The sequence below is a fragment of the Poecilia reticulata genome, chromosome 9 (genome assembly GCF_904066995.2).
Source record: "Poecilia reticulata chromosome 9, P_reticulata-male-v2, whole genome shotgun sequence".
Lineage (NCBI taxonomy): Eukaryota > Metazoa > Chordata > Actinopteri > Cyprinodontiformes > Poeciliidae > Poecilia > Poecilia reticulata.
In genome coordinates, this window is record NC_088838.1 from 28,631,719 (window position 1) to 28,920,076 (window position 288,358).

At 38.0% G+C, this 288,358-nt stretch overlaps 2 protein-coding genes and 2 long non-coding RNA genes across 7 annotated transcripts; 2 read left to right on the plus strand and 2 right to left on the minus strand.

The window, feature by feature from the left end:
• The first annotated feature begins 42,252 nt into the window (after nt 1–42,252).
• Nucleotides 42,253–44,472, plus strand: LOC145552850 (uncharacterized). Of its 2 annotated transcripts, XR_014088973.1 has the most exons (3): nt 42,253–42,339; nt 43,712–44,026; nt 44,109–44,472. It is a non-coding gene; the product is annotated as an uncharacterized LOC145552850 (long non-coding RNA). The 2 variants fall into 2 exon arrangements; XR_014088972.1 differs by lacking the exon at nt 44,109–44,472 and having other exon boundaries at nt 43,712–44,070.
• A 70,441-nt stretch (nt 44,473–114,913) lies between these two features.
• Nucleotides 114,914–220,029, plus strand: LOC108166588 (uncharacterized). Of its 3 annotated transcripts, none has more exons than XR_014088975.1 (4): nt 114,914–115,223; nt 115,901–115,978; nt 119,740–119,882; nt 169,623–172,346. It is a non-coding gene; the product is annotated as an uncharacterized LOC108166588 (long non-coding RNA). The 3 variants fall into 3 exon arrangements; XR_014088974.1 differs by lacking the exon at nt 169,623–172,346 and adding an exon at nt 219,112–220,029 and having other exon boundaries at nt 114,918–115,223; XR_001776941.2 differs by lacking the exons at nt 119,740–119,882; nt 169,623–172,346 and adding an exon at nt 117,699–117,992 and having other exon boundaries at nt 114,949–115,223.
• On the minus strand, nt 120,122–175,656 carry rtn4r (reticulon 4 receptor). Its single transcript, XM_008417902.3, has 2 exons — nt 174,885–175,656; nt 120,122–122,189 (listed from the first exon to the last, which is right to left on the minus strand). The coding sequence occupies exons 1-2, from the start codon at nt 174,904–174,906 to the stop codon at nt 120,808–120,810; spliced, it is 1,404 nt and encodes a 467-aa protein (XP_008416124.1). The 5' UTR covers nt 174,907–175,656; the 3' UTR covers nt 120,122–120,807.
• A 34,145-nt stretch (nt 220,030–254,174) lies between the features above and the next one.
• Nucleotides 254,175–272,197, minus strand: prodhb (proline dehydrogenase (oxidase) 1b). The gene is made up of 14 exons (XM_008417901.3): nt 271,725–272,197; nt 266,824–267,029; nt 264,670–264,704; nt 264,432–264,581; nt 264,192–264,256; nt 263,976–264,086; nt 262,232–262,305; nt 261,976–262,057; nt 260,998–261,090; nt 259,478–259,624; nt 259,137–259,312; nt 258,452–258,550; nt 258,247–258,335; nt 254,175–256,107 (listed from the first exon to the last, which is right to left on the minus strand). Exons 1-14 carry the CDS (start codon nt 272,079–272,081, stop codon nt 255,917–255,919), a joined length of 1,875 nt encoding a protein of 624 aa, XP_008416123.1. The 5' UTR covers nt 272,082–272,197; the 3' UTR covers nt 254,175–255,916.
• Nucleotides 272,198–288,358: the final 16,161 nt, after the last annotated feature.

Genomic DNA, 288,358 nt, shown 5'->3' on the forward strand with positions numbered 1-288,358 from the left:
AAGACTTACCCTTTTTCAGCTTATGTATGAAGCAGCTCGCCCTCACTTTCCCTCTACTTAGATCATGATCTGATCAGCTGATCAAATCATAACGATACAAATCTTATTTTAAATTGAACAAAGCTTCCAAACATAAAATGTTTGGAAGTGAAACATTTTAAGGGAGGCCCAAACACCAACTCCTTTTTTTGTTGTAGAAAACTGTATTCACAGTTCTTGCTCGATGGTGCTTTTTCTGCTATGTTATTTCATTTCTTGAAAATTTAACAAGCAGACATTTTATCACTCAGATTTGGAAAGAGATCAATCCAATTTATTTAGACACAGTGTAAGTCTCTGTTATTCTACGGAACATATTTCCCTTTGTGTTACTTGTACACTGTTTTAGAGGCCTGACATTCAACACTCATTGATTTCATTTATGTTCTGCACAACACATTATGGATACAGTCTCAAAGGTCTGTGTCGGTAATATCTGTGTCCTCTTTCTACCATCTGCATCTAATTGAACTGTACATCAACTGAGGTACAGCATAGTTCCCACAGTGGGAGTGTTTCTTTGCATGTTTCGTTATTTTAATGATATAAATATGTTAACTACCAAATGGTAAAATCATAAATCACATAATTGAACTCATCAAACATATACAATCAATATACATTAACATATAAATTGTGTTTTATCTCAAATTAGAGGGATAAGTAACTGAGAATACAGACTGATAGAGTGAGATAAATCAAAGTTGCCAACATTACTTTTTAAACACAATACTTTTTTAATATAAAAGCTTAAATGGTATAAAAAAAGAATAATCCAAAGTGATTGGAAACTGCAGTGTTATTGTCTTTTTTGTGGTATTTTTAGTTAAGAATGTCATCTAAGCTCCTATAAAAAACAAGTTGATGTCAATCCAAGGATTTCTGTGCATGTTCAATGTTCAGTTGCATTTTCAAAGCCATTAACTTCTGTAATATAATTCATAAAGCTATGGAGATTAGTTACAGTTTCATAAGATTTCCATCTCCACTTCATGGTGTTAAGCGATTTCAAGTAATTTATCTTTACGACAAAATAAAATTTTAACACTAAACAAATCATAAGGAAATTCCAAAGTAGGGTAACTCTGTTGTGGTTGTCTCATTATAATATCAGATGTCAAATTTAACAAACATTAAAAGTCACCTCTAATGGAATAAAACACAACATAATGTAGCCTACAAACGGTAAGGTTTGAGGATCAAAGCGGGGTCTGTCATGATGGATGATTTTTCAGACTCAAGCAATGGCAACAATTACAGACAACCAAGGTAGAAAGGTAGAGTTTTTATTTTTTTCTCTTCGCAAAAGATTTTCTTTGACAGGATGCGAGAAGAACTGCTAGAGGAAGTCTAATCCGGGACCACACTGAGGAGGAAAATAACAATTACTGATTGTTTGGAGCAGCAGAATGTGTTCTCTCTAAAGATGGACAAAATGTCAACCTTGTCGTCCTGGGGTTGAGATAACAGGGAAGCAGCAGGTACATCCATTGAGTTGAGATTGGCTGGATGGGTAATGGTTTGGCTTGTTTAATCATGGTTAATTTTTCAATTCATACTTTATTTGTATATTTGTGAATTTATTTTTAAAAGACCTAATTTCTTTTCTTTTTTTTTTCTTTTAGTATTTTTCCTTTAGTTTGGTTCTGGCAGGAGTTTTTAAAGGCAGGTTTCCAGAGCGAAATCATGGAGCGAGAAAGAGAATCCAAGGAACCATGGAGGAATCAGTGAGGCATCCAGCTGCGAGGAAGACAGGGAACAAGGTAAGTAACATGAATAAACATAGGAGTCAAAGAAAAGCTAGATCCAGCTACCGCGAGCTGTGCGATAAACGCCTTGCGTCTCAGGGAACCTGCTCCTCTAAATAGTCACAATAGTTTAATCAGGATGTGAAAGGCTTTCTACTTCCAGTTCTGCCACAGTTGGAAGGAGCTGCCGAATTGTTATGACTGGCTCAGTTTCATAACAAAATTGGGAGACCACGGCCATGGTGTTCAAAATAAATATTCATTAAGGATGAAGTGTAAAATCAACAAAAACCACAATGGAATGTCAGTGTTAAAATCAATTGTGTAATGCAAATGCTTGGATGTGTTGTGGATATGTATGAGTGACATGTGTGAGTGTTGTGATGTGAAAATAAAGGGAAACTTATATATATACGCATGGGGAGGAGATGAGGCCCAGCAGCAGAGCAGTGCAGAATGCCACATGCACCATGCATGGCATGGAGGGGCGAGAGAGAGATAGAGAGAGAGAGAGAGAGAGAGAGAGAGAGAGAGAAAGAGAGAGAGAGAGAGAGAGAGAAAGAGAGAGAGAGAGAAAGAGAGAGAGAGAGAGAGAGAGGAGGAAACACACAGCCTGTTATGCTGTGGAGGCTGATCCACAGCACAGTACCCTGCACAAGGAGGAAACAAAAAGGACATGCACACCACAATGTATGTAGCGCAGCCCACAAGGCCTAGAGGCGTAACAAATATGTGCATATGATTGATTGTGTTATGTTTTAATAATGTTAAGCACTTTAAACCACCTTGTTCAGATCAAACAGGTTTCTTAAATATGACGATGGATTAGCTGTACTACAGTGGACCCCTGTGAAAGGTGGAGAACTGGAGATTAATTTGGCAACTACTTGATGCTGTCATCCCAATGTAAGCCAAGATCTGTGTCAGGCTCCTTGTTGAACCCAGGCCATGAAAAATCCAGGCAAATATCAAGCTTGTTCTGCCAAAGTATTTCTAATAAAGTGTCTAGTTATTGTATAAGCAGTAACCCGTGATGAAAAGGGGAAACTTTTAAAACTTTTCATGACTATTTTGCAATAATTCCTCTAGAAGATCAAGATTAGCAAGAAAAGGCCTGGGAGTAAACAAATCAGCGTCACTGGGTTAGTGCTTTAGTCTGTTATGATTAGCTTTCTGTGGGAGCAAGAGGAAATAAAAAAAGTGAAAAAGTCTCCTCTGAGTAATTTAAGGCCTGTGTCCTAGAAGTGTGAGACTGGATATATGATGTCGATTACACAAACTGAGACCCTTTTATGTGACCCTCGTACAGTCGGCGAGACGCCACTTTATCACCACACAGCACACATGAGGCTGTTAGGCACTGCTGAGAAATTTACAGCCAATCCCAGTGAATACCTTGCTATTTCATTAGGTTAATATATTCTACTGGTGTCGTGAGGGAAGATTCAGAGCAGGAGCTAATGCTAATATGCATCCACCACATAGTGCCCTGACCCACATCTCAGCTCCACCTTTGTCTGGTACGATCATTATCTTTTCAGCCATCAACTCACGTCATTGTGTAAAACGGTGATGTTGATGCTGCAATGTACAAAAATATGTGGTTTTGGATTCAGCCAGGATTAACTGTTCATCAGTGTGCATCGGATTGCACTAAGACATTCTATCATGGGAACTCGGCTTATGAAAAAGCAGATTCAAGATCTCCCGGTGTTGTTTTTGTGTCCCCTTTGCCACTATCCCTCTTAATCCTGCTGTGCTCACTTACTAATTATTTATGAATCCCAATTCATAATGCATTACAAGGTGGCAGCATTCAGTTCAGCTCCCACAGTGAGATGAATGCATTGGTGTACTGGACATATTTGTCACAGACATGGAGAGTGGTGGCCTGTTCAACTAAAAAGATGCTAGAGCAAAGCCTGTACCTGAAGAGGGACTGGTGTGAAAAATTACAGGTACATCACAAAAAATGAAAATATAATGAAAACCTTCACACATAGAGTGAAATATGAGTCTTTATTTCCTTTAGTTCCGATGATTTTGAAAAGGCTACTCCTTCACCAGGCTTTATCCAACTATATTCATATAAAGTTAAATTCAAGATAGACATGTGGTAGAAAAATGTGCACCAGCAACAGGGATAAGTGCTTCAGAAGGAGTGAATAGAGGTCAGTACATCATAAACCACCGACAAATCCTACACATACTCTACAACTGTCACATTCCTCATCTCAAGCCATATTGTACTTTCCAGACTATAAATCACGCGTTTTTCATAGTTTGGCTGGTCCTGCGGCATATATTTAGGTGGGACTTCTTCTTTTTCCTCTTCATGACGCATTTCTTGACTGATGCATTAATCGTTAATTCATCCTGACTGACATGAATCAAATAATTACCATCTGCAGTGACTAAAAAAGCTAAACGCAGGCTGAAAGCAGGACATTCAGAGCTGGAGGATCAAGACCTGAGATGGGTGCATAAAGAATGTGTTGCTGGGAGAGGTAACCCTGCCTGTCTTTGAAAACCTAACCCAGACTGCTGGCTCACATCCATAACTCAATCTTGTTGTGTTAATTCCACCCAATATTGGATCCATTCATCTTAGCAAAGAAGCACATATTGGGTTGAATATGACTGATGCCATGAGTCAAGGTAAGATCCATGCTACCATTTTACTCTTGTGAGTCTGTACTAATCATGGTAGTGTAATACAAAATGTCTTGCACAGATAAATAAAGTGGAGACGACTGATTTTCATGTTATTTTTACAATTTTTTAAAATTAGTCCTCTTACAGCATTATCTTGTTGAGTTTCCTTACCATTTGCAATGACATATTGTTTTAAAGACACCACAATTTACCCACAGTGACAAATGAACAAAGCTGCAAGTTCTTCCAAAAGCATTTGGAGAACGATGGCTTAAGTGGCTTGTTTGTATCAGCAGCAGACTTTTCAAAGTATCAGGTAGTGTTTGACACTGCCCATATTAATATTGTATGGCCATTTTCTCCAACAGAGTCGTAACAACTTTTAATTAAAATCTTTAGATAAAATGCAAAAAAAATTTACAAGAAAATGCCTCACTTCCTAAAAAAATCTCTTAACACACAAAGATTTAATATCCTTGATTTAATATTTTACATTTTCTCTACATGCAATTATTTAATGTTCTAAAAGGTTTGGTAAAACTCAAGATACAGAACTTTAACACTCATGTTGTGGTACTTGAAAGAGACCCATTCCATGTCAATCAGTAGGAGTGGAAGATGTTTTGTACCTATTTAATGTTCTGACTTGATACTGATATTGTTTTTCAGTCAGAAATTATAAACTAGTCACTGTTATAACAAAAGCAAATAAAACATACATGAATCACAATGAGTATAATATGTAAACATACACACACAACACAAAAAGTACATTTTTCTACTGGTTACCAATAGCTCTCAGAGTAGAGAGGTGATACAAGTCAAACCAAAGTTTAATATTCACCAAATAAAATGACAAATATAGCTTTATTTTCTCATTGTCATAAGTCAAATTAGACCATTTTGTTTTGGGTCAGTTAGAATCACCAATATTATTTCTTATTTGTTAAATGTCACAATAAAAATAGTAATAATCATTCAGAGATTAATTTATTGTCTTCAAAATTAAAAGTTTACGAGCATTTCCTCAGTATTTGGTAACATTTTCTAAAGTCTTTAGATAGTTTATCTTTCTTATAAATTGACTAAGAATTTCACAGTGGTGCCAAAGACCCCAGGTGACCCCATCCATCTCCTGAGGCACCTGAAACCCCAGTAAAATGGACATTGTGGCACTTGTGTGGGCAGCAAAAGCACTCTTATGTGTTCTGAGAATATATCTGGCAGTGTGATCAAGTTTTAGTTTTAATGGCAAGAGTTTAAAAAAAATGTTGGCGTACTGATGGACACTAGAAAGGCAATTTCCTAGCTTTACAACTTACTGCATTTGCAAGTCAAGCTGACACCTTCAAAGACAGCAAAGAGAAGGTGTTTTTCAGTTTAAGGATACATATTTGATAGGAAACCTTATTTTGTTAGCAGAATGAATTTACTGAATGTTTGTGCCATTTTAAGGTGTGCTGAACCACAGCATTGGTGCCCCGGATGAAAGCTTCTACAACCATTCTTGTGACAAAGCTGTTGTTTGCCATTTTTGTAGGAAAAGACCTTTGTTATTCTGATGTGTTGTAGCCTCAAAAGAACTATAGACCCAGACAAGAGTGTATTTGGAACTCTATACAAAATGTTCTGTGTGCCCTGACATTTGAAGCGAATGGTCCAGTGGCAGTCGTTCTGAATGCCGGAGTATGTCACCAGTCTTACGTCTTATAGATGAATGAACCAACTGAGCAGTGTTTCTCTTTTCATTAACACATTATTGCTTACCTGGTATGAGGGATCTTTCACTGACAAATCAATTGTTTTAACAATTCAACTTGACTTTTAAGAGGCAGCTTTATAGGAAATAATTAGTGTTTGATCTCTAGAAAGCTGTTCAGTCTCCACAAACGACAGGTTGTTCATGTGTACCTCAGCAGTACAGTTTTATACAATTATGAACACTGCAAGTTAGTTGGTTGGTTGGCTTGCCTAGATTGTTTTGGAACTGGTTCCCATTCTCATTCAAGGTGAGAATGGGAACCAGGTTAATTCCTGTAAGCACTTTTTCTCCTCAAGGCGAAGGTTATATTCTTCTCAGAGGAAGTCATCAAGAATGGATGGTTTACCGTAGGCAATAGTGCCAAACCAGATTATGAGTGTCTAACCCATGCTCCCTTATTCGTCCACGGGTGTATTTTCCTGGGTAGCCAATTGATTGATTGATTGATTGATTGATAATCAATCAGTTTATTTGTACTGCACATTCCAGTAACATGGCAGTTCAAAGTGCTCTACATCGTAAAAACATAGAAACCAACATTTAAAACAATACATTTTGGCAAGTGCTGTCATTACGCACCAAATGTTGGTTAGAATTTCATTTATTATGGTTCAAAGTAACTCTAAACAGGTGAGTTTTTAGAACTCTGTATTTTTGATGTACAATTTTCAGGTTGTTCCAGATTTGTGGTGTATAGAAGCTGAATGCTGCTTCTTCGTGTTTGGATCTGGTTCTGGTCTGCTCTGCTTCCAGAAAACTGTAAGACCTGAGTGGTCTGGAAGGCTGACACATCAATCAAGTAAAACGTAACAAAATGTTTCTTTAATCAATACAAATTTGACTAAATCTTAAGAAAATGAACACATATACAACTTTTCAATAAGTTTAGATGATAAGTATATTAAAAGACATGTTTTTCCACATTATGAGTGTTCCACAGATGCTTTCTTAAAAGTTCTCTTCAAAACCATAACTATAACCCAGTGAAAGGCAGGGTGGACAGAGTGCTTACGTTCTCCTTTCCTAACCCTAACGCCAAAACAGTCCTCCTTCTAATGGGGCCTGGGCCCCATAAGGATCCTCACAACATTAGTATTTGTTGAAAAAGTGGCCCTTAAAAGGTGAGAAGGGTAAAACACACATACACATGAGCTCTCTAGTGCTCCCAGTGGAGAGTGGATCACATCTCTAAACTGCATCTGGTTGATGGCTCTGTTACCTGATCATCTTCCAGCACACCACGTTATGTGCATCTTTACCTGAGCTGAGTCTTTGTCTCATCTGAGATAACAAGTCGTATAGTCTTCTGCTCACCATCAAAGATTTATTTTAATGTCCTTTAAAGCACAACAATCTGTGTGCCAAAAGCCAAACATAAGTTCGAAACTGCATTTTATGAAGCTGTGCAACTTGATAATCTTGAAAAAAACAAGAAGAAAAACCCTGAAAGCAGTCTAATCGTGTGACAAATGACTAAAGATTCATCAAATGGGTATCTACGTAAGCAGTAGCCTTTTGGAAAAGCAATAAATCCCTCCAGCGTGGCAAATTCAGCTAAATAGAGAAAGTATTAACTTCAAGCTTGAATGCTGGATTTTAATGATTTTCAGGAACCAAGAATATCTTGCTCAGTCTGATTAGTGAAAGCTGTTGTTTAACTTTGTCAAAGTGAAACTAAAGCTCCATATCGGCATAGCCTTCGTTATTATTTTATGTTCACAAGACAATTCAATCGACTGGATCAATGTAGAAAGCAAAGATCTAGTAGAGCTTTGGTTTCTACAATGTGAAGGACCCATTCAAGCACTGGAAGAAAATGTCACTAATGTAAAGGCCCTCAAAATGCCTAAATATGTGATCTTACCGCCACAAAATATTCCTTAGAAGGTCGAGAGGTTATACGTTTCTGATGTAGTTCCATCTTCTGCAGATGGCTCTGTCCAAAAGCAGTCTTAAAACTTTCCTTTGATTTTCTCTACTGAACACTGTTAACAGAGATTTAGCGCATATGAGTTGGAGAGCATGTCACATCACTGTATCAAGTTGAGAAGTTAATAGTCTGGGAAGTAATTTTAAGACCTCGTCATTCATTTGTCTTGCTGAAATGAGTATAGCTCCAGCCCTTTCCATTTACATGACCTTGCTCGTCCAAGACTTGCCATGTTCAGAGGACTACAGCTCGGACACTGCTGTAAATATCTAAAAAGTCAGTCTTTGTTCCCATTTTTCGTAAACCACTGGGTCCATATTACAAAACCTGGGAAATAGATTTACTCTGAAACTACACTCCCCCAAAAAAAACTACACTTCCAAGCTTTGTTGATGAGTTGTTTGCTAATATTATTTGAATGTTGAACAACTCAAAAGATCAGATTGGATATTACTGTACAGTTTTCTCTGCTAGTTTCTCCTCACATCCTTGCCTTTGTAACACATCAGTATTTTTTGATTAAGGAGCTAACCCTGCGACCCAAAGCAGTACCGCTGAACGAGTGCTGTTAAGGTTAAACTTAAGGAGTTTGTTAAGTGTTTATATTTTAAAACACAAAGTGCATTTGCATCCCACACCGGACTCTGTTTGGACAGTTTCACTTTCCTGTTCTGGGATGCTTCACCATGTTTATCTTTCTTACAACTGGCTCTGCTTAAGGAAGACCAGTGGCACCTACTTCCGGCTACATTACAACATGGACAGACAGAATTAAGTATTAATCAGCAATTAATCGTAAGTTGATTTGATTATTTGTTATCATCCCTGTTTTGAACATCTTCCCTACATTCTTAAATCTCTGACCATCGTTTCATCCTTTGGCCTAGTTTGTAATCTTACCTTGAATCACTCAATTTAATGAAGTAGTTCTTTTGGCCCTTGACTTGATACAACTGCATGAGTCAAACCCCATCAAATATCCTGACATCAGTAGATAACAGAGTTGCTAGTATAATTTGATTTTCACAGTTAAGTTACCTGTTTTTTTTTTTTTTTTTACAAAAATGGCCCAGATCAGAGCAGTAGAGACATTCCAGTAAAAGGTGGAAATAAACTTTTCAGTGTGGATATAACACTTCACTGTACAACCACTGTACAAGTGATCACTGAGAGTGGTACTGTGTGTTTTGAGGGCGGTTTGCTTTGCCAAGCAGTAAATATTATCTTCAGTCCAGAGCAAAAGCATTATAAAACAGTCTTGAGGGAATGTACTCATCATCAACCTTTTCACACTCTTATAAAACATTCATGGCACTGATTGTTTTGTTGTAGCCACACAACAGGAGCCTGAACTGAAGATGAGTTTCCACTGTGAGCCAAACAATAGCCTGAATTACAGAAATACCATGGCTGCTTCATAACAGAGCGGGACTGAACAAGAAGCAAGACACGAGCATATAGTTTTTGCAAAAACTGATAAAATATTAGTCCTGTCATCACACTATACAACACAAGTAAGTACACGTAGCTTTGTAGTTATTTATTTGCCCAAAAATATTCTAAATAAACACCAAAATATAGACCCTCACCATAAACTCAATAAGGAGCCATAGTCAGAAGATCTTTTGAATGAATTTTCTAAATTTCTCATGTTCCTTTTTACGAACTATTTGATAAGGTTTGATCCCAGTTGACCCTACTCCAGTGAAATCTTTATCAGTATATGGTGGATTTCTCCTGGTCTGAATAAATCAATTGTTGCTTTACAAAACCAAAAGAGTGTCCCTAACATCAAAGATTATTTTATGATTTTTAGCGTATTCTTTCAGTTCTAATTCTCAGACAGCAAGTCATACAAATGCTGATTAAACCATCAGCTCTACTGAATTTGGTTTGTCTACATATTTTTTAATTTTTTTTCCTGTAGATATTTGCGTGTTTATAGTATCTATTTAAAACGGTTTCAGTTCAAACCTTTGAAAATACATGCCGTCATGCTGTTTTCTTACTTTTTTCCTCAATTCATGTATCGATATTGTTACAGGTTAGTTTAAAAGAGCTCAAGCAGTAATTTGATGTTTTAAAATGCAGCCTTAGTAGTCTATATTTCTTAATTGTTTAATTAACTTTAAATAATACTCCATAATGAATTTAATGGAACAAGTAAGATTATGTATGAATCAAATAAATAACATTAACATGTATCTATATATATGTAAAATGGATGTTTCGAGTGCGATGTTCGTTTTAACGACGTTAAGTCTTGAAAACCTGCTGAGGAAAAGGGATGTGCTGCTGCTCAATTCAATTTTTGGAAAGAAAACAAACAAGGCAGATGTTTGCTGAAATATATAGTGTCTGATATTATTCCAACAGTCTCTTTTACTGTGTATGAATTATTGATTAGTTAGAGACAAGAACTGAGACAATTGCAGGTCAATATTTAATCAAGGATACAGGCTTTCTATACTGATGAGGGGAAAAATATGTCTCTGTTATTATTTCACTAGAGCCAACCCCTTTCGTTTGGGCTCAATTTTATCACAATTACAGAAAATGCCAGAAAAGGAAAACTTATTGTATTTTATCTCCTTTGAATTATAGATGGGCTTTTGGGTTCCTGGACATGTGCTTCCTGTTTGTCATCTCCCCAAATGTTATGATTTTTTTTGTCATCTTCAGTTTTCTCCTGGGAAGATGGTGTATCACTTACTGCACAAATCTAAAATCTTAGCACAAGATCTTGGTCCCAAAGGATGTGGTTACATTTTTTTTTTATTGTAACCTTTAGATAATCTCATTGTAAAACTTTTAAAACATTATAAGGAATGAAATGTTACAATTCATGATTGATTTTGATTTGATGAAGCTCATAACTTAGACAAGCCATCCAAAAACACAGAGACTTGATTGATTCACGTGCACAATGTTGTTTGTGGTCTTTGTTGAGCAGGACATAATTCAAATTCTTAATATCAAATACAGGAGGGGAAACACAAAGACAGCCAAAAAGAATTAGCTTGGCATGGCAAGATATGCCCGACTGTTTTACTACAGCGATAGAGGAGCGTGCAGGTGACCTTCCCTGATTGGCCTGCAGATGTAATCTTGCCTCAGCAAAGGTTGGACAGGGTCTAAAATGAATTAGCAGTGCACAAGCTGGAAGAAAAATCATTTCACTGCAGTCCATGGTTCATTGAGTAACCTTTACCATCTGTGAAACACACAAGAACAAGATGCGAAGCAAAGTGTGGCATGTTGCTCTGACACCTCTTTCATTGATTTATCGTGTTTCCATTTTGTAAATAACCTCGTCTTCTAATGATATGCAATGTCTCCTGTCATTAACATTATCTAACAGAAATCCGCTCAATGCGTGAGAGTATCTGGATTTAATTTAAAGTACAACCAATGTGGGCTACAGTTGGTTGTTCCTCCAAAGCAGCTTACTGAATGCTTTCACTCAGGTCAACCTTTACTTGAACTTTATTGACATTTAACTTTGAAATAAGCTTAAGATTTGTTCTTTTTGTTCAACTTGATGATTCAGTTTTATATGTGAATCTCTGTAAATCTGGATGTGTGTATTATTGCATGCTCTGCAATTTCTTGCTATATTAAAGCCCTGCATTGTTTTTCAAAGTATTCATATCTCTTGAGCTTTGTCACGTTTTGTCACATCACAATAGCTAAATCATTTCATTGGAACTTCATGTGATAGATACAATTGTACACAAGTATAACTTTGTAGTGTAACAAAAGATACAATAGTTTCTTTCTCTTTTTTTAACTGAAACAAAAATCCTGAAAGGAGCATTCAGCCTCCTTTGTTCTAATACCTTTAGATTGCAGTGTAATGCGCCGTCTTTGGAAACCTAACTAGTTAATATATTTTACCTATGTATAATTGAATTTCAGTATCAAAATAGCTGTTTATGAAGGCGTCAGGTTTAATGGAGATCATTAGTGAACAAACAGAATCATGAAGACCAAGGAACACAGCAGACAGTAGAGCTATAAAATTGTGATTAAATGAGGGTTATATTATGAAATAATGTCTCATGGAGCTCTCTTCAGTCTATCATCCAAAAATGGAAAGAGAACAGGCTGGGCAGACTTGATAGGGAGACGGATGGAGCTTAAATACAGGAACCTGCTGGAGAGTACAAAAAAACATCAGACTGAATCTGAGTTCCAGCTAAAAACAAACCACTGCAGCCCCAGTTACAATGCATTGGCTTTCACATCACAACTATCCCATGCTTTATGTTGGTCTGTCATCTATGATGAAGTAAACTACAATGAAGTCAGCAGTTAAAAATAACAAGATATGAAATGCAAAACACTGTATGTTTTCCTTCACAATTTGAAGCTCATGCGCTCATAAGTTTAAATAGTATAAAAAATAATAACATATAGTGTTCTCACATATTATGCTCTGTTGTAGGAAACTGTATGCACATCAAAGCAAGGATAGGTCTCCCATAAGTGAAAATGAAAAGTATGTGCAAAGGTGGGAAGAATAAAAAAAACAAAAAAAAAACCCGAAAGAAAACACAATAAAGCATTCAAGTGAATTATAATCAACAATGTGCCCAAACTGTTAGTCATTTTCAAACAACACGAGTTTATTGGTTCTCAGAGATCACAATAGATTTCAAAATGGGAACCAGAAGTCCACTTATATACAGATCAAACCCCGCCTTCTTAGTTTAAATCAGCCAATCACCTTTGAGTGGAGGGAAAAGGAAACAACGTTTACTTTTTCATGCTCAATGTAAACTAACAATTATTTATCAATAATAAAAAAGGAAACATGTACAATTTACAAGTACTTTATTATCCAAACTACTTTAAGGTTCAACCAGTCAAACTCCAGCTCTGATCAGCTGCACTTTCTACAAAAGAGCCGGGTTTGAGGCGGGCCTTCTCTTTAGCAGAAACCCAAGATGGCTGCCACAAAAGACACACCCAAAAGGTAACAAACATTTCATCAGGACCAGTGGTGGAGAAAGTACTCAAAAAATGTACTTAAGTAAAAGTACAAATACACAGACAAAAATGTACTCAAGTAAAAGTCAAAGTACCACATTAACATTTTACTTAAGTAAAAGTAAAAAAGTACTGGTTTTAAAAGTAAAAGTACTTGCTAATGCATTGCCTGGTATTAAAAGTAAAAGTACTTGCTAATGCATTGCCTAATCACTAATATCATTAAGTGTACCGACCATATGATCATATGCCACAGATAAAGCATGTTTTTATTGTGTTTATTCTGTAACATAGTTTAGACTTAGATATGTGATTCTAGGCATCATAATTTCAGGGATGGAAACATCTGGTCTCCTGTCCTAACATAACATGAACTTCACTTTTTTTGCCACACATTTATTTTGAAAGAAATCCAACTGGCAGAGGAGGACATGGAACCAAGGAGCCTCATAGCAGAGTTGTAGTGTGGACCACTGAACCCAAGACCAAATCAAAACCAGCACCCCATGCTACATGACAATAACATTAAGTGCACCTATCAAAACTGCTTCTCAAATTGATCTGAAAGATTCACTTTCCCACCTAGATATTAAATACTTAGAGCTGAAATAAATTTAACCAGTGACAATTCAAACTCTTCTTCATTCTGTTTTGCTTTCATCTCTGTGCCACAATCCACAGAGGTCTCCTGCCATCCCAAAAAAAATAACACCCTGTGCGGTTGCCCATATTGCCAATGTCAGAAATAATAATTGTCTGCACCATTAAACATAGCAATTAACAACGCTCAACTATGAACACTGTCCAAGGCCCAATAAGCAAGAAGTAACCAAGCAGGAGGAGCACAGTGACTGTTCTCATCCTCCCTCCTGCTGCAATGTCTGCCACCATGACAGGTGACGAAAATAAAGAGCAATGAGCATGCGCTGCGTTCTTATGTTCTTGTTTTATTTATTCACCAATTAAATATAAAAATATTTTAATGAAATAAAATAGCTACTGTAGTGTACGCAGAGCATTACAAGAACAAAGAACGGCTCTCACTGAGGCTTCAGTACTATAGGACTTAGTCAAGATCCGTCCAGAAGAATCGGATCGTCCATGAATGTCATATTACAATATTGCACTTTGGTCACAGCGTTGTCCCATATCTGCGACATGTCAGTCATTGCAGATGCAACATGTGTCTCAGTCAATACAGCTAGCTTTGCTAGCATCACGTCCACGGAGCTTACCTTTCTTTAAGCTTTCCTTCCAAGTGACGTTAAAAATTGGACAAAGTCCCCACCGTCTGTGAAAGCGAAGCGCTGCTGATTTTACATGTCGCCATATCTTATTATTTATGTAGCGCTTCTGTACTATTATATTACTGACGCTCAGAGGAAACCACTGCACATGTCTTAGAGCTCCGCGTGCGAGTAAAGGGGGAGCCGATGGGTGACAACAGACACGCAAGTCACGTTATTATTGCTCGGATTTTACGGCGCCACCTTAAGTCCCTGAACTTCACATTTTAACGGAAAAAAAACACAATGCGACTTGGATGTAACTAGTAACGCGATAGTTTTGTAGAAATGTAGTGAAGTAGAAAGTACAGATACTTACTGTAAAATGTAGTGGAGTAAAAGTAGAAAGTATCCATTATTAAATCTACTTAAGTAAAGTACAGATACACGAAAATTGTACTTAAGTACAGTAACGACGTACTTGTACTTCGTTACTTCCCACCAGACATAGACACAGAATGTTCATTTACACACTAGAATTTAAAAAAGAAAGGTTACAGAAAATGTTAGTGGTTCTTAACACAACATGTACAGACAGAGAACCCCTTTTTGCTTTTTTTTTAATTCAGTTTGAGTGTTTTGAACTCATATCTGGTATAGGTAGTGTGTGTTTATAACTGTCTGCGCTGTGTGTACTGCTGTTGTCATGTCATGGACTCTCCAGGGTGAAGCTCTGTAGAATTATTTGATGATAAAGAAAAAAAATGTATTTCCTTTGGTGATAGCCAAGCCCATGGCCACACTCTAAAATCAGTCCCTCTTTTATCCACCATTTATTTCTTTCCATACAATTTTTTATTTTTGCTGTTTAGTTTATTGTCAAACTTAGCTGAACTGTTATTTGTTGTTAGTGATTGTATTCTGTGTAGTTACCTATAGTGTCCTAATGGTCTTATCAGCTGTATATATACCCCTCTGTGTCATCTCTTTGTTAGGTCAGTTAGGTTTATTTGTGCAGTCAGTTTTTGCATTTTTGCCTGATTTCAGTTTTGTTTCTTTGATTTCTTTTATGAGCTCAGCCATCCATTTCTTTCTAATACTAATACTTTGGATTTAACAAAAAAATAAATTAAAAAAAATCAATTATCTCCTGTGACTCCTCTTGCTTTCAACTCGGTCCATCACAACTTTGTACGACATTTTAACCAAAATTCAATCAGTAATAATCATTGTTATTGTCCTTTGCAACTACACACTTCCTTGAAAAATAATGGGAGAAAATGTTTCGCAAAATATAAACATATTGCTTGTCCTGTTCTATGAACTTACATTTTGTCTATTTAGATTTTTTGCTGTACGTAGTAAAGAGTTCAACAGAAACCTTCTGTTCTGAAGTGCCTTAAGTAAACCATAATAACGCTTTTGAAACATGAGCCTGTTGAGTTTCATTCCTTTTTATGTTCAACCACTCTGGAAGAAGTAGAACAAAATTCTGTTTACTAAAATACACTAAATTGCGACAACAGAGGAAAGCAGCTGTAATTACCTGCTAGAGAGTGACTTCTGTCTGGGTAGAAAAAAGGAGAATAACTATGTTTTCACAGAGCCTGTAGTTGTATGCAGCTGTTTTGCAGTTCAAAGGTTTCTGTCGTTTGTTTAACCTTTAGCTTTGAGGAGCTTGTATTTCAATGCAATATTGATAAAGACTTCCGACTCTGCATGTTGAGTTTACTTCTGCAAAATCAGCTTGTAGATCATTCCATTTTAAAGTACACACAGCGAGCACAGAGGCAGATGTTGTATATCTATAATAAATGAATTCAGAAAATGTCTCCATCTTTACTGAAAATTGAAAAAAAAAAAAAACTGACTGCATCTGTTAGAATGATCATTTAGAAAATTAGTCAAGAAGCAGAACTATGTAGCAGCACCAGATGTGTTATGACCAGTGGATCGGTCTTTGATTTGTTTGCTCTCAGTTCTTCTCCCTTGTTGACTGATGCCGAACACTTGGACAGGTGGAAATCATGGCGTTATAATTTAGCCCTGCAGGATCCTGTTTATGGCTTGCTGGCAGCCCAGGAACCACATAAGGCTGCTTCATTATGGAAAAAAACATAATCACAATTGCTTTAGTTGTTACTGAGATCAAGATTATGTAATATGATTACTTGTGGAATTTGGAAGCACATTACATTGATTACACTTGAATGGCAACCCGAGAAAGTCCCTCATAAAATCAATTTGGTTTTGTTAGTTTTTTTTATTCTGAGTCCCCTATTGCTAACTTTTTCACCAAAACGTGTCTAGTTGTGCTTTAAAGATTGCTAATTCCAGACATGTGCATAGTTTATGAAAATAACCTCACCATTCCAATTCCACTAATGTATTAAATCCATAGTAGCCTTAATTCAAGTAAACTTCATAATTTGAGAAAAAAAAACGTAATTAGACTTTATCTAAAAATTATTTTGTAATGGTCCTAGCATTTAGAAATTGAGATCATTTTGTTAATTTTGCCTGACATAAGCCAAGAAATGTTTATCATAGAGAAAAAACAAAGTTCTTGAACTTTTCTTATTTTTTATCCAAGTATACACTTTCAGCTTTATGTCTGTCTGTCCATCCCTTATTCAATTCAATTTAGTATTTTTATACCTGCTATTATTGTACCATTACCCAGCCCTACACCATTATAACAATTAAATATCATATAGTTAATAAATAGATTGCTTTAATTGAAAAATGTGTCTCATTTCAGAAACAGGACATTTAAAAATAGTATTTAGTTAAGTTCTTAAAAATTTACCTTCTGCATTTCTTTTTTTTTTTTTTTGTTTAAAATAAGTGAAAATATGTTTTATTACAATACTGTCTTTTGTGTCCTATCGTAACTCACCAGTAATGTTCAGACATTACTCAGATATCAGCTGTTAACTTGGTACAACGTGAGTTTCTGAAAAATGCTTTCAATGCTCCAACTAACTGGGTTAAGAAAAAAGCTGCTATAGCGTTGTTGATTTTAGAAATCTAATAACATTAACAAGTCTAGATGTGACTTGTTAACAGAATTTCAAATATTTTTTCAATGTTAAAGTGCAGACTAAGTTTACAAAAATATTTTTCCTCCGTTTCAAAATTAAGCGTCTTTTCCGAAAGACCAGCCTTTGACCTCTTTGCTGCACTCAAGTTTCTGAAAAGACATTTTTCAGTGTGAGGGAGACCTGAACTGCAGGTCACATAACAGACAAATCAGAAATAGACGGCAAATATTGGAAAGGAAACAAAGTTTGTGTGGGAAAGCTCAGCATTGCTAAATATTATCCCCTTATTAATAAATCCCCAAAAACAGACTATAACAGCGAATTCTTTGTTTGGTGAGAGCGATGTAATGTTGCTAGGAATAATCACTTTTTTATTGTTTCTGTGTGAATTAATTTGTATGTTAATTAATTTCTCACACACACTCATTCATTCACTACTGACTCATCCAGAAATTGTTCATCATGATTTCATTGAAATTAATCTCAACTTCTGTGTGGCCTTGTTGTTAAAACATATTTCTGTGTCAGGTTGTGACAAATAGCACGCCGTTGGATCCGATTGTAGTGTTTAAGAAAAAAACAAAAGAAGAAAAGAACGATCCCTTGTCTAATCAGTAAGTCATTGTAACTTGCTGTAATAAATATGTTATTACTTTTCTATTTTGACATAGCAATTTGACACAAGGGGGTAGAGTTGCTTTGACAATACAAACACAGTTGGGTGTTTTTTCCCTGCAGCAGTTTCTAAGAGTCTGCAGTCTTGGAAGTCATGAAAACAACCTCAGCTACTGGTGTGCTTATACTGTTTTCTGGTCTTGTATTGATCCACTTAAATAATAAAGCTCCCAGTGAGCTGGCTGGGGTTACCTTTCTGGTTGTTAGCAGTAGCTGGCAGAGTGAAAAAGAGGGGTGGATTCACAAGCAATGAATGACAGCAGCATCTTGATCCTAAAAACACAGAAGACGACGCTGAATTTAAGAATAAACCTGAGTCGCTTCATCTATAATTAGTGGCTCTTGCTTATTTTTTTTTTGCAGTTTCCAAACTGTTACTGAGTAGTCACCTGGATTCATTTGGAGATGAATCTAAATCCACACCCAATTTCATATCATCATGCATAAATACCTGATTACACGACATGTAAACATCACATTGGAGCCTCTACAGGGGAGACAGTAAAATGTACAGTAAAAGTAGGTCGTATTGGGGCCTCCAGCACTAACTTGAGTTGAACAAGAAATTCGACCTGCTTTCATTTAACATGCTGTCTTAAAGACGAGAAAGAAAAGAAAAGAAAGAAATAACACTATAAATATTGTAGGACTTGCACTTGTTGAAGTGAGGCACCCATTTTTAACTTTGTATGAAAAAACATCTAAGCTGGTATCAACTGTGTTTTCTCTCAACTTTGTTTCTCCGTAGAAAATCCAATTTGCCTTATGTACGTTTACCCACATCTCCTTTCTGGAAGGAGACGTCTGCAGAACTTTTGCTGCCAGTCACATACATACATACATACATACATACATACATACATCCATCCATCCATCCATCCATCCATCCATCCATCCATCCATCCAGGGTCGGGTAACGGGGGCAGCAGCTCCAGAAGGGAGGCCCAGACTTCCCTCTCTCCAGCCACTTCTTCCAGCTCCTCCGGGGGAATCCCAAAGTGTTCCCAGGCCAGCTGAGAGACATAGTCCCTCCAGCGTGTCCTGGGTCTTCCCCGAGGCCTCCTCCCGGTGGGTCGTGCCCGAAACACCTCACCAGGGAGGCATCCAGGAGGCATCCTGACCAGATGCCCTTGTCACCTCAACTGGCTCCTCTCGACGTGGAGAAGCAGCGGCTCTACTCTGAGTCCCTCCCAGTCACTTCATGTTCTCTATTTCTATAGAACATTTACTTGGCCAGGTGATTCTGTGTTTAATCGTGTCTCCTCCCTGGAAGAAGCCGTCAACTGAACTATTTCTGCCAGTAACTTCATGTTTTCTCTCTCTATGAAGATATTTTTCACAGATTATACTATGTTTACCTTGTTTCTTTCCTCATGAAACCATGTCCTTTATTTCACCACACAGAGCAGTCTTTCTCAATGTTGGGACTCTAGGATGGAGGACATTTTCAAAGAATTTACCCACCTAGTTTTGTGTCTATGTTAAGTGTTTTGGTTGGGGAGAAAAAAATTCACTCTCAAAATTTTACAGAGCAGGTGAAGTAAAACAATAAAAAGAAAAACAGACAATCATGGGAGAAGAGGAAGAAAAAGAAATTGTTTTGAACAAATGGTGCTGACATTCTTTATTTTTTGTTATTTTATTGGGTAAAATATTTAACTAATCTGAATTAAGTTATTGATATTCTTCCAAACAAATCTGATGCCTATCAAGAACATCTTCAGAACTGTAGGATTTCTGATATAATTATTCTAAAGTATGATATGTAGTACACTTTTCATTACAAAAACATGCTGCTTTTAAGCATCATGAAGATGATTACTTAATTTTAGGTGACTTGCAGTCTCATGCAGAACGACATCCTCTGTTTCGTTTTTGGAACTTGAGTTTATAATAAGCACAACTATCACATGCTTGACAGCCCCACTATCAAAAACAGCTGGGAAATTTAGTGCTCAGAGCAAATTTTTGACATTGCTGGATATTAGTGTCTCATTTGTATGCAACCCTAACCCCAACCACTGAATGTGACACCAAAACTAAGGAATTACAGTAGTAAGAAATTCCCTCAGGCTATTCCCTCAGAACAGCTTCCAGGCTGCACCGCTGCTCTGGTGTGTCTCAGTCTTTTGATGCTAATGAGATGGTAATCTGAGTGAGGGTCAGCTGTGCTAAATGCCAATCATAGACATCAATCATATCCCTTGAGCCACTGGCAGGCACAGTGCTGCATTTTCAAAACTATTCATTTCCTAATTGAATTCCTTCAACAGCCTCAGAGTCCATCAAATAACAGTGGAGGTCAGCTTGCGCACAATTTGTAATTCACTTGGGGTTTTTTTTTGCGATCTGAAAGGCACAAGTAATGACTGTGACCAAGAGGAGCTGCTGTTGTGTTACAAATAGGGAAAGTGAGAAGCAGCGTGGCCTGTAGTCATGGCAGAGGCTCTTTATCCACGATGATAAACTCCTGCTGCCACAAAGAACCAGTACCCAAGGATACAAGAGGTGGTATCCAACGCTGGTGTCATCCAGGATTGATCCATTCTCCAACTGGGGCAGGCTCTAGTAATTACACTGGAGAGTGCCAACGCTACATCCATTCCTTGCAAACAACCAAGGACAGTGCAGCTGGCAGTTCAATTAAAGGATCTCTCTCTATTAGCTGTAACTTTAAGCTTTTAATTAACAGTGGCAGAGGAATGCTCCGCTGTAATTTTGTCTTTAAATTAGAAACAGTGAATACTGGAAATGTGCTGTACCCTTAAAAGAACATGTTGGCACAAAGGTAAGAATGATAGACATATGGTATCAGTGTTAGGGTTAGGGTTAATTTGTGATGCATCAAAATCATCCATCATTCCTTTGTTTATACCTGCTTATCTTTGCATAAAAATCTATCTACAGCAAAGTCACTTTTTTGTACTCATGCTAAGATAACATAGCTTTCTAGCCTCCATGTGCCTTTTTATCTCGCAGGACCTAAACTGTAATCCCAGTGTTTTGGCGAACATCTTTTCTGCATTGCCTCCCAAAATACTGTCAGGCTTTTCCCTGGGATTAGAGTTCATTGCACAAGATGTGCCAACTGACAGTGTCCATGGATTTGGCAAGGATTCACATTACATGATGTCCTTTGTCAGAGCTGCATAAACCGAGTCATCATTTGAAACATGTCTGTGGAGAGCAGCTTGTGACAGCTTGATAAATCCTATAAGTATCTGATCACATCTAAAACCCAAGCAATCTATAGCCAGTCCCACAAAGGATCAAAGCAAAAGTACGCAGATGTCGCAGACTCCTATGAAACGGGGTAACTAATAACTGGATAGGATTTTACATGGGGCGAAGAAGTTATATTCAAATGTTTTAGGAACTGGACATCAGAACAGACACTTGAGAGAGAATTTGTGGCAGGCATAAATGTTTCAGTTTTTAGGTGGTGACACAGTTGGATGTTTCTTGCTCCAGTGAATTACAAGACTACAATGTCAGAGTTATTATTCAGTGCTGAAATGTCCCAAAGCAAAGTAGCATCAAGTGACTGCCTCAGTCACAGAACAGAGTTGCAGCAAAGAATGAAACATCAAGGCTTCAGATTCTTCTCCTAGACTTTAAGGGGATTTCAGAGGAAAGAATTGGTTTGTCAAAGTTGAGAGAGAAAGAAAAAGACTCCAAAGAAGTCCACATTAAACTTCCAATGTGTCTCGACTCCAGTGGACACAACAAAAAATTAACAAAAGAATCTCCAAGCAGCAGACCTTATTCTTCAACTTCCACTTTGGACAATGTCAAATTCTTCCAGAGGGAAAAATATATAGGTGAATAGATGTTATAGCTTGATTTTATGACATGTCTAAATCATTTTAATAGCAGTGTCTGCAATTGAAATCTGCTTTTCCTTTTGCACATAATTAGTTAACTAAAATCAGTTTCCCCCAATTTGAGGACTGAAACATTACATAATAATCAACAGCAAACATTAGAAGTCACGTCTGTTAATATTTTTGGCAGAAATTCCTTCTCCACATGGAAAATTAAAAGAAACCAGAGGATCTAGGAGAGTAACAGAAAACCAACAGAACTAGCAGTCATGAGATGCATGCTGCTGATTTGGTGTAAACAAATCACTAATTGATAGAATAATGTTCAAATAGAAGGACTGCAACTGTTTTGAAAATCACATCCAGATCACAGCAAAAAGAAAAATACTTTATTTGTTGATTACTGTAAATAAAGATATGTACTAAAGGGTACAAAGGATAAAACAGCAGCATTCAATATGTGGTAGCATACTGTCGAACATGTTTACTGTTTCAACTGAAAATAGAAATTAGTTTAAGAAAAGCTGCGTTAAAAGGTCATAAAATCAGTTGTGGGACTGAATAATAGTCACAGGTGACTGAATAATATAGCACAATGTAATACAGACCCTATGAAGTTGTCAGAAACAGTAAATATTAGTTAGTTGATTTTAATGAAAGCCAAATATTTAAGCATATTTAGTTTCAACAGTAAATGTTTGAGTTTGTAAAAAAAAAAAATCCTGTTTCTTTTCCAACAGCCTAATATTCCTTTTTTCTGATTTTGTGTAGAGTGATAACTGCTTTAATAAATGATTTAATAAATACAACTTTGGGTCGTATTCACTTTTTCAAACATACTGCTATTATTTTAAACATAACTGTGTGCTCAGTGTCCACTATTCCCATCCAGCTACAGTGAGACGTTAAACATTATGTAACAGCTGCCTTGTCAAACAAGTGAGGCCTATGCAGGGCTGCCGTCCTTCACATTAGCTGTGACTTTGCTCATGATTGATTGCATGTCTTTTTCTTGACAGACTGTATTCTGCAGGACTGCAAGACAGGACTGGTAACCTCCACCACCCACTCAAAACAGTGTGGATGTTTAAAAAACCTGCATGCTCCAACATGAAGCATGCACTTGAGCATGTGTCTGTCGATGGTAGCGGTGGGTATTAACCTTCTCAATGTCAAGCTGCATTATTCTTTAATAGCTCCATGTGGATTAGCACAATAATTCAATTTTTTTTTTAATTTGCAGACATGTACTCAACAGTGACTCTGGAATGTTCTGCATATATTATGTAAAGCACTATGGATAGAACAGGAAAATGTAGGCAGCACAAGAAAATAAGGAGGATAAATAATGATATTCTTAAGGAAAATGTTGGAGCAGCAATTAAGAGACAAAATGGAATTTGATTTTCTGGGGCATGTGGCCCAGGAGATAAAGACAACAGCTGGTGAGAAGCATATGTCAGCAAAGAACATCTTTGAAGGTGTGAGTGAAAATTACATGAATATTAGGCTCTTGGAATTGACTACTCGACTAATCCGCTCATCCGACCTGTTTTGTTAGAACATGTGTACACTTTGTTGTAAAATAACCTCTGCTCCACTGTAGCTTTACTTTCATTTAATTTTATGTCTCCAAAAATTGGAGTCCTAACAAAGATTACAATCACAGATTCAAGAAGAAAAAAATGGGCAGAAAATAAATTCTGCAATGACTGACAACTGATGCATGTTGATAATACGTAGTTAACATAAAAGAGAATAGTTGTATTTCTTATTTTTATGACAATTGTACTTTTTTGCAGCACATCTTTGATCAAGAATTAGAAATGAACTACAATCATACTGTGTGTATTAGAATAGGATGACCCTCATTTGTCAGATTAAAAGCATTTTCCAAAATAACCTTAAAACAGGTACTAGACATACCTTTCATTAAGCTCACTTTTCCATATTAAAAATGTGATATCCTTATTTTAAATTCATTTTATTTAGCAGTAAGTAGAAAGTGATCATGCACAACAGAACAAAGGCCTGAAAACATGTATGCAAATGAACCTTTATAATGTGTTTCAGTTTGCAAATTGAGTTACTGAAGCAAACATAACTTTTTAATTCCCTCAGAATGAGTCTTTGAATTGCAAAAGCAATATATTTTGAAACATAAAATTAAGTAATAGACCCATTATGATATCCAAACTTGTATCTATTTCAAAGTTTCCCTTTTTCTCGTAGGTCTGTAGAGTTTAACATACATTGTATATGACAGTGATGTCAGTCTGGCAAAAGAAGTCAAAGAACCCAATCTATATTGTTTAAGGTTAGTAATTAAAGCCTCAGATTCCAGCTTTCTTACATTTAATATCTGTCTTCATTAGAGGATCATAATATTCTAATATTTAATTTATTTATGTTTAGGCATGTTACCACAAATGAAACATTGAGTCTGAACTGATCCATTGTCATTTGGAGATACTGTACCACAGGCCCTCAGCTATTTTCTTTGTAAGTGCTGTTCTTCAGTTTCATTCTTAGAAATTGATATGCAGATGACATGTAGTGAATATTTTCAGGAACTGAAAGCCTGGCTGCATTTTTCAGCTTCTCTAGATTTTTCTGAAAACATTAGATCAAAGTGATTTTGTTTTTGGAAGCAATGTCACTGGTGCAATTTAGGATTAGGAGTCTTTTCATGTGACCAGGAGTCTTCCAGCACAGAGACCTTTGGTCACCAACCTGGAGTTCATCACGCACAGTCATTTTAAACTTTTAAACTCAACAGTCAAATCAGAGAGTTAATCCGGTTTTCTTAATTTGAGGCAGTTGTCTTTATTACAGCTTCATTGTTCAATCGATGTTCTTAAGTTGCTTTTGAGGGCTTGTTTAAAATGCATTTGTTGTATTTTATTAGTCATACTTTGTCTTGTATTACATTCAGTTTTAAATATTTTATTCAAATTTACTTTGGCTACCTTATGCACCCCTAGGTGCTTGTGTCTGTGTTGTCTCTGTGCTGAAACGGATTGGTGACCTGTCCAGGTTGTTCTCCACCTCTCTCTATTTTGACTGATATTTGCCTTGTTTGTCAATCCAAAATTAAGGACAAAGAGAAAAGACAGAATGCAAATAATGAAAAGTTGCATAGGAGAATAAGCTTTAAGGAACAGCAAAAGTAAATGATGTACAAATATATATAAATAATCAGCAACAAAACAAAAACATGACTTTATATTACTATTTATACAGCAATAATTAGTGCTTAGTCTTACAAAGCCTGTGCCAAAGCTAAAGCCTTAATGCCACTTTTTCAAAAAGATTAAGATTTTCCTCAACTTATTACACCCCAAGTCTACTTTATATATTAGGACTTTTTAACAAATGAATAAATAACAAAAAACTTTTTAAAGGCTTTTTGGTTCAGCTTTGAGGCTAGACGTAAGCTACAAAGCTGACGTTTCTGTATTATTCATAACCCAGTTATAGTCAGTGTTAAGAGAAACAACCTCCTCCTGACTGAATTGCTCCACTTCTCGTCGACGCACCAACTACAACCGTCCCACGCTGCTTTATTTTTGACTCCAGCTTTGATTAAGTGACTGCTGGGTTACAGGAGAATCCCCTGGAGGCCAGTTGAAAACGTAACACATCTTGAGTATTTGAAATACATCACATTCCAATAAAAGTTTTATTTAGTCAAAATGTAATTTAAACTGACATTTATTTATGGATGAGCGTTATTATGAATAAAAACTATTGGAAATTTAAAATGTATTCCTCGTTTGATTATTACTGTAGAGTGAATGCACTTTCATTGATTTGAATGATTAATTTTATGTGAGTCTAAGGCTGTAATTCAGTGATCACTTCTTGTGACTCTTAAAATCAACCCAACAACAAAAGAAGGACACACAAAATGTTGACGCTACCACATAAAGTGACTCTAAATATATATAAATGTACATATACCTGCTTAAAAATCGTAATTTAAATATTTCTGAGAGAGCAGTTCTACTGATTTAGTTACACTGACCAAAAGCAGGACACCTTTTTGAAAATTACCTGCTTTGGTAAAATGTGACACAAGAAAAATGCTTCTCCAGGACACTTTAATGCACTAACATTATTAATACCTCCAGGAAGAAGGGGAAGACATCTGAACCGTCATACCACTCGTTTTACTTTCTCTTTGAAATCTTCTTTCATCAGCACTTCCTCTGCAGTAGGGGGCAGACGAGCTGAAGCTGTCAGCATGCCACATAACACAACAACTCTTTCCCTGATAGCTAGCTCTTTCCCGAGAGATTGCAGAAATGAGCGGTGGGTGGGAAGCTTTGGCACGCTCCATTCCTGCTTTTCCTCTCCTCCACCTCCTCCACTGTGCTTTCTCTTCTTTCTTTCTTATTTCCGTCCCTCCTTCTCTTCCTACATCAACTCCCTAGAGTATCAGCTCTGCGGAGGGGGCAGCCCTGTAAGTTCCTCTTACTCACCCTGCAGCAGTTAATTGCAGTAAGAAGATATACTGTGTGCAGTGACACCAAAGGGACACTGATCACACTAACAAGCAGGGCCGAGTGGTGGAGTTGAGATGGTGGAAACAATAACAGTGGTGGGCATCGTCATGCGACTGCAGAACCCTCTTAACACCTTTGAAATACAAAACATAAAGTTGGATTATTCTGTCTGTGACAAATTCTAAAGTATTTTATTGATGTTACTCTATGACTCACGACACAGAATGAAAATTAGCTGCAAGGCTGTTTTCCCACATCATCTAAAGAAGCTACGATCCTTTGGGAGGTTTTGTATTGCAACTTTTTTTTTTTCTTTCTGTCACTTGCACGCATATATAACTGTTCTTTTTCCCCCCACACCTGTGATGGTGGTAAGGGAAAGCGGTAAGAGGGGGTGGATCAGTTCATGTGTACACTCAGGGTGTTAATGGCTTGTGGGAAGAGCCTGTGGCTGAATGTTTGTCCTGGTTCCTCTGTTCCTGTAGCAGCAGCTCAAACAGGTGGTAGGAGCCTTCAGGTGTTTGCTAATGAATAAATAAGAAATATATATTATCTGTCTCTTACTGATTTTCTTTTAGTCTTGCATCTAAGGCAACAAAAAAATGGTTTCACAATTAGAGAATTAAAGTTCAGCACTTGTTAGGTTTTACAAGGCAGAGATAGGAAAATATTAGATCAGGATGTGACATCTTGACACACATTCTGAAAGAAAGACTGTTATTTTTACCAAAAAAGAAAAAAAATATATTGAAATTATTCTGATCAACTTGTTTGTGTAAGCCACACAGCCTGTCATATTCACATATGTGATCCACTGATAAGAGTGATCTTGAGTTTAATGCATTTCTGCCTCTGTAATGAAAATCCATTTGTTGAGGTAAAGGATTACCATGTGTTTTAACTGAGTAGATCCACTGCTGTGACTAGTGAGGATTCTACTGCAACACAATGAGCCTGTTTTTGTGAATGAGTAAAGTTAAATACAACCTTGATGCTGGTTTTCCCATTCTAAGGCCATAAAGTGTTGTAAAAGATGAAAAGCTTTTATGCTAAAAAGCTACAAAGAACAGCTAGAACATTTCAGTGATTTAAGGTTTTCCTTTTGTGCAAAAACATTCCATGCAGTCATGCATTGCCTGCCAAACTAACATTGCCTTTTTGTTACACAAACTGCTACAGCATATCAGACTATAATCCACTCAGTAAGCAATTCGCTAATAGCTCACTGAACAATTCGCCTTCATTCACTCTGAAAAAGATCTGGGTCTAGTGATAACATTTCACAGTACAGAACATTGTTTAATGGACACCATTGTAACGGGAGAGGATTATCCACAACATTAGTGTGTAAAATCCTTGTCTGATTGAGGCGAACATAGTTGAGAGGAGTTTCAATCAGCATTTAAAGAAGTGCAACTACAGTAAATCTACTGTTTCCATGAGAATTTATTACAAGCTTGGCTGCATTGCAGAGGACATTAGGCACAAAATGGAAATCTTAGCACCACCTGATATATTGTAGAACACATTCTGGATTTAAGAGGTGCAACAGCATGAGATTGAAAATATTACTGATACCCGCCCAAGGTGTCTTGAGGCAAGGCCTGAATAAATCTGGACTGTGTTTGCCTTTTATCAAAGTTGACTTTTTATAAATGCTACAGGGGAGGACGCTACATCAAAATGCCTCTATTCTCAAGGGGGAAAGCTTTCTGAACCTGTCTCACATCTCACCATTGGAAGCTGCGCTGCCCTTTGAAAGAGTAGCATTTATATAGTTTTTTTAAAAACCCAAGGCCAAGAAGATGTAAATAGCTAAGAAGGACATAGCTGCTGTCACGCTGCCCTTGGATGAAGAATATTTGTCTGAGAGACCGCGGCCCGTGGGTGAACTTGGCATTTGATGAAATTTGTTTGGTCTCCGGCCTAATAGTCACTGAAAGCAGTCTATATCTCTGTCAACATTCTATTAGATGATTTGTTTTATTTTATTTACCCAATATTTTGACATTTCTATTTTTGTTAGACCACAAACAACCATAGATATTTGCAATTTAAAACTTTATTCTGCTTGCATATGTGTTACAGTCATTCAATCTGTCTATTTTGTGCCACGGATAGTAACATATTATTTATGCGCAGACATCAGTCTGTCGAACGTACAGTCGTGTGAGCAAACAAATATAAACATATCATATCATAAGGTAATTGCATCCTGATATTCATGAAAATGTTATGCAAACATATGGACATTTTTTATTTATTCTTTCATGCAGAGTCTGTGCCTGAGCATTTAGACTTGAGCTTGCTCATATTATAGAGTGAGTAGAGGCTGGACAGTTTTAGTTTTTATTCTATTCTCGCCAAGAATTATAATTGAGAGAAAATCTCAATATTCTATGATAATTATTTTTTTGTTGTTGCCATCTGTTGATGGAGGAAGCTCTTCTTGTGGGTGAAACTCTTTTGCATTGTGCAGTTCTGAAGTCATGCATTGAGGTATTTAAGATCTGCGTTCCTCTTTCATCATTTGCTTGTTTTTGGTTGGTAATCCAAGAACAATCAAATCTATCAGCTACTAATCTTGATATTTTTTCCTGTGACTTTGTATGTATTGGAACCTGCCTCCATTCACTGTTCGAGTAATGTCTGTGTTCTCCAGTGACTTTATGAAGTTTACTTTTGCAATAATAACACCCTGGAAACTCATCTTCAGGAAAAGTGCTGCTGGTCCAACCACTACTGTCTTTTCACCTGCATTCATCCAATATTTTACTGCTTCAACTGTTCATTAAGACTTTGAAAGAAAGAACAAAAAGATATCTCTGTTCAATGTAGCTCCTGAAAAGATTCAGAATTTGATGAGCAAAATAAAAAATGCAATTAGGCAACAATCCTGTCAGTTAAAGGCAGTCTGAAATGTTTGACACAATTAAGCAGAGACCATGTTTACAGATGAACTACTTTCAAAGATTTCTTATAGAAACAGGAGGATGTGTAGTAGGAGGCTAACAACAAAGAGAATCTTACTGCACTGTAGATCAAACCCACATTTAAACATGGGAGTGGGGATATTCATCTCTTATAAAACTTACAATAAAGCTTGATTTCATAACTAAAGAACAAAGTTACATGTGAGTAGTTATTTCCCAAGTTTGACTTTGATGTGGAAACTCTATAAGGAAAGTCTAGACCTTAATTTACAAAATAAAAAAAAAAATCTTGCTGGTTATGTAAGGGTTTTGCAGTCTGGAGCATGTAAATATATTTGAGGGTCCAAGTCTGTGGAGAAAATTCACACAAGCTTTACATCACTATTCCAGACAGACATTATGAAACAAGCTCATGAGAAAATCATTCTGAGACCCTGATTTATAAATAAACCACTAAGCAATGTTCTATATGCACTATGTCCAATTAATCATGTTTATTGATGAATATGCTCTGGTCGAGTTGTAAGGGAGGATAAAGCAAGAGAAGAGATGACAGATTTGGTTGCATATGTTTAAACATTTTTAATGCTAAAAATAATTCATGAATCAAAAGTAAGCACCCTCTTGAGAATATTTTACTGAGCTTAAAATAAGTCTAAGAATATCTTAGATATGCAAGACATTTACTTAGACATTTGAAAGCTTTCTTTTCAGAAAAACAGGCCCATGTGCAAATGGAACTCCAGGCCATTGTTTGAGTGATCTAATAATATTTTTTTCCCCACACTAACTTTTCAGAACCTCCCTCTGACAGTATTCCCCTGTGATCAAAGGTGCTTTGTCAGCAGTGTAGACAGCTGACACCAGGTCACCATGACTCCTAGTTCGAAGGTAGCAATAATACACTCCCCGTGTCTCTGAAGACATCATTCTTTCAAAGTTGCAGCACACCAATTAGATTAAAGATGTATTTGACAATGGGGGGAGGGGGTTACTGGAAGAAAATCAATATTAAGACTCCAAGCAGGATTCCCAAAAAAACAACTGCTGTCAGCTGGAGACGTAGTATGTTAGAGACCAAGCAAAAGATGCTTTGGTGTCCAAAAACTCTGTTGATGCTTTTTTACGGTTGTACAGAAGCAAAGACTGTAGAGCAGTGGAAAGAAAGAAAGAAAGAAAGAAAGAAAGAAAGAAAGAAAGAAAGAAAGAAAGAAAGAAAGAAAGAAAGAAAGAAAGAAAGAAAGAAAGAAAGAAAGAAAGAGAAAGAAAGAAAGGCAAATCTTCCAGAAGTACTTTCTATAGACAGAAAGCAGAAAAGTGCAGAAAAGTGAGTTGCAGCAACAGATTTTCTCCAAAAGTAAACCAGCTGAAATCAAAAAGGAAAAAAAACCAAACATAAATGGTAGCAAAATGTGTAAGTATTTTAAGTACTTACTATAATTGTAAGACCTTAATTGTACTTACTGCTGCAAGAAATGACAAAATGAGAAAACATGTTTTCTCCATCCTCTAGTGCCATAAACAGTCTTTCAGACTACTGCCAACTCCAATAGTCCTATGTTTAGAAACCCATTTATATTGAATCAAAAGGCATCAATGGTTTTCTAATGTACTGAGCAATATTCAAGTGGACCACTTTGGCATGGGGATCTTGCACCAAGGTGGATCCTGTCCTCTTGGGTGTTCAGTATAAAAACTTACACAGTCAATACCCATGGGATATCTATCAAACTGTTTCAGGTGAGGCACAATGAACCCAGTCAATGTGGAAACAGGGATCCTTCACAAATGCCAGGCTGCTCTTGGGATCATATCATCTCACTACAATTTCGACAGCTTCTTGTTTCTCTTTATGTCTGTCTCATTATAACTGAGAGCAAAACTGATGCAGACGAAAAGTCGTCATTATCCAATCTCACTGGCAGAAGCATTTTTTCCTCTTTTTTTTGGCTTCCTGATTAGAAATAAATAAAGAAGTTCCATCTAGAAAAAAACCAAAAACATGGACTAGATATTTTTAATGTTAGTAATTCTGTGTAGATAAAAAAGATGGCTATAAGATCTAAAGAATGTTACCTGGTAAAAGATTGACATAGGTAAGAAATCGACATGCACCACAGAAATTATTAAACTAGATTATGAGCTTAAAATGCGTCAACAAGGTAATTCACACAGGATGTTGTATGGATACACTGTAAATTATAAAGCATGTGTGATTTGTGAAGATGTAAAGTTACACAACATTAATAAACACAAACACCAAGCAATCACTTATCGCGCCTTAGCAGGTTTGTGGAGCGTGCCATCCTTAATCCTCTAGAAGGTCAATGGAGAGCTCAGTTCAGGATACAGTTCAGGCATAATGGGTCTTTTACACACTGAAATTAATCACAGACAAAGATGTGATGACACTGTTTTATGAGGATGCCTGCCCTCAAGAATCCTCAATGACGTACATCTGTGGGACTTACCAAGGTCAACATTAATTTCAGAAATCCCAAACCCTGCTCATAAATGATCTTAATAAACACAGGTAAGTTTGTGCCAACCTAGAAATTGTGTCCCATCCATTTATGGACAACGAAATGGAGAAAAACAGACACTATCATGTCCAAATACAATTCAGTACAGTGCAACTGGGTGTACAATAAGCAATATGTAAACAACATAGAAAACTGATCATCTACACTATTTTGCTCAGAATTGTGAATGTACTAATAGAAGTCCAATAACACATTATTGGGATTTTGGCTATGAACATTATGTATAAAAAACAAATCCCTGTTAAACCTGGGATGTCAAAGCTTTCTTCGACCTGATGTGAACATACTTGATGTGAACAGTGTTACAGGTCAGAAATGTCTTGGTTTCCCATCCTGTCCAGGATTTTTCTGACGTGTTTTGGTCATTTACATGCTCTCAGAATAATCCACTTATACCTTGAAGAGAAGGTCTCTACTGGAGGGCGAGGTCGGGGTCCTGCAACCCGCACAGCTCACTGCAATGGCCTCCATCAGACTGCTGGGGATTTACGATGCTGTTTGATGACCAGAAATTGCCTGATGATCAGTCAGGGAATTTCTGTTTTTTCCTTGAGCTACTTCCTGATTCGTTTCTTTCCGTTTGTGAAAGTTTAGTATCTGCATGTTTTTTGCTCTTTTGATCTCCACTCATTTCTCTGCACCGTGGTTTCTGATCGAGTCATTACGTCTCTGACTGATCTGTTCTGGAAAACTCACCTTCTCCCTGGTCATCCTCTGAATCTCCCCAGTCCTCACCTGCCTCCCCATTCTCTGATGCCCTATGCAGTTTCATTCTGCCTCTCTTGATTAATTCTGCAGAACATTGGATGTCTAATAACTAAGGCAGACAGTTAGCCTACTAAAGATAGGGGCAGGAAGTGACTGCATAAAAAAATCTGTTAAGAGACAGTGTTGACAAATAGACATTCAGGATTTGCATGGTAGAAACGCATGTAGGAAACTTTCTAGGAATGAGAATCTATACAGAGCTTTTGTGAGATTAGAGGGACACATTTGTTCAACAACAGTTAATGAAGAAATCAAATCAGTTGTCTCTGGTGTTTACTTATGGCGACCTTCCTTAAAGTGAAAAATCTCCACTGAATTAATAGAGAGGTGTCTGAGTCCTCGGCTGGGAGAAATAAATGTTTCATTCATGACTATGTAAACTTTCATTGAAAAGCAGTGAAAAAGAGAGAAGTTTGAAAAGAAAATGTGGCTCTTGTATACAGTCTGTGGCTGCAGATGCTAGACATCAAAGTTATGCACCCAACAGAAGGCAACGCAAAAAAGATTGATGCATTAAAAATGTCTTCTGTTTATTGAAGGTTGCTAGACAATGTATTTTTTTATAAACAAAAAGGCAAAAATAAATCAGCTCAAAAACATTTTACGTAAGTTTAGATTTAAACATCTTGTATCTCGCTCAGTCTATTCCTGATAATTAGGAAGTATAACCTCCCTTAAGTGCATGAATGCATTCTTTATATTCTAGGTTCAGTTTTTTTTCAACTGCATTTTGACCTGTCACAGCTGTCACAGCTGAAAGTTTAACTCTACTTCATACATACATCTATATCTGCAGGAAATCTGTCACATCGCGTTGACTGGCTGCAACCTTCGCTTGAACACAAGTCTTGATGCAGACTCCAGACATACCATTTCTTTCCAGCTCATTTTCTTTTCATGCACTGTTAAATGAGCTACTTTCTATGCAGTGAATCAACACAGCACAAGGACACAAGTCTGGCGGTGAAACAAAAAGCTAGACAGCCATCTCACATAACAATGAGACAGATCAAAGCCACAGAGGAGAGCTGTCCTTATACAAACTGGTAGGGTAGTGAAACTTTAAGGATTAAGTTGATCAACCTGCATAGCCTGATTTTCTTTAGCTTAATACACCTCAGATGTAAATGGGGATATTGGTAAAAAAAAAAAAAAATATATATATATATATATATATATATATATATATATATATATATATATATATATATATATATATATATATATATATATATATATATATGCACATATGTATCAGAATGTCTAAACTGATATACTGTGTTTGCATATAATAATATTTAAGTATTCAACTATCAGTTATCTTTCACCATACGCATGTTTACATACCACACTAGTTTTACCTTCAAATATAGCCAAAACTTACAAGTTTTAATTTTTAAATTTAATATGTAGTTGCTCTTGATCTGAATGTACCAGAACTTTTGCGTAAATATTCTGCTGGTGCAATATAAAGCAATACCTAAGATTACTAGTCAAATATTACTCACTTTAGACATTATTTTCAGAAGGAAGACAATTCTAAGTTATTAAAAATGTTAGCTGGAGATAGGCACCAGCAACCCTCCTGACCCCACTAAGGGACAAGGGTGTAAAGAAAATGGATGGATGGATTCTACAAATGTAGTAACATTTTTTTTTTCTGAAAAACAAAAATGCTGCCAGTGTAACAGTGAATGCACTTCATTTGTTCATGTTTTTGTCTTCCTGGAATTGAGGCAGCGATTTTCTGGGAGAAAGGGTCCTAAAATATCCATGAGATGGATGGACTTGGTCAAAACCTGGCCTTTGAATATCAGACAGGATGGAGCATTAATAATGGATTAACAGCCATCAACATTGCATATTAGATAGGGGAACGGAGACAGGCAACACTACTAAGGTGCGTGCCATCAGTAACCCTCCCCCGCTCCCTTAACTGGACCTTGAATGAAAATATGATTTTTCTCGGCAGGTCACAACATGTGCAGGAAGGTTTGGGGGTTTTAAGAGTCCCCCGTTATCCATCACTAAGCTGAAATCTTTAAAAGGTTTCACTTCAGTGATTTGATTTCCGAGAGCTTGGAAGCAGCCTGGTGTAAGGATTTGTTCGGAATGCCTTTGCGCAGTCAATATGATATGAATCAGGAGTTTGATTCCCGAGTCCTTTGAAAGTTAATCTCAAAGGACCGATAACAGCCTGAATGTTGCTGTACAAAAATCATTACTGATTATTCTGTCAAAGATGTGATCTTTGGCATTGAAGTAAACATGCATTTTAATCTAAGAGTAAAATGGAAACGAAGACTCTTCTTCTCCAAGAGGTTATCATTTATCCACAGGAAGGCTAAAACAAATACCTTCATGAAATATCCATGAGGAAAAAAAAAAACAAAAACAAAAAAAACAGGAGACTGATTCAGGAAAAACTTCTATCTCCTTCAAGCTTCTCTTGGTTTAGGTCATTTTACTCAAACCTTGAAAACTACAGTGATCAAATCCCTATTAAAAAAGCCAAAATAAGTCATTAGAAGCCTATTTCCAACCTTATTAGCAATGATGAGTGAAAATGGAGTTTATCAACAAATTAATGTTATTAAATTAGAAAAAAATCTCTCAAATGCTTTTCAGTCATTTGTTTGCCACACCACAGCAATAAACTTTCATTAAAAGGTTTTGATGACCAACAATCAAATAGAAAAGCATCAAAATCATATGTCTATTTTAAATGTAATATCATTTCTGCATTTAACACAGTTGTTCATAATATCCTGATTGACACACTGGAAAAGTGAGTGTTGTTTCTATGCTTGAATACTTTGTGTCATTTGGCAATCATAAATCTGGGCAAATATGTTACATATCTGTTACCTGCATACCCACGATATTAGTATTTTTGTACATCACTATTTGCATTTACCTAATTAATAATTTAATGTCTTGTCTTTCGTCTTCAGATAAAGAAATCAGCCAAATGTTTCCCTAATTGATGCTTTCATTGCAAAACAGGAGAAACTGTTACTGATCTAAAAACTCAAAGATTGATAGTTACTGCTGAGGAAGTAGAAGGTTAACATCTATTTATGAGGGCAGACAGGGACTTTAAGAATCCGACGTACGTGGGAGTCCTGGCAAAGCTTTGAATTCAGACATAAAAGAGAAAATTTGATGCAAGAAACACCGAGGAAGACGACTGATCTTGAGTTACATTCGCCTTTTAAGTTGAATGGTTGAAGAAAATTAAATTAAATTCAAGGTTTTGTTTTTTATAAAAGTATATGTTCATGTTATGTCTAAGTGGCTCAGTTTACGAAACACAAGTATAGGAGTTATACCCCAAACCTACCCACCGACTATTTCCCAGGTCCAAGATATTAAAATCCTTTTCATGCAGGAAAGACCTATAATCATTAGACTGTAATTTTGAGAAAAAGTGTTTATACAGTTTGTAGGAGCTTCGTGCACAGCTCACCACAGATAAGCTAGCTAAAATGTACTCCCACTGCAAGGAGTTAACTGTCAGGGCTTGTGGCTGCTTTTAACACCTGCTGTTTTATAGTAGCTCAATAAGGTACAGATGACTTCCATCAAAGAGAGCTCCTATAAAATGTGTGCGGAATATGAGGTCTTTGTCATACGGTGCCCTCTTGAATGTCCTTACCTTAAGCCCTTTGGAGCAAATAGTTTAATGGTTGAATGCTTATCAATATTCCACTGAGGTGAGTGATGTGATTTCACTGTTGATTACCTCTGCTGATCAGCGTGATTGCTTTAGTGTTGGATAAATATGGGAAACTGCTGAAGGGAATGATGAATACATTCGGATCCTTGCCTGTCTCAGTGCAAACAATGCGTAGGATTATGACGGTAAGAATCAGGGGATAAGCCTGAAGGCTGATTTCATTAATCCTGATGAACTCCCCAGCAACTTTTGCTGAAATACCATGCAAGGTCATTGTGTGACATTAATTGAATATAATCCAGAGTCAGTTTGGTGTAAAATTTGACCTTAGTGGATGGGTTATTTGGAGCATGCAATTTCGCAGGATTAACATGATACCAATCTCTTGCCTTTAATCTCCCAGTAACTTACACCCAAAATTGATCCATATCCCTAAATGGATTTTTTTATACACATTCGCTATATCAGATGTATTACCTCACTGAACCGCTTCATCAGAAGAATTTAGCGTCAATGAGACATTTGAATTTCCGAGCCTGCTCAGAAAGGCCATTTTTCTCTGCAGTGTTTCTGAGGAACTTGACAGAGTAGCTCCAGCCTGGCAACATTACAGGCTGGCCAGTCTGAGCCATGATGCATAAAGCATCAGATTGCATATGAGCACCAATCCAAACAGCTTGTCATGGAAAGATATTTACTACTCAATTCAAAGATTATTCAAACACAACTACACCCTTGGTGTATAGGGAATTGTCTCGGAGTGAAAGGAGAGCAGTCTTGGACACCTAATCTGTTCAGGATGGAAGAGGATACAGATAAAGGTGGATACAGAAAGATGAGAGGTGAGGATTTACTGTGGAAGCAAAGTGGAAAGTGGAAACATGAGAGGGTGGATTTAGGCGGAAAAAGATTTTACAACTCACTCAACTGACAAAACAGAAACATAGAAGAAAATGGATGTTTCACTGAATTTCATATAGCATATATCAGTTTGTATTAAAAAAATGTGTCCAGACGTACAGACCAATATTACCTGATCAAAATCATATGTATGTGCATTTTGTACATCTGTTTTGTGACCAGATTGGAGGCTGAGCTTCAAAATTATCGAGTGTGAATGAGAGATTGGTCACCTTTAAAAATGTGAGAACGTTCCAGAGAAGACTTTTCTGACATACAGTAGCCTTATCTGAACACAGGAGGAGTTCATTTTAAATGAACCCATATTACAAATCTGTGCACCGATCTGGGGAGAAGGGTCAAAGTGTGGAAATTGTGGAAAGAATTTCTAAAAATCTCTGAATGCTAAATCACTTTATAAAAGTACAGACAGCACATACCGAGTTTTCCATACTAGGCTTTGCTCCCTCTAAACTCACAGACTGTATAAACACAGTCCACTGTGCAGAAGCAGACTTTCCATCTGCACCATCCCTTAACCTGTGACTTCAACCGTCTGTATGCACTGTTGGGCACTCTCCGTGCAAAGCTCGATCTTAGAAATATTGCCCTGGTCTTTCTAAATTTAATGTGCAAACAGACATGCAAAAGCAAACACAAAGAAGCTTCTGTTTCTAATTTATGAATTTTGAAGCTCATCTTAGATTTTACATTCACCAGAACAAAATAGGGATTATTAACTTCATAACTTCCTCTGCAGTCTAAGGATTTAAATAATCTTTTGCTGGTTGAAGTGTAATGAAGTTAATATAAAGACCTGGTAATCTGAATCCTGCATCCATAAAAGAAGTATGGAGACTCAATGTCTGAAAATATAGACATTAATAGGAAAAACACGAAATTATGTCAAAGGACTTTTCAAAGCATGACTTCAAATTGATATTCATGGATTTACAATTAAAACATATATTTATTACTCTTTATTACTATTTTTCTCGAGTGATCAGGTGCATGTAGCTCTGGGGGAGACGTGTGTGACACATCAAAAGTAATTCATTATTTCTGACTTGATGAAAATACAAACACTGAAGAAAAAACCGAGACAGCCTTTCAAAAGTCAGGCATCAAAGGGTTAACCTTGTTTTTTTTTTTGTCAACTTCATCAAAGAGCTCCTTTCAGTTTATTCGTTCTTTGTGAGATGTTTGTGTACAGCGCTGCGTTTCAGTTCAACAAGGCTGGCATGGTGCCCACTTTGTTCATAAATGATGGAATAAGATGTTTACATCCTTATATTGGTTCACCAAGAGTTCATTCTTATTAGCAGAAAAGGAGACTGAACAAAAAAAAAGAGAGCCTGCGATGCTAGGCATGCTTAACAATAACACAATGAATCGTAGAATCGTACAATGTTAGAGTTTGGCAGCATTTTGTGTTATGAGCTTCTTTGTGGCGATAGCGCGCCCTGGGAACATGAGATGGAACATTTTCTCATGTCAAACTGTCCATGTGTGATAATAGGAACAAGATGTAAAAACCATATTTATCATCTTGACCATCTATGAAAGGAGGCTTTGTTATAATTTGTCAGGAATCCTTCAATGATTTGGCTTAGATTCGTCTTAATTTAGTTTAAAATTGGTAAGTTGTAATACAAGCTTGGTTTGAAATAAATTAAATAACTGTTCAACAATAGCAGAGCCTTTTTCCTGGATCATTTTTACATTTGCAGTTTAAACTTCCAACCTTACATCTGTGTGACTCTAAGCATAATAGCAGAAAATGTATTCTATGGCAATATAAGTGACTTTTGAAAAGATATTTCTTGATTGACCTCTGATTGTACTGATAAACAGGACAGTTGGCCCAAACTACAAATACAGAGTAATGTTGCATGAAGCTGGAGTCTTTTAGAGGATGAAAGGTGCTTCACATAATGCGGACCAGGGCGTTCTAATGTCTAAGAGTGGTTTAAGCGCCGCTGCAGAAAAGATCATGGTTGTTACAGTAAAAACCTATTTTAACACTTAACCACTGAACAGTGGTCAGCTTGTTCTCAAGGATTGTGAAGTGTAAAACTATACATGTTTTTTTTTTTTTTTCTATTAACCACCACTGTGTATGTGTATGTTTCCGTGTGCGGATGCTTGGGTCTGCTATGTGTAAATGCTTCCTGTCTGTGTGTCTGTGACAGCAGCTCAATGGTAAGATGAATGTTTCCTCCCAGCTCACTGTCCATCTTACTGGCATAAATCACTGCTGCCATTCAACAGCTATCCTCTATACAGACCCTCATTAGTCTAACCACACAAGAGCTTCCTCTCACATGCAGCCAGACACTGAGCTATCGGTCATACACAGCTTCCAGTTGGTGTTTTCACTACTTCTCCAATACTCCACAAATTCAAAAACTACTATAAGTACACATTTTATCTCACTAAGATGTAGCAAAGTACTCAATGTTACTCTAATCTGGGCCTTGGTTGGAACCATTATTAGAGGCTCTTAGAAGTAAAGTACAGGATGTCCTCAACTAATGTGTATAATGGGGTGCATTAAAGGGGCCATAAACACGGCTGGGTATGTGGAAAAATGGTTTAGTGGTTTAGAAGACGTTACAGCTTGGAGAGCGTAAGAGAATAGGCAAGCATCTATAAGTTGATAGGCAGCCGAGCTTTCAGTATCTCTGTAAAATGTTCATGTACCACCTAGAGCTATTGTAGCTGCAGTTCACTTTAACTCTCACATCGGTTGTGCATAAACAATAATCTTAAGCATGCTAGAAATTTTATTTAGCCTCTTCTGGATTATTGTCATTGACAAATATATTTGCATTAAGTTTAGTTATTGCTCCCCAGTCCGACAGTGCTCTCCAACCAACCCTCTCGCCCCACCTCACCGCCTTACTCCTCCGCCCCTCCGGTGGGATGCTTTCAGCCGTTGACGGGTATGGTTTAATGCTCATATATAAGACTACGTCCACACAGCAGGTCTTGATGCTTAATTCAGAATTTTTGCTGAAATCCAATTTTTTTATGTGGTCCTTCATATTACAGACTTCTGTTTGAAGGATTCATGATACCAAAACAACCCGCATGCAGAGAAGAAGAACATAGCCGTCACACAACACCGCACTGTTTACGAAAGTAATCATGGATTCCATCATCTATGGATCTGTGTTGTTTAGAAATGGGGTAAAGTGTATCTTTATATTTCTGCGTCAAGATAAGTCACACGAGTTTGCGTGTGTATGTGTGTGTTTCTCACCTTGTACATTGTACATGCCACCTTTAGTTAACCATGAAGAATAACAGGAACATTTTGCAGTATCTAAATATGTTGTTTCAGATGCTGAGATACAGTGAGCTCATAACCTGCCACCTTTCTAGAAATTAAAACAGTAAAGGGGTGACATTAGAGGTCAGAGTAACACCTTGGTCAGCAAAAAATTCATCCATCATTCTCCATGGTCATTTGGTGTTGCACTGGTCAGTGTCGTGCAGCCGACCCACTGGCTTCTTAAAAATGTAAACAAAACAGCCTCTTAATTGTAGGTTTACATGCTGTTTTCCTTGTGATAAACTTTTACAAATAATGTAGTTGACCCTTTGTTTAATTGCTATAAATAGGTTACAGTAATGAGTATCAATAAATAAAAACAATATGCCATGCTTTTGTAGGGTTTCTGATACACCTGTTTTTTTCTTTTGTATGAGTCAAAAGGACAAAAGACGGGTCATACCAGTTTGTTTGTGGATACCTGGATGCAAGGGCATAGGAACAAGTTTATCATTGGCGGGGACACATATCAGAAACTTGAAAGATCCATAAATAGCTTGAGCAAAAATGTCAAACAATAGTGTCATAAACGTGTTACTCTAATCTGACCCCTTGTAACGCGTAATTTAACGTGTTACTATTTACAATCCAATAATCAGATTAAAATTATGTATCCAAATTAAGTATTTGTGATTATTTTTAGAAAACACATATTGTTGCTTTCTTCTTTTTCCTTGGGGAGATACGTTTCATATGTAACACCAGCAACACAAACGTAAACGATGGAGGGAAAAGAGATGCACATTTTCTGAATTTTTCATTGTGTGATCAAATTACTCTTTCAAAGTAACTATGTCATCGATGACAATAAACTAACTACACTATAAATCATATGTGTGTAGATCTGTCACAATAACAAATTTTGATTTTTGATCAACAATATTATTGTTGTCTTTAGACCATTTTTAAGTAATAAATGTTAATGGGAAAATTATAATGCAAGAACACAATCTGAAAGATCAGTAAGCTTTAAATTATAATGAACATTTAACACTGCAACTGGAAGGCATTCCAAATGTCCAAAATAAATAAACAAAACGACAAATAAAATGAATTTTGAAGTCTTTGTAAATAAAATTTTCCTTCAAAAAAAGGTTTAGCTGAGACCAAAGCACCAACCTGAAAGCTTTTATCATACAGTTTTTTGTAGAAAGAAAGAGAAATAAAAAGAGAAGTGATAAATCATGCCAATGGAAATTATTGAATTTGTTTTAATTTATCATGAGCACGGAGCTCGGTTCATTGTGCGCGTTGAAGCGGACACGCAGCGGCACGAGCTGACGCCGCCGCATGCGCAGCGTGTCGCAGCGCCTCGTGCATCTCTGGATCTTTGCAACTCGGTGCGGATCACGCGCGCCGCTCTCCCAGGCGGCTCCAATGTAAACCTTAACTATAAACCTTGGGGCTGGTACAGTTTATAATAGGTTAACTCACACATTGTGATTAACAGTAGAGTTGCCAATATGTGACGAGTTGGGAGTAAGAATGTGTTGCAACCGCTGTCAACAAAAAACTCCGCTTCATCTCCAAGACGACGAACAAAATGTGTCCAGTTTTTGGCTTTTCCTTGCTCTCTTTGTTCCATCCTTCTCACTTTGCCGCTCCACTCCAATTCAAAAGAGCAGAACAAATGTTATGTTTTTTGAACAATAACCATTTTTGTTGCTAAGAGAAGAGTATGTTTAACCAAGTTACTAGTAACAAGTGCCACGAAGTGAACTTCAGATTTTTACTTAAGCGTAATTTGCCAACGGTAAATGTCTTGTATCTAATCAGGTAAGCGTTATTTCGAAAGAACTTTTGTTTTATAAACTACTTATTAATTTGGTTTTAAGATATAAGCGGCTTTTTTTCTGGTAACGAACTGCCACGAAGTATAAATCAAGATTTTTACTTTTGTGTTGAATGTGTGTTTAGTATATTTGCCATTAATGACAAAAAAAAAAAAAACTTTCTGCAAAATTCACCAACTGCACAATTCTTGTTAGTGTAAAATAAGTGGTATTTCAAAAGAGCGGGAGAAACATTATATTTTTTTATCAATAAGAATTTTTGTTGCTACGCTTAATGTGTTGCTTAGAGATAATCGCGTTTTCTGGTAACCAAGTTCCATAAAGTTCCATAAATTAAACGTCTGAGAGAGAGCAGAAGAAATCCTATGTTTTTTGAACAATAACAATTTGTGTTGCTAATCTGTTGCTAAGAGATGAGAGTGTTTACTGGTAACTAAGTGCCACAAAGTGAACTTCAGATTTTTACTTTTGCAAAAGTAAAAATCAAAAAGCAGACCACAAACATTTCTAATGTACCTATTGCCCACATTAAAAGTAGTTTTTTTCCTGAAATAAGCTTTTTAGCTCTTTTGTTTATTTATTAACCATGTTTAGCACACGGAATGGAGGAAGTCAATGTAAGACAACATGCTAGTTATAGCCCACATGCTACTGGCTGCATTTAGGCTAATATTACCATTATTCGATATTGATATTGCCTAATGTTTTGTGATGCCAAGTATAGGCTACAGAACAAAGACAGAAATATTTACAGAAAGAGATGTTTAAGCAGAATCATTGCCAAGGCAGAAATGAGAAAAAAAACACCATTTCAGATCTGATATCACTTGCCTTGTTAAATTTCCTGTTCCTAAGTTCTCTGACGAGGCCCAGAAATTTGATAACGAGTCAGATTTCTAAGTTTTAAAATGTTATCAGAAAGGTAGAAAGTTTGCAAATTATTTTCCTTACACTTTACAGTTATGCAGCACTTTGTGTTGATCTGAAGTAATCATCTTTGTTGTAAAATATCTTGGAATTTGTGGCTGCAGCATTAGAAATAGTTATGCCACTAGAAATAGTTATGGGATGTAAGCACTTCTGCACATCATGGTGCTTGTTAGAGAGCCCTAAATATTGTATGTTTATGTTGTTTCCCTCAGTTACTCAACATATACTGTTACAGAAACTCAGTTTCAGTCTTGGGGTCACATTGTATTTGGGAAACATTTGATAGTTGTGCAAATAAGAAAAAAATAATGTAGTTTACTGCTAGGTGAAACGCTAGTTAAAATCAAACCTACTTGGAGATACTCAGACAATGTGCATATATATTTATTCATATTTATATAAATTCCCTTCTCACGCTTCCGCAGGTGGACTCTTTCATCCTCTGAACTTGGGTCCTCTACCAGAGGCCTGGGAGCTTGAGGGTTCTGCGCAGTATCTTGGCTGCCTAGAACCTGATATTTCCGGACTGAGATGTCTGATGCTGTTCCTGGGATCTGTTTTAGCCACTGCGCCAGTTTGAGGGTGACTGCCCCGAGGGCCCCGATGACCACAGGCACTACCACAGGTCCCTGCGCTCCTGTAGACACAGGTTGAATCCTAGCAACCTGCGGCCTCTTTGCCGGGAGCACCGGATGCCACCTGATGGTGTAGACCCGCCGATTTCTGGCAGGATCAGTTTGGTAAATGCCATGTCACTGACAAATAAAACTTTGGTCATTAGGGATTTCTTTTCCTCTTATTGATTGGATGTTTTATTAACAGAATCATGGACAAGTGGTTTGGTGACTCCAGCACTTTTAATGAACTTGTACCGCGGAAGTGCAGCTATTTTAATGCTCCAAGGATGTCAGGGTCCGGTAAAGGTATAGTGACTGTTTTTAAAAGCAGTTTTACTTGTAAACAGTTGCCTCTGGCCTCGTTTAGTAGCTTTGAGATCAGCCTATTTGAACTCGGCAGCTCTCACACTGTGCTGTGTGTGGCGGTCTATCGGCCACCGAAGTACAACAAAAACTTTATAAATGACTTTTCTGATTTCCTGGCTGATATTATGCCAAGGTATGACCGAGTTCTCATTGTTGGTGATTTTAATATTCATGTTTGTCGTCCTACTTCACCTATGCCTCAGTCATTTCTCAATGTTACCGATTCTTTTAATTTTGTGCAGTCTGACTGGTGCTATCCATGAGCATGGTCACAGTCTTGATCTGGTTTTATCTTATGGTCTACCAGTTTGTAATTTAGTGATTGGTGACTCATTATTTTCAGACCATATGCCTGTTTTATTTGAGATAACGCTGTCTTGTGCTAAAGCTAAAGCATGCACTGCAGCTCGGTTCTATTGTGTTCTTAACCCTTCTACTGCTGGTCAGTTTTCTTCTGTTTTTAATCAATTTATTGGTGTATAAAGTGCTTCATAAATAAAGTTGGTATGGGATGGTATGGTACTGTGGTCTTCACCTTCCAGGCCTTTTCCAGTTCCTCTCTGAGGCCCTTGTATTTCTCCAGTTTCTCGTGCTCCTTTTTCCTGATGTTGTAGTCACTTGGTACTGCTACATCCACCACAACGGCTTTCCTCTGTTGTTTATCCACCACCACAATGTCCGGTTGGTTCGTCGTTACCATTTTGTCTGTCTGGATCTGGAAGTCCCACAGGATCTTAGCTCAGTTATTCTCCACCACCTTTGGATGTGTTCCCCACATTGATCTTCCAGTCCATATTCTGCAGATGTTCCTGTACACTATGCCTGCCACTTGGTTATGTCGTTCCATGTATGCTTTCCCTGCTAGCATCTTGCACCCTGCTGTTATGTGCTGGACTGTCTCAGGGGCCTCCTTGCACAACCTACACCTTGGGTCTTGTCTGGTGTGGTAGATCTGAGCCTCTATTGCTCTGGTGTTTAGGGCCTGTTCCTGCGCAGCCAGGATGAGAGCCTCTGTGCTGTCCTTGAGTCCAATTTTTTCCAGCCATTGGTAGTTGCACGTTTAGTGCAAAACTAGCTACATTTACCCCGTTATGTGCGCGAGGTGAAGGAGCGTAAGGCGCGCTGAAGTGTACTGGAAAACATAATCGGTGTGCCGATTCAAAACATCTACAATAATAATAGTAACATTAATAATAAAATAATTGTCAGTGCAAAGTAGCCTACAAATTTTTTGGTGGGGGTCGGTGAGGGACCTGGATAGAGGCTAGGGGGGCGCTGGCCCGAAAAAGGTTGAGAAACACTAACCTAGAGGCAGAATCGTGTATTACAAAAACTGCGCGTGCAGCAGCGTCATTCTGGAAACTTTTGGGTACCCTCTCGTACCTCCAGCGTATAAGGCAAGTCCTGAGAAGCCAGGTTAATGGCAAGAACAAGATCCGTGCGATAAACAGCTACTCACCAGAGTAATCAGAGACCCTGCAGGAATAATCAGCTGGCCAAAGGAGGAGATGAAGACCACCAATGTTAAGACACTCGGAAACTATGGAGGGCTCCACCCCAAATCTAGCATTCTGACTAAACACGAGTCATAGGGAAGGTAAATAAGGCAGGTGATTCCTTGAGTTTTCTAAATTGAGGGAACCAAACCTTTTTGGAATCCTAAAGACCTTAATTGGAAATAACAAACTGTTCCACAAACAGGAGCCATAATACTGGATGGATAATAAATTACTAAAACTATATGATCACGTAAAAGGTTAAAATAAGATTCGTAAATATATATGTATAGAAAACAACAAGGAAAATGACAAAACAAACCCTAACTGATTTCTATTTGCTTTTTCTCTTTCTCTCTGTCTGAGCCTCGCGCGGTGCATCTGACCTCAACTCTTCCCATCTGTCCTCATCAGGCTCTCAAGTAAAAGGCGTGGCAGTTTTAGCTAATGTTGGACCCATGAGCCAATGCTAACATTAGCATATTAGCCTGCAAAGACTTTTATGCGTCATCATTTCAAAGAAAAATTAACCTGTAACCATATATGCGAGTAGTAAAGGCATACATGGTACATTAAATTATACTGAAGACGAATAACTCACCTTTAAAGAAGCTCTGCTTCTTCCAATGGAAGCTTCCCGCACTTTACTGCGCATGCGCAACGCTGAGCTGAAGCATTCACTCCAGTGACAAAAATAGTAAAATCCAGTTTACTCAAAATAATGTAGTCTTGTACTTTTCTCAGGCCAAACATGTACATTGCTCACATTACTTGAGTTGAATAAACAATTTAGTGAGACTTGAGTAAAGCATACAAACCTAATTTAAGTAAGAATAAGTATTGCCTTTTAGAGTGTTCTAGGCAAGGGCGTAGGAACGAGTGTGTCATTGGGGGCGACGCATATCGGAAACCTGACAGATCAGTAAATATTTTGAGCAGAAATGTCAAACAATTTTGCCATCAACACATCAGTAATGCGTTACTCTAATCTGACCCTTGTTTCAGTAACAAGTATTCTAACACGTTACTATTTACAATCCAATAATCAGGATTACAGGATGAACACTCACTTTAGCATTTGCCTCACAACTAGCAAGCTACATACTCTGGTAGCACTGACAGGCTACCGGATTCTGATATATCTTATTGGTCAAAAGACATTTGATTATTGGTCAAAATGCACCGATATAAATTGACTTGCAGTTGAACTGGTTCTACTTATTTCTAAAACCAAAGTAAAAAACAAATAATAAAATAGGACTCGGCAGTTTTAAACTTAATACAGCAGTTTGTCCAACAAAAATAAAATCTAAAAACAAGTTTTGTTCTTCTTGAACAACTCTCTACATCAGTGCAACAGTTTGATCTACAAAATAAATAAAAATGATACTTTTCACATTTAACAGACACCTTAGCTCCTCACTGTTAACTCAGTCTCACTTTCCAGCCCTGCATTCAGTAACTTACCAAACATGAGCCAGAAAAAACACTGAAGCAAAAAGCCTAAATGTTTTTATTCTCCTGTCATTTTTAGCCGCAAACATTTAATTAAAAATATCTACAGATATGTGTTTCTGTCTCTGCCTCCCTCTGACTCTCTGCAAGGAAGCGCTCTGCTAATGCGCTGTTGTGGACCTTCAAAATAAAAGCATGCGAGATTTAAAAATTCTTCACAACTGAGGTGAAATTATTGGGGGAGACGAATGTGACTCTCTTCAATATTGGGGGGGACATGTCCCTCCATGCCCCCCGCTTCCTACGCCTATGCCTGGATGCAGAAAAACATATAAAAAAACAAAAGCTAAACATTGTTGCTGGTTTTGTGGGAATATGTTTTCAGAATAGTTTTATTGTGTGTTTTTATAAGGTTTTCCAAACATGTAATATTAAATATAACTTGTCTTACAGTTAATATACTGACTCACAAATGTTTTTTTTTTTTTTTTTGCCGCTCCAGTTTTGCTGTGAATATGAACTTAGTTCACAGTGTCCTGTCATGGCGTTTAGGTGGTCAGAGGAGGCTTAACCTATTTTTACCAGCCTTTATTCATCCTGTCCTAAAGGGCAAGGACAAATTAGCGTCAACATTTTTCCTTTCCCTTACAAGAAAAGTTAAGGGGAAGAGCCTGTGTGAGGATCCCTGGAGATCTTATCTAGTGCTGTATGGTGTTTGACTCCTCGAAGTGGCACCAAAATGTGTGACAGAAAGGCAACATTGTAAATAAATAATTTGCTTGTTCAAAATCTGTGCAGCCGAGTGGGACACTCAGACATTTTAGGAAACATACGAGGTCAATTGTTGTGCTGCTCTGGTCACATGTGACTGTAAATATATAGGACTGGATAATGACAGATTCATCATGCAGTCCTCTAATAATGATTTATTCAACAGACAGTTTAATTCTAAACCTTAAATGTGGCATTTTTCTGCATTCTTTTCTGCAATTGCCTTTAACAGCAGAGACACTTTAATTTACAACTATAAAGACCTAAAATTAAAAAAGAAATCAGCACATAAGAGAAAATCCACTGTAATTAATTATCTCACTGTCCTTTTAAAGGTTCATCTTATTTTCTGTTGTGGTTTTATTTTCAGTTTTATAATCCCTCCTTTTGTGTTTCACAGAGTTGACCAGCAGCACCTGGTGCTGTTGATGAAGTGTAAAAAGAAGTTTGAAGGCAGATATCAGTATTGTCAGATGCAGATATCAGTATTGTCAGATGAGTAATACATTATGTCATCATTATGGGTCAGGTCAGTGAGGTCAGGACAACTGTTTTCCAATTCAAACCCTCACTTTGGTCCACTTGCAGTTCATACATGTGAACAAGTTCATTTATGACCATTATGTCCCTTTTTTTGGTAAGCCTTTTGATTAATTAAAAAAGATATTCAGTATAATGTTTAAATACAGTCTACAGACAAACTGTACATTATTTACTGAATATTATACAATCTTCTTTTAACTGTGGTTCTGATCCCAGTTTGGACCAGTTTATGCTTTACGAGAGACTAGCAACCCTCATTAAACAAACAGAAAAAAGTCTACTGCTCTTACAAGAACCCTCCCCGGGTTACAAGAGAAACTAAATTTCTCTTGTAACCTGTTAGAGTTTGATAGAAATTACTTGTAACCATAATTTTTTTCTAAGTACATGATAACTGGCCTGTACTTTTATAATGCTTTATCAAGTCCAGAGGACCCAAAGAGCTTCACGCTACATTCAGTCTTTCATCCATTCATGCACACGCTGCCAAGCTATTTGTAGCCTCAGCTGCCCTGGGGCACACTGACCTAACTAAGGCTGTGATGCACTGGCACCAAAGGCCCACTGACCACCACCAAGTGGGTACAAAACATCCACAACGCAGGTGTAAAGTCAAGCATTATCTGTACCAGACTTCAAATGGAGCTTTCCTCCCCATGCTGTGGAAAAATACTTCATTTGGTACCTAAAAATATGTTGACCAGAACAACTAAAGCTGACAAAAATTGAAAGAATGAGATAAATGGTCAGCAACCATTAATACAATAATGCAATGATTCATTAAAAGTTATTTGCTCCTTTGTTTCACTATTTTGTGGATGATTCCTGCTAATTAAGGAATACCAGAAATGTAAGTGAGGCTGGATTATCTAAAAACAGATCACACCTCACACACACATTCACCTCACACACACATTCATTCACGCACCCACGCTGTAGACAGCCGAAGGTCATAGCAGTACAGGTTTATATATCATTATGTAACCTGTCTACTTTTATTCCAAAGGAAACCCTGATTTAACAATGTCAGCCATGCAGCTGGGATACCATCCCCTGACTGCTTTGGCCTTGGTTGCTTCTTTTATTCTTAACAATGAGGTTAATCTTTTACTTACAGTGAAGGCCTCTAAATTTACATATTTTTTGAGCAATTTAAAGATCCCTCTCAATAAAGTTAACTTCAAAATAAATAAAATAAAACATGTTTTCACATTAAAGAAAACATATTTCTGGTCAAATTGCTGATGCGCCTAATTTGTTGCATGGCTGATATTTCCATCTGCCACTGAAGCCCATTGTTCCAGGAATGGGGATATAAGTTTGTTTTAATGAGATAATGTTTTTAAAATAATTTAATAATTAGAGTTGCAAATCATCATCATTCTCATTTATTGCTACAAATTACATTTGATCAAATTGCATAATATTTAATTAAATCAAAATCAAATGAGTGTTTGCTGTTTATACATTTATAATGCACCTTTATTTGCATTTACCAGTTCCATTATAATAGAGGCAATGGCCACAGGGTCATGACTGCTGGCAAGTAAATCATTAGATGCTCTGTCATCTCCCTACGACATTTCTATAGTTCTTGTTCCCTCAAAATATCCCTAAGCAAACTGACAGATCTATTCCTTGCCACAAACTCGATTTGTTAACTTCCACCTTTGAGAAAAAGTTTCACGGTAAAAAAAAAATAAAAAAAAAACATTAGCAGAATGATTTAAGAAAAAATGGTCTAAAATATTTGAAAAATATTTATGTTATCAAAAGGCTTTTTAAGATTTTAAGCATTTCTTAATTTTTTTTCTAGTGCTATTCTCATGGAAGATCCTGCTGATGTTTTCACTGAAGAAATGTACAAAAATTAACATATGAAAGATGCATCAAAAAATCCCCACCACAAGCCTACACAGCATGTCAAGGTGACCAGATCGGGCCTCAGAATGAGCTGATACTGTGTGGCCAAAATCCCAAAATTACGTGTCGCCTATCTGGCCTCTCCAGATATTCCTGTCTCAATTGCCAGTTATTCCTCGTTAGCCTGCCACACTCTCCAGTGACAATCTCTGCTCACCTGAGGTGCCATGCTCCTAACTCAAGCACAATTCATCCTCCAGTCCTTCACAGCATGCCAGCTACTGCCACGGCCTGTCCAAATCTTCGCTCACATTCAGAGACATTGTGAAACTGCTGCCAGGCTCTGTTTTCCTGTTTTCAAACTGTTTCTTTTGCATCCATTGAGAATAGAAAACATTGAACTTTTTTTTAATGTTTTAGTATAAAACAAATTAACAAAAAGTTGTTGTTTTTTTAAGTGGAACATTAAAGAAAGTTAAGAAACTGATTATTGATTGAAAATGGATTAATCACTTGAATGAAATGAATATATTCTGTAAGACCATTTCAAACCTTATCACAATTTCTACGACAACAAGACTGAGCATAGACAAAGAAATTGTCTATGTAGCTTAAAAAGTGACTAATTGAAATCTTTTAGGAACACGATAAGCTGAGGAGGTATCATAGGGCAGCAGGCTAGACACTTAGCAAACCGGCACTATATGAATGTGTTTAAGCACTCTGTGGTGAGCCCTATTTGCTTGTAATTCACCACAATGTTGAATGATGGTTTGTGGTGAAAACATGTCAATACTTTTTAATTCTGATTGCATTCAGATAGATGTTTGTTTTATTTCTACTCTTCCTTTTTGCACTGATGCTAAATGGATTCAGCCACCCCAACTTGCTCCAAGCTAATTCTACAGGTGTTGTGATTAGAAAGAAAGTTAAAAGATGCAGGTTGTCTCTTGCTTTAGGATCCTTTGGCTCTCACACACACACGGCCACACACAGAAGAAAAACAAAACATTATGTCACATGTTAAAAGTTATGCTCATAAAAGCCATGGTATCCTTAGTGTTCTGGTTGTTGGATTCTTGCTCAAGCTACAAGTCAGAGTTGTTTTACTGCTCTTCTTGCTTCAGAAAAGTGTTTTTAAAAGTACTTATCTGCTTCAACACCACTGGAAACGCCAGGTGTGTTTATTTAAGTTTTACTCTTTCAAAATTTTTAGATTTTAAGACCGTAAAACATGATGATGCAGTTTATTAAGTATAAAGTTTAGAAGGTACTTAAAAAAATTCAACTGTGCAGGACTCAGATAAATGAGTCTATTGTAATTTGTTTGGCTATAGTTTCTAGGGATGTACACATATTTATGAGCAGAAAATATCCTCTGCATTGTGCTGTACATCAATACTGTAATGATTTTTATTTTTTTCTGTTTTTGCAATGCTGAACTTTACAAATCCACATGCCAGTTATCTGTGTTCCTTTGGATTAAAAAGATAAAGAAATGAAAACAATGCTTGCTGAATGCCACGCTTACGACAAGTTCTCATTAAGCCACCATATAAAAAAACAAAATAGCATGTTCCTAAAAAATTAAATTTTTTGTTTTAGTTTGTAGGGCTGCGCAGTGGCACAGTTGGTAGAGCTGTTGCCTTGCAGCAAGAAGGTTCTGGGTTTGATTCCCGGCCCCGGTCTTTCTGCATGGAGTTTGCATGTTCTCCCTGTGCATGCGTGGGTTTTCTCCGGGTACTCCGGTTTCCTCCCACAGTCCAAAAACATGACTTTCAGGTTAATTGGTCTCTCTAAATTGCCCCTAGGTGTGAGTGTATGTGTGCATGGTTGTTTGTCCTGTCTGTCTCTGTGTTGCCCTGCGACAGACTGGCGACCTGTCCAGGGTGACCCCGCCTCTCGCCCGGAACGTTAGCTGGAGAGGCACCAGCAACCCTCCCGACCCCACTGAGGGACAAGGGTGTAAAGAAAATGGATGGATGGATGGTTTTGGTTTGTAATATTTCGGGTACAATTGATTGGACTACAACATATTCTGTGAAAGGATTTGTGTAATGGCTGCACCATATTCCACATGGTACAGATGCTTTCATGTCTGTTGAAAGGCTACTTGATTAAAAAGTTTAATTAAAGCAACTTTTGTTTGATTAAGTCATCAACATATCCAGACCATCCTTTGTCTATTTGTACAGCTTTCTCCATGCATTGCTTTTTGTCTAATAGCTTTGTTGCATTTGTGTTCTTCTGCTGCCTGAACAACATTAGGAGTCCCGGGCTGAAGTGCCGATGGACAGCTTGCAATGGTTTCTCTCTGCATGCAGCTTGAATAATTGATGCCTTGATTGCCTGGGTATTCATGGACACAAAAAGGCTTTTCCTATTCGCTGTCTAACACACTGCTTCAATCTTAAATAGCCCTCCCCGGTGGCACAATGCACAGGCAAGCAAGTTATTTGGCTTACATACAGTACAGTACAGCCACTGTGCTGCATCATCTGATTACCACAAGCCACTATTGTTAGCCACAACAATGAGGTTAATTTATTGGGTTCTACTTGTGCAGCTAATAAATTGTAATATATATATATATATATGTAATATATATATATATATATATATATATATATATATATATATATATATATATATATATATATATATATATATATATATATATATATATTTTTTTTTTTTTATGACTTTACCTTTGCTGTATCAAATTTGGCATACTTGTCTTTAATAACAACAGCAATTTCAACAGGTCTATTTGCTATCATGCAAAGGAAATATTTTCTGCTTAACTGCCTCTTCGAAGGAACACTTTGCTCTATTTGAGATGCTCGTCATAAACCCTGCACCTTGTCTGTGGCGACCTTGCAGAATCCCACGCTCCAAGGAAGCATTAACTGGCTGTGTTTTTCTCACCAGCTCTGCACTTATTTATTCATGTTTGCACTATGCTCGCATATAAATCCCATAATTAAAGGAGATTTGTGTACAAAGACCTGCAATGTGCTGCAAGCTCCTAATAGAGGGCATTAGTTGTGGGGAGTACCATGCTGTGTGGGGGTTTTTAGAGCAAGCAACAGACACTGATGCAGAGAAGCTGTCCTATGGCCTTAACGTGATAACATCTCCTCACTTATGTTGTGAATTAACAGACTGAATGCAAACATCCTGGTGGCCTCATTGGTTTGCCATCAAACTATTAACTGTCACTCCTCGGTCCTTAAAGTCCAATTACCTAACCTGGCATTTCATAGTCCATTGAAATGTAATTGCTTGCCTTTCCAGTTTCACCATGGTTAATTAAACAAGGTGTGACAGATGCAGTTATGACACCTTCCAGACTTTTGTGACCTTCTCAATTGAGCTACGGTTGGAATAAAAAGAATGAATCTGCATATTTCATGCATCTTATGGATTTTTGGTGTCAGGTTGGCTGACACTAAATCACAGACCGTTCTCTAAAGTCAGGTTTAGCCAGGGAATTTGATTCCAATCATTTACATAGCCTGGAATACGACATCATGATTTAAGTCAAAATATAATTTCAGCCATAAGAGGTTGAGATTTTATATGAATTAATTTGTAGGTACGCTCAATGGAATGGCACAATAAAACCACTTGAAAACAGTCAGTGTTACAATATTTCATAGGAAATAAAAAGCATAAATAAATCTGCTTGTTTAATTTATTATGGATAAAACCAGTCTAATCAGTGTGCTCTGGTCAAAACTGCTCTATCATTACGAACTTTGAGTCAGCTTCGTATCCAAAACACAGACCGTCTGAAGGCTCATTCAAATGTTGCAACATTTGCTTGGAAGCTTGCTTTGGTTTAAGGTTAGGTCATCCTACTGCCGGTTAGCAACATGAGGCAGTCTGGCCAGGTTTTCAAGAAAAATATATGTGTCTCCTGCCAGGATTTCATTTGAGAAAAAATGTGGAGTTTGAACGCTTAGACGAGTTTGTGTCTAATCGCACAAAATGTGTTTGCAGTCCATCAGACATAAATGCTAATGGTAAACAGCTTTCACTTGTATAGCACTTTTTTCAAGTCTCTGGACTCCAAAGCGTTTTACACTTTGGAGTCACTCATTCACACACACATTCACACTCTGATGGTAGAATGCTGCATTGCATCCACAACTGCCCTGAGGCAGACTGCCAGAAGTGAGGCTGTCGTTCAATTGGTGTCACCAGCCCCTCTGACCACCACCAGATGCTGAAGCAGGTGAAGTGTCTTACCCAAGGACACAACAGTAGAGTGACTAAGATGGAGAGCAGGGGTTTGAACCAGAAACCCACCTGTTGCAGGAAGGACCCCCTCCTCCTAAGCCTCTGCCTCCACCACAAACCACTTCTGTAGCTTTTAGTTGTTTTGTTTGTCTCGTTTGCTGTGGACAAGCTCAAACAAAACAGATGCAAACATCACCTGTTTACATTGCATCTACTTATGTAAATGCAATCAGCGATAACTGATGATCCTCATATTTTAGTAATGTCTTATTTTCCAGAGGAATGCTTCAACCACGATCACATCAACTGGGTTTTAAAGATGACAGACTAGATTAAGCTGAGACATTAATTGTTAGGAAAGCTAAAATGCGTGTCAAAGTTGAAGCTTTTCAAACTTTTCGGGTATTTCCTGAATTTATTTCTGATTTAAATGTCAAGAAATAAAAAGATAAAGACTTCTCACTATACAAGCCTGTGGCAAAGACACTTAAGGATCCTGAAAAAATACAGAATCACAGAGTTTAAATTTCTAGTCTAAGAAAGGTTTAAAATACAACATTTCAACACAAAGAAGTTCTTTATCATACATCTGGGCTGATAATATTGTTAAAAACTGACATTTTTTGAACTAAGGAGAGTGTCTCAGGTTTGTGTTTTGGGCTTTAGATAAAAAATAGAAATAAAAAAGTCTCAAAGGGCACTAAGGGGTGCTTGTTTGATCTACCTATATAAACAAGCAACTTAATCGGGATCCTCAGCAATAGGAAGCCATATATAGACTACATACAGGGAGGTGGTACTCATCTGGGAGGAAAGGAAAGAGATACGTGTGCCTTTTCTCATCAAGCCTTGTTTTGGCCTGGGGGCACTGGTGCCACTGTGGCTCTTAAGTCAGCCCTGAAAAGGCAAAAAATCCAGGCACATAAACAGATGACTGGTGCACACAGAGCGATAGCAATACAGAGAAGGGAAAAGTGGGAGGTGGAACGAGGGAAGAGGCTTCACCCCTGGATGAGTCAGATCTCCCCACACTGCCTGCTGCAAAGCAGAGAGGCTGTGGGGAATATCGAGTTGGATTAGATGTTTCTCCACTGTCGATCCTTGGCTGAAGGCAAATGAAGAAAAGTACACATGGAGAAGTAAGCACATACAGATGACTGTGTACTAATGGTCCCAGTTGTGTGTTCTTGACATAAACACACACGTGTGTGTTTATGAAGTTTTCTAACTTCACAAGTACATTACATTGGCTTCCAATAATTTTTCATTCAAGCCAAACATAAACCCAATTCATGCCTTAGTCCTCAAATTAGCCCCTAGCCCAGCAACAGCACTTCATTCCATGGGGTTCGGGTCCCATAAGGAGAAGTGGGTCCTCACAGTGTTTGCTAGAAAGATGGGCCTGCTTTAACACACCTGATTCAGTTGATTACAGTTCAATAAAAGCCTGTTAATCAGCCATCAACTGGAATCATGTGTGCTGTGGCAGAGAAACTGTTAAACATGCACTGTGCCATGAGGACCAGGGTTGGGAAACACTAGTTCAGCCTACCGTTTTACCATGATGTACTAATGGTAAAACATTGACTATTAAAAATTACAGTGCTCAAAAACATTTAAAAAGTTCTCTATCCCTTTCCTCTTATGTGTAACTTATGCATAAGAGTAAAGCATTGATTTAAGCTCAAAGTCCAAAGAAGACAATGGCCCAGGCATAAAATGAAAGCTAACAGGAAAAATACTGCAAAGAAAAAAGTGTTCCTGTGAGGCAGATGATAGGATGGTTACTACTGCAGTGGAAAGAGTGGAAACACATTTTTCAATGTCGTAGAGGACTGTAGTATTCAGTCTGTTGGAGGACTGATTTAAGACAATATGTGAAGTAAAAGATAAATTCAGAGTGTTCCTTCCAACAGCTTGATGAAGTGTCACTCAAAGACCAATGTCCCAGCGAGGAGAAAAACTAACCTTCAGAGAAGAGGCGGATATTGATTGGAAAGAACTTGCCTTGGAATACAGAGGCTTTCAGAGCTGACAGCTTTGGAGCTACTAATTCATAAACATGAAACCAAGAAGATTGAGTTCCACAGAAACTTCAGCTCCACAGGATCTATCAGCAATAGTGGGGAAGTTTCTTGATGCTTAAGGTCATTAAACCCTAGGCATGAATGTGTGTTCCCCAGGAAAATCTAAGTGGAATTAAAATGAAAGACGTGAATTACCACACAGGCTGTCAGGAAACATCTGATCAGTTGGTCATTGACCTTGAATCATGGAAAATAAAAAGCTCCATAATCTGAGAGTTGATACTGATGTGGAGACACACACTCACAGATATTAAATGTACACATTAAACCTTACATCAATAAATCAAATCTCAAGAGTCCCTGGTCGCCACACTCACTGGACTTTTAGTCATTTATAAATATATACATGTTATAATTATTATGGATGTCACCGATCAGGTTCTTTTCAGGTTCTTTGATTTTGTCGCCAAGACTCCAAAAAACCAGAGAAAGTTGCTAAGTTTGTCATTAATCTCTTTTTAGAAAGAAAAGGTTGCTAGAGGGGCCTGAAAAGTCATGAAATACGCTGATGACGTTGCTACGTTGGCACTCACACTTCAAACTGGTGTCGTGTTCAGCTTCACTTTACAGTCAGATTACATAAATATGCTAGCACAACTGGCAGGTGATTTGTACTGTACACTGACATGATTCAAAGGTATTTTTGTTCAAATACATGGAAATTGCCTCGTCCCAGAAGTGATGAAGAACTGAATAGCTGCAGGTAAGTGCATGGAGAGAGGATGTAACTTTTTTTTTAAATATCTTAAATGATGTTGAAGTTTACTGTTGGGTTTTTGATGGTAAAGTCTGATTATTAAGAAGAAACCATTTTTTTGTCTATTTCTGAAACGATTTTTAAAAAAATTTATTATCTGAAGAAATATGTCTTGCAAAATACTTTTACAATAGATGCTGAATTATTCCAAAGGAGTGAAGCTGCATTTTCTCTAAAGATTGAATACTTTGTTCGGTTCTATGCAACATGCAATACAAATTCTGTACATCAGCATCTGTGGACCGAATGGAAGTAGCTCTCACAGCTTGGCTGCATATCACTTCATATCTCTAATAGAAGACGAATTCGGATGAAGTAATATTAGTTTCATTTCTTTCTAAAATGAGCAAGCTATCTCATTGCGTGAAAAATATCCCAAAGCCAATTAAAATGCACATCTGTTTTATTAAAGGAAATAATATCCATCCATCTTATCTGTCAGCGTTATCCCCCAGGACCATCATGCACATCATCAACCTCAACATGTCTTCATGGATATTTGACTGTGAAAACTAATTGAAGCAATTCTGTTTTATTTCAAAGAGATGCTTCACATGGTGGATGTCTAAGTTAATATTTCAAATTTACATTTTATAAATTATTCAGTAATGTATGGGTACAGCAGAAAGTAAAGTATGACCAAAGAGTACGGAACCAGATAGATAGATAGATAGATAGATAGATAGATAGATAGATAGATAGATAGATAGATAGATAGATAGATAGATAGATAGATAGATAGATAGATAGATAGATAGATAGATAGATAGATAGATAGATAGATAGATAGATAGATAGATAGATAGATAGATAGATAGATAGATAGATAGATAGATAGATAGAAAACTGAATTGAATGAGTAATCCTTGATGCTTTGAAGGCAGATATGATCTGATTCCTGTCAACACTTTTTCACTACAGGTAAGTCAATCATTGCTTTGTTTGAGATTGGAATTTGTCCAGCAGTGACAGCATGGTTTAAAACACCTACTACCACAAGGTTGTTATTTGTTTTTTTAACCTAACTGACAGGTATGTAAGGAAACTGTCATGCTTTGGCTTTGGCAGCTGCCACTCTGTTAATAATGCTTTCTTCTTCCCCCACACAGACCAGTGGCAGGTGTTCATTTGATTGAGCTTTATTTAATACAACAATTAAACAAGGTCTGCAAACAAAAACAGAGTCCGCAGTCAAAGCAGTCCCCTGCAACACTAATTGTTTTGCTACAGAGTAATGAATAATTGTAATAGGCTATTTTAACTGTGGCTGGAAATTTTCATTTTTTGTTGTGCAGGGATATTCACAAAAAATCTGCAACTACTCTAGAGGGTTTTTTTTCTGTCTGTTTTTCTCTTGTTTGTTTTGCTGAGACCTAAATGTTCTACCTGGGTTAACAGAGTAGATATCTGAAATAATCTGCAATAACCAGCATCCATCAGCCAACCTGCCCTGAGCGGCAACAGCTTTAAAACTGATAATGTTGTACAGCTGGGATTTGGAATAAAGTAGCAAAGCTCATTTTTGTTTTTAAATTAAGTAACAATGCAACAACTTCGTTCTTTTTCCCTTTCTTTCTTTCAGACAGTTCTGTATATCATGGGAAATAAAGTCTCTCCCTAATTCTTGTTCTCCTTCCCTCTTCCCTTTACCTATTTATCTATGTCTTTCTCTGGTTTAAAACATGAGGAACAGAGACTGTGATCAGACAAAGGTGTATTCTATATAAAACCTCATCCGAGAACATTTTTTAGTGCTCAAAACTACGAGCTCACTGTGACTGTCAGACATGATGGATAGCTCAAATACCATAGAGAAGGGTATTTGCAGTATGTAGCACATAAACATAGAAAAAAGATCTCAAGCTTTCTATCAATTTTCGTTATGAAAAAAAGAGCCATCTCAGTGGCAAGAGGTGTATATCAGACACATTAAACCGTCAGCTGAATATTGAAGTATTACATGCTCCATTTCTCAGAAGTCTAAATTTGTTTTTAATGGGTCTGCTCTGTTCATTGACCTGAGTTCCAGTTTCTAAGTGTCCAACAGACACTTAGAATCCATGACAGCTGTTTGACTATTATTCACATCAAATCATTACATCAGAGGAAAAAGTCATTTACAGGGCAATCCACTGGTATCTGTTTCTCCACGATGGCACAGTGCTGGTGTCTTTTCTCATATTATCTTTGACATCTTTGAGAGTTGGTAATTTAAGAATGCTAAATTCAAAATATATCCTTCTAGAGTGTCGGTGAAAACTCAGCAGCCTTGAGGCAGATCATCCACAATTCTAAATTGTTTGACAATATACACTTCTGGGTAATATTACTTTATACTTCTGCACTTGAATAGAAATTGAAAAAGCTATCACTTTTTTCTGTATCCAGCCGACAGTTTCTTGATATTTTTAGCATCATCTAGCATTTGTTCTTCAATCCATTGCGATCTTAATGACTGAGATCAAAGGCCCCATCGGTCCAGGAAGGTTCACAGACATTCCACTTTTCCGTGACACTTCCAGCATATTCAAAGGTATCTCAAGGTGCTCCCGGGTTCTCCCCCTAGAGGTAGATACTTGGAAAGGATTTAATGAGATGTATCCAGATGCATCTTGATTACATAGCCGTACCACCAGCAGCTCTACTTAACCCTCCCGCAGACTTAAGATCCTTGTGGCCTCATTTAGACTCCACAAGTTACTTTATCCCGTCCGTGGTCGATCGGGGTTGCACTAACCTGTGTGCACTTTAATAAGTTTTGTGTGTGTGGTTTTGTTAATTGACGGTCTGGCGGGACAACCCTCCCGATTCCTTGCTGTCTGACCAGGATACTTTCAGTGCTCAAAAGAGGTAATCACCACCAAAATACCTTATATAACTTATAATAACTTATTCGTCTGATGCAGAGACTGACCTCTACCCAGAAGGAAGCAATCCAGTAAGAACTATCCTCTTCATGACCTAGCCTCTGAGGCAAATTGACATGGGAGACGGTGCAACTAAGAAAAGTGCAGAATAATATTGACCCCAAGATCAAAGGGGTTCTCAAACCCTTTCTCCATGTTAAGGTGGCAGTCTTTTGGAAGATGATTCCCTTTACAGGCTGTCTAATGTAAAGCCTGTGGATTAACCCCTGACCTTGCTTACTCAGGTTGGCAGATTAGATCAATTTCAGCTCTGTCATTGCATCAGGAGCTGATGTTTCTTTTTGGCTGATAACTGACAGAAAGCTGCATTCAAACTTTGCTGTACATCAATAGTTGATTGCACAGAAATGGAAACAGTAAGTAAAGAAATCAGACACAAATGTGAAAAAGACAAGTAGGATGTCCACGCATGGTGTTTACACTGCAGCGTCAATAAATCAAACTAATGCTGACAAACAGAGGGAACATTTTCCTGCTGGGCCTTAAGCACTTAGCGGACAGTTATAAAGTGGGCAGTGTGTTTTTAATCGCTTCATGGACACAGTCCTCCCTTCGGAGAAGGAGAACAAGCTTGTCGATCTGTTCCAGCAAACATCAGGGGAGAACACCTTGAAGCCTGAAGCTGCTATCTGCCATGGTGCAGTGGTGGTAATGATTAAGTATCAGTCCAGCGCACTCCGCTCATTTTCAAACTATCAGTTTCACCTTCTCTACTACATCACATTTGTGGAGCAGAAGGTAATGATCCACTTGGGTGACTGCCAAGTTATTTTCTTCCCAATGTTCTCTTACTCCCCATTTCCCTTGGTCTCTCTCTGGCTCTCTTTTTGTCTCCTCACAACTTTCTGACTTGTCTTCTGTCATTCATTTTTGATATTCATTTTCAGAAATGCTGGTGGAGATAGAATACCTTTGCATTTTTAGGTGAGAGAGTCATTTCTGTGAACTTTCTTCAACAGGAGGTCAGAGAGAGTGGCAATAATTTTGCAGAGTTCTTTAAAGCTGTTGCAAGCCATCCAAAGGAGGCAATTAGGTGAGAAAGGTTGCACATGCTGTGATTATTGGCTGCATGCTCTTCCCTGCTGATCTACTTTGGTTGTCAATCAATTCCTAGATCGAGGAAATGCTTGGTCACAGACAATTAGCTGCAAAGACAAAATATGTTTACGTTTATTGGAAAACAAATTTAAGGGCGACTCCGCAAAGTATTTTTCAGCCAAGTTAAATATATGGCGTTGATGTAAATTCCACTCAGTTGAAGAATAATTTAAAGCTCTATTCATCGACTTTTAAGTTCAAATGGTTTACATGTTCAAAATTCATGATAAATACTCAAACAATGAAATAAAAGGGTTGTAGCTTCAGCATGTATGCTCCTAGCCTTCACACAAATCATCCTCCATTGCTGTTAGAATAAAAATAAAATGTTCAGAACACAAATTTTATTACCAGCTTTATAAATACTTACACATCAGATTCAGTTACTATGACAGTGCTGCTTTACACTAGTTACTGATTATTCTATGTCGTCTTAGATTCTATGTCTAAGAATCTAAGAAGGATACACAAAAATCAATGCTTTTTAAAAGCAGGTACATTTTTTTACTTACTATGTTTTTTACTGAGTTGATAAAGGTCAAAACTGAAATCAAAGTAATGAGCTTTAGTGTTTTTTCAAGTTGTTTCAATCTTTGGTTGCTGCAAATTGAATGATAATGATGTGTGGTGTTAGAAATATTGATATTGAATATTGAGTATGGAGGGATTTTTACCAATGATAGGTTTATGGATGAATTTGTATCAATTTATTAATCTGTGCGAAGGGAGTGATTACCAGTTATTGATAATAATATGGTATTCATACCGAGGACTTGCTGTAGTTTCACTGTTGTACACAGTTTTGATGAAAAGGGAAACCTCTTCTTTGCAAATGCAAATATATTTCGCATCTGGAATGTGAAATATATTTGTGCATTATCATACCTGAATGATGCACAATTTATTATGTCTGGTATTACAGACAAAGGGCTCAGCTTCACTGTAGATTTGATCCAAGCAACATGATAGAATGCATTGTTGATATTATGTCAGTGTTTTCCTTGTACACTGATCTGCTGTGCTGTACAAATACTGACCTTTTTCAACAAAAGTTCAAGCAATTACTCTCTGGAAATAGAAGAACCTATAGGCTTCAAAGAGGGTCAAAAGAGCTAGCTGATTTCAGTACATCCTCTGTTGTCTTCACAGAAACAGCTCAGAAATTAACATTCTGAGTAAAGCTTCCATGGTATGCAGTATGAATTTAGAGATGATCTGATGATCTGAGATGCTGACAAGGAGGAAATCCGCATCGCTGCAGCAGCTGAGTCTGTACCCAGATTCGAGATGTGACTCAGAATGAAAGATGATGGCATTTTCAACAGCGCTCACTTATAGCAGCTTGTTGAAATTGTAAGGTACTACTCAGCCTAAGAAACATATGTGGTGGGTATTATTATATGGTGGTGCGTTATTAAAGTGCACATCAAAAAAAAAGAACAAGTTCACTCCATAAAATAAAATGACTTGCAGGGATTATATTCTACAGCCAGGAAAACTTTCTTTTCCAGTGTAATTATGGTTTTGGAGCTTTAGCATTGAGTTTCACTTAGGTATAACGAGAACATTTCATTCAAGTTGAAAATGTATTTTCAAAAACAGATGTGAAAGTTCACGATGTGTCCTCTACACATTACAATACTCGCTGTCAATAATGTGTTTGTAACAATGTAGCTGAATTTTGGCCTGCTGAGTTGATTTTATTCAACTATGGATGGTCTGTGTGAGGTCATGCCACAGCATTTCAATTGGATTAAAGTCCAGACTTTGACTAGAAACACTCCAAAATCTTCAATTATGGATTGTTGTATTGCTACAACAGTGTGTTTCAGTTTAACATCACAGACTCATTTTCCTTCAGGATTTTCTACATGTGAACAAAATTCAGGTGACCTATTTGGAGGATTCCTTGATTTCTCCATTTCTGGATAAAAGTTATGTGATTCACTGGAGCCTCAGAGTTTTAATCATTTCCGGTGTAGTAGATGCGAGTGACTTTCAGGGCTCGAGAGAGCGACCAATTTGGTCACAAATGTGAAGTTTGGAAGTCATACAAGTGTACCTATTTATTCCATGAAAACAAAGAGGTCTCCTGTACTGGACGTCTCCCTATGGCTCAGTAACAGACACATTAAATCAGATCGTGGTCTAATTCAATCAAAACTAGTGAATGAGGGTAATCTCCCCTCTGATTGGTTGTGGTCCAGCTGTTCATTAGCATGTCTACATTGTGTACTACAGTCAAGTGGGCTAGTCTAATCGCATAAACAGAGTGCATACAACAGGAATTTTTTGGACCCAAACTGAGACTGGTGTAAATATATATCTATTTGAACAAACAATAATTTGTGGTGTGTGTTTAAATCTCAAAATGCACAGATGGGTCTTATTCTGGCGAGCGCTCCATCCTCACTCTCTTTCTACTCATGCGCACGTCTCCCATTGATTATTTGCAATGTAGCAAAGTATATGCGAATGAACTACTCATAACCTCCTTCCAATCCCACTTCGGATTGAAACAGGAAGCACAAAGCACCTATAAAACACATTACATGCAGCGATAAATGTTCTGCCCAGACGCCGCCCCACTCTGCTGCCTTCCAGCTGCAGGCAGCAGCAGACAGATCATCAGATGAGGCCGAGATGGTCATCTAGCTTAACGTTGCCTGCAGTACCTGCAGAAGAAGAATTTCTCTCCACTAAATTAAAATCCAAAATAATTCTCTGTCAAAAATGGCTTAGATGTAATGAAATGTTTAGTTTGAGATATTTCTGAGCTGCTAAGTAAAGTTAGAACATTTTCATTAATAAATTAGATTTTCTATTTCATCATTTATTATAATTGTGTTCATTTATGTTATCTTGAGATGTTTTAACTTTAAATTTAGTCACATTGAAGCTCTTCAAACAGTAAATTAAGTTATCTGTTTTGTACATTTCTGCTTCAAATCATTTACATTGCTCATATTAAAGAAAATAAACTTGTAAAAATGCAATTTTAAATATGGTGCACTTAACTTTTGTGTTGGTGCATCTAATAAAAACGTTAGTCTGAAGCCCTAACTCTGTTTCTTATCTTTAAATCAGTGTTGTTACGTCAGTACTTCATGCAAATTGTCTTAAATCTACTGTTTTAGTCATTTTAGAGTGATTTGTCACAGCTAATTCATTCAATATATTATAAGGCCAGGTTGGTTTATACTTTTGATACACCTCCCACCCCATTCCCTTTATTCATATGATCAAAATTTAATTGATGATCTGAATCACCTAACTGTTACAAAATGAAAAAAAAAAAGAATAATTATGCAAAGGAGCAAATGCTTTTTCGCAGCCCTGTAGAATATGAAGTGTGGTTTAAAAACGGTTTCAGCAGGCTGACTTGAAACGCCATTTGTTCACTATTGCACCGCAGGTCTCTGTTATTGCAAGAGAGCTCATTGAATATCTGTCTATGTTTCCACGTGCATCATGGCTGCATCCAGAGCTCAAAACACAAAAGCACTGAGGACACTCATAAACAGGTTGGATAATGAGACTGAGATAATTATCTCTGAGATACAGCACAGGATGTAACTGTGTCATGCCCCTCAGTGCATTATTCTGTTTCAGACCCATTAACACCAAAAGTCCCAACATTATCTGGGTAATTGTTAGCTTGGTTACACTCTTTATTAATCATAGTATATCTGTAGCCTCGGCTAATTACTTTTCAGACAAGGTGGGGATTTTATAATGGATAAAAGAGGGGATTTGCAAAAGCTAAATGCTTCTCTTTAGTTTGCGCACTTGTCCTTGATGTTCATCCAGAGTCAGCAATCAGTATTCTTTGTTGGTTTATGATGAAAATGCTAACTGCCCACGCATAATATATTTCCACTTCATATGTGGCAAAGACCACTTGTGGGTGAATCAGTCAGAGAAGTGGTTTATAAACTCAGCAACAAAGCAGTATTGGTGTGTAATTATAAGAGTTCCTTTTTTTGTTCCTTGTGAAAGGCAAAAGTAACAAGGTCAGAGAGAGTTAAGGTCTGTGAGCAGATACGCTGCAGAGCCGTACTGGACTTTAATCTGCTGCATTTACAACGTTTCTGTATTCCTTAGATTCCTTGGACTGGAGCCTCAGGATGGATTTCAATAAGGACTTCTAAACACTTCATGTCATCAGAAAGCTGTTTGTTGGCAATGGCTGAATGAAAGGTAAATCCCTTTTGCCTTGATGAAATCTTGTACAATCTTGCAAAATGAGAATAAATTACAGAACATTATCAGCAAATAAAGGCCTCTGTTTTACAAAAAGTGTAATTGGAAAACAATCATGCTTCACAAACACTTTGAGAGTGAAACGTCCATTATCATGACCAGAAAAACTACCTTGAACTTTTATTAAAACAAAACAAAAAAAAATCCTTTGACAAAATAAAATATTAGATACTCAGAGCACCACACTTTAATTCCTGTTCAACATTTGTTTCTTTGTGTTTTACTCACTAATGTAAATGAAGGCGAAATATGAAAAGCTAAAAAAAAAGTGGGTAATGTGGACTTATTTATCTGCTGTAAATTGTTTTTCCAACACTTAACAATAGTTTGTTACAAAAGAAATAAATAAAGAGAAAAAGAGAGAGCATGCAAGACAGAGAGAGAGGGATCTCTTGTAGATGTGTCACAGCTTTCAAAGCATGTAGATTCCAGGCTTCAGCTCCGGTTTGAAAAATGTCCGAAGACGTTCACACATGTCGCGTGGTGTAGAATTTCTTCTTTTTTTTTTTTTTTACCCTAAATCATTACTTGCTTGAAAAAAAGAAAAAAACTAAACCGAATGTATTCTGCCTGCATCTCAGATTCTCTTTGTTTCAACAGTGAGCAATTCTGCAGTCAGTTACCACAAGTGTCAGAAAACAAGCAGTGTGGATCTGGATCTACACAAGCTTAACAGTTTCATCCACTTCATGCAATATTCATGTTTCTTTGCCAGAGACGCTGTTTTTATCTTAACATTTACTCTGAATGTATACTTTTGTTATCAACTTCCAATAAGTTATAAAAAAATATTCTAAGAGATGTTGTAGACACATAACACATTTACTTTGGTAAAGGCAAGTCCTGGTTCTCGCCACCCTTTATTATTTCAAGGTTCATTGGAAAAAACATCTAAAAAATACCTCTAAAAACCCCTCTCTAGGTTGCAGAGGGAATTACCGCACCTTTGTCACCCTTCATGTTCGACTCCTTTTCTTTGTCTTTATGTGGGCGTGGCTTCGGGTTCCTGGCTGCTTACCTGACACAGCTGTTGCTCATCTCCCGTTCAGTATTTTCTCGGGGCATTGCTCTGCTTTTTGCCAAGTTGCTGTCATTGCCAGCTGGGCAACACAAAGTCCCAGCTGGAGCACATAAAAGACTCTATTAACCCCTTGAGATTTTATGCTCGGACACACCAAGTTCCCCTGTCTGTCTAGTCCAACACTTTTACCTGCCAGACAGTCACCATGTCTTACAGTTTCTCCTTACAGCCAGCACAAAATCAAGACAGCATTTCCGGTTGCTTTTAAAATTACAAGAAATCCCAGTTTCCAACTTCTTACCCATTAAACTGTCTGATCTTGGGTCAAGTCTTTAATATCTGTGTGACACCTTCAAACAAGATAGATCACATTAACTAGTTTTCCTAGTTTGAAGTTCATGTCCTTGCAACCACACAATACCATCACCAGCTAGCTGTGACTCATCAAACATTCATGCTCTATTTCCTGGCCAGAGTCCCTCGGCACTGAAAAAGTCTAGACAAGACACTTCATCTGGTGCTCTGATAGGTAATTGATTAAGATGAAAGGATGCTGTCATTTTCTGTTTTGCAATGTGATTTTACATGTTACAATATATATCATCTTTCATCCAATGCACAATGAAAGAGTGAAACGTCCAGCACTGCATAAAGGAGTAACCAAATCCCTCCGCTCTGGGGGTTTGAGGGTTTTCTATTAATTTGTCATCCAACCCTATATCCAACCCAAAAGCTGCTGTCTCCATTCTGTTTTTGTCATAAGTGCTTTAATAAGTTCTCTGTTATCCTTGAATAATTCATAGATCAGCGTAAAGGAGCTAAAAAAAAGTGGCGAGGTACAAGAACTGGCCGGAAAAAGAAACAAAGTAGTTAAAGTTTCAGATCTACAGGAAGCCTAGAGATTAAACTGGAGGTGACTCAATTCTGGCATCTTTAAAGCATAACTGAGAAATATTTAAGATATACTGAAACTTTTTCTCATAATTGTAAACAGATTATATTTCACCTGCATCCTTGTTTCAAGATCTGCCTTGAATTAATTTAAGGGATTGCTCTACCAATCTGACAAATTTGAAGCAATTTGTGTGGAGAAGAATGTAATTTAGGTCTCCATCATTTATATAAAAATAGATTAAATTTGCTCACTTCCTTTTATTAATGTCATTGAATAAAGTAATTGGACATATAAAATGTCATATTAAGTGTTTTATTTTATTGTTTGTGTTTTAAATGAGACTTTAGGCTCATTTAAAAGTTCCACACGAGTCTAAAATTAATTACGATGGGCCAGCGGAACTGTCAACCCTGCTGCATGGTTTGGTCATTTATTCAGGGACTGGTGGTTTTCTTCTGGCTGCACACAGTACTGGGAAACTGTTTTTCCTTTTACAGATTATCCATGTCCTTTTTTTCACACTTGGCTCTGTGAGAAAAAGTCAAATGCCCTTCTTGTTAAATAAAGAATTAAGTGTGAAATATCACATTTTTGGAAAGCTGAGTTAAGCTTTCTCTGCCACACCCAGGCGTGTTTACTGCCTGATCAATAAAATCAATTAGATTCAGCTCAATTCTGCAACAGAAGAGAATTTTTTTGGTTCTATTAGTCTGTGAAGCATTACAGGGTCGTTTCTAATGCTTTGGGACTCACAGGGAATCCCTCTGAAAGTCAACTCATTTAGATCTAAATCAAAAGTTGAGAATTAGATATCAACGTTAGGATTTTTAACCACTGGCAATAGTTCAGCCATCTTTACGCTCAGTGCAAAACACAAGGGATCCCCTCTTCCGGATGACATGACTCCACTTGTCAATCTGTCCACTGGGTTTGTCAGCAACTGACCGATAAGCAGACTCAATTTGTTTGGAAGTGACACTCCCTTATCTGGAGAAACTGAACTCACTTTATCTTTGACAAAGTTGTTGGAGTTTATCATCAAGAATGTGCAGCGATCATGGAGATTTGGTGAAAAAGCAATCAGAAAAAATGTTTAAACACTGTCAGTGGGGAACATGGATTTATAACATGCTTTACCCTGACAGGAATAGAGTTTATTTAATTTCCCAAACCCAAATGGATCCAGAAAAAATGTAAAAGATGGACAAATTCCTGCAACTGACCTCCTGAACAGCTGAATGCAACACTGATGAACGACATAATTACAATGTCTGTCTGTATGAAGGTAACTGCAGGTAAATGTCTCATTTTGTTGGTCATAATTGCATTGTATGCTTAATGGGTAAGTCAAAGATTAATGCATAAATTGTGGTCCAAAACAATACATATGTGCTGTAGCTATGAATGTGTTTTCATTGGGTACAGATTTTTTTTCTTTTTTTGTTGTTTTTATTTTTTTGTAAAGCAGCAACTTTTCAGGCATGTGATGCAGCTATTCTTGCACAGCCTGATATATGTGATCAAGGTTACAATGTTATGTCTGAGTGCCCTGTGTCTAATGCCCAGAAAATGTGGCGTAGATTAAATTTGTCAGCTGCATGTTCCACAAACTGTGCAGGCAAAAGACAGCGTGGGACAGATTAGTGCAGGTGCACCGCTGACAACATCTATGCAATTAAACCAAAACGAAAAACACCATGATCAAGTGTTAATATTGTGCCATAATAGTCGACAAATAAAAATGAATATTAATAGCCACCAGAGACCAGAAACTCATCACGTAGCCAAACGGATATTGAAGATAAACCAAATGAAAAGATGCCCCTCAAAGTTCCTTTTCTGGCTCATATGAAACATCTATCCTAGTCTAGCCTGTCTTGTTTGCCATAATATCGGCTGATAAGACAAAAATACCTCACCAAATGTCCCAGATAATGTTCTGAGCATCACTACTGTCACCTTTTCTTGTGTGTTTGTTTGTTTGTAGGAGGTTTGTTCAACTTGAGTTATGTGGGTGGAGCAGTATTCCTGTGGAGTACACAGACACACACACACACACACACACACACACACACACACACACACACACACACAAACTGATAAAAGAATGAAGTAACTGTTAAGTCGTGATCATATCCCTCAGTTGTCCAGGACCATTCTGCACTGACCCATCATGACCTAATGCTTTTACTTTTACTATTTATCTAGATCCATTAGTCAGCATTTATACAAGTCTTTATTGATAGCATATGAGAATAGCCTCTAGTCGATTGTGTCTCCTTTCAGTCTGTTTCTCTGTCTACCTCTCTTCAACAACCGCTCTAAGCCAGGGTGCCTTGCATTATTTACATGTTTATGATTAGTTAAGCCCCACATGGAGCCGCCATCTGCTGAAAAGTGGCATAGAATTAGTCTTCCATTATTCTCACTGAAAGAAAGAGGAGAAATTGGGAACAGACCAGTGGACTTACTGTCTATTCATATGAGTACCCTAAAGTCATAAAGTCTGATATTAATGCCTCATTAAGTGCTGTATTGCTTAACATTTGTGTTTAAATGTTAACCTCAAGCTACAAAGAATGTACACATGGTGCCTGGCAACCAAGTGCATTTACAAGACACAATTTATTGGTATTCAGCTCAATAAATTGTAACTATTGGTGACTATATTTGATATTGTGGGAGATTAAATTAGCATACCACTGTTTATGGCAATTCTTTTCTGGTGATTTCAGTTTCAAACAGCAGTAGTTTTGAATTAAGAACAAAAAGGCTAACTTTCATTGTTTGCCTGCATCCACAGTGCCACAAAGGATACCAGCTTTCAATCCATATTATTCCACTGAAAAAATGGCAATTTAAAAACTAATTAAGTGAAAGGATTGCACTTTATTATCAAGTCATTCTTCCTGAGGACAATGGGGAGAGCTGCACCGACGGGCCATTGTTAAGAAAAATGACCGTTTTCAGGGTCAAAACTAACCAAACCTCTTAAGAGCGAAACTTTAGTTTAACATTGTTTGATCTGAACCTGTGCAAACCTTGCTCTATTTCTGTTTGCATGCTTGCCTTTGTTTGCTAGGCAGTGAAGGCAGCCTGTTTGCCCACTGCCACAGAATTTTTATTTCTTTTATATATCTACAAAGCTCACACAAGGGAAATCAACAATAAAACGTTCTCAAATTCATATGAGTCAGTGGCCACAGCCCATGAAGAGAACAACAGTGTTTCAGCCTGGTGCTGAGAATAGTGTTGCCCAGGAAGTGTTTATGTTGCCGTGGTGTAGCAGCACAGTCTGACTTGGCAACAGGCTTCCCTGGCTGCCTGGTGTCCAGCAGCCTGTAGCTGACAGGATCTGCCAGGTGCAGTGAGCGAGTTTTCTTTTTTCCCACTGGTTTCTTACATTCTGGTATCTCGCAAGAAAAGACGGTCTGTTCACCACAAATGTATTACTTGCTCTTGTGTTAGGTCATTTGTAATTGTATTTAGTTATTTCTTCAAGGGTTTCTTACCTGAAGGCTTTTTGTTTTTCAGTTGAAAATAATATTGCATGCCAATGTTTGGCTCGTACATTTTGAAACCTTTGAAATTACCATCAGAAAGCAACTACATGCACATCTATCCAATTTTCTCGCATCGATACACCGACGTTGTAATGTAAATAATGCCATAATCCAGACTTTCTGATTAAAATGACACATTTCAACAAATTGTAATTGCCAGTCACAAATAGGAATAATTAAATGACAAGTCTGTGTTAAGAAGATGGACACCAAGTCAGTTCACATGTTCCATTATTTATAAAGGTCCCTACACATTTGCATGCATATATTTTTTCAAAATGTCATTCTTTTTCTAGATTTGCATTTCTAAATCAGTTGTCAGCATTTATTTAAGCACAAAAGTAAACTGCTTCTGTAGCAGTCTTGTCTGTAGGTTCAATAAGTTACAGCTCAACACAATGCTGAAACTAACTTTGATCTACTGATGGGCAGAATGCTAAGACTAAGCTGTCATGTGGCATACAAACATAAAGAATATCATACCTATGCAGAGCATGTTTAAAGCACCGTATTTATTAAGCATTGATAGATTTTTTCTCTCTCTCTAGAAAATTGAAGACAAGAAAAAAACAATCAAAATGCAATTTTCTTCTCATGCTCTTCTACGCCTGGAATGTGGCGAAACAAAATTCCAGACTTTTCAAAGCTCCATAAGCATAAGGTGGCTGAAGGTAGATAGCACAGCTAACTAACGATGGCACTGTTTTTATTTTAACAACTAAACATGTCAAATGTCAACAGTACAGAACTCTGTAAAAAGCCCCCCAATCTGTCAAAGAGGACCAATTCCTTCTGCAGGTGTTTGGCTGAAACGTAAAAGCGCTTCAACACCTCTTTAGGTGCTCTGGGACCTGTGTACATTGATTAGTAATTGTCCTCCCTACATTCCTGAGAGGCTGTTTGTCCCACTGGGAGGTGGCCGTTACACCACAGCTGACCATGGGAACCATTCAAAGGCAATCAGAGCAAACACACTGCAGATAAGCACTTAGCTGGAAATGGACTGGCTTGGGTTGGGAACAAAGTCTAGTGATGGAGCTCCGTTTGTCGGGTTTATGTGGAAAATGTCACACAGAGCAGTCCAGTTGCTGCACTGAAGGGCTTTCTGAAAAGCTTTTAACAATACCCCTCATGTAAGCAAAACCATAAAACCTTTCTTTTTCAGTGGGCTAAAGTGGATTGCTTGGTTTATAGGTGCTTTAATCATAGTTAAGCTAGAAAAATACCAAAAAAGACAATTAGCACGATGTTTTACAGTGTAATACAGGGGCATTCTGGCTCTATTCTGCACAGGCTAGTAAAGGTATAAGGTAACACTTTATTTGAAGGGGGGTGAATAAGACTGACATGACATTGTCATAAACATGACATAACACCTGTCATGAACATGAATAAACCTTCATGAATATTTATGACTGTTGTCATAAAGCGTCATTCGTAAAATTATGACACTTTTAATACAAAGTTGACATTATTCAAAATGTCTTTGTTATGACAACTTGACATTAACCAAGAAATCATTACTGATATAAATTTGTTATAAAAGTATTACTGATTGCACTTTAAAAATCAGGTAACTTTATGTTATTAAAGGTAAAGTTTAAACAGTAATGATGTCTTGGTTAATGTCAAGTTGTCATAACAAAGACATTTTGAATAATGTCAACTTTGTATTAAAAGTGTCATAATTTACTGAATGACGCTTTATGACAACAGTCATAAATATTCATGAAGGTTTATTCATGTTCAAGACAGGTGTTATGTCATGTTTATGACAGTGTCATGACAGTCTTATTCACCCCCCTTCAAATAAAGTGTTACCAGGTATAAATTAATGGTTCGAAAGGCTTGTGTTACAGTACCACAAATTAGCACACAAATAGCACTACATTGTGTTTACATCTGACTAATTTATAAAGTTTCTGACTTGAATGAATTGCCCCCCCCCCCCCCCGTCACACTTCTTCCTTCTTCAAATCAAACCAAACTGATATCAATCAACTCTGTTACATTTGAGCTGTAACAGCACAAACGTGTGCTATTTAGCAGCAGCATTTTTTTGTTTGTGCAGCTTTGTTTGGAAGACATTTATTAAATATCTCATGAAAGTTTCAATAGGTCATCAGTGGTCAAGCGCTTACAGGAAATCAAAACTAGAAGTTTAGGAGTTTGTTGTTTCCAGTCCAGTGTCCTGTGAAGCACTTTAACCACTCTGATACTAAAGGGAGTGAAACTTATGCGTCAGGTAGGCTGTAGGTGTGCACCTGTTATACCCCGGTAGGCTGACCACTGCATATCCCTTCTCTAATCCATTAACCACTGGAGAGAAGCATCAGCAAGGCTGCGGCACTGCCAAGATTAAAGCAGGTACAGAAAAATGGATGGGCGGACAATAATTTATTAGTATTCAGAGTCAGATGTTGATCCTTTTAGAATGGAGAATAAGAGTCTGACAAAAAAACAGTAATAGTCTTCTCCGGAAAAATTCAAAAAGCAATTCAATTCTTTCTTAAGAACCCTGTGCAGACATCTCCATAACAAGTCAGGGAGAACAATTTTTGAAGAAAATGACAGAGATTTGATATTTGTAAATCCAGACCAAATCAGAGGTGATGAGTTATATGCTCTCTTTTTGCCTTTTTCTTCATGTGAACTGTTGCCTCAATCTAGGATACTACACATACTATCTATTTTGGGATATAAACTTCCATGTGGACAACTCTGTGTTTTTCTTCTTAGAGTGTAAAATGTGGAATTATAAAGATTTGTATTTACTTAGCCATGAGCTGTACAAGATGCAAAAAATTAAGTTTTGCACAATTTGATTTTTGTTACACCTATTTACCACACATATTAGGCTACAATTTTCTCATGTATCTTGCAACATATGTATTTTCAAGTTCACTTTATAAAGAAAAATCTTTATATGTTGTGATCTCAGGGTTTTGGTTTTGATTTTGTCTTTCGATCGTTCCTTCATTCCTCTGTATTTGTTACTGTTAAAAATATGTTCCTCTAGGTTTAACTATTACTTATTTCTGGTGTTTTATTCTCTGTGTATTTTAAGTAAGATCAGTGTTAGTATTCCCTACCGCCCTGATTAGTCATTTCCTCTGTGTCTAGCTTATTCTCTCTGTGTTCAATTTTCATGTTTGCTGCGTCTCTTTGTTTTTCTCTTCTCCACAGCTGTTCCAAATCCCTCTGATCATCTCACTTCAGTCCATAGTCATCATCCATCCTTCCCTCTGCATAAACTCACTAGTTGTTATTGTTTATTGCTGATTTCTTCCTGGTTCATTCCTTGTACGTCCTCAGTTGATTTATATTAAATGCTTTTTACCACTGTCATTTTTATCCGTTTTTGTGAAACATAACTATGTGTTATTGCTCAAATACGATTAGATTCATTTGTGATTTATTTTCAAAGTCAGTTTTCTAGTAGCACAGACTAACTTCTTTTTAAAGAAGAATACATGTGTGAATGTATGAGTGAAAACAAAACATGCTGACAAAGCAATTGGTCAAATTTGGACATTAATTGCGACAAGTTTCTGAAAATCCCCAAACAATTGTGGTCCATAACTCATTCTAAAGCGCTGTGTCTGGGGGAGTGCATGTGAAAAAAAAACTTTTTTTAGACATCTTTATTGGCCTTGTAATGCTTTTGAAAAGCAGTGTTCACATGTGTTTGCAGTTTGGTGTTTATCCATGAGTAAAAGTGAAAATGTTCCTATCCCCCCCAAAAAGATAAAAGTTATAATCCTTAAAACCCAGTATGTGGTGAAATCATCCACCACACTAGATGTTCCAATGAAAAGAAGCATTTTCTAAAACTTCAACTGCTGACATATTTTACCTGACAACATAGTGCAGCTTTCTTGGCCTTGAGAGAAAAAACCTTAACTTCCTAGGCCACAGTTCTCGATTCCACATCAATCTTTAATGACTGAACGAGAGAAATGTTGCCAGATTTTGATCGCTGCCTTACCTCTCTGCCTCCTCACATTTTTGGAAATTATGCTGTATCATCTCTGCTGACTGTAGAAATAATTGAATTGCTGCTGTTAATTTATGTGGACTTGATGAGCTCTCAATTCCAACTATTGGCATCATTACCTGAACATCAAAAGAAGGCTTTTTCTTCACCCTCTTTCTGTGCCTGTTTACATTTTCTCAGAAGAAGCAAACACCAGAGCCTGCCCATATGCTGCTTCAGTTTTAGCCGCCCCGGCCGCCTCCACGATACATAAAATGCCTTTCAGTCCCAAGACTTAGCACTTTTTTTCATTTCTGAACCTATCATTAACAGCACGAGGCTCTCTGTGGTCACAGACTGGCAGAGAGATGGAATCGGCCATAGATGTATGTTATTAAACCCTTTCTTGGATCCTGCACCATTAGACATCAGGGAAAGTGATGAAAATTGTAACAGTGTTGATGGAAGCTTAAAAGAGAAGGTGAAGCTAAATGTGGCTCAAAGTTCAGTAATAGCAGCAATAGCTCAACATCTGAAAGAGAATCAATTTAAAATTGAATAATCCATCAAAATGGAATCACATGTATGAATATGTAGCTACAGATGCCTACTATGATCAAAAGAAAGTAGGGTTTAAAGTTCAGGATATTTTTTTAAATGGACATTTCCTTCCTGATTTCCCTTCCTTTCATGCCTTTATTTAACTTTAAACAACTTTTGGGACTTATTTCCAGTGTGCTCTTCATTAAAACTAATCCATATGGTGTAACGTGACTTTTCTGAAATTAACCAGCAATGGATGAAAAAGAAACACAATGAGATTTTAAAATAGTTATTTTAATTATAGAAATCTCTGGCAACTCTCACTCATATTTCATCATTTTCAATGTGCATTTACAGTTAGTTACCTTTTTAAAGATTTTAGAGAAGCATTTACGATCAAATGAGATCATTCAAATTTAAATGTAATTAGAACGTTTTTAATGTAATTTTCCACCATCAACAAGCAAAGCAGCTGCATAACTGGCCTTTGGTTTCATAAATGTTATTGTAAAATGAATAAGATGATAAAAAGTAACTTATTTGTCCTAACAACATGTTTACTAAAGTGGTTTTCATATGGATTCTGTTACTACGGCTGGAACAGGATGGAATATCAACATGAATCTCACAAATCTGAGGTTGTGGAAAACTGTAAAGATGTTTCAGTGGAGTGGGAGCACAAGTCATTGTTTCAACTGTTATCGACTGCAACAATTCTGCATTGTAATGTTTGATTAGGAACAGCCTGAAATCATGTACAAAGATTACTGTAGTAAAACGCTCTTCCTGGATGATGTTTGACTCCCACTCCACTGCATTTTTTAACAGCTTTTACCATCACAAAGAGTCGGGACAGTCAAAGATTTGCTGTTGTTCATTATTAATTTCTGTCGGAGAAAAATCTGACAAACAGTTAAGAAATGAAAAGCCAACTTTTTTTTTTTTCTTGTTTATGTACGTAATTTAAATTATGTGCAGAGGAATTAGAGTGTAATGACATTTTTATCTGCTTACAGATAAAAACGTGTCCTTTATCAAGCAGCAGGGGTTTGCTGTTAGTTATATTCATAATTGTAGGTCAGGAGATCTGTTGGATTCATATTAATCCATCACAACATCTGTTGCATTTGTAGAGGGGTGAAAAATGAGTTCCTAGAAGAAGACTTTAATAAAAACAATAAGTAAGGAAATAGGCACCCCAACATAATTTTTATTTTTGTATCTTTAATTTCTCATTGTACTAAGTTCTTTAGTGTCATTTTAGTTAGTCCTATGCAATTCCACACACTACCGCTAGGGGCGCTGCCGCGTTGGTGGCATAGAGAAGATTGAGCACACAAGAAGAATAAATCTTCCGGTTGAATGTGAAGGAAGCTCAACGTGTGTGTCTCGTCTTTCGTATACCACAGGTCAGTAAAAATGCGTTTTATGCATATATATTAGTCTCTTGGAAGAGTTGAAAAGGTTCTTGAATCGAATCTCAACTAATGAGTCGCGGAGTTTACTTTGTAATTGTTATTGTGTACAAAAACGGGACTTGTTCATAAAGGCTAATGGGAGCTAATGCTAGCGGGCCTTTACACGTGTGTGAGCTAGCTGAGGAGCTAGCTGAAGGACAGCGGAGATCATTTGAAATTGTATTTTGCACTTTTTGAGAGAGTTCTCACTCAAAGGACATTGTTCTGGTTTCTTTATTTTATAAATGTGATGTTTTTCATGGGTTTGTTGAAAAACCAGATAAACTATAAACTTAGTGTGAAACCGAGGCATAGTATTAAAGGAGCATTACGCCTTTTTTCAGTTTGATATTGAGAGAATAGTTTATGCAAGATGTAAAATATTATTGTTCTACTGAAACAATGGACATCGTTAAAAGCTAAAATGCTTAAATGTTAAAATATATTTTATATATTTTATTTTGATAGTTAAATACAAAAGGTCTCAGAAAAGAGGACACAGTCTTGAATTTAAAGCACTAACTACAAAATTAACATGGTTTAGAGAAGTGAAAGCTATTTGTGAATTAATATTGTATTTTGATAGAATTCATTATGCTAAATAGAGCATGTTAAAAGAATGTTGTTTGGTTTAAAGATTTATTAGTCATTTCTGATGTAATGAAGTTAATGGTTCTCTACCTGAAGTATGTGATACCTGAAGGATACGATACCTGAAGTATGTGATATCTGAAGTGTGTTGTATATGAAGAGTGTTTAAAACACACAAGAAGAATAAATCTTCCGGTTGAATGTGAAGGAAGCTCAATGTGTGTGTCTCGTCTTTCTCATACCACAGCATCATTCACACGTTGAGGGAAGATCATCTTATACATTACCCTCAGCCAGCCAAGGTTGCAGGCTAACACATTTTACAAATGTTTCTTGGCATGCTGGAAGACAAGTCCTGCCAGACCTGACAAATCCCCAAGTGTAGTATTCTCCGAAAAGCAATTGGAGAATACTTTTCGGAAAGTACGTGGAAAAACCTCTTTCCATATATTTGACATTTATCATATTCAGCTGAAACACATCTTATGAGAGAATAAACAATGACAATAAATACATATTTAAATAAATGAAAGCACCATTTGTTACCCACATACCCACATTCACGGTCTTGGTACACTCCTGAAAACTATTTCAGTGAATTTGATTTACCAAAAATAAAGCTAAACTGCCTGGTAAAATCTTTGCTACCTTGCGCTTAAACCGACATTTACAGAGAGGTTAAAAAGCTCCAAAGATAGTTGCAAAGATTTAGCAGTGAGATAAAGGACACATATACTGCATTATATACAATTTGGGGAAAATACAAGACAGCAATATTAGGTTTTTCTGAATGAGGGAAACAATAACAGAAACTGCTTAGCTGGCAGTTTGTAAAAGCTGATTGGTTGTAAAAGCTAGTTTTTGGTTTGAACTTCGTCCTTCTCTCTCTGCTCTTTGATGCCGCTCTACGTCCATGAAGCCTCCGTTTCACCACCTCTGTGATTTGCCACCATTAACGGTGCAGTTCTACAACCGAATTGAGAAACTGTATTCCTGGAATTAACATGAAAAAGAGGGTCATGAACAGGTGAACCTTTTTCATTCACTCAATAATGTTCACTGTTGTGTGCCTCTGCAGTTTAATCATTTTCTGCAGATTGAGGATCACTAAAGTCGGATCGTGACTCAAACAAAAAAAAAAAAATGGTTGAAAATCTGCTTCCCACCACCGGGAGGTGGGAAGCATGAAGCCAGCCCTTCTTGAACAGTTATTGATCATCTTTCTCTCATCTTTCTCTCAAAGTGTTGACACACTGCATAACGCCACAGAACCATCTCACCTGCTATGCACCACATGGAATCATTGGAGACTCTGAATGTTTGCTGGCCCACAGCAACAAAACAATGCAATAAAAAATATACAGCAGTGTTAGAGGGAGGAAGAGGAGTAGGTCTGTGTGTGTGTGTGTGTGGGGAGGGTGGCGGTGAGGGTAGTCACGATTTATTTGAAATAAAGCACAATGATTAAAGTTCCATTTTATGCGGTCCCCGAAAAACTCACATATCGCCCTTTTAGATTTTCTTTTCTGAGCGGTTGGTTAGATGAAAGCAGGGCAGGAATCACGCAGCTTCTACATTCTCACTTGCAAATCCAGGGATGACAGAGTTCCTCCGCTAGCTTCAATTATGAATGACAGTCTTTTATCTGCTGCCTGCTAATTAGGTGAGATGATGCTGTTTGCTCACACCAAGTTCTCTTGCCTTTTTTTTCCGGTTTCTTGGATACCTAAATTCAGCCCTTTTATTAGTGGAGCAGATAAGTGAGAGTGAAAATGGGTCAGAAAGATTTCTCTTGAAGTTCAAAGAGTTAATTTTAATGGACAGTAAGGGAAAGCAGAAAGAGGAAAAATAATAAGCCTAAAGTACGGAAAATAGAATAAAATATGAACTGCATGGCTCCTATGGAAAGAAGCTAACTGTTTCAATGTACAAAGAAAAGTATTTTGATCATGGCATCCCTTACTTTCTCTCCCGTCACAGAGAATGATTCAGAAACGGTATCCGATATCTTAGCAAGTCATGTTTTAAATCATAAAGACCAAGCGTTTAAAAAAAATGTGTCAAAGGGGGCAACTTAGAAAGGTTTGGTCACAGTCGAGATGGAAAAGAATCCGGGGTCAGTCCAACTGGATCCAATTAGCCATCTCTGACAGAAGGCCATGACAAACCAAACTCTGTAGCGACACGTTTTTCCGTTTTTTTTTGTGTTTTTTTAACTGTGGGGTTTTCTCTTCAAGAGGGACACAAAGATAGCAAAGCTGAACAAATGGCAGAACATACAAGTCACGATTCTGGGATAGCACCTTCTATATACTCATTAGGAGAGAATCTTTGCTTTCTTTTTCATCCTCTCGTTTGCCACCCAGCTGCCCACCTCCTCTGGTTCCCCCTCCTCATCTCCCTTGTGTTCACATTGTGGATAAAATGAAAGAAATACACTTTTTTCAGGGTTTCTGGACATGGAACGTTTTTTCTACCACTTAGCAGAATATACAGTGAGCAGTACTGACAGCTCTTTTGATAGCCCTCAATTAAAGGTTTTTTGAAAACTTGTTGAGATGACAGTGAGACTGGTTTCAAAGGAGTGCTATAAGACAGTCATAGGGTTTTGTGCATTCCTTTGAAAGAGTGATCTGTCTCTCTATTTCTCCATCTAGTTATTGTACCACTTTGTTAAAAAATGCATAGTAATGCCACAAAAAAGATGGGCCGAATCTAGAACTTCAATGAACATTTTAGTTTGAATGTTGGAAGTGTGACTGTATGCTTGCCAACCCTGGATTTCATACAGTTTTATTTTATTGGACTCCAGCTTTTGGAGTCTTAATGGGTTTTTCACTATTAGTCTATTTATCTTAGCATATTCCATCCATCCATCCATCATCTTCTGCTCATCCAGGGTTGGGGCAATACTTCCCTCTTCTCAGTCACTTGGTGTATTATTACTGGACCCTTAAAAATTGACAGTTTTAACACCAGAAAGCAGTTTTTGAAACTCCCACAGACTAAACTTTTGATCATTTTAAACACAAGCAGAGGAACAGATATAAAAGTGATACTCATTGCTTTCTGACGCACATCCTCCTTGTTTCTTATTGGTGCAGAGGGTTTTCTCCACTGCTCTGGGGGAAAAAACCTGCAGCTTACACAGAAAGCTCTACAGTCTTAACACCCTATCGCATGGGGTATTGGATGATAGCCTTGATACATGAAGTGCAAGCTGATGGGCTAATAGCATTCAGGCCTCTGAACAAGTGCCTTCTAGGTCCACTCCAGCACAGCTGTGTCTGCCTCTGAACCCCGACCAGCTGGGCTGACCAAGTCTTCCAGCAAAGGTTAAACAAGGGACAGCAGTAAAGACAGGGCTCTAGATTCAAGGAGGGAAAATGATATCTTTCACAAGCTTTATAAATAGCCAAAAGTCAAATAAACAAATAGCTTTCATTGGCTTTATTAGGCATTTGTTTTGTTAATTAATATACTGTATGTGACAAGGTAATGGACAGTGTGTTTAATATCATGTGTGTTAGGATGAGAGCATTCTAACACATTTCAGCACCTCTAAAGAAATTACAAAAAATAGAAATAAGTCCGTTTTATCCAACTGTTGATGTAAAATTTTGATAAAAGATTCAAAATTCTTGGGATAACATTTGTAGTTAAACATTTATGTCTTTAAAACCTGGTTTTACCTACAAAAAGGCATCTGTCTTGGAAGTTAGCTTGTTACACAGAGACATAAGGCTGTTGACAAAAAAGACTTGGAACCTCATGATAGACAAAAAACAGGAAAATTGGCGTGACAACCACGAGGCAACAGATCTGACATTTGACACTAAGGCAAACAAAAGTAGATAAAGCAAAAATTATAACAAAATTACTTGGTAAAGTATTTATCTTATAGTTTTACCAGGATTACCAATACCAGAGGGTACTGAATTTTATGGGCATTCATTTCTTATTTAGACAGCTACTTAAAAATGTATTTCCCACTTTACTTTATGATACTAAATGTAGTTGCCTACATGTTTGGTTAAATGATTTTTCCCAAGTTATGCTCATGTTCATATCACATCCCTGAGGCAGTGCTTGGAAAGAATTAAGCTGGTCAGCGTGGCTTAAAAACGCCACCATATCATGCCAGCATCAGATATTTTTCTATTTGTATTTATTTATTTTTGGCAAAAAGTTCCTTGGAGGATTAATGCAGGGATCTTGCACTGCATGTTTTAGGTTGGTACAAACCATTGATCTTTCTGCTACATTGTAAGATCCATGCATCCCCATTATAACCCTCGTTCTACGCTATCTGATCAAGAGCTCTTTAATTAATTTCAAAGAGAAATTTAAGATATTTCTTTTCTATGCCATGGACCACTTTAACTTACCCGTAAACAAAAGAGGATGTGAATCTCATGAATAATCTTGCTGCTGAAAATAATTCAGATGCCATAATTACACATTTTAATGACACACCTCTGCAGTAACAGACAGAAGCAGGCTTATGCAGAGAAAAAAAAGATGAAGGGAAGAGCGCAGAGAATGTGAAGTGAGTTGTAACCCGCTTAGCTGCCGCTGACAGCAGGGCTTCTCCCCATAACAAGACTGAGGCTTGTTATGCTAATTTCTGAGTGTAAAACCAAAGGGCTGAGTGAAAGCCAAAGCTTGTCTGTGTAAAGTGAATTTAAATTTTCACTGTGCTGTGCTCATTGTCCCTAATATTAAAACCCTGTGTGTGTATGTATATATATATATATAAATATATATATATATATGTTCCCTCTCAGATTAAGATTATTAGTGCATCTTGGCGTTGGACTGTTGCATGGCTTTAGATGTCTGAGAAAAAAAAATCTCAAAATTCATTTGAGATGGAGGGGATAGAGGGAAGAAGTCAAAGAGGATGGACATTTTTTGCATCCAAGCTGAGGATTGCTGTTCGGACCAGGAGGAGATTGAAAGAGTGTCCTCATCAGCCCTGAGTCAAAGGCCATGCTTAAAACACTAATCCCAGAGGATGAACGAGCAGAGACATCCACCAAAGCATGCAGCAAAGATTGGACCCCTTCTGCCTGATCACATAATCACAAAACTGCACTTGTGTAGAAAAAGATCAGCTGCGGTGGAGGTGTACCTCTGAGTATGACCTAATGCTATGTTCAATTAGTTGAACAGTTGCATATTTTTAACAGAATCATAAAATTCTGTTAAAATAATAAGTAGTTAATTTCTTACCAAAGGTAGATGTCTCTCCCAGCATCTTCATTTAGTTGGTATTCACAGTGGTTCATCCTGGAGGCTGAAGCTAACTCCTGACTGAGGCCAAGACAAAAACAGGCTTTCACCGTGTTAAAGTCTCCACAATCTCACAAAGATTGCAGTGGTTAAGATGTCATCGCATTTCAGTGGACAGTTGTGAAACTCATTTTTTGGGGGCATCTCCTTGATGCTCAGGCAGCAATTCTGAGTGCTTCACTGCTGGACAGGATGCATGTAAAAGTCAAATGACATATTTATTCAAATCAAGTCGTGTCCAGACTAACTGAAACAATATTATGTTGCAGAGTAGCTTCTGTCGCATCAAACATAAATCTGGTGTTAGGCGGTCTAAAATTCAGTGCAAAAGTTTTAATTTAAATTGCAACACTATTTTTTTATTATTTTTGTGTAGCTTTTATATAAGTCAGTTACTTTATTTGTAAGCGTTTCATTCTCTACATTTTTCAAACATTAAGACAATTTGACAAATTTCTTCATTTCCATCAGTATATCATTGCATCTGTATTAATAACCAGACAAAGCAAACCTCACAATTGTTTAAAGGTTCATGGAATATTCTTTGCAATAACGTTTTTGGGGTAAGAGTTGTTTTAAAATAGTACAACCGTTACAGGTAGCATAGCCATCTTGGGATACACATTATCTTCTTCCAGCATCAACCCCTTTGGGGTTATTCCTAAATATAAACAGAGTAAAAGCCTTTAGTGCAGATAGGATAACTACTGCAGGTAAGATATTTACTGTGTATGATCTTTGATTAGAACCTTAATTGTAAAATTCTGGAAAAATACCTTGCTGTTGCACACTTGCACCGTATGAAATCAAACAGGTGAGTTTTGTTGAATGGAAATTAAAAAGCATTAGAGCAACAGCTACCATAAGCCTAGCCTGCAGGCATCACTGCTAGATTAATTATTGTTTTCATGTGACAGAGATAATTCATTGGAATGCCTGAGATGCTTTGAAATGATCAGAGACCTGCATGTTTGGCACTGAGTGCAAACAGCTCCAGTACTCCTTTAGTAATAAAAGAAAAAGTGTTGCTTCTTCAACCTTTTTAAGCCACCATTAATGCTGGACTCTGTTGTAATTAATGGCTCAATAATGAAACAAGTGCTGTGTTTAATTGCTGGGGAATCCATTAAGATGTCTCCCACCCACTAAAAATGTGGTCAATCTGGGATTAAGTTACTGGAGTATTGAGCCGACACTCACCATTGAACCCAAAGTCACTGGTGCACCCTCTGAGAAAAAGATATCCAATGGATCTAAAAAGAAAAAAAAAAGAAAAGAGCTAAATAAACTTGACTTTTGCATTCCTGAAAATAATGAATATGAAACTGTGTCTAAAGTTTTGTCCAGATTCCATGGGGATTGGGTCTTAAAGCAAACAGAAACAAACAACTTTTTAAGCATTAATTTGCTTCTAAATTTCAGAACAGAAACATTTTCTTTTCATTTTGTCTGAAAACTGTCTACTTTAGGATCGACTCTTCTTCTTTGTGGACATGTTTGTGTTGCGCCAAGCTTCTAAATGTATACACCAGAGAGAGAGAGAGAAGCCTGGAATTGATCTTTTCACTTCTTACTCTGCTACTGCTTGTACAAAAAGGACTTATATGATGCAGCTGCTAGCATATCTTAGTGGATGCATTGCAGAAGATATTCAAAACCCTGAAGCCTCTTGCACCTGTGACAGTGGCTATTGCCAAATGTGCAGTTGCCTGACTTGAAAACAGGAATCATCCTTTATGTTTGACTCGTCAGTCTACAAATGAAGCAGAAAAATGGGATCTCAAACGAAGCAGAAAATTAGACTTGTAACTGATGGTGGACTGTCCACATGTAGCAGATTCCGTGTGCTATGTGTTAACTTTATCCTAATTTTCTGCCATTTGGGGCAATATGACATTTGAACCATAATAGAAAAGATATGCGTTTTAAAACATGGTGGTATATGCAAAGTTTCAGATTTATTTGCATTATGATGAGTTTTGATGATTTGAAGCAAAAAATGTAGACTTTCTATCTAAACATTTCTTTAAGTTTCGTCAAATCAGAAGCTTTTCTTTGGGTACTCAAAAGTGACTAACATTATACCCAGTCATCTGGCAAGAAACTTTCAATTCAACAAGGGCCTAATATCCTGCCTTTACACTATCATCAAACATCCTCAGAAAACAAAACATTGGATGTTCTTGGTCACCACACACTGAAGCATTTGATGTTAGAATTGTTTGCTTCAAAATAAAGTGATTCAACAGAAGATTTAGATGAGAATATCTTGTTTCAGCAAGACATAAAACCAGAAAATACAGAGCCTCTCAATTCCTTAGGGGAATATTTTAATTATCACAACTCTGTAGTATGAATCTAAGAGAAGCAATGCATTATTTCAGTCTTTGGGCAATTTGAAAGTTTTGATTCATTTGAGTAAATGTGTTGATTTCATAAAAAGTTGGCAAACAAATGGCAACAAATTTAAAAGCAAATGTGCACTGCTTGCCGTAAAATGCCATAGAGATCCTCTAGGGTCGAAACTGTCTGGCCTCTGGCAGTCTCACGGCCTTGAAGGTCAGCTTCTCAAAGGAAACTGATACCCTTGACTGAAGCTCTTTTTGCTCATCATCCACTTTGGCAAATGGCAAGACTGGGCTAATCAATCAAGTGCCGTCAAAAGGCCAAACAGAATCCCTTATCCTCTGTATTGACTGGTTGGATTATAGCGGATCATTCCATAGGCTCTCTACGTGAGTTGGCTATAACTCCAATGCTTCTTTTGTTGATGAGAGCAGTGTTGATTTGCACCTGTCCTCTTTATTGTTCACCAATCTCTGTAATATGTTGCACATATGGTCAACTTCTGACAGGTGAATTTGAAGGTTGTGATGAGGAAAAAAAATTCAGTCACTGTTCACTATTGTAAATGTATTTCTTGACAAAATAAAGATGAAATAGTCAATAAGAAAGATGGAAAATAAACTGTAAAACTTGCTAAATACAACCTGTATAACCTGTTGCACGTAAATGAAAATTGAACAATATTTTTGAGGTATTTTCTTTTATATGAGCAATTTGTCTATTTTTTTTTTTAATAAAACCAAAGTACACATGGGATTTATGATGTCATCTATAGACAGAAAACCTTTGAAGGTTGGGACTTCTCTTTTGAAAATTAAGAAATTTAATGCAATTATTTTAGCTTCCACATTTCTCAGTAAAACTAAGCATAATCACTTCATCAATACCACCACAGGTTTTCATCTGAAGAAAAAACTTGGGGAGCATAGTCTGGTCAGATGAGACCAAATTCAACTCTTTTAATGTCACTGGACAATATGTTTGAAAAACTTGTACAAACAATTAAAAGATGACCTGAGAGTACAATAGTGTGGGGATTATTTCAGCAAACAGTACTGGCACTCTTCCTAAAACTGGAGGAAGGTTGAATGAATGTAGAAATGTACCAAAACATTTCTGATATGAATATATAAAGTTAGGGGATTTTTCAAAAAGATAAAACACCAAAATGTAGCAAACATACAGGCAAGGAAATTCTCAGTTGATGTTAGAGGAAAAAAGTCAAAGCTGCTGGCACCACAATAAAGTCAAAAAGACCTTGTGAAAATGCCGACAGAAGCTGGTAGAAAATGTCAGTACTGCAATGAAAGCAACAAAACTAAATGCATTGTGAGTGAAAAACATAAGCAGCATCTCATGACAGCAGACAAGAAGCTAAAACTTGGATGCAGTGACTTTTAGAGTTAGGCTCGTGGCTTAATGACAACAAACAAACTACTGCAAATGACTTAAAACCAGAGAAGTCGGGTCTAGATTAACCTTAGGAGATGAGAAATGGCTGCGTGTATAAGAGCATGCGGTTTCAACTTTGTGTACCAGAAAACAATTACCCAGGTTGTATGTGGGTCCAGCCAACACCTGGAATAAAACTGATGATGATGATGTTTAGGTTGAGTTTGTCATCAGTGTGAATAGCTACAGGATTTTACCAAGAGGAAAAAAGAGCCCAGTTGGATGAATGATGAAACACATTGTATTTACCTTTATGGTAGCAAGTCATGAAAAAGTATAAAGAATTGCTATTCTGCACAAGAACAAAAAAACAAAGTAGGCTATTTGACATTTGTCAAAATGTACAATTATTTCTGTCAGCAATGACCTGTAATATAATCCTGCTTGATAATTGTTTGGTCCACTATCTATAATCATCGTTTCTGTCACGTAACGGAATTGGCATCAGAATTTACAAAACAGTCCCTTGTCAGCTCTTATGAGCCTCCGGCGACTGATAATCCAAAGCGAGGTCTGTTGAATATCAATATGACACTAGGTATTCTGCAATAGTTACTGCGATTCTCAGACATTTTGCAAATCTTCAAGATCAAACATTGTGCCGCTCCTGTGTCAACCCTGTCAGGATCTTTGAGCCCTGTTGTCTAAGCTCTTTGTGATCAATACAGTCATGAATTCTCCTTGAAACAGAAAACTCTGTTTTAGTAAACAGGAATTTCACAAACTTACATCATAAACTCGTTGTTGCGGGGAGAGAAATGTTTAAACTTTATCCATAAATCATACTGCTCATTTTTATGTATAGATTTTGCAGTACCTAATTAGGCTACATTTCACTGTAAATGCATATTTAACGGTTAACAAAGTTGCTTGGAGGTTTAATGAATTAATAAAAATATGTTGGACCTCATTATTTCTCGGTGAACAGCAATCCCAATGCAAATACAAGACCTGCTGAACTCTAGGGATACAAAACTGTAATTGTTAATGCTCCCATAATGATAAAATATTATAGAGAATCTTAATGTACAACTTTTTATCCATTTCCAAGTAGAGCTGACAATAAAAAAACGTGATGTAGAATGTGTACAAAGTTTGTTTGAGCAACTTAAAGCATGCATGAAATATTAAGGACTCAGACGCGTCAGTACAAAAAAACCAGACTGAATGTCCTCCCATCTGTGCAAGAATGGAAGAGAATGAAATAACATACAATATGCATGATGCCAAAAAGGAAGTTGCAATGCTGTTGCACACTGTGAGCAGGTGCCGGGCTGTCATACACAACTGCATAGGTTATTTGTCTTTTAATGCCAAAGATAAATCATGACAATGGTCTCACGCCTTGTTCCTCCTTATGTTTTTTTTTTGTTTTTCTCTCACAGAAACGGTTAGATGTGAACTCAGTTTGGCCATGATCTGATTAAAATATAACTTGGTATAATTCTTTTGCTTGAATTCAAAGGGAGATACAGCATTTTCTCCAAATTAGGTTGTCAAGCTGTGTCCATTCTGAAAGCTGGTTACCTCAGACAATTTCAGCAATGCGCACCTTCTCTTGCCATTAACTGCAGGGCTACAGTCACAACTCTATTCATCGACATGCCATTTTCCTCAATCAACTGAGCAGCACTCAAATCCACCGATGCACTAACCCCTGTGCAGCTTTGTGGTTTCTTGGCATTTAGGAAGCGTGGCCTCTACCTCATCTCTGTAGATATGCAATCAATTGCAGCTCTTTGTCTTCTCTTCTCTAATACCCAAACTTTGTTCCATGTTCAATACAGTTAAGGTTCAGAGCACTCTGTTCGATGTTTTCGCCCTATCAGGTGCTCTATGGATCGAATGTCAGTAGTGTCAGGCAGCTTGTCTCTGTTTCTGTTGATGAATGCCAGGCGGTTACAGTCTCTTCATCTTGTCTCTTTTTCTGTACCTTGTCTTGCATACAGTGATTGCTGCCTCACCTTCTGTGTCTTGTTCTGAAATGAAAGAAAAATGACAACTATTACATGCAATTCAATTTCCACGGTTAATCATGCATAACGGGTTTTCTAACATAATTTTACAGTCATTGTCAAATGAATACACTGGCATGTTAGAAGCTTTATCCTTTTAAAGATTAATAAAAGGAAGTTAGGGTTCATAGCTCTGTGTGTGATGCCTTTTCAATTTCACACAGTAATTTTAATGTCTGTAAAAAATTCCTTTTCAATTTTCTCTTAAGATTCGGCCACAGAGTCTACACTATGCATTTCCCTCTTTTGACATAAACGTGGAATTAAATAGTTCAGTGTGGAAACAGTTTCTTTTTACCATCTGGTTTATTCAGATGTGTTAAATCGCTCTCACAGCGGGGAGTCTGGATGTGGGAAACCATCCTCTATGGTCTGAACAAACATCACCTTTGTAACCATTACCAAGTAGATACGTTGGAAAATACCTCATTAGTAGCTTAAAAAGTAAAGGGGTGTTGCTGTTTCTCGGGCTTAACTATAAATATACGTGGACATCATTTTTATTGATTTTGTCTGCAAGTGTTGATATACAGTCACTATCTAATTGCAGTGAGTGAGGTTTTTATTGGGTGGTTGTTAGGAAGGACATGTATTGATGTTTGGTCTCACTTACACGCAAGGTTTTTTTCCTTATCGCCATCTTTTGAAAGTAAGTCAGCATATGAAATTTTTTGAATATATCTCAGACGGAGTAAACTACAAGCTCACGTTCTCATTTATGAGTTGACCTTTCACAGGTTTTCTGCAATGTTTTAATGATCAGTACTTTATTCAATAGGAAATATTAGAAAAATTGATGTCATGATTTGTGAAACAGTTGATAGATGGACCAAAACATAAATGCTGAATTTTACAAAATGTACATAATTTTTTTATGCTTAGACCCACATAAGATATGTCTCCAACATGTATAGCAAGCTACAACAAATAGTAAAACAACAGCTTAACACTTTTAAGTTTACACTCGGCAATAAGAATGTCTGTCTGTTTTAATCTTTTAAGTGGCCCTCTTTTAATCAGTCTGCAGATAAATTGCTCCCAAGCAGACATCCTGACCAACTATTCAACTAGTTGTTCTCCAAGTCCTAATTTTGATAAGCAGAATGGCCACGTGTTATAATATTCCAATTCTCTTTCAATTTTAAATTGAAGTAAACAGACTGTGCTATAAATTGTATTTTTTTTGTTTTGTTGTGTTAATGCAGTATTAACATAACCAGAACCCTGATAGATGTACTAACTTAGAACACAACCAATTCATTCAATTCTATTTTTAGACCTACTGGAGTAACATTGCTTATACATTCACAATATTAAACCAGTATAAAATTTTCAGAACCTTAAATCTGTTCTCTTTTGACTCAATAATGTCACACTGATCACACAGCGAACCAACTTAATTTACTTATCTTATTTTACTTCAACAGAGAAGGCACCTTTTCAAATCATTTTGCCTAACGGCTCTTTGAGTAGAGCTATTAGGCACCACCTGCTCACCTCCTTAGTTTGAAATTTCAGACAAAACTTTCAAAAATAAGTCTCAAACGAGTCTGAGCTGAACTAAATAAAACAGAGCACTTTCAGAATACTTTAGTCACATCTCTGGAGTGTTTGGGGAATAATGTGGAACGCCGGGCTGTCACGATTGTCATACTTTACAGAGAAAGCTAGAAAAGTGACAGCATGACTTCATAATCCCTTGCAGCATATTGTAAAGACCCAGATTGTGAAAAGTATTTTTTAACCTTCTGAAGGAATGCCACAAAACAGTGTGTACCACTACACTCGGGAAATATTCAAATAAAAAACATCAAAAGAAAAGAGAGGCGTCACAAGGTTACAGAACATCATTTGCACCATTCATCTTTATTTGAGCTCTCATTAAAGTTGCTTCCAAATTTCCAATGATTAAAGTTTGCAGTGTATACAACAAACATGCAGCAAGCACTGCAAACAACTATTAACAGAGCTTTACCCATACTGTATATGTGTATGAACAAAAAGTAAATATGTATCTCAACACATTGTTTTGCTCTAATCGTCCGTCCGTCCGTCCGTCCGTCCGTCCATCCATCCATCCATCCATCCATCCATCCACCAAAAACAGGTTTATTCATATTTATTTTCATTGCTGTCTAAATCTTCAAGATAGATGTTCTTTAATTATTTCTTCTTGGAAATTCCCTTGCATTACTGCACCTCAAGCATCAATAAGCACATCTTAGCCTAAATGTGATTATATGTCCTTTTCTTCTCTCTGGCACTGCCTAAGGTAGACAAAAGTACACAGAGATTACAGCTGCATTTTTTGTGAGGGCCCCATATGGTTCCATGATCGTTTCAGAGTTCAGCTCAGCACCTGGCTGTTGGCCTTGGTGAACATTAGGCTCATTAAGTACATGAATCTTCTTAGAAAACTGTGGATAATTATCTGTTCTCCATGCTGAGTTCTTGATGTATGAGGAGGTATTAATTAAGGTATTTTTTGCATTTATTAACACCAAAATACAGCTGGTCCATTTCACATGCCTCATTTAAGAGCTAGCAAGACAAAATGGCCTCTGTTAGCCTCTCTCTAAGCTGCGCCCCAAAGAGGGCGTTACCTAGTTTGTCATATCCTGTAATCTTAGCTTTGAGGGCATTTCCTAACATGTCATTTCCTTTAGCTTTAGCTTTGAGACTAGCTAATAGAGATAGAAGGAAAACACAGAATTATTTATTCTCAACAAAACATAGTTTGATAATATTTTCTTCTGCAGTTCCCTCCTGGAATTGTGCAGCCCTCGCTCCACCTCATCCTACATATGAACTGGAATACATTTGAATTTATTGGCATCCACTGGATATTTTCCCACCCAGATCAACCTGCTTACACACTGTCCTTCATCCTTATGGCTCCATTTCTCTGGACCTCCTGGATCTCTGCAGGAACCTCCAGAGACACAGACCAACAAGTCTCCTTTTAGGTTCTCATACGAACTTTTCCTGAAACATTTGCTTCACATGTTATTGATTCTCCTCTCTTCCCCAAAATAACACCAGAGCCCTTGACGTCAAAGTATCTCCCACTTCCTTACTGTAAATGGAATAAAACCTATTAATAATGCTATTCTTGCATCTCCTGCTCAGCTATTTTACATAAATATTTTTGACATATTTTCTTGTTAACAGAGGTCAAAGCTGCAGACAAGTAATATATTTTTTCCTTTTTCAACCATACTTTTACAAATTGAACATAGGACTAGACTTGTTGCATAAAAGCCATAAAAATGTCAATAAAGAGTACCACAGTAATTTTATTTTCTATTGCAGTTGTGAAAAACTGTGGGCTAGCCAACCTTGGAACTCTTCCAAACAGATACAAAAGGTACCCAGACTGTCAGGAAGTTGCATTTCTTTATTTGTTCCATAAAGTCAGAGATTCTGAGATTGCAGATTTAAATTTATGTGAAATATAAATTTATATATAAATAATATAAATATCAAAGCTAATATACGGTTTCTTTTCTTTCCATGTCTGTTGGTTTTTCTAAAAACATGATTTTTGTGACTCTAATCAGAAAGATCATGTGTCTGTAGGGTGGCAGTATTGTTTGTTATATAACCTCATTGAGGAAACAAATTATGTAAATAATTGGTGCAATTTCAGAATACAATATGTCAGGTTTTAACAATGTCCTTTAGAGAATTTATATTTTATTTAGTTGTATTTGGGTCTCCATTACCCATTGCCGTGACAATGGCTACTCTTGCTGGAGTCCACATCATACAAAAACATGAAAACATTAAACATAAATTGCAATTACAGCCTGACTGCAATCCAGACAATCTACTGTTTTACAATGTTTAAGATGTGCATGTGAAATTTGGACAAACTCCAAAAATACATATTGTGGACAAATTAACATTTGCATAGGAATGAACTACAAAACTATCGATATGTTTAAGTGTGAAATTTGGTTTTGGCTTTTGAAACATACATATAGGAAATGCCATGGGATATGAAAGAAAATAAACAACCTTTCCCACACACCTGGATATGAAAAAAAGCATTTTCTTTCTTACATGTTTTTAAAAGACAAACTAGAATTATTGGCTAGCCTCTTGCCCCCTTGGTGTGAGACCTTTTTACTGCAAGTCTCAATGCAATTCCCATCCATGTAACACATTGGATTAAAGGCTACTTTCCGAGTCCTGTGAGTCTTCCTCTAACATAATGTCAAATTGATCTGTCAGCTCTGAGTCTCTGCAAATCTGGGACACTTTAGCCAACCCAAAGGCAGGATTAGCCATTAAGATGCAGTACTACATTTTCCGTTCAACTGGTGGCTGCTTCTGGGTGATCTTGTAAAAAAATAAATATTATAGTTTATAGATCAGTGCACGTCTGTGCTCCCAACACTGCTGCTGCTTTTGTTCTCCAAAACAAAGGCAGCTTCCCACCTCTGAACTCCACATGTCTCAGTATCCAGCTGTGGAAAAGGATATCATTTGCAGAGTAAGTGGTACAGGGGCCATGTACTAAAATGTACTTAATTATTACAACATCAATGAATTGAAATCTTTTTTTTTTTCCCTCTGGCTTTAACTGTGTTTTCTTAATGTCACAAGAGGTGAAGCGTGATTATCATTTTGATGCAGTTTCTAGTCAGAGAACAGTGGGTTCTTTGGTGTATGGCAGGAATGTGATATCCTTCCCCTGAAAGCACCTGATATGCCTGTCAGAGATGGCATAAAATGTTTGTTCTATTGAAAAGGACATGAATGGGCTGTTTTTGAGGGCATCCCATGAGCTTTTGCTTACCACCTGCTTCGTTGTGCATTTACACAGAGAAAGACCAGAGGTGCAAAGAGGTAGTCGTTTGGAAGGGCAAGAGTGATGGATTCAAAGTCATGTCTTGGCAGCGTTGGTGTGCTCTAAAGATGGTCAACTAATGAGCTGTAGCAAAAAGACCATTTCTGCTGTGGTATCTATCATTTCTTAATCAGAACTGAGCCTTTTAAGGGCACTCTTCCGGACATTCTCTGATTGTACAAGCGTAAAAGATCCCTATGGGAAATAAATGTGATTAAATGCGCTACGCTGAGTTAAAACCGGAATTTTTATGGCTGTTTTTATCAAATAATTTTACCACTTGTTAAGATTTACCTTAGATCAATGAGCGTGTCAGTAAATTATGCTTAAATAGCTTCCGAGTCTTCATTAACTGGACATAGACGGTTACTCTTAGTCTGAAGCAGAGATTAGCTTTTCTTGCATGAACATAAGCACACCTTATTGTGGCAAACACTGCTGACATAACATGGGTACATATGATCAATTTAAAGGATACAAAACCATCATTTAGTTCAATTACTGCATATTTGGTCACATTTCCCTCAAGTCAGGACGTGTAATCATCAATCACAGGTAGACAAAGAATTTTATTTTTCCCTGAGGAGACTCATACACTAGAATGGAAAATTGCTTGTAAGTGATTTAAAGAGATGTCTCTAGGGGAGCAAAACACACCTACTGAACATCTCTCCCACACTGAAGAAAAAAGGAAATTGCATAATGTTTATGTAAATATGAATTCATATGAAAAAGAGACATATCATATGGCCTTTGTATCTAAAGTCCCTTTGTCATTAATACAACAAATTGCACAACCTTTTAACTTGTTTGATTACTTTTATTATTTTAAAACTATAAATATACAAATTCTATTTAGCACACAGCATCAATTTTAGTTTGGTTATGTTTGCTGCACTTTTCACACATACATGAGCAAACTACATCAAAACGTTTTGCTCAAGTGCACGAACAAAGGATTTGGTTATTTTTGTAACATCTGTGCAACAGTAGTTATGGTTTTTAACATTAAGAGATGTATATTGTTATTCTCTCCTGTATTACAAAGCTGTGCATTTGCCAATGATTCTGAACTGACTATAACACATAACAGGCAGAACATCTTGACCATGTTTCTATCAAAATTTGTATCCCTCTTTTCCTGCCTAAGCATCTCTGACGGTCTGAAGCACCATCAAACTGTGTCCCTGTAGAGCCCTGCAGGTGTGCTGTGGTGTCTGGCAGTGAGATGTTAGCAGCAGATGAGTGGTGTCCAAAGTCAGTCCTCAAGACCTAGCGCGCCGTGCATATTATCTGAATCAAACGATGCAGGCCTCCGCAGCACTTCTTGGCATCCAGAGGAGGTAGTTGGATTATTTGAATCATCTCTCCTAGAGCAGATTCAAAAACTGACAGGACTCTGGCCCTTGAAGACTGGAGCAAGACACTCATTCTTTGGGTCTAAATATTGTAGTTTGTAGGTGAGGCCTGACTGGGTTCACTGCAAAAACACAAAATCTTAACGAGTAATTTTGGTCTAGTTTCTAGTGCAAATATCTTAGTGCACTTGAAATAGGACAAAGCTAACTTGCAAGTAACTTCCCAGAAAGATATAGGGAAAATGTTTTAAATAAAATTATCTGCCGATGAAACCGATACTTTTCCATCAATATTAAAAAACAAGCTCTTACATTTTGCTGAAAAGTTAACTATGAGTTAGTTTTGTCTTATTTCAAGTGTACTGAGACATCTGAACTAGAAATTAAACCAGAAATACTTGGTAAGAGTCAGTGTTTAGCTAGTGTTTCGCAGCACTGCGAAAACACCGCAGTGTTTTTACAGTGTAGAATCTATTTGTTCAGCACATCCCACAGATGCTTGACTGAACTGAGAGTGGAGATGTTTGCAGGCTGGGTCAACACCTCAAACTTGTTGTGCTACCTAAATCATTCCTGAAGCAATTTTGCTTTTTGTCAGGGCATACTCTTCTGTTGCCATCAGGGAATATATTTCCATTAAAAGGTGTGAATGGTATTTTGTCCTTGATCTGCAACATTAGGTGGGTGGTTCTTGTCAAAGTAATATCCACATCTTTGACAGGACCCATGGTTTCCCTGCAGATCGTCTGCAGTAGTATCACACTGCTTCCTACAGCTTATCTTCCTACCAAACTTTGTAGAGCCACACGTTCCCCAAATAAATGACGCAACAACCACAATGTTCAATTATTTTATTTAATCAAGCCATCATTTGTCATTAGATTTTGGTCTTTTTGAAACCCTCACAAATCCATACTAATTCACAATTTTTCTGCTTCCAACATAACTTTTAGGGTGAAATGTTCAATACATCACCACCAATATTAGCTATAAGACTCAAAGGTCCCACAATGAAAATTGCTTTTTCTCCTATATGTGGAAACATAGAAGTGACAAATTTGTTTCTGGTTTTTAAGAGTTATCCATCATGTCTTATTAGCCAGATTCCAAATTTCGAGGTAGGAAAAGCAACAATATAGCAACATCTGTCCCTGTTGTGATTAAGATGCATTTTTAAATGCTGTTTCACTTGGCTCTGACATGTACATTAAGCACATCAAAAATACAATAAAAGGGGCTCCAAAAGTAGAAAAAAGTTTGTAAATGACTAAGGCATATTTTTATTTATTCTTTTCAAGGCTATAAGATATCTTTCATAGATATGACAGACAACAGAAAGGCGAGGCACTTTGGATGGCATCATTAATGTCAAAATAGACTAAACCAAGAATCAGCCCCTCAAATGTGAGTGGCAATCGGAGTGTAAACATTGCACCTGTCAGCTCATTACTGGGCCCTCAGTGTGGCAGCGGAGCCGTTTGGACGATGGACAGCAGTTGCTTTGCAGGCGGGGTAAATACCTTGCCCTTCTGCTGTATTCCCCGGATTCATTATACTGAAGAGCAGCACAAAGGAGAATCTGTCAGGAGTTAGTGTTCCCATTACCTTCTAAATCCTTTAACAGGAGCCTTAACTTGTTGAATCAGACTCCTATTGATTCAGGGCGAGAGGTGAGTTTTGGGAGCAGAAGATTGGATGATTCAATGCACTAGTAAGAGTAAATCCTTCAATAGGACCCCTGAAAATCCGATCATTCACAGCATATCATAGTTTGTCTGCATCAAGAAAGTTGGATTTTTATTTTGCTTAAAAAAATGTTAGTAATTTGATGACACTGTAAAACGTTGTATCTTAAACGTGTTAAATAATCTAGCAACTAAGAAGGAGCAATGTGTTTAAAAAAACAAGTTGGCTGTTCCTTCCCAGCTGGTTAAAATTACCACTTACCTCCTCCTGGCTGCAAAGATCTGGATTTAGCTCAGTTGCTCAATGCAGCTCTGACTCTCAGTACTCACCTTAGTGCCTGCTGTCCATCAAAAGGTTTGTGTCACCCCATGACTCACAAATCTGACCACGGGATGTATTCTGGATCTATTTAAACAATCTTCCCAGACACACCACCTTCAAGGTCTTGCTTCCCCCAAAAAAACATTAAATCTGTCTCTGGATTTTAAAAAACCTCCTCAGAACATGACAATAATATAGAAATATTTAATAACAATCAAAAGGACAAAGACTACAGGCTCATTTATTTCCATTAACAACAACCAAGAATGTGTTAAATCAGGATAAATTACCCAGTGACTAATGTAATTTGTGATTTACTTTGACATTGGGCCCTAAACAACAATGACCTGACAATGAGTTTTAAACTGGTCATCAGCAACTTCTCTACATTTGACTGTAAGACCTGTTTCTGATTTTATTATTGTGAAGTATTAAGATTTGGGATTAAAAATAGAAATTAGTACTTTGCATTCTGTAATGCTCTTTAATTCATCATTTCTATCCACTCATCTTTGAGCTTGTTTGATCAATTTGATATTTGATATTTATTAATACAATACATGTAAATAAGATCCAAGAAAGACCTACATTGATAAAACAAACCAGAAAGTTCTGACTATACTAATGGAAAACTCAGGGACAGCAAGTCTTGAGGCTGCCTAAGTGAAAGGCATGAGGACAAGTAGGGTGGGAACAATCCAAGGATAGTTTTATAGACAAAAATGTACCCAGTCTGCAAATTGGTAATGATGTCCAACTCACCTGAAAATATAAATCACAGTGGTGAGTGAGATTTACATCCTGTTATGAATCTTAATGCACCATAACAGACAGCATCCCACACATTGTCTATGATTTGACAGAGAAAAAGGAATATACAGGGGATCTGAGAGTTATTGATGCTTTCAAGATGAACATGATCACAGTCAATATTTTTTGTAGCTGTAAACTGAACTGGCAAATTCAAACTCTTGAATGTTTTTTTTTTTCTTTTTTTTGCAAAAGTTTCATTTTGGAATAATCTTTTTTTTTTTGTCAAATTTTCTGATAGACTATGCAAAGACAATAAGCCCTTGTCCTTTTGTCGTGCCTGCTGCCTAACAGAACATGGAGACAACTTTAAAAACCCTTCATTTCTCATTTAGGTTCTTTTTCTGAGGTCAGTTTCGGCTGTGTTTAACCCAGGGAAAGGCATCTCCTCAGAATCTCCTAAATGCTCCCAGGCTGGCAGTCCCCTCTGGCTCGGGTGTCACAAAATGGTTCTTTGTGACCAAAGAGCAGGTTAATGTCCCTCATTAGAGGGGTGACCTTTTCTGGAAACTGCAGTGTTCTCGCCTCACTGTCCTCTGATTATCACAGTTAGTCTGGTTAAGATCATGCTGCACAGTCATTTCCACAAGCCAGGGCAACATGTTTTATCAGTGCTTCTCTTGGCAGACTTGGTGGTAGGAAAGATAAAGGGGAAAGGGCTGACAAAGGTAGGGGTCATGAGGACTATTTTTGAGGTTAAAGAAACTGATTAAAGCTGGACAAATCTGCTCCATCCAAAAGATAACAGAAAAAAAGTCACTTTAATCTAGAAGATTTTAGAAAGTGCTGCATTCATATGTTCTAAAACAAGAGACGAGAGCAGGGAAGAAAGAATCCTTCATGAAGTAATGTCACCCTTTGTCAAAAAAAACAAAACAATTTTTGACCTGTCAAATTTCTGCAATGCATCCTTGTAAATGATTCAACACTTTTGAACAGAGAGAAGACCATAAAGAAACAATTAAAGTGCTTTAACTTATAACATGACTTTTAGAAAGTGATTTCTAAGCCCAAACTTTGCAGACTTTGTCAAAGGAAATTATAGCTTTGCTACTTGCAGCACAGTCACTTCCTGTTCCTTTTCTACCTGGCAAAAAAATAAATCACTGTAACATGTGAGTAAACTGATTAAATTACTGATAATTTAATGCTATTTATTTGCTAATTATATAATGGACTTATTAATTAACTAGTTAAAATTCAACGTTTTGCTTGTTGCCTTGAAGCAACACTGAACCTTTAGGGTGAGCTATTATAATTTTGTTGATATGTGGTTAGATAAATCTTGGTCTTTTGGGTATACCGTACAGAATGATTTTGCTTTACAAAATTTTCTTTTGTTAAATATTCTTTTGCTCGTTTTGTTGTTACCTTCAATATCAGCATCAACCATTTTTATTCTTTTTCAAAATAGATTTAACATCATTCTATTTCAATTTAAAGAAAAAGAGAGACTGAATCAGAGCACTATTTTAGAATAGTGAAAATAAATCAAAAATAAGTAGTAATGGATGTGGCTACAAGAATAGATGCTTGCAGGCCACAAGCACGGGTGCTCCTATGCACAGATGCTCTTATGCACAGGTGCATAAATCCAGGTGAGGATGAGGGCATTGTGCCTGAAGGTTTGGAATAATGTTGATCACCTTTGTTAAGGGCTTTTGTCAAGGGTGGTGTTTGAGCAGGACTAAAGCAGCAACATGATGATGGCAGGATGGTTGGATAAATAATAATACTAATACTACTACTACTGCTACTACTACTACTACTACTACTACTACTAATAATAATAATAATAATAAACTAAAGAAAGGTCCACATTTGTAATTTTTTCACTGTTAGGTTATTAATTTAAACATACCACAGACAATATGTGTAAATGTAGGTATTTTGTATGAAAATTAGTAAAATTGGGAGTATTTGGGGAAAACTCTGACCACTAGAAGGCAGCAAAGACTTTCGAATCCAGTCATTGGTGTTTGTAAAACATGCATCCACAGGCATTAGTAGAATTAATTAAAGGGTTGAATATATATAGTGAAGCTATGTCTACAAACTTTATTACTGTTGAAGGATCCAATATAAATCTGCAGTTGACTGACACTTTGTGAAGTTCACCAACAGCCAACTAATTGTGGGGGAGCTGTGATTGTATTTTTCATAATCTTTCATGTGGTATTGTTTTATGTGCTACCTTTTAAAGCAAGAAGCCAAGGGGTATGTTTCCTTTTCAGCACTATACCAATTATCATGAAAGGCAGTAAAAAAATAACATGAACTTCAAAAACCGGATTTCATGAAAAGAAAAGGTTTTGACGCTAGATTTTGAGAATAATACGGAATGATGAGTATTAAAACATGGAGGTTTCAAGGGGATTTCTTTTGGTAAGTAAATATGGATGACTGACTTTCACCAAATTGTAACAAGGACTCACATCTTCAGCTGCAAGAAATTACATTTTATTTGTCGAAATCACAATATAATCCTTACAATCCAAGCAAACGATTGTAAGAGCATTGATCATCTCAGAAATGAAACTGGTAACAATATATACATTTTTCTCTTGAAAGTGTCTTATTGGATCATTTTCCATGCATGTCCATCAGCCTTGTTCTAAACATTCTCTTGGTCTCTACAACACACCTGTTGTTTTTTTAGGTTTAGGTTGACATGTTTTACTGCTTGGATTTGGGAAAATATGTTTTATGAATATTTACTGGTGTTGACTAGAAAAAGGTGATAGTAGAAACTGCAGGTTAGTCTCTCCTAACTACAATGATGAGGGTTAACTACCATCATTACGCTCTCTGTCTTACCCTAACAGGTTTTTTGCAAGAATGACACACCTACATATTCCTACTCTTCTGTTAAATTTCACTTTTATTTCTATTCTACAAACTACGTACTGTACAGGTTGTAGTACTCTAACCCTTGGTTTCATATTAGTATTCTGAAAAGTATGAATTTGCAAGGAGAAGCTTTATCTGGTGCCACTGGGAAATGATTTAGAGTTTTAAACATGCAGCATCCAAAGCATGGAAAATGATTGTGATAGATTATAAGTCCTGAACTGTTGAAAAACGTTTGAGTCATAACAACCAGCCAGGTAAATAGTAGTATGAACAATGAAACTCACTCTGACTAAATCAATGCATGGTGTGTTCATCCACCTAAAGATAATAGTGCTATTCTAATATTGCAAATCAATTACAGCCGTTGGCAGGGGGACCACAAAGATCCCATTTAAATTCACAGATTTAAATGGGATTCCTCTTGAGCAAATTGCAGCTGATCCATAGAGATTACTTTTTGTCTTTATTACTACTTTTAGCAATAAAGACAAAATCAAAGACTGTCCCAAAGCTTGACTTTGAATTCATTATTATTTTATTTGGGTTCACACATATATTTATGAAAATACACTTTATCATGTGGCTTGCAGCTTATAATGTTGTGATTATACTTCTGAGCTTTAAGATATAAACTAGGCTGCATGCTGTATGAAATAAATATTGCTTGTTTCGGGAGCATTAATCAAATGTTTGCATGAGCTTTTTATTTGGTTCTAAAATATTTATGAAGTGTTGTACACACTGTACCAAAAATCAAATTACAGGGACATTTGTTTTCAGTGTATGCAGATCTTTTGACTTGTGCTGTGTTTATATTCCAGTACTATATGTGCTTAGTATTAAGTATTACATTGTGAAATATCAGTTGCAATGAATGGCAAAAGTTTGCTGGGAGTTCTGCCAGAGAAGAGATGTGAGTTAGAAGTTTGTTGGTAAACTATATTCACATAAATCATGGTAATAACGTATACAATCTTGCTTGATTGGTGAATGATTGGAGGCGCGGAGGAGTATTGCAGAACCCAGAGAGTTGGAAAGTGAGTGAGATGACTAAAGAATGGTTGAGTATGAGGCTGCTGATTGTGGCTGATCGAGGACCTATAGAGAGATGAGGTGGAGGTGGATGGTTGCGTGGCGAGAAATGCAGCAGAGGATTCCTCTAACGAGAGCCGCTTCGGATGAGTACACAGTTGTAGGCAGTAATCTGTGAAGACACACAGGAGATAAAGGTATCTAGTGCACAGAGGAGCACAACATAAGCACTTGAACATAAAGTAAAACTTAAATTTCACCTAACAAAACGTGTATAATTTAGCCACAGGCAAATAAAAAGGAGGCCTATCTCATGATGACCGATGTTCCAGTTGAAAGAGTGTATGAAAGCCGATTTCTGGGGATGATAACTGATCATAAATTGTGCTGCAAGCTTCATATAAATGATACAATATCATATAAAACCAAGAACATTCAAGAGCATAAAAGTCTATACATGCTTTACTGCTCCCTAATGACTCACTATGTGAAAGAAAGGGGTACAGATAAAACCAACACTAAACCAATTTGTGCGCTACAAAAGAAAGCTGTAAGAATTATAACTGTTTCAGATTGGAATGAGCCAACCATGAAAGATTTATTAAACGACAAGGCTTACAATTCTACGACAGCAGAAGATTGAGTATAAATTAAACATATTTTTAGAAAAAAGAAAGGAGAGGACAAATATTTAAAGAAGTGAACACATGTCAGAGGGCAAATATTTGGAGAAACTATAAGTAGGACAGTGTAAATTTTAAAAACTGTACAAAAAAAATCAGTATTAAGCAAATAAACTCTCACACTAAGATTTACTTATTTTTTAAGACATGGTCTTGACATAATTCTGAGCTTTGAAACAGTTTTTTTCTTGTTGTTTTGATTTTGTTCAAAAATAAATCATATATGCCATATGGATATTTAACTGGTGGGTAAAAAAAAAAAAGGAAAAGAAAAACATCCAACAGGGATACAAAACCATTTTTAATTGCTTTTCTTCTACCAGAGACACAAAAATAGCAAATGATACACACAAATAAATGCTCTACCTAAAATGGTTATATTTATCTCTACAGTGAATCTGATCAAATGTGTAAAATTTGGAGTTTAACTGTAATGATATAACCAAACACCATGTTTTGCTCAGCAGAAGTATGCAGGGCCACTGTGCTAATTTGGTGCCTTGATTTTTAGAAGCTGATAGAAAGGATTTAACTCTCCTGGTGCTGCAGAGCATCAGATATTACATGATACTTTTTATACTTGACAGGTTTAGTAAATTCCTCTCATTTTTTTAATCCCACCATTGTTACTTTTACTCACTTTCATCAAACACTAGCAAGAACTAGTATTAAGACAATTTCATTTTCTTTCAAACCATCATTCATTTCTCCTTTATCATTGAGGAAGTCACAGTTGCAACATTTTCAGGAAACTTTGGGATTTCTAAAGTTGTTTTTCAGCTTGTTTTCTGGATTTCTCCAGAGGACTGGATGCTTTAAGTTTATTTTGTTGTGACTTACAAATGCCTTTGCTGTAAGCTCCGAACCTTTAGTAGCATAGTACTAATGTTCTGTTTTTGATTGCATATTTACCTGTTTCACGCAAGTCTGCCTTGCGGGCGAGACCCTTTACGTTTGACATTTCATTTAATGCTCAGATCATCAAGAACATGCAGGGAAGTGTGGGAGGACATGCGAACCAGCATGCTGAAGAAGATAGTGCAATAAATCCAGGTTAGAGATGTTTCCTTATTCAAAGGTTTTGCCCGTTCAGTAAGACAGCAACTTTTAGCCATAATCACACATTCCTCGCTTACATTTCCAGCAACGTGCTGTGCAGTCTTGCAAGACAGCACACAAATGTGTAAAGAAATTAACTTAATTTCCATTTTAAGTTTGCTTTTAAGGACCAATAATCTTCTCATTTTGCAAAGATGTACAATATAAAGAAGCTTTTTCAACTTAATCATCAGCGAGTGTTAGAGGCCAGTGTAAAACATTGAATTAAGTATGAAATGGTCATCATATTGAAGGGGACAATACCAAAGAAATGTTGTCAAATCATTGTTATGAATTAATAACAGTGTCTAGTTATATTTTCTAAACAGTATAAGCTGTTTCCACCTATGATTCTGTTTTAGCAGCTGCTTACTACATCAGTTTTGTTCTTCACCGAGTGTCAGTCTGATGGCACTGCTCTTCTACCTATTGGTTTTCAAACAGAGTCGTCATCTGGCACCACAGTGTAGCCATTAAGAAACAAAAAAATTTAGTTTTTCATTCGTGAAAAAATGATAGGGATAAATAAAATATGCGGAACACCTGCAAAAATGGAAACCATTAACAACTCGCTGGTAAAATGGACAATTTAAAAAACAGTGGAGATGCAGCCGGTGCTGAAAGAAATTTCTCCTGAATAAATCAGCGTATGATGGAACTCAATTGTGACTCTAGAGAAAGTGAAGTCAGTTCATTCTTAGCTGTGCCAACAACAGAAATCGCTGGAGGCACATCAGACAGATCATAGTATCTGTCTGAAGACCCGGATCCAGAGGAATTTAACTGGGGAAGAGAGGAGGACGCTAAGGCTTATTGAGGGAGGGGGCCGCGGACAGTAAATGGGGTTTTTATGCAGTATAAATGCATAAATAATATATGTATTACATTATTATTATGACCTTTTAAATGAAACAAAAAAAAAATTAATAATAATAATAATAATAATAATAATAATAATAATAATAATAATAATAATAATAATAATAATAATAATAATAATAATAATGAGTGACATGTAATGGTGCCTGAGATACCAGAAAATGCTGGGTAATTACAGCATTTTCTGTAGTTAAACTAAGCTTTAGCTCAGTTTATGCTCAGCTAAAGCTAAGCATAAACTTTAGCTCATATGTTGCAGAAACCTTAGCGCTGAAGTCTATGTAAGTGCAAAATCAGACTATGTGTAAAAAAATTAACTTTCTGCAAGGGTATTATAGCAATGTAGCCCATGCTAGCTGTAATACAGACAAACATATTTGGACTGTGAATGAGGGACTCTTCAGATCCACTGTGATACTGACATCACTTCCTGTTCTATGCCATCACAATAGACAATAACTTGTAAAATATGAGTTACATTTAAATTTTCCTTTCAGATTAATAAATAGCATTTGAATTTAACTGAATTTTGAAATGCTCGGTAGGTACATACCACAGTCCGCTGCTCTCAGAGAAAACTTGGCCAGACGAACAGAGCATGTCTGAATGTCTGATGCCAGAGGTGGGCCATACATCCATATGGTTTGTTTTTTATGAGTGCAAGGAGAAGACAGATGGAGCTTGGCATAGAGTGGTGGAACTTTCACTTTAATCCTTATTCCCTTGGCTGAAGTCTTTCTGGTGCTATTAACAGTGGCATTCTGCTCCCAACCCATTAATTAGCAGTGTAACAAAAACTATATGTACTTTGCAGAAAAAGATGAGAGGGAAAAAAATGCTTATGCTGCACAATATACTTACACATTCAGTAGAATACAAGTAGGTTGAACAGTTCAAAAGCGTTATTGTGTGAGGCTCATATTAACACATTGAAACTTTTATGTAAGCCTATACTATAACTATATCTTGGAAAAAATTAACATTTCTCTTCATCAGCTCTGGTCCTTTTTGGCCTTGGTTGACATTTTGTGTTCTTGTGTGAAAGTTAAACATTTGTTAAACTTGAAATTGTATGGCTCCACATGGAAGAAAAAAAATGTATCAAACCCTTTTAAATATGGATCACTATTTTTAAGCTGCTAAATACAGTGATGCCCTTGGTGGTAGCTTCACATATCCCTCTAGTTCTCATAACTAAGTGCTGGATTACACAAAACGGTTGCATAAAATCTTAGAACTTATGCCATCAAAAAATGACAGATCAGTGAAAACTCTTGTCAAAAAAAGTGGAGTGACATTTTCTGTATCAATATACTGATTGACAGGTACATTTTATGGTGACATAAGTCTAGATTAAGTGTCATAACATATACTCCTTTATTAGTAACATAGAAAACACTCATACTGTCTTAAAATGCCTCAGTTTGGACATTTTTATTGATGAAAGCCATGATTGTGATGAAACAGAGAAGTGATAGGACTTGTGAAATGTAAAACAATCATCCAGAGCTGAAATACCAGCTCACAGATCACGGTAATGAGTCATAGGCAGCACTGATATAAAGCAGTTCGTAGCAACTGTGGTTATGAAATCAATTAGTACAGTGATTAAAATAAAGCTAAGTTTTAAGCATTTTTCAGTTTATGCCTTAAATATTTAAGTTTGTAAAAACTCAACTATTATTTTCAGTATTTCTCACTCTCTACAGACTGAGAATAAAATATTGTTATCTTAATGTTTTGATTGGAAGTAAAATGTCGGGAGATTCCCATGGTTTCAGAAGAAGGCAATTGTAAGGATTTTGAGCTGTTCGCTCAGATTGTGATCAGATAACTGACCTACACAAAAGTTCTAAGGCTTATAGAAAATTAGATAAAAACCATTAAGGTAATAAAATTAAGATCGCTGAAAATTCACCCAGGGATTGACTTTGAACTCTTGAAAATTGTTGAGTCACTGGTATTGATCAATCGCTCTTTAATACCACTTTCTTCTTCTGGGTCAGAGCTGGTTTACATTGTTAGGAATTGAGCCCATGATGATTTTCTGGTCAATGTGGTTTTTGTTCTTCATCTTAAATGGAACATTTGGACTCTGACATTTTAAGTTTATTCATTTCCACATTCCCTTTGCTGGTTGTTACGCTGACGATGGAACTAAACATATCTTTGTATTTTGCTCCTGACAAACCTTACAATCCATATTATTTGTGCAGGTTTCAGCACATTCTAAATCAGATGTTTCATGTCTTAAGACTTGAGCACTTTGTCAAAAAAAACTCAGTGTTTTCTTTGCCTTGCATAGAAAACTTATATTGACTGATTTTGCAATGTTTTCCTTCAAAATCTCCTCAATACATCTGGCTTAAAGTCCCATAGCTGTCTGTGCGTAATAGTGCTGGCTCAAGCAGAGGTAATATATGCATGCCTCTGAAACAATCAGTCTTGTTTATTCAGAGCCCTTGAACCTCCAGGATCAGAAAGTTTCAGCAATGAATTCTGATTTGCTAAATCCCAGTCCAATAAATTGCTTCAACTCTCCACAAACATGAAAACAAACTCTTCCTTTTTCTGCCACCAGCTGTTAGTTCTTTGTGTGAATAGCAGAGGAAAAGCAGCTGGATGATAAAGACGTGGAGCATTCACAATTTGTTTAATAGCTCATCTTTGTTCTTTCCCAGTCTCTTACTCCGTCTTATTTATTTCTCTTCTTCTGAAAGATAACGCAACTTTTTCTTATTACTGCCTTCAGTTGAATGGTACTTATTTTTGGTCAAGTCAAACTTCACTCAGGAATTAAACCTCATTTTACTGAATTTCAAATTCTAGAACATGTGTTAAGTAAAGGGAGGAAATACTGTGCAGGGGGCATCACTGCACAATGTGCAACTTATGCTTTTTGAACTACAGTCACTTGGTCGGATCCACAGCTTTGCTGAAAATGCAAAACATCAGTTTATGGTCCAGCTGTCATTTTTCAACTTGAATGAGAGTGAATTGGAAATGTAATTGGAAGAGTCAGATTGTGGATCAATTGCTGAGAAAAACACAGTTGCTGTTTGAACATCTGCTTACTTGTCGTTGTCTCTAATTAAGATGATAGATGATCAGGTATGCAAAACCACTCCTCTTAGATTTGGGGAAGGTTGTGGAAATATTATATGTCTTCTTTTTCTGTTGTCTCATTTTCCAGTTGTTGAATGATCACAATTTCTAGGTGACTCATAATAGTAAGACAAAATATATTAATCTGTCAAATATTCTAAGAAAAATACTTGTGTTTTAACACTAACGTTACTTGCTAACTCTAGTAGCAGATGCCAGGATTCAATCATTTCTTTCCTCCTGCTCCTTTACAAACAGAAAATGGTGCAATTTTACAGTAATTTTGGGGAAATTTCAGTTTATATATGTTGACTTTCTTGCCACATCAATAGTTTTACCTAAAACATATTTCGATGTTCATTAAGCATGAACTGCTCACATGCTTGGAACAAAGATTTTGTTCACTATATAATTTACTCCAACAATCTTCTTGTTCCTACATAGCTGCATTTTTTGAAGCTATACTGAAGCTAATACTTATACATGTTTATACATGAATGTGTTTCTGTTCATCCAACATTTTTTCCTCTCAAAAATCCAGCTCATAAAATTATCTTTTTATCTATCTAAAACAACGTTTTCTTCAAAATCCCTGAATTTTTGAAATGTAATTTTCTTCGTAAAAATTTAAATCAATAGATAACAGTAAATAACAGTGTGACATTGCTTTTTCCAATACACATTCTATTCCTGGAAGTAGCTCTCAGTATTCTGCATAATTATGTCAAATTATGTCAAAGCTTTTATTTCCCCTTTGGTTGTAAGTCTTCTCTTTGTGGAACCCATTGGGATTTTTGCACAAGTTCTGCAAGTGTCCATCTCCAGGTCTTTGATGTTGGAAAAGCTTCATCAAAAAGCTCCATTGCCATCACTCTGGGCTGTACATCCCTTAACAGATTCTTGACAGGATCAAAGTTTGGATTCTAGTTTAGCCACTTCAAAATTTAGGCACTTCTTTCTGAAGCACTTCCCAAAAATATGGAAGATGTATTTTAAGTTGGAAGGCAAATGTCACCTAAAGCAGTTTTCCTCTGCAGTGTGATTGAGAATCTTTCTAAATAATGCTGTTTGTGTTGGGATGGCTGAGGGGGGGAAAGATATACTTGTGTCATTGTTATTCTCCATGTAGGGGATAAAAGCTGCTTAATAATGGAAATACCTTCAACAGATCACCACCAAGCTAAGCCTTAGGATAGTTTCGTTAATGAAACACAGCACCATTACACTTCAGATGAAAACATGGAGAAAAACTGATTAATTCAAAAATAACTCTTTCCTGTTAGCCGTGCCCTCCTCAGATATTTTTCTTTTTCTTTCTCACTTTCATTGTTTTCACTAATACTGTGTTTTACACATTCCTCTGAATTGAATTGAACAAGAGCAAAATAGAGCTAAGAGGAGAAACTTGGGCTGTGAAGTGATATACTGCATATCAGTCTATACAGAGCACTCAGATTACGCTTTTTAATCACATACCCACACCAGCAGGGCATTATGTGGTGGATCACATTGCAGTGACGAAGCATTACATTAGGACTTGAATTGGATGGGATATTCATTCCATCACTAAAATTCCCCATGGCCGTCCAGAAGCCCTCTCTGTTTGCCGGGTTTAACATAACAGCTTGAGACTAGATGACCCGCCAGATGTTTGTAATCTCACACCGAGAAGCTCATGGCTGGGGTCACAATCAGATAAGAACACATAGGCAGGGATTATGAACAGCGAAAGTAAGGAAAAGGCTATATATTCCACTGGAGAGCGGATATATTGCAGAACCCCTCTTTCACTATGATCAGATACCGCTCCCGAAACATTAGCTTTAGCAGAGATACCACCACATATATCTCTGACATCACTGTCAGTACTATATGTATGTATGTATGTAAGAAAATGGGCCAAAATTTTAGTAAGCTATTGTGAGAAGCATGTAGAAGGATACGAAAAACATTTTACCCAGGTCATAAAGGCAATACTTGGCAAAGGCAATACGATCAAATATGGAGAAAATGTGTCCAAACTCCTAACTTTGAAGAAATTAATAATAATGCCAATGAAAGTCTTGCCTACTCACTGTTACATTTTCAGATATTTAGTCTAATTTAGTATCAGACTGTTAACTTCTGGACTGATGGGCGGACGAACAGACAGACATTTATTTTCCACCATCTATACAATGCCCAGTGAACTCAAAAAGAAAGCGCCAGCAAATTTCTTTTGCCTAGTTTGTAAAGCCCCATTGAGAGCGTATGGTTGTGTGGGCAGGTTAATGGCATCATCTTGAGAGTAGTTCTTAATCACAAACAGACTAATGAGATGGGATGAGCTGGAGTTATTCAGCAATAATCAGCAACACTGGTTGCTCCTTCACTGCTTTGTTCCATCTTTTTTCATGTGTTTTCATTTTGTGTCTTGTTTTCTTTACTATCAAACATAATTCAAAAGGTTTGGCCAAACCTGTGGAATAAATGTGAGGATAGACAGAGATGACAAAATTGTACAGCAATAAACTAATTCACTTTGTATTGAGATACAAATGCAGCAAGGCCAAACCAAAGGCCCCTCTTTGTGAAATATTACGAGCGGAGTGAAAGATTTAGTTGTGACCAACTAATGTTGGTTGTAGGCCACTAAAATCAGATTGTACTTACATCACAAAATCAAAGTAGCTCAACAAGGAAATCAATCTAATCACATTTTCTAATGTTTTGTTATTCTCTAGCCTGCAGTGTGGTGCACAAGATACATTTTTTTCAACTCCTCAGTACAGAAGCATGTTTCACTCCATTAGAGAGTGAAAATTGGAGCCATGAAAGTGTAAAGAATTGGACATCAGTCCCCCTAAGCCCCAGAGGTACATCAAGAAATGTTGGTTTGCCCAGCTCTTCCTGTTAAGAGCATGTTCTGACTGTGAAGATGGCTTAGCAGCAGAGTGCATTAATGCAAGATGTAACTCTGTCCTGTCCTGCAGTTCTGTATTTTATTCTGTAATCTATGGGACAGGATGTTGGAATGTTGCAATGAAAAAACTTTTGTGTAATTTTAAGGTTTTCACCTAAAGATAAATGCAATATGATGATGAAGGGTTGCCTGTCCATTGCTTATTTTATGCATGAAGCTATTGCTGAACCGTAAAGCCAATTTAATGACAAACTGCTAGTAGTTGGAGTCGTGTTTATAAGACTGATAATTTTCATAATAAACGAGTGATCCTTTAATGTGTATATTCACATTTTTCAGAGCTGCACAATCTGAATGCAGGTTGTAAAAGGTGGAATTTGGGCCCCACAAAAAATTGTTTTGTAGCTCTGTGGGTTTTTGAAGGGCACAATGTTTAAGAAAATGCATTAAAAATTGCTATAGTCAGCAACAAAAATATTTCCTATTAGTGTGTTAGGAGGTAAATGATAAACTGACCCCCAACCAGGAGGGATCAATCCATTGTTTTCATTATAAGAAAGTTGTTTTCAATTTAGATCCTGAGTCAATTAGTCAGTATGTCACTAATTACATGAAAGTGTACACCAGCACTGATTTAACTCCTCAGCATAATGTTTTCTTTTTGCATGCCAAACACATTTTTTTATATTGCTATAATAAGCTTTGGGGAAACCTTAAAAGGAAACAAAATTGGTAAAGATTCACATAAGCATTTGTGGATTACTTGTTATTTTTAGTTTGGACTCTGTTTTAGTCTGCAGTGGATTAACCACTCAGAATGCTGGTGAGTGTTTTATTTAGTGGCCCTTGTGTGAGTTCTGTTGACAGACGGGGACATTTGGTTTGGAGCAGATTACTGGACAGTATGCTAGACGTCAGATGATAACCCCACATCAGCACAGATCTCCACATGAACTGGCATAAAATGGCTAATGGGAAAAAGAGTGTGTATTTGTGTCTGTGTATGTGAGGGGTGGTGGGGATGTGTATGTGGAGAGCTTTATTCTTTTTAATCATATTAAGTTGGATCATTAGATAGACCCATTTACACAGTGCTTTTCATGAGGTGTGTAGGACCAAATCCTATTGGATATCAGCCTAATCTACTGCAAAAGCTCCACAGTCGGTAGCTGCAGCTTTGTTGGAGACTGCATCTCCCTCCGCTGATGCCGGGATGTGAACATCTAACATTTATTTTTCTGTATTAAAATTAGCGATATTTTGCAATTCTACGACCAAATGGTTACTGAAAAATAATAAGCACACAAATGGTTATTTTCTCAGCGTGAATAATACAGCTAATCTCTTTCTTCATAAAAAGCTCACATGGTTTCAAAATGATCAAACGTGTATTGTTGGAAATTTAGAAAACGTTTCTATCTAGTCCAGTGGTTCTACCATTAAAATTCTCCCCATAATAAAAATGAACATTGTAATACTTAGCTGTTTATTTATTCATTTTTTACCTTTGCAGTACAGGTCCTGTTAGTTTGAAATGAATCTGACCTTTCTCAGAGGATGAATGCCTTACTTTAAGGCCATGTCAGTCTGAAATGCTCAAAGATTATTTCTCAGCTGCATTTTGTCGCGTGAAACGCAGTCCAGCCCTGATAAAAATAGAACCATGATCCCCATCATTTAAAAGAGGATCAGGAAGGAGGTCCTGCTGTTATGACCTATTGAGTGCGCTCTGGGGGTTGACGCCAGTATGGTGACAGTTGTGAAGTTGACTCATGAGACCACTTAAGCAGATCTAGTGTGGTTGAATTACAAGACTCAATTCCCTAATGATGTTTGGCTTTTAACGTGTCACTGTTAAGGCTACATGTCGTGCAAAATAACGCAACATCTTTGTAAAAAGCCATGGTACTTCATAATACTTCATAATGTAAGCACTTATGCTCCATAAAGTAATGCTAAATATACAGCTGTTGGTCAGAATGTATATTTTTGAGTGCAACTAAGATGTGTAAAAACAATATGATACATTCTATAACATTCTGGAGATCAACATTTTGCTTTTGGACATTTAAATAATTTTTTTTTTAATCAGTCTAAACTTTACTAACCAGAGTTCAGTGAGAAAAAAGAGTTCTGTCTTTTTTATGCAGAACATCTGGTTTTAATTTTAAATTAAAAAAAAAAAACAATATGGCAGTACTTTTTCTTTGGGGATATTTTTTTAGCTGCCATGACAATTGTCTTGTGTCTAGTATCACATGTTCTGTGGTTCATAATTGTGAAAATATAGATTATTTTGTGAAGCGTTCAAGTCCTGTTCCAATTATGAAATTTGTGTCTATTTTGGTAAGAGGGGTACAAAAAAACAAAATACTACATCCTGAATGTAACAGCACTCTATTGTTTGTTTTTCTTAAAATAATTTTAATATCAAACATATAAGAACAGTCAGAGCTTCTTCATATTACATTATTACATTAATATACATATTTATATAAGTATATCCGTTTTGGCCTGCCTCATATTTTACCTGAGGCATCTAAATTTGCATAAAGAAGATAATGAGTATTTCTAAAGTCTTATGATCTTTTGCTCATTTTAAAGCTGTGTTAATAAACCCATCTATTTTGAAAAGACCAAACACATCAGTCATTTTCACTTCTAAAACTTTAGATATATATCGGTGATATTACAATCATGAACTCTAACCGGCAAACATTTGATGATAGTGGCAGAAATAGAGTGCAAAATAGCAACAGAGAGAATTATGGAGAGATTTGATTGAAACAAAGACTGATATACTTTAAGAATTTAGTATGCAGATCAGCAAGCTAACTTTTTTAGACCCTGTGTCAAAGTACTCAGCAGTGAGCAGTCTAAACTTTCACTTATAAGCCTTCGCCTCAAGCCATAATATCAAATATTTCAGTCACATTCACTGAAGCTAAAAAAAAAAAAAGTGTCTTATTACTTATGATCAAAGGTTGCTGTTTTCTAGAAGAGACAGTGCGTCTGCCAGAATTTGCATTAGAGTTGAAGGCAGGTCATTTTCAGTGGATAAATAGCCATTGAGAAACAGGCATGATCGTGTTGTTTTTGCTGGATTTAAGATCTTTTACTTTTAAGAAGAGTTTAGTTGGGAAAATGCTGTGGGTGAAAAATCTAAATGTGGGAAATCTTGTTTTACCCAGTTAATGAGGATTGCAAAGTTAAAAGGAAAAAAAACAACCTTTAAGCTCAAGCAATATAAATAGATGTTGTCTTTTTGCTCTTCCCTAAGAGCTTATCTTCACACCCATCCGCTATTTGTCATTCAGGCTCTCCATGAAAATATATGGACCAACAGTTTTATAAGGTACACTGTTTTGCCTTTAGAACTGCTTCAATTCTCAATGGCTCAAAGTTCAAAAGGGCATCATGAACAATACACGGACAGTTTGGTCGATACTGACATAATAGTATCTCACATGCTACATATTAGTTGCTTGTACATTCATGAAACAAATATCCCATTTGGACTGATCCTAAGGGTGCTCTATCGGATTGCAATGTGGTGGCAATGTGGTGACTGTGAAAGTCACTACAATACAGTGAACTCATTGTTTGTTTCAAGGAACCAGTTTGAGATGATTTGAGCTTTGTGACATTGTGGGAGTTGCTACTGTTGTCATAAAGGGATGGAGATGTCACAATGTCACATTGGGTGCTGAAGCACACTCTAAGTCCTTACCAAGAGATTTGCAAGTAATAGGATTAGAGACTTTTTAAAAAAAATGTATAATCTAAAGTAAACTTTTTTGAGCTTTATATCAGGTTATAATGTTATTTATTCATTGAAAACATTGGAGTGTTGCTTTGATCCTTTCATGCACGTTTGAGGAATCCTTGAATCTCCCCTGGCAGCCATTTGCCTCCTGTTTTCACAAAACTCCTCCTTGGAGCTGCAGTCTCCAGCCTGGTGGACTATGCACCTGTTGGGCATATTATACAGACTGCTTCTCAGTCCAATGCTCCTAAGAACAGTTAACAACATAATAAGAAGCATTGTTGTGGTGTGTCAGAAAGAGTAGGAGATTCTTAAAGAGACAGAGGCCCAATTTCAAATTTCTTTTAAGTCACGTATGATATATACAGCATTTTCAAAACTGAAGGTGACATATTGATTGTGCTATAAAATGGCTTTACATACATGGAAAATACATAATACTTACTTTTTAAAAATTTGGAAGTGAAAAAATGTTGCTAGATACTCCAGCATAATTCTGGGGAAGGGAGAAGAGTCGGTATGAGGAAAGATCCCATGAAATTTGCATAAGTTGAATAATACGATTCGATAGTGTGGTGGGGTATTACAAAGGTGCAGTTGAATCAAAGTATGTAATTCAGCTGAATGTAGTGCACCTAAAAATGCCCCCACATTGTTTTAGGAATTTGAAATGTTTTTATATACTATTAATTTTATTTTTCCAAAAATGAACAAATTATATTTTGTTGGAATTTTTTGGAATGTTAATCTACTGTATTTACATTGCTTTACTGGGGTTGAGATGGGGGCAGTAGCGGTGAAGCGGAACCTTTATATAGGGGTCGTTGCTTCCGGGTTGGTTTTGTGACGAACTTCCTGTTTGCCTCAGACACCATGTCAGACACAATCTGGATGCTAATGGCAGCGCTTCCGTCGACTTTGCTGAATCCTGTTTTACTGTTCTTCAGGTCACTACTCTAAAACTGCTTTATAAGATGTTTACCTTTCATTTTATCATTTGATAGCACTTTACGGTTTCTTTGCACCTTATTGTTAATAAGTAAGTTTTTATCAGCCTAGGTTTAGATTGACAGGAGGCCAACCTGCGCTGGGGAACTCTAACGGGGTGAAATGATTGAAATACCACGATATCAAACTAACTCCGGGTTTTAGGAGTTTTATTTTGCTTTTGTTTGAATAATATTCAGTGCATTGTGCTCGGTGTCTTATAAAGTAGCTAAGAACCTGAGAGTAAAGTGACTCTAGTTGAGTTTAAAGGTAGAGAAACTATTCTTTGTTCATGAAGCGTGGGAATTCAGACGTTAAAGTTGGAATAATGTCATGTTAAATTCTGTATAAAATGTTTGTAATTCTGTTTTGATTAGTATTAAGTAAGTTTGATGTTTAGCTTTATAAATAGTTGATTTATCCTGTTTAATACGCGATACTTTGGTTGTCTTTGTCTAAGTGAGGGATGATGATGTGAAAAGGGTAAACGGTAAACGAGGTTTATAAAACAAAGGTAATGTAAAAGATTAATATTGTGTACTGTAAAAGGTTTGTTGGTTAACAAGTAAATGAGTACATCTGGATGCTAAAGGCAACACTTTGGTGATTATTGCTGAATACTGTTACTATTCTTCAGATTGTGTACATCACTGAAGTAGCAGTCCTGACACTTGGGACCTGTAACATGAAGGAACAGCGAGAAGTGGGCAAGCAGGTGAGTCCATGTAGGAGTTTATGCTGGGCAAATGTGGAAGACAGTGGAAGAAGCAATTGGCTTTAGTCAATCCAGTGGAGATTAAAAGAGGAGTGCGAATTGCCACAAATCAGGAGGGATTTGTAGAGGAGAAGTAAGTTCTCAAATCCAGATTCTAACAGTTTCTGAACAAAACATGAATTGAGGCGCCTTTAGCAATTTGGCAGTGAGCTGATGTGTGGAGTGGGCTTTAACAGCAGCAAAAATAAAGTTTTGGAATCACCCAGCCTTAGTCCAGAACTAAAATAAAAAGAAAGTGTGTGGACATCACAATCTGACAGATTTGGAGAAGTTTTCTGAAAAATGTACATCTTCCTACTGAAGAATACTAAATGTTCAACTAATACTTGAAGTGCTTTCAAGTATTAGTTGACATGTTTGGACACATAAAAACTGATTATTTATTCTTCCTTTATGTATTGTTTTTCTATTGAACTGCATATTGAATCTTTTATCATACTTTGGCAGTGGGAAAGGTTCTGAAAGGATTTATCATGGTCTCATTTCTGACTTGACAAAGCAAACACTTTTTAAATTTAACTTTGGTAGTGATACCACCAAAGTGATATAATGCCGAGAGGTTGAGAGAAGGAAATATTCTATCAGGGGAAGAGTTTTTTATAAGGCTATTGATGATAAATCACAATAAGTGATTTTCATCTTGTTTGTTTTTATGTATTTAGCTACCCTCTTTGTAATTTCCCAGAGGTATTGTATAAACAGCCTACTTATTGCGTTTTATTTATAAAGGAAAAGAATAAATGTTAAACATAATTAAAGTCTCTGTTTATGATCTGATAATTTACAAATATGTATTTACTGTAGTTGACGTGGAATTGTCAAACTGATAAATCCTATACAATATAGGTGTACATCTTGCATGTTTACTAATGTTTTTTTCCATGATTATCTACATTATGTTTTAGGAACCAGTCAATGTGGCCAAAGGGTAGTATTATATATGTAGTATATAATACTACATATAAGGTTAAATTGTGGTCTTTTACTCAATTGATGAAAACATTTGATGTTATCAAAAATAAAAGCTTTATAATAATAAGATCCTTAATTAACTCATTTAAATTGTCCTTTGATTCCAGCCCAATTGGATAAGCAAGTGTTGACAAAGGATGGATGATTTTAATTGTCTTTTTAATTTATAACTACGTATATCTTAACTGCTATGCCATGCCTGTATATATCAAACTTTTTAAATCGGATGTCACAAGATAGCTGGCATAGTAACCAGTATAAAAGTCCTTTTCAGGTACAGTCCTGTTTACCTTCTTATGTATTTCTTCAAGTTTTGATTTTTTCACACTCAGGTCTTTCAGATCATTACCCATACCCCATACCAAACAGGGCATTCATATTCTAAAGTAATACCATATAATGTATTAAGGATAAAGTATTTCTTAACTATCCTGGTTCTAAGTGAAAATATGTTAGGATCTTGAGTTGTTTTGTGGTTTATTATTTTGTGTTCCTTAGTCCTTTCTATTAGTTCTGCCTTGTCTCTATTCTTATTAGTGATTCTAGTTGTGTTCTTTTCTTGTCTTGTCATTTTCTTAGTTACACTACATTTTGTTGTTTCGCACGTCTTGTCATTTTGTTAGATTTGTTGTCTAGTCCCCTGTGTACGCTCCCTCGGCCCCTGTGCCACTTTTCCTTTCCTTTTCAGGGTTTCCCCCAGAATAGCCTGGTGGTCGGAGCACCGAGGCGGTCCACCGTCGGTTCACCTCGGTTGACTAGTGGATGAATATTACTTCTGACTGAGAAGATGCAGTGATTTCTTTGGCAGCTCCCTCCACGCCTATTGGTTACTGAAAGATTTCAAATGTTGTTCCCTTCCAAAGTGTCACTTGATTTCCTAGATCTGAAGGAAAATCTACTTTATTGATAAGCTCTCAACAATAGAAACAATATTATTTCATTGTATTTTTTAAATATCTATGAAATAAAAATCTATTACTTATTTAAGTTTGCTTTCAGTTTGTATAAAACGACTACTGCTTAAAACAGCTGGATAGATGAAGTTAAGTCTAGCTGAGCAGCAGGCTGTATTGCTCATGTAGCCATTTTAACATATATTAGCTGCGGGACTTGGCTAAGGATCTCCGCAATCCCCCCTTTTTTTTATGAAACTATGTAGATATACAGAGGATGCTTGAATGAGTCATGTGCAATTACTGGTATCCTTGAAGACTGCAGCTCATACACAGATACAAACCCCAATGAAGCAGTTTTTTCTTTGGGTTGGGACTGTGTTATTATTCCCTGTTGTTTTCTCCCCAAAATCAATTTTTTCAGGTTCTATGACTTTATACCCCTAATTGACAACATCAAAAAAAGCCTGAGGTCTTTGTGAGGACCCAGTCTTCTCATTCAGCGAGATAAACTGAGCATTGTTGACAAGTTCTCAGCATAGATTAAAGCGCATTGTAACACTACATTGTCTCAGCCTGTGGACACCCCATCATGGATGTGTTTCAGGCGACTTGTCCCAGAAGAAATGTTTCATATGAAGCATTATGTTCTAATATTTCATACTGGTTTTTTATGCAATGCCTTGAGGGCCTCTGCTGCTCTGATAGTCAATATTTTGATGCAAGGCATTATTTATAAAATATTTCTATGTGATTTTCATGCACACTTACATAGGATGCACTGCATCAGCATTTGTAATGTATAAACCTCTAATCGTATTCTGAATTTTCTTTCGACTTCCTGGGGCAAATCATTCTTCATCATCACTTCATGTCCAGCACCTATTTAAAACTTGTAACCATAGTGACTGGGTGGTTGCTAACATTGAACTTGAACAGTGATTGTAGTATTTTTTTCTGCAGTTTATAGCAACATCAATATCATGAGAGCAAGAACACAACTAGAGGTGAGAGGGATGAAAGAGGACTGTTATACTAATTCCAACAAGACAGTTTTTTTTTCCATAATACGGTCATTTGGAAAGTTTGACTCCAGAAATCTAAAAACAAAGTTGGAATGTGTTAATCTGCTCCAAAACCTTTTTATTTCAAACAATAAATTATTTTACCCTTTTTCAAAATATATTAATACCTCTACTCACATATAATTTCATGTAATTATTTTTCTGGAAAAAAAACCTTGTCATACACTTTTTTCATTTTGTTCCATTTCTCATTCCTTTTTGCCAGTTGACTTTTGTATAATTTGACAGATTGACTCCTGATCAAACCAAGATCACTTTTAAATGACCTCAAAATGTTCTTACTGTATCAGTGTAATATTGAATATTTCACTAATCCACTGACATCCAAGCAGGTGTTAGTATCGTCAATGATTTGTATATTAGCATTGCAAGTAATGAGCAAGAAAATAAAAAAATCCAAACCTATGTTTGTGTGCACAGCTTGGAAAACTGCAATATATATTTTCCACATTATTTTGTTGCTCTAACAAAGCTGAACTCACCCTTGCCAATGATGGTCTCAGAGAAAGAGCGTATGCATCAGTGATTCCGAGAAATAAATGAATTATCATACTTAATGTAATATTTAATGAATTATCATACTTAATGTAATATTTAATGTAATAAAATGTAATATTTAATGTAATTAAATATTACATTTTTTAAGGTGTTTCTTTTATTCAGGTCTGATTATAGTGCCATTAATTTTCTTTAGACAAAGCTTAAAGAATATTCCTACCCTGCTTCCTAACCATGATGCTCTGTTTCACAGGTCAACGAATGTAGTGACTAGTGTTCCAGCAGCTCTCCCAGGATGGCGGGGATATCGGAACAAAGTTCATGCAGCATGTCACATGTGACAGACTGAGGTAGACTGAAGAAGTCTGTCTTTCACTACCAACATTTTTGCAGAAGGTAAAAATATTGAAATTGTTAGAGAAAAACTCAGATGAGTACGATTAACAAAGTAAAATGCACCTCCACTGATACAGTTTTGCAAGTCATACATATCAAAATGGCTGTAATGACAAAAATTGGCCAAAAGGCCATTGAATGGTTTGCTAGGCCAGTGGCTGAAAAAACCCACAGAAAAGAGAACAACATATATCAAGTGTTTTTGGTATTTCAGAAAAATACCACACAAAATAAACATCTATGAAATAAGAACTTTTATTCATAATATATTCATACTTGTACACAAGTAAAATAAAATGCATATCTATGATTCCATTGCAATCCCCAATGAATAAAAGGACAGCATTCATTTCATAAATGCTCTCCATATTTCCTTTCTGTCATGAAAATATAGAACCAAAATCCAGGGGAGGCAAAACATTTGTTTTTATAAACATAAAAAAAGAACATTACAACAAATGTATGACTTTGAATAAATAATGAGAGGGGATAGTTTTTTTCTTCTTTAAACAGACCAAACATTCTTTGTGTGCATTCTGTCTCTGATTTCCTGTATGAGGCTTTTTTTCCCACCTTTTTATGTCCTTCATTTTGTCTTCCTGTGGTCTGTCTAAGCAGTCAAAGCTTTTAAGGGGGAAAAAGGAGGATTCTCCAAAGTGTATCTTAGACACAGTACAGTTGAGTACATAGAGAACAAACAATTTTGGGCACCAAATCAATATTTACATTAGATCTGTAGTGTTCTGTAAAGGCATCCGTTTCTTTTATTTAACTCTTTTCATTATTGTTTGTCTCCAGCAACGTTGGATCAACATGACTCCTTGCTTCTCAGTCACTGCCTGTTGTAGGTGTCACTGGATCTTCTGTATCATTGTCATTAGCATAAACATTCTTGAGTCCTTTGTGCAGAGTGTTGTCAGGAGTCCTAAGACATGGCTAGAGATATCCAAATCATGGGAATGATGAGAAAGTGCAGCACTTGCAAAGTAGAGCTCTGGCTTTTACTGCAGTGGGAATCCAATTTTGTTTTTCTGGAACACTTCTTTTTCTTTTTGTTTGATGCTGTAGATGATTCTGGATTCTCTATGAACTCAGGGTTTAGGTTTTCCAATGTCTTGTCCAGGTTGTTGGATAAGGTCCCCAGTGGCCCATCATTCTGCTTATTCTGGGTCTCATTTTTTGTTCTTTCTTGCTGCTTGTATTTGGTCTTGGACATGTTCTCCTTTTCCTTAGGGGGGTTATTTGTGATCTGGCGACTCTTTCCAGAAAGGATGGAGGATTTGTCATTATCTCCAAGACAACACTTGGGAATGATGTCACCTAGAGGGCTTTCAGTTGAGGAAAATTTCCCAGACTGTGCTTTGGAGTTAAAGAGAGTTGTCTGGATTTGTGATGTCTCGACACATCCCTCCAATTCTTCACTTTTCAGTTGTTTCAGATCCTTTCCTGCCAGGAACTCTGGGATATAGCACTCCAATTCTGAACTGGAGCCTTTGAAACGTTTGAACCAATCCCACAAGGTCCTCGCACGGCAGTCACAAATCCACTGATTCCCATTTAAGCGCAAATACTGAAGGGAAGCCAGAGGATCCATTGTCTCCCCGGTCAAGACAGTAAGGTTGTTGAAGAACAGGAACAAGGATTTTAGTTTTCCGAGATCACTAAAAGCCCTGGGTTGTACGAAGATTACCTGGTTCTGGTGTAGCAGTAGCCTGTCCAGATTTATTACGCCACGAAACATGTGGTCTGTTACTATCTTGATCTTGTTATTATGCAGATAGAGATAAGTGAGATTGGCAAGGTCCACAAAGGTGTCATCATGCAGAGTGCAAATGTTATTATCCTGCAAGTAAAGATACTGGAGAGAGAACATTCCTCTGAAAACCCCAACAGGGAGCTCTGACAGGCCACACCTGTGAAGGTGGAGGGTGTGTAGCTTGGTTAAACCCCGAAAGGCCGTTGGGTTAATGGTGCGGAGGTTGCTGTTATCTCCAATGTCCAGTTCCTCCAGTTTTTCCAGACCAAAAAAGGCTCCAGCCTCGATGTAGGTTATGTTGTTTGAGTAGAGCCAGAGAACAGTAAGATTGTGGCAAGAACTGAAGCTAGTGGACCTCACCACTGTCAGCTTGTTACTCTGGAGGAATATCCGTTGGCTCCGTACAGGAATCACTGTAGGAATGGAAAACAGTCCTTGTTGTTGGCAAGCCACAGTGGGCTTGGGCTCACTGTAGCACACACACTTGGCAGGGCAGCTGTCAGTTTGAGGCAATAGGTTCAGCCACATCACCAGGAAAAGGAGTCGCCCCCCTGTGGAGACATTAAGAAAAGACACGAGTGGATCAGTAAATATTAAATAAATATAACTTGGAAATCTGTAGAAAAAAGAGAATCTTGGCCAGTGCACACAGAAAATAATTAAACAGGCAACCTTTCAGTATTCCCTAGACAATATGCTATTTGTCTCTTTTGAATAAGTGTCAGCTGAAATGTAATAAAAATCAAACAAAATTCCAAATATTCTTTTGATATGAGCTTGATGTTTAACACGAATAAACAGAACAGTTAATCCAGTTTAAAAATTGATTCACTGGATGTTTTCGCTTTGAAGTTTGGATTGAAAGCAGCAGGAGTCCTCTCAACTGTTGACTCGTTTTGAATTGGGTGGGTGGCTGCTGTATGGAATTAGCTTGATCTAATAAGGCAGACATAACTAATGGTGTTTTAGTGTTCCTGACGTTGACATTGTGCCTGATTGTGGGAGAAAAATCACCATGCCAAGCAGAAAAAAATGAAAATCTGATAGTGCTACCAGGTAGCCAGAGCCAATTAATTGTTTTGTGGGGAGCTAAAATATACCACCATTACCCTTTATTACATAAAGTGTCAGTGTTAGGGTTTATATTCAGGAATTACCATAAATCCTTACCACATAAAGGGAGTATCTTGATTTTTTTAAACAGAATATCAAATAGGTTTTGAAAGGTCATGCTAGAAGTCAATGTAACTTAGTTTATCTTCAGCAGATTATGTGGAAGATGGAAGTAGCGTTGTTGTAAAAAAAACAACAAAAAAGTAAAGATCCACTAAAGTTGCTTAAACGTACGTACACTCTTGATATACAGTGCAGATCACCTCTTCTGGGTGCATATAAAAACATCAATACTGTTTAAACTAATCTGTGACATTAGAAATGTAAAGAGATCATAGATTTTCATTTTCTCACAATCCAGCTGTAGACTGTTTTTGCAATTTATCAAATCCACTGCTCCTTTATACTAAATTGTCCCAACTTTTAACTTAATAAAATTGCAACTCTTATCAGTTTCCCTTTTTGAGCAGTACATGCAACACATCCTGCATGATATTTTCATAAAAAAATGTAAAACAAGGTTTTAGTTACCACATGATATGAATCAAAATCAAATAATTAAAGATCAGTTTCTGTGTTGACTCACTATGTTCTGCCAGAATCAGTTTTAACAACTAAAGAAAAAAATATCCTTTGTCAAATTTCCTTCAATCTTTACAATATAAATGATCAGACTTTGATATTATACGGCATCATTGCTTGATTTAAGCATACAATTCTGCTGTATGCTTAGCATTTAAGAGCAATGTTTATTTTATGCGTTTACCCATGTTTAAAAATAAAACATACGTCACATTTGCTCACATTAATTATTTGCCAATGTTCTCTGCCATGGTTCAGATTAAAAGTATCATAGCTGAAATGGGCTAAGATAGTAACACATAAACGATCCGCTCTGATATTACACTACTGTCCAGCTCAGTAAAAATTTTACATTATCTACAAACACTCACACATCCTTCATGTACAGATGAAGATGTCAACATGTCACAACCTGATAATCATACAACGGGAGATACTCCTCCAATTCTCTGAATCCCGTTCAACTCCGGTCCCTCCTCAAAATTTCCAATCTTCGCTCCAATACACATGTAAAGAATTCGAGGGATGGCAAGCATGACAGGTGGTGAGAGTGGGGAAAAATGCATGAGCCGTACTCATCCCTCCTTACATCCCACTGCTCGCCCCCCTCTCATTCGCCTGCAAAGTGTTGTGGTGCAGCTTATCTCTGGACCTTGTTAAACGGGGCTCTGGTGTGGCCTGACAGCAGCCCTCTGCTGCACTTTCCTTCCAGCCTCCCTGCTCAGCCGTCAGACTGCCACCGGAAAGCTGTCAAGACTTTCCACTCTTTCTGCACCGCAGCACTTTTCCCTCAGCACTGACTAACAATAGCGATATTTTACCTCACAGCACGCTTCGTGTATCTCCTCTGTCGTCTTCATTTTTTTCTCCTCTCTCTCTCCTGCCTGTTCATTAGCAGTTTATTTCACCTGCACCTCATGCCATTGCGTGGATTCCACAGAACGAAGCAAAATATGTCTTGGTTTTGTAAAAACTGTTGAATGAAAGAAATAATCCCTAAATGTCGTCAAACCCCCAATAATTCTCCTGATGAAATTGCGTTATTCTTTGAGCAAAATTCTATAATCCAAACAGTAGCCTTGCTATAACATTAAGATTAGATCCTGTATGGTTCAATCTGTAGCAATGGTTCTCAAACTGTTGCACATGTGGTTTTTGGGCTGTGGTAATCTGAATAAATGTTTGATTCTATGATTTTTTGATGGCAAATATCAACAAAGTGATGAAGTGGTCATAGACACACACACAAAACAACAAAACAAAATATGTTTTAACACAAAGACAGATCATAAACTGTAGTGTGATAAATGTATAGTTCATGTTAATTCTTATACTATTTTGCTGTTACATATTCAGCAAAGGAAGCTTTTTTTTTAGCTCCAATTATAAACAACTTTTTGTCACTTGGCAGCTATATTGGATTCGGTGGAAATGGTTGGTGTGAAACATCCAATTTTCTCACATGAAATTCTGACTTCCAGTGGCATGTAAAACTGGAATTCACTACTGAACCACGTCCTTCCACCAAACATGCAACATACTTGATTTTGTTAAAAAGAAAAATCTGTGGGGGTGCTGTGGTAGTGCAGGGGCAAAGCACAACCCACCAAGGCCCCACGTATTGAGGCATTGGTTACCAAGGTTACCAAGGCCTCAATACGTGACGGCAGGTGGAACGTCGCACCACCTGGCAGGTGGTCGCAGGTTCAATTCCCGGCCTGGTGACATTTGCCGCATGTCTTCCCCCTCTGTCATAACCCTGTTTCCTGTCGAACTACTTTCAAATAAAGGCCACTAGAGCCAACAAAACATAAAAAAATAAAATAAAATCTGAAAGAACTAAATAGGTTGCTGCCATGAAGCTGTTTGAAAATATATATCAATGTGGTGATATTTGGAGACAACTTTTTACTGTGGTGGTACTCCTAAGATGACAGATTTAGGAGTACATAAAGTAGGCATAGCCCAGTTACCAGGATTAAAGTACACCAATGATTTAAAAAGTTTCTAGTTCTAAAACAACTATAATGTTTTGTTTTTTTTATATCATTTACTGAGTCTTCTAATTAAATGCTAGCAAAAGTCTCTGAGTGACCCATGTGTTGTCTGGCTGTATAGAGTTTCTCTGGGCTGACTCTCCCTCACCTTTGTCAGTGCTCTATCTGTTAAACCTAGACATTAATTCTTTGTATTTTGGAAACAGAATAAAATTCTGGAGTTTTAGGAATATGTTTATTTGAAAGAAGCTGACATGTGTACATTAAATTATCTGATTTGTGACTGAGTGTCAACAAACAGAATGGGGTTCCAAGGCTCAGGTCATGTGTCAATGTATCAAAGAAAAACATACTTATTTGTTATACATTATGTTACTATATATGTTTTTTGGCAAGGAATAGTTGAAATTTTCTGCTTAAAATTATGAAAATCTATATCATTTAGATTACAATGGTGAGATTGTGAAACTGCTTTAGCAATATGGCACATTGCTTATTGATTTCATCACTACTATGTTTCCTTGTCTCAACTTACATTATGCAGAAAATAAATATATTTATTTTAACATTAGCAGAATTGATTGCTGCTGACTGCTTTCAAATCTTCTCTTTTGTCAAAGTACAGCTGAAAGTGGATCCTTCCCACTTTCACACTCAACCATCAGCCTCTTTTCTTCAAGACACACAATTGCATTGCAGCAATCTCACTTTGATTAGAAGCAGAAAATTATATATTTTTCCTACTAAGTCACAATTCTAATCTTTTCAGCTTTAAGTAAATCATGTTGCATCTTACAAGGTGTCGTTAATCACTGCTGAAATCACTGTATCCTGTTGCTGGCGGCCTATTGTGCCTCACAGCTTCATTCAGATTAGCCCACCGTAGTGACAGAGAGCAGCATTGCAATTACTTGACGGTTTCCTATTTGCATGAGAATAGGGGAGGACTTCATGTGAAGGACAATACCAACAAGTTTTCAACTTTTTAATACAAGATTGCACATTAAATACAAATTTATACAGACCTGCAACCGACTCAAGCGTTAAGTATTATATGTTTTATTCCTATAAGTATATTAAAACACATTGTATGATGGAAATACTCTTGACAATTTTCTATTGAATGGCAGGGTTTGATCTGGGCTCTTTGCTTTATTTTCCATTTGAGATAGTTTCACTTCAGAGTCGGATAAACTACTTATTACTGCTGCATAGATTCCAGCTTTGGTAACAAATTAATAAAGACAACAAGCAGTTGGGGATTTGAACTACTGACTATGAAAAACTGTGAAATGGCCCTTTTCATTGCCACTAATACCAAGCCAAATGTAGACTTTGGTGTTATTGGCAATTAACTGTAAGCCAGTTGCAGTAGCTTTCACTCTTCTCACAGTTTTCAGTTTTATTCCAATTATTGCAATAACATTTTATTTGTCCCTGATTGACAAATTAAAGGCACATTGAAAAGGCACAAACACTACAACAATTAACATGCACAGAAATACACATCGTGATTTAGTCTCTTACCGTTTGTTTTTCTACTAAGTACCCAAATGGTTTAGAAGTTGGCAGGGGACTTCCTTAATGCTTTTGTGTTGGCAGACAGTCTTTATGTCTTTACCTATATAATATCAAACCCAGTCGCAGCAGTCAGGATCGTAATAAGAGGATTAACTGGTTTTATCAACAAAATCAAGACTACTTCCTGTCAGTAGAATAATATGGGACTCAGAATAACGTGTTAACTTCAAACAAAGATACATTCTGACAGCAACTAGATAGTACTTTCAAAGACTCAATTTAGACAAAAAATACTCTGCAGCTTTAACATATGGTGCTCTAATCGGCAGTCTGTTGATATATTTCAAAGGTGCACCTATTCTTTAAACAATGGAATACAGTGGACCCTTGGTAATTGCAGGGGAGAAGGACACAACCACACTCAACTGGCAGAAATCTACCATACTCGATACCTCCTATTGAAACACGTATAACTGTCTATTTTAATAGTTTAAGCATCAGATATACCTCAGTCTACATTAAGTGGAAACTGTCATGGCTCTAGTTGAGAAGCTAGCATCCATGGCTTTCCTTGTCTCTGCTCATGGATGTACAGTCAATCAGCCACAAGGAAAATGAATGGGGCTCTAATCTGTCACGTAATCTTGCACCACGGTATCTCAGCTTCCCATGCTGCATTTCCTTTCAAATATTTTAGGTATGCTCACAATAACACCTGTGAATAGGCACATTTTCTACGAATGACTTGGAGTTATGCTTCAAAGAAAAATCTGTAAATAGATGAATCCACAGTGATGAATATTCAGGGCTGAACTGTACAATTTTTTGATTGCTGTTCAGTACTGAATGAGTGATGCATATATTTTGTAGCATCACATATTTTAGGCTCATTCAGTAGCAATCATGATGTGAAGCTAAATAATCAAAGTAATTGGATTTTTTAAAAACAATTAAATACTTATTCTCATTCAGCTGCAAAACATCACATTGTTGCCTTTTTCCAATTTATTGCATCATGTTACTTTGAATAAAATTGTAACAAATTAAGAACTAAATCAGACCTAATTGTAATTAAGTGGTGAAATGACTCGTATCAAATCTTTGTTATTGGGTTATTTATCTTTTATGTATCAGCAAAGAAACAAAAACCTAGAGCCCAGATTTACATTTTCTCTTCTCAAAGAATATTGTAAAGCGTTGGTGTTTTTAGGACTTCAAGGCTCATTTAGGAAACCACAGATGATAGTTGTTTTCATCAATCAGTGGCCTGAACCATTTTTAGGTTATTGTTTGTAGTAAAAAATGGTTCTGTATTGTTTGATTAATCATGAGGAATATCCTGGTATCTAAAAGCAAGAACCATAAGAAACAAGAAGAGAGTCGATCTATGTCATGTAGTATAAAGTTTACACAATTTAATTTAGAAGCCACCTGAGTTCTTCAAAGGTCGTCTTCAGTTAGTTAAGCATTAAGTAATCAATGCTGCTATCAACTTTGAATTAGTAAAAAGTCACTACATCTGAGAGCACATTCTCCAGATTTGTTTTATTCTGTTCTCAACTAACAGTAGAGTTGTCAACATTCATCAGAATTCATGATTTCATGTTTTTGGATATAATGGTGAGATAAGACTTAGCTAGCATTAAATATAATGATGAGGAAACTGTTGAGGTGTTTGTTTAAAGGGGGATTAGGCCAAAATCTTAGGCTTATGCTCAAATAGCATTACAAATTAAAGGTTAGTCTTATGTGCAACCAAGGAAAAGCGTATGTTTTACGGGAACTTTTGTGTACTTTGACATGTTTTCCCAGTTTCACAAGTTTGGTTTCAGATGCCAGAAAGCTGAAAGCCAGTGGAGTGGATAAATAAAATCAACAAACCGTGGCTTCAGTTTAAATGTTGTGGTGCCAGTGCCCCAGCAGAAGCCAGAGTACATCACATTCTGTTAGAAAAAACATAAAGATGTCAACATGAGTGGAATGAGTGGGTGCAGACAGCTTTGTTTACTCATCGGGGCATCACATAGCCAGATTCCTCACTCATTTGCATATGTCCCTGGCATGTTTGCAGCTTCACACAAATGCTCACTGCTCCTTTGTCTTACAGTTAAAATGCAACATTCGTTCCGACATTTTTCCATGCACCAAAATGCACAAAGTAGACAGAGGGCATGCTGGGACAGCACATTCAGCCGGCCTCTGATTCATCACGGTAGCTTTACTTTGAAGGGACAGGGAACGAGAAGCGACAGCTAACATGTCTTATCCCTTTGCTTAGAGTGGAAGTGATGTCTCTGTCAGAGATGAATCACATCGTTCTCCAGAGGGACCTCCTGGCCTCTTTCTGAAATTACACATTATTGTGTTGCTGCAAGGCAGACTGTCATTTAATATACTTATAATTTCTTTCAGCTGTGTTATATATCATATGCAAGTCCATTCATATATAATTTTGTTCATATCATGCCCAAATAGGAAAATGCAGATGAAATGATAGCTGTATGAAAACCAGTCAAAGAAAATTGATGCAGATAAGATGACTTGAAGACAAGATTTGAAAGGGTAAAACACTATCACAAACTAAAAGCTATCAAGAATTTCACCAATAAAAAAAGGTAGAATTAAGTAATTGAAGAAGAAAAGGTTAACTTTATAAAAAGATATACTTTGTGTTGATTACAGATTTTAATAGGTTTTTAAAACTTAATTTTACATTTTTTTATGAGTACTAATTTGAAGCACAATGGCTTAATTAATAAAATCTGGTTAAAGGGACTCTCCTGTACTTTATTTACAGTCAAATTTTATGACACTATATAGATAAAAAATTAATCTTTGTATTATTTGACCATGAATTTATTCACTAGAAGGCATTTGGTTGCTTGTGTAAATCCACAATTCAACTTATATCTTACCCAAGTTTCCTGATCCTCTACTGATCCAATCAGTGCTGTCAAACATTTTTTAATGCTGGAATTGATCACCTTCAGTCACTCATAATATCTAACCAGAATTTATTGCCTTTGATAGTTGAAGTTAAAATAACTTTTTAGTCAAGTCACTTCTGTTGTAAAAAATATCAATGTACAAATATTCCTTTGTGGACAAATAAGCAGGTCAGTAAAGCTACTTTAACACTCATGTGTATATGTAAACTTCTCATCATAACTGTATTAGATGAAAATCTGAGAAACCAAGTCTTCTTTAACTGTACCACTGCAGTTGTAAATAATTAAAAATGCATATAGTTATTTTTTCCACTTAAAAGTACAGACACGAGAATAAACTCATGCAAAGTTTTTAAAAGTTGAGAAGTAGTTTTCTTAAAGTAAATCAGTGCTTTTTGTTCTGCTTCAAACTTTTTGAGCACATTCTAATCATGTGCCTCTACTTCTGCCTATGTGGAGTTTCTTGCTTCTTTGGGGAAAAAAGTGAGAATTACAGACTAGCCTACAGTCACACGGTCACAGCAAACCAGGAGAATATTCTATTAAAGTTTGCTTTGAACCTCTTTTCCCTTCATAAGCCTGTGAAAAGTTTTATTATATGGGGAAAATGGTCTTCATTTTCAAGCGGACCACCGAGTAGCAAATGTATTGGTTGGTAGGGCATATTCATATGAAAAAGGCTGAGTTAAAAAAGACTACGCTGACCTTTTTATTGCATCTGTTACTGGAAGTAAAGTTTTCAAATGCCTTACTTTTCCTTCTTCATATTGCTTTTTGTGAAGTAAATGTTATTTCTACAGGTAAAAAAAATCACTGAGTTTAGCACTTTGTAATGTAAAAGTCACCTGAATGCAGGGGAGGGTATAAGTCAGTATTTTGCAAGTCAAAGTGCAAGTCTTGAGTCTTTCCACTGAAGTTATGAGTCAACTTGCAAAATAGACATGCAAATCCCCAATTATGATGATTGTCATTTATTATGATTCAGAATTAATATAAAATATCTCCACCCAAAAAAAATGGGTGTCGGCCTCCATTTTGTAAATATAAGGGATGTCCTGCCATTTTCATGCAGTTAGTCCTGAAACATAAGCATGTGCAGGAAGCTCCAAGACAACGAGAAAACTACAGAAATTGAGGAAAGATATTCTACCAACTCATTTTGGTTTTCAATGAATGCCAGGAAAGACTGGAATTGACATGCACCTATGCGAAAGGTTTGTAAAATGGCGATTAAGCACTTTGGGAACACTGCAAATGTGCATAGTCATGGCACACTGGAGTCAAGATATGCCATACCCTCCCATACAGAGCTCTATGTGATGTGCTTCAGAAGCGTTTTATCAATTGCAGTGTGAAATTTTGCACATTTGTATGATTCTTTCCTAAATTATCAAATTGCTCGCAACGTATGGATGAAAATTGTAATGCCTTCGCTATAAAAATCTAATGGAATTGATTTTCTCTCATATGTTTAGCCCAGACATTTTGTGCACGGATTTTTTTAAATAAATAAATTTATGTAAACATAAAATGATGATAGTATCACTTATTTGGATAGCTTTCAACTTCAAGTCCAAAATAGCTATTTTTGTTATTTACCAAGTGATGTGATTGAACTCTTCATCTCTGCCTTTTTGCACCTGGTAAAACTTACCTAAATGTCAGTTTATTGAAATGATTTTTGTAATTGTTCGTCTAGATTAGCGGTTCTCTACGTGGGCGGTACCGCCCCCAGGGGGCGTTCAGAGGACGGCAGGGGGCGCTGGCGGACATTTTTACAAAAGGGGGGCGCTGGGATGCTTTTGGGGGTGCGTTTGGTCGAAGGTAAACTTTACACCTTAAATGCACAACAATGCCAGTTTAGACTTTGAGCAACTTGCTAAAACTGTATTGTGTAACATTAAATCATGCTTGGCTGCAACTGTATCGATGCCAGCTCTTCTTCTCTTCAGTGTTTGTAGCTTCTTGGTGCAACTCCATTCTCCTGCTAGTAGCTTCACTGCATCAGGTCAGATTACGTTGCTGTGATTCACTTTGTCTGGTATTTTTGTACATATGTTTTGCCAGTTCTGTGATCATGTTAAGCAGCAACTTGTATTAAAAAGTGATTTATTTCTGTTTGAAGGACGCTCGCTTCCATGGAAAGACAACAGAAAATCGCTCTTATAAACATGCAATTACTAAAATCACGATCCCCTCACTTTCTATCCCTCTGAAAAATGAACTCATTTAAATAAAGAAATCCCTCCATGGGTGATACCACAATAGAGAGCCTTCATTTTATAGCGTTAACACCGGTGCTGTAAGTGGTCCGGTATGAAACGGGTGTGATAGAACAACGGTACCTCAGCACAGCAATCAGAATACTGAAATTCTTTCCGTTGTTTCAAAAGGTTTATGTCAGTCCGCCTTTCCCCCATCGATACGCTTCCCGACCGCCCTGCACCTTAGGGGGTATAAAAAAAACAAACAAAAAAATGATGCGCACATTGCGCAAAACTCTAAAATAGGAGAAGTGGGGCATAAAACGGAGCGAAAAACTAGATGTGAATTATGGCATAAAAACAGAGAATCCGACACTGAACAGTAAAAAAATCAACACATGATATGAAACACATGACGATTAGGCGGCGCAGCAGGTGATGAGTGAAGATTACTGATGGTCAATAAACAATAAAATAAATCTAGCAACAGGAAAGAAACTAAAGTGAACATAGCAATAAACCAAGAGAGGATAATACTAATCAAATGAAACTAAATAGAAATGAATGAAGAACAAAATGCAAGAATAAACTAAGAAACTAAAGTAAACACAGAGGAATAAACTGGTATGGCAAGACCTTTCGAGCAATAATTAATACAGAGGACTGTATGGCAAGAATAAACAGACACTATTTCCAGATAAAAGGTAAAATAATATTGTTGAAGTGCCATGGGTTTGTTGAGACCACATCTAGTACTGAGAATAAATATATCTTAAAGAGCATAACAGTAAAGAACTGATCACTTATTTACATTTTTAATTAGATTTTGTATTTATTTCTTCAATATTATTTTTCATGTCAGTGTTAATGTCATGAGGCTGTTGACTCCATGGCACTTTCAATTTGACTCATTAGGATTTGATTAAGAACTAGATTTGTTCTTTGTAATTTCTGTCCAGTAAAATTAATCTATAAATCAATAGACAGGTTCATATAAAGATATAATCCATGTTTCTGTCTCATATTTGTATGGCATTAAAAGGACCTGGAACTTATTTTTCCACTGAAAGCTCTGGTTTGAACAATAAATGCCATGTGGGTGAAGTTTTATGGATGATACTCTGATGTCCCATTCTCCTGAAGGCAGCACAGAGCTGCACCACCAGAAACTGACAAACACTGAAGAGAAGAATAGCTATGATTAATGTAGTTACAGTTCTATCCATGTTTTAATGTTGCAGAGCTCAGTCGTTTTGCAAATAGTTCAAAGTTTAAACTGGCATGTTGTACATCTTTTATCTGGTCATTTTGTGAAATATTTAACAACTAGAAAATGGCAAAGAATAAGAATATTTTTCCACTCTGACTGGCTGTTGTTAGGCCTACAAATTTTAACTTGAATGTTCATTGCATTTTTTGAAGACACCTGTGTAAATAATTTATATTCCCATGGCTTTTTTGTTCTCTGGGAAATTATCTTGATGATAAATACAGAAACAAGCATAAAAATCAAAACATCTACAATAGTGATAGTAATATTAATAATAAAATAATAGTCAGTGCAAAGTAGACTACAAATTCTTTGGTGGGGGGCGGTGAGGGACCTGGATAAAGGCTATGGGGGTGCTGGCCTAAAAAAGGTTGAGAACCACTGGTCTAGATAGTTGGCAATGTTTCTTTGCTTCAGTATTGACTGAAACATTTTAATCTATATCCCTTTTGTCTCTCCAGATGAAAAAAAAAACAGACAATTGTACAATTAAAAGGTTTTTGCTTGTTCTTACAACATTAATGAACCAGATGCTGTGATCTTAAATATAGATGCAGTCATCAGATGAAACAGGTTATTTAGGACATGACAGACCAGAGACTTAGGCAGTAGTCCCTTAGCTAATCAGGGTGTCTTGCAGGGGCATTAGTGTCAGCCTCAGATTGCCCACTAGGACACAATTAGAAGATGAACAGGAGGGACAGATGAGGTCCTGTTTGACACACATCTGACGCAGCCCTTGCCCAAACAGATGGCTCATGAATAACTGAAGGAACCAGAGGTCTGCAGGCAGAAGGAAAGCCCAGCCCAGCAACAGACTCTTATGTTAAAAAACAGTCGGAATAGATGCACATTATGAGCCTCCATATACATGGAATCCTCATTTTCTGAAAGATAAAATCAATACACAGCATTTTTTTCTGGTTCGGCAGAGAGATGGTGATGTCAAACTACGGGGAAGTGACAGCAGCAACAATAGGCAGTTGACTGGCAATGTCCTGACAGTGATAGAATGAGCTTGCAATCAGAGGGGTGTCAGATCGAATCCCTTCTCAACTGGCAAGCAATTGGAAGGGAGAGTGGAGGTGAGGAGTTCTCCCTTTCAACAACAGCCATCAAATTACCATCGACCCTTCAATGATGCACTGACCTCCCAGAAGCTCATCACTACTCAGCGGGGTATCAGTCAGCACTGTGTTGTGCTCAACATTTGCAAACTGCCAACAGTGTATAGTGTGCTGAAAACTAAGCCCATAAATAAATGCAGTCAAGTATTAACTGCACATTTTTAAGGAGCTCTTTGCCATCTCATACATTGGTTCACTTTGATTTGTTATGGATTTTGCATAATTATGTACTCTCCCACTTTAAGGTCAGCTGTTCAAGTGACACATGACGTAATAGCGAATCAGCCACACTGCAGCAACGCAAATCATTTAGGGTTGACAGAATAGGATGATGTGCTAAAGTTCAAAGGGAATCAAGAAGAGGTAAAAAAGAAGGTTTAAGAGATTTTGAATGAGGTATGGGTGTTGTTGCCAGATGGTCTGAGTGTTTCAGAAACTCTTGCACTAGTTTGCAGAAAAAGAGAAAACATTCATTAACATGTCCCGTTGATGCTGAAGAAAAGTCACACTGTAAGACGACATCCATTCCTCAATGACCACAATGCAGTATGTACAGTACTACAAGAACTGTACTATAAATACATCTGTAACCTGTGCTACACAGCGTACCCTTCCATCTGCTGTTTAGCAGACGTACTGATCAAAAAAATAGAATTTTCTTCATAGAAGTGATGGGAGGATTATAGAGCCGTTTCTTATTACTATACCAATGATTAGAGCCCCGCAAAACCCCTGCTCATTCAGTGCTCTGCCTATTTAACCTACTTGGCTGGCTTGTAAACTTTGAAATTTAGGTCTCTAGTTGTAAGAATGCACATCTAATGTAATTGTCACAATGTGTATCAGACCTTGTTTCACTGCTATGAAATGATTAGAAAATATATTATTACAATTTCTTTAACCTAATGACCCCCTACACTGAGTCGGTATTATTAAAAACAGAACACCACCTGAATTAAACAGTGATTGTATAATGATTGAGTATTGTATAAAAGAGCAAAGCAGATCAAATATACTATTCACATCAATAATTATCTGTCTGACACTTTGTGAAATTTTAATCAGCAAAGGTAAAAATATTGTTTTTTTCTTCTCATACGCTAGTCATGGCTTAAATAGAGTCAGGTCTACTTAAATACCATAAAAGTGGATTAATTAATATGAGGTGGCAGAGTTCCTCTGGATTAGGAAGAAAAAATGGTGTTTTACTCACAACTCTATTATAGTGCTGGCAGGAAACCAAAGTGGTTTCCCACGTTTCTGCTACAGCTCACTATGAAATGTTCCATGGAGGGCATCGGGAATCAAGTCTGCCCGAGAGGTTATGCAGAATGGATGAAATCCAGCTTCATGCCCGCCCCCGAGTGTCACAGACATGGGCAATTTTCTCATGTGAAGCCATGTAAAATTCAGAAGATAAGTAATATAAGCAGAAAATAATGCAAGCATCTCCCAAGCATAAGCGTGTGGGGGTGTTGAAATGGTCTCCTCGAGTCAAAGAAGGCCAACGATTCACAATGCCCTATTGTAAATTTTGCGCTGTTCATAGTGCAGCCAAAAGATTTTTGCTTAAAAGAGGGCAAAAGGCGTTGTCTTATCTACACAAGACTAGAAAGAAAATAAATGAAGGTGTCTGCTAAATTACATGTCTTTGCCGTCTTGGTGCTGTCTCTTGGCAGACTACCACTTGTGTTACACATCCTTGTTTTCACTTAAACACAAATTACTTTCTAGGATTTGATCAGAGCTATCCAGGGTATATCCTGCCTCTTGCCCGATAACCGCTGGAGATAGACACCAGCTCCCTTTTGACCCTACATGGAGAAGTGGGTATTGGGTGGATTTAAGCAAAAATCCATATACAAAACAACCAGCAAGAAGGTGGGAAAGAAATTGTCAGTTTAGATTTGAACTTCTACATAGTATTCTAAATATCGTGCTCCAGCAAAACTCTGCCAATAATTTTTCACAACAAAACGTTAAAACTTGCTTTGGCATGAAGTCCTCAGGTTAATCCTCATGAGACTTTTTTAATGCCTAGATTGCTGTGAAATTATTTTATAGTTGGCCAAAAGTTCTGGGAAAATGAGTATGGAATTCCTACATGGTGCTAAAGACATATAGCACTCCCCTAACCCCAGCTGAATTTTTCTGCTCCTGCCCTGCAAAATGCAGATGCATAACTGCACCACCACACTCAAATGCAATTACTGAAACAACTCTCCAGTGTGGTACAAAGTTCAAGTATGAAGAAACAAGGATGCATCTTAAAGACAGTGGCTCTCAAGGAGTGGATCTGGGGACCCAGCTGAAAACTGTGCACTAACACTCCACAAACTTAACTGGCTAATCCATGTGTCACATCCATTAATAGGAAAACATGTACAACAGCATTTGTCAGTTGTAGTCTTAGCTTTTATGCTGCTTACAGTATATACTTCTGAATATATGAGATACAAATTCTACAGTCTAGGACCACGTGTATAAGTAAAGACTGTTAAGAGTACAAGTGTAGTGTTAAGTGGCTTAAAACCAAGATTTAAGTCACCAAGTCTGTTACAGAACTCAAGTTAAAGGCACCAAATTTTTTATTCTGTTTTGGTAACCACAAGAGAAAGTTTCAATAAAAAGTGAGTAATGAATGTAATAGCTTCTTCTTGATTAAGATCTTTTAAGGACTGCAGAATGGATATAGAAAAAGGTTTTCATTCAAGTAACAACATATTTGTATTCACCCCTTTTTTGGGTTCTAACGTGCTCAAAATATCTCAACTAGGCTACTGAATGCAGAATGGACACTTTTTATTTTGAAATAAAAAAATACAATATTTTAGAGTCAAAATGTTATTTTCATCCTTGAATTATGTTTTTGCATGATTACATGTAAAGTTCTCTAAAGAAAATGACTTACTTCTGCAAACAAAATGAGTAACAGTGTTGGGAGAAACTGGGGAGGCTGTGAGGGCCTCGGTTTATTTACTTCACCGAAATGTGAATAAGGCCAAATGAATCATTGGCGTAGTATTTGAAAACGATAATGGCCCTAGTAAATATTGGATGACAGCTTCAGATAATGTTAACACCTCCTCATGTTAAGAGTGAGCTCACAGAGCTAGTGTGGAGTGACGGCACCAGCAGGATGCCCTGCATGTTTGCACATCTGAAGATGAGAAAGCACACAGAAATGCCCTGGCCACAAGGCGTGCGGAAATGACTGAATACACATTTTGATGTCATTTTCAATTCATTTTAATTTGTCTGTACCATTGGCATACTTAAACTCTCTAAGAATAATTCACTTTGTTACACTTGCAGCCCTCGAAGTAGAGTGGGTACAAACGTGCCATTTAAGTTGATATTTATTTTTTTCCTGACAGTTTAATTTGTCCAAAAGTTCTATGTTCGGGAACAATCCTCTTAGAATTTGCACTGTTGCTTGTTGAAGAAACATTGGCTGTAGATGAATTGCTGTTTGTGCAAGAAATAAGTGAAAAGAGATGTATGAAACAAACAGTATATTATATTGAATCTGACTAGTCTAGAGTAAACCAAAGTTTTTTTCCCTGAGGAATTGATTGAGTTGTTTAGTGGAATTGCTCAGTACGAAGAAGTGAAGGTTTTACTACTGTTTCCTGGAAAACTGACTAGGCCTGTGCAAATTTTTAACTGTTATTTATGCACAAAAAGTTTGAAGCAATAGCAAGTGTTAAAGTGTTTTAATGTTTTTGTGTTTTTTTATGAAGCTACAACCTCTGCAAATCAACTGCAAGAGTTGATTTCCACATCAGACTTGATGTCAGTGTTCTGCTTTGGGCCTATTCTAGAGAGATTACCTTTTTTTTTATATATAACCTAAAAAATTCTGGTGAGTTAAAAGTTAACATTTAAATATGCCTTGCACTGCACTCTTTGGCCTCCCTGTAGGTGCATTCTGTTACTTCTGGGTTGGCCCTTTAGAGATTCCCAGATTCTTTATTGGCATGAATTCAACGACTTACCAGAAACACTCCCCAGAGATTTTGCTCCATATGGGTATGAAAGCCTAACAGAGTAGTTGCTGGTTTGTCAGTTACAGCTATAATGTGACTTTCCGGTTGACTGGAGTGGATGACTGTGGTGGTCACTGAAATACAGTGAACTCATATCGTATTAAAGGAAATAGTTCAGGGTCTCACATGGCTCAGTGGTAGAGCAGGCGGTAGATGCTCCAAAATATAGTTGTCCCTGATTCGATTCCCGCCCCCGGGCCATTTACTGCACTTCTTCCCCTTCTTTCTCTGCCATTCATCCTATGCAGCAACTAAAAGTTGAAGTTCCACAGAAGCCTTTATAAGAAATAATTGGAGGTGCTTTGATTTTTGTGACATGGTGCATTATGCTGATAGAATTATCCATCAGAAGATAGCCATCATGGACATGGCAGGCAACGGTATTTTCTCGGTTTGTGTTTAAGGCACTCCACGTCTTTGTGAAGGACTGAACTGCTTGGAATTGCTTTTTTTACATCAAATCCTGTTATTCAGCTGTTCCTAACGCATTGTGGTCATTGCGTAAGAGAGTGGTTCCCAACCCTGGCCTTCAAGGTACACTGTTTTAGGTGTTTTCCTGCATTAACATCAATTAAAGTCAGGTGTGCATGCAGGGGTGTGTGCCTTGAGGAACAGGGTTGGAAAAAATACTGATTTCAGAATTTATCAAATATTTTTTGCAATTTCCTTCTATCCAACTATTTCCTTACTTTTTGAACCTTTTATTTGTCTTTTCCTTATGATGAATACTTGGATTGCCACATAAAACTTTAAATAAGTTGTTGGTTTGATACTTTCTAGATGCCTATCTCAGTTTTTTTTATATCTTTGGTTATTCTTTCAGCCTCCTCACCATCCTCCTCACTATCAATTGTATTAAAATAATACAATTCGAGTTATTTTAAACTTTATTTATAGCTCTGGTTACACAGTAGATATGTGAAAATCTAGGTGGAAAATATTCTTCATAGTGATTTCTTAACAGGTTTCCCATTTCATGTTTCAATGGCTTGTAAATTTGGTCATTTTGTGCCACTCATACATTAATCCGTCAGTAATATGGAAGCAAATCACACAACTTGTTTTACTCAACTGCAGTTTAGTCAATCTCAGATCTGCAGTGGATATACAGTCTAATGTAGGAAAATACCAAGTTTCTCTTTTACTGTTCTTTCTTATTCCACATTCTGAAGATAAGCTTAGAAAATAGGCCTCTGTGTGACATTATCTTTATATCCCAGGTAAATAGGGCTAAGTGCTACTCTATAATTGTTAATTTGAATTTAAAAGTGGCTCTTATCAAAGTAAAAAAGCACAAATAAAACATTTGTTTTCTAGTTTTTTGTGGGTAGCAGGTTAATTCCAATAAAACAACTGGTTCTTGAAAGTTTTCCACAATCTCACCGCTACACTTAGATATGAGGTTAAACATTTCACTGTGACATTGTTACTGCAAGAAAAAAGTAATTTACTTAAGTCTTTTTTTTTTTTTTTTGCTTTACCAGAGGTAATATGGAGAGCATTGTAGGAACTGGAAAAAATTATTACCAAGAATAGAAATAAAATAAAATACTAGCTGTTGATGTGATTTTAAAAATGAGTTTAACGTTTTCTGCCTTCCTCTTGACATAGACACTCAATCTTACCGTTATATGCTCACTCTGGGTATAAAAAAAGTCCCGTTTGTCACTTTAGGGAAATCCAAAGGCGGATGTAATGCATAGCATGGAGAAGCAAACTGAGTTACACTCATGTGAAAATGCAGTAAATGACACATATTGTTCAGTGCCTGAAGGCAAGATGGTAAAAATTAGCCTGAAAATATTCCACATGACAAACCATTATTGAGACACTTTTCATGCAATGATGGGTTTCTCAGCCTTTTTCACTCTACTCCTGTTTTGCAATATTGGAGTCTGTTAAATCGTCCAGGTGACTATGCAGACTGGCTGCAGATGTACCATCTGCAGTCACCTCAACTTGTCTGAGAACTGGCAAAAAAAATAAATAAATAACCAGTTTTTTTAAAAACCCATAAGAAATCTCTGAAAGCAACTTAACATGCCAATGCAAACATTATGCTGCCGAAAAGATTCAAACGCAAACGGCATATTTCATCCCATAACCACAACACTATGCAGACATTTTTTATTCATCACAGTGGAAAACATCACCGCTGTGTTAACATGCTGAAAGTAGAACAGATCGGCTGTCACCACACAACTCAGCCAGCTATTTGAAAGAGCAAAAATCAATATTTCTGAACTTGTGCACATTGTTAAAGTACTATCAGTCAATTCCACAGTTTTTCTTAACACTATAAAGCATTTTACTACATTTTGTTGAGGCTCATATCTCTCATCAGGACGGTTTCCATCCACACCAGGGAACTAGGGTAAAAGACCAGGGCACGGAGCCACAGAAAATGCTTTTTCCCCTCAAATTTTATCAGATTGGGCACTACAGCCAAAATAAGCCTGATATAAAGGAAATCACAGTTACGAGATATTTAGAGATATGGCTTATGATTAGAAACTCCTAAATAATGTAGGATTATTTTATCAATTACATCCAGGGCTGTATGTCAATACGAACATTGACATACAGTACAAACGTCAAGGAAGAAATGACCACGAATTGCCAAATGCATGGGATCGGAACCCCTGGCAAAGTCATACTTATCTTAAACTCCAGTAATATCCTCCGCAGAAAAGCTAAAACAAATTCAAAGGCCCCCACCTCATTACAGCTCATTGAGTCTAAAGGTTGTTATGGAGACTTAGAATAAATCCGCTTCGTTCAACTAAAGTATGACTTTACAAAATGTTGGATTCTGCTGTTGGAATAGAAAATAACTTTATTTTAAGGTTTTTCTGCAAGAAGTACTGTATGTCCCTCCCACTGGTAGATGAAGGAATAAGAAAATTGCTGTTCGCCAATTCACCTGACAGTAGTCACACATGCTAATTAGACTAAAGTTGATGTCATTTAAAATGCTTTATATTTTAATTATGCATGTACAACATGTACAAGACTGCTGTCTTAGATGCCTTAAAAATGATCATGTACGTACTTTATCACATGAAAATATTAGTAAGTATTCAAACCTCATATTCAACCGATTCAAGAATCATATCTCATAAAGCGTATATGTGTTTGACTAAATAATGTGAACAGTAGCTGTCATTATCACATTGAGCAGCTGTTTAAATTTCCTCATGGTGCCAGTGTATGACTCACCGTGACCACATTGGAAGTAATATAAGCACGTATAAGAAAATGCCAGAGGAAGAAAAAGCTTCTGATATGTGCATACAATTAAAGGAATAATAAATAATTTTAGTGGATTATTGCACAAGCGTTCACTAATTCTTCTCAGCTTTCTCGTATATCCATCTATTTCAGATGTTCAGGCAGCCCTAGAGGCATATTGACCTGAAAAAGACAAATCTCCTCCTTCCTTTCATCTTCAGAATCAGTTCCTGCAAACAAATGTGCTGGGGCCAATACCATGAGCCCTATTTATGCCGCTATGCCCTACAATAAGAGCTAAGTTCTCAGCAGTGCTTTGCTTCTATTGCATTAGGTTTTTTTCACTGGTCTTTCCAAAATAGGGTTTGTTGAAGTAATGCACTGGGATTTTGTTGCATGGTGAAACCTATTGAGAATCCAGCAAATATTTGCGAAGGCTGCAATACTCTGAACACGTGTGGGTGGATTTTTGACATTGGTGAGGTATAGGATCTCATATACTTGCCTGCCTCCGCACAAACATCTGATTCATTCTTTATCCCAGACCTTCTACTTAAACCAAAGCTTGTAAAAACTAGAGCGTTCAAAGTGAATTGAATATAGCCTGCTTCTGTTGAGCTGATGTTAGCTGTATACATTAAAGTGAAAGTGAAGAAAAGAGACATTTAATCACACACTTCCTTATGTTCTAAAGTACTCCACATTTGAAGTACAACCAAGACGGTAACTAGTGAAATACTGTTGTGGAAACAGTGAGAACAGTTATGAACAGAGGAGAAAACATTTTAAGGACTGTCGTATGTTTTTGTAAGTATGAGTGTGTGTCAAATAATCTCTCAGGAAGCTTTGAAAAGCTTTTGAGTCCAGCATCAAAAAGGAAAGATCAGGAGGAAAACCAGATGCAAATGTTGGCTCACATCATGTGTTGCAGTGTCCGATAAGAGTTAACAGTCATTTTCTTCTGTTTGTAGCCTCCTGTTATACACATGGCTAGTGCTGACACTAGTTTTAATTCCAACTCACGTCATTTCTCGAGTCGACGCGAAACAGTGAGTTCACATCATGTCCAGGAGCTGTTTGTAAATGTCAGTAAAATCTCAGGCTTTGTTTATCTCGTGCAAATACGTCACATAAAAAGCAGATGTTGGGGAGTAATTTATTTATTACATGGGGTCACCAGATAATCCTTATTCCATGCAAATAGGACTGTAGCCTACCATCTTTCCAGTTTTTTTACGGTTCATGTACAAACTAACCGAAAAATAATTGTGAACTCTTGCAAAGGTGAGATCAGTGACATCTTCCTTTTAGATTCCACTTTTTGTTCTAAAGATGGGCCAGGAGTTATGGCAAACCACTCTAGCACCCAGGAGAGAACCATTTAGGCATGCACTTCCTTCTTTGGAAGAATGAAGAGAAAGACTTGTGAATTATTTACCACCGTCTTGATATGGTCACATCATCTGCAGACAAAGCAACTTGCTGCAGAAAGATGCGTTTGTCTGGTGAGAAACTCAAATATGAAGTGTAGAGACAAGAGAGGATAAAAAACTGATGACAAAAAGCAGCCAAGTGCAAATAAGTAGCATTTTAGGAAATGCAATATTATCAGCTAATATTTCTGTCAATTTGCCCAGATATGGGACTCTTTACTTCCATGACCTGTTTGGATCTGTCACCTTTTCTTTCATTTGAAAGGTCAAATGCTGACACCACGTTCAATTCCCACAGGGAAGTCAGCTTTCCTCTTTATCTCTCAGGTGAGGGATGATCCGAGTCTTAGAGTCATCTCAGTGTGCCCTCTGTATGCCCTATAACCCCTTCAGCATATCTTTCATGGCTGCTTGGGCCCATCCCTGACCGAGGCCAACGCCTTTTGGCAGCATGGACATCAAATCAGAGCTGAGCTAGATATGCTAGTGGAAATGTCACCGTGTCTGAGTGATGGGTTGGTTAGGCCATCTCAAAATACCCCTCTCTTGTGAATAAGTGAGTCAGGGGATGAGTGGAATGTGAGGCGCAGGCCAGCATATGGCAGCCACCTGAGACATTTTTTCTCCCTCAGAGAGAAAAAAAAAAACCCACACAATTTTCACAGAATCTTTCGTTGACTTCTGACTGAGGTGTGGATGTGTGTGTAAAACCGTGTGTGCGTTACTGTTGTCGTCATTCCCAAAATGACTGCAGGACTGTAAATGATGCACTGGCTCAATTTGAGTGCCACTGTACTGTGGGACGACTCAACTGACAAGACTTCCTGCTTTGCTGCCTGGGTAATGAGTCATTCCAGCCCTGGAGAAAAACAATCTGGTATTTTTAAACTGCATCCTTCAGCTGTTCTTTTCTCCCTGGAGCTCCAGCTTGCAAGCTCTTGGTGGCTTGTAATATGAAAGCCATTTCTACACCTAGTGCTAATGTGCTTTATATGTGTGAATAATATAAATGCATTACAGAGCTTTTAATGGTACTCTCTGGCCATCCATGCTTCACTGATTTATACTTAATGCTCTGTACAAGGCAACAAAATATCCTATATAAATTAGCTCAACCAGTAGTCTGCTGCTGTTAGCGTCTTTTCAGGTTATAAAACTGATGTGGTATGAATTGTAAAAAAGAAGAAATTGCTGTTCAGCTTAGTCATTAGAATAAATCCCTGCCACTTCTCTCTAGGAACAACACAAGAGTTTCTATGGGAAGACGTTTGGACCGAAATTGCACAGATACCTGCAGGGAAATATTTTATTTCAATGTAACAACAAAAAGACCAAAAAGCCAAGAAAGTTAGCCACAGCGAAAGCCGTACTAGTACTCTGAGAACATGAAAGGGTAACGTACACAGACGGACCATCAGATCCATGTCAAAAATACACCTTTTATTTACTATGACATAGCAACAAACACTGTCATAGTAACATAATGTTCATAGCACTATGTTACTATACATAGCAACATCTTGTCTGCAGTTGATGCTTCATGGTGTGACACAGATTATTTTAATATCTGTTCTGTAGAACAGAAATGCAAATACTATTTCATTCCAAGCAATATTAATATCAGATATTCATATTGGCCCAAATCACTACACTTTTAATATCTTAAGACATTAGATACTACTTGTTAAATTAAAAAAAAAATGTTGAGTTTAAATGGAAACTGAGAAAACAGGTTATTACCATTATTCTCATATCCTCGCCGATGTAAGCTGACACCTTTAACATACTGCTTGGCATATAAACATACAAAACGTTAAGTCTTTTAACTTAATCCGCTTTTCTAAACAACCTCCCATGAGTCTTTGTTACATATACAGCAGGAGGTGCTCTTGTGTTCTTGTGAAGGATTTGTATTAGCTACTGGCTTTTACACATGCCTCTTCACATTATGCCTAAATGTTTGTGCACTACATAACTCACAGGCCTGATGAAAGACAAAAAAGAGACGGCAGTGGATGAAATCCCTCCTGATCCTTCCTCAAACGAAAACCTTTACAGTCTTCTCTCCATCTGTTCAGATTCTGCTTAGAGAGGCTCTCACTTTCTGCCAGATCACCTTAGCAGCCATCACCTAAGGGCAGGGATTTCAATCATTGTGCTGAGCTCGTATCTCTGTCTCCTGCACCACCTCTCCTCTTTACTCCCAACGCGGCCAACTGCCTCTACTATGCTAATTTACGAGTGCACACCAATGCGAGCACACAAATTTCAGAGCTCTCTGACAGACTCTATTATCAACTGTAAAATAAAGGTTAGCATGATTTGAATCTGCAGCACCAAAGACAATGCGTTTGCTCTATTGTGAGGAAAATCCGCTGAAGAAAAGTTCATAAGAGAACAAGGCGTGTTTGTAAACATGCTTCTGAGCGAGGAAAATAGCTCAGAGTCATAGAAAACAGACAGCAGAGAGAGCTGCTGAAAGTTCACAGGTATGCAAGTGCATTTCTACAGGGCATCAAGAAATAGCAGCTGTGGAAAGACTCCAGTGCTTAACAATAGATTATGTTTGGGTTTCCATTTCTTGCTGTCTGCATCTATGGTAAACCGCCTACGGAAAAGAGGGGTAAACAAGAAAAGTGAAGCTTTGCATCTTCTCTGAGCAACAAATCTTCCTCCCACAGATTATCATTAGCCTCACTAACCACCAATATGAGACAAGAACCTCATGCTGGAACTAATCCAACACATGAAGAAGAATAACAAATCACATCTTGCTTTAATTAGCCTTTCTTTTTTTTTGTAAAATACCTCACAGAATACCTTTGAGAATCCTCACAGTCGCCACACAGCTGTGAATGAACCTTTAAAAACATGACACTCCACACTTGCACAGCTTCCTCATGAGTATGGACCTTCATTTATGATTAATAGCATTATTGCCTGGGCTAAGATAAGAGCTCAATTAGCTGTGTGGGCAAGGACCTTGACTCTATCTCCAATGACTAATCCCATGGCTTTTGCTATGATTATCTTGAGCAAAGTTTTAATCTTGATTTCTGAGTGGCTGACATTGGCCAAAACACAAGCTGGCCATTAGCACTTAAAAAATGCACTCCTGCTGCAGGAGATATGAATCTGCACTGCATAATAGGGGCGATATAAATTGTAGATTACTCGGCAAACAAGTCTGTGGCACTCGTGTGTTTTGGTTATATCAGTGGCAACACTCGTTGGCACTAAATTGCATTAAGTCATCAGAGTAAAATGAATCCATCCACCTTGTGAATATTCTGCCAAGAGGTGTCTCCAGAGAAGGAGCTTTCACAGAAAACCTGCCATCCTGCTGGGCGTGGCTGGGAGTTCGTGTGGGTCCAGGATGCCAACAAATGTAATTTTAATTAAAGCAGGGATGCCCACAGTGAGCTGAAAATGTTAAAAATAAATCACATCTTATAAAATATGAGATGTTCTTAAAGATAGCTCCTGAGGATAGGTCAGTTGTGTTGGAAAAAGTTCAATTTTAATTTGGAATAAAAAATATTATGCAGAGCTAATGTGTAAAAGTAGTGTTCAAGATATATATTTTTCAATATATAAAGAGTTCCACAGTTTGGGAAAGTATATGATTAGAACTAAATATTTCCATTTCAACTCTTTAGATGTTATCCCTATCCATCCATCCTCGCATCCATTCATTCTGTCTTTCTTTCTTTTCTTCTTTTTCACAGGTTTCAGACTAAGGCAGACTAAGACCTTCCATAGATTTACAGTGAATAGTACAGATTGCTTAAAATTTGTTTTAGAAAAATAGCCTTTAGACTAACTGGCACATTTACTAAACGGTATGTGTAGTGTATAAATTAAACCTATATTTACAATCTTTCCTACAGAAATCTCATGTTTAAATGACAGACCTTTTCAGACTTAACTTTCCAGAGTTCTCAATTCTATGCATCTAATCTGAATTTTAAAATGATAAAGTTTGTCATGTCTTAGCAGATATTTCATGCTTTATATATAAACTGCACAGACAGAGAGAATAAAAGCAGGAAGGGTTCTGGGAATAAAATGGAGGATACGAGGATAAAACAAGGAGCCCCAGGAAGGAAAGAAGGACAGGAGCAAAGCTCGGCATTCTCTACACAATATTTTCAGTTGTATTGTTAAAGGCGTGACACAAAATACAAAAGTTAAATCAACACTGAACTTGAGGTTCTCATTCCTCCTGACCATCATGGGGTCAGGAGGAATCTGGGGTCTGTTGCACATTCTGGAAAATACTGAAAACAAACCCGACGCCTCTTAAGACTGTGAATCAGAAATAATTTAGAAACCTGGATGTTTTACTCTGAATTAATTTATTTATTTTTACATTATGTATGTTTAAGAAATCTATAAGTACGTCACCAAAAAATGTCCACAGAGGATTACTCTGTCTGTGGAGCAACATGCAGTCACACTTATATTGGTATATAGTCACATGTAGATGCACTAGCAGAAGCGATTTCTGCAGTACAAAGCCCATCCTGTATGATGCTGCACTTTGAATCACTCACCCTCTGCAGGGGGAAACGCGGCACACCATCTGTTCTTCAATCCCTAACAAACAACGAACACACCGACACAGCAGACACAGAGACCAGCAGACACAGGCGGCCACTATTCCTACACCAGCAAAGAATTGTGGGAAGCAAAGGCGGCTGCTGCATGAAATACGAGTAAGCTAAATATGGGATGAAAGCTCTCATCAACTGCTGGGATTTGATCAGGAGGTCGGGGATGAGACTGCACGGAGATAAATGATGCAAATTGAGTCAGACACTGCAAAGGAGACACCTGCAAGAAGTGGGACTCTATCTAGAGAGGTTGGAAGAGCCGGAACCCATGGGGTGAGGCGGAACACGAGTGGGAAAGAGAAAGTTGAAGGATGTAGACAGCATTTAACAAGGAAACGGCCAAGGGAAGGCTGGTGCATTTAAAGAGATGACCTGCCAAAACACAGACATTGCAGTATCTGCAAGCAGGGGAAAAGATCTGGAGATGAAATTCATTTTTATTCTGAACCACCAGAAATGTAAACAACCCACCAATCAGAACATTAGAAACTCTTAAACACTTTGATCAATTTTTAGGAATAAAACTTATGAAGTCGGCTCATCACATAAAACGTGAGAATTGACGCCCTGCAACAAGCATATAGCCCGGTGATGGGTGCAAACAAAACAAAAAGAAGTGTTAGGAGGTGAGAAGAAGAAAAAGAAAACACGTAAGACACCATGGAACATGTGAGACAGGGTTAAGCTTGCCCCCTAGTGTTCATTCCTTTTTCCTAACAAGACAATACAGTGCATGCCAGTAATTATGAGAAAGTGAGAACAGGTTATGATAGATAGATAGATAGATAGATAGATAGATAGATAGATAGATAGATAGATAGATAGATAGATAGATAGATAGATAGATAGATAGATAGATAGATAGATAGATAGATACTATATGTGAATAAATTTCAAGTCTTACACCGTATGTTTACTTTTATTTCAGGGCTACATTCAGTTCTACAATAGAGATTTATACTTTGAAAGAGATAAAAAAAAAGCAAAACACACAAAGTTTTCACGTTGAACTTGTTTTTTCTAACTTCTTTAACCCAGAAAAGGATTTAGTTTATTAGTAATATTAAAAATTGTAGAGTATGCCCTATTTAGATCAATATTACACAGCCCAGAAATGGAATCAGAATTAGAATAACTATGAACTTAGAATCCAGAAATACTTAATAGGAACAGTCACTGCTTAGTTTATATTACTTTTAACCCAGAAGAGGATTTAGCTCTCTTTCTTCTTTTTGTCTTTCCTTTGGTTTGTTATTTTGTTTGCATTTCCTTTTAATTAATGTAAAGCACTTTGAATTGCCTTGTTGCTGAAAATGTGCTATATAAATAAAATTACCTTACCTTACCTTTTGGACTATGGAAATAATATAAAGTTGTTTAATCACAAAGAAAATGAAAAGATATGGTGCAAAATTAATGTGACTCAACTGCATGAGGGATAAAGTTTAATGGACCAGCAATCTCGTGAAAAAACCCTGAAGTTTAATTGAACAAACACCAGCATTATATGCACGGTATATCATCCTGTCATCATAAACTTTGATCGGCGAGTGCAGAGAAATATCTGCAGTGCTTTTTCCATTTTTGAAACCGTTTGCAGGTGTTTTAAAAGCTCATAGTTCATAACAAGTAATTTCTGTCCTTACACAGGGCGCAATGTCACTTCCATTTAATTGCAAGATATTTTGCAATTAAGCTGAACAGTTTAAAGTAATGATCGCAAATTAAAACTCTTCATTTATTTATAAAGACATATCAATATGTCTATATAAATATCTTAAAAAGCTGACTTTTAGAAACATGAACACAGCTATTAGGGTTAGAGCGTCAAATGTTAACAGGATAAGATAAACAGCCTTGAACATGTGAAGTAACAAAAGTCCATCTCCATTCATCAGTTGTTATTATGTAATGGCTACCATGAAAAAGCCTTTGTAACCCCACCCACCACAGTTTTGTTAATTAATTTTCTTATTTTCAAGGAATCAGAGTTTCAAAGTCTTAAAAATAGCTTTAGTTATTCTTATCCATCCATCCAAGCATCCTTCCTCCTTGCAGGAATGTAGGTCAGCTGATCTTCAGTGGGTATTGGATGGTAAAGAACACCCAGGTCAGGTCAGAGAGCCATGCATGTACAAACTCACAACCAAAAGCAATTTAGAATGCATGTTTTTCAATAGTCCAAGTACCCAGAAAGAACCCATACACCCACTGGGAGAAGAGATTCACACCCAGAACAGGCCAACAGTGACGCAAGCCCGCAAATATTTGGACATAATCAGAAGTCTTTGAGTTTAATAAAATACCCACACCAAATAGGACAATCTTTGAGAATTGTAAATGTTGAATAATACACCAAAAAGCTGAGACAACATCCAACAGATGCACAATTTCTTTTAGCCAAGTTAGCAAGTTGAGTTTTCCTGGTAAAAATTGAGTTTTCCTGGTAAAAACTGTTTGACAACTGCTTTTGTTAGTGAAAAACAGACAATTTGACTCTGCTATTTGCAGTTTTGGTGTTTTGTGCCTGAAGTTTTCCTGGTACAACCCCCCCCCCCCCCCCAAAAAAAAAAAAAAACAACAACTGTCAGACACGGCACATTTCATTCCGGTCATAATGCTCATTTGCATTGGGACATTTTGTGCTAGCTTTGACAGCCAATGATTTTATTTTCAAAAATGTAATTATATTGTTCTGTAAGTAAATAGTTATGTGATGCCAAAACTTAACACCTACCAGCAGGAGGTGGTTCATAAATATTTAGTTTTTATCATAGGTCATAACTTTTCATATCTCTTAAGAGCTAATAAATGTTAAAAGAACAATAATAATTTTTTTTTATGTTTATTAAAATCAAAAGTCTTAAGATATATATGAAAACTAGAAATGAAGAATATGACATGGGGGCTGGAGCTGCACAGTGGCACAGTTGGTAGAGCTGTTGCCTTGCAGCACGAAGGTTCTGGGTTCGATTCCCGGCCCCGGTCTTTCTGCATGGAGTTTGCATGTTGTGCATGCGTGGGTTTTCTCCGGGTACTCCGGTTTCCTCCCACAGTCCAAAAACATGACTTTTAGGTTAATTGGCCTCTCCAAATTGTCCCTAGGTGTGAGTGTGCGTGTGCATGGTTGTTTGTCCTGTGTGTCTCTGTGTTGCCCTGCGACAGACTGGCGACCTGTCCAGGGTGTACCCCCCCTCTCGCCCGGAACGTTAGCTGGAGATGGGCACCAGCAACCCTCCCGACCCCACTGAGGGACAAGGGTGAAAGAAAATGGATGGATGGATGGATGGATGGATGGATGGATGGACATGGGGGCTACAAACTGACAAAGGAGCAAAATGATCTGGAGGTAAGATAACCTGGAGTCAAAAGTAATTTTGCCTGACACAACACAGTTGGGCTGCTGCCTATGTCCAGTGGTCATTGGGCGACAGGTGGGGTACACCCTGGACAGGTCACCAGTTCATTACAGGGCATCACAGAAACACATGCGACAAACAACCATGAGTGCATTGACTCATTTAGAGCTAGAGTGTAATGAAGAGAGCACATAGAGTATCCAAGTGAAACGCTCATATAGGAAGAACATGCAAACCGCAGACAGAAAGAGCCCAAATCAGGATTCAAACTCAGGACCTTCTTGCTGCAAGGTAACAGTACCAACTGTTAAACTATGCAGACTTTAAAAAAATAAGTCTTTAATATAAACAGACACCTGTAGCACTGAAAATTTGACTATTTTGAAGCAAGACATGAAGAACGACTTTATAAGACTAATATATTTTCTGTACCTCACCCCTCTCATGTTTGTCTTTTTTTCTGTTTATTATGATTAACAAGGCATAGACAATCAATATATGCAACTTCATGACGTGTTATTTGATCTGTGTTGCTTCCCTCAACTGGACAAAATGCTCGTCTTAGTCGTGGTACTTTTACACAAACATAAAACATATTTGCTTCAAAGTGAAGCTTTCCATTATGTGGCTTTTTACAATGTTGCCTGCTGTGTTTTACACTAAAGAGCTTGTTCCTTACCAGAGATAGCTGGTTGACACAGAGCAGGACAGGAGCGTCATGACCTACGGTGCAGCATAGTCTCTAGACCACAAGGATATTATATCGGCAAGATAAGCAACTGCCCATTAGATTGGAGAGACCCATTAAGTTGGGTTACACAAATTTCTCTCTACTGACTGCCTTCTGATGCAGGCGTGAATAAAAATGCAAAGCCTTCACCTTATTGGAAAGAAAAACAGGCTCATGGATTACTAGTTTTTCATGTTTTTTTCCCCTTAAACTGAGACACAAAGAAGGGATAAGCGAGCCACAGCAGGAAATCCACTTGAATACTTAAATGTACCATCGGGCCTGTTTGCACTGAAAATACTTCCCTGTTCTATGTGTGTGGTTACACAAGGGACATATTTTTTTGAGAAGCTTTCAAGATTGATGCTCACTACTAGTGGGCCAGTTGAAATGTTGCAAGCAGAATGAACCCAAAAGTGAAAAGAAGATCAAAATATCACTGGATAATTGTCACCTTTACAAATGTCATTTATCCAAAAGGCTTTTCTGTCAATAAGACTCTCTACTTAGAAATGAACAGTTGGTTTCTGGCATATACTCAGGACTAATATCCCAGCGGGAGAACTTATCTGATGGGAGCTTACATTTAAATTGACATTTTAAAGATCAGACTTGGGGTCACCATTTGGAGTCTATTCCCTAAAGAAACGTAGACGTTCTTGGGAACATTGCGACTTGACACGCTCCCCCAAACAAAGTCGATAAAATATCTGCTCATCAGGAGATTCTGTCAGTCAGAGAGACAAGATCACATCAATCATGTGGACTCCAGTTCTGTGACTCAGAAAAAGTACGGATCATGGATGGACTGTGCTTTAAATAGACACCAAATGCGAAGAATACAGACCATTTCTCTTACTTAGGTCAAGTATTCTCAAGTTGCTCATGAGCTTTTGCACTGATGTCAAGAATAAATTCATACCTGACTTGCATGTTAGTGTAAATTGCATTTACAGTTGAATTCTTTACTGACACTCAAAAGAAAAATTATGTGTTTACAGGTACATTTAATTCTGCAGTTGGACCATTTAAGAGGGTTGCATTGCAAGTAATGGAGAAAAAGTGCTTGTGTTTACACCTGACAGATTAAACTTCAAAGAAAAAATCAGATAAGACCTTTTCTTTTGGGCTGTCATTTTTTTCGTTGTTATCCTGCTTTTGGTGACCATGTTGTTTGGGAAAGAAGGGCTGGTAAGAGAGGCTAAACTGGGAAGAACATGCTGAATTGATTCAAAAGTGACCACTTACAGTATATACAGGATTTTGAGTAAGAGAAGTAGACAAGCTCATCGCATAAATTTACATTCACAAGCTAGTGCTTATTACTAAGCTACATTTTATGAGGAAAATTTATATTTAAAGACCTACCTACTTCATTTCAGGCCATGTAAAGTGAGCAAGAAATGACAGGAGATGAATGACCATAATCTAAAGGAATAAAGACATCAGATAATAAAGTTAGTTTTATTCAACCAAGTCACTCTTTATTTTTCCCTTTAGCTTTAACTCTGAGTTTTCATGTTGATTAAAATATGAAATTTAAAAGTAACAGACTAAATACTGATTGCAACATGTGACTGGACATACTTGATAGCTGTTAGCTGATGGCTAATTTTTGAAAATGGAAATTCTGTGATTTATCTTAGAGCAAATAATTATCTTAAATAAAGAACATTTACATCAAGTGCTTTGTAATAGAGAATTTGGTTATGCTCATTTTTAATTGCAGTCTAGATGCAGAGGGGAGAAATCAAAAGCAGCTCGGAGTGAGTGCTGCTAAACAACCGGGCCACCTGTTGTTTTGCACCTGCTGCACATTGAATAAAGTAAAATAACACATTCTTTCACGAGTCTCCAAAAGTCTCTAAAAGCTCCACAAAAAGTCACTAAATTTGCTATTCACTGCGATTTTATAAAAAGAGCCAAGCCATAACTGAGGTCTGAATACTAATTATTGCAACAAAGTCGCTAAGTAACTTTGTTGCAAGGTAACGTTGCTCAGGTAACGTTACCACTTTAAGTCGGTAATGTAGTATCTTCACTCAGTACGACAGCTGAAGACTTAATGAACTCTAGTTGGCTGAGACTGCTCACTAAAGATCCTAACTGTTTGGTGTTCTGGCCTCCAAATATGACTTAGATCTTATGGTTTACTGTATATTTGCGATATATACATATACTAAATGGAATTTTAATAAATTCCTTTTAAATTATTCATTATCATAACTCCAGCATATCCCAGTCACCATGCATGACTTTATTCATCCAGTTGCAACTTTCTGAAGTCATTTACAGTTTGATGCCATCTGTTTGAAATGATCATCTTACTCATCCCAGGAGGTGAGTGGAAGAGTCTTTAACCTAATTCCATGAGAGATCCTTTCCTCAACTACATCTGATGATTACAATTCTCCTGATCAGAAGCTGAAAAGGTTTACTTCTCTGCAGATGTGTATCAGTCTGTAAATTGTTTTCCCCCCACACATTTCCAACATTTTGAATCCAAACACAAGTGGAAATTCTGCACAATTTAAAAAGTTTTCAAAGAGGTAAATATTTCAGAGTCAATTTTACTACAAGCAACACTAGTTCATAACTTTAAGACAGAGATCATATGTGAATATTTTTCATTAAAAAATAAATTTAGTAGCCCATTTTTGCCCATTAAGTGCAGCGAGGACATTCAGCTCCCCAGGCTAACTTATGAATAGGGCAGTCAAAGCAGCAGGTGTTGTGTTATTGCATCCATTTACTATCCTGGAGTTTTTTTGAATCCTTTTTTATTATTTTTTTTGCTTCTGGGGAATTATGGACCTTGTTCAGAAGCATTTTGTTGCTGGTGGGAATGCCGACTTTTTACACATGCCAGCATCTGACATGCTTTCTTTTATGGAGCTGTGTTTTGACATTTTCTGTCCAACCTCCAACCCTGCAGTTCAACACTGCTTTTCTTTTCTTTTCCCCAACGCAAGTCAAGTCAAATCTTTTTCACATTGCACTTATTTTAAAAATACCTCCTGAAGGCTTAGAGGTATACTTTGCAAGTTCAAAAAGCCAATGAATTTTAAAGGGAGCAATTTGTTCACTTCTGGCATATGACAACCCAAAACAAGTGGACCAAAGACAAATAAGCTTTTATGATTATATAGTCTGGTTATCTAAGTTATGCTTAAGACTGCATAATACTTTCAGAAAAGTCTATCCTTTACGTGTTTTATTTCGCCAATTTGCTTGATAAAGCAGAATACCTGATGCAAGGAACGGGAAAATTAGATACTGCTTGTTTTTTTAAGACAATCCTATATCTGATTTAATAAAATTAATATGTTTTTAAGACATAATAAGTAGGCACAACTGCAGAGTATAACAGAATGTATAGCTATCTCCCAGAGTCATTTGTTACAAATGATCTCACCCTCTTTCTAAAAGCTGATAGTCAACATCAGTCACATTCATCTGTTTTTATCAACTAATCTCATATAGATAACCCATCTGAGCAGCTCTTCCAATAGTCACTCCGGTACAATACGCAGCTAATGGCATAAATATAATAAAGGCACCATGTCATTTATCTTCTTAGTACTGTTATTTCTAAGTCAATTAGCCAAATCAATATGCTGGAAAAGTTATTACCCACGTTATATCACAGGAAAGTTAATTCTGTGCAGTTTGGTCGCCTTTATCAGGTTGACACCAAGGTAAAGGCAGCTGGATGAGAAATAAGGATGATCGATTGACACCACTGAAAGGTGACAACCTCAGCTTGAACAAGTGGGAAAATTGAGAAGGAAGTAGAGAAAGTGAAATCTAAACCTTGAGAAAAGATCACTATGCAAAGTAGCAGAAAAAAGACAGACCATAATGCAGAGAGTGGCATTAGTATGCATGCTTTTATTCCCTTTTTTAAACTGCCTTTCTCAGTTTCCTGGGTTCTCCGCTGCTGTCTGATCTTCAGCGCCATCACCAATCCCGCTAGATCATTTTCCAAGGTCTCTTTTCCCCTGTTTTATCTTAAACATGCCATGTCGGTGACAGCAATGTCGTACGGGGAAGAGGCAGCTGAAATGTTTCTTTGAGAAACTTATGAAACTGTGGTGACACTCGATCCTTTCCTGCTGCCTGGCAATACAGGGGATGTATACCTCACCAAGGGTTTGTGCTTGAAAGATAAGATTTGTTTTAAGATACAAACAGGGGCAAAAAGAAAATTTAAAAAAAAAAAAAAAAAAAACTTTCTAAGAAATGACAGGTTTTTGAAATGCATAAACATGCGCTGAGTGGCAGAGAGAAGGAGGATTTTTGTCTTGCAGTCATACTGTATGTTTTGCAGTTTGGTGCAGTTGATCCAGAATAAACTATTTCCTATCCCCTGCAGACTTAAACTAAAAAACGTCTGGAACAAGTATGAAAAAAGTATAGAAAAAGTAAGTGAAGAATTTTAAATTTAACCAGTGGAAAGAAAAAAAAAGTATTTGAAAAGAGTCAAGAAAGTGTAGGTGTTACATCCCCCCGAGCAAAATCTGTTGAAACGATGATTGTCCTTATTGTCTGAACAAGGTGCAGTAGTTGAAAGGTGAACAGCTGCCCACATGATCCATTTAGGCACACAATAATACTATAGCTAAAAATGTTCCAAATTTTCTTTGACTTGTGTTGAATAAAAAAAAAAATATATATAATTATTTTCCTACACACAAATGAAGTGGGTGTTCTGCAGTGGTGGGAGAGACCTTTGCAGATTTCTCAGGCATTCTGAACTTGTCCTTTTGTACTGTATGAAATGTCCTTGCCAGAATGAAAGCCAGTAAGATAGAACCAATTTCTGTGTTCATTCGGACTACATATCGACTTTTAGATGGAAAACATCAAAATACGATTTGTAGTTCTAAACACTTTAAGGAGATTCTTTACTTTATTTTATTTGAGCATACCAGGAAGTTCCTTGAGATAAAATGACCAAAAGGCATACCAATGTGCTTTTTTGTCAATGTGTTATTTATTTTGCTGTAATGTCCATGACGACTACTTCATGTAGGATAGGCGATGAGACTTGTAGTGGCTTTTAATTGCCAAAAGCTTGTTCACTGGAGTTCTTGTGCCACAAATGACGATTCATCTATTACAACCCGATTTTTCTTGTATAAACATAAGAGTTGTTTTGGCTTATTATCATAGAACCCAAGAAATGTCAGAATGGAGCAGTGGAAAATATGACCTGAATTATTTCAGTTTAATTATTTGTGCACACTCCTTTTTTTATTTTAGTTCTTTGTGTTTTGGGTTTATTTTGGTCACATTACATTTTAATTTGGGATGACATCCTTGGAATTAAAGGAAGATAAAAGAAAAACTGGTGCTCTGTTAAAATCTCTTTGAAGAAGGAGTCGATATGCCAGGAGAATGCCTTGGCCTTATTTCCCTTCCCTTTCCTGTCTTCCTGTATGCAGCACAGTAGATGAGAGATAACCGCATACTCAGCTTAACAGCAGCTTACCTAAGGTGGGGGAACTCTTAAAGCAATCTTGTTTCATCTTGCTTCTTGTGGCAGAAACTAGGCTTTGGTTTGTCTTTTTAATCGACATCTGGACAATTAATATTTATTTCTGTGTAATTTCTGCTTATCTGTGCATCCTACCCCGCAGAGAGAAACAGGCTGCACCTGTCTTGATGGATATTCAGAAATATAAATTAACATTACGGATCGTGTGATAAGCATATGTTTACGTAAAGAAGTGCAAACAAAACCCTTTATGCTTTTAGTCTGCAGCCTGTTAATGGCTGCTCCGAAATAACTACTTTTCTACCATAGTAGCTATTATGCAAGTCCTTCATGCATTTAACCTGCATAATCCTCCATTAAAGTGGCAGATTATGATAATGGAGAAAAGTACAAACAACTTGGAACATTGTAGGTCAAAACTGGATAGACAATTTCGTATGTTAATTTTGGTGATGTAACATGTCATTTCTCAACGGTTACATTAGACTGTGGTTCCAAAGCAACTTTCAGCAAAGGCGTTTTTATGTGCAGAGACACGTTCCTTCTAAAAGCAGCAGTAGAAGAACACATTTACTAACGCAGAAATCGCCTTTCATCTTTTATTTAATGAGAGATTTGCTTCTATCCCTACATTAGTTTCTTTTTTTCATATGAATTTAATGCATAGACTCAAACATTTACTCACTAATGAAGCTAAAAGCACATCGACTCATTAAATTCCATTGAAGGCAAAACATCTGAAGTTATTCTGTTTTCATATCGCCATTTAAAAGGTGAATCTCTAGCAACATGTCTGAGCCAAATAGTGGGAAGTCTGGAAGCAATCAGTCACAGTTTCGATGACACCCATATCAGCACTCTATGCCCAGGCCACCATCTTGACGAGTCACGAACAAGTCACACTGCGACTTTAATAAGCAGTTAATTACTCCTGTCTTGACCTGCCGCTAAAATGAGCCAATGTTTCTGTTATCTGTGCAAAACTGCATTAGCGTATGCACCCCTTCTCCCCCTTCCTTCCCTTAATGGCCCTAATTAGTTGTAAAAGGAGCTTATTCTCCATTTAAGTGGATGAGGAGTCGATACTGTAATACGGTCCCAATATGCTCGGCTCCAACTCTATCTCATTGAGAAGGTGGCACACAAGAGGATAGCTCTCACAGCAACAGCGGAGAGCCGATAAACCCACTCTGTGATAAAGAAGGAATTACATACAGGCAGCACTCACTCGCTGCTGATATGAGAAAAAAAAAACCCAAAACATAATTAGTTTGATGATTAACTGACAGAGGGATCATTACAGTAAGGCTGTTTCAGTGGCAGTTGCATAATGTGGAAAAAGTTTCCACTGGAGAAGATGAGGTATCAGCAGGGCCCATTATCAGGAGAGAAAAAAAAAGAGTCATCTTCTAGTCAATAGAAATGAAAACATACTTGAGATTACTGAAAGAGCTGGATGCAACTAAAGTAGAAACGGTTTGTTTTTTGCTGTTGAGTAGAAAAAACAAGAAACATAAAACAAATCGAAATAATTTCTTCTTTGACTTTTGCCAATAAGTAAGGAACTAGAAAAAATACACATACTTTTATAGAGAGCGATATCTATACAGATATAAAAATATAGACATACGACAGATAAGTTCTCTTCTGAAAGAAAAAATCTTTACAGTCTAGGATTTCAACAAAAATGCTGTAAGACATAGGGCATGGTAGTAGGTCCATAAGTATTAATACTTAATACTTTGGAGCCACATTGCAAACTGAAATCAAAATTTCAACTTCAATGCTATATTTTGGTACTATTGACAAAAATACAGAAAATGCAGCTTCCAAAAGAAAGCATAAGTTGGTTATGGCTAGAAATACTCAGAACCAGCTGTAATTCTTGTTTTCTTTCACACTATGTCCTTTTCCTCTGTCCTTAACATCTTCATCTTACTTTTGAAGTTTAAGGAAAGCAGAGTCAAGATAATGTGCTGACACTGTATGATAATAATAATAATACAAAAATAAAAAAAAACATTACCAATGTTGTGGTTTCTAGTCCAGAAAACCTGTGTGGGCATGTGCCAAGTGAGCCTTAATTTCATTGCCTTCAATACCCTCAGGGCAGCCAGTCGACATGTATGAACCAGAAGCAGACATTTTACAAAACACCTTTAAGACAGAAGGTGAAAATGGAGATGTGTTTTGCAAAATTTAAAAACATAAGAGTGATATTGTGGATATGATCAAACAAATCATTGACTTTGATCCCAAAACTCTATTTGCAAGTGAATGTAAGGTGGAAGGAAAGTAGAAAATCTCATAAAATATCCAGATGGGTGTAGAAAGGGCCTAAGTCGTGTCGCTTATTCCCATCTGTAATAAAGTTTCCAGTCTCCTGTCCAACTGAGGGGTTCGGTACCTCAAAAAGGTTAAGAACCACTGATTTAGAACAAACTTAGAATTGTGGAGTCTCACTTTAACCCAGAAAAGGAATTAGATCAGTCACTCTTTAGCTTATTTTATCAGAAACTGTAGAGTACTCATTATTTAGAAATGGAATTAGTTACTTAGCAACCCTGAACAGGAGCACTTAGTTTATATACTTTAGAACAACATTAGATTAGTTTTCTTTCCTCTTTTTTCTTTCCTTTGGTTGTTATTTTGTTTGTATTTCCTTTCAACTCATGTAAAGCACTTTGAATTGCTGAAAATGTGCTATATAAATAAAATTACCTTACCTTACCTTATAGAGAGCACTGATAGACAGTGCTCTCATAACAGAAATACCTAATGGCTGTTTATACTTTCTTATTCATGATGCTAAGGGTTCTGACTCAGCCTGTCTCCATTACAGAATAAAGTATGGATAGAACTGATGGGAATTGAAGTGAAACTCCAAATAAGTCCAAATACTTTCCCACCAAAGTGCTTCCATTAACAGCTCAACCAAGCATGTGATAGACATTTTCAGTTAAGACTAGCTAAAAGTGTTGCCTTTTTATTAATTGTTGCTACAAGATTCACTTTGCTATAGAACTTTTTATTCTTGCATGTCTATTTGTTCCCATATTGACAAGCACTGGTTGTGTGAATGCAATAAATTCAATTCAACTCAATTCAGTGTTATTTATATAGCGCCAATTCACAACAAATATCTTGAGGCATTGTATAAAAAAAATATTTCAATTCAATCATACATACATTCCAATTTATACTAATCAAACTGTATAATAAACTTGAATAATTATTCAAATTAGTCTGAAATGTTTCTATCTCGGGAAACCCAGCAGATTGGGTTTTCCTTAGGTAGACGGAAACCCAAACCTCTTATCAGATTAGATTAATGTCTAATCTGCTAATGGAAATTTAATAATATCTAATAGCAGTGTTCATTTTAATTTGATCAAGAGTCTAAAGGCTCTGTAAGCAATGTGGACATTTTCTTTTCTAAAATTACTGACCAGCAGTAGAGAGCAACTGACTCATTGGGGTTAACAGTAGAAAATGGAGTGAGGTTGAGACAAAAGAGCAACTTGTGGACAAATTGGCAAAGGTGTGGGTTGACCCAGATCCCCTTCTTCTTCACATCTTTCACATCATTACTTTAATGGAACAGAGAGGAATTAGTTCCTCTCATAACCGAGTTATGAAAACGGATGACACGCACATGGCCAACTCAATGCGAGTTGTTTATTGTTAGCAATTTTGTTGTTTGCTGCTGTGACACTAGAATTCCCCATAGTGTAGCTATCTATTTAATAACATTACTGTAAGGAACAAAATAACTCAAATTTACCAATCTTGGTATTAAATTTATAACAGGAAATAATGTTCTATAATTTGGGCCTTTATTCCTTCAGAAGCTTATGCTTATGCTGTAAAAAATTTTACATTTTAACATCCGTGGCATATTTTTCTTTTACTTCTAACAGCTTGTAGCAGATTACATCAAAGGCAAGGACATTACTGAACAATTGAGAAAAAAAAATCTTGACCAATAATAGAACAAAATAACTGGAACCTGGTATGAACTCCTGTTGTGTGATTCAAAATGTTTTTGTAAAGATCGTGTTTTTCAAGCACGCCAGTTCAAGTTATCAAGTGAGCAAAAGTGAAAGGCATATGTATCGAGACGTTGATAGAATGCCAAAGTATAAAAATCTGTTTTTGATGTACAATGTGTGCTTCTCCAATTTGTCCATGGATACTTTTCATCCTGGTAGTGAAATTCAAGGAAGCTTTTGATGGACATTGTTGCTCCATAACATTCAGTTAATGTTTCCCGCCATTACTGAAAGGGTGCCTTACTTATTGGAAGAGGTTTTTATGTGTAAACTAAAACCTGAATGTGTTACATGGCAATTTGTTACTAGGGAGACATGGGCACAACCTTTATTCAGAGACAATACTGATCACACAGATTTCTAAGATAGATTTTCTTCTTACCTGGGCGCCAAAGGATATAGAAGGTGTTTCTGTCGTGCTGTTTCTTTTATTTCAAAGTCTGTTTTGTTGTGATTGTAGCCCCTTCCAAGTGAAATCAGATTGAGGTTTTCCACTCTGATTTGTCATGATTCAGAAACAGTAAATAGGATTCAGGGGGCTTTGCGGAGTCACAAATGTCATTAACCTGGAGGAGAATTCAAAGCAATTTCCGGTTTGTTTCACCAGACTAAATTGTAGGAGAGTAACATGAACCTTTCAACCCTACTAAAAATATAGTTCACCTGCTAAGCCTCGTGTAAGCAAGCAAACAACAGCAGATTTAGGCAGTCACTTTCCTTCTACTTTTATATATATGTACTTGGATGTTAGGTTGGCACTTCTGAAATATGTGTGTGAGTGCAGACAGAACGGGGCTGAAGACTGTCCTGTCTCATATTTCACGGTTTCAATAGACGCTTGTTCTTGTAATGCCTTTTAAATGCCAGGTGGGAAATACTTAACGGTTAGGCACAAACTCAATATGCTAATGCCTTTTAGCATGGCTGCAGAACAGAAGAAAACATAACCTGTCAATTACCCGTATTACAATTGCTAAACCACATGAAATCTCCACGATACAAATGAGCTTAAATGCAAGCTGCGAGTTGTGTTGTTAATTACAAAATAATGTCAGAAAAATTAACCTTTTCTGACTTATTGGGATCGAGTTGAATTGCATTAAGTTTAAAGAGGCATATGCCAGTTGTAACTTCATCAAGTGCTTAATTAAAGTGCCAGGTGGAAATTTCTGGCTTTGATTTTTGCTAACAGAGGAAATGCTGATCTGTCAACACTCATTACCCAAACAAATGGAAGAGGGTGCACTTTAAAAGACAGATGCAAAATGGAAAAACAGCAAAGCAGTGACTAAAAATACCGACTAGATCAAAAAGTATTGATATTACAGCCAATTTCATTCCTTGTTGGCAATTTTTACTTCCACAAGAATCTGCTGGTCGAGGACCTAAGACGGCACAGTGGGACCGAATTGACTTCAGACTACTTTGTTTGTCATACAGATATCATTGAGACCCCCTCAGCATAATTTGTTTACAGCTCAGAAACGGAGAGTTGGCAGAGCTCATTTCTCTCTCTGGGATAATTGCTGTGATGATGGGCTTTGCTGAAAACATGAGCAGGCATGAGAACAAGCATGTGAAATATGCAGGAGTGGGAAAAAAATGTTTACTCCTGCAGACCTCAAGACATGGGGGCGTGAAGACAAAGTCAAACCAATGTACTTCAGTTTGTCATTCTTCTGTGCTTCATCAGATATCACTTCTTGTCATCATTCCACTTACGATTCACTTTAGAACTACTGTTTGTTACGTTTAAGTCATGCAATCAGTTTTTAAACACTATAGCTTATTTTTCCTTAAAGTACACACTATTTTGGTTTTTGACTGTCTCAAACTTTGTAGTCTCTTGTTCTGGTATCTCTGGAAATGTGGAATTAAACCACTTACACACAATAAAATTTCAGGGTATTACAATCTCAAAATGTTATTGGAAATCTGGCTTTCAGGGGAAAAATGCAGCAATCCAGGAAAAACCAACCAGATGACAAATTGTATCAGCATGGAATTGATTTTCAGCAAGGTTCAGAAGAACAGCTGTAATGGAGTTTAAGTGTGTAAGAGCTATGGTTTTTGGCCAACTCAAAAAGCAGTCACGCTTATACAGAAATGTCATCTGCAGAGGGAGATTTGTTGCATGTCACAGAAACAGAGAAATCATTGTGGTTTTATGAGGGTGCAGGTGTAGAAAAAAATAAAAAAGGGGTGAGGGGTAAACGAATAACCAAAAATGAAAACTGAGTGGCATAATCTTTAGCTAGAACTAGCAAAAGTTTCCTCTGATTTTTAAATGGTAGACAGACAAAAATGTGAAAAGTTTGGTTAGGACAAATTGTCAGTTTTAAAAATAAATGACAATCAGTTCTGAAATCTTATGGGTCACATCACTGCTATAAGTGGAACACAATCAAATTTCTACTGTGCAATACTGATGAAATATAGTATTTTACATAACAGCGCTTTAAAGGGGCTGAGTTTTCAAGTTTGTATTGCATACTGAATTCCTCCAATTATGATGCAGAAACATATGAATGAGGAACATGTGTGAAACAGTCCAACTTTTTGACTGTCTCAAACAGTCAAGCACAAAAAGAAAAAGGGGAAAACTAACTCATTATAGACAATTTTCTAATTTCATCTACTGATGATGTAACAATCTTGGACGGAACTCGAGTTCACATAATCCTGAAGCCATGCATAACATATGGTCGATGTGAAACCCATTGTGGGCTAAGTGGCTAAAGTCCATGCTCGCCTCTTTCCTGCCAGCCTCCAGATCCGTAATAAATCCCCTCACATTACCCTCCCTCTATCTTTCCATCCCTCCCCACTGCCTCCCCTGAGCCCAGCAGATTACAGATATCATTATAATGGACGTCCTGGCAGGCTAGTTGTGGTCACATTTAATTTGCCATGGCCTGATATCTACACAAGATAATCAGCATTTACACCTGAGAGTGATGACAGAAACAGCAACAAGGTGTTCTAGGGTGAAACGGTAATAGAATTATAAAAAGAAGATTGATCAACACAGTGTAAGCTGAGCAGGAGAAAGCAACAGTAAGAGAGCAATATACAGAATATGGAAGAATATGCATTTAGCACACAGTCCACAGGGACAGAGGAGAGCAAAGATGAGGCAGGGTTGTCAGATTTGCATTTAAATAAGAATAGCCTACTTTGAGCCCCCAGATGACTGTGAGCAAAACCTGATTCACCTGGACGCAAGACTTACACACCAGCTTAAAAGCAACTCTTTTCCTTTGTGGAAGTTTTGCTTTGTGGGGGCTGGCCTGTCAATTACATGTAGATAAACCTAAGTGTTCTTGCAAAGTGAAGGTTATAGGCTGTTCTTACTATGAGACAAGTGGGATTTCCTCTGATTCCACTGTTATGCTTCCAAGTATGTTTAGAGTGTCTTACTTCCCTCTTGCTGTCGTAGGATTTTGTCTTTCCTGCTTTACAAATCCTTTGCTCCCACCTGCAACTCACCTCATTCATTGGTGTATGAACAAAAGGTATCACCTGATGGAAATTTTCAAATCTAGTATACAGCTGTCAACATTAACCCCTTAATGCATATACTATTATATTACAGAATACAGATGAATTGCGTTTTCTGTTTTGAGCTAACAGCCTCTGTCCCATGAAGTCACAACAGCACATTACACGGTCTTGTACTGTGTTCAACATTGCAGAGTCGCAAACACAAGATGCTCATGGTTCCTTTGCCACATGTCGTTCCCCGATTTTCCCTGCCCCCTTTCTGTCAGATTACACATTATTTTGGCCACTGTGCCAAAAGATTTTAAAAAAGAAAAGAAAAAAACAGCGATGGATATTTGGATCAAACCAAAGTAGTATGTAGCAGACTTATTGCAATGGTGACTTATTCTTCTACAAAAGCACAATCAGTTTATAGTTAACTTTCTAAAATACTTTTGAAACAAAATGACTTCTTTTAAATCTCCCTGAATATGAAAACCTGAAAAAACAAAAAAAGGTGTCTGAGTTTTATGTTTTGTTTTGCAGAATTTATGAAAGTACTTTAAAACCAAAGACACATTTATACACAATCGTTTGAGCACAAGGCTACAAAATGGGTTGTTTACAGGTACAAAGGATGGGCCAAAGTTATGACGCATAGGTATGAAATGAAGCATAAATAAGTAAACAGGCAAACTGAGATGGAGTCATTTATACCTTTGTATTAAGCCACAGACATACATCTTAAAATGCACTTATAATTTTGATGGCTATTAAAAATTTAAACTCACATGTAAAAGGCATTTTTCTTTCCATCTCTTGGTATTTATCCTGGCTTCACTCTGACGCTGCTCACATCCTGGATCAGTGAGCTACTTCATCTGAATGGCAGTGCTGCCCGCATGAGGGAGAGCCAAGACGGGTTGACTTATAAGGCTGACAATGTATCCATTCACACATCTAATTTAAGAGCAGCTTCTGCTCTGCCTAATTAACAATTTACTAGGCCATCAGTCACTTCCCACTGTGGTATAATCAGCATCACTGGTGTTCAAGTAGCTATTTGTACACCTCCATATTTGCAACAAGATTGGAAATGACATTCAACTTTTAAGGATGCACAAATAGAAAAGAGGCCATTGGTTCAAGGATTGTCAGAGAACAACCATGAAAGAACAGACTGAACTGAAAGATGTTCCCTCCGCTACAGAATTAGATGAAGTGCGTTTGACAAATTAACCCTCTCTCTTTGTGCACGTTAGGAGCTCACACCACATAATGTCTTTGCCCTAACAGAATCCTTTGCAGAAGCACATTCACTTTTATCTTTGAATTTGTGGTTTATTTAATTTATGTCTCAGTATTGTCAGGCCATTTTTAATATATTTACTGTTTGGGGTAAAGCCACTAAAGGCTTTGAAGGTTTATGATCCAGGGGATTTTATGAAAATAAAAATACATACCCCCAAGTGAGTCCACTTGCGTCATCCTGAAATTGCATTCATTGCGCTAACTCATCTAGTTGGCCCTATTTAACAGCTAACATTTATTTTCCTTTTTATCATGGTAAGAAACAAGTTGAGAGTGTATCTGTGTGTTTGTGTTCTGGTGGGGATGGGGGTGCAGCATGTTCTCAGTAGGTTGTCTCTCCAAATTTTCTAACAGCACAATAATAACCCACAGAGAGGATTAAGGACTGGCAATCTGGGGGAATAGCATATTCCGTTTCGACTGCTTTACATTTCACCCCTCAGCTTCCTGTGTATAAACAAATGGAATTCCGCTTGTTTATCCACTTAGTTCCTCTGTCTTGCTGATTAGCGGTGTAGGGCTGGAAGAATGGGATAGCCTAGAGTAGTGGGTTCCAAGGATATCTGGGGCCAGCATGCATCTGTGTATCTGTGCGTGTGTGTGTGTGTGTTGCTGAGGATATGCATGTGTATGTGTGATTGTGCGGTATAAGTGCTACTTCAAGGGTGCGGCCAATTAAAGAAGCTCCCAAAGCAGTGTGCTCATCAGGATGCAGTGAACATAGCTGATCCACTCCTGGATAGCTTGCAGCAGTCTGTCACTGGAACTGAGGCTTTAATACCCCCCTAGCTTTGCAGCACATAGGATCGACATCCTTATCCTATAAACGCTGAAAAATCCATAGGGAGATGGACACAATCTGACATAAATGTTTGCAAAAAAGCTTTCTTGCATGGTCTGGTTATGCTATACAACAGCACAGATTTTAGGTAAATTAAAACGTGTTGCTGATCCGGTGTTCTATAAAAAGAGCTTCTATTTTTAAGTAGTGTAAAAATGGGAAAACAACAGAGCGCTTATTTCTGCACCTTCCCAAGTCCATATGCAGGATGAAAGCAAAAGTTGTAAACCCGGGGTTTCCAAAATCGGTCCTCAAGGGCTGGTCTCCAGCATACTGGTTCAATGCACTTGGATAAATGATGACTTGTTGGCAGATCTCTTGTAAACATCTGTATATTGAGGAGTTAGTAACCATCATCAGGGAGAGAATCAAATCATGCAGGATACCGACCCTGACGTGTTATGCCCCTGTTGTAATCGTGTGGCTTATTTTCTTATTAGACATATTAAAACTTAAAATGTCAACACTTCTATGAGGATTACAAAGCAATTACACTTTGGATAGATGTTTGCATGCAAGAAAAGAAGGAGGTAGTGATTTTTTTTTTATGGGGAGCTATAAATACTGCATTACATCATTTTTTAATTATTTGTTTGTACAGTGGATTGTGTTCGTAAATTTCCTGCACATTAAAATTCTATTTCACCTTGGAAACGTTATTTTAATTAAAAACCATGAAAAATTACCCCGTTAACTGTCTTAATTGTATCTCATTGAACAAAGCCACTGAGAAAGATATTGCTGTGACTAACTATACGTACTTTTTATCCATTCTGTTACTCTTTAACTGTCTTTACTTTGTACACAGAGTGATTGATGGAGTTACTGCTGCAATTACTTTTATGAACTCAGACTTTCTGTGTTCCTGGACTAGTGTTTTTTTGTTTGTGTGTGTGTTTGCTTTTTCTCAACAATCACTTTAAGTGTTTGCTTTCAGGACAGAAAGCAAACACATTAAATGATAGTTGGTTAATCCAACAATCCCTGAAATTTCCTCAGTTTTCTTCCTAACGACTGACTTTTCTATAACGACTCACAATCCCAAAGGTCTTTGGGATAGTACTTGAATGTTTACCAATTTCTAGTCAATTTTGCAAGCTTGTTTGTTTAGTACTGAGATTTTAGTTGCTTATAGTTAGTTCCCAGTAATACACACACTGCATGCTGTTTAATACCAGGAAATCACAAACTTAGCTTTGCCATGTTTCAGCCAAAATGATATCAACATCATGTCTAATGTCTGCTTTTAAAGACGCTGGGCGAAAGAGATAATGGCAAATGTAAATAACTATGATTAGCAGATGATCATCAGCTGAGAGGTAACAACCAAAGAAGTTGTAAATACATGCAGAAATCACCTGATGCAGGATATCAAGGATGCTTCCTCTTTTAGTTGATCCATCTAAAATAAGGTATGTGTGCTGGAATGAAGGTGCAAACCCACAGATTTATACCTTTAGTAATGCGCCATCTTCTTGATTATCCATTGACTAAACAAAAGAAATTGGGGAAAAAATATTTGTAGTGGATTCTGCCTGACAAAGTGTCCACAGTTATAATTGTTTTTGCTTCTTTCCAATATTTATGAAAAACTTGAGCTTAGACACCTCTCTTCAGTTGAACTTAAATTGTTTAACAAAAAATAATCCTCTTAAATATGGTCAGGACCAAGGGACGAGCTGAAGATAAATAAGAAAGCAGGAAATGTCCCTAATTTAGGGATATTTTGTAAGTAAACTATATTAGTGAAACTGTTTTTTTTTTTGTTTGTTTGATTTTTTTTTTTTAAGTCAAAATTTGTCATTTTGGGATGAAGATGTAACGAAGTGAGAGTCAGACTTTCTCAGAAATCTAAAATTAATGGAGTAAATGAATCACTGCGTGCTCCTTTAGTTATGATTGTTACATTATATATGTTATGGACTGCTAAGTAAAATTTGATATGTGGAATGGTTGGGGGATTTTAGTTTCAGCAATCTCAGTCCCTTCGTGCAAAAAAAATGAATAAAAATACTGCCATATTTGTAGCTCAATGTGTGCATGTAATAACTAAATCTTCTTATTTGGATTTAACAACTCCCTGCAGATAATTTTATTTCAACCAGCAGTTCATTACATAAACTCAACATTTTAGACATTAACGGGATTAAAACTTTTTACAGACTTCTATATCAGTTGCTGTTTTTAGACGGATTGAATATGCATCTGCCTTAACAACTTAACTGGTTTACCTGCTCACTGATTTGGGAAAACCAAAAAAGAGTAACAATTTCCATTCTTTAACTAAATTAGTTGTGTATTGTAGACATATGTAAATAACCAAGCCTGAATGTGTTTCTGCATTTGTGTGTGTGGATGCTTCTCTGCTGAGAAATGACCATCATTATATTGTGAAACCTAAACATATGAAGATGTTTTGTGATTATTAAATCCAAATAAGCTCAGAAATCAGAGCCTTTCAAAAGTACTCTTGAAGTCTGAAGCCATTAAGTGATCCACTCTGCCATTAACTCTGAGCTTTTTCTTTAACATCGGAAGCCCTCTTGGACTAATGTGTTGGTGTTTCATGTTTGTCTGCTCTGTTCTTCTGCTGAAAGTTTCTTCCCTTTCTTCAAAGGGAGTTGTTCCTTTCCACTACCGCCACATGCCACCTCAGTATGAGGAATCGCAGCAGTCAGTGAGTGAGTACAATCCGCTTGGCCTCCTTAGCTATTACTTGTTTTACTAGATGGCAAAATAATCTGGATTTTTCTGCACCATTTTATAACTATAAGACAGTTATACTATTATAACTAGTTATAATTATGGTTCTATATTATGGATTAAAGGATTCAATTATGAAACTAAAAGCCAAAAACTTTCATCACATCTGGTGTTTCAAGAACTTCATCAAGTTGCCACAGAACTGCTAGTGCACATTACAACAGGCTTAAATTGAAGGTAGTCAGAGTTTTGCTCAGTTTTTCCTGAATATGTTTTGACACCTATCCAGGAGTCTTTGTCAATTCTGTAGGTTCGCAGTTCAGTCCAACTCTCCTGCTCAACTGCACACCTCCAGAATTGAAAACCTGCATAGAAATGTTTTCAGGAAAAAATGAGCAAAAGACTGGTTGTCTTCAGTTTATGTCAGTGGTAGAATACATAAGTCAGAGGACTAAGAATATACACAGGCATACTGGTGCACGTCTAGAAAAAACATGGATGAACACAAAACAACTAACACTTTTAAAGCAACCATAATTTTAACAGTTATTTGGGATTCTTAGTCCTTGATGCTCAGGTGCTGTCCTCAATTGTTACAGGTTTAGTAATGTCTTGTTAAGTTTGCTCTTCTACCTATAAGCATGTAGGTAACTACTTCAACTGTAACTGTGGGGACATCCTGGTATAACATGGCAAATATATTTTTAAATGAAATCAACTATATTTTGTCATGAGTTTAGCCAAATACAGGTGCCAGTATTGCTGCTGTTTCAACAGTTCCCCCCCGTCCCCACTAGAACTTTTTAATCCAACAAAACCAAAAGGGACAATCAGGCTGAAGAGTTGAGAATAAATGCTGGAAATCTTGAGGTTTGAACAATCACTGTGTCTGCAGCATTGATCACTATTCTTCACAAATTCTGGTTTTGTGTGCTGTTGCAACATTACAATTCAATGACCCCTGCAGACTGCTTCTATTGTGCTGAACTATGGTGCACTCATTGGTCATATTGGCTGATTATGGACAATTGTGAAAAATTAATGTAAGCTGCATTCCCAAAGTAGCAGCTAATCTTTCCGGAGTATTGTTGCAGCATCCTGGAGCATCCTGATAATAGACACTTTAGCAGGAAAATATATTTCTGTCTTTATTCCGTTTTACTACCTGCACCTTCTTCAGACCTCCCCATAACTCAAAGAACACTACACACACACACACACACACACACACACACACACACACACACGCACACACACACCTACACACGCACACACACACACACACACACACACACACACACACACACACACAAATGATCCAGGTAGCTCTCATCCTGGGCTTGTGTAAACATCCATACAAGCACTAAGATGGATCAATTTTACATTCCCTTTTAAGAGGCTTGAGATGTCTTGTCTCATTGGGAAGTTATAACTTGGTTTTTGATCTCACCTAATTCCCCTTCAGCAAATCAGTCATTTTTTGGTTTTAGAAATACTCTATCCATTAAAAACTTAATGTTCTCTGCATCCATCTTGTGGCCTGCTTTTAACAAAGCTGAAAGTTTTTGTGGATGGGGAGAAAATGTACTAATTTGACATAAAAAAAACCCTCATTGCGTTGTGGTTGTGGTTTAAGACTCCTGAAGAGAAAGCTTTCAGTTCCACCATAATGGTTTTATCCATTCATTTGCACTTTATTGGCTTTGCTTGGCAGTAGACAGGGAGCAACGGCACCCCCGAGCAACAGCTTTCCCACAGAGGCATTTGATCATATGCTGACTGGGTGAAAAAGAGTGTAAATTAAAGTCCCTCCTCACCCTGACACTTTAAACACGAGACACGACAGGCCATATTTTCTCAGCCAAATCAGGAGCCCAAGAGATGGATACCAATTATAATTGCAGCAGAAAAAAAAAATGAAAAAAATAGAAATCAGACATAGGTGCGTGTCAGTAGCCTGGTGCTAAATCACAACAACAGCAGTTGGATGATGAAAACTTGCCTGGAGGGTTTGAGGAACCCAGAGCCATTCTTTGCACAGTGATGGGATGTGCACTTGAATTTGCATCACTCTGTGACATATCAAAGAGAATACACAAGCAGATGTGCCTCTTTGATTTTCCTAGTTGTGAGATGCAGAGTTATTTTGTGGGTCCACAATAATCTGCGGCTTTCTTACAATAATCCTCCAGTTTTAGCCAAGTAATGAACATCGTGAGGAAGATAAAGTGTGTACAGCATGTTGCATAAGCTCTATATATCTCTGTTTGTGTGTTTATGTGTGTGTTTGGAGAGAGGGAGAGACTGCGTGTTCTTATGACTTTGGGTAGCAAATGGATTATAGCACATGCTAATGTAACAAACTAGATAGTACACACACACACACACACACATAAATACAAAAACACATTATCCTTAACAGGATGTTATATTGAAGACCATTCACTCAATTAGCTCTATCCCTGACCTGGGTCTGAATTCAAACCTCCACGTCTGATCTACAGTCTGAGGTGAATTTCACAATTTGCATCTGCCCACTGGGGTTTGCCGCAACTTTCCATGGACATCTATCTGCAGCCAAGACTTTGTGAGCACTCTGACTGAATGCTAACAGTGACAATATTGGAACCAATTTAAAGGGTTGCCCCAAACAGACAAGTGTTAAAACCACAAGTAGGATCTTCTCAACAGAAGAAGAAACATCACAGGGGACACTTGTGTATAAGAAACACAATCTGAGGATTTTTATTTTCTTTTGTAAATGGAAAAACTTTCATCTTCAGTTTAGATTACTTTCTTCTGCATCTGCTCTGAGTAGCATGTGTGCAAACACACGCCTATCGGACTATATTTAGTAGAAACCTGTTTATCTCTGAGTGGAATGTTGTGATTTAATAGATCCAAAAAATAAGCTTCAGCGCTATCCTGAACCGTAACCATTATCGGTACATACTAAACCCTTTAACGTTGAGCTTAGCCTAAACTTAGATAATATCCTTACTAAAGCCATTAACCACCCAACAATATAGTACACCACATTTAAACTGGGGTTTTGTCCACTACTGGCCTTAACATCATACATTTTTACTAGAAAATGGTCTAAAGAGGAACACAGACAAGAGCAAGCACAAATCTACAAACTCATTTATGTTTAGATTGTTTTTAATATATTGTGTTAACTACTAATTATTTTAATACCTCCAGCTAACACAGCGCTAGCACAAGTCATAACTTTGGTCCCCGAAAGGAAAATATCTAATCAGGCTCTTGGTCAGTTGGTCAGGCTCTTGTATCTTAGTCTATTGTAGAGTATTGCTCTGCCATTTTATACCTTTTGTTCAAATTTGTAAGTATAAATAAACCATTTTGTTCTCATCTTCATACATCATTGCACATGAGGTTATGTTTTTTGTTAAATAATTATTTCTATATGACTTATATACATACACATACTAGAAAAACAGTTCAAAATTCATGTTTTTCTCGTCCATTTCAAACTCGCATACAGACCATTTTGTATCCATTTACTTAATGCATGACATTACTTTGTTGTTGCAGTGGAGTACTTACAAGATTTGTGGAGTTCAAGGAACACAAAAATGCTTGTTAATGTAATTTAAATATATAGTGTCTGTACATTTAGTATTGCATTCTGTTCTCATTTATTTTGGTATTGGTCCTCATTTAGGTCTCCTGGCTTTTATAAAATAATTCTAAATATGATCTGACCAAAGCAACTAAGAGGCCTGTGGTTTGTAGATATTATTTATTGGATTCATTTGGCCACACTGTCTTGGCAGACTGCCCAAATATTATAGAAAATTACTTTTAAAGTGGTGGTTATGCTCTTCGCAGCTTTGCTGAAAAAACATCCTGTAGCCTATCAGACTTTTCCATTTTGTATCTGAAGAAGCCAATACAAAACAACCAACAAACAGAAAGATATGACATGAAGGATGAAGTGGTTTGTATTTCTATCTCTATTGGGACACTATATTGCCTTCCACTCAGTTGAGTAAGTATCTGTGACCATCTCTGACTTGATTTACTGTAGCCCTAACCCTAACCCCCACCTCTACACCACAAACGTATGTTCCAACACATTAGGACTGGGTTTTAATCCCCATTATGACCATCAGTCAAGATAAGGTAGGTGCTTGTCCTTGGAAAGGTCCTAAAGAGGCTACATAGCGCACGGGTACGCACACACACGCAGAGAGAGAAGGAGAGAGACACAGACAGAGAGGGTTATCTCATAGTGCTGCTTGTCAAGCAGCACTCACCATGTCCATATTATTATCTCTGCACTGCATTAAACATAAGCTTTTTGCACACGAAAGTAGGCTCGGGTACATGCAGGTGCAGGAAGACAAGCAGGCCAGGTGCTTCTCCATCCTTCCTCTTCGATTTCTCCTCCCTCTGCGCGCAAACGTGCGCGCTCTCACGCACGCACGCGCGCACACGCACAAAAAAATACCCTTGGCTTGCCGACAACACGCTCCCCCCTTCTCCCCCCCCCCTGCCTCCCCCCTGCCAGGGAATTAAATTCTTAACCATTTCTGGCGGGAATGGGATCGCGTCCGCGCTCTCATTATTGCACCTCCAGACACAGTCCAAAAGCGACGCGGCCCAGTTTCCCCTCACTTTGGCGGCGGCACCCTGCGAGCGGCGATGCCACAAAAACACTAATTATAAGCCAAGAAGCTGGAGAGGGATGTGGTGTTAGTGAGCCGCCAAGCGGACCATCTGCAGCCTCCATAAAAATAAAAAAAAAAACACACAAAAAAAAAAAACAAAGTCAGAGCGGATGCCTCGGTTAAGTTGCGAAATTAGTCACATAGACATCTCATTTATATAGAGAAACAACGGAGAAGGTAATAATTATTCTTAACTATAACTCAGTTAGTCAAGGTCGTTTGCATTACCAACTAATGTTGACCACTGTCCTATAACATAAAAACACATGTTGTCACAATGCAAATTAAAGGTCGTTTTGCCGTATTACCCGTCATGGTTTTTGCATCAGTTTGTCTAAAACACATTAGAGGCTGCGGAGTAAACTCCAATACGAGCAGCTGGTTCTGTCACAACGCACCGATGTGGATTTAACCAGTGTGCACAAACCCATCGAAATCCTCCAATTTAATAATAATAATAAAACTTATTCTCTACTTGCCATCAAAAACGACGGTCCTCATGGTTTAGATGGGGGTGAAATCCTGGTGCGCTATAAATCCAAGTCGAACGACTCCCGGTCGTGCGCAGAGATGGATAAGATATCCGCTATTTAGTTAAATTTCTGGGGTGATTGCAAATCCCAGCAAGTAAAGGTGGGGGGAACGAACAGCTTTGCACCCTTCAAACTTTAGCCGTAGGTCTTCCCAGGTGGGGAGCCACGTCTCCGCTCGTACCCTGGCTCAGTCATGTGGATGAGGATTTCAGGAAAAAGTCAGCAGTAAATATCCAAATTTAGATCAGCAGACTCGACACCTCCCCGAAAAATGTGGGACGAGCAGACGGCTCTGGAATAACAACAGTAAAAGAAAAAGAGCTCAAAGTGTTATTGCAGTTGTTGAGAATTAACAAAAAAAAAAAAAAAAAAAAAAAGAAGAAGAAGCCAGCACCGAGTCCAAACGTTGTAGGCGCAGAACACATCCAGTTCGATCAATAATCAACTGTTCTTTTTTTTTTGTCACAGTATATTTTCCAAGTGCTCAGAGAGGAAAGTGTGCGGCTTGAGCGTGGATGACGGCCGCACTGGTGCGCATCAGTGTGCGTTCACCGGGCGGGGAGGAGATGAGGGCGGGGCGGCGAGGTGCGTCTGGCGGAAAAAAAGAAAGAGACAGAAAGAGAGGGGGAGAGAAAATTCAAAGGATGAATCTTTTATGGCTACGTGTCATGGCACAAAAAAAGATATCACCCCTTTTATTCAAAAAGAAAAGTTAGAATATTTATAATGGCAAAAAAAAAATGTCTCCAGGCTATTTCCTACCAGTGTTTTATGGTACCTACCCGCATTAAAGCTATTAATAGAAAGTGGTGAAATTTCCAGATTTTACAGAGTGACTCGCAGACCTAATGCCATTTCTTGCAGCGCCGTGCCTGCGCTCTGATGAATGTTTTATGCGCAGGGGTTTGGGGCTGGTGGTGTGGCTGTGTAGGACGATGACGTGCGGCGAATCTATTTGTATCGGGCTCAGTAAGGCGCACAACATGCATAGAAAAATAAGCTCTAAAATAGAGGCACTGAGCCAAGCCTAATGCTGGGGACCCGAGTTTTCTCCTGAGAAACTCCTGCTTTTATATCTTTATCAAGTTCAACGGGGGGGATCCATCCTGTCTGGTTAGAATAAACTTTATTTTACGAAAGTATTTGTGTATAACAGGCAACTCAAACAATTCCCTGGTAAGCACGACGTGTTAGATGCACATAACCTTTCATTTCTTTTGCGTGATGACATTTACTGAGTGACCGGATGTTAAATAGTCACTGCTGATGGTACCACAGACTCATTCAGCGGCGCTCATCGGGTCTGCATCTAATGCTGAGCTTTGCTCAGACCCATGAGGATTGGGGGACTCAACACAACAACGTTATCTTTAGGTGTTACACGCCCCCTACCGGCGAACATTGAAAGAACATATTTTAATCTGAGGAACATTGAACCTCTGGGTGATACCCAAGGTATCTAAAAACTGCTCTCGTAGATTAATATTAGACGTCACATTGGTAACGTACTGTGTCTTACTTCATTAAGGATATTACCTCACTGTGTATTACTTCCATCATGATTAACAAATGTAGACCAGCTGCCACTACTGCTGGTAAGTATTTATTCCACTGCAGGAAAACTTTATATGTATTTGAGCTGATGACACCATGCGATGCAAAAGAATCAAACTGATCAGGCGGAATAAGAAGATATGTTATTTTGGTGCTTTTTTTTTTTTTTTTATAGATTTGATAGACCCTTGAGATGAGAGCCAATGGGTCGCAGCTAATTTTTAGGGGTGTCAGGATGAATGTGGTTCAATTAAAATGCATGCCACACTTTTCATATTCCACATTTGATATTTTGGCTTTTTATTTAATAAGCAAAATAGTATTTTGAAAATTTGTGGTGGTCTAGCAGATAAAAATCTCAATTAATACATTGAAATTTGTGGTTGAAATATGGCAAAACGTGGAACAATCAAGGCTTATGAAATGTTTTTAAGGCTCTGTATGCCTGGCACATTATTAACGCCTACAATAATTACAGTACGCTTTGTAGACTGAGACAGATAATAACCGAAAGATTACCACAGTGAGCAGGTGAATGGAAGCCACTGTCAGGTGGACGGTTTAGACAAGTGAAACAGGGATAGGCTAATCCCAGGCTTACAACCACCACCAATGTTGAATCACACCATCAGAATATGTCGACGAGCCGCTCGCCTGGTATTTGCCCTCAGTGGGGATGAGCAGAGCCAGATGGCCTGTAGAGACGTGGGCCAAAGCCGCCGCGGCAACCCGCTGAGAACGAGGTCACCCCACACAAAAGAAGATGGTGTCACCTTTCGTGGTTGTCTTTGTCTCTCCTACTTTATCCAAATGCGTCTGGCTGGGTAAACACATGCATGAGTGTCATCCTGTCACGTTGCTGTATAGCTTTGCTTTTGAAGCAGAGACAGCTTAGTTCAGGTAAAAAGATGGAAATAAAACCATGTGTAAAGAAACAGACATCAAACACCTGTGTTAGTAGTAGCACGTTTTTCATTTTAACACCTTTATCTTGCACAGACCAACAGACAATACAGTACCAGAGTAACCCAGTTCTGGAGGCGTATTAGGTGATAAGCAACTCTTCAAACAGAAACTGCACTCGACAGAATAAGAACAAGCCTTGCATGCAAAAAGGATCCTAATTAAGTCAAAGCAACGTCGTTACTGCTACATTATTACAACACGACGTTCTCAGACAATAATCACTCCTAAATATATATAAGAAGTATAATTATATGCTAAGATACTTCCAAAGGCCAGGAAGTTTATGGGGTGCACCACACCTGATTATTTCATCTGGAACATTAAGTAAGAAGCTTCTCAGTGCTCCTCTCATTTTGCTATTATATATCACAAAGACATGAGGGAGCAAGTGAAAAGGACACAGGTATATTACCAAAGGGAGCTTTGACACTGGAGACCTTCCACAATAAGCAACTATAAATTAACTAACAGCAGATCATTGCCATGTGAAGTTAGAAAATAATAAGATTGAGCATCTTTAATTCATGACAGTAATAAAATGAGTCAAGCTGGTGAGTCTCAAAGGCAACAGATCCCTATAGGCTGAAGCTCTACCATTCTTTTCATCATAAGTCTGACAGATCAAAAGGAGAGCAGGGGCATAAATGACTTCCTTTGGTAATGGGGAAGTTAGTTGTATCCTGCTGCTACAGGAACTGCAACAGGCTCAATGTTAATCGCAGTTTATGAATAAAAGCTAAGGGTTTTACTCAGTTTATATTACAGAATGAGCAAGTTGAACATGAAATTTAATTTGTGATTAGGTCAAAGGTCCTGGAGGCCTTCTACACTAACTCATCCTGCGGCATATCCATATTTCTTCTTGAATGATCTGCCCTTGTGTCTCCTATGAGGTTCAGAATTACATAAATATTCAAAAATGGTGCTGGCATTTGCTTTCGTAACATTCTCCACTGCATTTGACCGGTCACTTTAGGCTATATTGCTTTTTTAGCTTTTGCCTAAACCAGAAGCAGATGGAGTATGATAAAGAAATGTTTTGATTCATTTAAGGGGGAAAATATGTATAAAGGGAAAAATAATAAAATGAAATCCTAATCAGGGAGGGAATCTCTGTTGGCTTAGCTGCACAGAAGGTTTTTGTAAAATATAAGCCATTATATAATATGTAAAAAAATACTAGGCACAGTTTTATTAATTGTTAGGATATGAGTTATACAATACTGTGAAATACTATTTGCTATATATAAATTTAAATACTATTTAAATTAAAAATAAAAAAGTGTACATTTTCTTTAGCCTACTTCATGTTGTTAGACAGGTTCTAATTAATTTTACACTAGTTAATATTTAAGAGGTTACCCACTAACTAGGGTATGATTACGTCAATTAACCCCAACCCAAAACATATTTAATAATCAAAGTCAATGTGACTTTCAACACAGAGGGGCAAATGTGTTTTAATGGATTGTTTTGGATGTATTTCTTTTTTCTAATAATAATTGCAATAACCTGCAATAACCACCTCGGCCTGACAAAAAGACAAAATTAGAAAAAAAAATTCTGATGGAATGAACATGTTTTACAGCACTCTATTTGTTTGCAAGAAAGTTCCTAACATGACAAATTAATTGTTTATCTTTCTGTATATTCAGTAAATAAACATGCAGGTGCATCATTGTTACTTCATAAAAAAAAATGTTTGTAACATGTTTCACTAAACCGTTATAATCAAACCATGTATTTTGTCCTAAAGCAATAGCAATAGAAATCCTGGCAGACAAAGAGCTATGGACTGTTTATAGAATAATAATGGCTTCCTGGGTGCAGACATGAAAGAGGCACCCTCTTGGACTGTGTCTTACTGAGGAGCAATGCACCCAAATTAAAAACGAGCAAAGCAAACAAAACCAGTCATGTAAATTTCCTGCTGGCTTTCTGTCTCTAATTGGGTGTCTTACAGATCTGCCCCGTAATCATAAATCTCATTCCAGTTGTGTTGCATCTTATTTGAGGATTCCTCATGTCTGTTCAGATGTGCGTTTCTAACTTTTTTTTTACATCACCCTGTGGTTCTCTTCTTCTCTTTTTGTATTTGATCCTGCTAATATTCAGTCATGCAGTCGTGCATCACTGAACTTAATTGCCTGCTATTGTTTTTTATTTGAATTTTCTCCCTCTCATTTTGCATTTCTGTTTTTACTTTGGTTCTTTTGTATTACAGTTGGTGAGGTTTTACATCTTGTTGTTAGTCAGTTGATGAAAGGATTATATGTAAAACGGCAAATAAGTCAAGAAAAAAACGGTAGGCATGCGATGCAAAGTGGTTGCTTATAGATAGGAAGTTAAGGGGCAAAAAGTCAAAGCTTGAGGGTACCATGCTTCCAGGTAAATAAGATATCATAATTAAAACTACAAATAATGTGCAATACACAGTAAATTAAATGCAGTTACATTAAAATACATATGACTGTTTTTTTGGGATATTTATTAATTACTAACAAAATACTTAAGTATAGAGATTAGTAAGAAAAAAGAAACATGCAATTGTTGAAGCACATGAGATGGTTTGTGCGCAAATCCAAAATGGAACATGTATGAAATAAGGGTACAAATTAGCAATGTAATTAATCATAACCTACAGAGTATGGCTAAAATATATATTTTTTTCCAGCCACAGCTAACAGAGCATAGCAGTTACAATAAATAACTTGTAAAAACTGCATGACAACTTTTATTGGAATATGTCACCACACCACTCCCAATAAGACCCTGTGAACTAAAACAGCACCTCTGAAGCATAGTCCAGGCTTATTCCCAAGCAACATCCATTTCTTTTTTGTGTTTTCTTTTCTTTTCTTATTTTTTTGTTCTGCCTTTTTTCCTCTAAACTTCCAGGGGTTCATTGTGCTGGCCAGGCCCTTGCTCATTAGGCCTGGGAGTCAGATATTAATTCTGGCTTGGGTGAAAACCCTGTCGCCATTAAGATCGGGTGACAGCTCATTTTCCTTGGTGGCCAGCAGTAGACAATAGCTGTGATGGAATTGTTTTTTTCCAGTCTGTAACCTCATTAACTCATTGGAATAAAGACAATGTGGAGTTGTTTGCATTAAGCTGTAATTATGCTGATTCACTCACTTTCTGCCTCTCTTACTCACTCTCTCTTCTTTCCATTTGCCACTTTAATTAGATTCCCCTCCACTCAAATACCGACAATGTTGGACTGGGTTGTGTCTCGTAAATTAAGCACCTATCTACCCATCACTTCTTGTGGTGTTTTGTGTTTCGTGCATGAGGAAAGGGAGGAAACGGACAGTGGAAAGGAAGCGGACATTCCACATAGCAGCATCTTCACTACTCATAGAAAACTTGGCCACATAGGTTACATTCCTCGAAACTGTCAGTGGGTCAAAAAGGACAAGACTGGGTAAATTTATTCTTGCATAGCTTCACATGGTCTGGTGCCTGACCTTGATTTCCTCTCTTTTTGTTTTCTCAAGTGAGACTCTTGAGAAACGAAAGAGCTGAAGGAAAAACAAGAAGACAGAAAGATGGAAAGAAAGTGAATCTTGGATGAACACAGGCTTTGTGCATCTGTCTTATGTCAAATTGATCTCATATTCTGGGTTGTGTGAACATATAAAAGTAGATATATGACATGACGTTTTAAAATCACTTAAAATCCAATCTTAAATAGCTGTCTACATTAGGAGAATCTGCTTTTTTGGACTTTTCCTTTGTCAATAGAGAGTAATATGTGAGTTTACCTTCTTTATATTTGTAAGAAACCTGTTGGCAGGGGTGGAAACTTTCATATTTAGATTAGATTAGAAAGGTAAAAAGGTATAGCAGCTCCCAAAGGGCCCAAGATTTTTCACACCTTCTACAGCAAGCATGTGAAGTGCGCTGGATGATTATAACAAGACCATCAAAATTTTGGTATCTTGCCTGAGGCCTAAAAATATTGTTTGTTTTTTTTCTCAGGCTTTTCAATGCAGAAAATCGAAATTAAACATATTTTCTTTTAAAAACTTGGATTTATGAAGCAACATTTTTGAAATAGTTAAAATCTTCTTTGGATGTTATCCATATTCTACGGCTTAATTAACAAACACCATTGGTTTGGGCTAAATTTACACAATGTTCTTATTTTGAGGAAAGTTTAAGAAGTTGGCAGACTTATGCTGAACACAGATTTCTCCTAATCTTAACAGACAGAAATAGACCCTGGTTTCACTTTAAAAACTCTTGTTTTCTTCATGCTTCTGGGAATAAAGTTAATCAGTTGTGACTCAGTTTTATTTTAGATGAAACAAGGATCCTCATCATTCTTCACATAAAACAAGCAGATCAGAGTTCACAGAATCTCCCCCATCGGGTGAATTAAAAATAGCAAGATGTTAAAACATATTGAGTAATTATTCTTTAATAACCATGAGTTGTGGTGAACTTTAGTTCACTCTGGAGAACAAGTTTGGTCACACAAGTCTTTTACCTGCTGAGCGGTCAGCACAACCTAGTTCAACATTCACACTAACACAGGAAGTGTATAGTTAAAAATTCAAAATAAAGTTGCATCTGAATAAATTAGAATATTGTTGAAGCATATTCACAAAGCTTACTCCAGCTAAAAAAAAAAACTGACTTATTGTATGGTTGTTGTTGTTTTTTGCGTATATGAATGGTGTTTTAATTATATTAATTTTATGACCACCTTTTAATGTTTTGAAGTTAGCTTGTGGTTCAGTTCATTTAGAATGTAAAAGTTTTTTTGTTTTTTTTTAAAAATTGTTTACATAATCATGTTCAAAATGTGTCAGGCTAACAAGTTTTTTAATAGAGTAAATATTTGAATTTGTATGTTTGGGGTCAGACTCTGAAAGATAAGGGCCGTTGCAGGAGAATCTCCTCCTGGCCCTCAGTATTATCAATATTCACATTAAAGCACTTAGTAGAAGCTGGGTCATAAACAGGTCTGTACTGTCAATCGACCTTTCTAAAGTCTCAAAAATTCTAAAAATGTTCTGGCAACAGTAACCAAAGCTTACACTAACACACATGCACACACACACAAACACATAATTATCTTATCAACAGTGATTTTGTATTAGTAGCATTTTGAGCTCAGGAATATTCTGTCCTCTGTCCAGGGACATTTTTTGCCTAGAGCTTTTTTATTTTCACTTTTTTTTTCATAAAGACCCAGATTTATCCCCTTTTCAAATACAGCACTGTGGTCATTGTTTTCACAAGACAAGCTGCTCTGCCAGCATTGTGATCAAAAGCATGTCTTTCATGTTGTCGGCTTTGTGCTACAGTGTAACAGCTGGACAACAGAGCAATTTGTCCTGACATGCCCTCAACAAAGAAGCCATATTGCTCTGTCTGAAATTCCAGGTCTGTTCTGGGCTGGATTATTAATCTGCGTTTTTCAATTTTATCCGACACCCTACTTTTGGTTCTGTTTCCCTTAGTAATTCCCATCGCAGATTATTTAGGGGTCTATTGTTTTCACTCTGTCTGGTAAAGTCAATTACACACCCTAAATGGAGTTAGTTAATTTTCCTCACTTCAGTGAGGCTGTCTCTGCTGCAAGCAGCTCTTCACATGACTGTCATTTCTACAGACTTGTATATTTCCTTGATTTCAAACTTTAGATAGGACCATGAAAAATATTTGTAATTGAAAAATAATGGCATGCTTCCATAGAAGTCTTCTTTTAAATGGAAATGTCCTTCTAAAAACATAAAACTGATTGTTTGGAGGCAGTCACGAGCTTTTATTGTGCTGTTGAATCTGATTAGACGATCCTTTCTTTTTATTTGAGATACATAATGTAATGTCAGGTTTGATCTATTTAACAAAAAATAATTGCAGCCTGCATTAATAACATACAATACCACCAACCAGTTTAGCTTCTATTAAATCCAAAATGACTTTATGAAAACCCATATAAAACAATCATTTATTTAATCCAAAATTAGTATTATAATTTACCTTTAGTTTGTAATGGGGAATCATCTAATACAATGTTTTTTATCCCATAGGTGTATTGATATGATCAGATGATAGCATCAGCAAATTTCAGTGACATGTGCCACACATCAGCAGGCCCAGATTGAAAGTCTGAGGGCATGTCCATCTTTAAATCTAAATGAATCTCTGCTGGTAAATCTTTCAAAGTATTAGGCTGTTCCGTGAGATACTGGAAGTGTTTGAAGGCAAACAATCAATCTTGAACAGAATCTAAATCTTTTGTCTTTAAGCCTACAAAAGACGATAAGACATGGCCATCAAGATTGCAGCTCAGTGGTCTAAAACACAACCTTTACCATGTGATGAGTCACGAGAAAAGACATGCCACATTTTCAAAACATGGAATTAATTCACCAGTATAGGCGTCAGAGCATTTAATATCCCTTGGAAAGCTTTAAGAAAAATGAAAGCCTGTCATCTCTACATATAGACATGTATTTTGTCTAGAAATACCATTATAAGTGGAGTATTCCAAATAAATGTGAAATTAAGATGCTCAATTTATTTTGTCTTCTTTGTAGACCAAACAAAGCTGGACAGGAAAAAGTGGGATATTTACAACTCTGTCATGCAGGAGGTTGATGCTCTTTGGCCTGCTTTGTGAAAAGAACCCATGAATATCAAAGAAACAGGTCAGTTGTGAAATGTAAATGAATTTTGAGCTAATCTTCAATCAATAAAAATTGCTTGATTTAATGAGAGCTCACAATATTGTTGCCTGTACTTCAGTACAAGAAAAACTAATATTTCAAATACGTAATTTTCTGCACATAGACAGACATCTTCCAATGATGTATATCTGTATTCTTGAGGTGAACTAATGAATCCTAATCACACTGCCATGGCCTCTGATTCATATCCATCAATAATTAAATTTAGATGAATTGCAGTAACTAATTTAGACTCCTCTGGTATATATGTTATGAAATCCATAGTTTGCAATTCTTTTCATTTTTTAGAACATAATAGAAATCTACAGGAAATTTTGCTACTTATTCGTATCGGCTGATTTTTTGGCTTGATCAAACCTAAACACTGTGTCTAAAATCACAACCTTTGCTGTTTTGCAGATCACTGAAAGCACAGTAACTTTGTTCTACTGAATCATGGTCACAGTAACAGTTTATTGTGGTCATTGTTAAAAAAACAAGTTGACTATTATATCAATGACGTATTTAAAGTGAAGTTTATAGAAGGATAGCTTTTGAGAGGGAAAGTATATTTTCCTTTTCTTATATTTAGATTTTTATAGCTCTTAGAGAGAAATCAAAGCCCTGATTTCAACTGATTTCAACTGATTTCAGCAGGTGAAATCTTTACACAATACATTTCCTTTGGTGATTCAACTTTTAAAAATGATGGGTTAAATGTATGTATGAATGTATGTTAAATGTATTATTTGTGCAATCACTCATTTTACCATTAGTTTTTTTAACCTTATGAGCTAACCTATTTAACTGAAATAATACTGAAGAAAACCTTGTAAATCTCATACCCGTTCTCTCGCTGTTGATTATACCATTCCTTCAGCCAGCAAGGCTCTTTATAAGTAACTTGAATCTCTCTTAATTATGTCAACCAAATTCAAATTCAGTTACAGAGCAGAAGAGTAGATTGAATCTGTGGCATCATCAAATACAATGAAGTGCAATCAGGCAATTGGAAAAAGTCTGTTTGGGTGCAATATTTACAAGTTCCATGCATACAAATTCTATTTGCCAATGTATTTTGCCTCTTAAATGCTTTTCACTGTCCTTTTTATCTGATATGGAGCTAAATTTTCAAGATCCAAAATTGCTCCTAAAGAAGGGAGGATGACATTGTTGTGATTCAAAATTGGGACTTGTAACGACATTGTAATGAATGTTATTGAAATTGACTTCATCCTCACAGCATTTAACACCAGGTAGGCAATGTAATTTTTTTTCTAAAGATCGTGTTGTACCTTTTTCTATTATGCAACATATATTGCTGTGTTGGAAAATGCTTGTTGTGTGGCATAACTGTGAAGAAATTAAGCTGTTTGCTGAATATAAAGTCATGTAATCTCTCTGAAGTGTGTGTGTTGCTTTTGATGCACTCATGGTGTGAATAGTGCATGTGCATTAGGACAACGGCTGTAGAATTCACAGGAATAATGATTAGCTGCAGCAGGACAGGGTACGTTATCATAAAGATGCTGTTGTGTGACTGTTTTCTATTCCACTAAACCTTTTTGATTCCAAGTGGTCATATAACCCGTCTTACTGATTTTTAGCATAGAGTACGCTGACAATATAGTTTAATTTTAATGCTCTGTAACTTCTCCTGAAAAGTCTAATGAATATTAGATGAATTCATGAAAACGTAGGTCATGCCATTAGTTTCACTTTAAGTTTCAAACATGTGTCATATCATGGTCAGTGAAACTCCATCAGTAGGAACAACACTTTTGCCTAATGTTGCAAGATTTAGTGGGTATTTGCTTCAACATTTGAGTAACAGTTGTGCCTGTTCTGTATCAGTTGCACGTATGGCACATGGACACTATGGTGGGCATGCTGCATTTTTCCTTACATGTCAAAAAATGCTGAAGAATTATGTATGTTACAGCGTTAAATGTATTGTAAAGCAATGCGTTCTCATCTTCCCACACTACTAAAATGCAAGGCAAAAATCTAATTGTGTGACAGAGATATTTGATTGTGTAGTTCTGTTGAGTTAACCCCTTGACTGTCATCACAGTTGACTGAGACGCCATTGTCCCCAAAACAGAGATTAATGCAACGTAATTGTTTAATGATGCCTGAAAATATCAGCTATTCATAATCGACTGGAATAAACCAAACAATATAACAATATATTCAATATATTTGTATGAACAAAATGTTGCAAAAAACTTCTCAAGAAGTTTCTATCACTGACATGCTTTCTACATATGTATGCTCATTCTTTTTAAACTTTGCATCAGGAGAGTGAAATGATTTTTTTAATACAGGGAATTATCTCATTGCAGTCCAGAGCCTAACAGCTCCCAGTTTGTCTCTCTCCAGGGTTCTGGCCCAGGGCTACTGGCTATCTCTTTGGAAAAAGGATCAGCAGGAGCACTCTGCACTCATAAAAACAAGCCAATTAACACACCCTCTTTCGGAAACCTGCATTACTTATTCAGTATCCCTGCTTAGGACCAGGACTGGGTTGAGGGAAGAGATGGGAAGGATGCAGGGAGAGATGAGGGAGATCAGTGGATATGGGGAGTTTAATTACCAAAGCTCAGCAAGCCATCTTCACAGAACTAATTTCTTGGCAGGAGCCAACGGAAGCAGGCTAGCAGCACCCGAAGCTAGTATCTGTGTTTCTGACATGTTTCTCATTCACAGAGGTGTTCTGTTTAACCACACTTAGATCAGGGCGAAACAACTCCTATTTGACAAGGCTGACATGCTTAAGATGAATAATGAAGGAAGTGTTTTTGTCGGATCCCCTAATTGGTTTAACGGGGAAAATAATTTCCTTGTAGTTTGAGGAACCGTCCTTGTTGTCAGGAAGTGACTCAATGTCCTGTGTAGATAACTTTCCAATCATGATGTCCTCAGAATATCACTAAACAGAAATGAGTTAGCTTGGTGCAAGGATAAACACTTAGTTTCACACCAAAAGAAGGAAATGTGATTAAGTCCTCACATCTCCACATCAAGCGATAAACATCATTAGATGGAAATTGCCCCCATCTAATTTGTTGTGAAGTGTCTGTGATGTCACGATTGGATGTGCTCCTCTGAATAAGATACTGGCAACCTCAGCCTGTTTGAAAAACACTTTGATTTGATTGATCATACTATGTTGTTGGCACCAGTTATACTGGCACAGCAAAAATGGATTCTCTGCTTTAACTAAGCATTGAGAGAGAGAGAGAGAGAGAGAAAGAGAGAGAGAGAGAGAGAGAGAGAGAGAGAAGAAAAGAAGGTCCTATAACCCATCTCAGTTTACAAGTGTCATACTGTTTATGTATTTGTTTGATACGGTAACAAATGCAATCAAGTACTAGATTAAGCCAATTATCAACAAAACACCATCATATATGCATTTATATTATGCCTATGCATGATTCTTTAATAATTTCAGTCTTTAGTAGGTTTTCAAATCTCTTTGCATGTCCTGGATTTGTGGTTAAATAATGAACAAACTGTTGTTTAATTCAAGGGAGTAAATATGATACATTCTTAATTCAGAAAGAACGGCAGGTTCCATCTTCCCTGACTGCTTCTACTTATGCGTGATTTCTCATTATGCAGCCAAGCTTCAATACACTCAAACCCCATTAAAGGTTCCTTCTTATGGTATAGAGCATTTCTCATTCATCATAGCTTTTCATATTTGAAGGCTAGATTCTTTCTCATCCATATCACTTTTAACGGAATCAGTATATAAAACACCAGGTCTCACGTCAGCTTCTCAGTTTATTTAACCCATATTGAGCACAACGTTTCCCTACTCCGACAGCGATATTCTTTTGTGTTTACATATATTGATTTCTATGACATAGTAAACTAAACATTTCCGTTATAAGTACCTCCTTTGATAGTCCCAGTGCCCAGGTCTGTCATATATTTTCAGCACAAACAAAGCAATGTGCATAAGTGCACTATATCTCTTGAACTGAAGTGGCTAACCGTGTACTTCAGAGAAAACAAGTAGGTGTTAGTCATTAGTCACTGCTGGGGTTGCTGTTGATTTTCTGTTTGTGTGGGTGCCTGATAGATATTATGAGATTACAGCAATGAAGATCACATCTTCACACTTATAATTAACAGATGACTAGAGGTTGGCTGGAAAGCAAATGGATTTCAGTACATGAAAAACTCTCTAATGTAATAGAAATAATGCATTTTTGAAAAATGATTTTACTTTAGTGTCCAAGACTTCTCTTCTCTTGAGGTTTGATGTCTAGAGAAATATGTTTTGTTTTATTAAGAACAAGCAGCATTTATTGACATTACATTGCCTTAAAGTCAGAAGTGAGCACCACAGATTAGAGAGGAGGACAAGGATATGAGGTTTTTCGATACAAGCGGCTGAAGTGAGTTTCCTCCACGGGGTGTCTGGACTCTCCCTTAGAGATCTGGTGGTAACCAAGCTTCTTCACATAGAGAGGAGGAAGTTGAGGTGGCTCGGGCTTGCGGTACCCAGGTTGTGCTAGTCGGACTGTGTTTCTCCGCTGGCCTGGGAAAACCTTAGGACTCCCCTGGAGGAGTTGTCCCATATGGATGGGGAAAGAGAAGTCTGGGCCTCTCTGCTTAGGCTGCTGCCTCTGTGACATGACCCTGGATTAGTAGAGGATAATGGATGGATAGCTGGATCTAACCTGTATAGCACTTCTTTCATTATGCTAAATGTTGAAAGTGCTTTTACGCTGGAGGCACAGTTATCCAGGCTTATATCCCTTTTTTTTCTTTTTTTAACATGTCCAGAATTGTTGTCTGGGTACCAAGTAGAAGCCCGATATAGAGATGCATGTAGGTGTGTGTGCATATTAACCTACGTAAATCTTATTTTCCCACATGATGCTAATTTGTAGAATTAATTTGTTTGACAGTCATGTGGTGGAAAAAATTTTTAAATAATGATGTAAATTCATTTTGTTAATGCATTTTGTTAAAATACAGTATCTGAATTGCACAAAATGAATCCCAGTATAGCTGATTGCTACCCTGACAATTAGCAAAAACAAAAACATAACGTCAAGAATAAAACAACAGTGCAGGCGCATGGCTATTTATGGTAATAACTTATGTATCCCTTTTGGCAGAGAATTTAAACAGAACTTCATAAGCATCATGCTGGTTAACAAGATTTCAGCACAGCTGGTGACTGTTTTAAGTGGTTTTTCACAAAACCTCCATCTCACCACCAGAAAATGAAGGGAAGAGAAAAAAGCGCAGCCTCTTCTAATCTTCTACTACTTCAATTTGTATAGCTTGAAGCAGTGAAGACGTCTAAATTTCTTCTGTGGTTTTGTGATTTTATTGCTTTATCATGGAAACAACAAAAAAGCCTTTTAGGGTTTTTTATTAAAAAGCACTTTAAAATGATCTATTTTTCAATTTGTCAACACTTAAAGTGAGTGACCACATGACGAAAAAATTATAATATTCATTTTAAGTCTTATATTCATCAAAACATGGGGTGCAAAGCTGCTCCAATAATATAATAAAAGTATTGATGCCTCTTGAACATTTTACATGTTGTCATATTGAAACTTACACAAACAATACATAAAGTATTTTATTAAATTAATTTACAAAATTTTTTGTGTACCACTGTTCACTGTTAACTGGCAAAACCTTTTGGGTTTGTCTCTGCCAGTGTTGGTAAAGTTGGTGATTCTTCTTTGTAGAATATCTTATGCTAAGACTGGAAATATGTATTGTCCATGAACAACAGTTGCAATTATTCTCAAAAATGAAAAATTGGAATCATATCTGGACTTTTACTTTGTCATTGTGACAAATGCATATTCTTTCATCCAAATTATCTGTAGATCTGTTGCATGCTTAGAGTGACTGTCCCTCTGCTAGATGTTTTCTGGGCCTTTAAAGGATTTGTTCCCAGGATTGCAGTGTATTTATCTCCATGTATTTACCCATCAACACAGACCAACTTCTCTTCAAACAATCCCAACAGCATGTATTCATCTATGTCTCATGTATTCTGATGTCTCGTTTGTCCACTCCTCCTGCTCCACCTCAAATTCGTAATTTATGTCTCATTATATCAGAGCGCCGTCTTTTACCTGTTTGCTTTTTCCCCTTCATGCTTTGTGTCTTTCTTTCAGCAGTGACTTTTAGCTTGCTATCCCTACATAAAGTCCAGATATGTTGAGTGCACAGCTGATAGTTTTCATGTCAACAGATTCTCCCACTGGAACAGATTTGCCATGGACGTATCGGCTGCTTCTTACCAATCTGTCAACTTAGGTGAACTGTCAAGTCTCTCAGTTGTGCCTCTTTTTGTTTTTTGTTGAGAAACTGTCACAACTTCAAGTGTATTCATGAAGCTACTTATTCACCAGTATTTTGTAATGAGCCTTTCACAGGACAGTTCAATTTATACCTAAATTACACACAGATTGGACATATTTACTAGTTAGATAAATGAAGGCATTTAGATACACTGGGTTTTATTTAGGGGTATCAGAATAAAGGGGACACATATGCAGACCACACTTTTCAAATAATTAACATTAAAAACAATATGATAAACTGTGCTAAAAGTCCATATTTTTAAATGCCCCCTGGGAATGAAGTACATGACTTAACGGCTGCCTTGCTGGTGTCTGTATTCTCCTCCATCCCCTCTTGCTGCTGTATTCTAATATCTCATTTGTCCACTGCTCCTGTCTCTGCCGCTCCAGACTTGTCAGCGAAAGGTCACTCTGGCCCTCCAAGCAGAGTGCACACTTTCTCCAGGGAAATTAATGGTTTGAGCCTTCAAGTCTTGCCCCTCTCTCTTTCTTTGTATCGTGTTGCATCTCCTCAGAAGGTAAATGGCGGAGTAGGGCTGCAATCAGGTGGGCATTCATCTTGAGTTGATGAGTTCAATAAGCTAGAAAAACACAACCACAAGGTAGAACAGACAAAGCTCCTCTAGGCTGTTTTTTTTTTGTGCAAATATGATAATAACATTTCATATTTCTGTGTGTGTGTTTGTGTGTTCCGCAACAGCAGGGCTGAAGGAATTCCTTTTGATTCGATTTAATTTCTCTACATCCTATGGAGGTGTCAGTGGGAGGTTTTTGTAGTCAACACAGCTGACATATCTGCCACCAATGCGGCAATTTTGACAATGATCTCATCCTCCCGGAAAATCAACAGAGACATATAGAACGACTGAGGGAAAATGATGTCTTCTTTTTTCTTTCAGGAGGGTTTACAGGCAGCTGATGTTTAAGCTCCAAGCACAGCCTGCAAAATAGATGAAGAGAAATGGTGCTGGATTTGAGAAGTTAGTGATAAGGACAGTACGGCCTTCACAAAGACATAAATATGATGGGACACATTAATTTGCCTTTGATGACTTTGCATATAAAGTAAAACATTTCTGCCCCCTTACAGATTTATTCTGTTCATGGATTTATTGTCATACCTAAATATCTCCCCAAAAAAAAAAACTATAAAATTTTATATCAAAGTTAAATAAAGTTTTCAAATCATTACTTTATTCGTTAGATAAAAAATAAAGATATTTGAACATCTAAAGTCTAATTGCCCCCTAAATCCAACATCTGGTTAGATTCTTGGGAATCTTTGTATAATAATTTTAATTGGGCTGGGTTTGCCGGCACTGGACAGGCAGTTGTGTGGCCTCCTTTTCGGATCACCGTTGTATCCAGGAGGGATGTCTGTGGACAGGTTTTGGTTTTGCAGTGTTTGCAGGGGCATTGTCGGTGGGAACCATCAGCCCCAGGGTGAATACCGCCTGGCAGGGTTTGTTTGTCAGGTGACTTGATCCTGTCCTGGTGTTGGGTCAGAAGGTCCATTGTGGTTGCATGGCTCTGTGGCATCCCTTCTGTTGCGTTTGCATGCGGGGGCAATGCGTTTGCATTCATGACCATTATTGCCTTGCTATTGCAGCACGCCGTGTGGAGGGGGACGGGATGTGGAGAGGGTGTTTGGAGTAGAATCTGTTCATGTTGGAGTTTGTGGGTGGTGGGAAGTTCATGGAGTTTTGATTGGAGCTGTTTTGTCCTGGGGCTGATCTAGTTGGCTGGTTTTTAGGTTTCTTGGCCCTGATAGAGGTGGGGTCGGAGCCAGGGTTGTTCAGCTGGTTTCTGGCTTTCGTCTTGGCTAATGGGCTGCTTCACTATTGGGAATGTTTGGACAGCCTGCTTTTCTAAATTCCACTTTTGTTTTATCAGTCAACAGAATATTTCCCCGAAGGTCACAGGGATCCACCAGATGTTTTTTTGGAAAATGTGAGACAGGTTTTTGTGGTGCTTTTGGTCACTTGAGGTTTTTTCCTTGGAACTTTCCTATGGATACCTTAATTGAAGTAAGAGAGACTTGTAGTGCATTAGGTTGTTCTGTAATCCTTTGTGAACTTTTGCCTGAGTAGTTGAAGTAATGAAGTCATTTGGTAGACTGGCCACCCCTGGCAAGGGTCACCATTACTCCATGTTTTCTCAGATTGTGAATCTCAGGGTAGTTTTCTGGACTATCAAGGTTTGTGGGTTTATCATTCCAGACACAGGGAATTTCTAAGTGTCTTTAAATCAAAGTATGACAAGCTGCTTTTTGTAATCTTCGAGTCTACATCATCAACTCCAATTAACGTATGCATTTTTTGATTCTACAACATGGCTATTTTTTTAAATGTTTTAAAACTATAAGGGTGGTTGATTTAGATAGTGTTTTTCGGTTACTAAATGTGAAGAATTATTTAAATTATCAAACTTCCTTTGTATTCATAAAAGTTGTCTTTGCCTGGTATTAAAATTGTTTTGACCTTAAACATTTCAGAGTGACAAAAAAGGACAAATGGAAGAAATATGTAAGGGTGCAACTAGGTTTTCACAGCACCGTGGGATGTCAATGTTTCTTTGTTCAGTTTATTTATGGAGTTCATTTGAAAATAATAAAAATTGACAGAACTGCATTACAGTCAAAATAAAATTTACAATATAAACAACAAAGCACCAAGAGGCAATAAATTATAAAGCCACAATAAATGGAATAAATGGACAATGAAATGAGAAAAACAGGGCAATGCTATAAATCTGTGTGGGCTTTATACTCCACTAGAGGTGAAAACAAAAAGGGAAGATGTAAGGAATAAAGGACACTGTGAAAGCTCAATCACCTCCATGTTTCAAACACGAGACAGCTTTGGCGTTATAACAATTTGGGTTTTATGAAATGATATCAATTACTGTCTGTGACTGAAAGGAACAGACTGTGTAACTTGACCTAAAAGGGTTATTTCCCCTGGAGCACTTTATTTTCTTTCACATTATATTCCCCATCTTTTGTACAGAGTCATGTTTACCACTCTGTCCAATTCTTTTGTGGCTTAAATGTGGGCTTAGCTGTCTAGTTATAACAATAAGCCTAACCAAGCTCGATAAATCTCATACGTAGCGAATTTAGGCCCCAGTGGTAAGGGATAAAGAAAGAAAATGTATATTTTGAATTATACTCTATATCAGTGGTTCTTAACCTGGGTTCGATGAGTCGGTCTCAGGGGTTCGGCGGAGCCTCTGTAGCGGAGGTAAAGTCGTGATGACGCGCCCCGCTTTGCCATCACTTGCTGCAGAGGATCACGTTACATTGCTTAGCCAATCAGTGCTGTGGAGGAGCACCGATTGAAGGAGTTCCACTCTCAGCATGGATTTGAACTTGTGTCTTTAATGGACCTTACCACAGGGGCCGCATTTCATTGGCTAATGCCCATTTCACATCACAGCGCAGCTACCACGTGCGTGACCGTCTCACAAACACAAGCCACAGTAGTAAACACATGCTAATGTACATTGTGGACTACCAGACCGACAAAGTTTTTGCGTCAGGACTTGAAAAAGAATGGTTCTCCACTGTCAGTGGGGTATCTGTACAGGCGATGTCAGGTATCCTGATTGTATTTGTGAAACTAAAATTCATTGATTTCCAAAATCTGAAACGGAGTGCCTTGCTTGGATCAAAGCTTGTGCACGACCGCATTTGCAGCTCAACCGTCGTAGGATCAATAAGAACAAAGGATTGTGTGCTGGTTTAAATATTATTGTTTTGCTTTCTTTGTGTTTAGTGAATGAAAAAAAGAAAGTCAATAATAAACACATCCATTATGAAAACCTTTTAGCCAAGTACAGCATAATGGCAGTACCGATACAACTTCTACATCCTGAAGCCTGTTTGTTACACAGTCTTACGTTAGCTGAACAGATCAATATGCAATGTGCACCGTATCTGACATACATTAAAGATTTTATTTTACCTGAAAAGACATTTACTAAACTGTATTTGTGTTAGCCACGCTAGCACCGAGTACAGTGCGTCAGGCCTAGGAACACTTAAACATTTGCCAACAACAGAAATCAGTGATTTCAAAAGTAACCCTCAAAACCATGAATGCCCGACTTACCCAGCCTTGCAAGAACAATAGGCATCAGTGATCTTGTCCACAGCTATATTTATGCTGAGAGTCTGAAGATCTGCTGTTTTCCTCATTGACTGGTAGCTTTTCGCTGTGACGCACACAATGTTGGAGGCATCGCGTGGCTCAAACACCTTGATGTCATCCAAAAAAGATGACATGAACTTGTTGGTTCCCCTGTCCATTGTCGTGGCTGATATTTTGTGAAAATCCGGCAGAAATGCTAAACTAATCAACTCAGAAATACTCTTCAGAGAGTCAGTTGAAATGAAAGACGCCATGTTTAGACAGAAGCTAAGCACCGCGAGGCTTTGTTTGTGAGACATGCAGCCATGTGGGATTTTAAAGGGCGTTTCTGGGCGGAGCTTGGTAAGGTCCATTATTTCAGCAAAGCTCACCGTTTTTACCAAATTCAGTAGCTTTCGGTGTACTTCTAAATCTGCTCCTTAGTTGCATCTTTTCGGGGTTGCTACTGCCTCTAGTGGCCTGGGGGTGGTAACACAACTAATATAATTACATTACTAAATCAGAATACCGCAAAGTCTTTATTATTTATTATTAATTTTTCATTCTCTTAAGAATGTAGAGCTAATTAAATGATCTAAACAAGACCTTAAAGTTGTTCCAGTTTTTCTTGATGGCCAACCTGTTGAAACTGTGGCAAATTTTAAATACCTTGGGTCGTTCCTGGACAGTCAGCTCAACTTTGCTGAAAACACTGACTATATTTTGAAGAACTGTCCTCAGAGACTCTACCTTTTAAGAAGACTTAGTGATCTTGGGGTGACCCAACTAGACAACCCCCTATGTCACCCCCTATGTCATGAATTTGGGGGGGAAAAATTCATATTTTATTTGTCATTACAGAAGGGTTCAGTGAATGTGCATATGAAACTGGTAGGTTCAGTACCTCAAAAAAGGTTAAGAACCACTGCTCTATAAATAGCAAATTGGTCTATTAAAAATGCTAATAGTGAAAACAAAGGTCAAATTTTTTCAAAAACCAATGTCAGAAAAATATATTCTCATTCACAACTGCAGCAGATGCAGAAGTAAGTTTTGTATCAAAGGAATTTGGACTTAAAACAAGGCTATAAAATGATTGCTTAAAATCTAACTTTCTGAAACATCATAGTTGTCAGGAATTTGATTTGAAATTATCTTGTTCCACATGTAAAAAGACAAATATACATTAACTCAATTTTAAAATAAGAATCTTAAAACCCTAACACATTTTATGGAAAATTATAATCAAATTTTTACATTAGACAAAAATAACCAGAGAAAGCACAGAATCTATTTTTTAAAATCTGTCTTTCTTTATTATTTATTTTATTATTTTTAATCAAACTATCTGAGCCAGCTTGGCCCTGTGTGAAAATATCCCCCACAATTGCTCCCGAAACTTAATAATTGGTTGTGACACTCTTGGAAGCAGCAGCTGCCATCAAGTATTTCTGATAACTAGTAATGCATATACTAAATCAGTGTGGAGGAATTTTATCCCACTCTGCTTTTCAGCCAGGCTGAAGGACTTTGGAGCAAAAAATGGTTTGTTTGATGTCATGCTTCAACATATTATTAAACAAGACAGCAAGCCCAGATTTTGACTGTTTTGCTCCGAACTCTTTTTTTCTCCCTGACCCATTCAGAGGAGGACTTTCTGTTTTGGACCACTGTATGAGAAAGAAGTATAAACTAGATGAGGTTCAATGTAAACTATGGTTACAAATAGCTTAAAGTAAATAAGAATAAAAGTAAGTTTTAACTGCTTCCTAATGTTTTGAATTATGAAATCTGCCTGAGTCCCCCATAAAATTTTAAAGTGGTGTCATGTTTTTTTTTTTTTAATGTAAGCTAAATCTAATAATTTTCTAAGAAAGAGAAGCGGAGCGCTTCAATAATATGTCGATGTGATCAATACTTGTGATGTGTGTGAGGGTGCAATGAATCAAACGTGCTGCATGTGGGGGGAGTGTGAGGGAGATAGGAGGGTCTGTCTCTTTATGGCTGCAGGCGAGATATGACAGATTGGAGGCCAAACCACAGGCCCTATCAGGTCTCTGGTGAGTGCCTTGGGCATCCACAGTTCAAAGTCCAGAGTGCAGAAACATTTGAAGCAGATGCAACTCTGGATGACTGAGAGGCTATCTAATGTTTGTGAGGGAATCCATGGGGAAACTGAGGTTGGAACAGTGAGGAGGAATAGGAGGATTTAGATAAGGATAGGGAAACATGATAAACATGGGGAAAAGTGCATTTACTGTGGTCTGTAAAGAATGAAGAAGCAGAATTAAACTAAAAACCATGAAGCTTAAAAGCTTTGTTTTACTAACAAGTCTTTGAGGAACTTGTAGACATTTATCTCTCTTCTAAGTTTAAGGATTATGTACTTATAAATTACATTAAATATCTGCATGAAGCTTGAACATGTAAACAAGTTGACTATTTGTAAGTAGCTCCTCGGTTTAGGGCTTTGACATTTTGACATAGGGGATTTAACGAGTGATCTTATCTGCAGCCACATGCTAAACTTTACATTACAGTCAGTTATTTACACACACTGATGTGCATGTCTATGCAGACACAAACAGAAGCCGTTGTGTCTGCCAGTGTCTATAACACGCCTCACATTAATCTCTGTCCTGCTACTGTTTTTCAGCATTTATGTATTCATGTTTCTCTAAGCAGTCACTTCACAGATATTTGAAACCTCAGCTAACTAATAACAATTTACCCCTTCAACCTCGTCTTCCTGGAATTTGAAAGCTGCCGTGTAACTGATAGCACTTCAGTGTGTTTCGTCACATTTTCCTTTTCTCTATGTTGTGGGTATGTCACTATTTCTCTGTAGTGCAAATATATTCATGTCCTTATGCAACACTGTAACATTGCAACCAACTTTAATATGTATTTCATGGGGTTATGCATAAGTGAAATTCTGGATAATTTTGAAATGTAAGGAAATTAATTCACATGTTGAAAATAAAAATCTGAAATACAAACATTGGTTTGTATTTAGCCTCCCTGTGGCAAGGGTTTTTTAAAGCCATCTTTCGCTGCTGGTATGTTTGAGGTTAGTGAAGAACCCAATTACAGAGATTTACTGCAGCAGTTTTTTAATAAAAAGTGATGAGGGAAACTTATAGAGCAATCACAGGACGGGCAGGTCATGGGAAACATGCAATACAAAAGAAGAATTCAGTAAAACACTTAGAGCAAGTGATCTTACAGAGCCTATAAAATGTTATCAACATCTTGGGTGGTTCAGCCCATTGTTGCTTTTACAAATGTGACTATCAACAATTTGTACAAAAAAGTCATCCAGAGTTGCAATTTGTACAAATTGTACGTGCGTGTTTTTAACAAAATGTACAAAGAAACCGTTTAATGTCAAAGTAAAAACTGTTTTCCACAAAATTACAGGTATAAATATGTATTATGAAAAAAATGGTATGCATAAATATGTACTCCCTTCAAGTCTGTGTTTAAGTAGATGCCCTTTTGGATGCAGTCACAGTACAGAGACTGTGTGGATAGACCTCAACCAGGACTAATGTGGATTACTGGGAACTTTTTCTGAGTAATGTTTTCCTTGCCTTGCCTGTAAGTAAAGGAGGATGGACAACAAGAAATACAAATTATATCACAATATTTTTGGGCTTTATTGTGATGGCACACAAATTGTGCATAATCATTTTAAATTCATTGATATTTATTTTCTCATCAAACCAACTGTAGAACTAAATGTAAAAATGCTAATTCTGATTTTATCCTCAGTGTTGTCACAATAAATCAAAGTTGTTATAATATGCAATTGTTCACAACTACAATAAACGACACAATGAATGGACATCAGTACTTAGAATAACTGAAGTGTCCAAAGCTAAAAATAAAGCAGTAGTCTGATTTTTATAAGTGTATTTTTTAAAACACACTTATAAAAGTGTCCTTCATTGCTTATCACTACTTTGTGACATCCTTTCACATAAAATCAAAATAAAACATTTTTATTTGTAACGTGATTAAAGGTGAAAAAGTTAAAATGTTATAAATGGATTTTTGGAGGAGATGGGGGACAAATGGTTGGTAGTTGAAAATGCTTTCAAATATTTCATTGAATGGATAACTCTGCTTTCCTGACAACATCTGCCAGGCACTGAGTTTAAGTTTAACAAATACTTCTGCAGTCATGCTATCCCGAGGGAGAAGGAAATAGGCAGTGGCCTCTGTCTACAGTGTTTTGTCGGTCACAGGCAAAACATTGATCAATGGCGGGCTAATTGTAGCTCAGTACCTGCCTATAATATTGACTGGAAAAGTCTAAAAAAAAAAAATATTCTTGACTTCATTTTTGGTGCTCTGCAGTATGTTTAGCTTAGATTAAAATGTTATTTTTGGATGCACAATAACCGTCTACTGCATGCAACTCGCCTCTGAAATATTTACATGTCAATCGAGGCAGCATGTTCGACTCTGTATATCATTTAAGACAGGGGAACAGGATATAGGATTTGTCAATAAGGTGTCAGAGGTGTAAAACAAGCATTGCTAGCAGAAATTACCCCTGGCTTCAAAGTCTGCGTTGATTTAAACCTTCCCCATGCTTGTCACCTTGAGAACGGCAGCGCTAATCTCTGTGAATGGGGTTGCTTGACACGCCGTACCAACATGCCACGAAAAAGCTTGTTTTTCTTTCCCGGAGCCTCCTGCTGAGGCAGCCAAAAGTGTGGACCACTTCAGACTGTGCAGACATTTGTTATTCTTTTTTCGTAATATAATTTTGTTGAAAAGAGAGGTCCACTGCCGATCAATAGCAGGTCAGCCGATGATGGATGGCAGTGCGATTACTAATTTCACCGCAAGACAAATAACCCTTGTGCTTCGCCCTCTGAGCTCAGGACTCGGGAGGGAAAGTGGCACACTGAGCAACACAGGACACCTCAGCTCCCCGTTCCACCCCTGTGTTCACATGACCATTCATCTCCATTGCTTTTACACTCCTGACTTTCACTCTCACTTTCTGAAGCATCATAATGGCTGTTAGGGTAATCAGATGAGAGAACGTGCATCTCTGTCACTCAATAATTCTCACCGCAGCTTGTCTGGCTCTAACTATGGTGGCCGCAGAAAATCAGGCCAGCTCAATAATGCTTGATTTTAACTGTTCTGTTTGCTACTGATCTTCAATGACAGTAATAGTCAACGTTGAGGTAAAGTACCTAGCATTGTACTTCAATGCAAGACAACAATCCGTCTAAAACTAAAAATCTATAGTGCAGTTTAGATGTCTTAATTTTGGGAATTTGCTATTCAACTATTAATAAAAAAAACTATCTTCTAAGCTATGATGTGACATTAAAAATAAAAACATAAGGTGGTCTTAATATGTCTTCGAAGCACATCAATAAATGTGAAAGAAAGGTAGGGGTGGGATAGGTCACGAAAAAAGAGACAATAGGACATGTCCAACTTTCTAGGTCTCTCAACGCTCAGATGAACTCATTAGAAGTTAATTAATCACAGCTATTGATCTGTTGTCACTCTCACCCCTGCAAGGCTCCACCAGATTCCACAGCTAGGATTCTGTCAGTCTGTTGCAATGCTGACTTCTCTCATCTCTCCCTTCTCAACTCGGCAGTTCCATTTGTCCTGGCGCCACGCTTTTGGTCCATGTAGCATGAGATGGCAGATTCATGCATGTGATGGAAGGCAGCCAGTAGGACTGAGTTTTACTTGGAGCATAATTGAGTGTTGAGTCCAGTTCCATACAGTATAACATTATTTTCATGCTGAATAATCTACATTTATGAGTTGCCCATCTGGTAGCAGTTTTCAGAAAACTTGAAACAACACGAAATTGATTCATTGAATGAGCTAGAGAGGACAACTAGGCAGCCAGGGATGGAGGGGAAGTTGTGTACAAGTCCAACAGTGAGGGATGAGGCCAGTTGGTTATTGTCCAGTATTGACATTTGAATTTACAGATATTATTGAGAGGAAGAAGTCTTACAGTTCCAGAGGGGGGGAAGATCCAGGGAGAGATTAGAAGGCCCACAGGGGATGTAGTTAGTAGACACCTGAAGCATGTTGCAAATAGTGATGCGGTTTTTCCATTTGTTCCAATGATCGGTGGAATGTTGGAGGGTGGACAGGCATGCAATCATTGGGGTCGCTCTAGGTAACATTCTTACCTAAAGCGACCCCAACAGAAGAACGAGTACAGAAGAAAGAGTAGCAATGAGGCAGATAAGGTGAGCCTGAAGAGACATAAACTATGATAAGGAGCAGCAAATGCATAAGCAACCGTGAAGTGAGAAAGAGGCCAAGAAGATGTATGCAGAAGATTCTACAGGCTTTAGCATACTTCTAAGTAGGCCTTATTATAACATTAACCATCTGGTGTCTGCTTCAGGGAAACCCTTCTTCTTTTAAGCACTTCCTGATTACACCTGATGAGAACCAGCTGGAGGCCACGCCTGCCAATTACAGCCTGAGGAAAAGGAGATGGGAACAAACACAAAACACCCACTCTGCTGCACACAAATCCCTCCAGACCTAACACAGCAACAACATCTCTATTTTTGGGAATCCAGACCATTAATTTCAAAGAGATAAGATACATAGTTCATAGATGGCACAAAAACTGATAATTTAGTACATTTCCAAGGAAACCATCTAATCTGAATCAAATTTAGCTCCTGTGTGTACACCCAGAGCGCAGTTGAAAAATGGTTAACACTTTTGCTCATAGCTTGAAGAGTGCTCTTCCAATCTCTTCTTGGACTTTATCTGTTCTCCTTGTACATGTCTGCATGTTCTGTGGGAACTCTAGTTTCTTCCAGTAGTCAAACATATTTCATATTAGGTCAAATGTAAACTCTTTTTTAAAGATTATGCACTTATTGCTTGTCTTGCTCACTGATGGATCTGGACTGATTCCAGTGCAGTGGATTGAGATTTGGTGACTCCATTTGGTATTATGTCATCTTGGTGACATTGTGCAGAATCTTGCCATTAAAAGATGGATACCTTGGAGTCATAAATTAATGGGCTAGCGGCAGTAATGTCTGGATACACTTTGGCATTTAAGTGATGCTTAAATGCTTAAATGATGAGCCTATACACTGTCTCCGGCAGACTGAATGGTTGATGTGAAGCAGGATACATCTATGCTTTCACATTGTTTACAGCAAACTCTAATACTTTCATCTGACTGTCAAATGTGAAACTTAGACTCATTTGACAGGCAATGTTTTTCAAATCTGTTGTTGTCCAATTTTGCTGAGCCTGTAGAAGCTTTACTCCAAGCAGCACTCAGTCTGGTCTTCTGCTGCTGAATGGGGGGAGGAGGGGCAGAACGGTGGAGCAACATGAAACTTGGCAGGAGCAATGAATATCATGACACAAATGGTATAGGCATACACATGTGGTTGTATTCTCCATTTCATACTAATTCCTTTACTGGGTTATCTATTTGGAAGGCAATAAAACATGCACCATAGTATTGTTTACATTTCAAAATATCGTCTATGGATTTCAGAATTTTGGTTTGCTTGTGTTTTTGAATATCTCAACTGTGTCTAATTTAAGTTCCTATCTTAACTGGGTTCTTGTCTGTGCATATTTTCCTTCAGGTTAGTCTGAGTTTGCTCTTAGTGCCTGAGTTTAAAAGGTTTGCACATGCAGAAACAAGTGCAAATGTGAAAGCTAATCATCAGAAAGTGCAAAATCCTGAGAGAAATCTAGTAACTTACCATGTGCAATGTGATTTATTTATTTATTTATCTGCCTCTTTATTTAGCATGTTTGAAATTCTGGAGCAAATTGGCCTGCAAAAAGATACAGTGACAGAAGACATTATTTGTCAAAATATTTGGGAAAAACATGAAATAATAATAATAATAGTAATAATAATAATAAGCAGAAGAATCCATTGAGATTTTTAATCTTTTTATTTCCTGGAAAGAATAAAAAATAGTGTAGATAATATGCTTCCTCCTCCTTATTGGATATAACCAAAATATTTAAACCTAGAAAAGAATTTTAACCACTGGGTGCCTTTAAATCTCAACTTAAAACCCACCTGTTTAGACTTGCTTATGGCTAAATTAGGGTTAGAGTGCGGGTTTTGATGTCTTCGATGTTTTTAATGTTTTATCTGTACTTTGTATCTATTTATGTAAAAGTGGCGAGTGTTTGAGGGTCATTGCGCGCACAGAAAAACCCTGTATATTCTAGACTCTAACAGGTAAAAATAGTGCGCAAAAATCTGTGTAGGACGGCGAAGTCCTAGCGCAAAAATCTGCGTGATAGGTGGACGAAGCCTGGAGCTACAAGGTTGGAGACCTTGTCCTGTTAGGCGACGGGGCCTGGATAATACCCGTGTTAAACGGACGGTGGAGTCCGGCGATGACAGGCGATGACAGGCGCTTAAATTCCGTAACAAAAGTATGTTTTTATCTTTTCTTTTAATCTTTTTCTTTTGTTTTCTTTTTCCAAAATCTCTTTCTCTTTCTTACTGTTTATTCAATGTCACATGCTGTTTTTATTTTGTTGATTATGTAAAGCACCTTGAAATGCCTTGCTGCTGAAATGTGCTATACAAATAAAAAATAAAATAAAATAAAAAAAACGTTTTCAGTGGCTACATCATCAACGTGGGTGCCATGCTCAGACAATTTTTGCTCCATAAAGTATGGTCTAAAACAAGAGCATAAAATGAGGAGCATGTGTTTAAGATGGATTTAGCAGATATCGACCATAGAGAACACAGATATGCCATCAGTTTTGCGTTTACATCGAAAATGATTGCAGGCGATATGGCCAATAAGTTTTGCACAGTTGGAAAACCATTAAATTGCCCAAAACAAAACACAAAACATTATTATTTTGTAAACATGTCATCACTTCCTGACAACTTTAACCCAGACAACGGAGCAGAAAGCTGAAGCTGTTTTCTATACGTCACCAGAAGAGGAGATGCTGCAATCTCTTGTAGCCAGACATACTAGATATTATCAAGAGCATGCAGTGGAACACTGTCATTCTATTGGCTGGAACGGTTGCTAGGTGACGGTACTCCTTAATCCCAAGAGAGCAGAAAATAATTAGCAAGCAAGCATAGAGGTTTGCGAGTGCAAATTTGATCTACGGAAAGAGAAAGTTTGCATGCGAGGAGAAAATCTGAGGGAGAACCGAATATTTGAAAGGGAGCAGAAGTTTTGTGCCAATCTAAAACATTGTTTGTTTTCTACTCTTCTTTAGTTTGGAAATTTTTTGCATTGCCCTTTGGTGTCCTCTTTTTGTGTTGGAAACCTATTTTTCTAAACTGTTAGACACGTTCTATGGTTTGTTATTTCGATTTCTTTTTGTTACTCAAAGTTTATTCATCCTGCTTCTGCAGGGCCTCCTGTTAGTGTAAGTTATGTGCTTGAATATTTTTTTCTTAAACAACCCCTTTGGCTCCTGTCTCCTTCATTTGAATTTTCAGCTTAGTTTGACAGGAGTAGAAGCTCAGAATTTTGAAATATTCTGACCTTGGTTTGGTTTAAAACAATTCAATACAATTAGCTATTTGGATTTTAAGAAGAGAGTTTGCTACAACAAAAATTAAAGTAAAATTATCTGGTGTTCTCCCTTTTGTTTTTTAAACAAAGGTTAGCATAAAAACATGATATAAATTAGGATGTGTTTTAATTTATTTAGATTTTTGCTTCGCAGCAGACCAAATTAAAAACTCATTCATCAGTAAGCATATCATGGGCACAGCATCCTTTGTTAAAGTTAAAATTGACTAAACATCTAAAAGTATTTCTATGTAGCTGCATTACTATTTTCTGTACATTTAAAGCAAAAAGGGGCTATGTTTTGTGTCTATTTATGTTAAAAACAGTGAAATTGTTAATTTACATTTTCTTAGTAAGTAAAGTTTGAAATTGTTTAATACTTTTATCTGGTGTTGTAGATTTACATAAGTGGAGCATTTTGTGGAAACATTTTCTGAACTGCTGTTATGTTCTATTACAAGTTTCTGTAGCATTAAGGTCTAATTTAGGAGCCTACTGTGAGGAATAAGTCTTTAAGTGAACACCTGTTGAGCTTATGGCTGATGAGCTGAAACTGAAAACCAGTGAGGAAGGAGTTTGATCATGTTTCAGTGATTTAGAAAGAGTTGCGATTTCTCTCAGTGCTCCATAAAGTAACAATCTATGGATTTTTATCCAAAACTGGACTGGAAAATTTTACACAGATCATAGATTCTTTAAAACAGTGAAACACTTGCATCCTTTTTGAAACATTTACATCATTTGTGAAACGAAAATAAATGTGGATTCTTATTTGTCTCTTTCTCATGAAGAACATATTTTGTAGAATCTCATCTCAGTGGATGTACTGACACAGCCCTACTTTCCAGAATAGAATGTAATTTGTTACTATAATGACAGCGTTGTGGAGTCCAGGCTTAAAAAGCAGCAAGATAGTTAATGCTTCTTTTTTACCAGGCATCACAACAAGGTCTTAGAGTTGAAATATCTTGGTGCACTGCATAAATTGTGCAGGTTTTTTTTTTTTTTTTTTAACTAAACTCCATAGTACTGAAAACAAAAGAACACTGCAAGTCGGATATGCACACTGTGTGCTGCATACATTTACTTGACAATTTGATGAACTATTCTTCTGATATCTGTTATTTCAGAAAGCTGCATTGTGCAAGAAAAGGTCAGAGCATCTATTTTAAATACAGGCGGTACATCACGTTACTGTTTTGGCTACTGGATCTCTTTCCTATTCTTGCAAAGAGGAAGGGATACTTTTAATACATTTCTTGCTGACATTCTGTCACACCCAGATAAAACTTGGTGTTTGTCCCATGAGACGACACAGTAGATGTGCCTGAAAGTAAAGCCATCAGCAAGCTCTGTGCCCTGACTGACGCAGGCCGAAGTGCTGAATTTTGTCAAATTTTTGTCCCATTAGAGTAAAAAGACACCCATAAAATTTAGGGTTAAGTTGATAGACAAATGTATAAAAAAATAACTTTTTTGTCTGGTTCATGCAAAAATAAAACTATAAAGGCCTTGGACAGAACCTGAATAAGTCTGGTCCAAATAAATATTTGTAATATAAGAAAAAAGATAATAGTTTAAACATAAGTGGGACTGATATTTGTTTTCCATTTGGCCTTGTGGTGTTTAATGAATTGTTTCATACAATCTTATTGCTTTAAAATATCATGAATCTGATCCAGGGAAACATAATTACCCATCATATTTCAACCATTTTAAATATTCAGGATCTTCCAAGATGTAATGGTATTAGACACAACACAGGTCACTATCAGTCTGCTTTATTTTGGTATTTAACTTCTGCTCTGGCTAAAAATGGGTCCCTTGATGATTTTAATTTGTAAGTAGTGTCTTACAAGGACAGTAAACCTATAAGGACAAAGCAAAAAAAAATAATTATGTCAAAGTTCAGTCTTAGACTAGTCACAGTTTTCACAAACGTCATACCACTGTTTGCTAATACAGCTCCTAAAAGAAGGAAGTATGAAAAATGAAGCCTGAGTCTGACTTCCAACAACTGTTTTCTCTTCATTTCATTTCAACAGATTCTTGAATCTGCCTGCCAGGGCTCACCACTTATCAGACTCCTAATCCTGGCTACAGAGCAAAAAAGTGATTATATCACATGCAGCCTTCTTTCAAAACTGATATGCGTTGCCCTTGACAGACCTGATATCATGATCTGACACGTGAAGAACAGAAAAAGCTTGAGAAAAAAGTGAAGTATGGAAGCCGCATTGAAGGAGCAAATAAATCTATATGCGATCAGGCTTTTAGAAACTGCGTGTTCTGGGTTATTTCAAAAACAAATGATGAAAAATAATTTATATATATATACATATATATATAATTTCTAAAATTGGTGTATACACTTTGATTTGCATGAAGTTCATTAATGTACCAAAGTGCAAAAGTTTACAACATTTTGCAAGAGCAGACTTCATTAACCCTTTAGACTATTCTTCATGGGCCATTAGTTTTCTTCCTACCCTTGAAAAACACATGAATGAAGAGATATTGAGTCTCCAAACCCATTACCTGGTTGTCTACCCCAACTTGACTGATTAAGCCCTCTCTTTCTTGCACTCTTAAAAGTTGGTTTGTTCATTCCCAGGTTTAAAGGGGTAACTGGCCTTTAGGCACTGCCATTTCCCTGAGCATAAATTGCCAATTAGCTGAAACCTTAGGAATCACAGTAAGGTAAAAATAAGGAACTAGCCACTGACACCTTCCCTCCTGTGGAATGGTATTGCAGATAGATACACAGGAGTCTTATTTAATCAGTCAGTGGAGGAAATTTTCCATTTTGAATATTAGGAATCATGTAATGGCAGGGACATTCTAATAAGGTAACAATTCGTTTAACATTGTTGCATAATCATTTTTTGACCACCTTACAGGTTTTCACACCTGATAGTCAGGTAGACTATTGGGGACGAAAGTTGCAACATTTGTTACATTTTCAGCTGATGCGGTTCACTTTCACACTGCACAACCAAATCTTTGGCAAAATGGAGAGCTGTCAAATTTTAGTGGTTGTAGGATTTCCCTTTTTTCTTTGGTAAAAGACCACAAGCAATTTCTATCTCTAACATCAGACACACAAGTTTGTTTTGGTTGCATTTGCCTAGAATGCCGTGGTCTGTAGTCCACTTCCTGTCTTCGGAGCAGCCTACGGTCCACTTGGCATTCATTCAAACCTCACTGGAGTTCACTTAAACTGAAGCAAAACTTAGGTTTTTAGGAAAACCAGACTTTTCTTTCCTGGGCCGCATCAGAGTACACGTTCATATCTCTCCAAATGAACTAGAGTTTGACGAAGAAAGTTTCCTAAAATAGAAAAAAAATAAACGTATCAACTTCAGAAACTACAGTTTGTCTTAATTTAACTCAAACAAGAATGACCCTTTTTATGTTTTAGATCAGTAATGATACATTTTCAACAGAATAAGGCATGTTTATTACTGAGCGGGTAGAAAAAACACAAAGAACTTATTTTAAAAAATTTATTTTGGAAAAAAATGATGATTCTTACTGCCCCCAAATGCTTTCCACTTGACACATTTGTCAGGTTTGAACAGCTTTGATCTAAGTGTTACTGCACTAAGTGTAAAACGCTCTGGAGCTTCTTATGGAGTTATCGCTCACTTTAAAGGACAGGCATCAAGTAAATATAAAGAAAAGATAAACAGTTTTGTGTGCTCTTTTTCTATTAGCTTTTTCAGTGGTCATAAATTCCACAACATATATTATAAAATGAAGGATTGACTTTATACCTTAGAGAATGTAATCTTAACTAAAACCTAGGTGATGGTTGGTTCTTGTAGATCTAACAAGGCAAAATCGACATGATGAAATAAATTTCAGGTGATTGCTGTGGTCTGTACTCATTTTACTGGACCGTGGAAGACAAGGTGGTGATGTACCTTTCAACAGAATATCAACAAACTCTCGCTGACCTACATTCTCAGACACAGACAATAACAGCAGTGAATATACTTTGGAATTAGGAGCAAGCAGAGCAATTTTATCAGGATGCTTTGGATGCGAGTATGTTCACAGGTCTTCCAAATCTCTAGGGAAAGTCGCTCATATTACAGGAAGGCAGATGATGCATTCTGTCAGGCATTTCCTCCCTCAATAATGCAGCTATTGTTATTTTTGCTCCTCTATGAGCAGGGAGATTCAGAGGCGGAGTAAAAGTATTTCAAGGCTTTCAAAATCAATTTTTGATGAGTTTTATGGCCCTCAGATAAAACTGAGGTATGTAGGACACAAATGCTCACGATATTTTAAGGCCATTTAAAGCCTCAGGGGAACATAAATTGCACAAGAAAAACCGTGAATGATCAAAGATGAAAATCACTGCACCATAGCAATGATTCAAGTTTAAAGCGGCAACTAATTTTATAAGAGAAACAAACCAAACGCCACCTCGAAATTCTAGGATTTCTGTACACAAAGTACTGTTTTGAGTATTTTTAAAAATATTTTGGCTTCACTTTTCTGTAATAGAATCTGTGGTGTGGCGTTATATTTAAGATTTAAATCATTTAATCCATAGTAATCCAAGACAAAAAGTAAAAGGTCAAGGAGGGAAACCCAGACATACTTCCAGCCCAGATACACTCTGAATGAATCTCTGAGGTCCCTGAAACAAACACCTTCATCTTTACAAAAACACCTTGAGATCTTGACCAGGAACAAGAATATTTTGTATGTTTTAGGTCTATTTTTCCCCTCAACATTTTATAATTAATGAATGTTTCACTGTATGGAGATAAAGATCTATAGTCTATACATAATCAGTGGATGGTTGCGAGTGGTCAATCAAATTTTAACTCAATTATTCTGACAGTAGTTCAGGCTGCCATTGTCTGAAACTGCTCAAAGCATTCATGCAATGCCATTCACTACATCAGATTTTATTGAATAAAGTCAAAGCATGTTCCTCTTTCAGAAATCTCAATCATGAATTGTTTGTGTGATCATCAAGGCATCAGCTTGATGAAGGTATGACATGAACAGGAATGGGATTCCTCAAGTAATAGAATCCATTTATGTAGACAAATTGTATCTACAAGTCAGTAATAAATAAATTCATGACCAGCTAAACCACAATTTCATAGACAATATTATTAAACTTAATTGTGCCACAAAGACCAAAACAGTTTTTTTTTTTTTCTAGGTGTTTTTTTATTATTTGTATTAGAAACGCCATTCAGAACAGTGCCAAACAAACTTGCCTTGGTTAAAAAGTAGCAATAGCTGTATCAGGATGCTCCAGTTGTGTAGATGACTTTCAAACAAAGCAATTAATAATACAGTCTGAAACAAAAGACAAAACACCAAAAATGACCATCAAATATGAAAACTGTTTAAATTCTCAAACTTCTTGGCCAGTAATTCCACGTAAAACAATAAACCTGTGATATTTCATATGATTTCTACAAACTCAAATCTAACAAACATTAAAATCAGCCAGCACAGAGTAAGTGAGGAAAAGAGAAGGACAAAGTGAAGGAGGTGCGTTGAAAATGCCAGCAGCTGTGGCCTCATCTGTAAAACACCCAGATGGTATTTACCTGACAGCAGGGACTGGACAAGTGGAGTCCTTTTTGTGCCTTCAGATCTCTATCCTTCACATTCACCCCCTGCCCTCCTTCCATCTTGTCCTTTCTGTCTTTGCTTTTTGCCCCCCACCTCCACCCACCCCACACCTCTCCGCCCCTCTGTCACTATCGCTGATCAACCACCCTGCAGGCAAGGGCGCAGTCTTGTGCAAGACATGCGCCTGATAAATGAAGATCCAGACTTGTGCTACAGAGGGGGCCCCTGCAGCTCATGGGGGGGCTAAATCACCAGCATTGATTGCGCAGCTTCAACGTACTGACAAAAGGCCATGATCACTTATCTTGTTAAAAGCGGATTATTGGCCTGTTTGGATCTCGTTACAGGCATAAAGATTTTTCTTCCTCCCTTTTTTCCTTCAACCTTTCAACAGATTAGCTGTTTTTCTTTGGCCTAATTTGCTGAACAGATGATCCTCCATGTTGTTGGGATTTTTTTTTTCAGGAGAAGAACTATGGCGTTTGGATGCTTTATATTACCCCATTCTATGAAATTGACTGATTGTGTAGAAATGTGCTTATTTTACTTGGGTATTTAAATTTTCATGCTGGTAAATTATATAAGGTGGCTCAAGCTAATGGTCCTACCTGCTTTTTGATGCTGCCAACTGATTATCTGTTGAACCCTGGTACTGACAAGCATGGATGTTTGTTGTTGATCAAACTGTTTTCATCCAATGCTCTGCTGAGTCGTAGGTATGACAATTTAAACATCTGACAACATTAGGCTCATTTTGTCATTATCAATTTCCATCTTTCTAATTAAATTTCAACATCTTAGAAATTGGACTTGAATCTGGTCTATGGAGTAGCTCTGACTCATCAGCATAAGTGTATTAGCTGTTCTGCTTTAACTCAGTCTAGAAGAAATGCGTCATCTGCAAATTTATTCAAAGCTGTCCAAGAGAGAGAAAAAAAAAAAGATGTGTGAATTTTTGCAATCTGGTTAGTAAGGGTGCAATGACATATCGGTGCCAAATCCTAATGTCACCACAACAGAAACTATTTACCTCCTCAAATCTGTGCTCAAACAGAGCTTAATCCAGACAAATGGCAAATGAATCATAGAGCACCCGCATGGCAAAGCTGTTGGTGAATAGACCGAATGACTTCATTGTTTTGCTGATTGTTGTTTTGATATTATGTCACTGGTGTCTTCGGTATTCTAAATCCTAAATTTGCCCCAAATATTTTGTCATGAGTATAACATATGAGCCAAAATCCCAGTGAAAACTCAGTGAAATGTATTCATGATTAGAAACGGCCCATCGCATGAAGTTCAAGTACTTTGAACTTGCTGAAGTTCAAAGTAACCATCAGAATGGGGAAGAAAGTAGATCCAGAGTAACTTTGGTGCCAGACGGCTTGGTCTAGGTATTTCAGAAGCTGCTGATCTACAGAAAATTTTCATTAAAAAAAAATCTGTCGTCAAAAAAGAATGATAGTAAGGTGACATTATTTTACATGCCCACTTAAAACCAAGGCATGTAGAATAAAATCTTTGAATGCACATGGAAGCAGATGGACTACAGCAGCAGAAGGCCATGCTGGGTGCCATCATTGTCAGTTAACACCACCAAACTGAGGCTACATTCACACATGCTCATAAAGACTGGATAATAGCAAACTGAAACTCCAAGGCGAGCTTTGGGTAAATATCTGGCACAGTGTATGAGCAGGCACCCATGAATGGCTGTCATGGCAGATTTAAGGACTTCTCAGACATGTATGACCCAGAAAATGGACATCTAAAAAAAAAAACAGAAAACATTTAGAACTATGACTGATCAGCATTTTTTACAAATAAGAGGTTAAGATGCTTTTTGATACAGTGTAGATATGAACAAATATTAATTTGTGAAAACAACAGCATATTTGGGGTCAGTGTACATATTTACAAATGATGATTTATGCTGTCATACATTTTGTCTTTTCCAAGAAGCCTTAAAACCACATTATTGAATATGTGGTTTTACGTATTGGGAATGTCATGCCTTAATGGCAGATATGTGTCAAATCTTGAATGCTTTGGCACATGGCCTGTTTTCCTGCTTAAACTCCCCAATGCTAACACTCAACACCAGCGAATGACAAAGAATCACTGAAGAAAATAGAGCACTAGCATGTCAGTCACACTAGTATGCAAATCTGTGGTAGTCGAGTGGAAGTGCCTCCTCCATCTAATTACAACCAATGGAGGTTAATCCCTGCTTTTGACAGAAAAAGAAGTGCTTTCTCAGTGAACCCACATCATGTATCACATTTGAAAATATGTGCCAGCAGAGAAGATATCCAGCCCACCTTCTAACCACAAACCATCATTCTGCTTTTTAATCCCATCTACATCCAGTTAGAGGCCTCTGCCTTTACTGTCACAATATTCAGAGCTACATTGTGAAGCACTGAACTTAAAAAATAGACATTAAATGTTTGGCATTTGATCTCTTCACATGTCAGACAAAACAAATTTGGGTCTTTATAAGTTAGCACAGTTGAAACCTCTTATTTCTTTAGATTCTTATGAAAAAATAATGGAGGCATTTACTGTCTCATATAAATGTCATCTCAAGGTTTACAAACTGGAAAAGCACACCACTAAGTAATGAGCTTCACAGTGAAGCTGGTGTACTCACAAACAAGGCAAAACCCCACAAATGCTCAAGGCGTGATTGATGGGTTTTCATAGCTGCATATAGAGAAGGTAAAGACATTTAGAAGGGGATATTTAAATTAATGATACTGATTCAAGGGGTATGGAGTCAACCATGCAACGAGTTAAATGAGGCGAATCCTCACTGTTTAAAGTTTCACAGATGCATACGTTGCACTTTACCATGTGAGGTTGACTTCCCATTTTTTCACAGTACATTAAAACTAATTACGCAATTTGAATGGGTTCCTAATACAATTTTATAGGTGCATTGTAGTTGTTCTTTTATTTTCAGAAGAATCTGCGCCAAGCTTTATTTGCAGAGGGAACATATTTGAGGATAACTAGCAGAAAAGTGAATATGGTGTTGCATGCAGGCCAAAAGACTTCATTTTGAAGAAATTAAAAGTCTCCATTAAAAGTCACTAAAAAGTAATTAAAAGCCATTCCATTTTCTTTTGGAATACACAAGAAAATGTGTATTACACATTTTATTTTTATTTTTCTTGCCATTTTTTCATAAAGACAAGATTTTTTGAGTGCACAACTAGTAGTTGTCCAATCAAGAGATTCACCAACCTGAGTTGAGGAACTCTGCATCTGCTCTGGAATCACTATGGGCCTTTTGGCTGCTTTTCAGGTTACTGTTTTACTGTTCCAATTTTGAAAACCACAAATTGTTTTCAAATCCAAATAAGACACTGAGAATTGTAGTAGCAATGTGTCTAAAGAGTTTCTATTTACTGGCACTGTTGTCTATATTTTATCTGTTAAGCTAAACAGTCATAGTTAGTTACTCAATCAACATGAGCCTGCTGCTGTGTTTAACTTCTTTAATTTCACTGAATATAATTGTGCTTTCTCACAAGAATGTTCAGTAAATAATATTTCCCTCAATAGCAGTGATGCCAGAGAGAAACCTGTGATAAACTCTAAGGTTTTATTTTTGAATTACCAAGGAGAGATTTGTAGAAGTGGTCATTCATAATCTATTAAACCTGGTCTCATTTATTTGATGTTTGAATTTATTTAAGAAACAATTTCTAGTATTTTAATATTTGCTGGGAATCACTAAGAGCTAGTATAGAAATATTATTCTATTAGATTCAGGTTGCAATTATCTAGATTGGCCAGGAAGTAATTAAAAATGTCTCCAATAAGGTCAAACCGACCCGAGTTTGAATCTCAAAAATGTCATGTTATTTTACCCAAGTAAACACTTGAACAGCATGCAGCCAACAGTTCAATAAAGTGTAAAATTATTTTCCTTTTTATCACGGTGACCTCTGTGTTGTACTGATCTGACCAGGTGAACTTCACTGGGAAACTGTCAAAGGTTGTTATTCCTCATAATCATCAACACACATGGCCAGTGGTGCAGTGCAGGGCATACAGAACATACTCACTTACTATTCTGTCAGCACTGAGTATGCAGTTCTGTCCCCCTTTGATGTGCATCCCATTCAAGAGTGTGCATCAAGCCGAATACTTTTTTCAAGCATGTCCAAGGCATGAACGGACCTCTCACTGCATCCTGCTTGCTAGTATTAAGATTGCCTTCTGTGTGTATGTTGGTTGGGTTAGGGCAGAAATAGCACAATTACCCTTTGGAGATAATTACTTTGTAATGAGCAAATATTTTTGAAATAAATTGTAGCGGAGGATTATAAAAGATTTATTATTTTGTTTAATTTTGGACAAAGGATGTTTGGATGCCTACTTAGGATGCCATGCAACATGTACAGCAGCAGCGTATTAAGACTTATTTTCTCCTGAGATCTCCTGTTGGTAAGATCGCACAAGTAGCATGTTTTGTAGTGAAAATGCAGACATTAACAGGAACAGCTACAGCGCATTTGCAAGTTTGTGTAGAAAAGTGTTAATTTAACAGTTGTTTTTTATCATTCTTCCAACCTTTTTCTTTCAATATTTTCTGGCCTTGTAGCTCAGATTATTTGTCACACAATACTGTCAAGACTTGGAGATAGTTTTAACAAATGTGTAAAAAAAAAACAAAAAAAAAACATTTTATATAAAAGTTGCATAGTACAACTTTAAGGTGCTCCTGAGGCACATAAATCATTAGCATCTAACCTGAGTTAAGGTGCAACAGGACTGGACTGATGCTTAGTTATTCAACGTTTCTCTTCACCTGGAAGTAAATGTTGCATTGCAGTTGGAAAACGATGTCCCAGGGTCTGGAGAAAAAAATGGAAAGGTGCAGAATCTTAGTTTCTTTAGGTTCAGTGAGAAGTTTTCACAGTCACTCATAATTTGGGGAGCCAAGTTGTCTGCTGGTGTTGGTCCACAGTGTTTTATCAAATCCAAAGCTAGTGGAGGGAAGTGCTTCCCTTCACTGGCAAACTCTATGGAGATAACAATTTTATTGTTAGTTTTCTGGAACCTGCACACACACTGACAGTGGGATCACTGTGTTTGTCTGGCTAGTAAATTAACCTGACTTAAACCCCTTAGAGAATCCACAGAGTAGCATCCAGAAAAAGATCAAGGATTTCTCTCTCTCTTTTTTTCTGGAGATTAGCAATAACTTTAATGGAATAACAGTTGGATTAAACTCTAATCTCAACAGTTTGACATTACCATACTCAGCACTGTTGTTTGACAACTGGCCAAACAAAACCCCTAAACTGGGCTTGCATTAAAATAGTTATTGTGAACTTGGTTAAAGTGAAAAAGTGTCAAGTTCAGCTCAGATCATTCAAGTTGATGGGGAGCATGCAGAGTTGAAGGTGTCGTTTTCGCAAAAGATTAACACATTTAGCCTAGAGCTTTACAATGCTTTAAAATATTCTGTCAGTGCAGAAAAGCGCTTGTCACATTTTGTAAAACTTTATCTGCGCCAGATACCACAGACTCTCTTTCCCAACTATCTGTGACAAAAAAGTGTATATATGTGAGGGTGGCAGGCAGGTATAGCAGAGTAGAGACTGTAGATGAAACTTGGCTTTGGCTTATTGTAGCTCCGGTTATAGCTGAGGGCAAGAGGTGTTGATAACCCCAGTGTGGCGATGTTATGAGGAGCAGCACTGAGCTTGTCTGATTTATCTGGTAGACCATATGTGAGGCAGATTAAAGTGGCAAACTACCAGATTAACAAACTGTTATCCTTGCTATATCTGAGGTTTAATGAAGCAAAGTGATGGCTTCTCATTTTAGTGACAAAGTAATGTGATTCACCCTCAAACTTACCACCAGATATGCATGATGGAAAAGTTTAACAGGAAATCTCTGGAGTGAGGGGGAACAACAGATTGTAGAAATGAAGGGATTCAATTTAGTTAAATGAATTCTCCGTTCCCCTCCAGGGTCTTTGAATCTGGGATTAAATGAAAGAGCTTCCTTGAGGGACTGACATGGGGTTGACTGTAGCTTGTTTACTGCTTTTTGCTAAACCCATAAAGTGTTCACAGTGGCTGTCAGTGTTGAACACTCGTAGGGGTTTGGAAAATCGCTTCCCGTTGTGCTTAAACATGGTAGGACATACTGAATATGGCTGACAAGCTCAAGTAAATTAAGCTCTGCTGTGTCATTTAGAGCATTTCTAAATGCTGAAACACAGTGGAGTGTGCAGGAGGGCGAGCAATAAACCAGAGCCAAGCTGTGGAAATCACCATTTAAATTTGTTTCCAGAATAGAGCAGTGGTATTCGTTTCATGTAATGCAGTTCAACTCAAATAAAGTCAAGAAATACACTATGATGGTTAATTTGCAATGTGAACAGGTAGGAACAACTAAAAAACAAGTTTGGGGTTCTTTCTTGCATAAGATGAGCAAAGCGTCTGTTGCAGACATCCACATTAGTAATCCACAAATTGGAACATGCAAATCGCATTATCAATATAGCTACACTGATTTGTATCAAATCTTTCTCGAGACAATATCTGCTATCTGTCTAAGCTGCTTTGAAGCTCTGCCACCTGCCCTGTGTCTCCACTGATACCATCAGCTACTACTCCTGCTGCTCCATTTCTTTATTTTAACCACCTGTCATGTTACGCGGGCTGCACAGTGGAGCAGTTGGTAGAGCCGTTGCCTTGCAGCAAGAAGGTTCTGGGTTCAATTCCTGGCCCCGGTCTTTCTGCATGGAGTTTGCATGTTCTCCCTGTGCTTGTGTGGGTTTTCTCCGGGTACTCCGGTTTCCTCCCACAGTCCAAAAACATGACTGTCAGGTTAATTGGCCTCTCTAAATTGTCCCTAGGTGTGAGTGTGTGTGCGTATGGTTGTTTGCCCTGTGTGTCTCTGTATTGCCCTGCGACAGACTGGCGACCTGTCCAGGGTGAGCCCGCCTCTCGCCCGGTACGCTAGCTGGAGATAGGCACCAGCAACCCTCCCGACCCCACTGAGGGACAAGGGTGTCAAGAAAATGGATGGATGGATGTCATGTTACGCTCAGTTCGGTGCTTTGTGGCTGCTTAGTTATCACTTACACAAAAGTCTACAGAAAATGTATCACAGAGCAGGTCACCACAAATGGAGGGCATGCTAGACATAGAGCTTGTGTCCAACTTATAAGGTTAAATGTGCAAGAGAGACAAATGTCTTCTTAACAGGTAGGTTATGGCTTCTTCATTTTGTAGGATATAGTGTTGAGTCTCGATGTGTTACACTTTATCCTTTCCCCAGTAGTGACAGCAGAAATTCCAGACTCTCAAAGTTAATCCTTGTATGTCATGCAATAAGTTTCAATTACGGAGCCTGTAATTAATGCACATGGAATGGAAATGTGTTGTTTTTAAAGTGGATAATTTCACATTCTCATGTAATAATGCATTCTTAGATTTTATTGATGAGTTATGAAATGATTACCATTTTTAATGAGACTTATTTTAACAGCAGTACTAGTTGGTTCCAGTACTCAGCTGTGGCAGAGGAAAACATGTCCTCTAACTGTGTAAGTGATCTCCTATGGATCAAAGTGTGCTTTAGAAACTCCTCAGAGTATAGAATTACACTTTCATTGGTAATTGTGATCAACAAACACAAGACATTCACATTTCAAGCTGTATTTATGAATGTCAGATGGTCTTATTGCCAACTTGTACTTTCCTTAAATGTCTGAATATGATGGGCTTAAAGTTAGTGAAACTTTTTCCCCTCAGACTTTCAAATGCTTATAAGGTAAGGCTGCCCAGGTACACATTCACTTTTGGGTTATTCTTAGAACTAATAATTTATTTTCCATTTGTTGGGGATTGCAAGGTTGCTCTGCGTAATAATTTAGCGGGACTAAATTATAGACTAAAAATTAAACTTTTAGTGGGATTGTTTTAGATTAAAACTAAATGATTAGCTGTGTTTCCATGAATGATCATAGCTGTTATTTAGTCTGACAGTTTTTATGTTTTCATAGAATGGAAACACTCTACGACAGTTACACAACCTCAGAAATGTATTAATATTTTGTCAAATATGGCGCAATTTTTGATGTATTATTGGCTGCTAAAGTCTGTTTTTGCTCTTAAAATCGTAGCACTATGGTCTGTACTGTAATGTTCCTTTTTTTATATGGAGGATCCAATATTGTTCAAATTGAGAGAATTGGGGATATATTTATAGTGCATTAATTACGCAAAAAAGTGATTGACTAAGCACTAGAGTTTTATCATCGCTTAAACAGATGGAGCCTGCATTTCTTTACATCTTGCTGGGTAGGTCACCAAGCTTACCAAAACAATTTTAATTAACCCAGATATCCACAGGGTGAGTTTCCTCCTAATCCGTATGCGCTCACGGCTGGACACCACCACCCGCTTGTGTGTTTGTTATGCAACCTCTGCTACCAGCCAGACACAACAAATACACACACACACGCAAACACACTTCTCATTTGCCCTTCCCCTGGGTTATTTAACAATCTGCTGTGAAACATTTTACACTGGTAAAATACAGCTGTTGGCATTGGAGCTTAAACTTTTTGATCTATTTTCTTATCTAGTCCTGTGTTATTTTTTTTGCAGAAGGCATAACCAGTGATGTCAAAAACAATGTCACTGAAACCTGAGGTAGAGCTTATTGGAAATGCAACATCAATAGTGGAGATTGGGCTTTGGAAACATTTCCCTCTGGTATCAAAGTGCAATTTTTGTTGAGCCACACAATATAATATTGATCTTTGAACGTCGCATGAAGGGGAAAAAAAAAAAAAAAACGAACGCAGTGGCACCAGATAGCATGTCTTCCATCAGGAGAATGCATGCTGCCGAGGGGCCAAAAATGTGAATATGCCTGATAAAATGAACAAAAATTTGATCTGAAATAATTGAAACATCTGGGTTATTCAAACCAGTTGGATTAGCTATCCCAAAGTGACCACTGAAAATAAATGTCCAACACCACTGGATTGCAAACTACACAACTGTAGCTTGCAATCTTTATATACAATTTAAATTTTCAAATGTTTTGAAATTCTGATTTCTTGACAATTAGGAAAAAAAGACACAAAAGAATTTACAAAAAATTAAGTCACAAATTTTAACTTGAATCAGGATTTAAAGCATAAAATGTTATGTAAAAAGGTGTAGCATAAACGAATCATAGGTTGTTGTGTGTCCATAGAAGTGAAAGCCATTTACCATTTACTGCACATGAACTAATTTGTTAACAATTGCATTTCTATACAGCAATTAAATCTTCACAAGTAAAACATGACGAGTCTTTCAGCCAGCTCCATTCACTACCGGTATAATTTCCGGATTATGAGCTACCACTTTTGTCACACACTGTGAACAATGGGATGGATCTTGTGTGTAGCTCTTTATCAATGGGCTTTGAAAGGCTGGACTGCTGCGTGATCAAGAGGACAGCAGTGTCAGTTCGGCAAAAGGATTTATGGCACATATACTTGTATGTTACCCTCACAAATTTTGTTAAAAAAATCTTTCTGTTTAAATATCTCTTGCTTCAATGAGGTCACCTGAAGCTTATGGTAAAGTGCCGTCTATACATGTACTTTCTTTTTCTCTTTTCAATGTAAGTGGATGAAGCTTATTTTCTGGTGCGTTCAACAGTCCAGAAACTGCAGTATGTTTTAAATGATCATCTCTTGCCAAAGGAATTAATAACGCTTTTCAAACCAGAGCAGAAATTAAAAAAAAAAAAAAAAAACATCTACCCAGCTTGTATTTTTTGTTTGTTTATTTGTTCATAAACAGTAATTATTGTGGTTGGTCAAGGGTCCATCACAGTGGACAAATTGTAATTTGAGTCTTAGCTTCATGGAAACTTTATCACTACTTTATTTCAGGACTCCTGTCATGTTTTTCTTTAGTTTTTTTTTTTTTTTTTTTTTTTTTTACTGGGATTTTGCTGTACAAATGGTTTTATTTTCAGCTGAAAAATGTGTTTTTGTCATTTTAAGAAATTATAATGTTCATTCTGTTCTGTTTTACCAAACATCTGCAAAGGTTACAGCTAAACATTGCTTTCAAACTGCCAATGTTGTGTACTCTCAGTAGTTTAAATAAAGCTATTTTCCCACCTTCTACATTTCAAAGCTTGTTTTACTTTGATCATTAAACCTAATTGTGATTATGCTGAACTTTTAGACGCATCAACTCTATAACTTTGTAAGTTTCACAAGTTTTTTGCAAGCTGGTTTCTTTTTTTTTGGTACCAGATAAAATGCATTTAAAAGAATCATTTATTGATGGATGAGAAGCACATTTAAGAAATGGTCCTGTACGTTAAGATTATGGAGGAGATTAGGGAGGCAATGTGTTGCATGTGATGAAAAGCAGCTTTATTTATCTAAATCTATCTCTGTTTCCAAAAGTCAAGAATAGAAATATGATGGATTGTGCATTCTGCCTTGGATGAATTTCAATTTTACAAGCCGGCATAGGCCCATATCAGTTGAATTTCTTTCACACAAGCCCCCCTCCTCCGCCCGTCCCCTCCACCCAGCCCCCATCATTTTCTCTGTGTCCTTCAGGTTGCCTTGCTGCTCTCTGTTCATCTCTGCTACCTCTCCTTCCTCACATACAGCCTGCCTCTCTCTTACTTTGCAGCGCTCACAGTGTTCCCTATCTGTCTGTCTCTTTCTGTTTCTCGTTCTGATCTCTATCCTCCTGAGCATGTCTTGGAGGCAAATTGTTGCAGTCAGGCAGACTGCTGTGTGTTGCTGGTCCTGTGCCACCGCACTGCCGCTGCGGTTAACCCGCCGTCTATTTATTTAGAGGAATTAAAGGATGAATTCCTTCTCAGGACCTTTGCCCTCTGAGGTGTCAGCAGAGAGCTATGCAATTGCACCTAATAAATCCACACACAACAGGTGGCGGATAAACTGATAAATATGTCTTATACCCTTACGATGATCATCTCATTTGATTTCCCTCTGCTGACCACAGCATCATGTCAGGGGACACGTTAGCACTGTGGGTTTTTGATGCAGCTCTCATGAGTGTCATTATACTTACTACTTGGCTGAGTTCATTTTTCCCCTCAGCTCTTAGCAGACCACAGGAATGATTCAATATGCTTTCTGCCATGCCGTTTGCGCGGCACATTAGTATAATCCATTTTCTATTTTCTCCTAGAGCTTTTAGTTAGGGGGCAGTAGTGAAATTGGTTCATATTCACTTGAATCATGAAGTGCATTTGCAGATGTTGAACACTACACAGCATAAATGACATTCAAACTAATTAAGTAAAAAGAAAAGCTTTTCTGTGCCACCTCTTGAGATAAGTGAGAGGGAAAAAGTGTGTGTTGGATATGTAAGATGATTTGATGTTATTACTGACTTGAAAATGTTCCTGCTGTTCGTAACATTCAACATTGAGTGTTGATAATGTAGACAGGGCAAAGACACAGACAGGTTTATCAAAACGTAGCAGCAGTATTTTTAATAACCACCATATCGAAAAAAGATTACGTGATTTTTCTGTAAAAAATATACTTCCTGTTAAGTGTTCTTTTATTTTAATTCCTGATATTTAGTGTATGTTTTTTTTTTTAACAGAGGTGCCTTGTGTTCAGGAGTGTGGTTGCAATAATTCGGTCCTGATGATGCCACAATTTGTTTGCTGCATTCATGGCTAAATTTGGCATTGCGTTGTTTTTTTTTTGTGTGTGTAATTTTTTTGGATAGATCAAAGCTTAAAAGCAGGGATGCCAACTCTCATGCTTTTGAAGTTAAACTTGAACTTTGTTTGACCAGAAAAAATCTCACTCCAAATAAGAAAAGTGGAAAAGTTAGAACTAAAACAATGATTTTCACACTGTTTGTTTTCATGACTGCTCACTCTTACATCTTCTTATAGTGGTTGGTACCATGGGTGTGACAAAACTGCATGATGCTATTAAACAAATTTTGACCAAAATCTTAAATGAATGCTTGTGTTGAATCTATGAAATGATGAATTAATGCTATTCTATAGGGCTAAATAGGATCAAGCCCTTCCATTCTGCCAAGGTATACATTTGGCATTTTTACATATTCAAATTAATGATTCAAATTAATGTAATCATATATATGTATATATATATATATAAATATATATATAAATAAATATATATATATATATATATATATATATATATATATATATAAAATTCCCTTCTCACCCTCCGCGGGTGGTCTGTTTCATCCTCTGAGCTCGGTTCCTCTACCAGAGGCCTGGGAGCTTGAGGGTTCTGCGCAGTATCTTGGCTGTGCCTAGTACTGCACATTTCTGGACTGAGATGTCTGATGTTGTTCCTGGGATCTGTTTGAGCCACTGCTCCAGTTTGGGGGTGACTGCCCCGAGGGCCCCAATGACCACAGGCACCACTGTGGTCTTCACCTTCTAGGTCTTTTCCAGTTCCTCCCCGAGGCCCTGGTATTTCTCCAATTTCTCATGCTCCTTTTTCCTGATGTTGTAGTCACTTGGTATTGCTACGGCTTTCCTCTGTTCTTTATCCACCACCACAATGTCCGGTTGGTTCGCCATTACCATCTTGTCTGTCTGGATCTGGAAGTCCCACAGGATCTTAGCTCGGTCATTCTCCACCACTTTTGGGGGTGTTCCCCACTTTGATCTCGGGGCTTCCAGTCCATATTCTGCACAGATGTTCCTGTACACTATGCCCGCCACTTGGTTATGTCGTTCCATGTACGCTTTCCCATGTACGCTTTCCCATATTATATATATATATATATATATATATATATATATATATATATATGGATGCCAAATGGATACCTTGGCAGAATGGAAGGGCTTGATCCTATATATATCCTATATATATATATATATATATATATATATTATGTTATGTATATATATATATATATATATATTATGTTATGTTATGTTATATTATATTATGTAAAAAATAGATATTGTCCAGCTCCAGGTAACAGAATATTGAGCAGTACACATGTTATTTACCTAATAAATAAAATGTATATATTGCCAAGGTAGGTTGGTAAAACTGGTTAGTTTTTATGTATTTACCTTGATCTTCACATTCAGTGGGCTTTGCTGTGGTATTTGCTGCTGCCATCCTGAAAACCATGCACCCTGCTGAGCTTCTAGGAAGCAATAAGCTGAACTCACACTGGGTGATATCTGCTTACTTTCCATCAACTCTTTTGGGACTTGCATAACTTAGAGGCAAGCGAAGGCAGGATTTAATTCTGACAAAAGACGCGCAGAAGCAACATTTGCTCTCTTGGGTTTCCGTGAAAATTTTAGCCAGCCTGTGTGACAAAAACACGCTGGAAAATAAACTGGCAATTTCCATGCAGGGGCAGAGGGCAATAGAAAACAAAACTCTAGTCACTCTCTTGGGTCCACAAAGAATGCACATTTGATGCAAGCTCCTGTTCCTTGCAAAAACTGTTGCCCTGGGGCATTCTGATGTGGGGCAGCACTGTACTTCCTCCCCTTTACCTGACTGGTAACATGAATTAATTATGCTTTGTACTGCTAGGAAAAAAAAAAACAACCATCTATATCCAAACAGCTGCAGATAATAAGTGGGGCAAAGTGCTCGGCATGGACTAATTATTATTGATGTAGATTCACTTTCACTTAGCAGCCGGATAGCTGGCCGACTGCTGATGCTCAGAAGTGGAGCACTGCATTAGATGTGCTGCTGGCGGATTTTCATGGCCCATTGAACCAGTGGAAGTGATGGTATAAATGCCCTGTCAGGTGCCACCAGTCGCCTTGTGGAGTCTCTGGTGAAATTTGGTCGACTTCCTCCGCACTCATCCTCCCTTCCACTTCAAAGCCATATGTTTATATTAAACTCTGTCACAACAGTGTGAAATCACTTCCGGTTGAATTAACTTTAACACCACCGGAGACGGTTCGTTTTTTGGGTTATTTCTGTTCTGCAGTAAAACTCCAAGTGTTTTTAAGTTTGTCTTTTCCTCCGGGTAACGAGAACAGAAACAATCTCCATGAGAAAATTTGAATAAATCATGTGGATTTTTACAGGGATGTTCCTCTCTGCTGGTGTTGTTATGTTAGTGCTGCTCATTAATATTCATGACTCAGTCAGGATTTTATTTTTATTAACCCTTCAAGCTATTTAAACAGTGCTTTAAAACATTCTTCCATCACTGTATTTGTGCTCTAAATGCTTCACTGACTGATTATGTCTTTTCCTTTTGTGTGAACACTGAGATGACCAGCGGCATCACAGCTGCAGCTACCAGAATGTGGTGCACAGAGTTCCCTGTGCACCAGAGCATGAAAATATGTACCAGTTCTAACCACTTTTAATTCATGAAAACATTCCCAATGTGACTTATCCATACAGGTGTAAAGCCTGCAGGGGAATGTCAGAATGACTGCAAGCTGAAAGTACGGACGTGGCTTTCTTTATGGGACATGCAGTTCATTGCTGTATATTGCATGCTGCAAGGGGAGAGCATCCATCTGCACGACATAAATATGAGGTCAACTTGCATACATTTTGAACTTTCCCACTTTGTGACAAACTGCAGTACATTTTCTGATGATTTTATGTTTTAGGCATGTGATGCACATCAAGTTTATGAAAACATGTTCACAAGAATGTACCATATGTTTTCAGTTTCACATTTCTCTCCCGGATATCTTGGCTGATTTCTTTTGATTTTTCAAATCTTGTCGAAAAAGAAAGCGGTGTGTTCCAGATGTGACCTTGTATGTATATATCCATACATGTGCCTCCAGTTGACTAAAATGTGTCAGTTAGCATATTAGACATTTCCAGAGTCATGACGTCATCATCAGGGGTTTCCCTCAATTGTTCAAGGAGACAGTAATAAGTCTGATTTGATTTTGAAGACAATAATAAAAAAAAAATCTTTTTTTTTTCTTAATGTGGCAAATATAAATATACAGGTGATTCTGCTGATATAAAAAAGAGAAGTTTGATCTGATTTTCACTTCAGACAGAATTAATGACTTTTTTACTTGTTGCATGTAAGCTTATGGTTGAAACTTTAGATAGTATTATTTAAAACTGGTATTTGAGAACAAAAAAGTTTCAAATTTAGTTAACGTAATTTTAGTTACGATGGATTTTACCTCTACGTTAATCTCCAAAAATGTTATTGACATTTGGCAGAATAAATGATAAAAAGATTTACTTTTTGCCAAAAAATATCTAATTTGAGAAAATGTCTTAGTTGTGTTTGTGCTACAAACCAGTGCTTTTCACTGCATTTTTGAAAGGTCTAGTCTTGAGTAAAAAATTCAGTAGTTTTGTAAATGTGACAAAAGGTCATGATGACAATGTTTTTTGGAAAAAAGAGGCTTCTAAAAGCTATGAATTACTCATTGACAGGTTGCTATGCATAACACCTTCAGCACTAAAGGTATGATTTGAACAAAAATGCAAGGTTTTTAAAGGTAAACCCACTCTGAATGGGTTTACCTGGTTCCCCCTTTCTGCACCACCAGTAGAAAGCAAAAAACAAAAACAGCAATCGCCATCTTTGAGTCACAGGTAATAACAATCTCAGCAAAGCTTTCCAATCTTGGTGGGCCGACTCAGAGCCTTGCCAAATTAAGGACCTGGGAATTACTCCTGGCACCGAATAATGATGAGGCGGTCCCTATCAGGACAAGGAAGACTGTTTATAATGAGATCGTAAACATATGCTCGTGCCAGCACAGCAGCTTCCTGTCAGCTTAATTGGCTCGATGTGAAATTTTAGCCCTTGTTGGTCCTCTCCGGAGGAGGAGGGGTGCATGGAGGGGAAAAGTGCGAAAGGTGTATTCCGACATTAGTGAGACGTAGATGGAAGGAAACAAATACCAGTGTAAACACGTACAAACTGATGTGATGATACATGATGTATGGACAGGGGTTTGCAAACAAACACACCTGGCAACATCCAGCCCAGTAAACTGGTATTTGCATGGAAAATGTTGACCCATTATGCATTGTCCTGGCCTTTGAAAATCACTGTGATAGCTGAGCAAAACAGGGTGCAATATGTAATGAATTGGCAAAATAATGGACAAAGTATGATTTATGCACTTTTCTGAGTCTAATCAGACTCAGTGAGGCTGGATGTGGCCTGGAGAGTGAGGCAGTGAGCAGGGGTTAAATTGTACTAACCTCTGTCTGTTAAGCTGCTAGTGGGAACAATTTGGAAGTCAAGAAAAACACAGATGCTATTAATCATCACTCTGCACATCTCGCATGTGTAGGCATGAAGACGGTAACGCCCCAGCTGTCTATATAACTCCTTGACACAACGCTCAATGACCCCGAACTTCAATATGTTCAACTCATTCCACATTACCTTATTCAAACTGACTGCACAGACTAGCACTCAGCTGTATTGTGAAAACATTAGCATTCGCTGTGGTTGTAGCTTTCATTTATTTTGGATTGTGGGGCCAAAAAAAAAACCCAGAGAGGAATATTTTCATCTGTCTTATCAAATTAAATATTGAAATCTTTCTTACTCTCAAACTGCCTTACTCATTCATAGTAAGCAACATTTACAAACTCCAAAAAAGGCAATAATTTAATTTTACTGTTAATTTCACCCAGATAAGGAGGCTGTTTTTTTTTTAAATCTCTATAATCTTCACAATATCAAGGTGTGAATTCTTGCAATTGCACAGGACTGCTGTTGTGTAAACTTTAGGATACAAATGTTTTCAAGGGGCTTGCAGTCACACTTTTCATACAAATATTATATTTAGCTGGCTGAATTGACCTTAATCCCCACAGATACATAATTTAGTGACCGAGATGCTGTAACGCAGCTGAAACTCCCCTTTAAATTGAAATAACAGCAAATAATGCAAATTGGGGAGCAGTAGAAGAAGAAAGTGATGTTTCTCTGCTTCAACACACCTGGGTCAAATAACAAGGTCACCAGCAGGACTCTGAAGAACTTGACGGTGCACTGAGGAGGTGATTCAGCCATTTGACTCAGGTGTGCAGAACCACTCCTAAAGGTTGAGGCCTGGGTTTGAGGATCGCTGCTGTACGCCACTCTCACATCTGTGACAGGTCACACAGACGGTCCCCTCCAGCTGCAGTGTCAAAGACGATGTTATAGTTATCATTCACTGTGGGCAGAAATCAAACCCGATAAACCTGAGAGCCTGATAAACGGTGCATCTAGAATTTCTCTTACAAACACACACAGACTGGAATTATTTCTAATAGACAAAACGAGACAGCTGAATCATATCTGTGATTATTTTATGAATGATTATCATGACAATGATTATGAATTTAATGCTTTAAAATAGCATCTTCCCTCCACTCTGCCATGCCTTCCTCCTCTGCTGCAATCAGCACAAATCCACTCACCTGTGACCCGCTCTGTTTAAATGCTCTCCAGCCTTCTAGTCTACCTGCTTATGAAACACTTCTGTCAGGACATCCAGAGGTTTTCCTTGCCCTCATCTGATCTCCTCTTTGCGACCTAGATTTTTTTGTCCTAGATTTCTCTGCCTTGCCCTCATCCGACTCCTACCAAACCACACTGATCTCCGGACCTTAACCTTGTTTTTATGTCCAGACATCTGAGCTCTGCCTTTCTCTTGGATACATAATGAGATCTTTGCCTTCTCCTGTTTCACACTCTGGATTCCAAAAATACTGCCGACAGGTTTCACTCGGTGTGTGAGCCTAAAAAAAGCCTGGCCATGACTCTGTTTCCATGTGACGTGTTACGACGTCATCACCCCGCCGTGCTGATCCGGGTTTCTCTCTGGAGAGGAACTTCACAGCATGCAGGCTGAAGAGGATGTGTCTGGAGACAGACACTCTCTTTAGGATTCCTGGCGCTGACGAGTTTCTTGAGGAGCGTTCCATCAGGATCAAAGACCTCATGCTAATCATAAAAAAGTTGGTGCATTTCATTTTGAGTCCTCTGAAATTCGCTTACTCTTTAGCAGTCTCTAACTTGTTCTCCCCCCCCTTCCAGAGTTTCTGGTGTGCTCCTGCAAAGGTTCCCTTATGTCTGCCGATTTTAGATTTAAAATAAATCTTTTTAAACATACTCTGTCTGGCTGAATTTTCAGGTTATTTTGACTGGCTTATTACAGGATTGCAATGATAATTTTCATGTTTATGGCATTTCAAAATTTTGTTTGGAGGAACAGAGGATCTCTGGCAGATTTTCTGACGTCTTGTGTGAAAGTAACGTGTTCCAGGCTTGTTGAGCGACGTCATTCAAGGTTTAAGTATCATTTGCAAACAGATGTACCTGGAAACGGTTCTGATCCAGCACTGGAGCTGTCGTTCAGGTTTCTTCCTCACTGGAGAAACATCTCGGATATGGAAGTAGGATTTTAAAGCTGGGATCCTCAGTGTTGCAGAAAAAGAACAAAACGTGTGAGGCTTCAAGCCAACAGATGTGTCATCATGCTCCAGTCTCAGTTGTGCACAGAATGATTGTTGGGAAGATTTTTGTTTCATCTATGCTGCCTGTTTGTCTGACTGACATTTCTGAGACTTTTATTTTCTGTGTCAATATTCCTCAGGCAATTTTTATGCAACTTCTGCAAAAAAACATCTGGTCCCTCGTCATCCACTTGTAAAATCACATTTGACTCAGCCCACCAAGTAACCCTGTTTCTGTTCTGTGGTTAACACATGGTGGTGGGCAGAGAAAGAAAACACTTTTCTGAGCCAAACATGTCAAACAGACTGATGATGAAGAGCTGAACTGTTATCCTGCTTGATTGCTGACGTCCAGAGAGCAAGAAAATGATAACAGTCAAAAGGTAAAAAAAAAAATTCTGTTTAGATATGGAAGAAGGAAGTCAAACTCTTCCTCCTTTTTCCTCCCTAGATAGGATAAAAAAAAATAACCAGAAGTTTGGAGTTCTTCTCCTACAAGGTTTCAAGATGTTGATGTCTTTGTAACCATAAATGTCATTATAGGCTGGCAAACATTGTACTTTAGCAGCCCTTTTATCTCCACCAGAATAGCTTGTGCTCATGTAGTTTACTTTAGTTTTTTTTTTAGTTTTTTTTATGGTCAGTAAATAAAGTAAATATTTGATTCCATGAATTGCTCAGGAATTTTCATATCTTTTGATAATGTTTTCTCTACTACTGAAAATGAAGCAGTTATGTGACATAATTTCAAGCTAGTGCTTTTTTTGAATGTATAATTGTTTTCCTTCCTTGAGAAGGTAAAATAATTGACAGACTGGCTGATGGGTAAATATAAGGGACTGTTTGATACTCTATGCAGCAGCATAATTTAACATCAGCTAAACCTCACAGTGAGTGATGCTGACAATGGGATGGAACAGAGTGAGTAAAATACAGTTTAATCACAAGCTGATATCTTAACAATGAAGCTACATTGACATGTTTTCCAGTTTTAAATGTAACTGCATTTTACTGAGCCTGTAGTTTTTCCTTCTCCAGGATTACGTTTTGTTATGAAGTGGTGCTACACAGATAAACTGAATTTAATTGAACTGTTCACACCATACTGAGCACTTAATGGGGTGATTTAGGACAGGAGGACCCAGACATACTCCCCACTCCGTATTGACCGGGTTTTATAGTGCAATATTTACATTGCAGTAGGAGATTATGCATGTTAGCACATTCTATTTCCCCTGTGCTGGCATTTATGTCGGGCCTCTTTGGCTGCACAGGCGGGTGATATTGTTCGCTGCTAGTCATCTGGAATTAAAGCTCCTTTCAACCAGTGAAGTCACCACCTGTTTGTAGTGACGGAGAACGGATGAGCCTGTGAGCACATCTGAAATGTTAACTACCTTTTAAACGTACCATGATGCTTTGCTGCACAGAAACGGGGCACTTTTGGAGCATGTTAATAGTCTGTTCTCGTAACACCCAGGGACTGAAATATTATCTACACGAGCAGACATGCTTATCAGTTGCAGTTGGCGCCTAATTATTCATTAGAAGATTGCTCTACAGACATGTGTCGGATAAGTTCGAGGATTAGCTTTTCTGAATTGGGCACATGTGTGAAATACATGTAAAAACAGGCGGTGGCATCAGTGTGTCATCATCTTTTTATATCCCACCTCTCAATATTTAAATATTGTTGAATGAATTATTGTATTCATTAAACAATATTTGGTGATAGGTTTGGCCACTGTTGCATTAAATTCAATAAAGCCACTATTTGATGTGCTGTGGAAGTGACGGCCATGGAGAGTCCTACTTGTCCTACTCGCTCTTCTGTAACAGAGGCTGTTTTCACAGTATGTCAGCATTGTTCTGTTTGCTCATGAAATTACAACTTTTTTGTTGTTTTTTTTTTTCTGGAGAGTTAAAATATATTTGAAAACAATAATCTATAACACCATCTCCTTCACCTGTAACATTCACATTCATGTGCAGCTGCAGGTTTATGCCGCCTTCTAATCTCTAACTGCGTAGAAGTCAAATAAAAACGGTGAACATTGACATTTTATTGCAGCTTTAAAGGCTGAGAATTCTTAACACATTCGACATGGCTGCCACAAGAGACAATGTCACCGCAGAGTTTATGATGAACAATAAAAAGATGATTGAATGGAGATGTGATGTAAGGCTGTACACATTCACCGGTCTCACATTTACTGCACATAGTGAATGTGAGACCACCAGAGGGTTTTTTTTTTCTTTATAGATGCATCTTGTGCAATTGTGTTAGTCTTTGGCATAAATCTGGAGTATTATTGGTGGATTTTTGTTGCATTTGGTGTTTCTTGCATTTGGTATATACACTTACCTCTATTCTATGTGCTTCTTTTTTTAGTATTTTCATTTATATGTTTCACCAATATGTCGTTTAAGTGGTCACCTATTTTTTCACTTTTATTTTTTCTGTGGTCAGCCATTTTTGTCCCAAAAATGCATCAAACCTTGTCACCTGTTCACCTGCAGTTCATCTGTAATCCTCCTCTTCCCCATCCAGTGATTAGTCTACACAGTCTGCATACAGCCCATATCCTTTAGCTCTACTCAGATCTTTCACAGACATCAGTAGGAAGTAAGAAAGCACTGCGCATCTGCATTTTCCCATTAAAACATTTTTTTGTAAAGGATTCAATAGTCTATGTAAGTGGAAGAACATTTATAAGGATGTCACCTGGTCTGGTGCCTTTTTGCCCTGCTTTCTTCCTGAAATGTGCTGTACAAAAAACTTTACTTGACTTTTTATATCTCTGTGTCCATCCGTTCCTCTCTTTTCTCAGATAAGCTTCCACTTTGTATCACTTTTTAGTGTCGAATGACAGCAAGCTCTGGGTTTCCCCCTGTGGTTCAAAAGGGCAGGAACAGAGGCCTGATTATTTCAAACTGATTAACAGACAATGCCCAGCCTTACGCACACACACACACACACACGCACACACACACACACACACACATGCACACCCTGCCGGAGGCCAGCAAATGAAGCAGCTTATTGACAAATGACATGCCGATCAAAGAAAAAAAAAAGCCACCCACATGGGGGCTTAATGGATGTTGATCTGCTCTCCCTCCATCAAGTCCACAGCTCTGCTGTTTTGTGTTTGACATTTTAAAATGATCCTGCACAGATATGTTTTGACTTATTTTTTTACCCCTCTTTTCATCTCTTTTTTTTGAATGCCCCCATAATTCTTAGTTTTCTACAGACTGTCCCTTTTGAAGCCACTGAAACTCAGTTAACAGAAACCTTTGGGTGGGTTCCATGGTACCCTCCTGGATGAGTCGTTGAGATGGTTGTAGAGCAATTTTAATTTTGGCTTTCACTTTGGTTCTGTAGAATATCAATCAGTTTAGGTGTTTTAGCTTACTTCATGTTATCAGACATATTCTATCCAGGTGTTTTCCTGATTTTAAAGATAAAAAACAAAACAAAAAAACAATCAGACCAACCAAGGTCCGATTACTGGTGAAATTCAGCTCAACCTCAAAACTATCAGATTAATCAATAATTTCACGAGATTCCTTTTCTGGCATCTCCAGGTTGGTGTGGGTAGGTTTTTTTTTTTTTTTTTTTTTTGTTTTTACCCCTGAATAAGCTAAGTCACAGTTCAAAATGGGCCTTTGTATTAGGATGATTGTCTGATCTCAAAATGTTTTTCAAGTCCTAAAACATTCAAGTGTCACAAAAAAGAAGCAAAAAAGAAATCTGTTGGGACAGCACCGTATGAATACAAGGGTCCAGCAGAATGTATCCAGACCTTAAAAAAATGCATTGACCTTCAAAAACTCCTGATAAAAAACGTTTATTTCAAACAGTTTTCAGACCATTCTAAGTCTAAAGTCAGAGCTTGTTACCAGGCAAAAAGTTGACTCACTTTGTTGAAAGCATCTGAGAGTGCAGCAGGTATCAACAGCAGAAGATACAAGACGTCCCCCCCACTGAAAACATGGAGGCTGAAGATAATGAGACTTCCTCTGATTCCTCGCTATCACATTTTGTTCTTCTCAAGACTTTTAAATCATTCGTTTTTACTTTGCTCCTGAGGAACCAGCTTCTCTTCCAATATTTTGAAATTGATCAGTAGTTCCCATGGCTCAGCGTCTTCAAACATTTTAATTTCAACTTCAGTTGCTTTCTGATTCAATTCTGGCCAGTCCCTGAACCCTATAAATACAAAGTGCAGAACAGGCTTCAGAAAAGTTACACAAGTGTAATAGAGAAAAGTCGAGGTTAAATCATCATGTACAGCAGCTGAGCATCATCTGCAAGGCATGTTTTGAAGAAACAGCGGAAAAAAAACAAGCAAATGTGATTGATTAAGCTCATTTTTATTTAGAACAGTTTTCAATAATTTCCAGTGACATGTATAGTAGTTATAAATCCTGTTAGCTGCAGCTAAATGCTTATACAGCTTTAGGTAGGTGAAGCTGTAGCTTCACATACAAGAGGGGCAACCAATATTAGTTCTCTGTTTGTCTTGAAAAGCATCTACAGGTAAAACTTATTTCTAATTAACTCTTCAGACCAACTTACTGAGGTGTGGAGCAGCATTGGGCTGTGATAGCAAATCAATCTGTACTAACAAGGAACCTTTTTGTTTATGTGGCTAATTAGGCACCATCTGAGATCATGTTCATGGAAATGTAAGTGCTCTGATGACTCAAAATGAAGCAGGTCATGTTAATACCCCAAGGAAAAATAATGATTGCATCTGCTGGTGTCTCTGCTTCCTGTCTCCAAATCACATGTACCAGATAAAGAAATGAAATGTGCAGTGTAAAACATTTATACACTTGCTTAGCACATGCAGAAGTGTTAATCAAGATATTTTTAAAATAAATATTTATTTCTGATTCCGGTTATCTCCTGGTTTCATCTCAAAGCAAGTATAAACACGAACCTCTGTATCAGTGTATTATTATATCAGATGTTGGCATACAAAACTAAATGGCATAGTGTCCTTGTTAACCTCTTTTACTGATATTTTAATCAATTAATGACCAGTGTAAATGTAAAAATATATCTATGAGAGTAAAAAACTTTGAGTTCAAATGTCAAGGAGGGATTTCGTTCAACGCCAGCGGCCTCAGCAATTTCAGTTCGGCCCTGAGTGCAGGTGGATCATCTGCATTTAAGTAATCATTTTATATTTAACACACCACATTGATTCAAATTTATTTTATTTTATTTCAAGATTTGTTCAAGACATGAAAGCAACTCTCATTCAAAACTTTATGGAACTTGTGAACGAAAATGATTTGATAAAAAAAAAAAAAACATGTTCAGATTTTTATTTTTTATCTTGGAAGATGTCAAAAAAGTTCAAAGTAATCAAATCTTGATCTGAGGATACAACGTTTAAACCTCCACAAAGGCAAATTGTTTAATACAGAACTAAATTAAACTGCTATGGGTGAATATAGGTCCATACTTTTCAAGCTAAATTGGCCAACCATATGCCAAAATATGCCCACATTAGGATAAAGTAATGGAAATAATAACACCAGATTGCTGTGGGCCACCCTGCTAGCAAAAAAAAATCAAATGTAGCATCGATTGTGTTCCCTCCATCATGTTTCCCTGTTAGAAGAAGGACATTCTGGCGTCAGGAGAGGTCTGTCGGTTGCTTTTATTAGATCAACGGTGATTGACTTTCTCATAAGTGGCTGATTGCTTGGATGGTTAATGCATGGGAAGATTAAATAATTGATTTGTAGAGTAATTGGTGCATGCATGTATTAATGATGGGGATTTTTGCCACCATGGAGCAAGCCAACAATGACACGGGGAAAAATCTTTGAGATGTTTACTCAAAATTGTGGCAGCAGCTCCCTGGTACTGTATGTGAATCTGTAGAAATGAGATGAAAGCAGGTTTGTGTGGTGTCAGCACAGAGCACCTTCACATGCCATGCCTTTTCAGAAATAGCTGCACTCTGACAAACGTTTCTTCTTTCTCTCCCACACCTAACCCCTGTCCTCTACTGTGTGATGAGCAATGCAAAATGATGATGCATCGCTTCAGCACCTCTCAGAATTCAAAGCTTGTACTTTCACCATCCTAAACTTTGCTCTATATGTAGCCTGGCAATGTGCCAGTCAGGCGTTATAAATGTTCACAGCGAAGCCTGGGGCTGCTAATGAGCTAGTAAGCAGTGGAATCCTCAATGGAGACTAAGATGGAGATGAATCCCCGGACTTCCAGACTGAGAACACCCACTCACATCTGCAACATCTGCTTCGTGGCTCAGTCGGAGCCCCTCCCAACTGCTGCAAAACCCCACAACACCCCAGCATCTCCTCATCACCCCTCCCCTAAGCTTGCACACCCACGCGCTCCTGACATCCGCTCACACACTACTGATACTGTCAAACGCCTAAATGCCAGACCACCTTCCACCTACCGACTGCGGAGCCCCCTTCCCCCCTCCTCTGTGCACAGAGAAAGCCAGAGGAATACAAAAACGCTATTCCACACATTTGTGGGAACTTATACGCTGCTTGTTGTCGTTCTCTTTGCTCTCCATGTCTCAAACCTGTTCCTTAGCTCCAACTTCATTTTCTCCAAGCAATAGCTGACCTTTTTAACATTACTCCTACGTGCCACAACGTTATTCACTTTAGACCCATTGTTAACATTTCTCCAGAGCTGGTTTTCATGAGGTTGAAGCTATTTTGCTCATTTTCCAGACTCTGGCTTGTTGAATGATGAAGGTTTTATTTTATTTTATTTTATTTTATTTTAAAAGCCTATTTCATACTGTATAAAATAATAAATGATGTATTCATCTAGAAAAAAAATTGTTATACATACTGGTCGCTACAATTTTAATGCAAAAAACAAGAAAAGTCGTAACCTGAATTTAAAATTTCCATCAGATTTCTGTACCCATAGATTGCCTTTGGGCCATGAAAGAGCTGGAGTCTGTCCCTGTAGCGAGCACGTAAAAGGAATGGAACACCCTGGACAAATCACTAGTCTATCACAGTACTGTGATCTGTCATTTGTGAGTGATCCCACTCATTAGAGAGGACGAGGTGAGCCCACTTTTGTCATGGAATACCAAATCTACTGCTGCAATCTAGCATCACATCATTATGTCAAACAAGGAAGCGATGGGGTTTTACAGTGAGTACAGGTCAGGTGCAGAACTGGACAGAGAGCTCAGTGGGAAAAAGCAAAGACATTAGCAACGTTAGATGGATGGATGGACCCTGACCTTTATTTATTTGATTTAAATATGTATCTATATGTATATATACATTTGAACGAAAAGGTTTTTTTATTCAGAGATGTGTATAAAATGTTAAATGCGTATTGTTGCAGCATTTCATGAAAACAGAATGTAACCTGCATGTGTCACACAAACCATTCATAATAGGATAAATATGAGGCCTGAAGTCATTCTAAAAACACAGTCACACTAAAAAAAGAATCATTTAGAAGCTGTGTGAGCTTCTAAATGATGAGCTTCTGTGTCTCAGAGCCAACACAGAGAACTGAGACAAACAACCGTGCAAGCACACATTCGTAGCTAATGGTAATTTAAGGATGGCATTTAAATGAACATGCATGCTCTGGGACTGTGGGAAGGAGTACCTGGGGAAAACTGAAGCATGCGTGGAAAGAAACTGAAAACTCTACACAGACAAATCTCAGCTGATATTGTAACTATTAACTTTCTTGTAGTGATGTAAAGGCAGCAATATAGACCCAGCAAACCTATACTGTCTATTGTCTGGGTTTTCATCCTCAACAGGCTACCAGGTAACCTAATCTTGACTTTGACAACTGAAGACATCTAGAAAACATCGGGTGGATGGTGGACGGTTCTTTGCCGTATTTAAAATGTTTGACATTTGTCATGTATAAGCTGACACGCACTAGCAGCTTAAAGTGAGTGTAAGAGTCTCATACTGATCTACATGTTCCTGCCGTATTCATCAAATAGTTTTTCCTTCTTATTTAATTATTATTCAATCAAAAGTAAAAACCATATACTTTGAAAATTATACACAGATCTACCTTATACTTACGCATACTTGCAATTCTGGAAGTATAATTTATGGCTGATGTCAGTTACTTTGATCCTTTCACATATTGGTGGCGGTGTGGTGAGGAATGACGAGCAGGCAGAAGGCAGGTGGACGATGTGGAAAATGTTTTTAGTCTAATTTGACCACTTGCAGAATCATATCTCATGGAAACACTTGATCCCAAACAAAGTAAGAGGACTAAGCATACGGCTGAAGAACGGAACAGCAATACAGAACCAAATATTGAGCGCTGGCCTCCTGAAAAAAGCAGGAGGCATTTATGCTGGGTGTGTGTACAGAATGAAGGTCAGGTGGAACAGCTGAGAGGGAACCAGCTCTGAGTCAGGCTGACTGAACTGGGAAAACAAGGATAAAGGAAATTATAACCAGGTTGAACAAACACAAGAGTGACAAGAGATGCTAATCTAACTGAAGAATAAACTGAACATACAAAACTCTAAATCCATCTTTTACATCATGAAAGAACCTTTCTTCATATAGAATTATGTTGTTTTGAAGTCTAAACAAATATCATGGCACACAACAAAGTTATACATTACTCAATTAAATGACATTGATATAATCTTCTTAATCTTTTATTAGGCAGTATAGTAAAGATGAAACACAAGAAATGTGAAAGTGGCTTGTAGTCTTGGGAAAAAAAAGGGATTATTTTACAACAGCTGGGGAATACATAAAAGATTGTTTTTGTTTTTAATGCACATCCAGAAGTGATTATTATCATCAAACTGAATGAGGTTTATTTCCACCTATTATGTCTTAATCCTATGAGATACAGTGGTTCAGTCTTTAAAGAAAGGTGTACAGGTGCATCTGAATAAATTAAATTATCTCAAAAAGTTGTAAAAGGGAAACTCACATAACTTTTATCCCTACATACACAAAGATTATAGAAATTAAGCAATTATTTTCTTTGGGCCGCAGCTGATGAAAATCCCAAATCTATGTTCTCACAAAATTAAAACATTAGATGAGATTTAAATGAATTCTTAAACACAGAAATGTTACGTTTTGACTCTGCATGGCCTGCACAATTGAGGGGAGGACTGTTGACACAAAGGTTGTCCCACAGACACTCAATGACCCCCTCAGTGGGGAGGGTAAGCCACAAAAGGTCACTGCTGTATTAGAGTTGTACCCACGCATATTAATTAAAAGTTAAGCAAAATCAAAACGTGTGGCACCAAAAGGAGGCAAAGCATATTCAAGAGCTTAGGGGAGATTCAGAAGACTTGAAACCCAGAGGAAGTTGGTACAAGAGCCAGCACAAGCAAACACATTCAGGACAGGGTGCAGTTTTGTCAAGTAATTCCTGAGCAAGAGACAACAGGAGCATATGTTTGGCTCAGACATGGGAGGGAAACAAAGGCCTGGACTACACACACAGAACAAAAGTGACTGGGAAAAACTCTGAATCCCAGAATTCATGCACAACTCCCAGGAAGGTGGAGTCACAGCTGGAATCCCTGTGATATCACAGAGGCATATCCCTAGCAGTTTTCTTCCTCTTTGCCTACAGCTTCAAAGGCTGCAGCGGTGAGGACGCACACATGAACGTCTGGATCTCGCCAGCCGTGTAAAGGACTGCATCTTCAAAGAAGCCTTGGATCTTAGGTAAATTACAGTCTGGTGTTTGTGTATCCAGAGACTGTACCCCAGCTGAAAATAAGCAGTTCATCCCACCTGCAAAAACACTGGGCCACATTTTATTGTGCTTGGTTTTGTGATGCTGAATTGCTTGAGTGCCAAGAGGTCGCTGACCCTGATGTAAATGTTTTGTGAAGTTGATGACTGAGAAAAAGTCACTTTACTCCAGCAACATGAGCTTATTTTATTTTATTGGTGTTTCCCTTCATCTCCTCAACAAAGCCAGCACAAAACTTGTCAACATATGAAAATGCTATATTGTGTCTCCATTATCTCAGTTGCTAATGTTCAATTAGTTTCACCATTAGTTCTGATGCTAAATTTTCTTTCTACACGACCCATGCCGTTCACATAGCGACTGGTCTTAAATCAGTGCCAACACTTATTAATATTGGTATTAATGGGAAGGTACATATGGGACCTTAAAGGGTTGCCAAATTGTGATGAAACAACTACTTTGTTATTGAGCTGAACCATTAATACAGGATGCAACGTCATTATGCCTATCATCTTATTTTTCAAACATTATTAAAGTAGGATGAAGTTTTGTTTTCCCTGCTGCTTTGCACCGTGAACTGTTTTTTTTTTTTTTACTATATATCAATTACGTAATTAGTCCATTACATTTCATTCAGACATCAAAATTCCTGCGTCTACAGGAAACCTGGAAAGTCGATTGAATATCAATAGGAAAAGGAGAACACAATGAATTAAGAGTAGAGATATTCATAAAAACTTGCTGATTTACATACAGTATATGAAACTGTGCTGCACGTGGCTTTCAGTAATGTCGGCAGCACTCATTTCCGCTAGGTGTTGGAATAAAAGAGATTAGTCTTGTATGATTGTGTGTGAAAGAGGGGGAGGATGGGGCAGGAAGTGGGACAGAACTATAAAAGCTGCGGGGATTAGTGGAAACACTGCATCAGTTTTATGTGAGACTGGGGTTAAGAGGGAGCATAGGTGACGGGACGCGCGCGCGTGTGTGTGTGTGTGTGTGCTTGTTTGTGGGGGAAAGGCGAGAGAGGGGCCCATCGCCGAGGAAGACCAACAAACAGCTTTCTATATCTTCCTCCAACACAGCTCAAGGTCAGAAGTGCTTTGTGCTGCTGAGACTGGAATCTGTGTCGACGGCTGCCCAACTAATATCTTTTGTTTTGTTATTATTGTCTATCAAGCACTGTGTCCCACAATCCTCTGCAGTGATTAAACAGCTGAAAGGGAGCGTGAATTGGGATGATAGGATTGAGAATGACAGGAATTTATATGTGAGCCTGCGTGTCGGAGAATATTTCGGGGTTGTGAGTAGAAAAAGACGGCGAGGCAGATCCGCAGACAAAGGCAGATGCGCCTTGATGGTTTGTGAGTGCATTGTGTTTGCTTTTAGAGATAGTCGCGTTCACCTCAGCGACACCTCATTGCATCTTGAGAATGAAGCTGCGGGGCCATCGAGAGAGATTCCCTGAGCAGCTTCTGTGTCGAGGAGAAATACAAAATGTTTAAGCTTATTCTATTAATGATCTTCCCTGTATATATATCACTGTCAAACAAGCATAAAAAACTGTTGCTGCTGTGTCCCCTCTGCTTGTTGGCTTACATGTGGGTAACCAAACACAGGATTACCATTTAAAAACCAAGGAGGAGCAAAATCTCTGAACAAATGTCCCTTGAAGAGTTCAGTGCCTCCCAAAAGCGTATACACCCTTGTTAAAAATGTGTATTTTACAACATATAGATATTTCTCCAACACTGATGGAAAGATAAGAAGGAAACTAATCATGGAGTCTGCCAATAGGCTGATGGCTACATGGAAGGAGTTAAACTAATTTCTGCCAACTGTTGTGTACGTGTGTGTGTGTCCAAATGTGACATTAATCTCCTGCTTTCTCCTAATGCCTGGCCTAGGAAGAATACGGTATGCCAAAGTTTTTCTTCCAAATAAAAAAAAAAAAACATCCCGTTACTCATAAGAATGCAGAGAAATAGTCTAAATCCTTATTAATGTTGAACAATCTCATTAGAAAGTGGCTTTCAGAGCCTGTGAAGCAATCAATCCCACAGTATGGACAGAGAGGTTCAGAATCCTTCATAACCCTGACAGGTTTAAAGTCATTCTAATGTTTGTTTCAGTTTTGAAATGACACAGACATTTCTCTAAACACAATACTCCGTAAAAGTGAAAAAAAAAAATACAATATCCACAGTGGTCATATCTAATATCATAGGGTCAATGTTCTTTTGTGTGGTTAAAAACACATGCAAACCGTCTGCTAAGTCTAAACCTTTGAGGCACAGACGGAACATTTTCATTTGAACTTTTGTCTTAAATGGTAAACAGCAACAATACAGTTGAATTGTTATCACAAAGCAGTGAATCTACTACAGATCTCCAATCAAGTAGCAATAAATGTGACAGAGTGTGGGATCCAAGAAGGAGGGAACTGGCTATAAGGCCTACTTGGGACATGGAAGACAGAAAACAATGGGTGTGAGGCAGATCTGTGAAAGTGAAATTGTTTTCCGGGGACAGATTTGTAAACTGTCGGAGCAGCTTGTAAGCAGCTTTCACTCAGATGAGACACAGTCGGCAAGAACGACAGAGTCATACATCTGCCAGCTTAGAAGAGCTTTCAGCGGAAGAGTTTGGTGAACTTACAACTAATATTTCGAAGTTGCCGTGCTTTTTTCTTCCCTGATGGAAGTGAAACATTCCTCCCAGACAGGTTCATTTTATGTGCAGTGTGTACCCTTTGCTGCTCACTGGAGCTTACAGTATATCAGTGAAATGTGGGTATTAGCAGTATTTTGCCGGAGACTTGAGGGAGCAGAGTGCAGCAGGCAAGTCTGCAATGATGATCTTCGCCATGAGTGATAATGAGTGTTCAGGTAATCCCCACCTGGAACCACTAGCGAATGCACAAGCTAACAAACATATAATTCTGGCACATTAAAAGAACAAAAAGACACCACGCAAAAACACAAGCCCTGACGTCTTATCAGCGTTGGACTTGAGCAAACAGGGAAATCAGAGGAGCACAATCATGGCCCCATCTTGCCAAACGTATGGCACTGCAAAGGTTGTTAAAGCGATACTCCCCTTTCTCCTCCACCTTTTCCTCTCCTAACAGCTTTTATGTTTTATCACACAGGCAATCGGACAGATAGAGTCCTGAAACCCTTCCTCCAGCTCTGTAATGGGTATTGCAGACTGTGGGCCTCGCTAATGCAGCCCCTGAGCCCCGGCCCCGCTTAGCAGGAGTCATCCCTGAAAGAAAACGAAAGGGTAGATAGCAGAGTGTTAGGTAAGTGAGGATAGATGATCACTGGAGGTCCATGCGAGTGAGGGAGGTAGGAGGGCAGAGTTGGAAATGTTTTTACAATCACGTCAATGTGTGCGTTTCGCTCCTGTTCAGAGTCAATTTGTCCATTTTCCACTTCCTACCCCCATTTAGTATCAACACAATGCCTTTTCATCCCTAACTACTTCTATTTTGTAAGCATAAACAAGACTTTTTAATGCCTTACACAGCTATGGTTAAAATGACAGTTTTAAAAAGTGATAAAAACTCAAGATTGTTTTATCTCCATATATACAAATACATGGGAAACATATTTCCTGTCAAAAAATATCTTTCTTGATCTAAAGAAAACGTGAAAGAAACAGCAGTCGCTTCAAAACAGTAGTAGTGCCTGGATATTTCTTTACAAACTCAAATATTTACCACATAGCCTAAGAAAATGCTCTGAAGATACAGCTTTTTTGGGGATCGGTAAACTACTACACAGATGTTTAACTGTTTTAGAGAGTTGCTTCAGATCTGTGTTGCATGGTGCAGACCCACAGTGGACAGGTGCTCCAGTCCAGGATGTTTGGACTACATTGGTTCTGCCTCAAAAACTGCATGTTTGACGTCACCCCACTCGTTTTCTAATGAGGATTAGGCTGGCACTTCCATAAGGTTCACCATTTGAACCAGTCATGCTGGTGTTTTTAGAGTGGTTGTCTTGTTGAAACACATTTCGAGGTCTTCGCCTGTTCAAACTGATTTCAATCAGATGGATTATTCCTGGATCGATGCCATAGTATGAGGAGTGTCCACACATTATGAGAACTACACCATGCGTGTTTCTGTACAGTGGTTTGAATTCAGTGTTTTGTCTTTATCTGACAAATATTTTGCTTCCGTCAGTCCAAGAAGGAAAATGTAACGTATTTTCTTTTCAGAACAATCAGTATGACAAACTGTAATCTCGATTTCCCTCTTTCCTTGTTCTGGTTAGTGATTTCTGACTGAGATTAGTTAAACACAACTTTGCCTAATCCAGTGTGAAATAATTTATTTTTTGTTTGGCATTATTGTCACAATACATGCGGATATACTGACTTACCATTTCTTAAATTTAGTGCATATTTTATATTATATGGAAATTTTGTGTTACACTCTATTCCAAAACATTTTGGTTCTGATCCAGTTGACCAATTGTCTCCTATATAATATGACCGATTTTAATAGCTAAGTGACTTCCTGGTAGATATTAATCTCCCATCACATTTCATCATCACATTTTTTTTTACAGTGGATTATGAGTAGAAAAGATAATTACTTTGAATCATCAGCTGCCAGGTATTAAAATACACATGGTTATCACAAAGCATCCTGCAGTAGATGGCACCATTACATACTGTTGAGGAATATAAGTATGTTAATAGTTGGAAGTTATGTGGATTCACATTAAGATATGTTTTACTGAAAAGGAATGTATTATGTCGAATGTGCTGGTTCAGTCTGACCCAGTAAGTTGTGTGCAAGGAATTCCTGGCAAGTGTCTTTTCATTATGTCGGAGCTGAAATATTATTGAGTTGTCTTTGCAGAAGATTTTGGTGTGTCTCTTTACCTTCCATTGTGCGTTGCATGCAAATGGAACGAAAACAGAACATGGAAAGGATGTCTGTTTGGACAGATAAGAACTAACAATTTGACTAATGCTCCTCTGAAGGAGCAGATTTAACTTCCACGAGGTCAAACCCAGAATTCTCGGAACTTCCAACACACACTCAATGTAAAACAGAGCCAGAAGCAAGATTCAGAACGCCATTGGTCAGACGGTTTCCAATACGCAATAGCAGACTGAAACGGTATAAATGCTCGAAGCCAGAAGCAGGAGACAAGACATTTTGGATACTGATGAAAATGTAATGTGTGATGACGCAGATGTGCATTAAATGTCTTCCTGTTTGCCTGTGAGCCGGAGAGAATGGAGTTTTGTGTATCGTCTCTTAATTCATGAGTTTAGCACCTTTGAATTCCTTCATGGAAAAGTTGGGGTAGAAATGAACAAACCCACAAAAGTAGTTTTGCTGAGGAATGACCATCAGAATAGAAGAGACTGCTTCAGGGGAGATAACTGTCTTTCCTGTGTGTTTGAGTCTGTCTCTTTGAATGAAGACTAAATCCATCAAGTCAAAAGGCAGGAGAACTTGCCCTCACCCCCACCCCAGCCCACTCCCGCCTTCTACCACCCCAGCTCATTCTCTCCCAACAACTTCCTCCCCATCTTTGATCTGATTGTTTTTCTCTCTCGTCAGACCAAAGCAATCTGCCACCCACATATCATGTCATCATGGAAAGAAGACAAGGACACGTGTGTCTGAGCCGGACCACATGACACCTAATGGTTGCGTGCACATTTCTTTCAGTTTAAGTGTGTGTAGTTTGTGTAGTTTGTGTAGTGTCCCTTTGCAAGTAGTCTTCCTGCTATGCTTATGAATAAAGATGATATTAATCCTAAAAACATGGAGGAGGGGATTACTGTGTTTACTAAAGGGCATGTCTGCAGCTCTAACCCCGGGATGGTTGTGTCTTTAAACGTCCTAAAAACTCTATGAAACTGAATAAAAGCAGGAGGAAAAAGTGTTATTTATCCATGTTGGCGCACACATGGATGATCATTTGTGGTTGCCATATGTTCTTTAGGTTATTTTGAGAAAATAAGAGACTTATTAGAGATGGCAGCTCTATTTTTAGTACAGAGAGTGTGAAAATCATTGCAATTGGTTGTCTGTATTTAATCTGCCCCAAATATTTTCCCCATATTTTGCCCACCTTTTAAAAATCCTCATAATTCAAACATACTATATGGGTGAGGGGAAAAAAATGAAATTTTCTGAGAAGCTAACCAATCTTCCAAAATAGGTCAGTTTGAAAGCACAATAAATTTTCATCCAGCCTTTTAAAAAGGATTTTTAGGAGTGAGGATTTCAGAGAAGATCCAGTTGAGAATGTCTTTTTTTTTTTTTTTTTTACACACATTCTCTACTGGGTTCAGGTTCAAGGCAGGGCCATAAAGAATACTACTGCCCCCTGGTGTTTACGTCTGGAATAAGTTTTTTTTTCTTTTTTTCCCTAAATGGAGAGGCTCACCTCTACTGAGTGTTTGGACTTGCAAAAATGTGTAGGATTAGCTTCCTCATGTAGGCATCCTGATCACGGCTTTCAGGAAGCTGTGGGAGTCAAACACGGAATGAGAACCCATAGGATGTCCCTCCCCCCCTTCCACCACCACCTTCCTGCGCCGCCTTCTGTGGCGAAGCTTGCACAAGCATGAGAGGGAGGGAGAAATCAATGTGGATGCGCCAGACTTGGCTCTCTTTTCCACAGAATCACAGCTCTCCCAGCTTGCCACCTCACGTTCCGCCTGAGGTTGTATAACAATAGAGAGGCAATCTCTGACTCATCACCCTGAAATAAAACAAGCAATTATTCATATCCTGCTTGGAAAAGGATTGAATAAGTTAATAGTGCTGACAGGATTCTCAGCCAACCCCCCGTTTGATGTTCCTGTCATTTCTATTAAATGTGTGTCCTGTACATTCACTGTATGGCACATTGTGTCAAAATCTGTTCACCATGAAATATTTTACTTCACAAATTATATCTTTTCATTCAAGAAAGAAAACTGAATTTCTCTTTGTGTTTGTTAAAGATGCAGTATGTATCGTTTATAGAAAACATGTTTTTACATATTTATTAAAACGTTCACTATGTAGTGACACTAAAACCTCATGTAGATGTGAAAATATCTAACTCCTCTCTCTCCTGCTTGTGGTCCTACTGCCATCTGCAGAAATATGCTGCTTGGTCAGAAACAACCAAACAACCAAAACAAGAAGGAGGGCTTTGTCCAAATTCAAATGAATTGATTTGTCCTCGAGGGGCATTTTCCATCATGCCCTCCCCTTTGCTCTCTGCTCAGCTCCTTGCCCACAGCAGAACCTGCCATGAATGTGCAGACTATTAACCATGGCCACTGATGGAGGCAGATACAGTTGTTCTCTGCCATTAGCAGCTGCAGAAAGCCAACAATCTTGAGCAGCGCATACACAAGCAAGATTGACTGTACTGAGACCTCCTTCCTGGTTCCTATTGATTATTTCTTACCCGGAGCGATGCATCTCTGTGGGATGACAGGAAGGATTTTTATCTGTCACCTGCTGCACTGTCACAAGTCACGACATAGTGACGTTTTTAACAAATATGTAAAAATCGTTTCTTTTTTTTTTCAAAGTTACTGCAGTTTAAAGTTTAACTGTGTGTATACAAGAGATTCCATTGTGTATAATTATCAGGAAATACAAATATCAATGCAGCATAATATTCAACAGTATGCTTCTGTCAGCGCCCAAACCGAGACTTTGACTAGAAACAAATCTGAACATCGTGACTGGGCTTAGAAATGGATAAAATGAACATGTTTTCTTTGAACCACGTATTTATATATTACAGATCACACATGCCGGTACAACAACCTCTTCCACCAGAGGTCTGGCTGCTCCATAGGGCAGTAAAAGCTCCTCTGTTTCTTTAAAAAGGCTAAGAGATTTTCTCAGTCAGAAAAAAGCTGAAATCGAGCCACTGGCATTGTTTCCGCAGCACCTGGATGTAATTTGACTAAGTTGCCTGCTCCTATCATATAAAGTGGTGTTAAATATTAAGACGTGCACAGCAGTGTAAAGGATCTGGTAACAAAACACAAAAACAAATCAGTTTGGCTCTAAGGTTATAGCACTTTGTCATGAATAAGTCAATGTTAATTTTTACTAATGCTTAAAAAACCTTTTTCTTTCACCTTATGTTACATTTGCAGATATCCTGTGTCTGGTCATGGGGCACACAATCCATAATCCTTGTCAAAATAATGAGAGAAAAAGAAGCACTTTGGTCTTCTGCTGATTGAAACAACTTGCTAATCCACGTGTTATTTTACTGCTAAAACAAATGTTTGATAGAGGACTCAGAGGACACTCAGTCCGGCCCCAAACCTTATAAAAAAGATTGCTTCCTTGAGTGAAGGTTCCTTCATCTCCTTTCAATATGGAGTTACTAGATGCCTGATAAGACATTCACTTCTGGGGACATGAAATGGCAACATGAAAAGCATTGATATTATGTGGATATATTGTTTGCAGAAATATAGTCAGGCAACATTTTATTTCAGCAAATTGCTTGCTCTGGCAAATCCAAGGTATGGATCAGAGACTGTTGTTATGGTTCACTTGCTCAGACAATAACTTTGATGTTTTCCCATTAATCGATTTTATTCAGAGCAAGGACAAAATGTCAAAAGCAGACATGCAGTTTCTTACAAGGACCCCCCTCTTGGGCATCATTCACATACAAAACCAAGACTAGGCCCCCAAAAAGTTTAAAAGACTGGATAATCAACAGATCAGAAATAATTACTATGGCCTATGGAAAATGTGATTATCTCATAGTAATAGGTCATTTATATGCTCATAGTTTGCTCTGTTTTGTGCAAGATGACAGTTGGGAGAGAAACAGTACCCCACTTTAACCCCGAAAAGACTCAAATGAAATAATGCATGCACCACATCTTTAGACATCAGCAGCTTATCTTAAACCATTTAAAGCATTGTAAGACTTATAAATTGAAAGTATTTTCTAAACAGCAAAAATAAGGGCATTTAACAACCTTGTTACACCATAAAGTTTCAGTTTAACAGGATTTACCTTGGCTTACTTCTGCTGTCTCAACAAAAGCACTGCCTCCATTTGTCATCTTTAAAAAAGAAAAGCAGATCCCAGCTGACCTTGGAGGGAGGTTAGATGGTTTGCCTGTTCTTCAGTAAGGGAACAAAATGTTTCGGGGGTCTTTATCTTTGGGGGGGGGAGGAAAAACAGCCAATAAAAATCCATGCATACATTGTGAGAAAGTTCATAGAGAGAGAGGCCTTCTTAGACATGTGCTAACCATGTCTGCATACGTCCACTGCTCTTCAGATTTGTTAAAATACTCATTTAACTGAGAACTGAGGAACCATTTTATTGGCATTAAGGAGGGAAAAAATTTAATATACACAGAAAAACGTACTGCAGATAAAATCTGAGATGGGAGCTATAAAGCAAACAAGAAATGTAAATCACTTTGATTCTTGTTAAAAGAATCAAAAACAATTAAACCAGCATTAAGAGAGTGCATATGTTGTGGTGAGAATAGTTCACATAAGTCTTTTTATGCTGAGCTGTGGCGTTGGTGGCATCTCAAGAACAAAGCTGATAATGTCGCTGTAGCAGGCGTAAGTAGGTGACGAAATGGACACAAATTCATAGCAACACTTCGGTGCAGTGAAGAACTACGTAAGTGATGTCCAGAGTTACACTATCTGCTCTTCCAAGATGCTGCAGGATGTTGAATAACTCTATTTTGAAAGTTTCAAAAGCTCAGTCAGCTCTGTAAGACTCCATCCCTGACATCTCCTCTTAAGTTTTCCTGGACTTTAGGATGGGGAAGGATTCTGATTTGATGCAACGGAAAACTGTCTCTGATAACACTGTGAGTTATAAGACAAGGGAGTCAGAAATGTTGACATTATACGTATCTGGGAAGAAAAACAGTAAAATGATAACATTTTGCTCTTGTGACCTGACAGGTAGAGAACATTCATTGCACCCTGTAAACATGTAGTATTCTCCACCAAGCTCTGTAGTGGTTATTACATTCTGTATTGGCTGAATGGAGCTCAGAGGCAGGCAGGCACAAATAAACACTCAACTGGAGAAACACACCAACATGTTTTGACCTCCATACATCAAGTCCAATCTATCAGATGATTGGGAATTGTTCTTTTTCTTATTGAAAGAACAGGTGGCCATGAGATAGTGGTCTCATTTTTCACTGCTACTGCACTCCATGAGACCAAACTAATGATCAAAACACTGAGCCGCTCAAAATCATCTCTCACCCCTCGCTGATAGATGTAGGATCTGACGGGGGGGAGATGTGAGCATGAGCCACCAGGAGTGTCTGTGTGAGTCAGTAAATGATTGGTTTCACATAACTTTTTCTTATTTATTTATTTTTCTTGGCGTTTTGGACATACATTTAGACTTGTGTGTCTTTAAGTGTCAGATTTGCGTTAAGGGAAAGTTGGGAATCCTGGAGCTCCAGGGAAATAAATTAAACAGCTACGTGGGCAGACGCTGTGATGGATCGCCTCCTTACCGTCACTGACGGCATTCTCTGAGCAGTTTTCCTTTTCCTCTTTAACACACATACAGAAAAGACTCCTCTCATCTTCCTCACCCTGTTTATTTTTTTGTTTAATCCATGCATGGCCCGTTGGTGCAGCACAATGCTGGGTACTTTCAAAGGAAAAGCACCATGCATCTCAAAGAGAGGAGATGAAAGTGGTTTAATGATCTATAATATGTGGGTGGCGCTCATTGGCACGGAGCAAATTGTTTGTTTGTTCAGGTAAAACTGTTATTTACAGTGAAAGGAACGGCAGGCCGCAGTCTTTGTGTTTTGGATTCTCCACTGACGGCTGTGCGCACTTTCTAACGAGATAACTAAAAACACAAACCAGTTCGTAGACTGAGCAAAAAGAAAAAAGAAAAAGGAATGTGAGAGGCATGTGATGCGTTATTTATTTGCATTTTTCTTCCAGCTCATTTTTTTTTTTTTTTTTTTTGCAAGAACTGTAAGAAATGTCAACATTGAGCCTGAGGAATCCACTCAGGAGGTTTTGCAGTGATCTCCGTTTGATGGCTCAGTGATGACACTGATGGAGGTGGCACAATGTGAAGCTTTGATGTGGGAAATAAAAGTGTGTCACGTCATGCAAACTTGCCAGTGTGCACGACATAAAACATAACACGCTCTCTCTTCATTCCTGCTCCCTTGATTATCTGTGCTTCTGCCACTCTATATAGGGCGATGAGATTAGTGATCGCAGCTCCCATCTGCTATCTTTACCGCTCATTTGTTTACTCACTGATTCACATCAGGGCTTTACGGCAGCCCAGGGGTTTCTGCAGCTCTGGGACTAGGTCTGGGGTGCAGGGTTAATTTTACCCAATGATTCATCACATTTTCAATTAAGTGACGGTAAATGTGAAGTGTTGGTAAAGGATATTCCATTCATGGTTGAATGAAAATTAAAGAGCCAATATTTAGAAATCCCAAGTAAAAACCCAGAGATCAGATTTGACCTGGTGCACTAATATTTCACCCTCTGCATTTGTGAATTTAAAAGTCATCTATTATCATATTTAAACCTAAAGTATGAAACATGACAAATCAGGCAACTGATGCATTGTTTTTCCAAACCATATAGGTTTATCGCATGAGAAAGCCATTTGATTTCCCCTCTGAAACAGGAAGTATATGCTATATTCATGATGACATAGTATCCAACAGTACTTGTCACTTTCTGTGTCTGTATAAAAAATTCATCCTGGAATAGATGTGTAGCTACTTACTAGCATCACAGAAAAAGAATGGAGTGAAAATGCCATCAATACAGGAAACATGTGAGCTTTGGGGAAGTAAACTAAGGTAGACAGATTTCTCCTCTCTGACCAGAACCATTCTCTGTGTTTGACATCTGGAGTCTTATAAATAAGGGAAGGAAAAAGCTTTAGCTGATGGTAGAGTATACAACACAGTTCATGTCATTGCTACTACAGACAGCTCTAGCAAAGAGTCAACAGCCAGCTGATTAAGGCAGGTGTGTGTGTTGTTTGTAAGCTTAAATTTGACCAGGTATAAAAATATTTTTATTGGAATTTATTTGACATACATCAGAACATAGCATCAGCTCGTATTGTGTATCACCTTTTTCAAAAGGACAAATTGGTGTTGTGTCCAAATGTCCCACCTGCATGATTATTTACAATCATAAGCTGCCGTGGGAAAGTTTTTTAAACAAAGACTGAACTGAGTAGAAAAGAGATGGCTTCTGCCGTTGGAGCCTGTTAACTTGTGTAGCATTATTCTGAAGTGGATTTATAGAGCTAAGCAACACTTTAACAAACACATTAATATTGTGAAGTTAAACTCTCAGTAAAAATGGAACAATTGCTTGAAGGAAAGTAATACTGAGCAGGCGAGCTGTGGAGCTGTTTAGAACCAGAGCAGAACATTTTGTAATTTTTTAGTTTATCTTTCCGTAGTGGTTTTTCACCACTGTAATGGATTGGAAACTGATTACCACAGAGACATTTTAAAGACCTCCACAGGTACCAATCTGTCTCATTTTTCTTATTTCTTTATGCACACTAGATATAACACCATGTAAATCTTCTCTTTATGAACTCAATTTTGAGCTGCACTTTTTGATGGTGCTATTTTGTTTTGGGTGAACTATTGCTTTATACACTGATGAAATGATTGTAGACTGAAATGATCCAATAATAATGTAATCACTATCCAACAGCATTATTTCATGCTTTATCTTTTCACACGTCTATAATTTAAATGTAAAAATGTGTAAAATGTTCATCAGCTGAAAGCTTTAACACTAGCAATAATAAAAAAAAACATTTTTATATCACTGATAGATGAATCAAAGACGTTTTGCATGATCACACACAGATTGTCTGTGATTAGACGAATAAATAACTCGATACATGGTCAAAGCTTGAAGGGTTTGATCTAACACAAGCCTCCCTCTCATCTCCTCCAGTCTTGGTGATGATGTGGGAAAGAACGAGATGATGCAGATAAAGAGTCCAGATGAAGCTCATTACTTCAATAATTACTCTCCTGAAACTCTGCTTTAATTAAGTAAAAAAAAAGGGTTAAATCCTCAATTATCACATGGTAAAATTCATTATTTGTCTTTTTGTTCTAGACAAAAATAAAAATGTTTAACTGCACACACAAACTGTTTTCACATACCAATCAGCCAATCAGAATGTAAGTTCCTGTCTTTTGTTTTACTTGTAAGAGCTTCATAGAAAAAAACCTGGTTAAAAATACTCTAATCTTTTAAGATTGACATATCACAGCAAGGCAGGTGAGATAAACAAAACACTAAATCATTTTTCCATCAGAACTAAATAGTATTTGTAGTATTCAACAGTTTAATAATCCAGCAGAAATTCTGCTAGGTAATAAGGTTCAAATTTTTCCTTTTCTGTGTATCTGATACTATGCTGTACGTAAGAGGATCAGTAGCTAAACAAGGTTATTACTGTTTTTTGAATTATTCCGTTGGACAGGGAGTTTAGGGGGATCTGTACTGTACTGCACATATGTGCTGATGTTTTCATTAAGTGATGCCCAAATTGTTGCTGAAAGTACCAAGTAATTCCTTTCAGTTTACTTTATGGCACAAGTTCAACAAGTTTTCTTAAGGTGCTTTAGTAAACATATAATCCAATTTATATACATACTGTACAAATACAGTCAGTTCAATACAGTTGTATAAACAGATTAAATTCCAAATACATTCGATGTCACTTGTTATGGATGCTGCATGGTTTGGTTTATTAAACATGATAGAAAAGCCTGTTGCATCCAGTTACTGACTTCGGAGCAATTTGTCCTCCTGAATAACGTTACTGCGTCTGCACCGATGAAAATGTACTCTCTTCAGCATGCTCACTTTGCTAAATCGCTAATATGGAATAGGTTTTGAAACTTTTCTCTGATTGATTTCACAATTTAAACACAGAAAATAAAAAATAAATGACATAATATAAATATGACATAAGTAATTTTTCTCGTGAATATACATTTTACACCCTAGATAAAACAAAAGGTGCCATATTAAAGGGGGTGTGCATAATAACCAATGCACATACACCAAAACTTGATATTTCACTAAACAATGTCATTTATTGTTTGATTCATGAAGATCGTCAGAAAATCACAAAAAAAATAACAGGATCTTTAGCAGAAAAGAAATTTAAGTCAGAGTGCATGTGTGTTTTTGTTTTGTGTTATAGTTGATTATCTGGTCTTCTTCAAATTCATTTTTTTTAATGTCAAATGTTACATATATTCAAGAACAACATGACAGGTGTACGTAGCCAGTAATTAGAGGGTACCAGCCAATTGTCCGCTTTGTTGACCCGTTCTTCTGTAATCACATTGGATTTTGTGTACACCTTCTTATGTGTTGCCAATTATTTTATGGAGAAATGTCACGGCCTTGCTGAATGTTAACAACTCTTCCTCCTGGCTTGACATTTGAGTCATGCTAGTGTCAGATGTTGCTGTTAAATATTGACAATGTGTCATGTAGCACTTTGACAGACCTGCTCTAGACTGCCCTCAGGATTCTGGCTGACCATGTACAAATTATTTTGTGATTATGGTGCAATGTCAGGAAACGGAGTGTGCTGTCTATTCGTAGAATTCTGATATTTGTCTTTTATGTCAATGAAAAGTGTATTTTGTTGTATTATGGAGGAGAACTATAGGAATACTACAGATGATTGATTAAGCAAGCAACTGGGTTTTTCTGTAGTTCTAGTAAGGTCATAATCAAAAGGCCAGTCAGTTTATGGTTACGGATGAAGAAATACTTCTACAGCAGTTTATATAATTTATAGTTCAACCTAAAATGATGTTTGAAATAAAAAAAAAAGTGGTTCCAGTGATATAAAACCCAGTGGGGTGAGGACTGAAAACTCTCCCCCTGCATTCAGAAAGCATAATGCATCAGCCTTCAACTGTATTTTACTAAATTATTTTGATAACTCCCCCTGCGATCTCATGGAGAGAAATAAAGCTTTAGAATTATCCCCCCACTGTGGATATGATTGTGGCTTTTAAACCGAATGCGGATGGTTTCCTGTAATCTCTCAGTTCGCTGTCAACAGATAAAAATACATGATACTCCACAGCAGCTCAAAGCTACTATATTTGTCAGTTCATGTACTGGCACACAATCCCTGATTATGGCTCAAACAGCAGCTGGGATGCAGCAATGAGCCAATCCATCTATTTTTTTTTTTTAAAAAGAAAAAAGTTTGAGATGTTTCCCTGAAAAATAATGTTTTTTTTTTTATTTATATGAGCAGTGCTTTGGACGACACCAAACTTCCACTCTTTAAAATAACAAAAAAAACCTAAGCAATGACACCAAGAAAAGTCAGCATTACATCAGTCATGTTTGCCTATGCTGACTTACTGTCTGACTGTGTCCTTCAATGCTGTCTTGGTTAATAATATGCTAAGTGGATGATGGGTTTAGCTGATTTGGAAGCTGTGCAAAATTCTTCGTTTTGTAATCTGTGAAGGAAACCCAAAAACTTCCAGGCAACCAGTGAGAAGGGATTCTGTTGGCAAATGTATACCCAGAAGGTGTTCCTAAAATCAAAGGCATCTTGATTCTTAATTAAACCAATAGAACGGAGCAACAGTGACAGCTCTGCGGCGCTCTGCCGCAGTAAAACTCACCAGCCGCTAACATTTCTTTTGAGTAATGATTAATGCATCCAATTTCTGTGATCTGCACTGAGTGAAGTATCAGGGGTAATTAAATGATGATGGTCTACAGAGCACCGACTCCTCGCACAAAATGACAAGGCCATAATTACTATGAAGCTTAGTTTCCCCCTGACATAAATATGAACTGTGTATCAATAACTGAGGAAAATGTATTTTCTGATGAAACCTAAAGTGTGAAAATTACCCTTTACTGTACTAATTTTGTAAAAAGAAAATGTGAAATGCTCTATTGCTCCTTTAGTGTTTTACACTCCCTTGATATCTGAACTTTTCCACTTGTGTCACATTACAACCTCAAAATGTTATGTGCATTTGAAATGTATGTCTGTGAAGAGGGAAGAAAAAACAACAAAATAACCTGAAAAGTATTTGTGTTCAAGTCTCTTTACTCTGGTAGCCATAAATAAAATCCAGTCCAACTAATTTCCTTCAAAAGATTTCTGCAAGGTTACACAAACGCTTGCATTTATTAAGATACACTTAATGTCTTAAAAAGTCTTAGATATACAGCCCACTAGTCATGACTGTCCACCTGAGCAACTTTGGAGAAGTTTCATTGAGCCACAGTACAGGTGGGGGAATCGGTTGAAAGTACAGCTGTACGCTGAATATGTGGGAGACGTTGCTTTGATCAGTTCAGACCAAATCTGAACTTTTTGCCCTACAAGCAACATGCTCAGTGTAATTGGAAAGCTAGAATTATTATGCTGTGGGAATGGTTTCCTTCAGCAGAGATGGGAGAGCAGGTCACATGAAGGGAATGAATGCAAGCAAGTTCTGGAAGTAAACATGTTCCAGGCTGCAAAAGAACCAAGACTAAGGGAGAGGTTCATAAGTATGACGGCCCAGGACGTACAGCAACATCAAAGCATATTCATGACCTACATCCTCTTGAGTACACTTGAAAATTGTTGTTCACATACCGTCTATATACTATGCAATTTGACTGTATGTCAGACATGCAGTCTGAGGCATTTGTCAAATTTGGAGTCTTTCGATCGACAAAGCTGGTAGAGATGAACCCCAAAAGAACTGCAGTGAAAGATGATTAATGCATCTGTGTGTTCAAAGTATTGATTCTAAGGAACTTAATATAAATGCACACACAAATATTGAAAACTACATATGCTTTTCCCTTCTAATTCACAATAATGTGGTAATAACTGGTTTGAATCAAATCCATTGGAATTTGGTGACACAATGTAAGAGTTCCAGGGTTGTGATTATTTGTAAGACGCTCTATTTGTTTACTAAACTCTTTTGGATTGCTACAAAGTTGTCATAAAAAAAATCCTTTCAACATATTTACATCAGTGTAATTTATTAAAACCCAATGAGAAGGAAAATGCAACTCCGTGTGAAAATAAAAAAAATAAAAAACTCATATACCTAGTACAAAAGGTTAACCAATATAAAATTTTCACTTGCAACACCTGGCCGATAGAATCCAACAAATTATAAAGAGATGAGGGATATAATATGGTTTAAGGTTTCTCAATGATTCAGGAAGAAGCCTTGTTTTAGCGACACACCTTCAGACACATAGATACAGACAGGGATGCTTTCAGTAACAGAGCATGGCTGGAACAGAGTGGATGAAAAATAAAAAGGACTTCAAAAATAGAATGTGTCCTTTGCTGCAATTTAAATCCAGTCTGTTATTTTTATTATTATCTATCTTCTACAAGATAAATGGAGTAATAACGAAGGATGCCCACCCTAGTGTTGTTGACATTTTAGGGAGTCCTTTTGGAGCAGTAAAGATGCCCACTTGATGGATACCAGAGCTCTACAGATAGCACAACGACAAAAATGAGGAAAGCTGTTAGTTGTGGTGGCGGATAAAAAAAGAAATAGGGATCTGTAGCAGGACTTGGATGGGTTGAAGGTGGGTGAAAATAATAAAGCTCCATGCAGTTTATCTGCAAAAAAAAAGGAAAAACTACAGAACATGATAAAACAGGACATGCACAGGGAGAGAGTTGGAGCAGTCGGCTGCAGCAGTAGCCATCAAGCTAGAGAGAAAGTTTGATGACAACTGCTGCTGCTGCTAAAAAAAAATCCCTCAAGGAGCTGACAAACTCTCCTCTCGGTTTCTGCTTCTGTGTTTTCAGTACACTGGTCTGTAGAGAAGCTCCCCAGAGACAAGTCGACGTTTCAACTCCTTCCACAGCAGCTCTCTCTCTTTTTGGGCACCCTTCATGAAGCCGCGGTTCTCCTGTGCCCGTCGGGACAAGTAGGGCATCACCTCACTCACCGGCCCGTAGGGGACGTACTTGTAGACAGGAAAACCTGCCTGGCCTGAGGTAAGACAAAGGAAACAAGGTATTCTACCATTAAAAGAAATTATTTTACTATACCTTCCCTTGTGGGCCTATTACTAGTCTCAAGGAGTACCAATGCTTTTGAAAGCTAATCGATGTTTGCTCGCAAAAGATTAAGGTTAAGTAAGAGTTCATAAAAAATAATCGGTTCTAATCTCACTTTAATCTCAGAAAGAAAGAAAAGGAGAAAAAAAAACAAAAAAAACTTAATTTTCTGAGTAAGTAAGTTAGTTTGCCATAAAATATCCACCATGATCAAATCAAAGACATTTTTATTTGGACAGTCAAGCCTCTCTCAGAACAAACAGTTTATTTTGTATTACCAAATATAGACCTTACTGCATCTTTAAAAAAAATAAGAAGAGCATCAACAACAATCCTAACCCAGTGTGTCTGTCTTTAACTGACATCATTAAGTCTTAAGAGATGAGCTCATTTGGACCCCACAAACTTTTTAGTCTGTGCGCAGTCTGGTGGGGTCGCGCTGACCCTGTGACCCTGTCTTTAAAAAGTGTGGTTATGGGAACTGACAGTCTGACCACCCCATAATAAGAGCTGATGCTCATAATCAAAATAACCATCTTCAAAATAATGATGCTCTTTTTATTTTATTGAACAAAAAACTGTTGGGCAGGTTAGAAAAATTAATTATTTTGAGAATCTAGCTTATTATCTTTACATAGCAGCTCTAATTAATTAATTATTGGTCAATTTTGACTAAATCATAAAATCTAACTGACCAGCTAAACTGGGAAGAAAAGAAAAGCAACAGGTTTTGCAGATGAAAAGTCAATATTGGAAAGTATTCTTCACTTTAATTGTATATGTTTTGTCAGTCAATATTTATAAGAATTGTATTTTTGCTTTAGGTTATTAAACCATGAGAATCTCATAGCCCATGGCTATTTCCACAGTACAGGAGTTTTACATGTTATGTCAGATTGACCCAAAAGGACATTTTACAGATGGACTCTTGTTGTTGCTCAGCTGCACTGACTTTGAAGTAGTCAGGTTATCTGCTAAGCATAACAACTATGATTTTCTTGGTGTTTACCTTTCAGATAAATGTTTTATCCAGAATCATCCATCAAACTAAACACATTGCAGAAAAACTGTTTCTACAAAAGCCTCCTGGCTAACAGTTTTCCTAAAAGACAATATCATAGAGGCTGCACAGTGGCGCAGTTGGTAGAGCTGTTGCCTTGCAGCAAGAAGGTTCTGGGTTTGATTCCCGGCCCCGGTCTTTCTGCTTGGAGTTTGCATGTTCTCCCTGTGCATGCGTGGGTTTTCTCCGGGTACTCCGGTTTCCTCCCACAGTCCAAAAACATGACTGTCAGGTTAATTGGCCTCTCCAAATTGTCCCTAGGTGTGAGTGTGTGTGTGTGTGCATGGTTGTTTGTCCTGTGTTGCCCTGCGACAGACTGGCGACCTGTCCAGGGTGACCCCGCCTCTCGCCAGGAACATTAGCTGGAGATAGGCACCAGCAACCCTCCTGACCCCACTAACGGGCAAGGGTGTAAAGAAAATGGATGGATGGCCAATATCATAGAAATACGTACATTTTGACTTTCTGAGTGGCTGACAAATAAAAAAAATCTCAGCTCATCTCCAATATAGTTTTGGAAGGTAGTGACTCCAGTATGGCTGCGCCTTCTCTTTCTCTATTCAGAAAGCAACAAAACAAACTGGTGTATCTCTGTTTACATCCTTAACAGTTCAGGCCATTTCATCCTGAGCCCCATGTTGACAGACAGCTGTCTTTCACCAGTGTGTCTGTCTTTGACTGACAAACAAAGTGGTGAGAATCAACAGTGATGCTTCGTTAAGACAGGTGGTCGATACTGAGGTGTCTCAGTTCATATGTCACCCTGCAGGCTGGAGGCCGGCTTTGACATGTGAAATGTTTGTCCGTGTAGCCCGCAAGGTTCCTGAGTGTAGCTTGAAGGCCTCGTGGGACGCAGCTGAGAGCTACGGGGGGGAGGACGGATAATGCACATCCTGCAGAGGCTGGACTGAAACTCTCAAATCATTGTTACGTAAGGCAGGAAGGATTGTTGCCTTGTCCCTGTGTGACTGTAGAGGAGAGTGGGCAGGGTGTTTTGTGTGTTTTCCTCACCCAGTGGGAAGCTGATCTGATCACACATGCCCAGTAGTTGACCGAAGAACACCTTGTTCTCTGCTGGTAAGAGACCGAGCTCATTCATGCTGAATGATTGAGACAAACAAATAAAATTAGCTCAGTTTCTGAGACACATGTGGCTGAGGGAAATGTTTTTTTTTTATTACTTTAAATAGTGCAATGGTGAGAAATCTAATCTTACCTTTTTAGGGTGTATTTTATTGTGTCCTCATTATGAGAAGCGACCATGACATTGGCCTTTCTGTTAAGAGCAATCTCATCCAGCACATAGTGCAAACACCTTTCCAAAGAACGAATGACAATAAGCAGGGGTTGGCTGAAACATTTTCTTTAAACATCATAGATATGGTCACAATTAGGGTTGCACAATACAAGGAAAAAGTGAAATTGTATTAGTTGTGTCTTTTATTGTAAATTCAATATCCATTGAGTTAAAGCTACTTTTTCCTCACTCTCCTAGTTTTTTTTCCATCATCACAATGGTCCTACCGATTCCTTGAGGATGTTATCCACTAACATCTACACCAGGTGTGGACACGAACGGCAGGGAGAGTCTAACTAGATGGGTAATTATTGCATCTTATTCGAAAGCAAAGTTTAAATGCAAAGCACTAGAAATATAATAGCTTATCGCATCCAAGCTCTCCAAGTCTATGTTTGTGATTAGGCAGGTTTTATTGATTTAGAGATGATAGCTTTGGGACCCAAAGAAAAATTGCTTGCTACTTTTAAATTGGGGGGTGGCAACATTATGCAACACATATAGTCAGCTTTTTATGAAAATGCAAAATGTGAACTTAGTTTTGATATAATGAATTCAGTTCCAAAGTATTATAATAAATGAAGAAACAAGCCATGGTTCAAACCTGTGGTACATTGTGCTAGTAGACTCATAGTTGGGGTTTATAGGGTCTTCATATCGGACCTCCTTCGCTCTCTCTCGCTCCTGATACATGTATGCTCCACGTACCAGCTTAGCAGCAAAACACCAACCCTCCCTTCTGGACAGTTCTACGTCCATAGTTACATTTTTATAGGCTTCCTGCAAAATAAAAAGAGAAGAGCAAGTTTATGTTCTTTGTCTTTACCTCTAGAGCTATACATCTAATATTTTAGCCGTTTCAACATAAAATTCTTTAAAGTTTATGTATTGCTGTAATTCTCAGGTAATTTATCAGTTTAATTGTTTGGTTTTGTTGGTTCTAACCTTTAGGTAGCACTGGTAGGTGTTGAAAACGACAGGCTTCTCCCTGTTGTAGATCCTCTGTGAATCCAGTGCAAGTTTACTGATGGCTGGCTGGAAATAGGTTTGCTCTGCATCCACCATTAAGCAAACACCGTTTTCTAAGGCACACTGTGAAATGATATTTTTAATTAAAATTACTTAATGATGTATAAATCAAGATTTTTTTTTTCTAGAATTAATTATATTTAAAATTTTGACTGTTAAATACAATGGGTAATGCACATTTCTCTGATACAAAATGCCATACGTTTCTACAAAGACCAAAACAAATTCACTATGAATTTACTCCAAATATCGACAGCGATGTAAGTTTGTATACAGAGATTAAATAAACATAATGGAATGGAGAAAGATGGATGGAAGGACAGGAGATGGAAAAATGAATGGGTGGACAGCATATAAATAAAGGGATTGATGGCAGGTGATGGATGGACAAAGAAATGAAAGGACTAATGGACTGATGAATTAATGAGTGGATGGAAGGATGGACACAGCTGGATGCAGTATTTAGACTACCAATTTCCATTTCTGGATATATATTCATGAACAAATTTCATACTTTTTCATACTCCATAGGTACCTTTATACAGTAGGGCTGTGTAATAATATCAATTTTGCGATATATATCGATATTTTCTTTCCTAGAAAAAAATCGATATTCATCCGCAAGTATCGTAACATCCAACTGTCACCTTGCTCACTCACTGCTTGCTTCGCCGGGAGAGTGATTCGGTCATCAGGCTTAGAGTGGTTCCTTCAGATGTTAAGTGTCAAGGTTAAAAAGGTATTATTTACTTTACAAATGTGTGTAAGCTACAGTTTGTACTGTTTCAATTAAAAGAAACATGTTTTCTCACCACTTCTTTGAATCATTTTGTCCAGCTGTCGACTTTAAGTCTGTCCAACCAGAGCCAGGTATTGTGTAGTTGGTGCTTTTAATCAGTTTTCAGTTAAATTAATTCAATCCGACTTTATAACACTCACGAAATGTCACCAAAATCACTCTGTCCCTCTAAAATCTTTCAGAAAATTGCAAAAGTGTATTGAATTGTATCGTTTGCTGAATGTCACAATATATATTGTATCGTGAGCAGAATATCATGTATAGTATCGTGAGATTATTGTATCACTAGAGCCCTATTATACAGCACTTTTCAAGTTTTATTAACCACATTAAAAGTGGAATTCTCTAACTTAAACACAAAAACACACATTTGCACGTTGACAGCTTTAAGACTTAATATAAGGTGATTATACAAGAACTAAAGTAAGTTGTTTTCAGAGCTGCTTAACTAATGTGTCCTAATTTGTCCATACAGTAACATGTGCACAATATAGGCATTACAAACAGAAACACTGTAAGAAAAGGCACAAAAAAATTTTTACACATTGATATTGGTAAAAAACATCAACTTTGCTAAAACTGTATTCATAGCTACTCCATAATAAACATTTAGTGGTTCCATGTGATTTCTGATTACCTTTGCCAATGCATCAAGGCGCTCCAATGTCCTCTTTATCTGATTCTCATCCTCTATGGTGAAGTTTTTCAGCAGAGGCTCCAGTTTATCCAGCTATAGAAACAACAAGCACAGACTAAACTACAGACCAAAACAGATCTAAAATGTAAGGGAAGGTAAGCTACGTTTTACTATCTATACCTGAGCTCTATGCAGCTGAGGTATACATAGAGCTACTACTAGAACACAGTAGTAGCTCTATGTATATCTGCAGGAAGCTTTCAATTGTGAACGCTCATACATTTAAACAATTTAAATGTATTTTCAAATTCTAGGAGTTCTATAAATATAAAAATATAAAGGGTTTGGTTTGATAAAAATAAATAAATAAATAAATAAATAAATAAATAAATAAATCTTCCAGTAAATTATTTTCATCCGTTGTCACTTTTTATTTAATGTTTTAATTGTACATAATATCACATTAAATTACTGCCTCATATAAACCTTCACTGGTTTAAAAAAAAACAAAAGCTATTTACTTAACTTCTAATGAGCCCTACTCTTTATTTTTGTTTTGTAGTTCTTTATTTTATTTCACTATTCAGAATAGTCTTAAAAATGTCTAAATGAGATTGGTTGATTGTCTAGTGGAATACTGCATATGGTGAAATAAAGAAAAAGTAAAATAAAATATAATTAAAATATGGTGTATTGATGGTTTCATAGAATTTCAAGTCCATAGATGTTAAATAAATTAACTGCAGCAAGTTGTTTTCAGAGCTGCAACATTATATCGCATTACTTCAATTTTTTTTTGCTAATTTTAAGTACATTTGTTGAAGACTTTGGAATTATAAATAAATCCAAATGCTAGCAGCAACAGGCCTAAAATTATTCATCAGGTGCTAATGAAAACAAATATTCAACTGTAACTTATAAAATGCATCAAATTGTATTTGAATTGTGTTATGTTTCAAAGAATTGTTCTCTTCTCACCTTTACATTTGGAGCTAAAAGCAGGTCTGATGTGTTCACTCTGTCATCTATTAGACTGTTCCAATCAAGGATGTCAATGCGTCTGTTGGGGATAAAAATGGAAGGATATGACATAATTGCACTAAATTATGATAAAGGTTTGCAACAATGTGCATAATTTCTCATTAATGTCAATAATCTAACAAAACACACCATGTGAAGACAAAGTATATTGTCTGTGTACAACGGACATGCAGTATTATGTGTTTGTGCCTACCCTGCTGATTCCCCTTTCTTTCTCGTAAACCAACCATGGAAGTCACCTTCTGCACCCAGTTTGATCATCAATTCCTGTAATCACAAAAACAGCTACATTTCTAGGGCCTTCTCAATAAATCTGTGTGCAGGATACTTAATAAAATTGTGACTCCGCAAAATCCATAAATGTGCTCAGCATCAGAAGGACATAATAAGCAGATGTAATAAACATGCACATCCTCCCCTTATAAATCACAGTGCTTGTGGAAATGAGCACACTTGGATTAGGCTTTATATCCAATTAATGATCAATGCAAAGCGGCTCAAGAATGCTAATGAGAAGTAATGTGCCTGCAGATTTCTGACTGCACAGAGAAGCTGAGAGGAAGACCAAAAAATGTATTTCAGGTGCTAACAGGCAAGCATTTGCCATATGTCAAAAGCTATTTAATTCTGATTATGTTGTTTTCTAGCAGTAGCTTATAGGAGTATTTATTTGTGTAAAAGTCTAAAAGTAAATAAATTATATTTAAACTTGCAGAACGCTAGATAGTAATATCTTGTACAGATGTATGTTCAACAACTAACACAACTTACTTATTCACTTTAGCTCAATTGGATTAGACTGACAATAGGCTATGCTTTGACTGCTTCTGCTTTCTGTCGCTGTGTTGACAGTAAGATTTTACCACGTAGGAATCAATAAAATGTCTAACTTAGTTTAATAAGCTCAAGCTTTGGCTTACCTTAGATCTGCTTTATTCAGCTGACCTTTGCTTTGCTAAACCTGATTTATCTTAAGGTAAAGTAACTGTTCCTTCTACTTTATTTCTACAGTTTATCTCGGTTTAAGATAATTTATCTTACTTCAGCTTATATTATCTTAACATATTTCATGTCATGTTAGTTTAGCTTATTACAATTAAGATAAGATTAAAACTTGACTTTTGTAATGTCTGCCTTTAACCAAGCTTCCCTTCAATCTTAATTTACTTTACCTTATCTTACCTTTACTTGGTTTACTTTGAATAGGATAAAGTTATTGTAGCTTATTGTCTATCCTTGTTCAGTGAAATTGAGTTTAAAATAATTCATCTTCTCTTATCTGAGAAGATTTTTAACTTAGATTAGCCTAGTTCATCTTACCTTAGTTTGATTTATTGTTACATTTCTTATTGTTACATGTCCTGTTTTATTTGTATTTTCTTACTGTCTAATTCTTTGTCTTATGTTTTTAATTCCAATATAAACAGCATCTCACTAGGGTGAGCAAAAATATAAGTTTTGGTCTTTAGGTTATAGTAATAGTCTGTACTTGCATAGTGCTTCACAAAGTCTCCAAAGTGCTTCACATTACATCCACTGGTTCACCTATTCATGCACACATTCACATGCTGATGGTGGCTATTGATTGTAAAGAGGACCTGCATACTCTGCAAGAAAAGTCAAGACCAACTGTAACATGTAGACAAGCTGCACATCAGTTCGCCAGTTTATCTCCTCACTGTTAGAATTGCAAATTTTCTCAATGTCCTTAATGTTCAAACACGAGTCAATCTGCATACAGGTGCAGACTCCACTTCCGAGCTTCTTTCAAGTCCCATTATTTTGGGCATGTAGTATAAGGTTAAAAAATAAGCTCCTGCATTACAACATGTAGGAATATCCTGTTGCTGTCTATGCAGTGTTTGTGAGAGATAAATTTACCCATATGAGATTGAATTAAAAGATCTCTGGACTCAAAGAAGAAGGAAAAAACCTACCTGCAGTTGTGTCAGCTCCAGTCTCTGCTCCAAGGCCTCCATGCCATCCTGCTGTGATGCCAGGAATGTGAAAAATCGCTGCCATTTCACGAGGACCTCTGAGAACCGGAGCTTATCGAAACAAAGAGAAGAAAAAAAATTATTCTTCTTCTCTCCTGCGGCTATTCCTCGAGCTAGATTGTCACACTGAGCTTTACATTACCATTTACAGCTTACCAGAAGCTGGGGTCGTCCAAGTGCAGTCATTTTGATTGCAGAAAAGCCATCCATAGAACTTCCACCTATGGATAGGAAACTGTTTGATTATGATGTAAAGACATTTGCTTTGTAACAATTTAGAAAGAAGTAAATAAAGCATATTGCATAACTACTGGGGTCCTATTTAAATTCATGACTTCAATAAAATGCATGAAACCAGCTTATTTTCAAAATGTATCACTTATTTAGGTTACCCACCAGATGCTTTGATACACTTCATAAAGGTCTCCATATGCTGGTCACATTTGGCCTCATCAGCATAGAAATATGTGCAGGTTCCAGTCACTTCCCTCTGACTGTCACCTAATTGCTTGCCTGCTTCATAGTTTTTCTCTCTGTAGCCCTCGCCTGGGGAGGAAAACAAATTTGCATGCCTATTTCTTCTAATTGCGTCATGTGCTGTGTACACAAATGAGAACAAAACAAGGCAGCTTACCTATGCTCTCTTTCCCTCCAGCGGAAACGCTTGAGCTAAAATAGGAGTGTTGAGAAAAGGCAGTTAATTTGCTCAGGATTGGGGCAACGTTAGAAAAGCGAGTTGCATCAGATTCTGCGAATTGACATTTCTTTGAGGACATTTTGGCCTTGTGGCATGCCGTAGAGTGTCATTGTGTTGGATGACCTTAAACACTTTATTCTGAAACATCCTTAATGTTTGATGCTGACTCCCTCATGGGGCCTTGAAGCGTCACTTTTCACTTGACCTATTCGCCCTTCTCATCATAAGGTATTAGACAAAGTTCATGTAAACAAACATCTGACTTAACAGCGAGCAAGTCAGTCATCAGAAATTCAGGAGAGCTGATGGGAGTTGAGTCCTTTTACCACTGCAACATTTTGACAGAATGAAACAGTTGAAAATTGAATCATGCTGCAATACAATTCATATAGAACTAGAAGCGTTTTTAAAAAACTCATTTTAAGTTTTATTTTAGTTTGTAAGCGCAGTTCCTTAATTTTTTAATTGTTTGCACTGTAAAAGCACAACGTCTTTGTAATTTCAGTCTTGTTCTTAGTGCAAATATTTTAGTACACTTGAAATAAGACGAAACAAACTTACAGTTAACTTTTCAACCATACAGGAGCTTGTTTTAAGTAAATACTTTAATTCTGATGAAAAAGTACTAGTTGCATTAGAAGATTATTTCATTTCTAACAATACATCAGTTTCATAAAATTAACTAATATTTATTAGTATTAGTTAGTACTAAGTAATACTAACAATAAGATATAAGTACCCACTCAGACTTATTATGAGTGAGTAATGACTTCTAGCATTAAAACCAAGATTAGATTTGTTGTTTTATCAATTGCAAAACATAAGGCTTTAAATATTTGCTTTTAATAATCTATATTAGGCAATAAAAAAAAACACAATGACAACACTGACAAAGCCACTTGGCGATTACTGTAGGCATCTCCCTCTTAAAATTAATCCAGTGTTTGTTTCTCTTCCTTGTAGTTTGGCTTTTCCAGCTCACTGCACAGCTTATCAGCTGGAGTTGGTGTAATTTTGTCCCCTTGTCTAAAAATGAGCAACTGTCAAACTTAAATGTTTCAGAACATTAAATACATTTTTATATCAGACAAAAATAAATAGTAAATACAAAATGCAAAATCTAAATAATAAATTCTATCAAAACTAGCCTTGTCCTGTAAAAATATAACTGGATTAACTATAATTACCCACATTTCTTTTTTTATTTAGTTTTTAGTCAGACCTAGAACATTTAACTGTGATAAAAACAACAAAACAAAATCTATAAGAGCCATGTACTTATACTTAACACTGTAAAATAGAATAAGTAGGTCATAATGAAGGTAATGCCATTCGATAAAACAAAAAAAAAAAACTAAGGAAGTTCTTTGTGGCACGATTTGACACAGTAGTCAGCTGTCACTCTACATCAACCTAGAATTATACTGCCTGAAAACCTTACACTTCATTCACCGTTTTTGACCTTTTGAAAATCTGAGATGTCATACAAGATATAAAGGGTCTTTGTACTTAGTACAATATGCTGAATAAATCTGACAAGTTATTTTTTTCTATTTTGCTTCTAAGAAATTCTCATCAAAATGTTCCCTTTTATTCACTCAACTGACTCAAGTAGCTGTGAAGCAGGCCGAGCTGTCTATATTTAATCTTGGACTGTGAAAATGTTCTAATTATTCCACATATGCATGAACGCCCAGAGCTGAGAGTGAAGTAACATTGCTGCTGTCTAGAGACAGTGGTTGCACCAGGATTTTACTGTCATCCTACTTTACATCAGGAGGCAGATCAGATAGCTGCTGCCTTGTGCTGTTCATGTGACCAGATCCCAGGCAAGTGACAAAATACTGCCAATCAAAATAGAAGCCAAAAAACCCCAGTTTTTATCTTAATCTTATTTTTTTCACAGTTCTTATCCTAATTTTTTTCCAATTTAGATGAATAGTTGCAAATAATAAAATGTACTGCATGTAATTTGCCATATATTTGATAAAAGTTGGACATATCTAAAACACAAAATCAGAGAAATGATTATTCATGCCTTATGTAGCATCAGTTCTAATGTGAAATAAAAAGCAACAAATGTTATACTACCTCTCTTTCTGGTGCTCCTCCTTCTGGCTGATGTCCTCCTCGACACTGTAGTCCAGGACAGAGCCAACGCCAAAAGCCTGGTTCTTCTGGATCAGAGGTTTAATGGATATGTGATCCTCCCCAGCAACAAACTGGCCATAGAAGGTCATCTTCATGAGCTGATCAAAAACCTTCTGGCCTAAAATTTTCTTACCAAGGTCCATTATCTATGCAAAAAAGAGAAAACATTGCTATAGTCTTAGAGTATGAGACAATGACAGTGTGGCTCTTCATTTGGGTCATAATAGTACTGAATCTATATGACTCATAGACCCAATGACAAACAATTACTTGCCATGTTCTAAATGTACCTGACAATGTAAAAACATAAAAGCAGCAAAGAAAACAAGAAAATAAAATGAAACATCAGTGAATTACTGTGAAGGTCAGGATTGTGCATGATACCTGCATGCAAAAAAGTGTACAAAGATTACCACTGCAATGCAGCAGGTATGCTTTTACCCTAATGCTTAAATATTATAAGCGTAAACTACCATGAACTGGCAGTTTGGCCTTAATAAGATTTTAATAGTACAAAAACTTAAATGAAAAATAAGCTAAGGTGTGTATATATGTGTTTGTTTCTATTGGGTATATTTAATTTAGCATTAGTAGAGACTTTATAATGTACAATCTCTGTACCGTGACCCTGTCATTGAACTTATGTGGTGTCAGAAGTATTGTTTAACTGTAGTTTTGAAATAAATATTATACTGCAAGTTATTTGTGATTTTAGATAATGCTTAAAAATTAAGCTTTGTGCGTCACATCGTTATCACTGGAGTATCAGAGCATCCAATGTCAATAGTGCAAATAACTTCAATAACTTCAAATACTTGTCAGCTAATTACACAAGTGCAATACATTCAGACTCTCTATGCTAGAAACACTGTGCAAATGATTTTTGTTAGCAGAAAGTCTTTTAGGAAGCAGGGTTTCCCCCAGAAAACTTGCTAAGCCCGGTGGTCAAGGCGTCGAGTTGGTACACCGTGTTTTTGTATTAAAAGTTGTTAAGTTGACAGAAAATATTTAAAGTATTACTGTGTAATTATTAGAGATGTGCCGATCAGGTTTTTTCCTGCAGATACCGATTCCCCATGAGGGCCGATCACCGATACCGAACACTGATAACGATCACATAATTATTATTTTTTTTAATCAAAAGCGCTACCGGTTACATTATGTGGAAAAAGGAACCATGAATTCACCTTAATTTAGACAAAATGTTGTTTTTAATAACTTTTTCCAAGAAAAAAACAGGCATTGTGCAAATTGTATTGCTATCGGTAATACAATCTTTAACAGACTGAAAACATATGAAGGCTCTGAAGAGGCTAAATAATGCAGAGTGAAAATAAATCCTCTCAACATTGCCAAAAAATTCAAGTATAAAACTTAACATTCAAAGGCAAATACAGGATTCATTACAATAAACAATCCTGAGTTACTGAATGAAAACTTTCTGATGGCATGGCGGCTAGCTGATTACTGCTAGCTATGAGTGCCTGTTTCTGACTGAGCGGAGTAATTATGCAGAACAGGGAGGAGATTGATTCTTTTTTCAGAGATTATCTGTCTCTTGCTAGGACAGCGAAAGTTTTAATACGTATGTAAAATGTATTTTTTTAATTTAGATGCTGCAGCTTTAGGCAGAGGTTCGGTGTGAGAGCAGAAGAGGCGCTCCATCTGTGAAATATTACTACCTGTATCGCGTAGCAGTGGTTCTACATCGAGATCAGAACCAGCGTCTTACATCGCAGCTCGAAGACTTAAATAATTTTGCGAGTTATTTGTTTAGCTTTCTGACCGTCATGCTAATCCGGGTGAGTGTTTGTAGCTGTGAGCTGCTTTACCTCCTGTCTGATCGTCCATATGTCTTTTTTACTGCAGTGAGTCTCGATGTAGCCAAACTCTGTCAAGTATGGAATTATTTTTATGCCATATTAGATTTGTCGTGTTGATGCATTTTGACCTGCTTCAATTTTCCGCCGCAACACGCAAACTTCCCCATTCACTCAGTGCATTATAGTTCCACATCGCTTAGGATTTGTTGCTGCGTGTTTGCACAGTGTGAAGGAAAGAGGAGACCAGCTGCACAGGCAGCCTGCGAAATGAGATGCAGGTAATCGGTTTGTGTGATTGGCAACAAGAGACCGTGATCGGCGATCACCGATCATACACTTTTTCACGGAAATCGGCCGATTATGATCGGTGGCCAATCGATCGGCACACCTCTAGTAATTATATGTTACAGGAAAAGATCTCCAGTGAAATGCTATTTAAACCTGCAACTAGTCTAAAAACAACAAATTTGCACTTCTGTTTAATCCAAATTAAGTCAGCAGCTTCGTCAGGCCCCCCAAGAGCTTCAGGGGCCCAATAAACACTAATATTTTAAAACATACCACAGATACATACATGTAACATTTGTTTATTGAGATTATCAATGCTGTTAAACTTAATTCAATTTCAGCATACATAAATTAAAAGATTTTAAATTGTTTAACATTTAAATGCAAGATTTTAAGGAGCTGGCAAGTTTACTTTGTAAAACTTCAAAGAACAATATTCATAGTTAGATTGTTTTGTTACCATAGCAACAATCTGATGCTGTGAGTTTAATCTTTGAATTTACAAATACAAATTAGTAAACTGCAATTATAACTTATTGCTTTTTAGGCTGGCCAATTAAACTACTCCCTTCTCCCATATTTCACTAAATCTAACACAGAAGCTGTTAGAGATGCTGATGTTTTTAGCAGCTAGAGGGGCCCCTAAGTCAAAGTCTGCACAAGGCCTCATACAACCTTGGACCGGCCCTGCAGGATGAGGTAATCCGCTGCACTGCGCAGAGATGCGCAACAAACGGGAGATTTGGCTTTAGTAGTTGTTCCATTTCGTGTCTGTTAAGTTTTTAATCGTCACAGAAACTATTCTGGTTGGTCGAGTTTATGGGACTCGACCGTGCCTGACGGTCACAAGTTTCTCAGATCTCCATGCGGCCGCGCGCATTAACTCTTAAGTACACAACGTATTTGATATGGTTTGATGCATCGTGTAACCGGAAAAATAATACTAAAAATAACAATAAAATAATATAAAATCAGCCTGATGCGTGACTCCGAGGAGAGGGGGAAAGCTCCTCGCCAGACTGAACCTGCATGATGAGGTTAGCGCTGATCGTTATCCACAAACGCTCCGACCAACCGGGACCACAGACATAAACTTTACAGGGAAGACAGACAAAGAGCCACACGGTAGTAAACGCCGCATATAATTATTCGTTTACAAAGATAAATCATTCTCACCGCTCCACAACGCCACCTCTGAATTCGCTACAAGTTATTCCTGCGGTTCACTTAGAGCTGCGCAACCAGAGCTAACGCGGCGGGTTTTAAACTCTTACCTAGAGTTCTCCAAAGGACCATAGTTCCTCACAGTAAGTTGATGTAAACATCCATACAGGAGGTCAGCCTGTGTCCAGTTTGAGTGAAAGGAGGCGCGTGCGATCCCGCTGAGGTAAAGCGCTGAAGTAAAGCAGCAGCAGCGCGCGAGGCAAAGCGCAGAGGCGCCAGCTGTGTGATTGGTCCGCGCGCTGTCGGGTTTAAACGCATCAACTATAAACCCATCTATTATAAACCTATCCTTAAGGATAAATCTGCTCTGCTAGTGAAATGCTCAGAGCAACAGAGATGTTTGCAGTCTGGCTTTAAAAAAAAAAAAAAAGCGATTTTTTTTTTTTCATTAGAAAGGTCAGTTCATAAGTCATAAAAAACTGCAAATAAGGTAATTGTTGCCAAAACAACAGATAAAGTTAATACTCATTTTCTATAAACAGTATTTCTTAAATAAAAGCAGATTCAATTTTGCCAGTAGCCGCATAAACGACATCATATCTAAGGTGTGTTTAGAATGCAATAAAGGAATAATTTATGTTTAACAACTTTGTGACATTCACACACATTATTGCAAATTACATTTTGCTATCATTGAGCAGAGCAGACTTAATTTTATTTAGCCTGTCTTTTGTACTGATTTAGCACTCAGGTCATTTTTTTTATTTCACGCATCTGCTAAGATTTATAATGATGCAGGCTAAATTGAAATAGCATGAGGTGATATTCTTAGCAAAAGTCAGACAAGTAAGAGTGAAGATGAAAACAGCCTAATGATTTGATACAGTTCTCTGGCATGTAGATAGATGTGCATCTACGTAGAGAAAGTATCTTTGTCACAACATTAAATAATTAGTGGATTAGAAAAGTGTTTATATCTGAACATAAAGAGGATTAAATCCAACTACACATTTATTATCGCAAATTTATCATCTGGCACATTTAAAGTAACATTGTGCATGTGAACAGAAATATTGGTCAATACAAAACCTCTTGGCTACTTTAGTTTATAAATAGTAGCTAGCTTACATTATGCAACAGGTTGCAAAGAGCTTGACATGCAAAGGCAGGTTGTAATTTGAGACATGGGTGTGCTGCAGGATGTTTGGTTGGTTAGCAGTCAGGGACAGCACAATATTCTGTAATGTATTGTGGTCTCAGTTTATGGTTTACAAATATGAAAATTGGTAAAGATACTAATTGGTTTTTACAGTTCTAAATATGCGGGTAAAGGTTATCAGCTCTGACTAGTAAATCATATCTAGGCTACTGTGACAAGTTAATGCCTGCAGAGTTAATAGTAGGATCGCCTGTCTTGCTTTTAAGTTCATCGCCATTCTTCTAACCTGTTGCCATAGATAAATACTGTTTACAACATCATAGTATTAATTTAAATCATTCTGAACCCACAAAACTACATCACCAGAAATATTCCAATTATTGTTAGTTTGCTACTGTCTGCATTACCTCTTCATTCTTATCAACCAGGAAGTCATAGGAACAAAGTTTGAAAACCACCAAACTTCTGAGTAGCTCTAATGAGTCTTTGCTCCTGTAAGCTTCCTGGCTTTGCTCAAAGTCTACGGAGATCTCGTTAGCAGCGGAGGAAGAGTTGGTGCGGTCTCTCCCTCTCTTCCCAAGAGACTGCAGCCGGGCAGAGGCACGCTGAGCTCCGCTCCGGTTTCTGCCATGGTCCGTCTTCTCCGGAGGGGGCGTCGAGCTGGAGGTAACGGTGGACTGCAGTCTTCGGTTGGATAATAACCGCTTCAAGAGAATTTCTGCATTTACCCACGTGTGGGCTGGCACGGTTTTGAGACAAAACATCCGGTAATGATAACGTAGATAAGAAAGAATTGTCTTAAAGTCAGCACACTACCTTCTCTTAGCTTGGCACGCGACGGTGTAAATAAACAAGACGTGGGTCTGTCAAAGGAATCACCTGATTGGCGGAAAGAGGGCGTGACGATGCCCACACCCAAAAACTATGCATCTGATCCAGCTTCTCAGAAAAGCATTCAATGAGTGAACTCCTCTTATAGAGACTTTCATCACATAACCAGGTGTGGTTCTAGAGGCAGTTTTAACTGGTTCTGCAAAATAACTGAATAGCTTTCCCACCATCTTAAAGCTACACAGTATGTAACTTTAAGGTCCCAACCTTCAAACTTTGCCTACTTAATATTGTTGAAATGTTCTACTTAAGTAGGCGTTTCACAGCACTGCAAAATGCAATTGTATCTGAATTCAAGCGTTCCAAATTGTATTTTTCTTTCACATTTCACAGGTTGAATCTTTTATCATCCATTCTCTTTGACTGTCCAGCTCATTCTGAGGTATCCCAGGAATTATCCAGAGAGATTTTAGAAATTCCTAGAAGCTCTAGAACTATACTAGGGTCTCCTTTCATTGGGATGAGCTCTGAAAAATAACAACCTCAGGTTTTTCTGCACGACTCAGAAGGTATCCATGTCAATGTAACGTATCTCAGCTTATTCCCTTTATAGTGGAGGAGCAGCACCTCTACTCTGAATTTTCCTCAGATCAATGTACTCCACAGCCTCTCTCTAATGCTAAGCCAGGCTGCTCTATGAAGGAAGGTCTTTCATCTGCTTATATTCAGAATTCATTTAATGATGGTCCACCTCTTATTGTCATAGGTTTGGCCTGGAATGTGAACATACCGGAATGTGGAGAGCTTTTCTTTTCAACTTGGCTTTTGGTACTACGGTGGACTAGGAACAGCATCTGCATTACTGATAATGTATCATTCAAAATCTGTATAATATTAAAAAAATATATGTAAAAAATATATGTATTGTTTTATAGAAGCCTTTGTGTTTTTGCTATTTTTTGCGGAACTTTCATGAAAATAGTGATAGCATACCTTTTGCATTTGTTTCAAATAATGGTGGAGAGCAATGAAACACATTGACTCATTTGCATTGATTTGTCAATTTGGTTCAAACCTATACTTCAACTCCACTTTACTTTAGAGTGAAATAATTCCACTATAGTACATTTTGTACTTGGTATAATTACTGAAGACTTTGATGTTGAACACATTTAACTATTAAGCTGAAATTTTGGTGGCGTTTATATGATGTTGTTTTTTTTAACTAGATGCTGATAATTCCCCTATAAGACAAAATACACTGCTCAAAAAAATAAAGGGAACACTTAAACAACACAATATAACTCCAAGTAAATCAAACTTCTGTGAAATCAAACTGTCCACTTAGGAAGCAACACTGATTGACAACGGGGACCCTCGTCGGGTCAATCAGTGTTGCTTCCTACGTGGACAGTTTGATTTCACAGAAGTTTGATTTACTTGGAGTTATATTGTGTTGTTTAAGTGTTCCCTTTATTTTTTTGAGCACTATATTTTTTAGCCTCTTAAAATGTCTGATCTCAAAAATAACAAGTGAAAAATAAAAGAAACCCTTATATCATTCTGATAATTGTGGATATGGGTTTTGTTTTTTATTTGGTTTGTTTCCGATCATTCTGTTTATTTATGTTGGAAACGTCTTGCTGTATTCAGTTCTTTTCTCTGCATTCATTATTGTTATCGCTGATTTTTATTGTTTAGTAATAGTTCCTTCCATTATACTGCCATTGCGCCATGTCCTACTCATTTTGGGAAAGCCCCCTGTAAGTTCTTCTAGTTCTTTATTGTTAAATCTCTGCTCTTTTTGCCAGTCAGTCTCTGCGTTTGAGTCCTTTACTAACCACAAACATGACAAATGCAGTCGTAATTAGTGCACACCATGACCCGCTCATAAGAAGGGTCAGTAAGTAACTCAATACATGTCATATGATGATCACATGCAAGTTTAATTATTCCTTAATGATTTCGGCATCCTTTGAATATTGGTGAAATTGTGCATCTAAACGTTGCAGGAAAGTTGTGCAACTTGGGCACAACTATCCACATTGAATAAATTGAGATATGTGTTCTGATAATAGATGTTTGCCAATATATAAACCTTTAAGCAGGTATTAAAATCTTTTCACTGTCATGAGGAGACAAGTGTCTTCATGGACCCATTGAATTATATGTAAGTGTTTTGTGGGTGACAGTTAAGGGGTTAAACATGTTTTATTAAGTCTACATTTCTGGATTAAAGTGTTGTTGTTTGCTTGACATAAAAATGTAAAATTTTTATGTCAAGCACCAGGTTTCTTAAGTGTCAACTGGAGAATCGTCATAATTAAAAGAACAAAAGGCTCAAAAACCTCAGTCTATCATAATGTGTTTTACTTAGTGAATTGAGTTACTGAAATAAACAAACTACTTTTCAATAATATTCTATTTTATTGAATATGAAGGTATTTAAACCTTTTGGATTTTCAGTATACATTTTGTCACAACAAAATTTGATATATGTGAACAAGGATTTTATGTCATAAGCAAACATTCCAAAGTGTGTGTTTGTTTGTTATTTGTTTACAAATAAAACTAAGAAAGGTTTGCCATGCATTTGTATTTAGACATCTTTACTCTAAAATTAGTATTCAGAGTCCACATGTCTGCATTTTAATCTCAGTATGAATTCAGATATTCTATGAAGAACTCAAGCTTGTTTCAGAACGTTACTGAACAAACAGCATCATGAAGACCAAAAAGCACAACAGACAGGTCACAGATAAGGTTGTGGAAAAGTTGAAAGCAGACTTTGGTTATAAAACAATGTCCCTAGTTCTGAACAGTCTTCAGTCTACCATCTGAAGATGAAAAGGGTATGACACAACTTCCTGTCCACTTAAACTGAGTGAACACAGAAACAATCAGAGACAACCAAGCAAGCACGTGTGATAGAGATTTTTTGGTATTATCATTTTGTTGTTACTTTAGTTCATATTCAGGTTAAAGTGTTCTCTTGTTTAAACTGTATGTGTGAACTGACCTGGAAGTCACAGCTGCCTGTTATCTTCATGTGAAACAGTTTGACCGAGATTTGAACCGGGCTCAGATCAGGGGCCAGATGTTAAATTGTTTTACAACCTTTGCTTTGTTTAGGTAAAATGTTTTACGACCTTTGCTGTTTTTCCTCTGCTGTCTATCTTGCCTATCCTCCCTCTTTGAAGTTTGAGAATAAAAGACAAGCTGTATCCAAAGATTGGCAGAACGCTCTGTGAACAGCTCTGAGAAGCAGTTGACAGAGTCTTCTCCTTTTGCTTGCAGAAGTTTAGTCATAAATTCATATACGTTGTCTGTGGTTCTTTTATGTAGGTTCTAGGAAAATACCTATCAACGTGCAGAGGGGGGGGGGGTTCTTGAGCACCTGCCCCTTTTGCTCCTTGCCCCCAAGTGCACTTTTGGTAATTTTTTTTTTTTTTTTGGTATTCTTTTCTAAGCCCTCTTCTGACACATAATAACGTGCTAAAATTATTATTATTTTTTTTTGTTTATTTGTTTTTTTTTTGTGCAACATAATAAGCCCTCCGGTCACCCTGTTACCTTTGACCTTTTGCCCTTGATGCATGATGCAGTTGCCTCTCGCGCATTGAGATAAGGCGGCTAACTGGAGCTCGACGTAGCGAACGTTCCAGATTACATAACAGTTTTTGGTGAATTAAAAAAAAACATTTTTGGTGAATAAAGTGGAGTAGACTTGCTACTTGTCAGATGACGGAAAACGTTGAAGTATCGTTTCTGCTTCAGCACGGAGTAGCGGTTTAAGCAGAGAGGTAATGAAATACAACAGACACTGACAGGCCTCTGCGTCTGCCTTTCTCTGAAGAAGTACTGAGCGGGAGGAGACGGGTGAGGAGAAACTGTTCTTATCTATCGATTCACTATTTTTATCATACAGATGTTAGGCTGTTGTTGTGCTATTAGCTAGCTGCTAGCTAACGACTTTGCTAGCAAAGCAAGATAACTAAAAAGCTTCTCCCCTGTACCGTTAATGATATCAGTCATTCTTCAGTATCGCTTATGCAATAGGGGCACATCACCCGTCCAGAAACCGATCATCTCCATAGTGGATATATGTCTGATCTTCTAATTTCCTTTGCTGCATGATGTACATTTATTCTGGCGTTAGGTAAATGTATCTTGAAGGAGAATAACACTTAAATAAAAGTTCAACAAGGATATTTAGAATTAAAAATAACTCACCCTGAATTACCAGGATAGACATAATGGATCTAATAAAAGTGTCATTAATGAAGGGGAAAAAACTCAACACAGACATTAAGTTTAGGGTCTGGTTCACAGAGTATTAAGTTATTTATTTTTTCCCCAATTATTCAATAAAAAAAACTAACCTCAGTTAAGTAAAATAAAACTGTAATCAAAAATTTTGGAATTGTAATGATTTCTTTTTTTAAACAAAAAGTTTAGTTTAAAAAACTATTTTTTTAAATTAAATAACTAATTTTTGTCTCGTGAACTTAAAAAGTTATTTGCCAAACAAACTTTTATTTGCATACATCAGAAATCTTTTGTTGCAATTTTTGGCCCTGCCAACGACGTCATGTGAGAATCACAAGCAAAACTTTGAGTAACAAACCAAAACTTAGAATAGCAAGAAAAGATTTATGACATGCACAAATAAGTTTGTTTTGCAAAAAAAAATAAATCACTTCATGAGACAAAAATGTGTGATTTTAATTTTAAAAGTTTTTTAAGGAAAACTTGGTATGCTTTTCTAATGGTGACATGCATTAACAATTACATTTTTGGTTTTGTTTTTTCTTCGTTTTTCTGCAGTTCCACGTTAGTTTGGTGCAGCTCTGCTTTTCTGAATGGACCGTCTTTATCTCCACTGCAAGTGTAGCAAACAGGCAGCTCTTTTTTTATAGATTACAGTCCACTAAAAGGTTGCATTGTGCTTTGTTTATATTTTTAATAGTGTAATTCTGTAAAGAAAAAACATGTCTGGTGGTCTAGCTCTGATTTACATATCTTGCTAAATATGTTTGAATATTGCTATATTTTCCTATAACAAAATAGACCTGCAGAAAGATATTACTAATAAAATATCTTACATAGGCATAGTGTTATGCTCAATATCAGGGGTCACCAACTCCAGTCCGCGAGGACTACCGTCCTGCAACTTTTAGATGTGTCTCTGCTCAAACACACCAGAATCAAATAAACTGCTCATTTCCAGCCAATTGCAGAGAGGAATGAATGCTGGTGAGAAAATTCAGACATTTTGGAGCAGAGAGGAATCTAGAAGATGCAGGATGGTAACCCTTGAGGACTGGAGTTGGTGACCCCTGCTTTATATAGATTATCCTTAGCTTTGATTGTATATCTCACAATTATGTAATTTCTCATTGTTTGTAAAATTCTGAAAGCTGTGTGGCTTTGTTCATATTCTGTCCAAGAAGGCGGTTAGATGTGCCCATTTTTATTTTTGAGCACCTGCCCCATTAGTGGTCTCTGCACGGCCCTGTGATTGAATATGGTTTCCATTAACAAAAAAGCAGAAAAAGAAGAAGGAGGCCGGGAGACCGACAGGACTTGCTACGAAGCCCTGGAGGTTAGCCCAGAGACCAAAATTACACGCTGTGAACCCTAGAGGTCAGGCCGGAGACCCACAGGACTCCCTACCAAGTCACGGAAGCAGGCCGGGAGACAAACTGGAGTTGCTACGAAGCCCTGCAGGTTCAGGGACTCACTGTGAACCCTAGAGATCAGAACGGAAACCCAGAGGACTCCTTACCAAGTCACGGAAGCAGGCCGGGAGACAGACAGGACTTGCTACGAAGCCCTGGAGGTTAATCCGGAGACCAACAGGACTCGATGTGAACCCTGGAGGTCAGACAGGAGACACACAGTACTCTGTAAGAAGTCAAGGAAGCAGGACGGGAGACCGAAAGGACTTGCTATGAAGCCCTGGAGGTTAGACGGAGACCAACAGGACTCGTTGTGAACCCTAGAGATCAGACCGGAGACCCACAGGACTCCCGACCAAGTCACGGAAGTAGGTGGAAGCAGGACAGAAGACAGACAGGACTTGCTACGATGCACTGGAGGTTAGCCCGGAGACCAACAGGACTCCGTAAGAAGTCACGGAAGCAGGCGGAAGCAGGACAGGAGATCGACGGGACTTGCTACGAAGCCCTGGAGGTTAGCCCGGAGACCAACAGGACTCGCTGTGAACCCTAGAGGTCAGACCGGAGACCCACAGTACTCCGTAAGAAGTCACTGAAGCAGGTCGGGAGACCGACGGGACTTGCTACGAAGCCCTAGAGGTTAGCCTGGAGACCAACAGAACTCTCTGTGAATCCTAGAGATCAGACCGGAGACCCACAGGACTCCCTACGAAGTCACGGAAGCAGAACAGGAGACCGACGGGACTTGCTACGAATCCCTGGACGTTAACCCGGAGACCAAAAGGACTCGCTATGAACCCTAGAGATCAGACCGGAGACCCACAGGACTCCCTACGAAGTCACGGAAGCAGAACAGGAGACCGACGGGACTTGCTACGAATCCCTGGACGTTAACCTGGAGACCAAAAGGACTCGCTGTGAACCCTAGAGGTCTGACAGGAGACCCACAGGACTCCCTAAAAAGTCACGGAAGCAGGTGGATGCAGGACAGAAGACTGACAGGACTTGCTACGATGCCCTCGAGGTTAGCCCGGAGACCAACAGGACTCGCTGTGAACCCTAGAGGTCAGACCGAAACCCACAGGACTCCGTAAGAAGTCACTGAATCAGGTGGAAGCAGGACAAAAGACAGACAGGACTTGCTACAATGCCCTGGAGGTTAGCCTGGAGACCAACAGGACTCGCTGTGAACCCTAGAGGTCTGACCGGAGACCCACAGGACTCCCTACCAAGTCACGGAAGCAGGTGGATGCAGGACAGAAGACAGACAGGACTTGCTACGATGCCCTGGAGGTTAGCCCGGAGACCAACAGGACTCGCTTTGAACCCTAGAGGTCAGACCGGATACCCACAGGACTCAGTAAGAAGTCAATGAAGCAGGGGGAAGCAGGACGGGAGACCGAAAGGACTTGCTATGAAGCCCTGGAGGTTACCCCGGAGACTAACAGGACTCGTTGTGAACCCTAGAGGTCTGACCGGAGACCCACAGGACTCCCTACCAAGTCACGGAAGCAGGGGGAAGCAGGACGGGAGACCGACGGGACTTGCTAGGAAGCCCTTGAGGTTAGCCCGGAGACCAACAGGATTCGCAGTGAACCCTATAGGTCTGACCGGAGACCCACAGAACTCCCTACCAAGTCACGCAAGCAGGTGGATGCAGGACAGAAGACAGACAGGACTTGCTACGATGCCCTCGAGGTTAGCCCGGAGACCAACAAGACTCGCTGTGAACCCTAGAGGTCAGACCGGATACCCACAGGACTCAGTAAGAAGTCACGGAAGCAGGGGGAAGCAGCTCGGGAGACCGAAAGGACTTGCTATGAAGCCCTGGAGGTTAGCCCGGAGACCAACAGGACTCGCTGTGAACCCTAGAGGTCAGACCGGAGACCCACAGTACTCCGTAAGAAGTCACTGAAGCAGGTCGGGAGATCGACGGGACTTGCTACGAAGCCCTAGAGGTTAGCCTGGAGACCAACAGAACTCTCTGTGAACCCTAGAGATCAGACCGGAGACCCACAGGACTCCCTACGAAGTCACGGAAGCAGAACAGGAGACCGACGGGACTTGCTACGAATCCCTGGACGTTAACCTGGAGACCAAAAGGACTCGCTGTGAACCCTAGAGGTCTGACAGGAGACCCACAGGACTCCCTAAAAAGTCACGGAAGCAGGTGGATGCAGGACAGAAGACTGACAGGACTTGCTACGATGCCCTCGAGGTTAGCCCGGAGACCAACAGGACTCGCTGTGAACCCTAGAGGTCAGACCGAAACCCACAGGACTCCGTAAGAAGTCACTGAATCAGGTGGAAGCAAGACAAAACACAGACAGGACTTGCTACAATGCCCTGGAGGTTAGCCTGGAGACCAACAGGACTCGCTGTGAACCCTAGAGGTCTGACCGGAGACCCACAGGACTCCCTACCAAGTCACGGAAGCAGGTGGATGCAGGACAGAAGACAGACAGGACTTGCTACGATGCCCTGGAGGTTAGCCCGGAGACCAACAGGACTCGCTTTGAACCCTAGAGGTCAGACCGGATACCCACAGGACTCAGTAAGAAGTCAATGAAGCAGGGGGAAGCAGGACGGGAGACCGACGGAACTTGCTATGAAGCCCTGGAGGTTAGCCCGGAGACCAACAGGACTTGCAGTGAACCCTAGAGGTCTGACCGGAGACCCACAGAACTCCCTACCAAGTCACGGAAGCAGGTGGATGCAGGAAAGAAGACAGACAGGACTTGCTACGATGCCCTCAAGGTTAGCCCGGAGATCAACAGGACTCGCTGTGAACCCTAGAGGTCAGACCGGATACCCACAGGACACCGTAAGAAGTCACGGAAGCAAGGGGAAGCAGGACGGGAAACCGACGGGACTTGCTATGAAGCCCTGGAGGTTAGCCCGGAGACCAACAGGACTCGCTGTGAACCCTAGAGGTCAGACCGGATACCCACAGGACTCTGTAAGAAGTCACGGAAGCAGGACGGGAGACCGACGGGACTTGCTATGAAGCCCTGGAGGTTAGCCCGGAGACCAACAGGACTCGCTGTGAACCCTAGAGGTCTGTCCTTAGACCCACAGGACTCCCTACCAAGTCACCGAAGCAGGGGGATGCAGGACATAAGACAGACAGGACTTGCTACGATGCCCTCGAGGTTAGCCCGGAGACCAACAGGACTCGCTGTGAACCCTAGAGGTCAGACCGGATACCCACAGGACTCAGTAAGAAGTCACGGAAGCAGGGGGAAGCAGCACGGGAGACCGAAAGGACTTGCTACGATGCCCTCGAGGTTAGCCCGGAGACCAACAGGACTCGCTGTGAACCCTAGAGGTCAGACCGGATACCCACAGGACTCCGTAAGAAGTCACGGAAGCAGGGGGAAGCAGGTCGGGAGACCGAAAGGACTTGCTATGAAGCCCTGGAGGTTAGCCCGGAGACCAACAGGACTCGCTGTGAACCCTAGAGGTCTGACCGGAGACCCACAGGACTCCCTACCAAGTCACGGAAGCAGGTGGATGCAGGACAGAAGACAGACAGGACTTGCTACGATGCCCTCGAGGTTAGCCCGGAGACCAACAGGACTCGCTGTGAACCCTAGAGGTCAGACCGGATACCCACAGCACTCAGTAAGAAGTCACGGAAGCAGGGGGAAGCAGTTCGGGAGACCGAAAGGACTTGCTACGAAGCCCTGGAGGTTAGCCTCGAGACCAACAGGACTCGCTGTGAACCCTAGAGGTCAGACCGGATACCCACAGGACTCTGTAAGAAGTCACGGAAGCAGGGGGAAGCAGGTCGGGAGACCGAAAGGACTTGCTATGAAGCCCTGGAGGTTAGCCCGGAGACCAACAGGACTCGCTGTGAACCCTAGAGGTCTGTCCGGAGACCCACAGGACTCCCTACCAAGTCACGGAAGCAGGGGGATTCAGGACATAAGACAGACAGGACTTGCTACGATGCCCTCGAGGTTAGCCCGGAGACCAACAGGACTCGCTGTGAACCCTAGAGGTCAGACCGGATACCCACAGGACTCAGTAAGAAGTCAATGAAGCAGGGGGAAGCAGGACGGGAGACCGACGGGACTTGCTATGAAGCCCTGGAGGTTAGCCCGGAGACCAACAGGACTTGCAGTGAACCCTAGAGGTCTGACCGGAGACCCACAGAACTCCCTACCAAGTCACGGAAGCAGGTGGATGCAGGACAGAAGACAGACAGGACTTGCTACGATGCCCTCGAGGTTAGCCCGGAGACCAACAGGACTCGCTGTGAACCCTAGAGGTCAGACCGGATACCCACAGCACTCAGTAAGAAGTCACGGAAGCAGGGGGAAGCAGTTCGGGAGACCGAAAGGACTTGCTACGAAGCCCTGGAGGTTAGCCTCGAGACCAACAGGACTCGCTGTGAACCCTAGAGGTCAGACCGGATACCCACAGGACTCTGTAAGAAGTCACGGAAGCAGGTCGGGAGACCGAAAGGACTTGCTATGAAGCCCTGGAGGTTAGCCCGGAGACCAACAGGACTCGCTGTGAACCCTAGAGGTCTGTCCTTAGACCCACAGACTCCCTACCAAGTCACGGAAGCAAGGGGATGCAGGACATAAGACAGACAGGACTTGCTACGATGCCCTCGAGGTTAGCCCGGAGACCAACAGGACTCGCTGTGAACCCTAGAGGTCAGACCGGATACCCACAGGACTCAGTAAGAAGTCACGGAAGCAGCGGGAAGCAGCTCGGGAGACCGAAAGGACTTGCTACGATGCCCTCGAGGTTAGCCCGGAGACCAACAGGACTCGCTGTGAACCCTAGAGGTCAGACCGGATACCCACAGGACTCCGTAAGAAGTCACGGAAGCAGGGGGAAGCAGGACGGGAGACCGAAAGGACTTGCTACGATGCCCTGGAGGTTAGCCCGGATACCAAAAGGACTCGCTGTGAGCCCTAGAGGTCTGACCGGAGACCCACAGGACTCCCTACCAAGTCACGGAAGCAGGTGGATGCAGGACAGAAGACAGACAGGACTTTCTACGATGCCCTCGAGGTTAGCCCGGAGACCAACAGGACTCGCTGTGAACCCTAGAGGTCAGACCGGATACCCACAGCACTCAGTAAGAAGTCACGGAAGCAGGGGGAAGCAGGTCGGGAGACCGAAAGGACTTGCTACGAAGCCCTGGAGGTTAGCCTCGAGACCAACAGGACTCGCTGTGAACCCTAGAGGTCAGACCGGATACCCACAGGACTCCGTAAGAAGTCACGGAAGCAGGGGGAAGCAGGTCGGGAGACCGAAAGGACTTGCTATGAAGCCCTGGAGGTTAGCCCGGAGACCAACAGGACTCGCTGTGAACCCTAGAGGTCTGTCCGGAGACCCACAGGACTCCCTACCAAGTCACGGAAGCAGGGGGATGCAGGACATAAGACAGACAGGACTTGCTACGATGCCCTCGAGGTTAGCCCGGAGACCAACAGGACTCGCTGTGAACCCTAGAGGTCAGACCGGATACCCACAGGACTCAGTAAGAAGTCACGGAAGCAGGGGGAAGCAGCACGGGAGACCGAAAGGACTTGCAACGATGCCCTCGAGGTTAGCCCGGAGACCAACAGGACTCGCTGTGAACCCTAGAGGTCAGACCGGATACCCACAGGACTCCGTAAGAAGTCACGGAAGCAGGGGGAAGCAGGTCGGGAGACCGAAAGGACTTGCTATGAAGCCCTGGAGGTTAGCCCGGAGACCAACAGGACTCGCTGTGAGCCCTAGAGGTCTGACCGGAGACCCACAGGACTCCCTACCAAGTCACGGAGCAGGTGGATGCAGGACAGAAGACAGACAGGACTTGCTACGATGCCCTCGAGGTTAGCCCGGAGACCAACAGGACTCGCTGTGAACCCTAGAGGTCAGACCGGATACCCACAGGACTCAGTAAGAAGTCACGGAAGCAGGGGAAGCAGTTCGGGAGACCGAAAGGACTTGCTACGAAGCCCTGGAGGTTAGCCTCGAGACCAACAGGACTCGCTGTGAACCCTAGAGGTCAGACCGGATACCCACAGGACTCCGTAAGAAGTCACGGAAGCAGGGGGAAGCAGGTCGGGAGACCGAAAGGACTTGCTATGAAGCCCTGGAGGTTAGCCCGGAGACCAACAGGACTCGCTGTGAACCCTAGAGGTCTGTCCGGAGACCCACAGGACTCCCTACCAAGTCACGGAAGCAGGGGGATGCAGGACATAAGACAGACAGGACTTGCTACGATGCCCTCGAGGTTAGCCCGGAGACCAACAGGACTCGCTGTGAACCCTAGAGGTCAGACCGGACACCCACAGGACTCAGTAAGAAGTCACGGAAGCAGCGGGAAGCAGCTCGGGAGACCGAAAGGACTTGCTACGATGCCCTCGAGGTTAGCCCGGAGACCAACAGGACTCGCTGTGAACCCTAGAGGTCAGACCGGATACCCACAGGACTCCGTAAGAAGTCACGGAAGCAGGGGGAAGCAGGTCGAGAGACCGAAAGGACTTGCTATGAAGCCCTGGAGGTTAGCCCGGAGACCAACAGGACTCGTGAACCCTAGAGGTCTGACCACGGACCCACAGGACTCCCTACCAAGTCACGGAAGCAGGGGGAAGCAGGGGGAAGCAGGACGGGAAACCGACGGGACTTGCTACGAAGCCCTGGAGGTTAGCCCGGAGACCAACAGGACTCGCAGTGAACCCTAGAGGTCTGACCGGAGACCCACAGAACTCCCTACCAAGTCACGGAAGCAGGTGGATGCAGGACAGAAGACAGACAGGACTTGCTACGATGCCCTCGAGGTTAGCCCGGAGACCAACAGGACTCGCTGTGAACCCTAGAGGTCAGATCGGATACCCACAGGACTCAGTAAGAAGTCACGGAAGCAGGGGTGAAGCAAGTCGGGAGACCGAAAGGACTTGCTATGAAGCCCTGGAGGTTAGCCCGGAAACCAACAGGACACGCTGTGAACCCTAGAGGTCAGACCGGAGACCCACAGGACTCCGTAAGAATTCATGGAATCAGGCGGAAGCAGGACGGGAGACCGACGGGACTTGCTACGAAGCCGTGGAGGTTAGCCCGGAGACCAACAGGACTCGCTGTGAACCCTAAAGGTCAGACCGGAGACCCACAAGACTTCGTAAGAAGTCACGGAATCAGGCGGAAGTAGGACGGGAGACCGACGGGACTTGCTACGATGCCCTGGAGGTTAGCCCGGAGACCAACAGGACTCGCTGTAAACCCTAGAGGTCAGACCGGAGACCCACAGGACTCCGTAAGAAATCACTGAAGCCGGACGGTAGATCGACCGGACTTGCTATGTAGTCTTGGAGGTTAGTCCAGAGACCAACAGGACTCGCTGTGAACCCTAGAGGTCAGACCGGAGACCCACAGGACTCCGTAAGAAATCACTGAAGCCGGACGGTAGATCGACCGGACTTGCTATGTAGTCTTGGAGGTTAGTCCAGAGACCAACAGGACTCGCTGTGAACCCTAGAGGTCAGACCGGAGACCCACAGGACTCCGTAAGAAGTCACGGAAGCAGGCGGAAGCAGGACGGGAGACCGACGGGACTTGCTACGATGCCCTGGAGGTTAGCCCGGAGACCAACAGGACTCGCTGTGAACCCTAGAGGTCAGACCGGAGACCCACAGGACTCCGTAAGAAGTCACGGAAGTAGGCGGAAGCAGGACGGGAGACCGACGGGACTTGCTACAAAGCCCTGGAGGTTAGCCCGGAGACCAACAGGACTCGCTATGAACCCTAGAGGTCAGACCGGAGACCCACAGGACTCCCTACCAAGTCACAGAACGAGGCGGAAGCAAGCCAGGAGACCAACAGGACTCCAATTGAAGCCCTGGAGGTTCACTTCTTTAGTTAGAAGTACCATCTTTCAACCCAATACCTCAGGGTGCCTGTTTGATACATTTTCAGCAGTGTATTCCAGACGCCTCCGATGACACGTCTGAAAAGATGTGACTCCTCCTGAGGCTGGTCTTTGTGGGCTTCCTCATTAGATGGCTCCTGGTTGTGCTGTTCCACCAATTTCTTGTTTTCCTGCTGCAGGGTGGCATTTTCCTCCTTCAGTGTTGTGTTTTCTTCCTCCAAGTCAGTTGTTTTCCTATGCAGAACCTTCCTCTCCTGCCTAAGGTTGGAGACTTTTTCAGTATAAACTTTTTTTTCCCCTTCCAAGATGAAGTTCTCCTGCTGCAGGGCGGTGTTTTTCTCCTCCAGGCCGGTGTTCTTCTCCTCCAGGGCAGTGTTTTTCTCCTCCAGGGCTGTGTTTTTCTTCTTCAGGGCGGTGTTTTCCTCCTTCAACACGTCGTTTTCTTTCTCCAAAACTGTGTTTTTCTTGTCCAGACGAACCCTCCTTTCATGCCTCAGGTCGTGAACTTCCTCGGCATAAACTTTATTTTCCCCCTCCAAGATGAAGTTTATCTGTTCATAGACAGAGTTTTCCTTCTTTAGGGTTGTGTTTTCCTGCTCTAAGTTGGTCTTTTTCTCCTCCAGGGCGGTGTTTTTCCCCTCCAGGGCGGTGTTTTCCTTCTTCAGGGCAGTGTTTTCCTCTTTCAGGGCGCCATTTTCTTTCTCCAGAACTGTGTTTTTCTTATCCAGACGAACCCTCCTTTCATGTCTCAGGTCGTGAACTTCCTCGGCATAAACTTTATTTTCCCCTTCCAAGATAAAGTTTACGCTCTCGTAGACAGAATTTTCCTTCTTCAAGGCAGTGTTTTTCTGCTCCAGTGTTGTGTTTTTCTCCTCCAGGATGGTGTTTTTCTCCTCCAAGTTGGTGTTTTTCTTTTCCAGGGTGGTGTTTTTCTCTTCCAGTGTGGCGTTTTCCTGCTTCAGCGCGGCGTTTTCCTTCTCCAAGACAGTGTTTTTCTGATAGAGGACCTTCCTTTCCTGCCTCAGGTCGGAGTCTACCTCAGCATAAACTTTATTTTCCTCGTCCAGGCCGGTGTTTTCCTCCTCCAGGGTGGTGTTTTTTGGTTCCAGAGCCTGGCTTTGCTGCCTCAGGTCAGCGTTTTCCTGGACATGAAGGGTGGTGTTTTTCTCCTGCAGAGTGTTGGATTTTAGGGTCAGGTTGATATTCTCCTGCTCCAGAGCCCTGAATTTCTGCTTCAGTGCAGCAATTTCCTCAGCATACTCCATGACTTTCGCCTCCATTGCAGTGTTCATCTTCTCCAGTACGGCATTATCCTCTTCTAAGGAAATGTTCATGTCCACCAATTTTTTCAGTTCTTCATCTTTCTCTTGAGCGAGCTTGTTTCCTTCAAAAGCTGCTTGTTCCAGATTTAGAACTTCGATTTTCAACTCCTCATTTGCTTTCATTAATGAGTGAGTCTCAAAGGACATCCTGCCAACTTCTTCCAACATGTCGTGTAGCCTCTGTCTTTCCCTTGCTAATATTTGATCTTCCTCTGAATCTGAATATGAAGTCTTGCTACTTTGACTCATTGTTAATTCTTTGTCACGACAAATCCTTTTCAAACTGTTGTTGGGAAACAATCCTCCTTCTTGCTCTCTAGGTTCAGCAATGGTTATGACAGTAGAATTCAAGCAGCTTTTTGTGCATCACTCTTTGTGACATCACATTGTGTGATGTCACACATTGATGTCACTACCTTAGCAGGACAACTAGAAAACTGCTGAAGTTTGAATAAAAACAAACTTTAAGGCTGAATGCAGCTCGGTTAAGCTGATGGCCATTGGAGACAGTTCAGCTGGTAAAATATCGCCAAAGCTGAAATCCACACTTGAGACAGCGGCTCTTGAGGACAATGGACTGGCACAGCAAGGGTGCTAGGACCAACGGTCAAAAGAAAAGTTTGTGCCCGAAACCAGAAAAAGGGGAAATGGGTTTAGCATGTTACTGGTGCCTAGGAAGCCTCCAATTCTGACTCTTTCTGGCAAATGTCCGCTCACTGGATAAGATAGTGGATTTGTTACATCTGAGGCTGAGAGTTTCTGCAGAGTTGGACTGTGCCAATCTTTGCCTAATGTAAACCTGGCTTACCAGCAACATGCCATTGAACCTTCCAGATTAACAGTATTCAGTTATTCCAAGCAGACCGCGACCAACACTCAGAAAAAACAATGAATGTCAGAAGGAGCAGGACAATGTATGTTAGTGAATGCAGATTGGTGTACGAACTGTGGACTGGTTAACAGCTGTCAGCCATCCTATCTGCCTCAGGAGTTTACTGGGGTGTTCGTCACCATTGTTTACATTCCACAGGGTGCTAACGGCAATGAAGCATCGAAGGAGCTGTATGACACCATAAGCTCAATGCAGATGAAGTACCCGGAGGCGTTTTACATGAGCTGGGGGACTTTAACCACGTGAAACTGACGGACACTCTGCCCAGTTTTCATCCATCTTACACTCTGGACTGTGTCCACACCAACATTCACGGTGCATACAGAGCTCTTCCTCACCCTCATCTTGGCCTCTCCAAACACATCTCCATCCTCCTGGTGCCAGCATATCGTCCACTGATGAGGCGGATTAGACCAACAAAGAAGACAGTCACTGTGTG

Coding starts and splice junctions, on each gene's coding strand:
- rtn4r (XM_008417902.3), bottom strand. CDS start 174,906: ATGAGGACCGTCGTTTTTGATG. Junction 122,190..174,884: donor GAGGACCGTCGTTTTTGATG/GCAAGTAGAGAA, acceptor ATGTCTCCACAG/GGGGGCGACTCCTTTTCCTG.
- prodhb (XM_008417901.3), bottom strand. CDS start 272,081: ATGTTTTGTCTCAAAACCGTGCCAGCCCACACGTGGGTAAATGCAGAA. Junction 262,306..263,975: donor TGGAGCTGACACAACTGCAG/GTAGGTTTTTTC, acceptor TTGTGATTACAG/GAATTGATGATCAAACTGGG. Junction 259,625..260,997: donor GCCTTGATGCATTGGCAAAG/GTAATCAGAAAT, acceptor ATCATTTCACAG/TGTGCCTTAGAAAACGGTGT.